The sequence below is a fragment of the Sphaeramia orbicularis genome, chromosome 21 (assembly GCF_902148855.1).
Source record: "Sphaeramia orbicularis chromosome 21, fSphaOr1.1, whole genome shotgun sequence".
Taxonomy (NCBI): Eukaryota; Metazoa; Chordata; class Actinopteri; order Kurtiformes; family Apogonidae; genus Sphaeramia; species Sphaeramia orbicularis.
The window spans coordinates 39,611,095-39,886,865 of NC_043977.1; the positions used below are offsets into that span (position 1 = coordinate 39,611,095).

The window sequence follows — 275,771 nt, forward strand, 5'->3', positions numbered from 1 at the left end:
TGAAAAAAAAAAAAAAAAAAAAAAAAAATCATTAATATGTACAAAACAGTCAGCAAAATGAACAAAAATCAACAAAGTAAATACCAAAATAGGCAAAAATATCCAAAAATGTCTCCTAACTTAGTTAAGTGCTTTATAACCTGTTCATTTTCATACAGAAATAACATTTTCGTAAAAGAATAAGAATAAAAAGAATAAACAAAATGAAAAAGATCAGTAATTAACAGAATAAGTTATAGACTATGCAAAAATGAGCAAAATGATAAAATGATAAAATGATAAAAATGAACAAAAATAATTTTTAAAATGTACAAAACAATCAGCAAAATGAACCAAAATCAACAAATTAAATACCAAAATAGGAAAAAATATCCAAAAATGTCTTCTAACTTAGTTAAGTGCTTTATAACCTGTTCATTTTTATACAGAAATAACATTTTCTCAGATTTTTAAAAAATTTGGATGTAAATAGAGATGAGGATGGTAGTAATAGACAAGGTTATAATTGTTTTGGATTTTTCATTGTAATTTAGTTTTATTTAGTTTTGACTTTTTTTCCCCTCTAATTCAATTCGTTTTAATTTGTTTTTAGAGCAGGTTTGCTAGTTTTTATTAGTTTTCATTATTTTCTAAATGCTTAGTTTTAGTTTAGTTTTAGTTTTTTTTATATATATCTTTTATCTTCTTCGCCATCAAATTCAAATAAATCCCAGACAGGACTCTGCTGCTTTCTCCCAACTTTAGTCTCCATGTTTCCAAGTAGAGAAGATGAGAAGACGACTCTAAAGGACAAGCGACGAGAAGTGATGGACCGTTAATTATCATACGGTGCCAGCAGCTAAAATTGCTTGAGGGAAATAAATTGATTTCGTATCAATCCGACATTGACAAAGATGAAAATTAAGGGAATTTTATTCGTAATTTTTATACGTTTCAGTTAGTTTTGTAAGCACACAATACAGTTTCAGTTAGTTATCGTTTTTTTCTTTTAATTATAGTTTTTATTTATTTCAGTTAACGAAAATGTTTTTACAATTCTAGTTTTCGTCATTTTGTTAGTTTTCGTTAACGATAATTACCTTGGTAAAAGAATATTGATCAGGACACATATGATCACAGATTGATCAGGACACAGGAGGCTGCTGTTGCAGTACCGTGGGCAGCCACTTGGGGGGGGGGCGCCAAACGCTGCCCTCCGTGGGTGAATGTACGTCCGTGGAAGCGCACCGACTGTCAGATCGTCGTGGAGAGGAGAGAGAGAGAGGAAAGGGGTGGAGATTAGAGAGAGAGAGAGAGGGATCGAGAGACATTGGGACAGACCGGGACGGTTAGAGGGGCGGAGAAAAGAGGACGAGAGACACCGACACGGACAGGGGGAGAGAGAGGCACCGCTCCGGCACTGGGTCGGTATGTAGCAGCAGCAGCGGAGCTTCAGTCTGGGATTATAAAGAGGGAAAAACGCGCCTTGAACTGAAAATAACACCGGCTGGATTAAAAATAAAACCACCCGACGATGAAACACACACCGTCCGCTTGAAGGAGAATTAAAAACACGCCGTCATTCACTCATTTATAACCGTTTTTTTACGAAAATGGCGAACGACTCTCCGGCTAAAAGTCTGGTGGATATAGACCTAGCATCCCTGCGGGTAAGTGTGTGTGGGACAAGATATCTGCAGGCTGCACTTGGTGTCATTCTACTGAAAAATACTGACATTCTCTTGTTGTGAATAGTGGTGTTGTTGACACAGCCCTGCAGTGGCTTTTCTTTGTCTAATACCCGCTGGCATGGGAGGCCAGCGAACCGGGCGCAGCCGGCTCATACACCAAACACACCTGATTGTAATTATTACAAGCAAAATCAATTAACTGTTTGTAATATGTGTTGGTTTGATTCAGGATCCTGCTGGGATTTTCGAGCTGGTGGAAGTGGTCGGAAATGGCACCTACGGACAGGTCTACAAGGTTGGTGTGATTCTCCATCTCTATGCGTGTGTGTTTGTGTGTTAAAGCCCAAACCGACAGAACAAACGGGCGGAAACTGGACCACAAACATGCATTTATGTTATTCCCCTCTCACGGTCTCAGTTTATTATAATATGTCCCCTCCCCTCCTTCTCTTGGACCGGTGTGCTCTGGCCTGGATTATCTCTCAGATAGCATTTTGGCCTCTCACTGCTTCAGATCCATTCATTATTTTTTATTTTAGCGATGCAAACACCATCCAGCACACCTATTTTGGTCCCAAACGGGTCCCTCCCTCCCTCTCCTCCTCCTCCTCCTCCTCCCTCTCCCTCTCCTTCTCCTTCTCCTCCTTATCCACACCCCAGTGCAATATTCCGTCCATACTGCACACAGAGCTGATCAAGCCAACCCCATCCGTGCATGACAGCCTTTTTACCACGCTGACCGACTTGTGCGCCATTGGGTGGGCGGTGTTTCATTGCGCATTTGTGCACACCATTGCCCAGTAGGCCTTTTGCTGGAGTGGCTCTGTACTGCATTAATCGGGATAGGCCTGCACATCCCAACACACACACACACAATGTAGAAAATGCATGTGATGGGGCCTCTGCATCCTTGATTTCCACCTTCATTGTTCCATCAGCTGTTAGGGGAGACATCATCCAGTTGTTGTCTGGAAGGAATGAGCATTAGAAAGAGGAGGACTGGGTCAAAACTGACAGATCTGCCCAAGAAGAAGAAGACTGAGCTGAAAGTGATGACAGGCTATGCAGCGCTCTGATGTGGGGAAATATGCATGTTACTCATTGCTAATTGAAAGCATGCCACTGTGGTTCTGCAATTTTTCCATTTTTGAGCCTCTTGCACAATGTCACATTAATAGAACAGAAGGCACAGAGGATGGAGAGAGATTCCCCAGGTTATCACTTATAAACCATTGTCGAACCCCATAGACTGCAAGACAAAACAGCTGTGTTTACATGGACCCCAAACTGGAGTCAATCAGAAGAAACTTCTCTGAGGAATAAGACGAGTGGTGTCTGTCTTTGATTGTCGGTTCAATAGGAAAATATGTGCCTAAAACTATGCAAAGACTTAATCTGATTGTCTGGTTGTTTCTCTCTGGCTGGAATGAGCATATGCCTTTTGTGCATGTTTGCCCCACGTGGAAGTAGCATGAATTTAAATGATTCAAGGATTATTGCATGTCTTTTTTTTTCCCTTTACATTACAAAATTTACAGACGAACTCATGAAATACTTAAAAGGTCTTAAAACTGCCTAGGCTAAAAGTTAAAACAATTATATTTCCAGCAGATTAGTGTCTTCACAGCAGGTGGAACTATTTTGCACGCAGCAAAAAACTTTAATTCTGATTAAATGCTTTGGGGCGTGTAATCTGACATCTTATCTGTTCACTTTACTCAGCATTTACAGTGAAGTTCTAGGCTGCAGTTGGGATAATTTCAATCAGGTTTAGGAAATATTGAAACCATATGAACTCAGCTACTTATTAGCTCTAATTTGTTTTATGTATGGAAAACATTCTTGCTGTATTTGTTTTTTTTTAAATAATGTTTTCATTCATTCATTTGTTCATTCATTCATAACCTTTATTTAAACTCAGAAATATATTAAGGACACAGCTTCATTTACAATATAGCTGAGATGTTGATTTTTATTTTGCGTTGATATTTTGTGTTGATACAAAGCAGCCCAGCCTCAGTCTGCACCTTTTGGTTATGATCTGTTTATACAATGTATGAAATAACCTTTAAGTTATTGGTTTATCTGCTTTAAATGATGAATGTATATGAGTCTTGAGGATATGACGTTCCCAGTCTTTTACCACATGAATGTGTAGGTACACTACAGATCAGTTCCTGTCACATATTTGCCTTGAGGGGCTTTTAGGTGTGTACAGTATATGCAACCCTTGTCATTAGATATTAATGAAGAAGCAATGGAGGAAACCTTCAGTGTAGTCAGTGATATTTAATGTATTTGGCTCAGGTTCAGCAATAATAGCAACTACAGCCCCACACACTAAAAGGCAAACAGAAAAAAATAAAAATATAAATAAATGAATGAATGAATAAATAAATAAATAAATAAATAAGTATGTGTGTGTGTGTATATGTATGTATATAATATGTGCATGTGTGTGTATGTATATACAGGGTGGGGAAGCAAAATTTACAATATTTTGAGGCAGGGATTGAAAGACAGTGTATGACCAATTAGTTTATTGAAAGTCAGGAGAATTTATTTGCCACAAGAAAATGTACATAATAGAAAATGTTTTTATTCTATGTGTCCTCCTTCTTTCTCAATAACTGCCTTCACACGCTTCCTGAAACTTGCGCAAGTGTTCCTCAAATATTCGGGTGACGACTTCTCCCATTCTTCTTTAATAGTATCTTCCAGACTTTCTCGTAATAGTTTTGCTCATAGTCATTCTCTTCTTTACATTATAAACAGTCTTTATGGACACTCCAACTATTTTTGAAATCTCCTTTGGTGTGATGAGTGCATTCAGCAAATCACACACTCTTTGACGTTTGCTTTCCTGGTTACTCATATGGGCAAAAGTTTCTGAAAAGGTATGGATAATAGTGTTAGGTATGATTATGACATCAATATATGTTTGTTTCCAAACAATTGACGTAGTGCCTGCTGAGAAAAAACAACTAAATGTTCATTGTAAATTTTGCTTCCCCACCCTGTATGTATATGTGTGTGTGTATGTATGTATGTATGTATGTATGTATATATATATATATATATATATATACACACATATACATACATACATACATACACACACACACACACACACACACACACACACACACACACACACACATATATATATATATATATATATATATATATATATATATGTATATATATATATATATATATATATATATATATATATATATATATATATATATATATATATATATATATATATATATATATGTATGTCTATATGGTCTAGAGCAGTGGTTCTTAATCTTTTTTGACCCCATTTTAATATCACAAATTTCTGGCGACCCCAGACATTCTAAACGGAGACTTTTTTGTTTTTGCTAAAATTAATTTGTTTCTGATCATGTAATAGTTTGCTATACTATATTGCAAATAAATGTTAATTTTAGAGGACATTTAGTCTGTATAATGTATATTATTATGGATGGAAGCAGAAAAGCCAGGCTGAGATTACTGCACAAAATGAGAATTTTATTTTCCTTGGTCAGAATATGTACAGTCAGTCCAGCTTGGATTTACAAGGCTGCAAATTAATGCTGAACAAACAATAACTCAAACTATGAATTATGAAAGAGCTGCAGCATCTGAAACTGACCACAATGAACATTTGAAAAATAAACAGTACCACAGTGCTTCAGTTTCAGCTTCAGGGTTTGTCATGTCTTTAATGGATTGTGATTGTCTCTCTCAACTCACCATATATTTTTTATCAGTAAGTTTTTTTTATTATTTTTTTTTTTATCAATTACTAGAAATTTCAGGTGACCCCATTTGAATTCCAGGCAACCCTACATGGGGTCCCGACCCCAAGGTTGAAAAACATTGGTCCAGAATTTGAGAAAACAAAGGGTTACAAGATGTTGACAGTGACTCATCATTGTTAAAAATGTCGCTCTTGTTACGTTCTCCCTTTTCTTCTCACATGGAATATTTAAGTAGAATGATGAATACTCAGGAGTTTGAAGTAACTGTGTCATGCAGGACTTGCCTTTTTTAAACGCGTTTACAATATGGCGTCAGTGAATAATCTCAAGGTCTGCTGATTACACAAGTGACCTGCAGCATTCAGAGATTCCACCGCTGAGACAAGTGTCACTTCGAATCAGTCTGTCCAGTCATGGATGGAGAGGCCGACCCCTGAGGCGAGCCTCTTCACCGTCGTTACCTCGCAGTGCACACGCTGAGGTGTCTCCTCTTAATTAAGCTGATTGCCATGTGGGTGTCATATTGTTGTGACCTGAGAGAAGCGGAACAATGGAAACACAAGTCTTGATTTGCTGTGAGAGTTTTATTTGTGTGTTTTTGTGGCTCGGGGCAGGATGGCGGCTGCTGTAATCGTTTCATTAGAACCAGGGGACAAGTGGTTGTGGAAATGCTCAGATGCACTGCAACACAAATTAACCTTGACATTTTGAGTTTAGTTCCTCAGGATTGGGTGAATCATAACCACATGTGAGTCTGAGTGAGGATGAACCAGGCTTATTTTGTTTTCTTCTAAACTTGCTCTGTCTGAACTAGCAAACCTGAAAACAATGGACCCCAAAAAAAAGTCTGTGTTTGGGTCTGCACATGTGCACTTGATCCTCAACACTTAGAGATTGGTTCTCATGCTCGAGAATAACTGCAGAGTGAGCGACGGGGGTTTCTGCAGCTGTGTGCACAGACAACAGCTGTCGAAATGGAAAAATGAAATGGAGAGGAGTGGAGGAGGTGGGAGAGTTAGGAGGGAGAGGAGCAGTCACCTCAATCAGCAAGCATCAACAAAAAGTAAGGTTTTATTTAGATGCTAAAAACACTGAATTCAGCCGTTGCTTTGTCTGGAAAAGCACAGACTAAATCTATTAACATACTGATGTTAGGGGTAAAAAATGTGAAAAACATCAATTGATACAGCAGAGTTCAGCCTTATGCATAGTTGAAATTACTGAAAAATGCCTAATTGAATTAACATTGGACTAGAAATCCACTTGAGTCAGATCAGTGGTGAAACCTAGTTTTAATTATTCATACTTAGTGTCTAAGGACAGGTGAATATATCTAAATTCATTATAAAATAGAACAAATTATGAAATTATCTCGAGAAATAAATGGTTTTGTTGGCTGGTGTATTGCTAATGATGTAGAAAAAGGTCTTAATTTGCACCTCAGACTAGGACTGGCTGACAAAAATGATGGATCAGTATTACAAATATTTATCTGTGGCTCAGAGAAATATAGGTCATTTTAAGATCAGCAGAAAAAACAAAGTGTAATAATCTCAGACATAACACTCCTCTGTATATGTGCATTGTCACTTGTGCGTTTTTATTTTGCCACTGTCTATTAAATTGAACAAGTCAAGACAGAAAAAAACACAGACTTAAGATGAATTTAGAGTCATCTGTATCTAAAGAGGACAGAGGTCAAAAATCTTTCCATTTCCATTAATCAGTCAGATGTTAAAGGAAAGAATTTAGTCTTTAGGGTTTGTAGGAGTTTTTAGATTTGGGGTAAAACCACACTCGGTGTGTGGGGCTGGGAAACCCCTCTCAGAGGAAATTGTTTAACCCATTTCTGACTGCATCCGTGAGCTTCTCTCGTTCACACCACAACTATAATCGTTGCACTTAAACATGCAGCCTTCAAAAGACGTGCATGATGAGCAGATAAACATAAATGGGGGGTTTGTATTTTTCTTCCATTATCGGAATAAAGTTAGGGTTTTCTGATGAGGCAGAGAGTGAGTGGATTTTTGTGAGGAAGTAGTGAAACAGCGGAAGTCATCAGTGCAGTGAGGAGAAGTTAATGGCCAGATTAGGAAACCACAGCTATGTGTCTGTCGCTCTCTTATGTCTCCACAAGAAAACTAGTTTGTAAAATGACAAGACAAGTGATATATGGATGTTTAATGTGTTTGGTGGAACTGACTGTCTGGATTTATCTTCCCTTTTTGACTTTATTATAGAATGGGTTTTATAAGTGTGATAGCAGTGTAAGACTTTGAGGCCTTAATCACAGCATCTCTGAATGAAACACTCTTTAATATAATGCATGCACCATTACTGAAATACCATTTAATTTACCGATAGTTTTTGACAGTCAAAAAGCTGGTACTAGTATACGATCGATCTTAGTTTACTTCCAGTTTTTGATCTTGCTTTTGATATTGTCATCATCACATTGAGTCATTTTGTATCTTAAGGTTATTTTTTTGGACTGAGGAGGTATATGCAGGGTACCGCTGAGCGATCTCACAAAAAATGCTCAATCTCAATTTGGCATGGGATCTACTTTTCAGCTTGATTGTATGGATTGTGTCAGCAGCACTGTTAACATTCATTCATTCATTCATTTTCTGAACCCGCTTTATCCTCACTAGGGTCACGGGGGTCGCTTGGAGCCTATCCCAGCTACATAGGGGCGAAGGCAGGGTACACCCTGGACATTACGCCAGTTCATCGCAGGGCTGACATATAGAGACAAACAATGACTCTCACATTCACACCTATGGGCAATTTAGATTAACCAATTAACCTATTGGTGCATGTCTTTGGATGGTGGGAGGAAGCCGGAGTACCCGGAGAGAACCCATGCAGACACGGGGAGAACATGCAAACTCCACACAGAAAGGTCCCACCCCCCGTCGACTGGTGTTGGAATCGAACCCAGGACCTTCTTGCTGTGAGGCACGAGTTCTAACCACTGCACCACCGTGTCGCCCAGCACTGTTAACATTTGAGTTTGGGTTTAGTCCACATTAATGTTCATAGTTTATGTAATGTGTTGTTTTGCTATTAGTGTAAGTCTGTCAGCTGCGGGTCGACTTTCTGAACTCAGACATTCAGTGGGTTTGATTTACACAGATGCTGTAGAGTTATGTTTGAGTGTTATAATGTTGTGTTATAGATTGAAACGTGGTAATCATGGATAAATATGAAGCAGTAGGTGAGAAACTGTGTGGTAGTTCTTCTCAGTGTTTTCAAGTTGCACATTCCTTTGTCACTCGTTCAAGTGTACAGAAATGACAACATAATAAACCTGCGGCCTGGGCGAGTTTGATAATATTAAAATATTAAAGATGATGGTTGCTTGTGTAAATGTTTGCTATTTTTATATGCATTGAAAAACAAGTGTCAATTTAAACAGTTGGCTGTGAATTATAATTTGTCATTACATCACTTAGTTTGTTGTTTGGTTTTGCAGATGTTTGTGCTGGAGTGACAGCTGTCAGCATCCCTCTGCGCACAGTTAAAACATAATGCAGCTCATTGTGGCAGCATGATGTAGGAAATGTGAGAAAGCAGGACATCTCAGTCGTAAAACAGAGCTTTGTGAATGTAAAACATAATTTTGATGCTGGTTGTTAAATGTTTGTCAAAATTGAACTTAAATACCACCAGTAATGGCTATAATTAGGAGTATTTTTTGAAAATTCTCAATAAAGATGCTTAATTTGTGTTATGTTTAGTGTAGGGCACCTAATGCGCTTAGATTTTATGAAATATTTATGTATGTGTAAGACAGAATTAAGTATTCTCTCAATTATCAGTATATTGTAAGTTTACAGTGACATTCTTTATGCTCATGTTTAACACAAAAAGCATGAGTTGGACAATTTAGGAACATCTATCTATCTATCTATCTATCTATCTATCTATCTATCTATCTATCTATCTATCTATCTATCTATCTATCTATCTATCTATCTATCTATCTATCTATCTATCTTAATTGATACAATTAATTTATTACTTTATCAAATAATGTTTTTGGCACTTTATTTCATTGCCTTCCTCATGCATTTAAATTTTCAGTTTTTCATACTCTGCCTTTTGAAATAACGGCAAATAGTCATCATGCTTTGTATATGAAGACTTACAGCTAATTTTAGCTGTCTATCTAGCTCGCTGTTTGCTCGTAACATATTTTGTAAAGTGGTTTATACTGGGCCCTTTGCTTTGACAAGGAATCTTTTTAGTAAACAACACTGGTTTTAGCTCAGGTACCATGTCTTTATCATTTTGTTTTCAACCCCCCAAATAGTAGCTTGAGCTGAAATTTGGTGTACTTGTGCAGACCCATCTGAATTTGTTTTGCATTTAACAAATCTACTCCAGTTCTATTGAAACATTTACCATCAAGCTTAGCTTTAACTACATCTCAAAGGTCATACATATTCAGTCAGTGAAGGAGGAGAGTAATGGCACATCTTCACATCAGAGAAACTGAAAGCAGGATATTTAATGAAGATGATGAAACAGATTAAAAACAGTCATTGAAAGCAGTTTCACTTCCTTTAGCTTGACTTTATTGTGTGTTTCTAAGTGAGGATGCTCGTTTTGTGCTGTTGAAGTGAAGTTGGGTGTGGATCCATCAGCAGCAGTCTGCCATCACTGAGATCCACAGAGGAAATGGACCACAGCACTTCTCTGAACGCATGCCGGATCTGCCACATGTATGTATGTTGAAATGCATATGCTACGGCATTTCAACTGTAATGGATCCTTCAGCATGTCCATGGCAGAAGGTGAAGAAATGTGATGTGAATGATTCATCTTAAAATTTACTAACTGTTCACTGAGTGCTGTTAAACATGCACCAGCTTCCTGTGTAATGGTACGGCCATTTTAATCATCCAACCTGGAGAAGCACAACTTTTTGTCTTATCTCAAATACATTTATATTATCAGCCAAAAATATCACTTTGATCATAAACACACCTCTTAAATTTTTGATAGTTTCCTACTTGTTCATTGCTTTGAGGAGCTATTATTAGGTCAGCATGGCCAGCGCCTGCTCTGTAAAGTGGAGGAACTACAAAGCTGTCAGAAGGAATAGACTCATGCAAAGCTGGCTCACCGACCTTCCGGCTATTCAAACTGGAATGTTAGTCGTGTCTGCGGTGACCTTTCACAGCGCAGGAAGTGAGGCATAGCCACGACCGACAACAATAACGACAACAGCAGCAGTAAAGCTGTGTCTCCACTGGGAACGTTTCTTTACAGTCAGACCAGCTGCTATCTGCTCTGACCTTTCAAACAGAAGTAGAGGCTCTGCCGCTGATAGCAGCAACAGGAACTTGACTTTGTTGTGATTTATGATGGAGAAGTTTTTGTAGGTCAGTTTTTTTATTGAGGGCTGCACTTGCCCATTGTTGTTACTGAACAAATATATTCGACCCAAATGTGGCTGATTGTAATTTCTTTTTAATTTCTTTTTTTTTTTTTTTTTTACTAATAGTGTGCTATAGCAGGGAGGTGTGATATGACCCTTCTGTATTATTGGCTCTTATCAACTATGTACACTTCCCTGATTCATTAGGCTTCTCTTTGGAAGAAAAGATTATATCATCTTGGATTACCAGCTGGTAATTCAACATAGATGCTGAAATACCAATTCTATCTTTATCTCTGTTAATGGCTTTTATTAGGCTCGTCCTGATTACATTCCCAGCAGGGAAGCTGTTATACAAGCAATTTGTGACGAGCCCTGTGTCCACTAGTTAAGTCAGCCCCGCTGGTCATGTGATATGCGTTTCAGACGTGTTGTAATGTACGGAGATTATTTCTGAAATGTTACTAAATTGCTTGTTTGGAGGTGTTAGTGTGGATGTAGACTCTGTCTCCAGTGTCTCTGTGTTGAATTCCTGTGAGGTTAGGCTGATGTTGCATTGTTATATTTTGGATCAGATTTATTTAAAGGGGTCATATTTTGCTAAACCCGCTTTTATTAGTCTTTGGTTCATTTATTTGTGTATTTGAACCCTAAAAGTTAAAAAAGTTTGAATTTGAACCCTCCAGGTGCTGCAAAGCCATCTTTATATTCATTTTGGCAAAAATCGAGTGGATTTCTACAACCTGTTTTAATTCCTTCTTCATTTGTTACGTCTATAACTAGTTACGTCCCAATATGTGCACATATAAGGTCAGGACTTCAGATGAACACTTCTCCAAGTACGCCATAATTGTTTGTCAGCAGCAGCAGTTGTAGTCCATACTGAAAACATGTCCAAACTTTGAGCCGATTACCTAAAATGTTCAGTTGTTGGTTGAACGGGAGAGAGCAGCACAGCCAACAACCTGGAGGGGGTGGGGCATGAAGTGGCTCATTTGCATTTAAAGGACCAGCACTCAAAACGACCTTTCTGGTGTCATTACTCAGAAACAGGGTTGAAGATGGACCTGTGGAATTGAATTAATGAAGGATTCAGACCCAAGTGTAGCATTTACAGTTTATGTAGACCACAGGGAAATGTTTTAAAATGCATAATTCCATTTTAAAAGAGCAAAATATTACTCCTTTAAGAACGGGGGGAGTACACACCAGAACAGTGTGCTGTTGCTATGGAAGCTTCTTCAACGTAATGAATCAATTAGCAGCATGTCACGTAAACTCAGTTGAGTAGAACAGATGTATAGGAAATATGCACCATGGGCTCCTGTTAGTACAAACACAACTGGCTAGAATAGATGTGTAAATTAAAGGTAACACTCTCGGTCCCATTTTTCTGTTGGTTTGTTAACATTGTCCAGCTGTGCCTACTAGCTACAGTTTAGCTAAAAATAAGACACTGAGCCTCAAACGGTATCTGGGTCATGTTCTTTGATGCTCGCTGTGTGAACCAATGCAGTGACTGTGCTGCTGTTGGATAATTTCATACATGAACAGCAGTCTAATGTTGCGGTTCTGCTTCCCATACACTACATGGCCAGATTTTCTTTGCACATTTCAACACAGGTTAGGCTATGATAAGAATCTGGAATGATAGGGTTAATGCAGAATGATTTGGTTCAATGCCATCAGTTACATTAGTTCAGTGTACTTTCTAGTTTATATAAAGTGGACCTGCAACACCGGACAATATTACTGTGGTTATGAAAAATCCCAGGTGTAGTGACTGTGATTGTCATGTAGGAATTGGGTGCACATACACATCACATCCAGGTATCAGTTGTCACCACTTGTTCTGCATTTAGCAGTTCCTGGTTAACTTCTGTTTTTACTATGATGTAGAGTGCTGGCATTTGTTGGAGAAATGTGGTCTAGTTTTTTGTAGCTGGCCTTTAAAGTATTTACCATGTCTTAAAAGCACTTACTCTCAGCTCCTACTGTTAGTTTGAATTCCTCAACAGGCTGTAGATGCCCTGGTGAATATCCATGTTTTTGTCTGTTGTTCTTTTGCTTGTGTTGCTCTTACATCTCTGTCACAGTCCTGTCATTCATGATGCCTCATGTCTCACCATGTGAGCATTTACATTAGTACAACAAGCAATTTCTCCAGTTTTACTTCCTTCTCATCAAATCCAAACCACTTCCAAATTTGATATTATTTGAGATTATTATTTTATTTGAGATTTGATAGTGCATTGGATACAAGGTGCTTGTGCAGGTCTTGAAAGTCTTAAAAAGTATGGAATTTTGAAACGCTATTTTCCAAAGCTTGAAAAGTATGAAATTTTATGTGAAAGTCTTGAAGTATGGAAAATAGATTCTCTCATAGTTGAATTTTAGAGTATGATTAAAGGCACATAATCTTATAAGATAAGAAATAGCCTACATGAGGAAAGCATTTAAAAAACTTGATATGATTTCGCTAACGTTTTGGTGCTGAAATGATTCTCGTTTGTGTGATATCCATGCACTTGTGTGATTTTCATGTTTCATGGTTTAAAAAAGTTTCTGTCAGTAAAACATAATTTACTGCAAATTATGCATTCGTTCATTGATGCATTTATTAAAATGAACTTTTATACTGCACACAACTGGTACAATCTAAACCAAAAAAGCAAGTATAAAAGTACTTAGAGTCAAGGTCTTGGGGAAAAAAATTGCAGTTTTAAAAAAGTCTGGAATTTTTATTTGGATGAAGAGCAAGCATCCTGTGGATACTGTACATTGCTGTTTTTCTCTGCTTTGGTGTCATTCTCGTAAAAGGTCAAAGGACAATATGAGATTATGTGATAGTGACTAATGAGGGGGGATGCTGTGCAGCATAGGCAGCAGAGCGTCAGGTAAACAAATCTTAACTTCAGAAGTAGGTGATTGACCAGTTCATGATACATTCAGATCAGTTCATTGGTTTGTGTATCAGTGGAGTTGTGTTTTTAAAGTTAACATCAGTCTCTGATTCATTTCAATGAATCTTTACACCCTGACAAGTAGTGCAAATTAACTCAAGGACAGCTTTTTTGCTTCTTGATACAAAAGCAGCGTCTCATTTTATACATGATTTACCCAAATTCAGATTCTTTACTATTACTATCTTCACACATTTTCTGACTACACACACAACAACACACCTGTTAAATGGCAGTTTGGGTGTCACTTATAACACGCTCCACTATGATATATATGATTATCTGTTTATGAGCCAGTGGGAGGTGGGCATACTTATGGTTTCATGAAACTGAACTTTATGTATTTGTTACGTACTTTCAGCGTGGTTTGCGTTTACATTCTGTGAAATAATTTTCTCATTGCTATTTATGAAGTGTATCATTAGTGCATCCTTTTACCACCCATGAACCAAGTGCACAGCAACTCAGATGACTTTTACGTCTTTCATTTTTCCTTCAGTCAGTCAGGGCAATGTCTGAAAAAGCAAATTCTTCTTTTCTCCATCTACATAAAACCCATCCTCACTTTGGAATGTGAGGGTTCGGCTGCTGCCACGTGAGGAGAGAGTGATTGACGGAGAAAGATACAGACTTTGGGAATAAGGGATTGAAGATGGAGAAAAGAACAGCAGGGAAAGGTTGAACATCCCTCCTCCTTGACCTGTATCTCTTGTCTCAGTGGGACGAGGATGAGGAGGAGTTTAGGGTTGGGAATTTGATTGAAGGCATCATGGTGGCTGTAATCCCTCAGCATGAGACGGCACATACTGAGAGGAGGAGGGAGTGATCCGGATAAAGAGAGAGACAGATATTAAAAGATAATTTATTGGCTGTTTGGTCTGTTTTTTGAAGCTTTAAATCTGCGTTTGCTTTTAAAAGCCTCAGGTGTATTGTTGGTCTATAAATTTAATTCTGTCAGGATTTTGGAACATCAACCTCAACTTCTTTTTTCGTCTTTGTAGACCTTTGGATCCTCTAGGGATGGGTACTAAAACCCGGTAGTCAATGAGCCCCAGGGCTGGATAATTGAAAAAACGGCATATCAATAAACTCTGATGTTACTGGTTTTCTGAACAGTACTGGAGAAAGTTAGAGAACAGGTTTCCTATTTATGACGGTAATATAAAAGTTGTTTGGCAAACTCTATCTCTGACTGACATGTTCGTCTGTGATGCATATGTCAGTTACATGATTGGAATGTTTCAGGCAGTTCTTTATTATTAATGTCAGCCTGGAGCATGTATTGATCAAAACTGTGCAGCTGTAAAATCATAGAAATATACATGTCTTTAGATTTGATTAGGTTTCATATTCACATAGAATATTAACGCTCTTTTTTTCTCCATTGTGCTTTAGGAACATTAATAACTCAACACAGGCCGTCTATCGTTATATCATTCCAAGTTTAACAACTGCAATTAAGATGAAGATGTGAAGACTAAAGGGGTTTTTTAAGATGTGACTAATTGTCATCTGGGGACTCTTTGGCATTAAAACAGCAGGTTAACACAAAGAACTGTCTCTGTATAAAAGCTCCACTGTAAAGTAATAAAATCAGGAATTATTGGAATTTGGTAAATGACACAATAAGCCTACAGGAGGTTGAAGCTGCTGCAGCAACTGGCACATAATGACAAATGTAGATTTTACAATATGTAGAAAACAGCTTGAAATATAGAAATGATAATACTGCAGGTTAATGTTTAGGTTTGGGTCATTATTACAAGCATATAGTTGTATATCTGTGGTCAGGCCGTTATTAGTATATATCCAGTGTTTCTTACTGGTTTCATGCCTCCGTCTCTGCCTTTCGAGCCAGGGATCCACCCTTATTGATTTTCCACAGTATCGTGTACAACAACAGCCCCTTCATTCTATTATCTGTGACCTGCTCCTGCCAGATAAAACTCAATGAAAGCCTCTCTGTTTAGAGCCAAGATGGCCGCTACCTGGGCACGACATGTTTTGAGTTTAGTTGTGGTGGTCTTAGAATGTTCAGCATGTTAAATTGAGTAAAGACACAATCAACAACTAGCTTTTCAAGGGTCAGTTAATGGGTGTCTGTGTGTGATAAATGTCCGTTCTGGTGAGAAGTATTTTCTGGTGCATTCTTACACTGTATTGCCTTTTAACTGTTGACCATGTAATGACTTGTACTACATATACACACCCATGCTGAGTAATATGAACTGTGGTTTGTGGCATCTGTAATTGTATGAATGTCACCCACAGAATGGCTGAAAGACAGACTTTCCCTGTGGCAGTGTTCAAGTTTAATGCTGCAAAAACCCATCTAACATATGGAAAAAAAGGATGCTTTACATTTGCATAAAAACAGATGTTCATAACCTATCTGTATTTACCTTCATATGTTAATTTTACTCTAAAATTTAGAACAAAATAGGGCTAAGCAACATATTGAAAATTAAATTTTGAATAATTTAATTGTTCTGTGTGCTTTACATTATGAAAATTACAATATCGGGATTACTTCTTCTTCTCGAGACATGTCTTGCTTATTTCTTGAAACCTATCATTAGTATTGACAGGTCCGATCAGTGGTGCATTAAATGTTTGAAGTAATAGTCCATGTTGACATCCTTGCAAATGCACCTTTTTGTTTTTATTTATGTTTATTCCTAAATGGCATATACGTAGGTATATACCATGTAGCTGCAGTTTTTTTTAAAATCTTGTTTTGTCTCGAGTTCATTTTGAATACAAATGAATTTAAATGATTTTATCCATATCTCAAACAAATCCATTGGTTGTTTCTGGTTTGTCTCTATTCCATGTTCTATTTCACAACTGAGAAGGAAGTTTGCACTTCAAGTAATGGACAATGATTGGGATTGCAAACATTGTGATCTTATTTTGGGCCAGAACATCTACTTCAGTGATATAAAAAAAAGTACTGAAATATTTATGGTAATGAAAAGATAAGTACTGTGGTGATGCCATGTACACAACTCTGGATTTTTGAGTAAACTACGTGCTATAATATATACTGTTTTAATTCTCGCTTTGCAGACACTAAAATAAACAGGAGATAGTAAATATAGTGCATCTCATTGGTGCAGCCCGTGTCCTGTTTTGCAGAGACTTTACCTCTTTTCCTGGTTTTAGACAAAATCCTAGCAGGGCCTCATCCATTCTGACTCTGGCAGAGTGCTCAGCTACTGAGACCTGAATAAGAAGTAGACTGACTGGCCTGCCAGATAAAGGAACAACCCAATGTCCACTGTTGGCTTATTAAAACCCTTCCCCCTTGAGAGAGAGACACACACACACACACACACACCAGTGAATTCTTAGTGTCTGGTTGAGACTCTTAATGACAGTTGTTGGTCTGTCTGAGCCTGTGTGGTTTAAACGGGTGGACATTGTACATGGTGTAGTGTTGGGGGGGTTAGCGGGGGTTTACTGTATTGGTGGCCATCTGGAGGGGGAAACAAATCTGCCATAGGGTGGGTGTCGGGGGTGTAGAAGGTATTTGTCCTGGGCACAGGCTTAAAAGAAGTCTTGAAGGCAGACTGAACTTTGTCTTTCAGTTTACTGCAGTGACACCAAACTCTTTCTCTCCCTGAATGTTACTGTGTCATTGACTCACCTTCACCACTCATTTGTCATGTCCTTTAGGGTTTTAGTGTGTGTATATATGTATATATATATATATATATATATATATATATATATTTATAAAAACGCAGCTGTTCTGGAAATGTTGCCAGATCAGTTATAAGCTGCAAAATAAGCCACTGTGTTCCAGAGTTGAGTGTATTTCTGACATTAGTGCTGAGTGATATGACCAAAAATGTATGGCTGTTGTAAAGACACCCTGTGATAACATGGACAGTTGTGTGTTGTGATCAGCACAGCAGCGTAACCACATTTAAAAGTTCTATAGTGTGTAGGAAGCATTAGGTCATCATGTACATTTTCGCTGATTCACTGATCTGGCTCATACTTCATCTTGCAGTAAAAAGCTGCACTTGCCAGGTGTGTTTAAAAAAAAAAAAAAGACTCCAGGAAGCTTTCAACATCCATTCAACAGTCCAAAAAATTATCTTTTTAATGACTTTACTTTCAAATGTGTTGATTTAATTAAAATAAACTCTTGCTTCCATTGAATTTATATGTTTCAGTAAGGTGAATCACAACCACAGCATTAGAGATATAAGAACATAGAAATGTAGAAAAATCTAAGTTATTTATCTTTGTCTGCAAGATAGATATGTCATGTGAGTGTTTAGAAGTGTTTTTATTGAATTTGTTTTGTGTTGTCAGTCTTGGCATAATGTTTAACACTTGCTGGTTCATTTTTTGCATTTCTTGTTAAGATTGTAAAGCTGAATTGTTGAATTTGGCTGCATATATTTGTATGTTAATACATTCTATGCCTAGAAAGACATATCTGAACTTTATTTTTCTTGTGTGTCATTGATGCTGTACTTTGTTCACTTCATTATACCCCTCTCTGTCTAACAAACAAACACACACTTGTTGCTGTAGCGATGATAAATCCTGTGTTCTTTCACTGAGCTCTGTAGCGTCTTTCAGCGCTGCACACAGTGAGGCAGCTGGCTGGGCCGACTGACAGCCTCATTAGCTTTTGTTTTCATCTGCTTCAAAACACTGTGAGCCGGTCTGAGCCCGTCACCTGACCGCAAACCCTGGTAAAAGATTGGACCGCAGTGCAGAGCCTCAGCCAGCTGATCGCAACCCAAGCATCTGATTGGGCCAGAGTTTCTCAAAGCACTTCCTCCTGTAGCCGGGCAGACTCTGTGCAAACTCCCGAGAGAACTGGGGTTTTTGAAAACACATATAGGCTGCAGCCAAAGAAGAAACAGTCACAAGTGAGAGTATCATTCTGCACAGGAGGGCTGTCTTCTACTTAGTCTGTCATTTACTGGCCTGCTGAGTTAATGTAGACGCTGATGTGTGGGTTTTAGTCTTAAGCGAAGCTGAGGGGGTCGTCTGTGCATGTTTCCTCTGGCTAAAGTCAACCCTTAATCTAATCTGAGGATAATCTAAACAGAGTTTTTCACCTGAGAGTGCTGACATTTGGGAAAAACCTCCCAACTGCAGGCTGTGTTGTGATGACAGAGACTCTGTGTGTTACCAGGCAGATACAGAAAATATGACACACCTCAGATGTTCATGCAGGGAGGGAGAAGCTGAAGAAGTCTAGATATTTTGGTCCTGGTTTTCCATCAAGCTCAGTGATATAAGATGAATGTGTTTGAACTCCAAACCCCTGATTTAGGCATATGTATTCAAAACTTTATTTAAGTAATGTAACTGAATATATACACAATTTCAGCAAATTGTACTGAAAGTATCAAAAGTCAAAGTTATTCTGCAGTAAAATTGTTCCCGTCAGTGTCTTACGTTTATACATATCATGTTTTTAGATTAATTTTCCTGATGAATTAATCTGTATTGTACATTTTACTACTCTAGTTATTTAGGCCCAATCCCAATTCACCCCTTGGCCCCCTCCCCCTTACCTCTACCCCTTGGCCCTTGCACTTGGCACTACCCCTTGAAACAGAGTTGCAAGGGGTAGGGGTTGAAACATTCTCCTATGAAATGAGACAACCCTTCGAGACCTATTACGTCAACAGCAGCCATCGATGCCGCTATAAACAGATGCAACAATTTTGTTTCCGATAGAATTCACCATGCTGTCAGCAGCTGTAACCATCTCTGCTGCATGGACTTTGGTCATCTTTTCTGCAGAAATGCAGTTTATAACACATTGAAACGACATTAAACGGTCGATCAAATGAAAGTTGTTTATGAAGAAAATTTTTTCCGTGACTGTATTGTCACTGTCTCTAAAAAGTTGGTTTCAGTTCAGAATAACAGGCCTGTTTTCAGCCTTTTGACAATGCATTTTCCAGTGAATCCAAAGGGGTTTTTCAAGAGTTTATTTAGTTTAAGATGAATGATTTAAAGCTCAGCCTGTAAAGGAAAGTTCATCACAAACATCAAAATAAACATACTTGGAGATATGTGGTTTTTGCTGGAAAGGAAGGGGATGAAAAATTCCAATCTGAAAAGCAGCTAAAGCTATCACAAAACTGCATAATTAGGAGAAAGATCCCAACCAAAAATACACACAATTGCTTTAACATTTTATTGATCCTCGTTCTTGATTTTGATGAAACTGTTGAGAAGTCTCAGGTTTTACTTTCACGTGTTTTTTGTCAAACTCATTATTTACTAACAATTTAACACACATTTTCACTAGATGATGGTTTTCTTGTTTTGTTGTTCTGTAAACCCAACACATACACACATCTGCTGCAGTCACCATCGATCTCTTCTTACCCATCATGGTGGCAGCAGTCGGTGAAAAGGCTTGTTTTTGTATTTTCTTATTGCGGCCGACGGACACTTGTTGCTCAGCCCGGAGCAACATGTTGACAGCAGCTGGTACATGGGTCAGCGTAGGGTCAAACCTGGCAGTGATGCCCGCCTACTGCTGCTTTCCTACCAGCCCCCCCCCCCCTCTCCCTGACCATCCTCTGTCCCCCCTTGTTTCCATGGAGACCAATTTGGAAAGCGTTTAGTCTTACAGAGCTTGACAAACAGAGGGGATCTGGCAACATGATCTGCTGCGTCACAGGCTGCATAAATCGAACTGATGCTGTTTATTGACAACTTTTCATGGTTTTCTCTGATTTTTTTTTATCTTTTTAGCTGCACATTTAATCTAACAACAGTAACACTGGCTGTCTGTGCAGTTATGTACCATCAAAAGGCTGCAGTTTCCTGTTAGATATCCGGTGGTTTGCAGTGTTTCGTGTGTAATTTGAATACAGCTGTGGTGCTTTGGGCGACAATTCTAGCTTTGTCTTATCTGTTACTAATATCAGATAAATCTAGCGCTGGGGTTGTAGGTAGGTATGTAATAAAGTTTACGTTGTAAGGTCAAAAATGATTTAGATGAGGTACAGATAACATTAATGCTTGGTGTTAATACATATGTTTGCAGTGGTTTGCATGAGTTGGCTTCAGTCACTTAGAAACACATGACCCACAGCTACTTTTATGTGGATGTCAATCTCAAGAACAAGTCTGGACATGTCTGATATGTGTGTGTGTGTGTGTTCCAGTTGTACTCTAAGTAATCCGTCTCAGTCTGCAGTGTTATACTTCAACACAGGAAAATAAAGTATAAACTGCCATGCTGCATTTTCAAAAAGGTTAGGATAGTGGCTTGTGTTTCCTTTAAAGCTGTGTAAAACTGATAAGCGGCTGCACACAGATGTGACAAATAGCTTCAGAGAGTCATGGAAAAATGATACAGTGGTTACATTTTTACTCATGATTTGCAAAGGATGCACTTAGTGAACAGCCCTGCTCCTTTCTAACACCACTATATCCAGATCCACACATTTTACCTGAGAAAGCTATGGATGTTATTGATTGCATCCGTGTCATACTCTGACAGTTCCAGCAGCAGGAACAGAAGCAGTGTCTGCAAATGAGACCAAAACAAAATTACTTCGGCTCAGCAGACATTTTTTCCCCTACATTACTGCAGACTTTTATGTCCCAGTGTATTTGATGGCTCTCTGACATTCAAACAGAAAATCTACCTGCATAGATATTTGGTTTGTGAGTTCTATCAAATGCAGATGTCCAAAGTTTTCATCGTTATTGACTAAAATTTTGTCCCTTTTTTGAGATGTTTTATCTCCCAGCTTTACTTTAGCACATGCAAGTCATGAAATCATAATTCTATTTCGTAAATGCTTTTAGTAAATATTACACATGATGCCTGTATTCCTAAAAATAATTTACAAAAAGTTCTGTATGATCACATTGTGTTGAAAATCATCACAGGTTTGCTATGTAGAAGTATCCTGTATAGGCTAACATTTTTGATTCTAGGGTTAGGCACTGGTGGTATTTTAAAGGTAATATACTTTCTGTGACAAAGAACTCCTTAAATCTTTGAGTCTACCAGACAGAAATGGAGGTATTGTGTTGGTATTTCTCAATCCAAATGTTTCAGTGTTGAATATAAAACAGATCTGAAAAGAGAGGTGGAGGAAGGAGGATCCACTGTTGGTAAAATGAGTCAAATAAACCTCTGCTCAGAAATGTGATATCACCTCATCAGCCGAATGTGTGCGTTCAGGTTTATTCATCTCAGTGCCCTCTGGAAATAACTTTGACCCCACAGATCAGTGTTGATGGATGGTTCATTCGCAGCCAGCACTGCCCATTTGGAAGTTTCTCTGGTTTCAGCTTAAAGGTATTTTATCTTTTGTTGCTCTGCAGATCTGAAATCGGTGTCTCTTTCTTCATTTAACTCCAAGAGAGCTTACAAATCTACTTAAAATAGATGCATTTATGACTAGTTTGCTTAACAACACATGCAGAGTCATTAGAGACTTTCCAGGCAACTTCTAGTGAAAATTAGACTTTGGGTGAAACAGCACAATAAAGTAAGCAGTCTAGGATTTCTAATGTCTTGTGAAATTCAGAATACATTCAGAAAGGTGGCTTTCAAAGTCAAACATATTAAAGTAGATATCTGTAATATTGTTTTCAGTGGGTTCCCACCTTTCCTGGTACAGAAATAAACTGTAGGTCCAGGTTTGAAACATTAATCTCTGAATTTTTGTAGGAAGGAAAACCTGTCACATTTAGACAGACACTCAAGAGAAATGTTAAAAATGGAGTAGATTTTAGGGTTTTCTAAAGTTTGTGAAGAGTTTTTGTCACTTGACTAAAAATAATCTACTTTTAATAATTTGTTGGCTTATGGTTTTTACCCATCAGCCAACTTCTGGCCAAAGGGGTATTGTAATCGTTTTGTGGTCTGTCTGTCTGTCTGTCCATTCAGTGATATAATCACATTATCTGAGCTTAAGATAATGTGATTCAGATTCTGAAGAATGCATTGAGATATCTTTACCAAATTTATACTGTGAATGCATCTTGGCATGGAGCAGAAGCCTATCGAAAATAGGTGACCTTGACCTACTTTTTCAAGGTCAAATGGCCTTGTGCAGTTATAATGTCTGAGTACTTTCAAATATAAATATTTATGAAATACGTTTTACACAAAGACAATCTAATCTACATTACAGGGCAGTAACTTTCAACAGAATCTTACAGTATATTTGGCTGAGGGGTATTGAAAGTGCATGTTATGTTTTAGATTGTTTAGAATGAAGATGAAAAATAGCAGATAAAAGTAGTGTCTGTTTGGCTACAGACGTAAATTAAAGTCTGCTAATATTTATGTACTTGAATGCTGTGAATGGTCAGTGGCATTACATTATCAGTCTCTAAAGTCATGGGGAACTTTTGAAATTTGTCTTTAAAATTGTGTGGGGAGCTTGGTCGTCTTCCTTTTCTCTTCAGGTGTCGACAGTTGCACCAGTAGGTGATGAGACTTTCACGCTACACAACTTGTTGTACATGTGAGCTGCCACAACACAAAGCTCAAGGCTCCTACACACTCTGAAAAGTCATAAAAAGTCACATCAGCTCTAACACAAACAAGCCAGCTGATTGACTTAAAAACCCTCTGACACGCAACACTGCAGCTTACCAATAAAACATACAAAGTAGACATTTTAATATTCTGATACTTGAGCTTTCGATTTGTTTTATTTGATAGAGAAAAAAGGACAAAGTAGATTATATTGATTTTTTTTTTTTTTTTTTTTAATGTATATATAAAAGAGGTATGTGCTATCTAAAATGAGATGAAGGAAGGTGTGTTTTGTACAGATTATATACCCTCAGAAACCAAAATGATGCTTTTTGGGTCTATAAATATACTAAACTCAACATGCCTTGATTTGACCTTAAGAGAAAGATTGTGTGTGTGTGTCTGTCATTACAAGCAGTGAAAGTCAGTTTAAATGGTTTTAAAAAAGTAAAACACTCATAATGTTTCTCATCAAGCCTTGTTGTGCTAATTTGATCATCATGGCATCATCCTGCCATTAAGATTCTCTCTTGTTTTACCCTCATTTCCTCCGCCTCTGCCATGTGATTACAGCCCGCCCTCCTCTGCTCGCTGAGCTTTGTGAAGCATGCTGGGATTGCTGGTTATTTTTGGCATCTCAGCTGATGAGCTCTGTAGACCACAGAAAGGAAGGGGTTAACATTTTCAGAGGAGGTGCTAATGTTAAAGTGATGCTGTGCTGTCTGTTCTCTTTTGGGTCAATAGGTTTTATTGTATGACCTACAGTTTGATGTGAGCTGAAAATGTAAAGATCACAGTTACACTAAATGACACGGTTGGTTTTAGACTGGCTGTTTTTTTTCTAGTTAAAGCTATAGTATGTAATGTGAAGGAAGTAGGATTGCTTTTTTATTTCTACTGTGTGAAAGGCTCATAATGCACCTTTAAAAAAAGCTCATTATTGCCAACAAACAGCAAAAATAATAATAATAATAGATTGCATTTATATAGTGCTTTGTAGGCCAATCCATGCCAATGGCCTCTCCAGCCACCACCAGACATTCTTTCACATGCATACACCAGTGAGAGACACTGGAGACAAGGTGGGTGAAGTGTCTTGCCCAAGGACACAATGGCACATGACTGGGATGGAGTGGGATTTGAACTGCCAACCACCTGGTTATTGGATGGCCCACTCCAACTCTTGAGGCACTGCCACCCAATTACACACTACCCCATAAATACAGTGTCAATGCTTGTCAACAAATAATACACAGCATTGTCTGTCGTATTGTGGTCCACATGAGCATTTTCAAACCCATGTTCTGTACTATGGTACCATGTTTTTTTCTAAATAAAGAGTGCAGCAGAAGCATATGCTAAGTTTTAAGGTGAAACGGCCTGTACCATTCACCAAAATGAGAAACAGTAGACGTATAAGATTGTTCACTATATTCGATTTTCAGATTGCCCATGTGTCGGTTCTACAGCAGGGGTCTCAAACTCATTTTAGTTCAGGGGCCACATTCAGCCTGATTTGATCTCCAGTGGGCCGGACCAGTGAAATAATACCAGAATAACCTATAAATAATGACAACTCCAAATTGTTGTCTTTGTTTCAGTGCAAAAAAACCCATTAAATTATGAAAATACTTACTTTTGAATAACCTGAAAAAACTAAAATTTGTTAAGAAAAATAAGTGCAGTTTTAACAATATTATGCCTCAACTTATCATTTATACATATGCATTATGGATCAGATCTACAAAGACACTAAACACTTAGTAACAGGCAGAAAATGGTTAAAATTGTGCTTAATTTTCTTTACATTTCAGGTTGTTCCTATTTGTTCAAGTTTTTCACATTTTATTGTTACAGGATAGTTTGTAAATGTGAATATTTTCATAATTTAATGTTATTTTTTGCACTTAAAAAAAAAGAAAAATTTGAAGTTGTCATTATTTATAGGCATAGTGTAATATTATTTTTTTCCACATCAAACCAAAAAGAAAACATGAAGTCATTATTTCTGGTAGGTTTTTATGCTGTTATTTTACTGGAGATCATATTGGTCTGTATCTGGAACCTGAACGAAAATGAGTTCGACAGCCTTGACTGTAGAGTTTTTACACTTTGCAAATTCCTCTCACGGGCCAGACTGGAACGTTTGGCGAGCCACATTTGGCCCCCGGGCCGCATGTTTGAGACCCCTGTTCTAGAGGCTGTGTTTTAGATCACAGCCTAGAGCCCTATTAAATGCCGAATGGAGCACACACTTTTAGGATGCTGCTGTCCCTGTAGTTTAACCCATAAAGACCCAGTGCTACTTTTGTGGCAGTTCACAGATAAAATTTTCTCACTAATTAACCTTTCTTAAGTGATTTATTACTATTTATCATAATATTATCCTCTATATTTTGCATTTTTTCAGTGAAAATCTGGTATTTTCCTATATTTAATTTACTGATCATGTACTTTAATCAACATGCTGAGATTACATTTGAGGGTAAACTTATTATATCAAAAAACAGAGAAAACTTAAGAAAATAACTTTTTCAGGAAAATATATCATTAACTGAATGTAAAAAGAAGTGTCTCCAGCCACTGTCATTTATCAAATTTCATGGGCTCGCTATGGAGGCTCTGAACATCCAAATGGGTCATATATGATGACCATGAAAAGATGACAAACTGCATTTTACCAGAATTATTTTAACGTATCAATAGGGTTAGTGGTTCAAAAGTTATTAAACATTTTAGATCAGTAGGTGGTTTTGGTCACCGGTGGATATTTGGGTCTTTATGGGTTAAACAGGAACAGGGTTCAGATGAAAATAAAATGTAGGGATCTGTTGAAATGTCAACCTCTTAATACAAGCACAGATGGCAGCTGTAGATGTTTATCTGTTGTGTTATATTAAAGGCCATTTCATACATTTATGATTGAGATTGTTCTCATTCAAAGGTCAAAGATCATTGCAGTAGTCATCTTGGGACTGGAACTGGTGCTAAAAAAGAAAGAATTCCAGCTTCTGTAGCTTTTAGGGATCTGCTCCATATATGTAAAGGGTTTTCATCTGTACCCTTACAAATGTCATGAGAATTGGTGAAGCAGTTTTTATGTAATTTTGCTGACAGATAGATGACCTGGCAGACAGTGATGAGTGATTCCTTAACTTTGTTGGTGGAGGTAATGGACACCAAGAGAAAGATGCATGGAGCGTCTGAGAGGAAACTGTTCATCCTCATCAGTAAACCGGTCTCGTCATCGTGCCATGTGGGTCAAAGCGGGAGGGAGGGCGGAGAGCGAGCGGGTGACTTCATTCCTGAGGTTAAAAATGAATCTGAGGCAGATGTTGGTTGGATGATGCAAGCCTAGTGCAAGTCCACCTGAGAGGGGAACCTGCAGACCTGTGGGGGGTTAACATATTGTTCAGACTTTCTCTGTTTGTCTCCTCTGTTGAAATCCCAACTCTTCTCCACTGACTGGCTGAATAAATCATCTACAGTTTTCTGCCAGTGGTTTGTGTTGTGGGATTATTGTGTGGTCTAGAATGGAGGACACTTTTTCTTGCTTTCTGTTTGTGTTCACTTTGCAACTTTTTATGTTTGATTCTTTACACACATGTGAGGTCTTAAATCAATCCCGTCTGTGGTTTGGTTAAGAATTTTTTTGTGCTTTACTACGTTACATCATATTCTATTGTTTTTGTCTCACTCCTGAGACTTCTATATTTGAGTTTGGTCTGGGATTGTGGAGCTTCAGGTTTTTCTTTGTTGGTGCAATTTCTGGGAGCTAAATTCGGTATTTTGTTGACTTAAAATACTGCTTGGTCATGTTACCACATATTGAACTAAATTATAATCTGTCACTGAATATGTGGTTGCACTAATAACACTGGTTTGTTTTTCATTGGGGAGTTCCTGTTTTAAAGTCATGCCAGTTCAACAACTGTATTTCCTCATTTTGTGGCTCAGGACTATTATTTACCTCAGTTGCAGAAGGTAACAGGTGTTCTTCTCCATGTAAGCTTTTCTATAGGTGTAAATTTCTGACGACACAGAAGATTCCTCAATTTACTTTTTCTAATGTGTCAAAGAACAGAGATTGTTTGGTCTGTAGAATGTCTAGAAATTTCCCAAAGCTCAACGTGAAGTCCTCAATGTTCCATAAGCCATAGATTCACCTTCTGGTACCAAAGAATTCTATTTATTATCAAACTGATTATTGTCAAAGTAGTTGTAGATTAATTTAATACACTCAGAGGCAATGAAAACACAACACCAGTTTGGATTCAAATATTTTTGTGACTCAAATTTATTTTCTTATTTTAACAATTCAGATATGTTGGGTGGGTTGACTTTGATGAATTAAATGTTTTAATGGGCCGATTTGGATGATAATAAACAGATGCATTAAACAAAACGAGCACAAGTTGAAAATGAAAAATCACAAGAAGAATGGACGAAAAAACACATTTAAAAATGAACTCAAAAGAACAGTCAGTATCTGGTGTGACCCCCACAAACATCGACACAGGCAGTGCAACGACTCCTGCTGGACCTGACTAAACGCAGATGCTGAAGGACAATATGGCGAGCCTGATGAGGAGTTGTCACTCTTTCACATCCCGGACGTGGTTGGTCATTTACAGAACCTGTTTCATGGTGCCGCTGTATCAGTCTGGTGATGCTGGACGTACTACACCTAAAATGGTGAGCCACTTGCTGGGCACTTACTCCAGCCTGTAGCATACCCAGGGCCCTGTTCTGTTGGTCAGTCGACAGACGTGGCATAATGACACTTAAAAATGTTTTTTGTGTGGCTTTTGTCATGCCTTTATATAGGGAAGACAACCACTCCTTCATTTCAAACACTGTAGTTGCGCAAGTCCTAATCCCATATGTTGTACTCAACTCAGTATGGACTGATGAGAGTACAACTCACACTGTTCAGTTACATGATGATCGTTCATGTGTAACGAGGTACACATTGTGACCCCAGTGGTCACTAAAGAACTCAAATTGGACTACTCAGGTCCTGAGCAAAAATAACCCAAAATTTAGAGTGTTGCGTTTTCATTGCCTTTGAGTATAGTTGACAACTAACTGATTTGTCATTGGAGCACTACTAAAGTCACACCAGACAGACCCATCTTACATATTGTGGATATGTAGCATCTTTTTTTTTTTTTCAAAGTAAAAATGATCTGATTCCAGGTTCTCAAATATGAATATTTTCCAAAGGTGTGAATCTTCACTGGTTTCATGATTCAATTCGATTACAATTCATCTGTCAATGATTTATGATGGATCTTAATGATCACATCCTTAATGTTTCTATAGCACTGTATGTCTGTCTCACAAAGAGAAATGAACTTCACTACTGAGGACTGTGGTGGATCAAAAAGATGACAACAGAACATAAGTCAGCCATGAGATGCAAAAGAGCTTTAGAACAGCACCACAGGCAGAAGTGAAAGTTGACCATGACCTCATCAATGGAGACGCTGTGTCTGTAACTATGCCTGTGCAAAATTAGAATTACCTCATTAGTAAAATGTAACAATTTTACCATGGTACTCATAATATAGCATGTTAACGCTTAATTCAGTGCATGAAACCAAGGTAACAATATAGCTTAACTTTATTGTCCAGTCTGAGGCAGAAAAATCAATAGTGAGTGTTAGTAAAGTATAATTGTTAAATATGTTGCAAACTTTCAGTTATTGATTAACTGCATCGATGCAGAAGTCTGCATTGTGATGCATCGTAGAATTGAGGAATTTGCATACCTCTTATTATTTCTGGTTCTTTCCTCTCTCTATGACAGTAAATTGAACATCTTTTGGTTATGCACCATACAACACATCTGCAGATCTCATCTTTCAGAAACACTTGTACACCGTTTTCTGACATTTTATAGACTAAACAATTGAGTCAAAAAATAATCAACAGATTTATTGACCCTTAAAATCAGTACTGAGTTGCAACCCTTTTAAATTCCAATAATAGTTTAGAATGGTAATAAAAATGTAGAATTATTTTCACACAGTCGAATGTCTTTTGTCACATTGGTCATTTGAGCTTCATGCAGACACTTTGTTCTTCCATGTCATTGAGTTTGTACACAGAGGTTTTTATCTTACACACAGACAGTTTTATAAGAGAGGACATTTCCTGGTCCTTTGACCTGCCTTTCTCTTATGATTCATGTCTGACTACAGTCACCTATCTAATGAAGCAGAAAGGCCACAAAAAGCTGCTCCGTTACTGAAACAGTCTGGAGGACAGATGGATGTGACTTCCTGTGGCTGTTGATTACTCTGTTCTTTTTGACATCGCAGGCATTTCATACCAGAGTAAAATCCAAACACTCATCCAAACAAACCAGATAAATGCGTGTCAGTGTTGTTGGAGGGAGCTTGAAGACTCTGCTCGTGTTTGTCTCGTCCCTCTTTATCGTCCCTCCCTCCCTCGCTGTAGGTTAAATCTCCGTCTATTTATAGAGTGCAGCAGCAGCAGCAGCAGCACTGAATTGTGGGTCAGTATGTTGAGAGGAAGGAGGGGTTGCTGCTGCTGCGTGGTGCATCACAACTCGCATGACTTCATGTCTTGAAGGGAAAAAAATGAGACCATGTGTGTTCAGAGAAGGGATTTTCTCCTGCATGAATGTGATTAAATATGAAACCAGATTTGTTTCTTAAATATTTAACTAGGCTATGAAAATAGTCAGAACGTCCCCTTTTAATTAGTATGTTGGCTTATACAATTATTGAAAGTTAATCCACATACACAGCAGCATACTGTACCTGCCAGAGAGCCTGTTGCGACGTGTTGATGTTGACAGAAGGAAAAGGTCGGGTGGAGCTGAATCCAGGTCAGCAGGCGACTCACTATTATTAGCACAACAAGCAGCCAGTTATTAGTCACCTTGAAACAAAGGCTACACAGTGCAGCTGGTAGCAACATATTGTACGTGGTTATGAACCGCATTCAGAGTGAAATGGTTTTTAAAGCTACGTTTTGGATGCATCACAAACGTACTTTGTAAACGCACAAATTTTTGCAAGAGTTATGGCATTTTTAACTAAGCAAACATTCTAAGTCTTCAGTAAATAGACTGAAACTCTGGGCAAGGACTCAGTTAAATATTGCTCAAATATTATTCGGTTGGATTCATGTTTTAATATGCTCTGTGACAAACAAATGAAAAAAGAAATGATGAGGGATGGCATGTTATTGAAAAAATGACATATTTTTGTTCTTCCTGTTCCCTTTTTATGGAATTTTATGTAAAATTGTTTTTGGGAGTTACATACTGAAATCAATGAAATAATGCCGAAAAATACAAGTTATGCCAACATTAAGACATAATAGTCTGGACCCAGAGACTGAAATTACAGTAAAAATGCTTGTAAGGAAAATTATAATTTGGCTGCTGCTTATAATTATGGCAGAACATAAGATGGAAGTAAAAAAAAATCTTTTAATGTTCACAAAGCAATAAAACAGGGTAAAATAAAACTCCAGCAGGGTTTTCCCATGTTTTAGCTTAGCATTCATTTTGCATAGGAATGGTTCTTGTCTTGTGTTAAATATTTAAACCCATATATAGCCGTCTGTAGTCTTGTTTAGCAGTCTGACTTGCGGATATGTATTTCTTTTTTCATCTGTCGGCAGCGTTTTACTACCTAACTAACTCAGCCTCCCACCTTCAGCTGCACTGCACACCCAGCAGTGAGCCAGCGCTGTGCGCTTACTGTTGACTTTAGGCTTCAACTGATTTCCCATAATCCCACAGCTCTGCGTGGTGGTCTGTGGCACTTTAAAGGAGCATTTTTGCTCAAGAAACTAAACTCTGAATGGCTTCTATTGTGATTGTTAGATTAGTTCTTAATCATTGTTTTGAATGGTCTTTTTACTGCACTAAGCACCACAAACATCTGCTCCTGGGTGATAGGTTTAAGAACAGAGGCCTCATTTTGCTGCACCCAAACCTAAAAAATGGTGAAGCTGATGTTCTAGATAAAGGTGATGTAGGTGCACAAGCTATTGTATGCAGGTAGGACCGTAATATGTTCTTTATTTAAGTCCACCTTTGTTGACATGTTGGTATGTGAGGTCACTTTGAAGAGGTAAATTATGCACCATTATCACTGTGACCTTCTGAGACTTAATAGTGACTCATGGTAATGGCTGTCATAAGGATCGACATGCAGAAAAAACCCTCTTTGTGTGGGTTTGCTCAGAGTTCCAACAGGCTCAGCACTGTCCATGAAGCTTAGACCTTTATGAAGCTGCAGCTGAGCAACCACACTAAATGTATTTTAACCTGATGATCCTGTATTTTTGGAAGAAGGATGCTTCTGTGAAACTGGTCCCTAAAACAGGACACGGGCTAAAAATTCAAACCAGATGTAGACTAATGTTATGAGGCAAGTTTGGAGGCACTTTGGGTCTATTTTAAAAATAAATATTTACTGAGATAAAAGAGAAACTATTTTTCAGATAAAACACATTTTTATATTATTTTTTATACAAAAATCTGCATGTAACACAGTAAAAAGGACACAGAAATTACATGCTAATATTTTTTCAAATGTCGTTTTATTCTCTTACAGGTACATTTTGGGAATTGAACTAATTATGCAAGGCAGTGTGTTTCACAGAAATGCATTGACACATAGGTAGCTTTTCTTGTCCCAATTTTTGGCCCGAATATTTTATTAAAAATTCCTTAATTAATTTTGGGATGGCTCAGAGCAAGAGTATAATTTTTTTGTATTTATCTAAGGTCATCATTAGGTACACCCTGGGCAGAAATATATCTACATTTCTCTTTTATCTAAAAAGGTCTAAAAAGCTGGCAAAGTGCCAGGTACCAAAATGAACCCAGTTTCATAGAAGCACCCAGAAACATTTGATGCAAAGGTATGATGTCCAAAGAACAGATTTTTCCAAGTTCCCAAAGTTAAAAATTTATTTAATTCAATAAGATGTTCCAATTGTAATCAAAGTTTTTGTTCCATCCATCAGACCAGATGTTTTTTATCTCTTGAATGTTTTTATTTTTTTTTTGTTTTTGTCCTGTACCAGAGGCTTAAAATTACTATATATTGAGGAATGTGCATCAATAAATGCAAATGTGTTATTTCAGAAAAGAAATTTACGGAGGAGGCTTTTTTTTAGAAACAGCTGGATTTGCTAGAAAAAATGTAGCTCCTTAAAAAGTAAAAAGTTGCAGTTGAATTTATACAATGCATAGAAAGAAGTCTATGAATAAACACTGAAATGTCTCAACAATGAGAACCACTGCAGCTGTAAATCTATATGGAAATTAAATAAATAATATACTAGGGATTAGGGATGTAAACAATTAATCGACTAACGATTAATTGTCAATAAGAATTTGCTCGATTAAATTATTAATTGTCGGTTAATTGCCCTTTTCCGCCTGTCCACACCTGTCTGGAGGCTGCCGGTTTGTCTGCGCTGGGATAGTCAGTCATTGAACTGGATCATGGTGTTGATGAGTTAGAATCGCTTTAAGGACATGGTGGAGCGAAACACAGACCGGCCCGTCTGTTTGTGGGAGCGGTGCACCCCCGACTAAATACACGCACAAATGCGGGGTCGGTATCGGATTGGAGCGTTTTCCCTGGAGGTTGGTCTAGTCCACAGTCAGTGAAACATCTTCCAGGCTCCTGGTCCAGGACACAAATGTGTCGAACATTTGTGAAGCTTCAGGAAGTGGGGAAAATATAAATGAGCGAAAAGTTTCACTTTCACTTCTGCGGGGGCACGGACTGCACCGCCCCGTTCCCCTATAGTATTATAAGTAGGACGGACATGCGCACGCACCCCCCCATTAAACCGCAGTTAAATTCCCGATGGTTTGTAAATTCTAATTTTCATTAAAACTGTGTTTAATTACTGCACTTTGAAAAAGTCACAGTGATATTGCTCATTTCCTGGAGAAGCAGCAGCAGTCCAGGCGCACATGTGCAAATTGCAGTGTTTGGCCTCTGAAAACATGCCGGAAAGCACTTTTTGAACATTTTGAGCACATTTCAACAGTACTGCAATAATGATAACCATGGTAATTTTGGTCACAATAACCGTGATAGAAAATTTTCATATTGTTACATCCCTATAATATACTTACCTTGTCAACTCAAGCCTGGCGTGTTACAAACTTCAAATGAATAACTTTGTGGCCGTAACATTGAGCTTATATTTAAATGGATCCAGAAGGAAGCAATTTCTCATTCTGTTCTCAAACTAGCAACAAGCTCCTCTAACTTTGCTCTTCCTATTAGTATGAACTACAATGTAGATAAGCATAGAGCCTTATTATTGCATTCAGTGGACATAGATGTCAGGAAAAGCAATTCATATAACCAAGATTAGTTCAGAGGATGTATGTTGTATTTATATCCAAATTGTCAATTACCAGGAAAAGTTGCAAACCAGAATGCAGTTACACCTGCCAAAAGTCTCCACAGACTGTATCACTCACTGAATGAACTTTTTTACTTCAGGGCTGTATTCACTGGTGAAACAATGGCAGTGTCTTGAATGGGATTTAATGTTACAATACATAATTGATAAGCTGCTGAATGTTATTGAGGAGAAGCAAAGATCCGTCTTGTGTTCCTTGTCAGTTGTAATAATGGGAAAGCTTTAGTATCAGTCATTTATTTCCTTCCATGTTTAGGTATTATTGACATTATTTGGCAATGAAATGCGCACCACTCTTACATCTGTGAAATGAGATGTTTACAGAGGCCCTTTGAAGGGTTACAGGGTGTATTCATGTCTATCGCTTGTTCACGCTGAGGAAAACTGAAAAGAGCTGAACAGAGAAACAGAAGATTACTCCTACAACAGAGACCTAGTGTTATCCAATCCTCGGTCTAAAATTTCCCCTAGCTCCCCTCCCATCTTTTCTTTTTTCAACTGTGTGTTTTCACTGGCGGTTAAAACATCTCCGTCTTAATTAAGTGTGCCTCACCCTTCCCTGTGCTGAAAAAAGAGCCGCTCTCTTTTATTACTGCCCGCCGTGAATGTGAAACCTCCTTCAGACCTCACTCCTCGCCGTCGCAGGGCCCTATATTTACCAGAGCTGCCATCCGCCCCCCCCTCAGAAGCCCCTCATTACTCCTCCAGGCCTTTGAAGAGGTGATAAAAATGCCAGTGTAGAAATTTCCAGTGGTTTGGATATCGCCCTGCCCTTGTGGGGTGTTGTTGGCGTCGTTGCTCCTCTGAAATCAAAACACGGAGATGTCCTGACTAAAGCCATCTGAATCATCTCCGTGGCAACCTTATACCCCAAACTGCCGTCTTCCTGTGTCTGTCTGGTAGGGACTTGGGAGATGCAGATGAAGCTGCAGAGGTGAACGTGGTCCAGACTTCAGCGCGGGGTGAGGAGGACAGGATTCACACCGAGGAGCCTGCGTTTGCTTTGGCTCTTCTCAGAAATGCTTGGCACCGTTTTTGCGCTCTTTGAAGATCCTGGTCATGTTTCTTTCTTCCTTCCGTGCTTCCTTCCGCCTGTACGTCCAGAGCATTTTGTTTATCTGCCAGTTCTTCCAGCACTAAACACTGCAGTACCCTATGCAGCATCTATCAAAGGGCCGAATCATCAAGGCAGCCGGGGTTTGGTTTGGAGCCGGGCCGAGCCGTTTTGCTCAGTCAGATGCATCTATATATTACCCACTGCGGGGGAACTGTCCTCCTTTCCTGTCTCTCCTGCGTCTGTCTGTGTATCATTAGTTTCCATCCTGCCTGGCTCTGTGGGACAGGAGAGTTGCCCGTTTGAGTCCTGCTTCAGAAAATACCCTTAAATATACACAACCGTTTTGGGGAAGCTGCAAGGAGACAGCCTTCATGTGTTGTGTTACTTGTACATTTAATTTTTCATAAACTTGAAGTCCATGAAAGTGATTTGTTTACTCAAATGTGATCCATCAGTTTGGCTAAACTCCTAAACTTAGATGCATGTCTGTATGTGCCATTATGCACCATTATTTCTTGAGTTTAAGGGCTGATTTTTTTTTTTTTTTTTTTTTAATCCTTGAAGAACAGATGTTCACTTGTGGTTTTAAGCTGTTTCTTGTTGACTGATACTTGCCCAACAGTAGACTATTTCAGAAATGTAGAACATTCAAAGCAATTATACTCATTGTGTACTTGTCAACATCAAAATAGGCATGACTAAAATGGTAAAACATTTAAACATTTTGTACATGTTGACATTGTAAACAAAATAAGCCGCCAAAGTAAAAGACAAATTAAAAGGATATTCATCATGATAATAATTTAGAATGCCTAACATCCATAATATGTTGCCTTTTTGTTTTTAATTGGGAATCGTTACACACGATGGTGTCATTTATGGACAAATGTAGCTAGGTCTTCAAAAAGTGGTTTTTAGAAAATAACACTAAAGGATATTATTAACACAACACGCTGGAGGGAGCGTCTCGGGGTGATGCAAACAGGTTGTAAACAAAATGGAGACTGATATTGATCAACAACATGCTGTAGCGATGTGTGCCTCAACCTTTTTCAACACTTCAGAATTAGTTGTATAGATTATGAAGCTGGTTTACGTGACCTTTGACCCTTGTTTAGTCACACTATTGCTTCCTTCATCTCACAGTTGCTCTGTTACCATGACGATATATCAGTAATGTATGGTGCTGAAACTGTGGGAGATGCTGATCTTCACTGGAATAAGCTCATTGCCTTCAAACGCACACATCTTACAGCTCTTTCCACTTGGTGTAAAGGATCTTATACACCAAGTTACCAATGCACAGTTTTTCCTCCACATCATTATTAGGATTTTATTAGGTGTGTCACAAGAGGTCCAATCTGTGGTTTATATTTTTCAGAGTTGGAAAATAGTTGCCCTGAACAGAGAGCAGCCATAATTATTATAATTTTTTTTAACTTTATTTATAGAGCTTTTCAACATTTATAGAACTTTTTAACAGTTAACAAATATAACACTTACAATTTCAAGTAATGTGTTCATAATACAAAGATTAACACCGGATATGATAAACAAACAAAACCCACAGGAAAAAAAATTAAACAAGAAGAGGCAATAGAAACAAAACACACATAACAAGACAGTCAAGACATTCTGGTAAATTTAGGGAAAGAAAGTAAATAAATAAATAAATAAACAAACAGGTCAGTCACAATATAAACAACAGTTCCAGGCCAGGTGACATATATTCACAGTGTAAAACAGGCTTCCATATTTTGTTAAATTTGTTGACAGAGTTATTTAGGGTAAGTAGCCATAATTTTGATCAACTTTTTTCAGTTGTTTTTTTAGGAGAGAATATGACATTTTAGGTTACCCAAATATTAGGTTTGTTTTTTCTTTTATCTTACATCTAGGAAAACAAAATAGCAATTTGGTCAATGGCTGATGCTGATACAGATATTTCCTCTGTTTATTTAGTTTTTTGTTATTTGTGCCAACTTTTCTATGAGGGAAAGAAAAAAAAATCATTATGAAGAAATATCTGAGTGGTTTAAAGTTGTAATGTCTTTAAAATCATCATACAGTTGTTTTAAATGACCATAAATTCAATCCTACAGATTTCTGAAACAACTAGTAATATGACGTAGGCAAATATGTATTATGGATTTTTTTGACAGCATGTTTCTTGTAGGAATTTTTGAAACTGTACAACTAATTGGCCTTGCCACTGGTTTCAGACTTTCTTGCATGCATGTTAGTGTGTACATGCTGGAGTTAAACCTTATCAATAGGACTGTGTCAGTCGGAATGCAGACTGGACCTGTGGTCAATCTGAGGAGTGGTAGGAGCGGCCGTTTTGCATCTGTGTCCATGGAAAGTAGGTCATCTTTCACACAGGACACATAAATGGGGCAGAGTGGACACACAGCTGATCGCCACACCACACGCGTCATCAAAGCGAGCTGTGTGCGACATGGCCGACAGCGTGCACATGCTACGCCTCCACTCTGCCTTCGTCTCAGTCTGACACAGAGGGAAGAACGGAGCTCCCTGTTTTTGAGATTGATTTTTGTTTCAGGTCAATTAGTCATAGCAGGTTTTAACTTTCATATCTTCAACACACTTAAATACTGTATAGTTTATATTTTTCACCAATTTTATTACTACTACCCTATCTTTCTCCATCATATCGCTTAAATGTTAAATGCAGCGCTTGGACTTATGAAGGTGTCAAGACCCACACTATTTTTCACCAATATATTGAATGGGACTGGTGATTCTAAATGGCATATTTTGTTTGGATATTCTGAATAAGACCTTTTTTTATCAACACATGTGCAATATTGTTTTTAGTTTCATGAGGATTTTTTGGACACATATACAGCAGATTCAGAAAATGATTCTGATTTGCATGTTTTATCGCACTGGTCAGTTCAGGTAAAGGCAAATACCCTCTCTCAGGTAGAGAAGGATGAAAACAAAGGAAAATCCTGCCAAAACTTACCTACTGTTAAACATTGTGATGGAGGATATCAGCAGGTTTATGGATATGAGCCAGTATTGAAAGTGAACCTTTGCCAGTAGTTGTTTGAAGGAATGAAATAGGGAGGCCCAGTTCACACAGAAGAACATCTGCCATCAGTGGGAAAACTGAAAAATACAACAACATACTTTTAATTGGAGTGTGCACGGGTGCACGTAAATAGGAGCATTAGTGGAATATTCATTTTCATTAGTCATATAAAAGGCTTTTTAGGAATTTCGTTTTTTTCAGAATAAGGACAAAAACTGGAATATATGACACATAAATGTAGTCACTGTCACTGCTGATTTTGATTGGCACAGTTGAACCAAGTTTGTTCCAATCAGGCTTTGTCTGTGTTTAGGTAAAATAATGTATGTGTAATTTACAGAGCTTCTATTCTCAAGTCTTCACATTCTTTTTTATATTCACACAAAGATTTTTTGAAAACTTGGTGGTGATGATTGAGGAAAGGCAAGCAAAACATTTTTGTGTGTGAAAAGTAATCTACAACAGGTGTAACTGCAAAGACTAATGGCTTTATCCAAACTTTGCTCATTCCCTTTGTAGACTAATCCGCAATGAAAACACTTATGTCACCCAAAAGTGTATGCTAGTGTAAATTTACATTGTAAATAAGCTACTAGGTAAGTGTTTGTTTTGGTGCAAGAACAAATGACTGCAGTTGTACTTACCTTATTTTGGACTGGCAGTGACACAAACACAGCACCTGGAGTTTTTAAAAACTCTTTTCCAGTGCAAATGAGGGCATAAATAACTAGACAGGAAAATTATTTGTCATTCTTTAATTCAGAAGGAGCACGAAATTGTGATTTTTGCAAGACGCAACACTGGCGAGATGAGTTAAGGCTCATTCATGTTCTACGTTAAAGGCGCAGACGGGTACGGACGGAGCATTCTGTCCCCTGCGTACATTACATCCATAATTCTGTCAGTTTTCCAGGAGGTTGCGGATGCATACCTGGATGGACAAAACGGAGCAGTACCACAGGGAACAGTGGAGGCAGTGTTGAGATTTGAACAGAATAATTTCCATAAATAGCGCTTTTCAAATAGCGACTGTGTGAGTTAGTGAAAAACTGCTGACATATTTATGACAACTACCCTTCTCAATATTAACATTAGTACCCACATTAGAAAAACCTCCTCTGTCATTGCCATGTTTGTTATTATTGACTTTTTTCCTCTCAGAAAACTTTAGTCTTCATGGTATTCGGCCAGTATGGCAATTAAGAGTGGTGCCGTCTGGTGGATTGATTGACAAATGCTCATTCCAACGTGCAGGACGCACGGAAGTATGAAAGCAGTGACGCATGACAAAGTTAGAAACTGACGCACATACGTAAAACAAGCATAAATGAGCTATCAGAGAGCTTGTGTAGGTCTGTGTTTTCTTGCATTTCAGTGATGCAGTGAAAGTGAATTTTTAGTGGGTGTAAAAACTCCATATATTTATTGTCTGACTGTTCAAATGAGCCATATTCTTGTTTTTGTTGTACTTCTCTACTCAGTTAGGCCTATAATTCAGTATCTACTGTAAAATGTTTTTTTTTTTTTTTGAGTGAGATGTGAAGTTATTGTTACACATGCGCACTGAGGTTCTTTTTCATTGCATTTTTGGGTCTGATTAGACTAGGGTCCACCTGACTTGGAGTCTGCTTAAATCCTCTTCTGCCTATGATTGGTTACGTAGTTCTTCCTGTTCAAATATCTCTCTCCCTGTTAGCCTTTGTTATCTTATATTTTAATCCTTCAGAAGAATTAGAAGAATATCCGTATTTCATGAGACTATTGGAGTATGAGCTCTTCTGACTACATTAATGATCTTTAATAACTGAAGCGTTGGGTGGTAGCTTAGCCGTTAGCGCTCCCCACTCACTGCACAGGGCAGAGAGGCTAAAAACACAGTCGGCTCGGGCTAACAAGCTAATCAAACTAGCACTTGAGCATGGCACTGGGTTACTCTAATTAAGCCCAGCATTAGTTTCCAGGTTGAACTTAAGTAGCTTCTGGCCCCTGTGGATTAGTCAGAGTTACTTCAACAATGCTCAGAGTCGCTTCTTTACCTCTGCTTCACCACTGAATTTCACTCACATTATTTTCAGCTCAGAAAACTGTTTTGTCAAATTAGGCTGGGAGCCTGCGGCGGGTCTCCAGAGGATTTAAAGCTCCAAACTATGCTACAGAAATTAATAGTTTAAGGTGCTGATGCCTACACACATTTCCTAAAATAGAGGCCAGCTGTGCTTCCTGATAGTAAGCAAACTTTAGGTATGGAATATGTGGCGATTAATCTTTAGTTATTTGGGAACATGTTAAATATCTGCTGCAGCATCCCTTTGAACTTAAACTCCCATTTGTTACTGACTCCAACTTCTGAAGTGGAGCTGCTGAGTGGAGGTGTAGCTAGTTTAACCATCTGGGGATAAAACAGTAGGTGGGAGGTGGAGTCCAATGTTACCAGTGTCAGACCCAGTTTGTGTCTGTTTGGATGCTTCTGGTCTCTTCTGACATGGTTTCATGAGGAATTAAGAGAGTCATTATTATCATAAATTTGACGTGATATTGCATGATTCTATGCCAAATCACCAAATAAAGAGCAATAATTATGTCAAAACTTTCAAGTTCATAGGACCTTGGCTTGACTCCAAATAGAATCTAAACTTGAGAGATTAAGGCGGATTTAGAGGGGAGATTTCATTACCTGGAAATAAGCTGTTTATACAGTCGTGGAAATATTATTAGACCACCCTTGTTTTCTTTAATTTCCTATTCATTTTAATGCCTGGTACAACTAAAGGTAGATTTGTTTGGACAAATATAATGATAACAACAAAAATAGCTCATAACAGTTTAATTTCAGAGCTGATATCTAGTAATTTTCTATGGTGTTCTTGATAATAACCAAAATCACTTAAGTTCTCACATCAACATCTATGGCATTGTACTGACAAAAACAGTGCTTTTAGGCATTCCATGTTTTGTACTCTGTTTTAGTCACATGATACACACAGGAGTTAGTACTTGATTGCAAAACCGTTGTTTTTGATGACTTGATGGTCTAATATTTTTTTCTGTGACTATGTGGTGAGCAAGAAAATTAGCAGCAAAAGGTTCTGTGTAAAATATGCAAAAGTATGTAGTAAGTATGTTTTTCAAAAACTACTGTAAATTTGTGTCGTTGAAAAATAAAAATCCCCTTTTCAAAATGAGTAACTTGTATATTTTCCTTGCTAAGCAAGCCAATACACTCAAATTGCAAAATCATCCACAGTAATGACAGAATGACTTGGGTATGATCAAATTGTGCAGTTTGCTTTGTGCAGTGCCATAGCATCTTTTTAAATTTTATTTGATATTTTTTTGGGTAAATATGCTGGTACAATGTGTTTTTTCAAATTAAATAAGGTCATTTGCACATTTCAGAGCCAAAAAAGAATATTTAATTATACTTTTTCTGGCCACCGAAACTTTTAATATATTAATCCCTCAGTGTTCATACCATTATAAGGAGTTTGGAATCTATATGATCTTTGAATATATGAAGTTTGTGAATTGATTTTGATGATTGAAGTCTGAGTGAGTTGGTATGGATTAAACCTACTTCATCTTTATGTGTCTTTTAAAGCAGAAAATACCTTCAACTCACTAGTTACTTTATATTCACAATTAATGGTAATTTCCCTTTTCATTTCAAGAATGCACTATAGTTTGTACTTTTTAGTTCAGATCAGATGACGCAAGATTAAATAATTCCAATAAATTTTTTAGAGGCTATTGCCTCTAGACTTACTGTAAAAATGGGAAAAAGTTAATGCTTTTAAGAGTCTAAACCCTGGCAGTGTTGCATTTCTTAACTGTTAAGCTGTCACTGTCTTTGTTTACGTCTTCTTTTGTGCTGAGCTCAACAACCTTCCAGTACTAGTATTAATGCCTTTCCTCCAAAACATCGCTCTATCACTTCATCCAGCTTTGCCTCAGAACAGGCCTCTCTAACAGGATTTGTTTAGTAGTGTACTCCCTGATTCATATCTCTGCAAACCCCAGTCAGTCCAGATCAACTCTAATGAGCCTTTGAGAGAGAATAATGAGCCTCCAGCAGTCACTCGGCTGTCTCTTCTCTGGACGAGGCAGGACAGCATGTGGAGGTGGAGCTAGCGCCGTTTCTCAGTAACAACAGGGGTAATGGCGTCCGACAGCGAGCTAATTCCTCCCGTGTACTCGGCTGCTTCATCTGGGTTTCGTCCAGCGGATTCAAATGGAGCTGGTAGAAAAAAAAAAAACACAGATGTAGTGGGAGGAGATAGATGACCCACACACCCCTTCTGGTTTTGTCATTTCTCATAGGAAAACTTTAAGTGCGATGCTGATTAAATCATCGGGATGCGACAGCAGATTTGGATAATTTTTTTAGTTTTGGGGTTGTGTATCCAAAATAATGCATCTTTGCATAATTTGTACTGATATCATATGCATATATTTGGAAACGTCATGGTCTTATCTCACCAGTGGCAGAAAAACATGTCACACAAACTCATGCAGGTTAAAACGGTTCAACTGAATACTTTAGACCCAACAGTACCTAAAGAATATAAAATGCTACACTTCTTTTTAAATTGTATTTGCACTCATGTGGGGCCCTTTTTAGATGGATATTTGTCAACATGCAATTTTAATCCAGAAAATAAATTGTCAATCCCAACTTTCCATTAGTATGTGGTCATTTCTTTTTAATTTTCTTGCTAGAGTGTTTCAGAGATCTCAACAAGAATGTGTTTGCTTCTAGCCCGTGGAGTTGCCCAAAAATAGTACCTAATTATTAAAATGGTGGAGAAAGCCCTGAATTGACTGCTACATGCACCTGAATCCAGACCTTGTCCCCAGATTTGGATAAATTTAGCTGCACAACTACCTTGATGTCCTTCTGTTTCTGTCTGCTCCTTCAGTCCCTCCCCCTCTCCATGACTTTCTGTCTGCCTTTGTCTCCATCATGTTGGTGTTTTCTCTGCTGATCTGCTGCTCAGACGGCCAGAGGAGGAATGTCATGATGAAAGGACGTCTGGTCGTCTCCTGTCTGGACGTCCTCAGACTTGCCAGTTTTTCACCACATTCTCCTGTCTTAATAACTTGGACCTTCACATTGAAGCTAATTCTGGGCTCTGTCAATCTTTGAAATAACATGATCATGTGCTGCTCAGATTCATACAGATCAAAGTTTTATCCAGATTTGTTTTTAATTGGTTGCATTTCAGCTTTGGCTGTAAGTTAGCTTAGCCTTACTCATAAGTTGAACTCAATCTCTGCTCTTTCCCAGCTGCCTCGGCTGTCTCTGGAAAAGCCCTGATGTTGTGGTTTGTCGGCCTGGTTATGACTGATATCCATTTCACTGACGGCCCGTCCTCCCCGTGTGTCTAAAAATGGGGTGATAGCCCATTACGTTATGGAAAGTTGCTCTGGTACCCAGAATGTAACCCCCTTACTACTACTAGATCTAATTACAGCAGCTATGCAACAGCGCCTGTCTGTCCTCACTGTGTCACTGTGTTAGTTTTTAACTTCAGTTCAATGCAGTTACATGAGATCCACTTTACTGATCCCCATAATAAAATTTAGCCAAAAAACAAACACACAAACTCTGCGCTATACATGCATTTCTCAGATATACATGAATATGTAGTAATACACAGGCTACGTTTAAAAAATGCTGCAGAAGTTAGGGAGGCATTCTCATTTCTTATTTGCTGCCATTACACTAATCCTAATAGTTTTTAGTTTAGTTTTAGTTTATTAGTTTATTGTATTGTGGACAATCCTAATTAATTAACTCTATCAATACCAGCAAAAAGAGCAGCTTTAGCCAACATGGCAAGCATCCTGCTGTAGTCCTCAGCCTGATGACAATAGGCACCCTAAAAAAACTATATATTACAGCACATTAATTTAAAAGAGAGAGTTAAGACAGGTAAGAGACAATATAAATCAATAAAGAGAAAAGATAAAAGAGAATTGTGAAACATCAGTTCAATCATACAGAGACAGCACATATAATCCAAACATACAAAAGCAGCACATAATATAAAATCACACATAATACATCAGCACATAATCACAGACAGGGATGTAAATAGACATCACATATGGACAGACAACATCCATGATAATAGTCTGTCAACAATCTTCTGAAATATACATTTCAGATGCATTTACATTTACATATACATTTCTTCATTAAAATGATAAACGGTGATAAATATACCTAAAAATTGTGTTGTTAGAAGATGACAGAGTATACATAAAAGTGTAAAAGACATGGAGATGTAACAGTCTCATCTCTTTTTGAGAATGAACATCCCAGGGCCCCACCCACCATGAAATTGTCTTGAAGGTCCTTCTTCAGGTGAGCATGGTTCTGTTCTGTAAAAAGAGAAGCTCCTCTTATAGATACAGATTTGTAATTGACCAGTGCTCCTCTGTCCGTCCGTCTGTCTGTCTCTGTGTCTGTCCCCATAGTGAGGCTTTTTCTTGGCCTACTTACGCTGAGCTCACGTTTGAACACTCACTCAGAGCTAAACAGCAGCAGAAACTGAGCTTTCGTCTAACATCTCTTTATCCCTCACTGTCTCCTCAGTCCAGAATGTGCCTAGAATTTAACCACCTCCCTTTTTCCCCTCACATTTCCCTTGAGGTTCAAGTATTCAGTAAAAAAGGAGCCTAAAGTAAACGTCTTCAAGCTCCTTTTCTTCTCTACAGATGTTGATTCAAGTCATTTTTAAGAGGCTTTAGTCTATGATTTAGGTGTCCTCATTTACATACTTTCCACTTCAGTTTATTTCATTTTCAACATTTATAGCACACAGACATGCAAATAAATAATTCTCAACAGTCACAAACTGAAAACACAGCATAGTTGTCTGAGAAATTGAGCAGAAACCTTAGCTTTATTTTATCCACCTCTTTATAAGTTAAATATTTTGTCTTAAATCTTAAATATATGCATTTAAAATATGTATGCATTTACATCGTATTTCAGTTAAATTGTTTGTTGAAAGGAGACCTCAGATCACTGTAAAACAGCTTTAAGTTTTCCAAATGCTTAAAAACTAAACAGCAGCTCTGTCTTAAGGGTATTTATATCTGATCTGCCATCACTCATTTCTCATTGCAGTGTCTCTCAGTGGAAATCATCAGCAGTGGTATTCCTCAGGGGTTAAAGCCAATCACGACTAAACACTACAAGCTTTTTACATTAAATGTGTGTGGATTGTGTGTCAGAAAACAGCACATCAGTACAGATGAGTGGTAGGCTATGACACATCAGATGACTCCACTGGAGCTGAGTGATCAAATTGAAATGTAAATAACAGACTTAGTGTTGAGACACTATACTACTTATTGTGGTGTTTTAGGGATAATTTTCTTTTGGTTAAGTCACTTTGTGGATGCTGATCATCAGTGTCTTGACCCAAATATCAGAAAAACAGCTCATTTTATAGCTCCATCTTGATTCATACACACCATTTCCAAAGCTCACAATTCTGCAGGTCAAATGTCTTAAAGTTGGGTCAAATCCCAGAATCTGATTCAACCAGTCTGAGGAGTCGCTGCAGTTTCATGGCCATTTCTTCAGGACAATTGGAATCTGTACTGAACTGTTTACAATGATGTTCTACCCTGCACCCCAGCCTTTGTGAGGTGTCTATTCTGCAAAAAATCTTCTATTTATTCAATAGAAGGTGATCGAGAAGGACCACTGTGTTATAGGAACAGTGTTTGTGTTACTAAGCTCAGCAGCACATACTTCTGTCCTTCAACCATTCAGGCTTTCACCAAATCCTTGAATCTTTTAAACTATCGTACACAAAAGGCGAATCAGCCACAGACAAGTTTTCTTGTTTTCTATTCTTTCAAACTCACGATTTCGGGGAAAAAAATACATTTATGGCCGTATCCTCGATTGATATGAGCAGGACCATGAGGCATTTCTATTCTGATCATTAGTGAAATATTAGTATTAGTGTAAATATAGCACATAGGTCTGAAAATAGTGTTTGTGCTGTTGTTGGTGATGCGTGGCAGCTGCTGTCTGTTTGTTCATGTGGAACCTTCCAGTCTTATTTGAAATCCTCTTCTGGACCGCATCATTTTTTAGTTGTGTGTATGTGTGTGTTTGTGTCGTGTACTTTGGAGTTGTAGCGAGCTGCTCCTCAGTATGTGAAAACACCCTGAGGTGTGGAAACCCATCATTATGGTGATGATTAGCAGCATTTTCATACTTACTCGCATCGCTGATTTAATCAATAAAGACTTGTTAGTGAGATGTTTTCACACTTGCTGAGCTGAGCAGAAATAGGAAGTGTGTGTTTGCCTTTCTTTGTGCATCTGTGCATGTGACTATGTGTAGTGAGTGTACCAAGGCTTGCACCTGGCTCCTTGTCTTTGCCCTAAAGCCCAGAGGGGTGCAATAAAGAACGCCTTGTCCCAAAAACACCACACACACACACACACAGACACACACAGCGCTGTTTCCATCACTTTAGGAGGCATTGCATTGACTTGCATTAATTTCCTGGAGACTTAACCCTAATCTTAATTTAACAAGTCTCAATGGCACATTTAATTGTTTTGGTTATTGTTGCCTAAAGGGAGCTAAGACCATGTGTGTGACTAAAGTCATTTTCACCCCCATAACATATTCCACACATACACAATTAATCAATTATAAATAGTTCTGGATTATTATGTTTTGAGTTGTTGTAAAACTTTACACCTAAACACTAAAGCAATAAAATTATGAATGGATGAGTCAGTTTTTTTTCCCCCAGTCAATTGTTTGTTCTTTCATAAGGGGGAAAAATAGTGAAATTAAAACACCCTGGTAGTCTCTTACAGCCCAAAGTACTCGAGTTCAGAACCAAGAGATTACTCAGTAGTAGAAAACTGGGCAAATCATCATATTTTTTCCCTCTTTTTTTTCTGATGCATTTAATTTGCAGTTCCTAATTCTGACAACTTCTTTTTTGGTGTGTATTCTCGTTACTTCATCTCCAATTACATCTGTCACACACACACACACACACACACACACACACACACACATATATATATATATATATATGTATATATATATATATATATATATATATATATATATATATATATATATATATATATATATATATATATATATATATATATATATAAAGTACTTGTTCATGTCCTTTTGCACTGACCACTAACCATGTCTCAGAATTGTTAGATTTGTTTCTATTCATCTGTATAGAAACAGCTGGAACAGAACAGAAATATCACGTTTCATCATCTTTTGAGATCTGACCAGTTCTATTTTAATGACGTCATCCTGTTGCGTCTCTTCCTTCTCTTATGGTTTAATGACACCAGAGTGAAGAATTTGCCACCATCGGTTTGTCTTGACTGACTTTATTTCACTGATATTCTGTTGATATTAATATCATGGATTCAGTTGCAAAACTAAACACCCTGACAAGGGTCTTAATAAAAAAAAAAACACTGAACATTGAGTCTAAATATTATTAACAGAGCTGCCCTGGTAGTTCACCTGGTAGAGGGCATCTCTCTCTTAACTCTCATTTCCTGTTTCTCTCCACTTAGGTTATAAAATAAAGACCTAATACCCCCAAATAAATCTTAATAAATCATAAAAAGTTACACAGCATAACATAAATGAATGACTGTGGTGCTACAATCATGAAGTAACATTCTTATTTGGTCAAATCACATTTGTATCATAACATTTGTCAGAATAGTCATAATATAATAGTCATTTTTTGTTCTTATAATTAGACCTTATTACCAAACCAAAAAGGAACACAGCATGTTGTTTAATTATTTTTCTTTTATATCCTCAAATATACACTACCAATGTGGTGTGTATGTGTATGAGTTGCTAAACAAGAGCGTTTGTGATTTGTAGTTATTTCTATGACAGTTGCTCATCTTCTACAGTTCCATGATGGTGACAGTGCTAGTGTTTATTCAGACTTGGGTGATAAAAACAGTCCATTTTGCCCGTTACAGATGGCATGTGTGTGCGTGAGAAAATCTTGTCATGTGTGTGCTGTTGCAGGATGACTCCACTCCCCTGGCATTTCCTTGGGGGGAAGTCAGTGCAGTTCTTCTCTTCCCTCGTCTTCGTTCTATCTGGCTCCATCTTCTTCTAACACACATGAACAAACACTTACAGTATTGTCATCGTTACCTCTTTGTCCTCTTCTGAGGGTTTTACTCCAGACGCTTGTCCTTGTTCCTCCTCTTTCTCTTCTGCTCATCTTATCCACTTCATTTCTTTCTTCAGATTTCCTATTCTCTCTGGCAGCAGCCTTGAAAAGTATGGAAAACAGATTTCTATGTTGTAAAATGAATGAGCAGCCATGACCACACTTTGTGAGGTAAAGTAGGGGAGGAGAGTTTAGTGTTTCTGTCCATTTAATGATCCTCAGAGGGGGTATTACTGCAACACAAGGAGGTGAGAAAGAAAACAAAGAGAATATCAACACATCTTAAAACTCATATATATTAGGACTGTAACTTTGGTATTTGTGCATCATTTATTTAAATTGTCCAATCTATAATTGGTGTAATACTTTCCTCTTTTTTGTAATGCTTGTTTTCCCCTCATGCTTTTCTGTTTCTACACGTATCATGGAAACTGACCACAGATCAGTTTCAGAGACTTTTCCACTAATGACAAACCCAGATCACTCTGCTTCTCCTATTTTCCTCCAAGTGGAAGCTTGAGGTCAAAGGTTGCACCAGCTGATGGATCTTATGGTTAAACCTTATGAACTCTGGGGTCAGGTCCCAGTCATCTGAGAAAAGGACCTCATTGAAAACCCGGTCCACTCAATCAAGTGTTCCTGATTGGGGATCAGAATGATGGAGACGTCTCTGAAAGTCCACATGGGACTTGTTCAGATGGAGTGATGGTCATTTTAATTAGTTTCTGATTTATTTATTTATTTATACAATTATACTTCTGTATGAGCAGTGTGTGAACCTGTCAGCATTTACACCAATCTGAATGTCTGTCATAAAAACCAGTTCATGAGCATGTATTAAAGGTACTGGATGCAGCATTTTACCTACTTTACCCAAAGAATTACCTTTTAATTACCATAATCAACCATTTTTCAAAGCAATACACTGATTTCACATTCATATTTTGGGGGTGAGGATTGCTTCACTGCATAAACAAACATGAAAGCTAGGATAACTGAGTGTATAACCTTTCTCAGTTCACAAAACTGGGTGGATCTATGAATGTGTATTTATGTAGGTTTGTGATATTGCAGCTTTGAAGAAAAAAATATTTTTTATTTGGTGTCAAATCTGAATATGCATGCCATGATGTTTAGTTCATGTTCAAGTCCATGTGATTACTATCAAAAGATGGTCATTAAAAGAAACTAGTTAGAACCATTTTTTATGATCAAGTAATAATTTCAGTAAATTTTAAGCACAAATAGATAAACATTAGATTTGATTTTTGTCTATGATTTAGATTTGATTTTTGTTGCATATAGTTTTACTTAACAGTGGTTATCAAATGCTTTTAATCTGTATATAAAACTGTCAGTAGAGAAAAGGAGCAAATTAATTGGCTCAGTGTTGAACATCATCAACATACCAGCTGTAGTTTCACTGACACATCCATCCACTTTTTTTAAGACGTCACCAGACAGTGCTTGTCTGCTCTGTAAAACCTCAAATAGTGAAACACTATTCGTCTTTAAATGAATTCAAGTAACAGTATGTACACAACCTGTGTGTAATAGGAAGTTGGTTACTTCAGAGACTGACAGGTTTTCTACTGAACAGTCTTCATGATCCAGTGGAGATGGATCATGGTGCTGGTCACAGGATAGTTGGATGAAAGAAGGATTGAATTGTGTCTGAATGTAGCGTGAAGTCAGCTGGGAGGTGTTAAGAGGGTTTCAATAACTACACTGTCTACATTTATAAAGGCCTTAAAGATGATTCTCAGTATGAAGCAACACAGTTACACAATAGAACTAGAGTTGCTTTTATTTCCCTACTGGTGTTTTTTTGTCAGCTGTTGTCTATCTGCACTGTGGAACTGTGATGTTCTTGAAGTTTGGTAAAAAATGACTGGTTTTTAATTTCCGTTTTCTAATTCCCATATTCTAATTAACTTTACTAAAGAAGTACTGGTGATATTATACCAATTTTCAGTACAGGGGATGTAAAAATATTCCACAAGTTGGTATAAACCAGAACAGATTATTTGTCTAATAATCTGTTCTGTTTTATACCAACTTGTGGAATATTTTGGGGATTTTTTGTTTGTTTTTTCTTCAGAACTTTTAGTTCTCTTGTGACCTCTTGGGACCTCTTTGGTCTTTATTTTCAGTGTGGGTTAAGATGAACATATATCTTTGTTTACAACCTCTGGTGGTTTGATGGTCCTGTTGTAGTTGAAATCCTTTGATCTTAGTAATTATGCTTATGTGTAAAATGTTATCATATTTGGAGTCATGGTCAAAACTGTTAAAGTAAAGTGGGTTGAAAAACACTACTGTCATATTTTTAATGATAAATGGAGGTTTTGTTGCTGTTATAACCCAAACCTTGCCTGTTATAGTGGTGGACTGTTCCCTTATCTCATTTTTTCCTTTTTACCGTGAAATAGGTTAAACTTTTGTTGGTTTGTCAGCAGAAATAAGCAAAAAGGACTCCACCAACTGTCTTGAGACTTGGTGAAAAGGCTAGGACATGGACCAAGGACAGATCTGTTAACTTCTGGAGCAGATCCAGGAGAGGGGCGGAGTCTGTATTTTCTTTCAAACATTTTTAGACATACATTTGATTGAATTATAGGACTGTGGGTCATCGGCGGCCAGCACTCTACCAGGTGTCCTTCTAGTTTTTTGACGCATCCACATTGGCCAGGTGTGTGTCTTTGTCTGCATGTGTGTGAGTGTGAGTGGTTTTTCAACAAAGGAACCAGAGAAGAAGATGATGTCATCGTTTAACCGTTACGTGCCTCTCTGTCTGTCGGCAGTTGGTGGGTTTCTGTAATTATTACAGTCTGCATTCTGAGGTCACCTTTCTCACACACAGAGAGAAGACGCACACACTCAGGCTTGTCTTTTTAATCTTAGTCTGGACCATTGGCAACATATTCTCTAGCCCCTTATTGAACTGATATCCTTACATATGGAAAAACAGTATGATTCAGAAGAGCACTTTGATTCATGAAAAGACAGAAGATACAAACTGTAATTGCACTGACAGACCGACAACACACTCACTGGTCAGGAGTCAGAAATGTGTGTCTTTTACCAACTAGACCTTGGGAGGTAAAGACAGATGTGTGTGTAAACTGTTCATTATTATGAGCATCTGTCATGATCTCATTGGTGTCCACAGCTCCAGTGCATTGTCCCTCAGCCCCGGGTGGTGTGTATGCAGATCTGTGTGGCTCTTAACGTTTCAGTGTGTTCTCATTTTAGGATGAAAACGATCTCTGTCCACAGAATTCAGCAAAGTTTACGAAACATTTTCTGAACATTCTTACTCGCCTGAAACACACAGGGGGGCTGATAACACCGCTGGACACAGAAACTTGCTCACATAACAGTTTGCCGGCTGTGAATGTAATCAGCAGTATTAGGTCATGATCCACTGTCTGAATCACAATTCTCACCTCTTAGAAAATGTAGGCGAGTTACAACCAGACATTACAAATTTTGCTCTAGTTTGCTCTTGGTTGTGGAGGCTTAGTCTGCATTGATGCCTTTTGTTGTTGTTGTTGTTGTTACCAAGATGATGTAAACACTGGTCAACATACAGCAGCACTGTTTTCATTAATTACCTACATCACAGCGGCCTAGTTTGACAGACTTTTATAATGAATCGCGGTCTTCACACCAGAATAACTAAAGCATCTGTGTGTATTGGACTCACCGCAGGCTGGAGTTCACAAGCCAGACCCACAGCTGACACACTAATGCTAAGTGTTTGTCCTTATCTCTTCAACAGCAAAACAACAGATTAAACCAACAATACAAGTTAATGGTGATTTAAACAAACGCTTACATCAGGGGTGTCAAACATAGGGCCCACAGGCCAAAACTGGCTCTCCAAAGGGTCCAATCCCTAAACGTAGAATGAAAAAATTAGATCAAAAAGATGTTGACAATCAAGGGGGTCAAAATCATTTTAGTTCAGGGGCAACATACAGCCCACTTTGATCTCAAGTGGGTCGGACCAGTAAAATAATAACATAACCTATAAATGAGAAAATGTTCTCCAAATTTTTCTCTTTTTCTTGTAAAAAAAAAAAAAGAAAAAAAAAGTAAACAACATGAAAATGTTTCTAAACTCTCTGTTCACAAAAAGGGAATAAAATTAACAAATATGTACAACCTGAAATGTCTTTAGAAAAACAAGTGCAATTTAACAACATTTTGCCTGTTACTGAATGTTGTGCATTTGTAGATGCACTATGATCTGTAAGATGTAATGTTTGTGTGTAAATAATAAGCTGAGGCATATATTGTTAAAATTGCACTTAGAAATTTCATTATGTGGCTCCTGAAATAAAATGGGTTTGACATCCTTGACTTAATTGAAAACAGACACTAAAGCATTACTGTAAATGGACTGAAACAAACTTACTAGTCAAGGGACTGGTGTCAGTGATATTAATGGTACAAACTCACAGGTTAATTCTACAGGCTTTGTAACATACCTGAATTACACCGCAATTTAATGTGAATGTTGGCTGAGCAGCAAAGTTTGAACAGCACTGTTACTTTTTTAATAACATGATATGTGCAGTGCCTCTCCAGTGTAGATCGTATTACAGTTTCGTGATATAAGATTGCCTATTATGTTCATAGAAGCAGAATGTATCTGTATAGCAGCTGCCAACAAATGCAGTCAAAGAGACAACTGCTTGTAATTCAGTTTGCATTAGCAGTTCGTGTTGTCAAAGGTGTGTGATACACCAGAGATGGATACGTAGTGGCAGGTAAGACACTAATCTAGCACTGAATGAGGGTGTCTGCGCCATTGTTCCAAAAAACAATCTGTCATCCACGTGATAGCACAGGCTTGGAGCTTAAAAGCTAACACAATGTCACGTGCATTTCCAAAAGTCTATGTTTTTGGGAGATTACAGCACTGAAATAAAGTAGTGCGGATTCAATATGTAAATGGAGCAAAAGTTATGCCTTAAGTTGAGCAGAACTGCTGTGTCATCTGAATCATGCTCCAACACACACTTATGTTTGTTGCTTGAGCTTGCGGCACATTGCTAACCAGGCCTGTTGTCATCAGAGGAAAATAAAATACAGAGTAAGATGATGAGCTGAGACCAAGACGGCAGTAAAGTAGGAAATGCTTAGGTTTGTGTCGTTTTTCAGCTCTGGATGTATTCAGAGGTGTATTTTAGGGATAATTACTTTAGAAATTCTTTTGTGCATGTGTTGTACAAAACAAATGAGTCAGTGGCGCTGCAGTAAAATGGATCCTGGAGGTAGATGAAGATGAACATGGATCCCACCATACAAGTCCTCTGCATTCCCCAACAAAGACTGAATTTATTTGTGCCCCTCAGGGCCCCTCCTCCTCTCATCTTCATTGGTTTGTGTTGATAGCCTGAAAGCTTATTTATTTATACACTCACATAGTCTTTTCCAGTGACTGTCTTTGACCAAATCCTCTGCATTTTCTCCACTACAATAAATCAGCTGTTTTGCAGCTTCAGTTTCTTTCATTCCGTCTGTGTATTGAATATCTGATGACTCAAATGCATATCATGATACAGGGGTCATGATGCAAAATGACACTATACATTTTTCCTGTATATAGAGCACACTACTATATACATGATATAGGAATGAAAAGACCTTCACCTTTTTATGCAGAGGAGTGGAGTCTGATACAGACCATAATGACAATTTTTAACATCAGTCTTTTCAGTATGAACAACTGAATCAAAACAGTGTTTTTGAGATACATGCAAGATTCCAGTTTTGATACAGTATCACAAAATACATCATGATACTCAAGTTTTATTGATACTTTGTAAATTTTTAGCTCACCAGCCAATCGGCCATGAGCTGTTGTGAAGGGGCTGTGTCCGCCGTTGTCTTCATCGTTGTTGGCAATTTCTTCAAACATCTTTATCAATTAAACTACTGGTCTGCATGATTTATTTCAAATTTTATATGTTGCTTCCTTGGGACAATCTCTACAAAGTTTGTTCACAGTTTTGACATACTGTGTTTTGTTTTGGTTTTTTTTTTATTGATTTTTGAAATATTAAACAATTTGCCTTTACTTATAATGGGCCATATTTTGTTGTTTTATACCATTGAAATAGTTAGAGATATCAATATAGTTACTATTGAGCACTGATGGGAAGTCATACATGGATTTTCATTTCATTAGTTGAGTTCTCCTCCAGTGAAGTACCACCCACTTCTATTAAGAGATTGATCTCCTGCATCAAGACCACTAGGCTCTGACATAGTGCCAGAAACTGACAACCCCCCAAATTGAACCTGTTATTGGTTCTGATAGAACATGCCAGTGAGATACAGGGACACTGGTCCTATTTTTTACATATGCAGGATGGTTTTCAGCTGTCTGTCCATATGTAACTTGTTGCAGCTTTCACTTGTACTCTGTTATCTTGCTTTATTTACATGCACACATGATAAAAAAAATCTATGTATTGGCTTTTATTGCCACTACTTTGAAAAAGTGCCAGCAATGAACACAAATAACCTCCCTTGTTATTTTCAGCCACCCACTCTACACTGTTTATCTTTCCCTCCCCTCCTGTTTGTCCTCACCATCAGCTGTCACTCCCTTTCCTGATCTGATTTCTTGCTGATTTAGTTGGACATGACATCGGCCCACCTGCACTTTGTATTTTCACTCCACTGCTCTTTTGTATAGACTCACTTTTTACACAGTTCAAGGTGAATATTTAACCAAGCATGTGGGCCAAAAGGAGCACACGTCACTCTGTTGTGCTGAACTGTAAACATTGTAAAGGGACTGGGACCTCAAATTCTTTTTGAAGGATTGTCATCAGATGTCCCATTATGACTCAAGAATTCATTCATTGTCATTTTTTTTTTTTTTGTAGCTTCAGGCTTTTACAACAGAAGACAGTATCAGTGTTGGTCTATTGTCAACAAGTGGTCCGATGTGTCCAGTGTGTCTCCCTGGTTTTGGCCTCAGGAGTTGTCATGTCTTTTTGTGTTTATTTGACTAGGAACTACAACATTTTGGATAATTTCGGAGCTCTGTGATTTCAGTATTTAGAAAATAGCTCAAAGACGTGCAAATTAAATTCACTCATGGATGAAGGTAACAAAAAATTCTCATGACCCTCAGTTTTAAAAAGCTAATTTTCCAGAAAAGAACAATGTCTCTCCAGGCTAATATGGTATCTGTTCTTCTCAGGAAGGTCGAAAAATCTCAGCAGAGCTTTTCTAAAATAATTAAGAAAATAACTTTTATGTCACCTCTTCAAAATATTATAATGTCACATGCCCTGTTCACACCAGTGTGGTTTCCTTCGACCTTTGTGAGTGTTTCAGTGTCTTTGATACACTCTCAGCTCATGCGTTTTTCCTAGTGTTTTTTCTTCTTTCACCTTTTGAGTCCCTTCCTGAATTTCCCACAGTTAACACCAGCAGTTTGCTCTCGATCAGCCTTGACCTTTTCGTCAACCCTTCCTCCACACACACTCAGACCCACACAGATCCACATACTCACACAAGCGCTCCCGTCCCCTTTGGCTAAACCAAAATGGGTTAATCCCTCATCACTCAGCCTGCAGACTGAGCCAAAGAAACGGTGGGCTGGTGGCTCAGGTGTCACAGTCCTGTTTCACACAATAGAAATCTGATCATGTGGCATTTCAGACACACACATACACACAAATACAGACTGCATACATGATGTAGACATAAAAGAATGGCTTATGGACACAGTGGCAGGCATTTGTACACCATTTTCCATAAGCCGTCTGAGTTCTCCCCCTTTTTACTTTCTCCCTGTAACACATTCACTTACTAGTAGCTAACATTATAATTGTCAACAGTATACTTTACTTCATATCTGTTCATTTCTCTCATAGGGAAAAAAGTATTTGTTTTTTTTCACTGACTATGTGAACTGTAAGCTTTTAGCTGCACTGGCAAATCAATTGCTCTGGATCACAGATTCGTTATTTACAGAGCTTTTTGAACAATAGGTTTCCAATAATTAGGTTATTGGTATTAGTCTTGATGTTGGAGGTTTCTTGTTGGCTCTGCATTTCACGTCCATCCAGAAATAGGGCATAAATTCAACCACTGTTGTTCAGCTGATGGTACTTAGACATTTTAGCCTATCCTGACCAATATTTCACTGTGTCTTCTGTGTTAATGATATATTGCCCGCTCTGCTTTGTTTTTTTTTTTCTACCCAACTCAGTTAATTTGGTACATAATCAGACTTAAAAACTGTACATGTGACTGAACAAATGCATCGGGTTGCCTTAAGTATGGCTAAGACATGAAATTCTATCCAGATATTTCAGTTTTAGAAACAGATCTGTGACTTTTGCTTCCCAGATGCCAAATCAATGCACAAAAGCAGATGGCATGAAAAGACAGGGTTCTTCATATCTGGAAAGTAATGACTATCCTTATTACTTTAACTTCTGTGACAGTGTTTTAAAGGTAAACTGTAGAGCTGCATTGTCCAGGAATGTACAGATGCTCAGGTTTGTTTGGCCAGTGGCTTGTCAATGAAATAACTCTACAGTAAGATTCCTGATACTGTTTACAGAAAGTTATACATTACACAACCTTTACTGTATGTTACTTACTGAATTTTTATATGAATGTTGAATCCTTCATTCATGTCTCATCAAATAAATCCAGACAAAAAGAGCCCTCAGAAAAGGCTCTTGTGGTTTATTCATCTGCAGACTTTTGATCCACAGCATAGTAGTAGTCCTATCAGTTTAAAAAATACCGTCTGGCATCTATATGTTATCAAGCAAATATGGCTTACAGTGGTGCAAGGGTGCGCATGTGTGAAAGTCATGGTAAATTCCTCTGTTATACCCAAGAGTACTGTAGATGCCACAGAAACATATTATAGAATGATTTAAGTTATTACACAAACTCCATTCTCGGGAAAAGAACATGTTGTCTTTACGACCAACTGTATTTATGCTCAGTCACCCGCTGTCTGGAAACCTCCCTCTGTTTTAGTTCCTGTACTCAGAAGTGCTCGGTGCTGTAAAACAACCACTCAGGCAAAGCAAAGTGCCATTGTACCATTGCACTGAATTGTCTTACAACAGTACCGTTTAACAGTAGATCCACAGATCAGATAATTACTGACACTAACTCAACATGGTAGAGCGATGTAACACACTTCCTCAACTCTTCTCTCTTCTCTTTTCCTCTGCAGGGTCGACATGTCAAGACAGGACAGCTGGCGGCCATCAAGGTCATGGATGTCACAGAGGTCAGTAAACAATAACCATTTGTGTACTTATGATATTATTGTCCTCTTTCCGTCCATTGGAAATGCAGGCAGGTTTCTTCTGCTGAACAGCTTGTTTCGATATTATTTTATAAGCAACATAATTTGAGCATTTAATATTTTCGAGTTTCAGTATTGACATGATATGGCTGTATGTTAACTAACTTGTTTTTTTTATATAGTAAGAGATTTCATTTTGTCATTTTTAGTTAGATGACAAGATTTGACCAGTTTACTTGCCTGTTTACGACAGTGCACAAAGTTCATCTGTTGTGTTGTGTTAAATGAATATGACAGGAATTGGAACAGTCAGACATTATTTTAATTCTTTTTTTAAGTCATTACTATTTAAGAAAGCATCAAGCTGTTAGCTGAGAGTTTTATTTATGTGTTACATCTTTGGTAGAGGGTGTTTTTCAATGTGAGGGGTATAAAATGGAGGGATTGACAGTTGTATTGACCAGTTCCTGTTGAATCAGTCACATGTGTGTCTACTGTACAGACTCATCAGTGACCACATGGCTGCTTACCTAACCATGAGAACGTGGCTTCACTTGAACAAATCACTTCTTAGTCCGCAGAACATACCTGTTAACACACAGTTTAATGTTTTCCAAAATCAAAATCTTTGACATAGTTGTTACAGTTGGGTATGTTAAAGTATTTTCTCTGTACTATCCCAGACTTGGGTTTTATTAAACATGCATGAGGTTAGATTATTGCTGCTGCTGTAGCTGTTAACAAATTCAGTGGCTAAAATAAAGCCTGTGTAGATTTGTCCCAAATTTACTTTCACTGTCCAAGAGCCTTAATTGGCCTTAAGTCTTCATTTTGTATTCAGTATAACTCTTAACACTGTTAGACTGAATGCTAAACACACAGCTCCTTATTCTCTCCTCCCTCTCTCTGCTTCGTCCCATGTGCCTTATGCCAATATTTTGTCCCCGACATCAATTACATTTTTCAGTCTTATAATCAGACACTCAACACCCCAAACCTCTTAGCTTTATCCAATGTAAAAAAAAAAAAAAAAAAAAAAGAAAAAAAACAGCCCAAAATACTGTATTTGAAACAGATTGAGTTTCCAGTAGTCTTTAAGACTGAAGGCTGGCATGCGATAGTGTTTGGCTATAATCTTGTGAGCCTCCAAGAGGCTGAGGAAGGACCCAGAGGGCCGAGTCTGAATGTGGAACTGGAGTCTGGTTTTCTCTATGTGTATAAATGCACAAGTGTCCTTCTATAATCTTGTATAACTGGATCTCACTGTGTAATGAGGGCTCCTTTGCTCGGCTTGTGTTACTCATCACTGAATAAGACAAAAACATATTCACAAACACAGATCTGAGCCCACTCAGCCACTTCCTGTCCAGCCCTAAAGAGGAATGAGCGCATAATTACGGCAGCCACACAGGATCCTCTAATCTGGGTTATACCGAAGAGGATTGTCTGTCTGAGGTTTATGTTTGGACTGTAACTCTTAAACTCTAGGACTTTGTAGTGCTGCCACACTGAGTCAAACATTTTGTCTGTTGTATTACAGGTCAATTATTCTAAGAAATCTTGCTGCAACAATACAAAATAGTAAAACAGAGATGGAATTATAGGATTTTTGAAGAAAAAGGGTAAAATAATTATGATTATGGCTGAGTAAGGTTTACAAAATGAGTTTTAGATGGGACTAGAAATGGAGACAGTTATTGGATTAGAAGCCTAGACTGTAACCAATCACAATACCAACATCTTCACACATTCTCATGAAAGAGAACAGATTATGCCTCATTCTCATCATTAGGGGGAAAAAAATCATAGTATTTTAGATGGAAAATGGGAACAGAGAACCATAATTTACCCTGAATTACAAGAAAGAATGTTGCCCTAGTGTGTGACAACCAAAAAGATGATGGAGACTCAGTTAGTCACTAAACATAAACATGTTTTTCTTTCTTTCCAGCTAAAGCTCAACGAATTCACTTGACAAATATATGATAACTTGGCTAATGAATTGTACTGTATATGGAAAATGCAGTTTCATGTTATATTTTCTATTGTGTCACTTTCATGTCTTATTTAGAATCTAAATGTCACCAACTGGATCAGCATCTCACTGATTTTTAAGTATGACCTTAACAACAGACAGACAGTGCTCTTTGACAGTGAAAGCAATGTTAATGGTATATTGAGCAGGAACCTGCGATAACCACTGAGAGGACTGGATATTGTACAGTGTTATCTTTTAGCATTAGTTTGGACTAGTATCTTTTAAGACTAACAATAAAACTTTCTCCCTTAAAGTTATGCTGTCTGATCAATTTAGTCATAACTTTATCCACTGTTTTATTTTGTGTAATTTGTAGTTTGGTGCAAGATGGAACACACATCTTCAACCACTATCATGTTTATTTGGTTGTGAAGTCATGTTTGGTTTCCTAAATCCCAGAAAACATTGTGTTATTATGAACATAACATTACAAAACTAGTGTGTAACAGGTAATGATAAGTATTTACTGAATTTGAAGGCATTTGTAACCATATTAAGTATGCTTCATTAAGATATTTATTAAATGTTCAAGCAGTAAAGCACAGCAATAGTGTTTTACTGAGGACTTTGTTCAGTCCTATAAGAATGTGTTTCAAGCATATTTTGTATATTGTGTTATAAATTGGGATTTAACTCACTTTTTGTTATCATGAGGATAGCTCTATTTCAGAGTAGTGTATTTTTTTAAACCTACAGTAACTTTTTTTCTCCTTATTGGAGCAGCAGAAATGGGTTGTAAAAGTTCAGCATATGATGGTATTTCACTCTGATCTTGTTATTAACACATCCGGTAGTTTGGGGTCATGAATATCCGTCTGATATTTATTATGTTGTTGCTCTCTGTTTAGTCTCTGGCTCCTCAGCCTCTACATGCCCCACTATGGTTATAAAATAGTTTCTGTCTTAGTTTTTGTAGGTTGGTGCTGAGGATGGATGGAGTGTTTTTTTTGCAAAGCATCTGCCTGCTTTGGCCAAAGAATGGCACTACGACTGTTATTTCGGTCTGCTTTTAGTGCTGTCAAACAGTGCACTAAAGGTCCTGAAAAGTGTGAAATCTGTTCCTTGCAGGTTTATTATTAAATTATTTGTTAAAGCTCCTTTAACTGCAATCTGTGCCTAAGAACATGAATCCTCCTTGTGTTATTTGGGACAGTTTGGAAAGGGGCTCACAGCACATTTAGGCAGTATGTTTTTATTCCTCGGGCAGTGTTTTATTTTTAGACTGTTTGAATATTTGCCTCCTCTGCAGTTTTTGCCCTTTTTCACAACCGTCATGGTTTCCCTGCGGCTACAGTTTAGAGACAATTCCCACAGGGGAAAAAAATTACTGCAGACGTTTGAGTCTGTTAGAGAAATCAATGCTTAAGAAAACTATTAAAACTTAATATGATTAGCCAAAGAAAGGACATCAATAGACTGTATTATCTAAAAAAAAAAATCATCGTGAAATTTGAGTCTCAGTAAACTGAACTGTGTCATGGGTTGCTTCTGTGATATTCTATTATTGTATGGTGTTTATGGCATGGCACAGTTGGAGTTTGATGTGATGGGGAAATCAGTGGTGTTGCTATCCAGTGGGTTGAACAATGCCTGCAGAGGCAAGAACAACACAATAGCTCAGTTAAAGTGCAGTAGTCAAACTGAAATCCAAACAAAATGATCAAGGAAAGATATCTTGCTTTTCACCGGAGTGCAACTGTGATTGTATTCTAGGTCTTTTCAAGTTTTACTTTGTATATATAATTTATTTATTTCTACCACAGCCAGGCTAAAAACCTACAGTAGATACACTTGATGTTGAGTATGGCATTGTCTGTCATTCCATCATTGAGTGGACTGAACATTTGCATAGAACAAATGGATGAAACACACTGTAGCCTGCAGGCAAACATATTCATTCCCAGCCGTGCAGATGAATCATAAGACATGATGGATTGAAGAAGGATAGGGAATATGTTTATGTATTCAGGCTAGTAAAAGAACTGAACAGATATCCACATGTTGGAAATATTGAAGTTATTGTAGGGTGTTTTTTTAATTTATTTTTTCCTCTTTCCGACAGCTGAGACAGGTCAGCCGTTTTCTAAAATACACACTGACTTTGCCTGGATGTTTGCCAACAATGACAGTTGAGCACAGGAAGTTGTTTGCATTGGAAAAATTGCAGGTTTTCAAACACGCACCGATACCATGTAATAAATGTGTGTTTGATCTGTAGAGGAACCACAGGAGCTTTGCAAACACTCACATGTCACAGATGGAAAACAACAAAGCCATACATCTCCTCTCCTGTGTGTGTGTGTGTATATGTGTGTTTGTGTGTGTGTGTGTGTGTGTGTGAGCATGTCCACTCTCAGCTCCATGTGCACATCCAGCATATGTGCTTTGACCCACATACAACTTCCTGTTCTATATACGGAGAGAGAGGTGCTAAGGAGGGAGAAAGAGCCACATGTAGAGGAATGAGAGGACGGAGACTGAACAACAGGATGATACCGAAAAGTGTATCACTACTCAGGCTACACAATTGAAGTTGTGTAATTGTAAAAGGCAGCTATTTGCAGGATTTAGGGCAATCTTACTGCAGAAATGCCAAAAAACAAATACAACCTTGGATATTTTGGTTTAACATTGACTACAGACAGGCATTGTATAAGACATGCAAGAGGAAAGTTAATTGTTCCCATTTTTTTTATTTTAATGCTAGTATACCGGGTGGGGAAGCAAAATTTACAATGAACATTTAGTTGTTTTTTCTCAGCAGGCACTACGTCAGTTGTTTTGAAACCAAACATATTGATGTCATAATCATACCTAACACTATTATCCATACCTTTTCAGAAACTTTTGCCCATATGAGTAATCAGGAAAGCAAACGTCAGAGTGTGTGATTTGCTGAATGCACTCGTCACACCAAAGGAGATTTCAAAAATAGTTGGAGTGTCCATAAAGACTATTTATAATGTAAAGAAGAGAATGACTATGAGCAAAACTATTACGAGAAAGTCTGGAAGATACTATTAAAGAAGAATGGGAGAAGTTGTCACCAGAATATTTGAGGAACACTTGCGCAAGTTTCAGGAAGCGTGTGAAGGCAGTTATTGAGAAAGAAGGAGGATACATAGAATAAAAACATTTTCTATTATGTAAATTTTCTTGTGGCAAATAAATTCTCATGACTTTCAATAAACTAATTGGTCATACACTGTCTTTCAATCCCTGCCTCAGAATATTGTAAATTTTGCTTCCCCACCCTGTATATAGAAAATAAATAAGTATGTATGTAAACTAAAAAGATACAAAAAAAATTGTTGCTAACAATATTGCAGTATTACTTTTTCACAACACTGGGCAGCCTTAAATGTAACTGAATGTGGTGTATATGGTATATGCTAAGTATTTAGTAAAGAAGTTAAGCTAAGTAAGCTAAGTATTTAACCTTTAAATTATGTGTTTTAGTGCCGGTGTGAGATTGTAAATGGACCCCCATAGAATATGGACCTGGGGGTCCATATTCCGCTGCGGAATATGGACCCCCCTATGGAAAATGGACCCCCCTCCAAATTTAGGGAATGGTTAATTCTTTTTATTATTTTTGGAATATATATATATATATATATATATATATATATATATATATATATATATATATATATATATATATATATATAATGGAAACAAAACAACATTTAAAAAAAAACATTTATTGAGGTATATAACAAGTATTATACAAAGTTAAAAATGTAACAATATCACAGATATCACACTGAATGGCAAATTACACTGTTATGACAGGCTCAAAATGTTCAAACATGTTCTTCACAAACATGGCTTTTGGTGAAGCCTCACAAGGTGAAGGAAGGCCAGAAAGTGGCGCATAGCACTGCCACCTGTGTTCCTTGTGTGGTGAGTAGGTCCAGATGGGTGTGGCGAGTAAGCTGGCCACAGCAAGTATTTCTACTTCTGTGGCATACTCTCCAGTCTGGGCCATGTTGCTCGGGAAAAAACCATGGAAACAACGAGTTTGACAATAAGCTATCTTTCACCCCTTCCCTATGTAAGATTTTATTTCTCACATGACCAGTACAGTTAAAAATAACCATTATTTCATACAGTACTGCATTTAATAATTTCTACATATTAGGGGCCTAAATGCTTATTTCTAAGAAAATTATCAGAGGTGGGGGTGGGGGGTGCCCCACCACCACCACAAACAAAAAAAAAAAAGCTGGGCCCTGTAGTGAGGCCTTGCAGCATGAGCGTACCTCCCCGTACAGCCTGGCCTCCCATTGTGACGTCACTGTGGCGGCGACGGTCGTTTGATACATGTTCTTGTACTCTCTCTTCCCTCAGACAGATCACACAATAACAGAACACAATAACAGAACACAATAAAGAAATTTTGTTTTCAAAATGTTGTTTTGTTTCTATTTTATGTGTTTATAATTCAAAACTTAAAAAAAAAAAAAAATCATTCCCTAAATTTGGAGGGGGGTCCATTTTCCATATGGGGGGTCCATATTCCGCTGCGGAATCAGGACCCCCGGGTCCATATTCCAGGGGGTCCATATTCCATACTACACCGGCCCAATGCAAAACTTCTGCAGCATGGTGAAAGAGCAAAAAGATCATGTAGTATTTTTAATTATGTTTTTTAACTACAGTCTTTCTTCTCAGTTTTGAAATGTGTTATCATATAATGAGACTTAAATACAGTAAATCGTTGTCTGTCTTTGCACTGATATTACTATTCCCACTAGAAATCATTGCATTTGTGTAAAAATAATGATGGGTTTATTGGATAGTTCAGATAAAAAGTTTTAAGTATTGCTGTTGGGAACTTAATAATCAAATAACAATGAAAATATTGAGATCTGACATCTCCATTTAAGGCTGTGCAATATGGACAAAAACATATCTGCATATTTTATCTGAACAGTGATATACAATATATATCTTATTTGAGATTAAAGGTGCCCTTCCACACTTATTTCATTACTTTTGTGGTAATGTCTGAAGTTCTACCATGAACTCTGTAACTTTTTTTGTGGAAAAAATGCCTTGGCTACCAAGTTTCAAGCCATTCTAACGTGGTATAGAAAGCCTTCTGGAAGATTCAGCACGATTTGCACCAGTTCACATGAATATTCAACATGCTAATCTGCTTGACTCTGATTGGCTAACAGCTAGCCAATAAGAGCCTAGCTTTTCAGCATCTGTTACAGTGCACAGCAAGTAGAGGAACTGGCAGAAACGAAAGTGAAACTTAACATGGTTTGAAAGGCTGACTCCCGGCTTCTATACCTCTCTTGTGCGGCGGACCTTACACAGAATTTTCTCAACTTCTAACCTGTATCCACTGGGCCCCCTCCACTACTCTATGCCCCCCCCAGGAATGCTGGGCCCCATGAATTAGTCCCCCCCCCCCCCCCCCCTTTTTTTTTTTTTTTATGGCACCCGAGCTTGCTGTGTACAAAAACTGTCACTGAGGTAGTCAAAGTTTGTGGGTGTGGTCTCGTCCGGGTCAGCTCATGAATAGTAATGAGCTCAGGCATTAACACGTCACACTGACCAGCCCTTCTAATTGACCTGATTTCTGCGCTTATTTCTTTTCAGCGGCAATAGCAGACAGATGATGTAGCGATTCATTTTCAAAATCACTACATAACACAAACAGCTATGGACCTAACATATTTAAAAAAAAACAAAAAAAAAGTAAAAATGGTTTTGTGTGGCAGGGCACCTTTAAGGTTAGGTAGCTTTATAAGATTAATAAAAATTAAAGATAAGATCATCAGACTGTCACCACATACTAGTAACACAATAACAAAAAAACACAGAACACTTTTGTGGTTGTTCTTATTGTCGGAATTGATGAAAAGGAGAAGCATTTTTTTTTAAATTCATGTTAGTCCTTATGGTTAATTAGTGTTTTCCCTGTTGTGACTGAGTGTTAACCCCAAAGACATCCCCGTGTATCATATTCTTTCTAAATCTGACAAGTGTTCTCTGTATAATCCTGCCCTAATGGTGCGTATAAGTGCAGAAGGAGGAAGGGAAGTGACAGAGTGAGTGAAACCGTAGACAAAGTGGGAAAGCGAGAGAGCTTAGATAAGAAGAATATCAGTGAGAGTGTTTTCTTTCCTCCCTCTTCCTCCTCGGAGAAGGTTCATCTGAAGTGCAGTGGGATTATGGGAGGGGTAATGGTGACTCCTCTCCCTCTATATTCACCTCCACTGATCTGTTCGCCTCTTTTCCACCCGTTGTCTCTTTTCATACTGTTTTAAATGCATGCACTCTGCTGGCATTTCCCATATTTCTGTCCCTCTCCATTTTTGTTTCAGTCGTGAGAATAGTCAGAGGCTGATCGTTTCTAATAGATAAAAATGAATAAGAATCTGCAGTGAAATGCAGCTACAGTAGCTCACGCACTCACATACACTACGGCTGTTGACTTAATGCAGTCTCTTGGGATTCAATAGGAGAGAATCGATTTCCATTAGTAGAAAACCTCCACATCCAGCATCTTTATCTCTGCCTCTGTGCTCCTGCTCTCTCATCGAGTGAACTGTGTTTTTACTCATTCTCTCACTTGCTGTTTTACACACAAACCAAACTAGACGCCATACAACAAGTCTCTCTGTCACCTCCCACTGCTCCCTGTCCATTTAGGAGGTGTGAAAGTGAAATGTGGGAAGGTGTTAAAGGCGGGGAAGTATGGTTGTCTTGAATAATCAAAGAAAAAGCTGATCCAGTTATATTAACACTCAAAATGAATGCATACGATTTGAACTTTTCTATCGCTTGTCTCTCTCTGAGCAGAACAAATTTTAGAAATCTGAAAAAATCTATATTTATAGGGAACTGAAACTGTTACATCACTCCGTTAAGCCACCAGACTCCTTTGACTAATCAGTATTTTTACCTCAGAAAGCGCTAAAATCAACCGCTGTCTCGATTGATTTGATTGATCTTTCAAAGAGGGAAAAATAATGATCAAAGTTGCACAGTAACACATACAAACAAATGAGGCAGCAGAACATCAGCATGTTTTTCCCTGGTTTAAAGAGAACAGTACTGGCTTCAGTTTTAACTCTTGGTTTGATCTGGAAATGACACCTCACTGCAGTGTCTTAAAAATGTATCATTCAAATGACCCTTGAAAGTATTTAATTTGCTGTCATGCAAGTAAAAAAAACAAATTACACTTCATTTAAATAACACATTGTCACAAAATATTTTGATTGGATTCCATTACAACATAGGGCTGATGTAGCACAAAATATGATTACAGTATATTTTTCTGTAATGGTTAATATTGATATTTATTATGATACATAATTTGATGATGCTGCCAGTTTAAGGAGCATCCTGATAATACCTGAAGCCTGAAGAAAGGGGGTTCATTAGCTAAACTTCAGAATATTAACACTGCAAGTCTTTTTATCCCCTCAATTTAATCATAGATGTAGAACTATGCATTTAGTAAGGAATATTAGAAAATGAAATCCTCATTGTTTAAAATACATGTGAGGTAAAACTGGATAAGGTATGTAGCCTGTTGATACTTATGTGTTTTGTCCTTCAACCAGTAGAGAGTTCAGAATTTACAGGGTGCCTTGAATGCATCCCCTGTCTGTATCAGTGTCCAACACAGAAAGCAGCACAGAGTCTCAGCAGAGCTTTTATGCTACATGATGACTTTGGCACAAACACTTTCCTGCTAATGTGATGGACGGCTGTCTGAGCTCTACTTGCCAAACTGAAAATTCACCCTCATGTAGCACTTTACAGGCGTCACACTCGCTGCTTCGGTGTTAGGTTTGTGCATATCATGTCCACTGCTTATTGTTATCAATATAATTGCAATCGTCATGTTTGAGAGAAGCTGCAATGATTAATTGATTTTTTTTTTTTTTAACAAGCTGAAGAGTTTTGTTTAACACTTCCAAATTTTATAACTCTCTTTTCTAAAAGAAAATATTTTGAGTATAGATGACGTAGATGTAGTAGACTTACAGATTGAACAAGAGAAGTAGTACCACTATACCTCCTGTGTTCTGTGGAGTAAAATGTTTTTGTCCAATCAGTCTGGCATCTGAAAGGATGTACAACAGCAAAAGTGGGAAACATTTTCAAAATATAGTGTATAAATTGAGCCAATAGTGATGTTTTTTGAGGTGGCTAAAATACTGTATAAAAGATACTGCTTCTTTCCACAGCAGTACAGTGGTGGTGTTCAGACTACCATCTACTGTAGGTAATACACGAGTAAGTACTATGAATAAATACCTCATACAACCACACTTCCCAAAGTCCAAACCAACCCTATAATCGCCTCATATGACTTGGATTCAGAGTAGTAACAGCACAGTAATGAACGTCACTGGTGCAACATGTATTCAGTATAAAGGCATCTCTGGTTGAAGCCCCTCCAGGTTCTCATTTGCCTGTTGGAGATACATGGACCTCTCTTGGCCTCTGTCAAAGCTGAAGCCTCCCTCCCACTCAGCTTCCATTTTCCATTATGCTTTCATTTTGTGGCTGTCCGCTCCCCTGGGGTCGTGGTTCTCTCAGCTCTGCTTGCATTGTGTGCTGTAATACTTACCCAGCAAGATGGCCACCACTGAGTCTCCCCACCATTTCATACCCAGGAATGATAATGAGCAGCTTCAGGACGCCTTGTTTCGAAACTTGTTTTGAAAGCCAGACTGTGAGCAGTTCAGGGAAAGTGAGTGAGAAAAGGACAGTCAGAGACGGAGGTGTCGTCCTCATGATGGACATGTGACCAAAGTCGTTATGGTAATGGGCAGTAATGTGACAGTAACCTGGACGTTAGGATACAGGGTCGATAAAGGACAGAGACGGTGCAGGAGTCAGACTTAAACTGTCTGGAAAAACATGGACAGGTTGTGGACAAGAAAGAGACTGAGACAAAGACATGGTGAATGTATGAGACAAAGATAATGATGTCAGTGTGTCCTTGTAAAAGCAGCTTAATCCTGACGTCCAGGTCGCAGCCCGCCCACCTCTTCTTCATCTGCTCACACACCCACCTGGTTTTCTGTCTCAAAATAATTTATTTTAACAAATGAGCTTGAAAATCACTGGTCATTTACAGTGTGTTGACAAAATAATTTAAATTCAATGTGAATGTTTTCATTGTCCTCTATAAAATAAAAAAATAAAAAAAAAAACTTTGCTTACTTTATAAAAGATAGAAATTTAAAAAATAATTAAAATAAATTACAGATGGCATAAAGATCCTCCCAGATGTTATGGAGGCTTTGGTGTTTGGGAAAATTCAACGACATTTTTAACTTTATTTAATGTTGTTTTGGTTCATTAACCTTCGCATGGATGTGAAATAAATTTGGCAACACACTTTGTAAGATTTAGGGGGATTAAGGAGTGTGATCCAGAGTTAATATCCTCTTAACTGAGAAGCTTAGAACAAACAAACTAACTCTGGCTGAAATGAGGGAACAAGTCATTCATTTGATTGCATCAGTACATGAACTAAATATCACATGCTGATCTTAACCTTAACTTGTACACATACAAGGAAAAAACACATTAAAATATATGTTACACTTACACAAGATGCCCTCAACTCTATTTTGGAAATTTTTGTTTTAATATAGTAGAAAAAAGTTAGATGAATGCAGCCAAACACAGCTATCAAACCATGTTTAATGCTAACACTTGTTAAGCCAAGGTAATACAGTATTAGTTAACATATGTCATCACATGAATTTCTATGTAAGTTGGTTATCTTTGCAGTTTCTGTAGTTGTAACAGTCTACATCATGCTACAAGTAAACGAAATGGCTTTTCATTTGACTCAGGTACTCCACAAAAAAACAGACTTAAAGGGCTCATATTTTGATAAACCCACTTTTATTAGTCTTCAGTACGTTTATTTGTGTATTTGGACCCTAATAGTTCAACAAGTTTTAATTTGGACCCTCCAGGTGCTGCAAAGCTATCTTTATATTCATTTTGGCAAAAATCAAGTGGATTTCTGCAACCCATTTTAATTCCTTCTTAATTTGTTGCATCTATAACTAGTTATGTCATGACATTTGCACATATAAGGGCAAGACTTCAGACAAACATTTCTCCGAGTACGCCATAATTGTTTGTTAGCAACAGCGGTTGTAGTCCATACTGAAAATATGTCCAAACTTTGAGTCGATTGCCTAAAATGTTCAGTTGTTGGTTGTATTAATGAACACAAGTGGCTGAACGGGACAGAGCTGCACAGCCAACAACCTGTAGGGGGTGGAGCATAAAGTTGCTTATTTGCATTTAAAGGGCCAGTACTCAAAACGACCTTTCTGGTGTCATTACTCAGAAATAGGGTTGAAGAAGGACCTGTGGAGTTGAATTAATGAAGAATTCAGACCCAAGTATTACATTTACAGTTTATGTAGACCACAGGCAGATATTTTAAAATGCATAATTCCATTTAAAAAAATGCAAAATATCACCCCTTTAAGCCGTCTGTCTTTGGAAAAACTCTGACGTAAGATTTATCAGTATGAGTAATATAAAATGCTGTTGTTCAGAATTAAATACACAGAAGAATCTGCAGTGCAGTAACTAGATTTTAGTGGTTTAAGGTCAACCATAGATATCGGACAAGAGAGAACCGTTATATGCATTAGAATTACATCCCCTTCCTCTACATGTTTATGGGAACAGTATGTCAGAATGTTCCGCTTGTCTGTCATAAACATATATAATTAAACCGACTGGTTCCTAGAATGTTAAGGACACTGACAGGCTGTGGTTAATGGGACAATGTTTCAATCATTTTAAGGGTCTTTGTAAAGTCCAGTGTCTACTACGATATTATACAATCACATTTTTATTGAAGGATTTGAGAATCGAAGCATAAACAAAAGAATTTATTATCAATCAGTAAAAGTCTGATAGTTATCTAAACTACAATTTTCTTTATATACGAGTGTTTGACTGGTTGGTGAGATCAGGTATCACCCCTGAGGTTCCACATCAGTTCAGTTCAGATTCACAATTCAGTTTGATTTCTGATTTTCGATTTTAAGATATTTGAGATGCAGTACTAGTTTTACTTTGAAAAGAAATAGGCTGTTGTAAATTCCACAAGGAACCCTCTAAGGTGGTGCACTATTGAAAATATAATATTTACACTAAGAATTGTCCCCAAAGGAGTTGCAATAATGCACTTTTACATTTACATTTTACATTAAGAAGAGCCAAAAAATTGAATTCAAGTTGTTTGATCAATGAAGTGAAGATGGATTTTAGATTTTCCTACACTGAGCTGCTGTTGACTGACTGAATCATGTGCTGAGGTACTGGCTGATGAGTGGATTAACAGAAGGACTAGTGGTCTGGTTGGGTGGGTTCCTGACTGACTGCCTGGCATGCTGCCTTGCTAAATGACTGGCTGAGGCTGCAACCAAATGGCTGACCGAGTGGCTGACCCCATCATCTTTACACACACACAGAACTCCTGCTGAACTCTTTAAACACTCTCAGTAGATTACGGCAAAAATAAATACCAGACTAACAGCTACTTTGCTGAGCACAAATAGGCTGAAACCTGCTGCGTACGTAAATGTCTCATGAGAAAACAAGCGGAGCATAAATAATAAAGTTAGAGTCTGAAGTGTCTCATGCAGCCTTATTAATTGAACCTACTGGGTTTAACCTTTGTCACAGCTCAAAATCTTAAAATGGAAAAATACTGTCATCGGTGGAAAGAACGTCTCCGCCATGATTGACAGATTCAACATAAATGAGTGGTAGATAAGCTCTGCCCTATTTTGGCCAAATGATATGTGTGTATCTGTGTCTTGCCGAGATAGTGAAACTGAGCTGCTGTTTTTGTAGATGTGTAGCCACTCACAGGGAATTTGTCTTTTATCTGTAAATGCTAAGAATTGACAAAAATGCTGTCTGACCTCTGGATTTGACCTACAAATGTCAGCAGAGATGGCAGCTGCCTGTCATCTGCACGTACACTGTGTAACGGTTAACGGTTTTAATGCAGGAGTGTCAAACATACGACCTGCAGGCCAAGACCGGCTTGTGGGAGGAGTTTGTAAAATGTAAAAAATTACGCTGAAAATTTTGACAATCACAGGTGTCAAACTGATTTTAGTTCATGGGCCACATACAGCTGGTAACACACTGGTAAAATACCATCATAATAATAAATGAAAGCTCCAAAATGTTCTTTGTTTTGGTGCAAAAACAAACTATCCTTTTACAAAAAAATGAATAACCTGAAGACATATATTCAGACATGTTCAAACGTTCTGAAATGTCTTAAGAAAAGTGTAATTTTGACAGTGTTATGTGTGTTTTGTGCATTTATGGATCCACTGTCATCTGTAAGTTGTAATGCACATGTGTAAATGACAAACTGAGGCATAATAATGTTAATATTGCACTTATTTTTCTTAAGAAATTTTAGGTTGTTCATGCAATTCACATCTTTTAAGGGTAGTTTGAAGATGTAAACATTTTCATCATGTAATTAAATTTTTTCACTTTAAGACAGAATAATTGGGCTGTATATGTCCCTAAACTAAAATGAGTTTGACATCCCTGCTTTAATGTGTTCTGCAGTGGCTGCATTGGGCTTTGGTTCATCTAATGATAATTGTTCACTATAATTACAAACGACCTGCCTAAAAATGACAAAAATACTAAATAAAAGCACCCATTATGTTTTTCTTCAGCCTAACATGAAGTATTTAAACTGTGTATTTTATTTTACCCACACTCCACATCCTCAAAACATTCAGTTTACTATCAGATAAATGCATATTCATATATAAATGCAATTCATATTTTAGGTAATTTCATGCAAAGTCATCCAGAATTGAGAAAGTTTCCCATTAATTACACAATTTCACTTGAGAAAAACTCATGTGAAAACTTATATTAACTTAATAGGATGTCATATAATCCCAAAGCTATATTTCAAATGTAGTTTTACTTCTGAATTTCTGAAACTTAAAGTTCATTACTGAAACTTCTGAAACTTAAAGTTCATTACTGTGTTTTCTAAGCTTCACCAACTGCCTATTTTTCACCAACTTGGGTTGTGAGGAATATTTCCTACATGTACTAACATAAAGAGTTCTCGATGGATGTTTATAGCAAACAAATCATGAGCCATCTTTTTCCATTGCCACTTTCCTGATAGCACATTTTCATTCTGTTCAGTTTCACTGCAGTTCTGTCATACCTAGAAGATATTTAGTCATGCATTTTCATAAAATGACTGTCAGTGCCTTCAGAGCTGGAAAATGAAACATTATTTTGTCTGTATTTAACTGTCAAATGTTATCTGCATTTCTTTGAAAAGTTTTGAACCAGGAAATATGATTTAAATCAAAAGTAGGCAAAATATTTCACTTGGTTCATTTGCTCAGTACAGTTTTTTACATGTAGGTTGTTAAGGTTTCTTCAGCCTAATCAAGTGAAAAATAATTGACTTTTAATATATTCATGCAAGTGATCAAATTTAGCTGAATGAATTTTAAGTAGTGCTAAACTTAATAGAAAGTTTTATTTACTTTTTTCCCTGAAAATCCTGCATCCAGACTGGGAGTAGTTTTAAATTGTGGATAAGATTTTATGGAACCTAAGAAAATTTTGAGGCGACTATATAATAGTTGCTTATTATTGACATCTCCAGTGTTGCATCTGTCCAGGAGAACACAATTATAGCAGCAGTGAAGTGATGGGAATGATCCAACTGCGACGTCTGTGCTACAAAACACCAGAGTGCTTCCCTGTCAGTTCCTCGGAGTTCCTCCTTTGTGGACATACAAGGTTTCTGCAGAGTTCAGTTTGCTCAGGACTCCCCTCCCGCCCCACTCTGCTAATCGACCGGTCGTAATAACAGTGAAAATGTCAACTCACGTTGGCCTTTTTCGGCCACGGGCTCGGCCGATGTAAAGCACTGGCAAATAAATGTCACACAGCCTCAATGACACTGCAGTGTTTGAGAAATAATCACTCAGATCTTGTTATGCGTCTGCGCGACTGTCTGAGACGGCGCTGTAATATCCTGAGAGCATGAGAGGGAGAGGCGGTAGTTTATCAGTTTGAGTTGAGGATGTGTCTGTGTGTTTGTTTGCAGTGATATCCGTTTATTAGACCGGATTGGACAGCCGTGCTTTTTCCTGTTCAGTTCTTCAGCACATCCTCGAGACAGAGCTGAGAGTTCAGAAAATGATCTTGAGATGGAGCTTTGGTTACCTTTTTAAATCTTTCTTGGGGACTTAGGGGCTTTTCTTGTTATCTACAGGAAGAAAGTGAGTATTGTAGATCTACATCTGACTGAAAACTACTCAGTTGCAGAATTAAAAGGATTGTTTACAAAGCACAATGTGGAGAAGTGAGATTTTAAGTGGAAGCAGAATGTGTGGAAACAATAAAAAAATAAAGAAAGAACAAAAAAAGAATAATTGTCTTTATTCATGTGTCAGGTTTTTTTCCCCCATCTTGCCTTTGTGCTGCCAGCTTTAACAAACAGACCAGAACTAAATATTTGTATGATGGTTTTAATTTACCCTGATGGTTCATGTTATTTATTTCCTGCCTCTATAGAACACTGATGGGTCTTTCAATCTGTTTCTTATAGGATGAGGAGGAAGAAATTAAGCTGGAGATCAACATGCTGAAGAAGTACTCCCATCACAGAAACATAGCCACCTACTATGGAGCCTTCATCAAGAAAAGTCCACCAGGCCATGACGACCAGCTTTGGGTGAGTTTGTATTCAACATATTTAATAAGGTGCTACAATGATGGTGAAATATTTATGTCAGGATCATAGGCACCTTCATGAATCAGATATTCTAACATTATTCCTGACGAAACCACTCACTGCAGAGGTAGGTCAGACTCTGCAAACATTCTTATAAAAAGTTGATGTTTCAGAAACTGTTAAAGTTGATACGCACATATATTAATATATTTGCATTCGTTCATCGCATGCAAATAGTACATGATGTGTAGAAGAAATACGTATGTAAATTTCCCCCATTATTACAGGCTTCACTGGCTGTCGGTTTGAAGAGTGAGGTGAACAAGGAGAGGATAGACTGTAGTATAAACATAAAAAATCAAAGAAAACAGAAACATGACAGAGCTGAGGAAATGAGAGAGCAACACAAAAAGTGAGAGAGTTAATGTCAAAGAGGAGAGGTGGCGGAGGAGGAAGAGGAAAACAGCAGCCATATGATTTATGGCCGCTCGTTTTGTTAAAGCCAGGATTACTTCGTTTTATGACCCTGTTCCACGTGAGGAGAGGTCTCACTCTCACTCTAAAACACAGTCCTTATTTGTTTTTACAGCTGCTTCCACGACTCCTTTGCAGCTGGAGCTTCAGGCTGCCTGCTGTGTGCACTAGACAGTGAAAGTATGTTTTTCCTTTTGCTCATAATAATAATGAGCAGTGAATATCATTGACAACTGTCTCCTAAAGTGGAGCAGATTGTTTGGAAGTGATGCATCTGGTGGTCTGCCCACAATGGGGACCTGTGGAGTTCTCGGAAAACAGTATACAATGAGAGATTTCATATCAAGTCAACACAACAGTCATGACCCAACACTGAGGCCAGTGGTGGAAAATGGTCATTGTAGTTGTAAGACTTAGCATCAGGTGCTGATCCAAAATCCTGACTTCCATTTAGGGTGTTCCTAAATGTATTGAATTTGCATTTGAAGTCTCACATCAGAAAATGTTCCTGTGCAAAGTAAATGCATGATTTGATTAAAAAAATGTCTGATAGTACAACAGGTCATATGGACTAATGAGACCAAATTATTCCTCAGTCTCATCCTTAAAGAAAATTCCACAGCCATTTTACATTGACAGTTACATGTTAGTTTACCTCTTCTGCCACTGCTTTGCTACAATCATGTGTATTGTGACGACAGTTCAACTGTATTTGTGGTTAAGAAATCACACTTAAGAAGATAGTTGAAACATTAAACTAATCAGTATGTTAGTATAGGTAACTACATTCCTACAATGTTAGCATTAACCCATAAAGAGCCAGACATCCACTGTCAACCAAAAGCATACTACTGATCTAAACTGTTCATCCACTAATCCTATTAATACATGGAAATAATTAGTGTAAAATGCAATTTATCATCTTTTCATGGTCATCAGATATGACCCATTTGGATGTTCAGAGGCTCTGTAGTGAACATGGAAACACTGTCACCTTCAACAACATTGATTCACCAGTAAAACCCATGGGTTTATGTTCAGTTAATGATATATTTTACTGAAAAAGTCACTTTTTCTTAATTTTTTCTGTTTTGATACAATAACCTTTGACTTTACTCTGAACTTTAATGAACATCTACATGATCAGTGAATTAAACGTAGGAAAACAGATGATTTTCACTGGGAAAAAAATGCAAAATTCAGAGCATAATATTATAATAAATGGTGATAAATCACTTAGGAAATGTTAAATAGAGAGAAAAATTCATTTGGGAACTGATACAGAAGTCACACTGGGTCCTTATGGGTTAATTCAGTTTTGTGTAATATGGTCTGTCAGCTAACCAGCAAAGTTCATTTTCATGATCAACACAATATTTCTTTTTCAAGATTTAGCAAATATTTTAAAATACTCATCTAGGTTTAACATTTCCTTGTTAGAAGTGCTGCTGATATGTGTAGTACGACAGTGATAGCATTAGCTTGGTAAGCCTTCCACTTGGTCCTTTCCAGCTCTGTCTTTCCCTACAAATACGGTCACCTCAGGCTTTGAAAACACATGAAAGAAGTGAAAGAGGAGCAGCTGGCGCTAGAGGCTTTTGACTTCACTGTAAATGAATGTACAAGCACACTTACTCTATGCCCTGTATAATTTAACAACACTCTGGGTTTATGTTGTAACAGGCAGTTTTACACTCTTAACAGCTGAGGAGATATAAATCAGTCAAGTCAAGTTTAGATGCTTTGCTGTTGCAGCCGGAAACTCAGCTTTCTTCATGTTAGGACCATCATGTTGTCCTGCATTTTACTCCCAGTACAGTTGTTTGTTTGTAAACTTGTGGATTTTTAATGTTTATTTTACTGTCTTCATTATTTTCCCTGCCACTTTTAGTACCCCACACGGACAAATACACAAAAACTTTATAGTGCTTTATCATTATTGTGAATAACTGTTATTCTTTTTTCTTTTTTTTGTTTCAAGACAATACATCAGTTGTTTCCATCCAAATAAGACTTTAAAAGAAGCTTAAAAATGGCAAAAGCCAAATCTAAGCTGATGGATGTTTTTGTCATTGATTGTTGTCGGTTTGCTACTGGAAAAATGCAGCTCGTGGCAGGCGTTTTAACTCTTCAGTGCCTCCTTGTTTCTTTCAGCTGGTTATGGAGTTCTGCGGTGCTGGATCCATCACAGACCTGGTGAAGAACACCAAAGGAAACTCCCTGAAGGAGGACTGGATCGCCTACATCTCCAGAGAGATCCTTAGGGTCAGCCAACTTTTCACAGCATCTTCACAAACCTGTTGTTTGTAATAGACGGTAAATATTGAGGGAGTTGTATTTCTTTTCCGACAGGGATTGGCTCACCTGCACGCCCATCATGTCATCCATCGTGACATCAAAGGGCAAAACGTGCTGCTGACTGAAAACGCTGAGGTCAAACTCGGTATGTTGTGCTTTCATTTTGCTCAATGGGTGAACATGGTCTGCGCTGAGGTTTGGACGGCGACACTGAAAAATACTGCAACTAGAGACGGCATCATGTTAGTGCCAACTGGGGCTTTTTCCATTACCAGAGTTAATTTGAAGGTTTCATGCAGTTGCAAAGTTGGAAACCTTTTAAAGAAGTCAGACATGGAGATCTTGTCTAGAATTTGTACTTTGTTTACTGTTTGTTGAGTTTTAATTTGCTATTACTTCTAGAAAATAGCATCCATTATTGGCATAGAGGTATGTTACATATAATCCTAACCCTTTTCAAACAACAAAACAAAGTGTGGTCGAAGAAAACAGAAAAAGACTGATCTTGTTTTCTCTCTCTGCTACTTTTCACCACTTTTACTGTGTTTAGTTTTTGCTTACTCCAAAACAAATGTTTACATCTGGTCTATTTATAGTGCTCAAACTCTGATTTGTAAGTGAACTTAGGATCTAAAAGTGATTCACATGAATCAGTGTTGAAAGGCAATAGTAGTACAGCAAAAGTATGTTAAAAAATTGCAGAGTCTGCATTCTATTTGACACTGTTCTATTTAACTGTATTTAATTCAATAGTTGATGGTCACAAAATAGTGTTTTGAGAATCATTGTTCAGAAAAAAACTGCGATACTTCATATGCACCATTTTTGTCAGCCACATAACTTATCAGAGCTACAATAATTAAAAATTGATGAATGCACAGAGATAATGTATCGTATGGCTACTTTTTTACAAAAGTAATTCTTTAATTTTTCCAGTAAAGTGCCAAACTTTCCTTGGTGAAGCCGTCAACTGCCTCTGAAAAACCTGCTTGTCACTGATTAACAAATGCCATAAAGTCATAAATTAATTCCATTAGATATTGTTGACATGTTTGACAGAGTAGAAAACACACATCTCTACTCTATCTATACAAGTCTCACAAGTTAAGAAAAAGCAAGAGTGAATATGGCATCTGTGTGATGACAAAATGAGTCATATCTTGCAGTGAATTAACAATTAGTGTAGTTTTTATTGTGCATAAGAGCTGTGATTGAAATGTCATTTTACATTGTCAGTCTAATGTCACACAGGTTGTAGCGATGTGTTAAAATAAATGATTCACAGGCCATCAGTAAATGCACACATTTAATTAGTAATTTAATAATAATACATTTAATAAGTTATTTTTCCTGTAGTTTTTATGCAGTACTAGTTAACTGTCATACTGTACCTTCATGGTCACTAATTCTGGCTTTAAACCCTGTTTGTTCCCAGTGGACTTTGGTGTGAGTGCTCAGCTGGACCGGACCGTCGGTCGAAGGAACACCTTTATCGGTACGCCGTATTGGATGGCACCAGAGGTCATCGCTTGTGATGAAAACCCAGATGCTACCTATGACTACAGGGTAAGGACACTCACACACACTTTAGTGTAAGATGTCCCTCTGCATGATATGAAGATATATGTAGAGACTCACTCCTCTTATTTCCTGTACTTCAGAGTGACCTGTGGTCTTGTGGAATCACGGCTATAGAGATGGCTGAGGGAGCTCCCCGTAAGTAAACATTAACACGCATTGGTGTGCAAACAATTTGTAATATTATTATAAAAGAAGAGTATTACTGCCTTTCACTCTCTGCTCAATACGTATACAGGGGTTGGACAAAATAATGGAAACACCTTCTATGATGCCACAATGTTAGGGGTTTCCATTATTTTGTCCAACCCCTGTATTTACACTTGACAGCAGGGATGGTCAGCTTTGGAAGGAAAACCTTTATAGCAGTTTATTTGTACCTCATGGCACTGGACAGTCAAAGTTTATTAGGGCAAAGAAACACTTATGATAATTTAAAGTATGACAAAACATACAATTTAAGATATATTTGGAAACACAGGTGATAGTGCAAGAAAAATAATAACTACAAATATCAAGTCAACATCAAGAGCTTAATGACACTAATGGTCAATGTTTGGACATGATATGGGTCAGTGTTCACAGAATACTGTATTAGTGTGTAAGCCACATGATGATGTAGCAGGGTTCCCACTGGGTCTGAAAAAGTCTTAAATCTCTTGAATTTACAAATCTGCACATAATACCTTAAAAAAGTCTTTAAAATGTATTAAATGTGATACAGCAGGTCTTAAGTTGTGTTGCCGTAAACTGGTTTGCTGTATTGTGTTTAAATGTGTCTGGGAAATGTCCAAACTAAACAGAAAGCAACGTTAGTTTACTTAGTTCCACCTGTTCCAACCTGACAATTTATATTGAAATTAGGAACGAATTATCCCTAACTTTGCAGCCCCCAGTGAGTGCCTAGTACAACAGCAGCAACAAAAACGACCTCTGAATGACATTTGGTTTAACCCAAACCTAAAAGCAGAGGTTTTGTTGACTCTAAATACTGTATCTAAACACATGTCCTACAGTGCCAATGATGGAGTCGCCAAGCTGTTTAAATGCATGCTCCCTGATTCAGATATAGCTAACATGTTTATGTGGGGTGCTGACAAAACGGCTTACATAGCTAAATTTGGATTAGCAGTGTATATCAAGACAGAGCTCATTTGGAAAGTGAACAACGGGCCTTTTGTTCTTACGTTTGGCTGTGAAATGGGCATTAAATTCTGTTCTAAGTAATCTTAAAAAGTCTTAAATTTAACTTGTAGGATCCTTGTATAGTGATAGTGTCATTCTTTGCTGACCTGGTACATTAGCCTCTACAGTTATAACCCAAATCTGTTCTTGTTTAAGTTTTCCCTTGCCATGACCATGATTGGGTTTAAAGAATTAAGACTACAATCTACACAGAGAGCACTCCACTCAATCCAAACTGGATCTGACTTCGTTGGTCCTTTATTGCATCCAAATCACATTGATAATTAGTCCGTCATTCAATGTATATTATTCATGTTTCAGAAATCTATAGCCCCTCTTACACAGCACTTCTGTTCTGGGAATATTTCACCTTTATTCCAGAATTATTTGGTCCCACCTCTGTCACAGCTGTGTATCACCTCTGGAGGTAGTAACAGAGCCATGATAAAGGTAGAATCATGATTCTGGAACACTATGTAAAATGAACATCTCTCGTTCCACAACCAAGGTGTGACGTTTTGATGACTTATTGTGTGCAACCCCCGCACAAGGGGGATTTAAAAATGAACTCAGGCCGTGCACAGTAAACAAACATATTAACACGACCAGAAAGATGTTGAACTGGGAAGACGTCAAGATCCATGAGCTGTTGTCACTTTGGGCGGAGGGCTCTATTCATGCTAACATTTGTGGAATGGTGAAAGACTCAGAGAGCCAACAACACTATGCTCTGGGTATTTCTGACGCGCAAGTTATACGCCACAGTATACACTGTGCTGCATCACCGCTCCTTTGATTCCGGAATGCAGGTCCACTGTGTAAAAGTCCAGCCTGTCTCACTTCTGTTACTCCTTTGGCTTGGCTGTGGAAATCGGTCAATGGTGGAAAAAAGGTGGGATCACAGTCTCACCTTTTTTCTGGGATCTCTGTGTAAAAGTGGCTTATGACTTAAACGTGATTGTTTCTACTGCTGATCTATTTTTTTCTAATTTTTGCCTCCTCCAGCTCTTTGTGATATGCACCCAATGAGAGCCCTCTTCCTTATTCCCAGAAACCCCCCTCCTCGACTCAAGTCCAAAAAATGGTGAGCTCAGTTTTTTTAACTATGTTCCTCACACCAGTGGTTGGAATCAGAGGAGAGCATGAAACAAACTCCCATATCCCTTTCTTCCAGGTCTAAAAAGTTCTTCAGCTTCATCGAGGGCTGCCTGGTGAAGAACTACACTCAGCGCCCCCCCACTGAGCAGCTGCTAAAACACCCCTTCATCCGGGACCAGCCCAATGAGAGGCAGGTCCGCATCCAGCTCAAAGACCACATTGACCGGACCAAGAAGAAGAGGGGAGAAAAGGGTGAGTCAGCTCTGTGAAACTGAACCTTGGAGATGCTTAAATCCAGTTACATCCTGTTTGCAGTAGTGCCACTGCTCTCAACATTTGTCAATATGGAACAAAAATAAACTAGCAGGCAATCGATCATCTTTAATAGCAAAGCAGAAACGTTTTGTCAGCAGCAGAAGGAAAATGAGAAAAACCCTGATGTAGCATCAAAAATGGAAAACTCATGAATTTACTGAACTCTCAAAGGTGAAGACCCACTGCTAAAAGTAACTGTTCTAAAGTGTTTAATATAGAAGGAGTTAATTCATATGAGCACAACACAAAGAAAACCCAAGATGGCATGATATTACTTATCTTGTCATACTATGTATTTTTGGCATCTGTTCATTTTCAACTGATAAAATGTTTTGCTTCAGTGTTCTCATGACATAATAATGTGTTCTATTTATTCTCTGAATGTTTTGGATAAATTTACAGGGTGGGGAAGCAAATTTACAAAGAACATTTAGTTGTTTTTTCTCAGCAGGCACTATGTCAATTCTTTTGAAACCAAACATATATTGATGTCATAATCATACCTAACACTATTATCCATACCTTTTCAGAAACTTTTGCCCATATGAGTAATCAGGAAAGCAAACGTCAAAGAGTGTGTGATTTGCTGAATGCACTCGTCACACCAAAGGAGATTTCAAAAATAGTTGGAGTGTCTATAAAGACTGTTTATAATGTAAAGAAGAGAATGACTATGAGCAAAACTATTACGAGAAAGTCTGGAAGATACTATTAAAGAAGAATGGGAGAAGTTGTCACCTGAATATTTGAGGAACACTTGTGCGAGTTTCAGGAAGCGTGTGAAGGCAGTTATTGAGAAAGGAGGACACATAGAATAAAAACATTTTCTATTATGTAAATTTTCTTGTGGCAAATAAATTCTCCTGACTTTCAATAAACTAATTGGTCATACACTGTCTTTCAATCCCTGCCTCAAAATATTGTAAATTTTGCTTCCCCACCCTGTATATGTGCAATAATGAAATATAAAAATGCCTATGAAAATATAATGAAGTTGCTTTGGGAAGGTTGGAAGTAGATAATTCCTTTCAAAATGGTTCAAAATATCTACTTTGGAAATAAATTAAACAGTAGGTTTTTTCTAAGTTTGCTGTAAAAACACTGTATTTATGGATATATTTTCAGACAAAACCGTTGACGATTAAGAGTAAGTCAAAAGTCAGAAAAAGTAAAATAAATAAATAAATTAATTAATAACAGCTGGACAGTCTAAAAATGCTCTATTATTTATTTACTTTTTTAGCTACTCATCTGGGAAGAAAATGTACTGTGAGATTTAATCTTGCTCCAATTTTTTTCTACATAAAATAATCATAAACCAGTATGCACTACATGTGCAGGATTTATTGATAATTGGCAGTGGTTTGTTTGTCTGTTGGTAAATGTATTTCTTTAATGTAACTTGTAAGTTTTACATTAAACTGGTGGTTAAGTTATGACCTTTTTGTTTTATGTGCTCTTCAGATGAAACTGAATATGAATATAGTGGCAGTGAAGAAGAAGAGGAGGAATCATCTGAGCAGGAAGGAGAACCAAGGTAATGTGGTGTTACCATAATGAGCGTAACACCACAGTTTCCTAATGACACTATTGTGCTTTCTTTTTGACACTGAGCATCTCCCATCGACTTTTCTGTACAGTTCCATAGTCAACGTGCCGGGTGAGTCCACTTTACGCCGTGACTTCATTCGGCTGCAGCAGGAGAACAAGGAGCGATCGGAGGCGCTACGCCGCCAGCAGCTCCTGCAGGAGCAGCAGCTCCGGGAGCAGGAGGAATACAAGCGCCAACTACTGGCTGAGAGACAGAAGCGTATCGAGCAGCAGAAGGAGCAGAGGAGACGGCTGGAGGAGGTGAGTGCATACACTGAAGACAAACACGCCAGACGTATGGCTCCTGCTTTTCTGTTCGGGGGCAATAAACTGCTTTTAAGTTCAGACTTAAATTCGGGTGTGTTAGTTTTGTTGGTTTTTTGCTCATGGGCTGATAAACCATAAGCTGTTGTGAAGGCGCTGTGTCCGGTGTCAGCGTCTTTGTTAGTAATTTCTTCAAACATCTCTGACAAAACAATCAGATTAATTTCAAATTTTATATGTAGCTTCCTTGGGACATTGTCTACAAAGTGTGTTCATAGTTTTGAGATAGTTTTATTTTTGATAAATTTTTGAAAAATTTAAAATTTGCTTTTACTTATGATGGGCCATATTTTGATGATTTATATCATGGAAATAGTTACAGATATCAATATAGTTACTACTGAGCACTGATAGGAAGTCATATGCCGCATTTCCACAACATGGAACCAGCTCGACTCGGCTCAGCTCAACTTGGTATTCCTGGAGACCATTTCCATTACAGGATACCACTGACTTTACAGCACCTGGACGTCATAGTGATGCGGCGTGTTATTTCCGTGTCGTCTGTTCAGAGAGTTGCTGATAAACTCGCTCGTTGCGTGTTGTCTCGTCTGAATTTTTATGTCGGCCACCAAAGACTGAATCTCCTCGACTGACCATGGTGTAGTTTTGGGCTGTTATCATGTGGATTAATGTACCGCTGTATTTGCTGTCCACTTCCGCATCTGTTTTTTGTAAAACGGTGGGTCACAGAGAAAACTGTCTGACCAATCAGTGGTCTGCAGTGTTATACGTCACGGTTTAGTATCGCTTGGAACCTCGGTGGAGGTGATACCAAAAAACTAGTACCGGATACCAGATTTCAGGTCCTTTTTCGTAATGGAAACGCAAAAAGGCCGAGTCGAGTTGAGCTGATACCACGCAGTGGAAACGCGGCAACATATGGACTTTCATTTGGATCCATGACCCTTGACCTTCAATCACCTTGATGGATCAAATTCAAGGTCACCAATGTTGATGTTTCAACAATCTTCTTTTCTAAAACTACTGATCAGACTCATTTAAAAAAATTGTATGTAGCTTACTTGAAACAATGTCTACAAAGTTTGTTCACACTTTTGAGAAATTTAGATTTTTGCATTTTTGACAGATTTTTAAAATATTAAACATTTACCTTTGCTTATAAAGGGCCATATTTTGATAGCTTATACCATGGAAATGGTTAGCGATATCAATATAGTTACTGTTGAGCACTGATAGGAAGACATATATGGACTTGCATTTAATTCGTTGAGTTGAAAATGATCCAGTTTAATGATCCAGTGATCCAGATCCTCCAGTGAAAGTACTACTCACTTCTATTGGGAGATTGATCTCCTGCATTGAGACCACAGGACTCTAACAAAGCGCCAGAACCTGACAACCTTGCAAATTCAAGTTGTTATTGATTCTTGACATGCCGGTGAGATACAGCGACATTGGTCCTATTTTTTATAATTCCACATGATACAGTACTGATATGATGTCTAACTGTTAAACTAAGGCCCAGATAGAGGGAGATTCTACCATTTGCTGCTGCTTGGATAACCCTTAAGACTGTTGAGGTACTGAGCAACATTTACATGTGACATAAAATTCCAGTAATGATCAGAACAAAATCCCAGTCTAAATGAAAAGGTCTCACACCCCCTCAGTACAAAGAGAATGGTCTGAGCTGAAGAAATTTAAGGTTTAGAGTGTTGTGGTAAACTGAACACCTTAGAGCTTGATAAAATTTTAATAATTATTATTGGTCAAATGGCTGAAAAATGAGATGAAGAAAGAGCAGTTTGAAAAAGTGAACAAAGCAAGAATAAAGTTAGAAAATAATCATCTTCCTTTGTTTTACTTCCAGGAGATTAGACTCTTTGCAGCAGGTGAAACTACTTTGAACATGTTCAAATTGCTTTGGGGCATGTAAACACACATCTTATCAGATCACTTTATTTAGTGCAAACAGTTATGTTGGAATCTTTAATCAGAGTGATGTCAATCAGGCTGAAAAATGACTACTGTAACTAGTACTACACAACTATTTACACAATTCGTATAAGTTAATAAAAACAAGAACCAGCAGATATTGAGCTTTATTACACAAACAAATGCACTGTCTGTGCTTACACTAAACACTTAGAACATATGTAGTAGGGCTGGGTGGTAATGGCCAAAAACTTAGTGGTAATTACATCAATAAATGTAGGATCAGTACAACTTTACAATTTCAAGGCTGATTTTTGACCCTGAGTGAAAGAAACCAGCAAAAGTCAAATTCACAAAAGATCGACACAAAGACATAAGATGTATCAACATGTATCAAAATAAAGGAAATTGGTGCAATTGGAGTTCTTCAACTCTTTCAACTTTTTTTAAAGGGCAAAACATGATGAACACTGACAAATAACAGCATTTTAATTTCAAATACATAAAATTAGAATAAAAGAAAAGTAAAATTAATCAACAAAACCAATGTACACAAAATACACCTTTTAAATGTTTTTATCACACTAATGATAGACCCTGAATGTATTATTTAAATTACTTTATCATTTTTATTCCCAAATGGTTTTAGTTTCTAATTCATCACCCTTTCCACTGGTTTATTAATAGGTCCATAGGGGTTTCCTCCTTTATTTTAAGTTTTAAGGAGGAATCAGGATGGTTGTATGAGTAATGGTCAGATTACTGATGTTCTGTGTGGTGGTTCTGTCGTCTACAACAGTTTTTCTTCTTTTTTTTTTTTTTTTTATTTCTTTACCAAATGTCAGCATAGTAAGAGTAAAAACTCAAACCTGGATAATAATGGTTTAGATTTATAGCTTGATAATTTCATATAATAGATTGCTAAATCTCTTTTAAGCTGCGGTAGAACAATCATAATTGGTGTCCCCAGAGGACAAGTTTGAAAACCCTTTCTGTAATTATGCTTTATCTCTGTGAGCTGTGGTCCTTTTCTATTAGTGTCTGTGTGAGCTTCACTGCTTTCATTACTCATTTCTCTTGAAGGAAAAAAGTAGAGATGGAGGAGGAGGGAGGGAAGATAGTCAAGGCAAGATGATTCCAAGTCTCTAGATGGAAAAAGAGAGATATGGTCCTGTAAGGGGGGCAAAGAAAGTGACAAATATGATGAGTCGAAGTAGAAGAGGATCAGACAGAACCTGAATCTGTAAAACGAGGCAGTGGGAGGAGATACAAGTTCACTGCTCTACGGTACCATGCAGAAGTTTGATTGCTGATGTTTTCCCACAGTAGTCACAGCTCCAGGCGCTCTTTTCCATTCATGACAGTACTTGTACATGAATCAGATAGTTAAACCCAGGCCGTGTCAGAGGAATACCACCGCTCATGTGCTCTCCTGTCTCATACTTACCTCCTGTGGAATCTGTGGAAACATGATGTGTCATGAATTACAACCACAAGCAGCGTCCTGCAGCTTTCACTGTACCTTTAAGAACACTATGACAGACAGGACTCAGTGTAATGTCTTCATCTGTCAACCCCAAAGTGTAAGATAACTGTCAAGACTTAAACGATTTAGATGTAATGCTGTATTGGAAATGTTGACATTGAAACTTATTTAATTTCAGTTTAGCTTTTCTACTCATTAGGCTTTTATAGAGTGCATTTGATAGTCTCCAAACAAAACAGCTGGACAAAACAAAAAAGTGTTAAGGTGAAAGGTAGAAATAGTACACAAGATACAAACAATACAAACCCAAGGCAGGATGTGGTTAAAACTAAGGATAAAAATGATAAATATAGATTAAAAATGAATAAAAGAATGAGGGATATGAATCTTCACTGACCTTATAAATGGATTCAGTTCAAGTTGATCAATATTCACCATTTAAGGAGGCAAACGTCCAATGATTCCTGATGCATCTTCACCTGGTTTTTCTATAGAATCCGAAAAATATTATTGTTAAATGTGTGGATAGTCACTCGCCTCCTCATTCAGTTTGATTGTGATGCCTACGTTGCAGAACATGAACTGAGAATTGTCCATACCTGTAATACTGTATGTAGTCCTATGCAAAAGTTGTAGTCCAACATTAGGTTTGTTAGTTTAGTAAAGGTCTAATGACCACACATGCATTTCTTAGACTCTGTATTAAGAATATAGTCTGGATTAATGCAAAGTATATACAGGAGTAAGAACAAAAGTTTCAGGGAAAAAGCAACTTATATAAACCAAAGAAGTAGTTTATAGTTTGGCTTTCTTTGCACTTACTTGTCTTTAAACCTTTTGTTCAGACAATATGATATTTATTGCATTCATTTTCTGATGTTTTATACCAGGTTTCATTCAACACATGTCAGCTGTTTGTGCTGCTTCTTTTCATGGGGTCAGAGGTCACACTAAATAGTGACTTTAACAGTTAGATCCCATTTAGTTCATCTTTTTGTGCATCTTTTAAGGCTGTGCACATGTTTGTGTGTTTTCTTGTCGTAAATTAAGAAAAGAGAATGAGAAATAAATGAGTATGCTCATTTCAACCCTGCAAAAAGAGCAAAGCTAAAAGGCTTTTGCACAGTTCTGTACATGTTTGGAAAAATACTGGAGCCAACCCTAGTATAAAGATAATTTTAATAAATTAGTAACAAATAAAGTAGTCATTTGTTTTGGCCACGGTGCAACTTCACTGATACTAAAACATCTGATCAGTCATTCAAGGTTATCTGATAAGTTCAGCTCTTGTATAATATTAAAGTATGTCTCCCATAGCAAAATTTCCCCATAAAATATGTTCATTCCACCTGATTCTACCTTTACAGATTTAGACATTCTAACCGTCATGAATTGGGTGCATTGTACAATTTGACACTGGATAAGTCTATGTTTAGCACAGATGGATGATTTGTGGGGTTTATCAGTGGCATTCTTCCAAAATTCCTTCGAAATCTCTTCTCCTCTTGCAGATCAAAGTGCTTTGATAACAAGAATCAAGGAAACCAAATGTTGGCAACAAATCTTATAGATATTTGACATTTCTCTTTTCAGAGCAGGTACTAACTTGAAGGAGGCGTGAATGGAAGCCAAAGATGAATCTATTCTTTTCTCTGACATATTGAAAATAGGGGTTGAATGCTAATGGACCTGACTGGTGTCATTTTACTGTTTAAATAATATTCATTATTTCAACTCCTGTAGAACAACTTTAGAATTTCCCCCAGCTTATTGCTCATGTACAGATGACCATGAATGTACTGTGCTGATAAATGAAACCATTGCAAAAGTTGTTCAAAACTGGCTACAGCATCATGTGGAAAACCAATGCTTTATATTTAATTCTATTTTCCATTTATGTCCAGGAAATGTTAAACATGTTTCAGGGTCAAACATCCAAACTTGTAAAAAGATATCCATTCAATGATAATATAAACCAGAAAAAAGCTAGAAATTCAACAGGTGATTATCATTCATTGAACAGTGATGATTATTATGTCTTCAGAATAGTTGCAGATTAATTTTCTGTCAGTGTTTCTAACTAAATAATTGTTTGGCTTTAATATTGTCTCAGAAACAGTCTCATATTTTACTGCGGATACATGATAACTTTTACTATTTATGCTTTGATAAACATTTGATGACACTAACTTTCACTAATCTATTTCACACATTAAAAAATAAGGTAAATAGCAGAAATGAACATTGAACATATGTACCAAATTCACAATACAGAACAAAGAAATTATGCCACACAATTATTCTACACATTTCCATTTTCAAAACGTCCTGTTCTGTCTCCAAGCAGAGCAGGTGAATGACGTTAAAGTTACCTCACAGCATTAAAACGAAATAATGTCAGTGAAACCATGACAAATGCCACTTGTTTGCGTTGCCTAAATCGTCTACTTTAGTTAATTCGCTGTCTTGTTTCGTATCCTGTTTCAGCAACAACGGCGTGAACGTGAGATGAGGAGGCAGCAGGAGCGTGAGCAGCGACGCCGCGAGCAGGAAGAGAAGAGACGCATCGAGGAGATGGAGCGACGTCGCAAAGAGGAGGAGGAGCGTAGGAGGGCCGAGGAGGAAAAGAGGAGGGCTGATCGAGAACAGGTACAATGGGAGACTCAATTAAAAGTATTTACTTATGTTTATGTTTAGGGAGAAAACAGAGAACTTCAGATATTATGCTGTTTTTTTTGAGAGCAAATAAAGACTTAAAATCTACTCCAAAACAGCCTTTTCAAGTATTTTCTTTTTAAATCACACACCAAGGATCTTAAGCTGAATTATAGAAATAAAGGCCCAGTTTTAATTCCATTTGTGGTATCTTGGACAGCATTAATTTAACATTAGGTGTATAGAAAATAAATTATTTGCTGTGAACATAAGGTGCTGTGGTGTACTGAGGGGTGGTCTGTGTTTGATTGACAGGAGTATATTCGGCGTCAGTTGGAGGAGGAGCAGAGGCACCTGGAGATCCTGCAGCAGCAGCTGCTCCATGAACAGGCCATGCTACTGGTGAGGAAGCTTTCCTTTACAGACACCCATCTTTGTGAATCCTTCCCTGACACGTATGCCTGTTTAGACATACTGTTGTTTTTTGGCAGAAAATGGAGGAGTGTGCTGTGATGAAGCACAATTGCAGTGACAGAAAAACAGTGTGTGGAGTTTGTTTCTACGACAAACAATATCTCCTCTGCCATTGTGTTAGTGTGGTTAAAATATCTGTTTTTCAGTGCATACCCATTCTGAATATTTGCAACTGTTGAATTGTCCTTCTTGCAGTGTAGATACATGGGTACCAGCTGTGCTTTGTCCTTAGGTGTTTCTCTAAGTCAACACATCTCTTCTCTCCAACTGTGTGTTGACTTAAAACACACAGCTGCAGAGAACACGTCTCAGCCTCCTGTCACTCATGCACTGTCTTCTTCTCAGCACTTGTCTCATTTGCTTTAGTTGATCTACTGCATATTCATCAGTTTTCGTGTCAGTGCATTAAAGATGGTGAGGGCAGATCATCTGTGACCTGTTTTGTCTCAAGGAAAAAAAAAAACAGCAGGAATGTTTGATGGAAATCTAAATGATTCAAGGAAGCCCATGATGCTTCAGAACAAGTGTTAGTAACTCTTTTTTCAGATGTTCTGCAGTGCTAGTGAAATTCTAACCTAAAGTAAAGTACCACCAGCAATTTTCCTGACATATGAAAAGTGAAATATTTTAATGTTGGTGAGAAATTCCAGTATTTTTACAAGGAGGAAGGATATGGATGCATGACAACAACCAGTCTGAAGTCAGCACCTCATGTAAGAGCTGCAGTTAGATGGAGCCCTGTTCAGGTGTAGTTTAGGAAAACCAAGGGGGTATTATGATCCCCTCCTCCAGAAGGATAAAGTGATGAGGCCAGAACAACGTTCTCCTCCATTTCCCATCACATCTGATTGGTTGCTCAGAAGGTACTAGCCTCTTTTTGAACAACTATAAGTACTCAGGGCAGTCGACCAAAAATGTCTCTAAAAAGGACACTCGGTGCACTTTGTTTTATGTATCTCTTTCTTTAATAGTATTGCCATCACTTTCTGTGTCCCCGGTGCTTTTTAGTTTCCAAATCTTGCAGGTTGTAAAATGTTGAAGTGTAGGTGCTCATTATTCCCCTGTTACACAAAGTTTCCTTCTGAACTGAACTGAACTAAGTTCTTGGCACCATCTCCTAACTTTAGCAGATCTGAAGGGACACTTGTGGACAAAATGTATTTCTTTTTCAGGGAAGTCAGGATGTTTACAGGGCCCTTAGTACTGAAGTCATCAGGAAACTAGCTGTTGAACAGGAAGAGAGGGTTTCCCTTGTTTTTCTTCCAGGTGTTTCAGAGTTTGGACTGGTGTGTAGGATTTGTATGACAAGATAGTTTTTTTTTAATATTAATTTTTATTTTTAAGGGATTCTTCTCCTCTGAGGGTTCTAGAGGATACTGTGATAATACAAGGATATGAACACTCATGTCCTCACTTTACATCATCATTATTGGCTGCCCTCTGTGTCACCACTCATAAATGGAAAAAAGTTTCCTCTACTTCATAACTGGCTTGGACACTGTAAAGCTGACCTGAAATACTTAAACACTGGCTTCTAACTGTGTTAAGAAAATGCATTTAACACAACTGCGCCCGCTGCTGTACATGATGTGGTTCGAGGAAATTGGCACAGCTGCCAAAATCATAAAAATCACTGTTTTAGAAGTTAACATTATACACAGTTGCTCAAAAAATATCACTAAAATATTTTTACCTTTTATGATAATATAGGCGTATAAATAGGAATAAAAAGAGGAATGGGTCTTAAAACTAAATCATTCTAACTTTATGCTTAGGTAACAGTGTTATTAGTATTCATTTGGGGTGTAGTGGTATCTGCATTCACTCTGTACTGTAACAATATAGACTTTATGGTTCAGTGTGTAAGTGCCATGGGCAAAGACTAAATGATGATGAATCTGTGTTTCAATAGTGAATCACTAGTTGGAGAAAAATGTAACTTGCACCAAAAAGCCCAGTTTCTGCTGTCTTAAACTGAGATATCTAAACTGAGTTGAACTATGGCTTTTGTTTACCAGTATACCCCAAAATGCTTACACTTTATAACGGAAAAAACATTTTACTGTAGTTGTTTTACTTGTGTGCATACCAAGTGGAAAAAGACACTAAAGGTGTAAATGGCAGAGTAGAAATAACAAACAGGGTATCTGGAGTCCATGAAGAGTCATAAACTCAATTTACTCAGGAGTATTACTGCCAGGGGACATCGGGCCATTTGTAATAATTGCGGAGGTCCTCGTAGTCCAGTCAGTGTGCCATCTCTGTAATATACCCTATTTCAGCAAATTCAGAGGTTGTGTTATAATATTAGTCCTGTGTGATTTGACATTTCTGTGACTTGGGGACACTTTGAATGCTTTGTCTACTCTGCGTTTATCCTGCCTCACTCCAGGTTGTTAAGTACATACTAGGCTGCACTGGCATTTAGAAATGAATGTTTTGGTTGCAAATCCAGGAGGCTCATAACATGATATAGCACGGAGACCAATTCACAGAAACACCAAGTTCACATTGCTTCAGAGGACTGAAAGTTTTACAGCTTATTAGATAAATGGCATCCATGGCAGTGTGCGTTAAGGAATGTTTTTCAAGCAGCCAGTTCAGCTCAGCCGATTAGTGGTGAGCCTTAACGTCAGATCCAGGGGATAATATCAGTAAATTTGAGTAAAACACAGACTACACTTACTCTGTGTGAATATGCTGCATGAAATAACGCTTAAAGGTTAATTTAACTTTTGACTTGTAGTTTATCATTAGATTTAATTGCTATTTACTGCTGTGAAGATATTTCCATGATACTCTGACAAGTAGTTACTTTTAAAAAGGCTTTAAAATGATTTTGTTTGTGGATAAAAACCTGCCACATCCAGCAGCAACAGTCAGTCAGTTTGACCCTCCATGTACTCAGGAGTATAAATGGCGGGAGCTGGAGGAGCAGCGACAAGCACAGAAGCTCCAGAGACAGCTGCAGCAGGAGCAGGCCTACCTGTTGTCACTCCAGCAAAACCCAAACCTGAACAGTAACAAACCAGGCCAGCAGCAGAGCACCCAACCCCCACAGAACCTGGAGCCTGACAGGGTGAAGCCCCCACAGAGTCCTGAAGGGGATCCAGCAAAGCCGCTGCAGAACACTGACTCTGAGCGGACTCGGTCCACTCAGAATCACAGTCTGGAGAAAACCGCAGACAGTGAGCTCCAAGGCCCCGCCCCTGACTCTGAACCAATCAGAGAGGTGAACCTGCGGCCGCTTCCTTTGCTTGTGTGTACTCAACCCCTGCTTTGGGTGTGCTGTCTGTTCATGGTGATGGCTACATGTAGCTGCTGCTGTTGGGTCTGATTGCTTTGTAGACAGAACTAAATGTCCTTATTTCTCTTTCTAAACTCATGAGTCTACCCTGTTGAACTGCAGTAATTGAATTACTTCATGAACCACTATGGATCAAGATTTTATGACAAACTGCTCACCTGGACTGAGGAGTCAGATTTGTGCCAAATGAATTAAGCAGAACTTATTAAATTTTGAGCAAAAGAAAGAAAGTGACTTAAGTCACAGTAAAACAAGACAAAAAAACAAAGGTGTTATCATGTAATTCAATTAGCCTCTTTCTATTTTAATAATATGTCCATTTGTTTACAGTTCCCTTCTGCTTCTTTCTCACTAATCAGACTTTTGCCTTCATTAAATGCATTTAAGTAGCTCCCAATACTCCACTAATAATCTGAGTAGAAAGCTAACCTTAATAAAAATTCCCTCAGACGAGACACTAGTCCCATCAGAGGGAATTTACAATCAGGTTTGCTGTAAACCCAGTCTGTTAATCACTTTAATAGGTATATATTTACCATTTGATGACTTAATCTGTTTTTTCTCCAATTCCAATAAATACTTTCTTTCTGCACATATTTTCACCAGGTACTGGTAACAGTAAAAGTTTCCATGACAAACAGAAACTAGGACATGGCAAAACCATACTGGTCCATAGCAGCTTTTTTGTTGGAGATCTTTATTGATTTAAGGATTGTTGGAAGTTGTTGACATTTTTGAAGTTGTAAGATAAAGTAGATAAGCAAAAATAAAGCAAATATAGAAAAAGACCTTGTGCTACATGTTGAGGCAAATTTAACATTTCGCAGCGGGCATGTCAAAAAAGGTCTAATTCATTGAAAAGAGAAAAAAAACACCTTCATGTGTTTCATGTGTCAGATCTCAAACCAGAGACGACAGTGAATTTGAGGAAAGTCAGACAGTGAGAAAAAAGCTGAGGTAACTGTAAACAAGAAGACACCATCAAAAAAGTACAACTCCAATAGTTCTCATTTTGTTCCCTCTCCCTCTCCAACTCTAACTTTTTTTTTAATTATGCTGGCACCAGTCTGATTCCATAACACTGTTGCTCTTGTAATTAGCCTCACTGTTGTCTTTGCCACTATATTAATGCATTTACCCTAATAACACAGAGCCACCTCATTAGTCCTCAGTGTGGCTTCCTGTCTCTCTCTTTTTGATGTCCTGCTGTTGCCATTTAGCACCTGGTAGGGGAGGAAACAGAGAGAGACAGAAAGCAGATTTAGATTCTCCAGAAGCTGTTCACATGTAGTTTGTCCTGCTTGAGTGGAGCAGGTTTTTATGCATGTGGTAATGCAAGACCCACTGACAAAATTCACGTTTTTGTTTTGTTTGTTTGTTTTTTTGCAGGAGGAGTTTCAGATTTTAAGTGCATGGAAATTGGAAGCCATGTTTGAAGCCAGAATGTGTCATCAGTTTGATTCATGGTGAATCTTTGTAGATTTACTGGCCGTTCTTATCAATAATAATTGGGATTTCTGAGCTAATTTGGATTGCAGAGGACAGACAATTAGATGGGTTACTTGCTGAAAACTCAATTTTGTAGATCATAAATTGAAGGTGATCTATAAAATATGACCTGTGCCTCAGTTGACAGGCAGACAGACAACATTTTCATGTGTTTTCTTTAAATATAACCTTGTTTATCCACAGTCTGTTTGATTTTCCGCTTTTCTTGTAGGTTGTAAGTCGGTGTCCTGGACCTCTATGTGCGTCCTAACCTCTCTGAGTGTTTTTCTCTCCACATGAAAAATGCATGACACTCTTTGTGGTTGTAGTTGTCCTACTAGCAGGGATGTGGGGATACTGTGGCAACATAACACAACTGCCCTTGAGGAGGTGCTTTGTTGTTCCTGCTGCAGTGCTTGTATCAGCAGATGACTTTCTGACTAACAAACCGTAGTGTCTAATGGCTTCCGTCCACTTACCCTCCCCTTTACACCCTCACCCTGCTGTAACAATACTAATGCTAATCTGTTTGTGTGGCTGTGTCCTCAGGCTGATGAGCGGTACCGCAAGAACATCCAGGGTTCTCCTCAGGCAGCTCAGACCAAACCACAGCAGCCTCCGGTGCCGCCACGCTCCGAGTCTTCCTACCCCAATGGGAACTCATCTTCTGATGCGCCGGCCATGCATCGGCCAGTGGAACCACAGGTAGCCACACTGACTTCCAACCCCTCTGAGCTGGTTTTCCATCTTACCATTTTTACATTTAAAGCTTCTGCACCGAGGCAGCATTTGGAGTCTGTGTCAAATGGGTAAACAGTCCTCTGGTCCTTTTTTTCATGCACATTTAAGCTCTGTTGAAGTTAAATAGGCAGATTAAGGTATGAAGCCTCCATCAAATTAGGCATGTGGTCAAACAGAGATTATGGAATGGTTAATAAGCTTATTGAAACTGCAGGTGTGCTTGGCTCATCACATCTTCATCAGACTGAAGAGCTGCTGAGCCTCAGCGGGGGGTTTCACACCCAAACTGCCAGTCTGCCCCGTCACTCCTGGTTTCATGATGTTGTTGTTTGTTGTTTGAGTTCACAGAGAATGTACACATCTATGGAAATCTGATTTGAATCATAGTGTGGTTTGGATCCAATTAACAAAAGTCTCATTTATGTGGTTTTCTCTAAACTAAAATCTGGATACCGTCTGTGTTTGGGCCAACGGTCTGAATGATGCCTACGTGTTTTTTCCTCATTTGTTTGGAGCTGTTTAGTCTTCCATTGTTTATGCTATCTATAATATATTGTAAATTACGTATTTATTTAACTAGCCTGCATGCATGGCAGCAGTAGAAGTCCAAATAATTACTTTTTTTGTTTTTATCCTTTTGAATTTGTCAGCCTGGTTCTGTTTGCAGGTTAGCCTTACATTGCCAGTGCTAGTGGAGACTGAATTGATGATAATGCTTTATTTGTCATTGTAGGAAAAGAAAATGTAAAGAAACAGATCTTTGTCCTGCTTTTAGGGCCCATATTTACTGACTCGAGATGCTGCCTGTGTACATTTGTCTTTTATGTTACTGTCATATCTAATTAAAACATTCTCTTCCAGGTTATGCATTAGCCTTTGCTCCAGTCTTATTGCCTGATAGGTTTAAGTGGTTTGTAACATTGATCGTAAGTGGATGTGTTCACTATTTGTGCTGCTTTCTCTCTTCTGAAATGTGTTAGCAGGTCTGTCCTTCATTTTCTGTCTTCTGGAAGCCATTTGCTGCTTTTTTGAAACTTCTCTAGACTCGTGTCGTTTCAAGTTTGTCTTCAATTCTGTTTCAATTCTCTTGTTTTTAACTGCATATTAAAAGACCTTGACATCCACATTAACAGAATATGGAAGAGAGCACAAACCCAGTGGGTGGGTTATGTGAAGTTTTTGCTTCTAGAAGAATTCTTCCTATTTATAAAACTTTGTGGTGAAGAAAAAGAAATGATCCCATCCCTGGCTACATACTTTTCTCATATGATTAATGCTTTGATTGACAGGTTGTCCTCCTCCTCGTCAAGACAAACAAAAGTGCTTTCACTAAAGCTGTAATTCTTTCACTATTATGTGTGCATTTGTGTGACGGTGACACTGTCTGTTAGAGTGTTGACATTTTATCATGCTGTACCTCACTATTGTGTGCTGGTTATGAAAACATCCATAATTTATCGGCACCCAGATATACAGCAGGGTGACTCAGAATGTAATAGTCAACATTCTGGCAAAGGGTTTTACCCACTAAGCTTAAATAATCACGGTTATTGAAGTCGGTGTGTTTTGAATATGTGACTCAGATTGAATTAAATTACAATGACACTGTATCCAGGTGAACTAGGAGTGGAGCTGGAGGCGAAGTGGTGCCTTAGAGAGTTTATTATTCTGTCATGGGCTGTAAGTCAGTAGATGTGCTGTTGTGTTTTAACCTCTGTTTTATGCGCACACACCTCTGGGGGCTGATTTGAGCATGAAGGGGTCACATTGAGAATTTCTGATTCAAGTTCATTACATAGTCGAAAGTTATAGATCTCTGCTAAGACTTCGTATAAAACCTGATGTTAAGCTGCTAAAAGTTGGTGTCATGCATGAACATTAAACTCACTTTACTACCATTTAAATGTTTTATAACAATATATTTTACCTAAATAACCAAAATGAAACACATATATGTTTCATATAATCATAAAGTGATCTGTGACAGTTTGTGGTTTAAGTTTGGTAACTGAAGAAAGCATTATAAAACCAATTAATGTTGCCCGATGGACATTATGGCTGTGTGCATGTTGTTTGTTTGTATATAGCAAACCTTTCATATTTGTTTGCATGCCAGCCTCCAGTGATAAGTTTCATCTCCATGCTTGGTACTGATGTTGAGGTTTCTTTAGGCCTGGATATGGTGAGACTTAATGACAGCATTAAAGTGACGTGTAATAAAACTTGTATAGGTACTGACCAGAGGACTAGGTGGTTATAGAAAAAAGGAATGCATAATAAAAATGTCATTTAAAAAAAGTTTTGATTAAAGATTGCAGCTTCTGAAATGTGAATACTGGTTCCTGTATGACCGTAACTTAATACCTTTGGTTTACGGCCCGAACAATTCATTTTGTAAGATGTCATCTTGGGCTTTCGGAAACACTTTTTCACAATCAGCCAATAAAATTATTGGCACATAAATCCACTGAATCAAGAGATATAAGAATTTTTAGAGGTTTACAGATTATTGGGAAGTTGCTTTATCAATCCAGATTAAGGAAGATATGAACAATAATGTGGCTTTATTAAACCATGGGATGTTTTGAGTAAAACAACTTTGTTTATTATTATTTAAATGGCAAAAAAAACTAAACTCAACACAGTACAAGATTAGCCTTGCATCTGCAATAGTGTTTAGTTTGTTAATTTCTGAAGCACATGTTCTGTGTTTTTGCACTTTTTCCTCAGGTTTCATTGTGATATCTTTTCATTTATTTTGGAAAAGTCAATAAATGCATTAAATATTGCACACAGAATTATGAAACTAGGTAATTATTTCAACATGATTACATCTGAAAATTGCTGACCAGAGAGTCTCACACATATCAGTCTTTGGATGTCTTTACCTTCACGTCTTCATTCACTACCTTACCTGCTTTTTATCTGTTTTTTTATGCTTTGAAACATTACGTTCCATTGTCTCAAAAATTACCGGTGCAACATGGTGCCTGTTGTTGCTCAGGCTGCACATTTTTATGCATTAGTCATTTAAGGTGTGATAAGAATTTGAGCTGTAAGAATAAAACAATCAGCAGCTTCAGAGACAACAGACACAAATGTGTGTACTTTTGTTCAAATGTTCCTTTTCTCCATTATGAGCTTTGTTAACAATAAAAACTACACATTTGGTCATGTAACACATTTGATGCTGCATGTCTGAGAATGTGCAGTGACACCTTTTATCCCTAAGGCAGTGGTTCTCACTTCAGACCTCGGATGGCTTTGTAATTCAACTGTTTGTTTTTTAATCTAATCAGCACACTTGATTCAAAGCAAGTCAGTGTCAAAAGTCTGAATCACTGCATTAGTGTTCATTTCAAGAGAACCCATTGAAGGTTTTTGAGGAACTGCCCTGTGTTAAAGGAAAAGTTTGATTTTTAGTGGAATTGGGTCATTTGCTCTCATGCAACATGAATTGCTCTCATGTCATGTGCTTAATGTGGAGAATAAAACTAGAGGCACAAGGCAAACAACTAACCAGAAAAACAACATTGATTCAAAGGAGATTATAGTCTTTAAAATCAACAAGATCTTACATATTGAAGACATAGTGGGTGATTATGATACAGTGAAGTAGGTTTGTGTCTGATTCTGACCAGAAATCTGGGCCTTTCATTTGGTCATGTATCTCAACTGAAGACCAAAAAGCTGTTGGCTGGTTAGTTTATGTCCAACACACCGAGCTTAATGTAATGGACACAAGGCCTGTGTGTCACAAACTGCAGTAAACACCTCATTGTGGTATATAAATGTCAAAAGAATGCTGTTAAAACCTAAAAAAGAAAAAAAAAAAAAAGCAAAGTCTATACATCTTAATTAGGTCTTATTCTACGAGTGGAATTTTTTTATCTCAAATAATATTATAAATAGTTTTGGAATTTTAGCTGTTATCATTAGCCTCATATCATATTTCCCAAGTCATTTTTTGTCCAAATTGTGATATCTGCATAACTTTACTCTTCATTGGCTATGTCCTGAAAAAAATCTGATTTTGGCTATAATGCTATGAAGCTAACAATATATAGGATTAATGCTTTTTTTTAACACTCAGGCAAGAGACCCATAATCCTCTAACTCTTGGCATGAAAGCAAAGTAGAGTAACAATCAAACTATTCCTTCATAAAGGTTCTTCAAAAAACGGTGTGTTTCTCGTGTATGGCTCCAGTGTGACAAAGCTCTGACGATGGCCTGCATGCAGACTGACCCCACTCCCTGAATGTGTTTTGTTTTTGTCATCTGGAAGGTCCGTTCACATCTGGCTGCTTTAAAGAGCAGCTGCAGCGTGGCGTCGTCCTCGTCCTCCTCTTCCACTCCGCCCGCTGTTGCGCGCTCGCACTCCTTCAGCGAGCCGCTCGCCCTTAGTTTTGAAAATCTGCACCTTCGCAACAGCCAGGAACCCCACCACCAGCACCATCACCCTCCATCTTCATCACCATCCTCCTCATCATCTACGCCTGCACGCACTGACCCACAGCCCCACCCCCATCCTAGACCCCTGCCCCATGAACCGGCCCCTTCAGAGGAGGTCCCACCCAGGGTAAGAACAGGCAGATGGAGCCTTGGTGTTGTGTAGTAGCGCTTAGACCCAGGGAACCATCATTATCCTGTACGGCTCAATTCATGACCTCCCTCTGCCTGATTAATTCAACTCCATCAACAAGTCTGTGTTCAGTGGGAAAGAGACCCGCTGGGGAATTAGAGATGATTAAATTAAATCCAAATGTAAATTTACAGAGGGGTCATTCCATGCCGACTTGCTCAGAATTCAGAACTTTTCTCAGTTCATGTCATGAATATTCTTACAAACACAAACTTCTATTAAGTCTATTGGACTCTGCAAAGTCCTAAAACTCTGCTATATTTCTAGTTCTATATATAAGTTTGATATTTAAAGCTGCAGTGCTGAATAGTTTTTTTGTATAGTTGCTTAAATAAATTTTGTTACATGCTGTTTTAATATGTAATTTTTTTAGCTCTGAAACTATTTAGAAAAGTTCTATGTCTGTTGTTATGCTGAAAAGAACAGTATGTGACTTAAGATTTCTAATGTAAGGATAACTTGCAGATATGAGGGAACTTTTTTAATACCCCATGAAATCAAAATGTGACTCAGAAATTAAAAAATTATTTGAGGTATAAGGTGTAGTGTTTGGTAGTTTGACACTTTTCAAATGATTCATATGATTCAGCTAAGCAGTGGGTGAGTGACACTTACAATGACATTTAGTTCAGGGGATTAAAATTAAGCATTTGAAAGAGAATATTTGGCAAATTTAAAGCAGACTTAAAATGCTTTTGTTTACCTTTTAACAATAAAATCCATGTCATGAACTGTGAGGAAGTAGGTGAGTTTGTACGGAATAACCTCTAGGAGTTTTTAACATATGCAGGTTGCTTCATAGCTTTAGTCCCCCTTTTCCCACAAAAACAATATTCAGTGACTTCCTGAGGGAATGTGATCTGCTCTGAATCCCAGAGAATATCATGAGAAAGAGGAAGTGGACTTCCCCTCTGTGTTCTGAATCACAGAAGAAAAGCCTGCTGTATCTACACTATATGGACAAATGTATGTCCGAACATGACATTGGCAAAAATGTAGGAAATGGTCCTTTTGTAGTTTATGAATAAAACTGGTAACCTGAAGAGGAAATATTACATGTGTGTAGGTAAATAAAATAAGTTCAAATGTAACCAAGATTACAATTAACAATGAAAACAGTTCTTTAGATACAGTGACTGTTCTTAAATTGTAAGTAGTTCCTCCATTAGCATAGGAAAGTGGTTAATATGCAAACTGTTGTTTTAGTTTATTGGTTAAATGTAGTTCAGAATCATCTGTAAAAGTCAAACATACTTGTATTTCCCTAAAATGAGGTTACTTTCCAATCAAACTGTATATGACAAAATTATTCTTGTCTAGTTTTTTAAAATTTTTATTTTTTTTTTCATACAAATAGACTAATTTCCCTGACCCAAGGCTTTCTTGTTTTCTTTAAGTAACTTTTTGGAGCCCTGTGTTAGTACAATACATCTGCCTCGTATGTTTGGAGCTTCAAGTGAAATAATTAAGGTCTTAAAACTTGATACTTTAACTCAGGAATCTAAAACAGGCCTTAATCATTTCAGGTTGGTGTTTTTGACTGAATGTACAAAGATTAAGTTACCAAAAAGTGAATTAAAATCATTTTCTCAGTTTTGTGTGTACAATCTGAACCAATCTTCACTGAGCTAGAACTAGAACACTGACTGGGAGTCACTTTATCACCAATCTTTATGGCTGAATGGGAGCAAATCCCTGAAAAAAACAGGTTCACAATCTGCTGAAAAGGAACAACAAGAGTGGAATAGATTTCTATAAATGAATCCCTCTGATTAGAAACATGTTCGCAGTCACATATTGGAGTTAATTGAAGCTGTCGTCATACTTTTGACCATGTAGTGTACGAACACTCACTGTGGGACCTGAACACGGGGGCATGTTGAGACAGCCTGTCTCATGTCGCTTTTTTTTTCGCTCCAGACGAGTTCAACCTTTAACAGACGGCACAGCATTACAGAAACAAAAATAGCTGCTGAAGGAGAGAAAAATAAGCAAAGCGGTGAAGTATTTAGGTTTTTTAAATAACCGTTTTGCCTGCATATATGCACAGGCCCTCTGGATGATACGCTAAGTATAGGAAAGAGAGGAAGCTACAGTAGACAACTGCTACCCACAAATGTAGGCAGACGGAGTCTAAAATGTAAAGACGGTGTAAATTTAGTCCACAGAGCTAAAGTCAGCCATACCCTGTCACACTTTAACCACAACCCTGCTGAAAAGCAACGCGTCCCATAGCATTCTGTTCATTAACAGAAGTCACGTTTTGCCACATTAACCCTGGTCTTAACTGAAAATGCAGATTAACAGCTTTTTGTTATTCATGCCTCCATTATTTTGGCTGCAATGCCTGAGCTGAGTGTTGTTCTGCATGGCTTTGGATGCTGCCTATTATTCTGCTGCATTTACAGGAGACTGGAATAGGGACAGGTTACTGGTCCAACTGGGTTTTTCACAGCAGTGCTCTGGGGTGATGGGTTAGAGGGATGAGAGCTTTGGTTGTTATCTGTATGTGCTGTGGGATTTTAAAGTGCATTTTCCTCTCAGTTGATATGAGTCTGATAAGGACACAGATTCAAACCAATGTGACTACAGATGTGAAAAGGTGATCTAAAAGCATTAATATGTCACTTTTTGAAGATGTTGGTTTCATGTTAAGAAATAGCGAGATCTTTCTCTGCCAGGTCTCCAAAAAAGTCAGAACAACTGAAAAATACAAAAGCTTTCCAAATACCTCTCTAGACCCTCTGAGCTAAGTCACCATTAGCATGTGTAAGTCTCAAAATGTGTTTGTTTTTCACTGGATTGAATTGAAATTTGTTCTGAACACACAACAAATACTGAAGATAATTTGCAAAATGCATCACTGTAAATTGTTATTAACTTCTAACTTACAAATTCCCTGAGCCCAATAAAAATCAGGCTCATTATGGGACATTACTTGTGTTTTGTTTTTGTTTTCCTAGATATGAACAGCTCATCCTAATGTAAAAACCACAACAGTTCTCATTTTTACCAGTGAAAGCAGAATTATCAACACTATATTCTTTTTCTATTAGGCCCTCCTAAATCCCTCTAAGTCAAACACTGCACCTTTTAATTTCTAAAACATAATATTTATGTATTTATTTATTTAAAAAATGGGTCTATTCACATTAGTACATGTTGGGTTGTATCCATAGGGGTCCTTTGATTAGTAAACTAAAAAGAACAAGTACATTTCAACTCAGTCCAGTGAAAGTTTGATCAAATTGTTCAGGTTTTGAAGATGCATAACGGGCCTAACTTTAAAAATTCTAAATCAAGTAGATCTGTAGGATTTTAGAATTTCCCATGAAGTTAATAAATATTTTTACATGGAATCTGCATATGTTTTTCGCAGTGAATGTTGCTGCCTTCTTTAGAACATACGAATGCAGTTACTCATTTTTAGCTGCAGATTTTACATTTCACCAGAGGAACCAATTTTCAATTATAAATCCTTCATGTCAGACATTTTACTTGTATCTGGTTTGTTCATCATCTCTGGTGCGTGTTGATTTTATGTAGTTACATAAGTGTATTTTTTTCTGCAAGTCATAAATTAGTTGTTCTGCTAAAGTGAAGGTTTAATAGATGTAGTGTGTTGTGTGTATCCGCTGTTCTATTTTGTACACATTCATGCACGCAGAGTGTGCATGTGTGAGCTGGTTCCTGTCTTTATTATGAAAAGGTTCCTGTCAGGACTACATCCAGGTCACCAGTGTTGTCGAGGCGAGATTCGCCTCATCACCAAGGCAACGCCTCACATAGCAGCCACGCAGGACACCGCAATGCTCCCAGGTAAACTGTCAGATCCCCTTCTGGTTTATCTGATTGTGCTTGTGTCTTATGTCTTAGTTTTTGTGTCCCAGTTCTTCTTCTTCTTCTTCTTCGTCTTCTTCTTGTTCTTCTTTGTCTGCATCTCATCTTCTTCTTCATCTCCTTCTTCTCCTCCTCCTCCTCCTCCTCAAAAGCCTCCCTCTGTTCTTTAATCAGTTTAGTGGTTTGGAAACATTCACACATGGAAGTGCCACATCATTACCAAATGAAGAAAATTCTATAAGAAACAGATGTTTACAGTCAGTAATTGACTCCATATATACAAATGAGGGTGGAGTATGTAAAGCACTGGGTAACGCATCTTGAGATAAGATGCCTGTATACAAATAATTAACATCTAAAAAAATATAGCAGTGTATTTTTTAGGAGTTACTGTGGTCTCATTTCTTTTATTCGGTGTGGGTGAATAAATCACCATTCTCAAAAATGAGGATCAGGAAGTCAGCATTGTTTTATTCAATTAGTGCACAGAATCCCACACAACTCGAGGGTTGTAGGAAGATGCTCCCTGAACAGAGAAAAACATCAGTATTTAAGGAGGTTGAGTCTCATGACAAGGCTCTAGTTACATCAAAATACATCATAGTTTGCCTTGCAAGAGACAAGTTATCTCCCAACTGAAGCTGGAGTGACCTTGGTCAAAATGTAACTTCAACAGGTTACATTTGGGAGTGTGGGATACCAATAAGGCAACAGTTCTTCTTTGTTGTATTCCCACTGGCCTTTATACTTCTGTGAAACAAAAATGAACATCCTTAAAGATACATTAGTGTTTTCCATCATTTAGATTCTCTAAAAAAGTGATCTGGTGGTCCATCTGTACATTATTACTCCATTAGTAAAATTTCAGGTCGTATGCAAGACTTAGATCCCTACTCTGTCTGGCTTTGGTTGTCAGATACACCTGACAGCTCACTCACCAGATGAGCTTCTATTTGTTGAATAAAATATCTTTCTTGACAGACAGCTCCATTGTACAAAAGCATCAGATGACTTTGTTGTGCAAACAGTTGAAGTTTCACCATGTCAGTAAGCTAACATTAGCATTAGCCCTCCCCGACCACTCATTGATGGCTCTGACTCCTCAGGTTCCTGCAGTTCTGCCCCTTTTGTTCAAATATGGTCACTTATGGTTCTGAAAAGCCAACATTACAATGACGAAAACACAGGCAAGAGATTGTGTCAAAACCTGCACTGAAACCCAACTGAGACGTGTGTTCTGAATATGTTGAAATGATCCTAAAACCTGAACAACTGATAAATTCTACATGTTCTAACAGTAAAATACTAGAATGAGTAAAAGGCCTATCCAGAAAGAATATGCAGTTTACATGACCATATCAAATCCACATTATACTGAGGTACAGAATAATATTAGATTGTGTCAGTTTGTTAAACCCTGAAGAAGAAATAGCTCTGTGAATCCAGGCTATTGTTATTAAAAGGACAGGAAAAAGACTGAAATTCACACAGACGTTGGCAACAAATATGCCTTATTTGGAGAAAACTAACAACCCGGAGCGGTGTGTAAGTAAGTGTCTGTAGCTGGAGTGTTTGTCCGTAGTTGTGTGGGAGGGTTTATGTAACAGTGCTAGCTGTCTAACCTTGTGATGTGTCTTTGTATCTGTGTGTGCATTTGCTCATCCGCACACTTTTCTATTTCCAAACCACAAGCCCTCTCATGAGACTTTCTGTCATCTCTCCCCTCCTGTGACCCTGCTGCACTCCTTTCTCTCTCTCCTGAACAACATCGCCTCTGTTCTTATCATACTCTGCCTTTTCAAGAACATTCAGCCCCTCATCCTGTTGTTCGCATAAGACATTTTAAGACATTTTATTGTTTTTTTTTTTTTTTTTACCTTCCTGTTGAAGTTTGAAACTGCTGTTGTTCCACATCCCTTACGCACAATGTAACACACACGTATATATAGAACCAGTACAGCGCTATAACATATATGAAATGTTCAGCATTTATTTGTAGTTATTATTTTCACAAAAAGATGGAATTTATATTTAAGAGTTATTTATGTATTTGATTGTTTGTTTGGATCCATGTTAACCCCTACAAAAATGGCAATTTGTTTTCCTGTCGAAATAAATATCACACCTTATAACTAAACTTAAAGAAATAAATATAAATGCTGTATATATTTGGGCTAAAAAAGCACTGTGATAAAATCCAAGATAGATAGAAATAAGCTAATGCAAATGTTCACATGCACAAATGTCCAAGTTGTGTGTTTAGTATTAAAATGTTTAAGTTGTGACGCAAGCATGGTTAAAGAAAAATTGAATAATGAAATTGGATTTTTAAATGTTTTACTGCTTTTTTTTTTTTTTTTAAATTAAATACCGCCACTTGCAGTTGTATGGGAGCTTATACTTATGTTTAATAGAGATCAAACACTATGGTACACTTTAGTTTTGTTTTTCAGTTCATGTGTATTTCCGTAGCACTTTTACCACAAGTCTGGTACATAATATTATTCATTATAAATGTATAAAAACCATGTGTACCTGCTGCATGCACTGATAATGATGATATTTACTTCTTAGGTAAAGAAACCTTGAATGACATTTTTCTTACACTAAGGTCTAAGCATTTTAGGTAACGCCATTATAAATAGTCCAGCTTCAGTGCTGCCCCAACTTTTAGAACTTTGTGTCATCAGGGTGTTATATGAATGAATGAATTTTTTTAGTGTTGTGCCCTGCACAAGAATATGCCCAGCCCTTACATGGGCTTATAAGACACCAAAAATATAAACCAAAGACCAAATGCCAGACAATAGGCACAATAGATACAAACAAGACAATGTACTGACCCATTTAACCCTTTCATGCATAGTGGTCACTACAGTGGACAGCTATTCTACAGCTGTTCTCTTGTATATTCATGGATTTTGTTGTTCTTTTCGTTGTTTTTTTGTTTTTGTTGTTTCTTTACACATATCTTTATTAAAATTTTAAGACACTACATGTCTTTTCTGACATGAATTGGTAACATTATGTAGATCTCTCCTGAGGATAAACCCCCAGAATCACAAGCCTTCCCCACAGTTTTCACACAATTTACCAGTAAATGCATGTTTCTGTGTGTCCAAAATTAAACATGTGGTGTCCAGCTGAGTGGATATTTTTGCAACTTCATGAAAAATAGATTCATAAGAATTTTTTTTGTCATTTTTACTTTTTTTAATGTATTTTTACATTTTTTTTTTTTTAATTATTTTTATTTTATTTATTTTTTATTTATTTTTCAGAAGAAAATTTTCTATCACATTGTTTTTTTCATGCCTAAAGAGGAATAAAAACACTCAGGAAAAAACTTTGATTAAGGTTCTCTTAATTTGTGCATGAAAGGGTTAAACAAACACATCTGCTGTTTTTTCCAGGCTTTACAAATAAATAATGTTAATTTATACACATTTGAACATTTCATCTTGTCATCATCAGTGCTCTAGAACATGTCAGGATTTCGGATAAATGTTATATTTCTAACCCTGCATTCTCTCTTGGTTCCACAGCACAGCAGAGCCTCGGCTGCTGTGGGAGCGAGTGGAGAAACTGGTTCCCAGATCGACCAGTAACACCGGCAGCGGAGGCTCCAGTTCCTCCAGCAGCTCCAGTAACTCCAGTTCCCAGACTGGTTCTCACTGCGGGTCTGGAGAGCGGTTCAGGGCCCGCTGTGAGTCCACACACATTCAGAGACATAGGGCAGGTGGACAGTAAGCGGAAAAAAGTCAGCTTAGTGAAGAGAACTCTTAAACCGCTATGTGGTCTTTAAAATGTATTTAATACACATAAATAATACACATAAGACTCAGTATGACTTTACATGACAGCACAATATGGCAGTAGATAATCATGTAGTAATACCATGTAATAACTCCTGTAATGGCCAATAAAAATTCTGAATCAACATACTATAATGTTTAAATCCATCTTCTACCTGTTTATATTTAGTTTTCATTATAATGTCAGATTAAAGCAAGCATTTAATGACATAATAACCAGGAAACACATGGTAGTTTCTGTGTAAAACAAATATGAATGCAAAATGCAAAAGTACAGTGGAAGGGAATTGAGCTGTCTTAGTTTGAGTTGCAGCTAAAAAATGCCTTTTTGCTGCTAGTTTCACTCTTTATTTTCATTAACTGTAAAAACATTAGCCGACAAATATAGTTTATAGAAGAGCACTAACATTATTATGATGACATTCAGAAACAAATGCTGGATCCAAACTGACCTTTTGACCTTCAACCTCCTTCAGCCTCTTCCAAATCGGAGGGCTCACCCCTCCAGCGGCCAGAGAATGCTGGGAAAAAGCCTGAGGAGAGGAGGGACTTGGTCAGGCCGAGCAGACCGGCGGTGAGAGACGCTGACTAGATGCAGACTAGCCAGTAGCACGCTAGCTGGGATAGATCTAGATCAGTACCAGTGTGTGTCTGAGTGTGTGAATTCTCTCTGCTGTGTGTTTTTTGAATAATAAATGGACGTGTTGACTTGTGCGGGTTGTTTTCTCTTTGGACTGAGCACACTGGCTGAAGGGTTCTCTGCACTAATTGCTTGCTCCTTCTCTGCTGAACCAGCCGTTTTTTCTGAACTTCTATCATTTTTCATCTTTGCAGCTCTAATAGGTGACTCATTATTCAAATTAATCCACTAACCTTTAAAACAGTAGCTTGAAGACACATGAGCTGGTCTGCTGTCATCTACATCTTTTGATTTTACTACTCTTACGCTGGCTTCTCATTGGCAGGCACACCTGTTTAACCACTTCCTCTCCTGCAGCTTTGTTTCCTGCTTCTTCTGAAACATCTCTGATCCTTGGCTAATGCGTGGACTAAACCCCTCAAGAAACAAAAATAAGAATCTTGAGATAAAATGGCCTCTGTCCTTGTTTTCCTGGTAGGACCTGACGGCTCTGGCCAAGGAGCTGCGTGCCGTAGACGACGTTCGTCCCCCAAACAAGGTGACGGATTACTCCTCGTCCAGTGAAGAGTCGGACACCACAGACGAAGACGACGATGAAGAGGTGGACCAGGAAGCAGGCGAGGAGTCCACTTCTGGCCCAGAAGATTCCAGAGCGGTGTAAGTTTAAGCCCTGACCTCACACACACACACACACACACACACACTGAACCAGGTGAATGTCCGTGCATGAGCCATGTTTTGGGAGATTAGTAAACTTAATTGATCAATAATGAAATGACAAGTAAGCAGGTATGTATGGATTCAAGATTAGTTAGCTTTGTTATTTATTAATTTATTTTATGCTGGTATTAAACGTTGAGATTTGGATGAACTGAAGTTTGGAGAATGATTATATTTTTTGCTGATTCTAGAAAGCTGGGAATTGGAGTACTTTAGCAGCTGGTTTTGGAGGTGTGAATATCTGTTTCCATATTTTTAGCAGAGAGGAATTTCTTGACATAATCAGGTAGTGGACGCTAGATTGACTTCCTCTTCTTTTTGCCTTTGTTATACGGTTGAGATAAATGAGGTTGGCATTTCTTTTTCCAATTTGAAACAGTTCTGGATATTTTGATAATAATATTAAACTGTTAAACTGACCGCTTTAACCTTAACCCTTTAGGTTTCTCTTGATTTATGATGGTACAACTATATGGACATTGCCCTCATTCAGTCCCCCAGAACCACCAGATCCATCTCGACACACTCTACATGATGGCATCCATAACAAACAGTCAAAGGGCATGGATTGGAGCATCTCATTTGCATTTAAAGCACCATACACTGAAACAAACTGTTTACAACATAACTGAATACCAGGAAAATGAACAATCTGTGCATCATTTTGAACTGAAAATCTACACATTCTAGAGAGATTAGAGACACATTGACTTGTTAAATAGGTCACCTACTGCCACCTATGTCTGACTGAAGAGTGTGAGTTAACATCCCTTAGAGCAGGGTTGTCAAACTCAGGTCCTCGAGGGCTGGTATCCTGCATGTTTTAGATGTTTCCCTCTTCCATCACACCTGGAAGCCATTACATCGTTATCAGGCTTCTGCAGAGTACGATGATGAGCTGATTATTAATTGAACCAGGTATGGCTGGAAGAGGGAAATATCTAAAACATGCAGGATACCGGCCCATGAGGACCAGAGTTTGACACCTGTGCCTTAGAGGGTGATAGAGTGGGGTTATTGAATTGAATGCAGTCTGCAATTTTACCACTTAATGTCACTATCACACACTGAACTTTTAATCCTTTGTATCGTATTTTGTTTTACATCTTGGTCATCATATAAATTAGCTATGTGCTGCTAATGCTGACCCAGAGTACACTGTATATGATCTGTGTTGACTAACCTAATGGAATAACCTTTCCTGTGCAGCTCTTCCAGGCTGAGTAACGGAGAGACAGAGTCTGTGAAAACTATGATTGTTCACGATGAAGGCGAGAACGACGCAGGCTCCACGCCCTGCAAAGACAGCACGTTGATCGTCAGACAGGTACCAGCAGAAAATGAAAACAAACTGTCCTGTGTTCACACCAATCACATTTTCATATTTTCTTTAATGTGTTCTGTTCGCTACCCCAAGTGTTTCCCATTGTGTTTATCTGTTGTGTTGATCACTGTCTGTTTTTATACACTTTATGTGGTTGATAAAGAGGAGCAAAAGGCAGATAATACAGCAGGATTATCACATTGTAACCCCTTACCTAAGACATCTTGTATAATTTTAAAAAGTTAGCCTATACTTAGTATCAACTACAGAAGCTGAGAATAGCCATGCTTACAATCATTTTTTAAGCAGTGATAATATTGGTTACTGTCTTATATTCACCAAAGAAAGCAGCACAGCTCTGTGTCCTTCAGACAGTCATGACAGTAATATTTGAAGGCTGGTGTGATCAGATGAACCAGATTGTCATTTTTTTCTCCATAATTATTGTGAAGATATACAATAATTTCATAGAAAATGTGGCTCAGCTTATTGAGTATTTGCAAAATGCTGTTTTTACACAATGTAGTGTTATACAACCTTAGATAAAGATAATCTGATCTACAGAAATCAACTTGTTTAATTTGATTTGATGACAGAATTAACTCATGTCGATGAAAAAATGCCATTAAGCTATAACTGTAAGCACAGCTGATCAGTTTCCATTGTCTCCATAATCTGTGTCTGGAAACTAACACGACGTTTCTGTGCACCTGTAGAATAGTCACTGTAGTTTACCCTTCACTCTAGCTAACACCTTCCCTTCCCCAGAGCTCATCAGAAACACATCTAGACCCAAAGTCGTCTACCCCTCTTTCTACTTCCAGAGTGCAGGTGACAAAAAGCGGCCCTCTGCGGGCCCCGGCCCAACTCCCACACCGGTCCTGTTAGCAGGCTTCCCCCCAAGCCCCGGCTCAGTGCCGGGCCTCAGCCATCACACCCCCAGCCCCCACCATCATCACCACCTCCACCACCATCACCCCTCACAGCACGCAGACAGGAACGGCTTTGCCGGCCGCATCCACCACCTTCCAGATCTGATCCAGCAGAGCCACCATTCCTCCCCATCCTCCTCTGCATCCAACTCCCCCTCCTCCTCCAGCCTCACCAGCCCCTCCATGTCCCCACAGAGCCCCCTGGACAAGCTCGTCATCCTCACAGAGGTATGTCCCCCAGCCTGATGCGGGACACCCACAAGTGGGTGACCTACAAAGACATAACTGGTACCAACTTCAAAGCTGAACCATATTGTCCTGTTCTTGGAATACTTGTGGAACTTCATTGTGCATGTACACAAAGTGAAGGAACCACAATACCTTTTATAACAGCCAAACTAAAACCACCTTGAGTACTCTTCTTCATTAGGTGCTGTTCTTCTTTACTAGTTAAATGGTGGAGGAGGCATTCTCCTCCTTAGTAAAAGAGTAAAAGTATTTACTTAGTAAATGTAGAAATGCTATTGTGTAAAGAAGTCCTGCATTTGAAACCTTTGATAATTTACTTTAATGTAAAACTGTGAAATCTTTTCTCTTCATTCCTTTATGAGTTTTATTTAGGATCTTACCAGACCTTTGGTTACAGGCCTTTTTGTGTGGTCAGAGGCCAGTCAAGGTTTTACAAGCATTTTAAACATTTAAATGTCTTTTTTTTACTCCTGGATGTTGCCTATTTTCAGCAGCATAGTCTCACATTCCCCAGACTAAAGATCACAGTAAACAGGGCAGTTAGGAGCGCAGTGGCAAGTATGTTCCTCATGGAAATATCAACTTTTAAACCAGCCTTTTTGTTTTTGTGTTCCATAAATTTTACCCTGACCCAATCCACATATTCCTCCCTGTATTTTTAAGTTTACCTTTGGACCGAATGCCCATTTTATTTGCATGCAACACATTGTGAAGTATTTCAGTTTGTCTGCTTGTTTGACTGCATTGTTTTGTAAATGTTTTGTGAATCATCACTTATTCTTTTGACCTTTCAAAAAGGAAATGTCTAATCTCATGCCATTGAATCATGTCTTTGTCCTCCAGAGTCAATCTAGTAACAACATGCAGAAACACAAGTCTTCTTCCTCCTTCACACCATTCATTGACCCACGCCTTCTTCAAGTTTCTCCATCCACCGGCAGCGCCCTCAACAATGTCGGTAAGTTGCATCATTGAGATGCAGCTGAACTCCTCTTCCATCTGCACCTCAGAGACCTTTGGGTTTTGTCAGTTAGAAAGAAGTGTCAGGAAAAATGGAGCGTTTCTGGGCCTTATATTAATTTCCTTTTATTGCATCTGTTTTGTGAATAAGCTGTTCAGTCCTATTAAAGCCTGCAGTGCACCAGTCAGACTGCCGGAGAAAATCTGCCTAGTCTGTTAAGTTTAGGGGACCTCTCTTTGTCACTTTTTGGAGTCAGGAATGACAGACTGTTTTTGAAGCCCTTGATTTGCCTTTCCGTCATTATTTGTCCTGGTAATAAGAATAAATAGAAGAAGAAAAGAATGAATAGAAAGAAAATCCAGCTGTACATCTTTATGCACCACAGATGCAAGGATGGACGAATAGTGTTTAGTTTATTTACTAACTAACTACACTTTATTGCAAGTAGAAAATATATTTAAAATTATTTTAGTGAAAAACAGGCAGTTGCACATCAGAAAGTACTAGTAAAAACCAAAATAACAGAGTAGTAGTAATAATAATAAATAATTATTGTTATGTTATGTTATAATCTTATAATATTAAAGTATGCACAATATGTATGTATATACTTACAGGATAAAAGTTATAATAAAGTGATAACAGTACTAGCAGTTGTAACAATGGCATATAAGTAATAATAATAATAAGCAATAAATAAAAGTGGCAACTTTAAACAATCAAAAACATTGCACACTGGATACAGTAAACTATATTACACAACTTAAAATGCAGTTGCTGCCTTTGCTGTTTGTATTTATTTATATATTGATGACAAAGCAGAAAAATGTCAGTATTTTAGGAAAAATTCTGTTTTCTGTGAAGTCATGACTAAATGTACTTTGCACTTTGTTTCTGCCCCTGGAGGCTTCTTGCAAAGTCAGAGCTGCAGCCACAGAAACAAAATCAGAAACAGGTGCTAGAGATACTGGGTGTGTGAAAACCTTTAGACAGAAGTTCAGATCCAGTTCATTGTCCTCCGCTGAGGCCACAGTGCTCATTAGTGACCACAGTTTATAAACAGCCTTTTTTTTCATCCCAGTGGTCCTCATGTTCCCATCAGCCCTCAGAGGGTTTCTCATCCTTCAGACCACATCACTCCAACAATGATGGTTGCTCACTCAGCATTTCACTGCTGATTTGATGACTTCAGGTTGTCAGCAGATGTTGAAGTTGCAGACAGTTGGTGCTAGATTTGATTCTTCAGAGCCTAAATAAGTTTTAGTTAGTTAATAAAAAAAACATAGTTTCAGCAGGTCTCCTCACCACCTGACAGGAATGGTTTATAAAAAGTTAATAGTGTTATATAAAAAGTCTCAGATCTCCAGCTGCTTAAACCTGGAAAATTGCTGAAAGAAAAAGCACGTTTGCACATTAAAACAGCTGGAACCTTGAAATCTTCATATTGTTACATGAAAATAGTCAGGAACATATGATTTATTAATTAGACTCAGATTTGTCATTTAAAAGTAAAAAATACTGCTTTCAGTGATCACATTATGTCATATTTGACATTTGAGCCGTGCTTCATAGTGACAGTGTGGTTATGCACAGAAGCAGCGATAAATGGCTGAAATGACTTGATGTTACAGCTGCAACAAGAAGGAAACTCAGAATTTGTCCCCAACCTCCTTGGCTCTCCTGTAGATTTTAGTAGGTGGGTAGAAGAAATTTTCTCTGAAAATACTCACACCCTTTTCTCCAGCCTTTAATTAAATCTAGTCATTCCTTTACTCATGATTGTCAAAGGTTAAGACCAGTCAACTCTTCTAATGCTGCTCGTGTGATTGACCCCCATCCTGCCCGGTAAATTCTACTTCCTACACTGTCCTACGTAAGCCCTTCCCTTTGACCTTTTAGGTTATGCGAACGACGCCCGGTTGGCAGAGGCATTGAGGGCCGACCCATCCCGGAAGGGCTCCGTGGTGAACGTGAACCCGGTCAACACTCGCCCACAGAGCGACACGCCAGAGATTCGCAAATACAAGAAGAGGTTCAACTCTGAAATCCTGTGTGCTGCACTCTGGGGTGAGGACAAAACAATTAACACTTTTACTGAAGATCAGACTGAATCACCCTGAAAAAGAAAACAATCCACCAGGTTAGAAATGAAGATATGTGAATGAAGATGGGAAAACAGGAAATGTAGTATGTATGTCATAAAAATACAACTGCAGATCCCTGACAGTTCTACTTAAGTACAACAAACTATTTCTAATTTCCACCTTTGGACTCAGAAACAGGTCATGCCATAGTCACCTACTATCTGTTATAACTTACTGGCCTTTATTACTGACGCTGAGTTCAATTAAAAAGACAAGAGAAGACAGAAAAACACGAAAAGAACAATATATAAATACAGAAACTTGAGAGAAACCATAACAGTAGGACAATATTTTAAACATTTCACCCCTCATTTGGAACTAGATTGTACTTTTTATTCTAATTGCCTTTAACCTCTCATAAGCTGTGATGGTGTACCTTCTATGGAACTAACATTACAACAGACAAAAAATACCCACAAAGGGATTTTAAAGGGGAAGTGTAATCTTTTTTGTAGGTCAGTCAAGAAAACAGACTAAACACAAGTAAATAAGTGTTTCTCCAACTTAATAAGTTCATGGATCATATAGGTTTTTGGACACATGTACAAAGAAATACACCGTCCTCTCAGAAAACAACACGGACACAAGGGGGTCGAGGGGTCATGTGACATGATACATGTCATCTTCATAAGCTTTAATAAATTCACACAGCTCACTTAAAAATAGAGCTCATCCTCTTTGGTGACATTCTCACTTGCTTGTTTCGACTGAATATATTTTTATCGTCCGAAAATATAAATTAGATTTTTTTTTATCTCGCCTACCTGTTCTGTACAAGTTGTAATAATAATAGTCTCCCACCTGGTGGCAGCAAAGCACTTAATTTCCTGCTGTGATCATTGTTGAAGGTTGTAATCTATGTGTGTGTGTTTGTGTGTGTTTAGGGGTGAACCTGTTGGTGGGAACAGAGAGTGGTTTGATGCTGCTGGATCGCAGTGGTCAGGGAAAAGTTTACCCTCTGATCAACCGACGGCGCTTTCAGCAGATGGATGTCCTGGAGGGGCTTAATGTTCTCGTCACTATATCAGGTACAAACACACATGTTCCATCACTTCTGGAGACACTGCATAGATAGATAGATAGATATACACACACACACACACACACACACACACACTGAAAACTCATCCAAACCTTGACACAAATATTAACCTTGAAATGGACCAGTTCACATCATGAGTCCACATATGACTGTTCATACTTTTTATCCCCATAACATATAATTAAGGCCAGACATTTACACAGACCATCATGCAATGAAATCCACTTTTTCACTAACAAACAAGTGACAAATTAAAGGTAATCTCTAAATAAATAAGAAGACAAATACATGACATGCAGATGGAATGTGGGGATCCTCTGCAAAGTAAAATGACTGTTATTTGCAGGTAGTGTTCCTCTATATTTGTGGAAGACTTGAGCTTCTAGTTAAATATTTGGGATGTTCTGCAAGATAATTCAAGAATTTCAAATTAAAAAGTATATGCTCCATTATTTGTGTTCCAGTTGGTTCGGCTGGGCATCAACAGGGACATTAGATCTGGAAAAAGTCATTGAGTTTGAAGGATCTCCATTGATTTTACCTTAACTTGATGTGGGTTTTTCCTTTAAATGGTCTTAGTATCATGCGTGTTCATTTTAATGGTAATGGAAACACTGCCCCCAAATGAAAAAATAATCTAAGTTAACTCTGAAATTTAACCTCATCCAAATAAAGTAGTTGAACTAAATGTAAATATATTGAAATAAAAAGTTTATAGAATTCTAACTCTCATCATGCATTGTGGAGATGGTTTTATTCTAAGTTATTTTGGCCAAATTAGATTCTATTACAGTGAAAACACAGAGTTGCATGACAAAGACACACAACCTCACTAAACTGGCCAGTCTGTGTGAGACAGTTTCACTTCTGTGTGTTGGCTGGGTCACATGTCCACTGTGATCTGGTGTGTTTTGTCTGGTCTCATTCTCTTCCTGTATAGACTCAAACCTGCTATCACATATCCTCTGACCACATGTGTCTGTGTCTGCAGTTGCATAAATATTTTTATTCGTACACTCACACAGTTGAGCCCCACTCTCAGAATGAAAGTACGTCCACATTCTTACTTCTCTTTCTCAGCATACACGGGCAGTGCAGTCACAAGTGTCACAACACATATTTTGAGCTAATCGGATGTTGAGTAAACATCCGTCGAAGGAAGCAACGTCACACGTGTGTGTGTTACATGTAACACTGACACACACTTCATATTTCCATGATGGAAGGAAACGTTGCTGAGCTTCAAGTGTCTATTTCTTCCTGTCGACCTAATTTGAAGCAATGTCATGTTGAAAATACGCGTCATGGAAATTTGTGGCACTTCAGACTAATCCTGATCTGGTCACTGGAAGATTAAACCACAAATACTCTACACTTAGAGTATCCACAGTTCGGTTTCTTGTCTGTACTCTTAATACAGTAATAGTGATATATAACTCTGCACTGTAGTTGTATTAATGTGTGTTTGGTTTCGGTGCACAAATACTGGACCAAAGCTACAGGCCTAAATGAGCATCTGTGTAGTACTGATATTCCAAACTCTCACCAGCAGGGGGAAGTTGCCTACCAGAACACACTTAAGACTACCAAAACCACCACCAAATCAGCACTACATCTCCACAGACTGTATCACTCACTGAATAAAGTATAGAAGTCATTATTTACACACAATCTATTATGTTATCATTAAGTTTTCTTCAAACTAAAACTCATAGCCGCTTATTTTGACAGTCAAGAACATCAAACTCCATTCTTTTCATTTAGAGTTGTATCCAGTGGTGAAAACATCAATAGTACGTCTAGCTTTCATCACTTTCTTACTTTCTTTGACTCTAAAAGTTGTTTCTTTCTAACACTTTGGTCCCATCATGGTGTTCATTTTCTTCACCATGGGAGACCAGCAGCGGGACTCACTTCTACTGGTCACATAAATCCTTCTGATCGTCGATAAGAATAGATTAATTTCATGTCTCTACAATCCAATACACTGGCATCTTTGGACTGGTTTTCATGTATGTTATAAAAGTGTTTCAGATGATGGCTCAGACATGAATAGTTGCTCCTAGAGGTGTTTGTGGCTGTTGTGAAGCCTTGGGTGTGTTGAGGTTGAGTAGTGAGGTTATACTGCACTAGCATGTGCTTTTTATTTGCTGTTTGCCACAGTACACTAACACACTGTAATCTACTGATCTGTACATGATGTGTGTATGTTTTCACTAAATAAATGTTATACTTTAGTTATTGTCCTCTTGTTCGCCTGGCCTTGAGTCTGCTAAGGCTATGTGTGCTTTGAAAATGGTCAGTTTTGGTATAAGTTTCTGAAGTGTTTTGGATATCTGCAAATATAATGTAATGCAGTCATGGTTAGAGGTGGGTAATCCCAGCTCCGTAGAGTAAAAGTCCTGCCATGTTTTAGTTCTACCTGTTCACTTAACACAGGTGATTCCACTAATTATCCCTTCATCTACCTGGATGAGGAGTTGTGCTCATCCAAATGGGCTGGTTCAGTGAGTGGTTGGAACAAATTCATGGCAGGACTTTTACTCTATGGAGCTGGGATTACCCACATCTGGTCATGGTACAGTATGTTTGAAGCCTTTCCTTCAGTTGAGTGGGTGCCAAGTTCGATTAATACATCCCTGGTCACTGTAGGACATTTACTTTTCTGTCTGGAACCAGAGGTTTCTACATAAGTTGTGGATGTTTTCTTTGCTTTGGTCGACTATTTGTTTACTGCTTCAACCATTCATCACCTCTCTCTGTTTTTGTCTTTAACAGGTAAGAAGAACAAGCTGCGTGTGTACTACCTGTCCTGGCTGAGGAACAAGATCCTCCATAATGACCCAGAAGTGGAGAAGAAACAAGGCTGGACCACCGTAGGAGACCTGGAGGGATGTGTGCACTACAAAGTTGGTATGTAGTGCTGACAAACTTAAGTCGAGATATCTGTAATACAGAATGTGTATGTTTTAAATGCAAAGGGCGGACCTTTTTCACCCTTTGAGTGCAGTATGGAGGATGTCATTTCATCCATAATCAACCAAACATCATGAGTATTTACTAACAATGACATGGCCTGGTTATGAATACATGTTTGTTACTGAAACAGCACACAACCAGATCTGGAGCTGAATCCAATTAGCAAATATGATGATGATCATCAGGATGCACAGTGAGTGATGGTTTACCAAACAGGCATGTCACTGGTCAACTGAGACAGGAAAGCCCTGGGTTTTGTAATAATCTGTTCAGGACATCTGAATGGACTTTTAACACTACTGTCCTGTCTAAAAATCAGAATGTCCTCAGTGGTGGTTGTGCCAAAGCAGCACTTCCTGTTGGAAACCCCTCCGAACCTTGAAATCTACTTCCTGAGGACTTTTCTACATGTGTGTACTTGAATTACTTGGAATTACAGATGGCATAAATGGAGCTAGCACTTGTGGGAAACACAGTGACAGGACTTCCCAACATATATGTGCATTACTAAATACCTTGTACAAAGTAGTGGTTGAAAAACTCACTTGTGCACATTTTAATGTCAGTTACTGGTTGAATTTATAGTATGTCAGAAATACTTAGTGAACATATGAAATGGATCCAGCCAGTTTCAGCATCAACCTTCAGTTCATGTAATTCCAGTTATGATGACGCACTAGTGCTGTAATTGTATTGAAATATATGCAGAGTCTGTATTAGTACAACACCATGTGGAAACAGTTTTTCAGCTGAATGTAACTATAACTTCAGTTCCCTTGAATGATTGTGTCAAAAAGTGGAAATGCAGAGACCTTAAACGTGCAGTAGTTTGTTGTATTTGAGAATGAGTAAAAGATGGACCAACATTTCAGAAAGAGATGTATTCAGACTGGCCACAAAACCTAATTTATATGTATAACATTTAATTCTAGCTGGGAGCATAGTTGCAAATAACATGAGGTACTAAAGAGCCACTGAAATGATGTAGATGGTGTGATGAAACATTTGACATATAAAATACAACTAAGGTAAATATATGAATTAAAAACCTGTAAGACAATATAATAAAGAGACCTGCAATTTAATGAAATAAAATAAAAAAATATTGTAACCAATAGTTGATGAATTAAAAAAAGAATATGGATGAAAGCCAAGAAAACAGGTCAAAATAAAATACTATTAATAAATTACTACTACTAATAATAATGATAATGATAATAATAAGAGGAAAAATATAGGTAATAAAAGGGATTTCAGACCATGTAGGCCTATAAAATTAAGCATTAAAATGTACATTCACTGTCGGCTGTATCAGAGGTGTACTTCCAATTTCAATTAAAAACTCAAGCAGCTCCAAGTCAAACAAGATGAGATTTTTTTTTCCTTTTTAGATCTCTTTAGAGAAGACAAGCCAGCTAGAAATAAAAGTATCAACACATTCTTCACCATCCTTCTGTGATTAAGAAAAACGCTCACCTCAGCCGAATAACGATAACAAAATATGAAACAGATTATGAATCCAGAAAACATCTAATCCTGTCATTACACAACACTAAAGGATATATTTTAGGTTTAGTTCAAGTTATGGGAAGAAGATGTTTTCTGTAACTTTCGTTATTGCAGTTAAAAATGTGACTAGATCTGAGTGTACATCAGAAATGTGGAGAAATTCTAGTCTTATGATATTAACACATAATATAATCTTATTTTTATTATTTGTTTTTTATAATTATTTTTATTTTGTTTTTCTCTTACACAGTTTTTTGTGTGTGTGTGTGCAGTGAGGTTAATTTGCATTGTATTGTGCAATTAATGTGGTATGTGTTATGTGTTTGTCTATTGGAAATCAATTAAAAGAAAAAAAAAAACACTTAGGAGAACTTAAATCTGATTACATCCTGATCCCTTTTATCTTTTGTTCCACAGTGAAATATGAAAGGATTAAATTTTTGGTTCTGGCCCTGAAGAATTCAGTGGAGGTCTACGCCTGGGCCCCCAAGCCCTATCACAAATTCATGGCCTTCAAGGTGAGTCAACCAGCTGACCAGTGGTCATATCTGTTAATCTCCCATGGGACCAAATACACTGATAACAAGTCAAAGTTGTTGATCATTGGTCTGTTTGCGGTGTTTAATTCAAGGCTTTGGTTGTTTTGTTTGTTCAGTCTCTTATCAGTGTTGACTTTGTGCATTTGCAAATATTTACTGATCAGATGCACCCGCTCCTGTTGGATGAAAACATGCGTCTTTCTGTCCTGTTTGTTTTAGTCGTTCGGTGATCTGGTCCATAAACCCCTGCTGGTCGACCTGACTGTGGAGGAAGGACAGAGGTTAAAGGTCATCTACGGCTCCTGCTCAGGCTTCCACGCTGTAGATGTCGACTCCGGGGCTGTTTATGACATCTACCTTCCCACACATGTAAGAGAACGCACTTCTGATTACCACTATTACAACTGTTTATATACTAAACCTTGGTGCTGGTGTTGTTTGTCTTTAGATCCAGACTAATATCCAGTCTCATGCCATCATCATCCTCCCCAACACTGATGGTATTGAGCTGCTGGTGTGCTATGAGGACGAAGGTGTGTACGTCAACACCTATGGGCGTATCACCAAGGACGTGGTGCTGCAGTGGGGCGAGATGCCCACCTCAGTGGGTGAGTTGGAGGCTAAATCACTGTGTCTCTCATACATTTATCATTTAAAGTAGTGTTTTAATTATTCTGTGCCTTACAGCGCCTTAAAGTCTGAAAAGGAAGTCATACAGCAAAAACATTAGTCTATTATTGTGATCATCACTGTTCATTCACATACGGTTTGGAACAGTGAGGTGGATCGTGATGGTGGTCTGTATTTTGTGGTTGCAGCCTACATTCGTTCCAACCAGATCATGGGTTGGGGAGAGAAGGCCATAGAGATCCGCTCCGTGGAGACCGGCCACCTGGACGGTGTCTTCATGCACAAGAGAGCCCAGAGACTCAAGTTCCTCTGTGAAAGAAATGACAAGGTACGACCCTGGGAAGAAGTTCAACAGTTCAACACAGTCTGACCAGTAAGGCAGCATCAGACACCAGTACAGGTGGAGCACAGAGGATATGCTCTGTAGAAGTGTACTGGTACATATTAAAGCATTTAAGACCACTGCTAAGACATGAGTGGGTTCAGGTGTTCTGAAATGATTCAGATTTTGAAGTATTAACACTACACGTTTGGCCATCTCCTGAAAAAGCCTTAGAAATGACCTGAAAGTGCTTAAGGAGAACATAGGTGTGATCTAAAACACCAGAGGCCATTGACGACTTCCTGAAAAAGCACTTGAAACAACACGGAGGGACTTCTTAGTGTCTTAGCAATGATCTAAAACCCTTTCAAAGCGTTATGGTTGTATTCAGAAAGGTCTTAAAAGGGTCAGAGTAGCAACTATTGTGCATGTTATAATATTATAACATAATAATAATTTACTATTATTACTACTACTGTATTATCACTACTCTGTTATTTTGCTGTTGTTTTGTACTAGTGCTTTCCAATGAGCCACTGCTTGTTTTTTTCAGTACTGGTTTTTTTTATTTTTATTTATTTATTCATTTATTTTTTTTATAGTTTTTGTATAACTATTTTCTTATAATAGTTTTCCTATTGTACATTTGGTGCTATTGGAACCTCAATTTCGTGAGGGCTCTGCCCATTGGATCAATAAAGTTCGATCTAATCTAATCACCTAAATGTTACCCTAAAGTAAATGCCATCATCCAGTTGTATCTAAGAACGGGTATTTTCTTAGGTCAATAATGACTCAACTTTTATTCCCATAAAAATCTTTAAGTGGGGCATTTCTCTAGTGTCTCATTACAGAAAACTCATGCCCACATGTTACAGTCTTCAAAAGCTCACATCATTTCCCGAACAGCAAAGAAGTTACAGAGGATAAGTTTCATCTACACAGTTAAACTTCCTGTTCATGCAAACACACCAGAGCAGTGAGAGAGAAGAGAAACTGACGTCCAGAGGCTGAACTAACTGAAAGTGACAGCAGAGGTTAAACCCTGTGTTCAGCCCATTGATTATTACGTATGCTGATGATGTGTGTGTGTGTGTGTGTGTCCCCTTCAGGTGTTCTTCGCCTCTGTTCGGTCCGGAGGCTCCAGTCAGGTCTACTTCATGACTCTAGGCCGAAGCAACCTGCTTAGCTGGTAGAGGTCCACGCCGCACCCTCTTCCTCCTCCTCCTCCTCCTCCTTCTCCGCTTCCTCCTCCTCCTCCTCATAGCCCTCCACCCTCGCTAACACTGGATCTCAGAACCCACCGCCGATGTCCTGTCAGCCAAACAAAAGACCACGAGTCAACAACCAGTAGACGACAACAATGACTTCACCTTTTCTGCAGAGCTGCGTTTGAGCTTCCGGGCCGGCTGTGATGCAGTCACATTGTCGTCGCGCCTCGAAATAAACCGAGGCGGAAAATGAAATTAGTTAAGAAATGAAAAGAAATTCAATTAAATGTGAATCAACGAAAAGGGGGGTAAACAGCCTTGTGTCTCCCCCTTTGTTTTCTTGGTGCTCGACAATTGTGATGGGATCGATTTTTGTACCTCTGCATCATTTCTGTGCTCTTGGGCTGGCCAGTAAGCTTGTGGTTCAAACTAGTAGTACTGCTACCACTAATATTACTACTACTGCTACTACCTTCTGCAGGTCTGCCTCCTTTCAGAGATTTCCCACTCTGCTCCGCCCTCGCAGCCTCTCTTATGAGCGATTCCTGGGGCTTGTGGGGTCGGAGTCTGTTGTATTAATGCTACAGTAGTGTGTGTAAATGTACTTCTGTTTGGTCCAATTACTGCTGACGTGTATGTTAGAGGTCGAGACTGTCTGTTGGGGTGAAAATTGGAAAAGCCCCGGAGCTGATGGGACTTAAGGCGGGAGTTATGGATAAAGTTTTTACTGTAAGTCTGTCTGATGAGACTTAACAGAGGCGTCATTGAAGTGTGGTGTCATTCGGACAGGGGTGATAGAGAACGAGATGCTGAAGCAGATGGGTTTCAGGATAGTATTTTTTGAATTATTACTATTATTATTAATATTCCTTGAAGATAAGTGTAATTATGTGGAGTTTAACATGTCTTTTACCTTGTTTTTTAAGATTTACGCACATCAACCCACAGTCCACAGTTTGCTTGCTTTTACTCTGAACTCACAGAAGTGCGAGGTGTGTTTGTCAAAGAAAAAAAGTGATGTGGGTGTAGTCCAAAAAAAATGAATAAATAAAGGTGTCTGTGTATAATAAATGTTCATTTAATCTTCTGGATAGTGTCAGCAGTCATGGTTTTTCTCCAAACTCGAGAACCTGCACTCATTTGGAGGGTCGGTGGTCGGCCGTCGGCTCAAAGATCTGCTGTGAATAGTCAGATGTAAGAAGAAAAAAAGAGAAGATGACAAAGTGGTAAAGGAGAAAGTTCAGTATGTGTGTGTGTGCGGAGCATGAGGGGGGGTTCAGTGTGATCAATGAACCGGATTTCAGTAGCAGAGAGGTTAACACGTGGTCAGCAGGTGTGTTTCAGTAAAGGAGTTTTCTATCTTCACTTTCCTTATTTCAGACCATTTCATTTGTCATTAGTATGAATGCAACGCACTAAGTGTCAAGAATGTAGACAGACTTATTACTGTGTGGTGGTCCAAGGCATGAGATAATGTTTTTTTGCTTTGTAACTTGTCACAAGTGATCAATCCTAGGTGTTCAATTTCAAGTTAAGACGATTGAAAGCTGCAGCAGTGGAGCCTCTACGTCAGGTGTAGATATTTTCCTCGGGGCTGTTCTGTATTTGTTTTGCAGCTTTTTCCCACAGCTGTGAGTTATCTGTATGGAAAACAATGTGTCCGAGCTGAGGGGGGGGTTCACTGGTGTCCTTCGCTAACTTTGTCTGAGCAATCTTTTCCATCAAACAAGGACGCAAACCTGATCGATTCAACATTCAGACTCTGGACTTTAGTCTTACTGTGATTAAAAGCACAGAGCAGGACTTTCCTCACTCAGCTGTGTGTGAAGAAACTGAAGACAGAAACCCACTTTGTCGGGAAGGAATCTTTTTTTTTTCTCTCTCTCTCTCCCTCTCTTATTTGTTTCCCCCATCTTCCTGCTAAGTGGTTATTTAAGTTATCTGTATATGTGAAAGACTGAGCAGCAAACTGCAGCAGGGATCTCCCACAGACCATCTGCCTCGCCGGATTTTCCTCTGTTTCCACGGCAACTCTGACAGACTGCACGTTATCCACTCAAATAAAGGGGTCAAACAAAGGAGAGTCCAGTCTGTGCTCTGACTTCATGTCCAAACATGCCTTCGTCAAGTCGCAAACAAGTTTACCTTGGAGCGTGTTTTTTCCCCCCTGATCAAAACAGTCCCGCAGTACGAGCAGGGTTGATGTTGAACAGGGGTCACGCAGGGTCACAAACATCCCCCCTCCTCAAACTGAGGAGCCATGTGGGTCCCAATGCTGTGTTGTCTGTCTGTATGTCAGTGCTGTGTCTATTATAGCGTCAAGGCCTTGATGAGCGGCTCTATTGACTTCTTTAAAACCTGGATATTACTAATGAGATTGTTAATCGCTAGAAAAATGATGTGATGAGGAAAAACGGTCCCTGGTTGACTGACATCAGAAAAAAGTGCCAAGACGGCAGCATTTAAATCATGTAAACCTATTGTTATGAAAAAAACCACTACTTAGAAATTTCTTTCAAAAAGCTTCACTTGAAACATTGTGTATTTTTCCGTTTTGGAACTAGAAGCCTAACAATAGTTTCTGTAAGTCTGTGTACACGTAAATATGCGACTGCGGTGGTTTAACCTTATTACGCTCACCTTAGGTGCAGAAAATGTTTACAGAAGCCATGTTTCGTTCCACTAATGTCATCACAGTATTTATGTTAAACGCATATGCATCATCTTTATTTTTCTTCTTTTTGAGCCTGGTTTTTACTGGATATTTTCATTTTTGTCATGTCTCCTTCCCCCGCTAAATAATCTAAAACAGTAAAGAAGGTGTTCATTTCAGGTATTCACTTAACGCTGCTTCAACGTGGAAACATTGCAGTAAAGTTTCCTGCAGGCTTGGACGTGAGGCGACGTGTTTTTCCTCTGCTGTTTCTGCCATGCTACTCTAACTTATGTCCTCTCTGTGTATGACAGGAAGTCATGTATTTTCCTGAAGGTTTTTTTCTTTGAATAAACTTTAAAAGAAATTTTAACAGAAGTGTGTTTCTGTGTTCCTCTGCTACAGTTCAGTCTCCAAACAGGTTGGAGAACTAGAAGTAGAAGTAGAAGACACCCACATGGTTACAAATTCTGATATTTAGTTTCATACTTGCATGGTGTCTGGACATAGAAAGGGTAAAAAATTAAATTAACTACAAATACAAGTCTTTATAGTTGAGATTAAGTTTAAGTACATATTGAGTGGATTCTGTTAAGGTAGCGTGCCTGAAAAAGAGAAGTTGTGAAAAGACAGTGTTATGTGAGGAACCATGTATTAGTTTGTACCAAAACAAACTGATGGCTGATGCAAAGTTTTCCGAACCACAGTGTGACGTAATCTTTCAACAGTGATGCTATAATGTAACTGTTTGCCCTGGTTTGTGCTTGTCATTATTATTAATAATAATAATCCAGTCATCTGAATTTTAGGCCTTAGAATATAAAATATAATTTGGTGTTAAAATTAATTGGATTCGGGGCTTGATGATAAGAACCAAACTATAAAATAACAGGATTCAGAATTAGTTTTTAGGGGGCTTCCTTGTTTTGTTTAGTGTGTGTTATTGATTTTCATTCACAGATCGTAGAATTTGAATTTTTTTTTTTTTTTTTGGCATTAATATTCAGATTTCCAGACCATGACACCTTAAGTTTGTGGAGGCCACATGGTTCAGGGATTTGGGGGACCCTCAAGAAAATATTTTTCAAAAAAAAGTTTTATATAATTCCTCTGTTCCATAAAACCATTGTATAGATGTCAGAATGTTTCTCTGATGCTGAGTTGGTTCACTTCAGACGCTGCTGGTGGTTGAACAGGTTTTAACTCACAGTGTTTACTGCTCAGGTTGAGGTCATAGAATCTGGGGTTTGCCAACCTCTGTGATGAAACGGTGGCATTTATGTGTTGCTTTATATTCTATGACAGAAGAGCACTGTGCAGCTCATTTATATTATATTATGATATACTAGATTTTAGCTATTCAACTTTTTAGTCATAAATCATATTTATAAGTGGAGCTACTGTAGAAAAAACACCTTTTCTCCATCTGTGAGACCTGGTGAAGATGAAAAATAAAACATGTCAAACCGTTTAGTCATCTGTCCAGTGGTGTCGAGTATCATCTTCTCACAGATATTAGGAGATGTGGAGAATTCCCAAAACACACAATATCTGCTTTCTCAATGGTCAGTCATTAGTTAATTGAACAGTATGTTCTGCACGTCTTCAACATGTTTTCATCACCTTTAACCTCAGTGAGATCGTACAAATGCAAAACAGAATATTTGAAAGGCCTGTATTTACTGCTTGTTTTGTGTTACATTTACATTTTATTATACGTTTAATGAAGATCCTGCAGATAGCGATTTAGGTTTTCCTTACTCTTAGAAGAACAGGTGCCAATACACTGCAAAAAAGGAATATTTGACTTGGATATTTGGAATATTTATCTTGAAAGAACTTTTTTTCAGATTTATTTACTTTTTGAGACTTAATCTTGTTAAGACTATTTGACTTGATACAAGAATTTTTTTATCTTAAGCTACCTTAGATATTACAACAATTTTTTTGTTTTGTTTTTGAACTTATTATTTATTGGAGACAGAGACATTGAGCATACAATTATGTCTTACACTGTGCATACTCAAAAGACAACAAACTGAAAGTGTCACATCAGATCGATTCATACCAGCAGATCTAGACACAGACAAACAAAAACAAAACAAGTCTGGACTGGGGGTATTACTTTGGCCTGTTACACATTTATACAGAGCATGTGGAGGCAGGACTGACACTGATATAGAGGCTCATTTTTCTGTCATTATTTTGAAGCAAAGGTTGGTTGTTGTAAGTACAGCTCTGGGAAAAAAAATAAGAGACCACTGCAAAATTATGACTTTCTTTGATTTTACCATTTATAGATATGTGTTTGAGTAAAATGAACATTTTTTGTTTATTCTCTAAACTACCGACGACATTTCTCTGAAATTCCAAATACAAATATTGTTATTTAGAGCATGTATTTGCAGAATATGACACATAGTCAAAATAACAAAAAGATGCAGGTGTTTTCAGACCTCAAATAATGCAAGAAAAAAAGAAAACATTCATAGTCATTTCTAAACAACACAATACTAATGTTGTAACTTGGGAAAAGTTCAGACATCAGTATTTGGTGGAATAACTCTGATTTTCAGTGACGGCTTTCACGTGTCTTGGCTCTCCACTGTTGCTGCTCAGCAATGTTCCATGGCTTGTGACCATCCATCTTCCTCCAGAAGTTTTCAAAGTGGGTTCAGGTCTGGAGATTGGCCTGGCCATGACAGGGTCTTCATCTGGTGGTCCATCATCCACAACTTTATTGAGCTAGCTGAAGCCAGGAGCATTGACCTGATAGAAAAAACAGTCCTCAGAGTTTGGGAACATTGTCAGAGCAGAAGTCCAGTAGTTCATATATATATATATATATATATATATATATATATATATATATATATATATATATATATATATATATATATATATATAAATATATATGTAGGGTAGAGACTGCGATCTGGTAGGATCGGCGATTCTACCAGTAGAAACTCCGATCAGAGTCTCTACCGGTAGAAACTCCGATCCTGCCAGTAGAAGGGTTAGGGTTAGGGTTCGGATTGGAGTTTCTACCAGTAGAGACTCTGATCGGAGTTTCTACTGGTAGAAACTACGATTGGAGTCTCTACTGGTAGAATCGCCGATCCTACCAGATCACAGTCTCTACCCTGACATATATATGTATATATATATACTGAACAAAAATATAAATGCACAACTTTTGTTTTTGCTCCCATTTTTCATGAGCTGAACTGAAAGATCTCAAACTTTTTCTGTGTACACACAAGGTTTATTTCTCTCAAATATTGTTCACAAATCTGTCTAAATTTGTGTTAGTGAACACTTCTTCTTTGCTGAGATAATCCATCCACCTCACAGGTGTGGCATATCAAGATGCTGATTAGACAGCATGATTTTTGCACAGGTGTGACTTAGGCTGGCCACAATAAAAGGCCACTCTAAAATGTGCAGTTTTATCACACAGCACAATACCACAGATGTCACAAGTTTTGAGGGAATATGCAATTGGCATGCGGACTTCAGGAATCTCCAGCAGAGCTTTTGCCTGTGAATTGAATGTTCATTTCTCTGCCATAAGCCATCTCCAAAGGTGTTTCAGAGAATTCATGAAGAAGACTGTTCGAGGAAAATGGTGGTCACACCAAATACTGACTTGGTTTTCTGACCCCCCTGGACCACCCAATACAGTAAAAGTGCACATTTTAGAGTGGCCTTTTATTGTGGCCAGCCTAAGTCACACCTGTGCAATAATCCTGCTGTCTAATCAGCATCTTGATATGCCACACCTGTGAGGTGGATGGATTATCTCAGCAAAGGACAAAGGAGAAGTGCTCACTATCACAGATTTACACAAATTTATGAACAATATTTGAGAGAAATAGGCCTTTTGTGTACATAGAAGAAGTTTTAGATCTTTGCGTTCAGCTCATGAAAAATGGGAGCAAAAACAAAAGTCGTGCATTTATATTTTTGTTTGGTGTATATATATGTCCATGCAGCTGCAGTAGCAAGAGGCAGTGAAGCTGTTTCTGTGTTTGTTGCTGTTGCAGCCATATTGCGGCTGCTTGGAGCTTTGTTTCCCACAATGCACGTCACCACAAATTTCCAAAAATGCCCAAGTGACCCTACCGGCTCTGTTTGTAAACAAATGGATTGTTTATGTTGGAGTACACTTAGAAATTGTTCACCATGAGGGAAGAGATTCAGGTGCGTAATCACGGAAAGACTTACGGATTCATGATCCTAAAGCTATGACTCAGGTTTTACAGATCTGATAAAAAATTGGTAACAAATGTCATATGCAGCTTTAAATGATTTTGACACCCTTGACTGTTCATGTCTTCAGTGTAATTTTTGTACTTACATCCTGCCTGGATTGGAACCTTTGGTGGGTGGATTTGGTCCATGGGCTGAATGATTGACACCCCTTGTTTAGAGTTTTAGGATTTAACCCTCCCACTGCCTTGGTTGGGCACAAAGGACCAGTGGTTCAGTATTACCCCATCCCTGCACTCTGCTGCTGTCTTCATCAGGTCAAAATGACCCGTCTGAACTCCAAAGATGAGTAGAATATAATCCACTGTCTTCGTCGGGCAGAAATACAGTCCACGTCTTCCGCATACAACCCCCCACCCACCTCCAAAAATAAATGAATAAACAACCCCCCCCCCCACACACACACACACACACATACTCTAACTTACAGGTCACACAGTGTGATTAATTATTGTTTAATGTGCCATTGTTTCCTTTATTAATCACATGCATTAACAGGTTAACTTTGACAACCCCTATCTTTTATAGAATTGTTATGTAAAACCGCTAATTTAGCTAGCAGTTAGCATAAACAAAATGTTTGTGTACAGCGTTGGCCAACTCAAAAAGTCTTAACTTACCTTTCATGTGACCACAGAGCCCAGACTCTCCCATCGAACAAATTTGCAACTTCTTGCAGAATTTGCATGACGGCACTCTTACATTTGGTCCTCGCTCACTGGAACTATTGTTTGTAGTTGGCATTGCCAGGCCAACGCTCATTAAAACACCAACCCGCCATCTTGTCATCTCCCGCTCTCTCGTGGAGGGGGCGGGGCATGGTTACACAAGAGAGCAGACTGGCAGGTCACAGATAAGAGCAGAGAGGCTAGGCCGAGCAACGGCGGAAAAGTCTTCACAGACGATTCTCTTACTGATTTTATTTCTCCTTGTAATAAGCAAACAATTCAGTCTGATCCAAATTTTGTGAAAGACACAGAGTTTCAAATGCTGAAACTAAACTGCAATTACTTCTCAGACCTTGAAAGCACACACTGAAATGTAAGCCTTTTCAAGGATTTCAAGCACTCATTTTAACCCTGTATGTTATGTTAATTAAATGAACCAGGCAGTTTCTGACATTAAGCCACAATTTTACTGAATATCAAAATGTAAGCATGAATGTAAAATAGACATGAACATAACACTTGTCCCAGTGCTGAAAATCTTATTTAAAACCAGTACAATATCCACTAATGAATCAATACAAATTTAATCCAGCAAATTATAGACCAGAATTAAATCCAAATAAAAACAAAATATTCACTCCACATCATAACCTAAAACAGAAAACCCCTTGATGTGTGTAAAAAAAAAAAAAAAAAAAACACATACAAAAGAAAAACCAAACAAGTGGTGCCAGGCACAGCAAACCCCGCCCCTCACACATATTTTGCCCATTACAAGTAAATGTGAAGATATTTTAAAAATCATTACAAATTTGAACCTTGACCTACTTTTCCCAAAATATAATGACATCTATTCTGGGTCACTGACAATCTATAAACCCAATTTAATATGAACTGAACTAAAAATTTTGCTGCTAAAGTGTTAACAAACAAACAAATAAACCGAACCAAAAACAATACCCCCTGCCTCCCCTTAAGGGGGCGAGGTAAAAACATATAAATACTAAATATAGTAAGTGTAAGGTAAATGGCAATGTACATAAGTCATATATTCAGAATGTTCTTGTCACATGTTCTTTCCAAATTAGCGATAAGTCGCCTCAGATCAGGAAACACCCTTCAACAAATGCACATTTGATTCACTTCAGGATTTATAATGTATTCACAGTGGTTAAAGCCAGTGATGCAGCTGATGTACAGGACTCAGACTCCATTTTGTCTGGAGTGATGCATTCTGCAGAATATGTAAATGTCCCAAACATATGCAAATGTCCCGGACACATCAGTCCAACTATGAGGAAGAAGGAAACAGGTTCTCGAAAACACACCCAGAAGGCAGGTGTGTGTGGTTTATCTGTCTGCTGCTGTGGAGTTTTACTTTCTCATCAACTTCCGAAGTTGAATCTTCATCTTCTCACATTCATCCATGGTCTGTCTGTACTGATCATAGACCTCTGTGATGCAGTCTGCATTTACTGTAGCTTGCAGACTGTCGATAAGGAGGAACAGCTCCAGGATGCTGATTTCCACTCTTATCATGTTTACTGTTTCAGGTCCAGTGGATTTTCTGCGCAGGTCTTCACACGTCCGCATTACTTTTTCCATGTCTGTCTTCAGTGATAAAGTGGTTTCTCTGAAGTCTTTCATAATCTTCTCTGCTTTGGTTTTATACATCGTCCCTTTTCTTTCCAGATTGATCATGGTGAAATAAGCAAAAAAAATGACACAAACACCCAGTGCACCCAGTGCACCCAGTTTGTCCTTGTTTCCAAATTGTGAAAAAATAATTAACGCTCCCCCTATTATGACTGCTATCTTCAATGATACAAACTGCCTGCTCATGAATTCTACTTCTTCTGAGATCCCTTGAAATTCATGTACATTGTTCTGCATCATTAGTCGATGTCTATCAAAGAATTTGATATATGAAGCTGCGTTTCCATTAAGTTTATCATATAGATGAGAGAAATTAGGTAAAGATACCTGACTACTTTCTCTGAATGGGGAAAAGAAATCCATTTTCTGAGAGTATCTTCAAAGTGGATGTGCTCAGGAGTTTCTTTTTTCAGGAACTACAGAACAGGTTCTTCAGGATCCATTTTAACTGCTCTGAGATCAGATTTGTGTGATGTACCAGCATTATTTTGCCTGTGATTGGCTGTCTCACATCTCAGTCACCTCATGGGGCGTGTCCCAAGGATGGATACTGAAAGTACAACAAAGCAGAACAAACGAATAGAAAACACTGCATAGTTCAGTCTATGTTTCATACAGTTGCAGAAAAAATTATTAGACCACCCCTTGTTTTTTCAATTTCTTGGTCATTTTAATGCCTGGTACAACTAAAGGTACATTTGTTTAGACAAATAGAATGATAACAAAAATAGCTCATAACAGTTAATTTCAGAGCTGATATCTATCCATTTTCCATGTTTTCTTGATAATAACAAAAATCACTTCAGTTCTTACATCAATAGCTGTGGCATTGTACTGACAAAAACAGTGCTTTTAGGCATTCCATATTTTATTTTCTGTCTGTTTTAGTCATGACATACACACAGGAGTTAGTACTGGATTGCATAACCATAGTTTTTGAGGACTTTTGATGGTCTAATACATTTTTCCGTGACTATATGATTCTTCAAGAATGTGATGAAGAAAAAAAAGGATGAATGATGATGACCACCCTCCATGCTTTTAAGTGATTTTAACATTGGAAAAACATAAAGATTATATGGACACATCATATTGCACTTATTCAAGCACTACAGATAAAGTATTATGTAAGTGGTCCTGTGCAGGTTTTGTGTTAGAATATGATTATTAGAAAAGTTATTTTACGAGGGGGCGCTGAAAAGTTCATAGCCTGTCTAAGAAGGAGTTATTCCACAGCAATGAAACTTGACATACATTAAATTCAACCTTTCCTGATACTAGCTGCATGGTTTCCTTCCAGGTAAACCCACACTGGATAAATAATTTAGGACTTTGAAAAGTATTACTACAAACATTTCATGAAAATGCTTGCTTTTCACCCCTCCCTTGTTGTCCCTACCCCTCTTGAATTCAGCTTCCCAGTTTTGCACAGTTGATAAAGCTGAAGCATCATCCCCTATAGCAACCATGTCAGCATGAATGTCCTTGGGGGCTAACCCCTTTTTCTGCAGACATTTGATAAGACCACGGTGCCATGGATGATTCACGAAATGTCTGTAGTACTACTTTTCAAAGTCCTAAATTATTTATCCAAAGTGGGTTTATCTGGAAGGAAACCATGCAGTTAGTATCAGGAGAGGTTGAATTTAATGTATGCCAAGTTTCATTGCTTTGGAATAACTCCTTCTTAGTCAGGCTATGAACTTTTCCGATGCTAGAAACTCTACAAACAAATCTTTATAACTCTCACATTTCCGGGATTTTAGCAACAAATTATACATCAAATTGTTGGAAAAAGCCATTCCTTTCAAATAGTATTTGTATTTTAATCTTAAAATGTTTCGTTTTTGATCCACAGGCCTCTAAGTGCACAGTGTGTTGATATTTCTCTCATTGACTCCCATGTTAAATTTCTGTCACTAACATGTTCGACTAACTCCATGTTTCCACAATTACTGCTTATTCAGTCCTGACTTTTTCCCCACATATTATACATCAATACATTCACAAGACTCACCACAAGCCTCACCTGCATGAACCTTTGAGAGAGGATGTATGGTTATGGATTGACATCAGTTTGTTTCAGAGGTGGTTTCTCAGTGAGTTGAACATGGACACCCATATCTGCTCCATAAGGAGGAATGTTTACAAACAGGTTTTCGTTGACTGTGTTTTGGTCTTTTCCAGAAAATTCAACAACACATGGTACAGAAGTGGACAAGAGATAGGCTGACTGTCAACTATTATTATTTATATGTATGAACTTAATGAATTCCCCTCATCTTTTCAGTGTCATTACTTCCACACACAGACCCCACAGTTGTTTTCTTTCTTGGTTAAATCTTGTCCACAGGTCGTTAGTGGTGATCAGGTGCACCTGCCATGGTATTTATAAGGACCCTTTATTAGTTTGACCCCTTTTCATGGTTTTTGTGTAGTTTGTTTTGTTGCTTTCCCAATTTGCGACCCTCTGTCCATGAGTTGTGTTTTTTTTCTGTGTGTGTGTGTGTGTTTGTGAGAAGTGGAACACATTACATTAACCTTTTCAAAGTTGTTCATGCAAATTACAAATTCTGCTGTTAATCTTATGTGATTTGTAAATTTAGGTTTTGAAAAAGTGTCAATAATTCAGCTGATCTTTGTTTTTCCTCTTTCCTGTTGTGCTGTTACACAATTATAGTAAACATTTTTTGTAATAAATAACTTGCTCATACAATTGCAATGTAGAACAACATGGCCTTCATCCAAATATATGCAGTACTTTACTTATAACCAGTCCTTCTTTGATACTATTTCTTGCTTTTACATTGCACATAGCCACAAGTCCACAAATCTGGCAAGAGGGTTGCACAACAGAGTAAGAATGCTTGAAAACTGCGCAACGGTCCAGCTGCTGTAATCGATCAGAGGCGTTCTGAATATGACCTGAATCTGTTTATTTGCTTTTACAAACACACAACATACATGTGTGATTACTTAATGATGACAATGAGCTCAAGCACCGTGTAACTGATCTCCAACAATCTAAACAAACCCAAACCACATTTCAACACAATCCCTGACTAAGATGTTACGTAAAACTGTAACGGGGGATCTCACCAGCGGCCCTACGCTATTGGGCTGTTTCCGTGACGACCAGCCTACATGAGAGTCCCCATAACATCCACGTCAGAGTGTCTATTTTGGAAAAAGCCCAGTCATGATTAATTTTACTCTAAGTCAAGCAATCCCCAAAAATGCAGAGTGGTGAACACCAGAGTTTCTAGGGACTGTGATGACAGAAGAGTGAGTCACAGTGTTATGTATTTTTTATTTATTTATTTATTTATTTTTATTTTATTTTACAGTCCTCGAGGCCAGCTTTATACACAGTTATGGACAATTAGTATTTATGAAGGAATCATATAGTTTTAGGAAAGTAAGGTCTAAGCCATTTTAAGTTTTTCAAAGCCACTCAGAGTGAAATTTATTTAACCAAATTTGAAGAAAAGTAATGTTGTTTATAGAGTTGGAGGTAATTTTGTCCAAATCTTTACTGAAATACAAAACATGTCTTTGCTGCTTAACATTAAAAATTTAAAGTGCAATATCAGGAAACCTAAAGTCCATAAAGTCCTCCGTTCTACATGTTTAAGACTCCTTAAAGGACTGATTTATTTATTTGTTTATTTATTTACACTCAAATTCTAAATAAGGCTTAATTTGTAGATGAGTGAATTCAGTTCAGACTCAGACTCAGCTTTATTTTCATTCCATCAAAAATAGATGATACAATGATATATAGTTACCCAGGTCTCGGTTTTGTAGCATACAGTAGAGAATAAAAGGATTAAATATGAAGTTAAATACACAAAAGGTAAATAAGGTAGAAAAAAACTACTATAAAATGTGCAAACAAAATAAAAAAAATACCAAAATAACTTCTGAATATGTACAAAATTTCAGTGTGCAGCAACAGTACAGTTCTTTTTAATTGCCACTGTCACCTCCTTCACATTTATGACAGACATGGAGTTTATTTATTTATCATCTTTTACAGCAAATTCATTATGACAAATGAATTCACGTCATGACAGTGTGTCCACTCATTTTGCCCAGCTGATGAATATTTGAGCATCATCACACATCACCAGGTGAACATGTACAGGCTCACGTAGTGCGTTAACAAAAAGGGAGTGTCACCTTTCACTCCAGTGGCTCTCACACCTATTCACCAATCATGAAGTCAAGTCTGATGAAGAACGCACACAACAGAGAGTTAGAGCTCAGGCTAATGACTCACTCTGGAAATATGTGAGGATGGAAACTTCAAGTTGAACGACCTCTGATCACCAAAATTCAAAGTGTATTAAGTCTGAGTTCTGCAGGTGGGTGGTGAATGGAAAACAAGCCTGGACACTAGGATTCATTACAGCAAAGAACAGCTTAAAATACAACTACAGAGTGGATTACCATCGCATTTTTGCATAATTTGCTACGTAAGTTTTTTTTGTTTTTTTTTTTCCATCTGATACACTGAAGAATAATCATATAGATCTGAAAGACTTTTATTAACATGTAAATCACATTTAACCCATTAAGACCCAGTGCTACTTTTAGTCAGTTCCCAAATGAGTCTTTCTCTCTATTTAAGCTTTCTTAATTGATTCATCACTATTTATTATAATATTATCCTCTGTATTTTGCGTTTTCCAGTGAAAATCAGGTATTTTCCTGTATTTAATTCACTGATCATGTAGATGAGTGATTCTCAACCTTTTTTGAGCAATAGCCCACTCAGGTCATCATGAGCGTCTTTCTGCCCCCCCCAGTCCCTGAAAAATACTTGCGAGGGGGGGTATTTCTTATCACATCCAAAATACATACTTTTATCTTATTTCATGTTCAAATGAGCAAAGTTTGTTCTGATATAGATACTTAAATACATTGTGCTGAATAACAGTTACTAACTCCCCCCATTTGTGCCTGAGCGCCCTCCTTTCACCTTTCAAGTTCTAAACGCCCCCTTGATGTTGTCCTAACACCTCCTGGCGGGAGGTACCACTCCTGTAGAGAAACACTGATGTAGATGTTCATAAAAGAGTAAAGCTGAGGGTTTTTATATCAAAAACAGAGAAAACTGAAGAAAAAGACACTTTTTCAGCAACATGTCATAAACCCATGTGTCCATCCACTGTCATTTAGTCAAACTCCATGGGTTTTACTGGTGAATCAGTGTTGTAGAAGATGACAGTGTTTCCACAGTAACAACAGAGTCTCTGAATGTCCAAATGGGTCATATCTGATGACCATGAAAAGATGACAAACTGTATTTTTCACCAATTATTCACGTCAGCTAAAATTTACTTAGAGGTCTTATTTATGTCTTTGTGCATAAGAAATCAATCTAAGTGAATCCCCAAGGGAACTTTGTGTTGGTAAATGCAAGTTATGCAAATTTATAGGATTTCAGTTCTGTTGCAACATGTTGATGGTCATATGAACTATGTTTTCAGCTCAAAAATGACACAATTAATGCTATATTTTCATGTCACAAATGGCCAAGTTATATTTGAACTGCATTTACCTGAAAAACAAATATTCTATTCTTTTAGATTCCCCAGTTTTTCTTACAAGATTATATACTACATGTCACATGTTTTATTTTTACAGGTTCAATATGGAGTATGGTGCTGATCCATCCTGCTTATGTTACGCCAATACATACATTACACGTCACTTCTTAAATCAACAGTTTTCTAATAGTAAGCATTTTTATAAAGAAATAATAATTCTATATTCTTATTTACTCTTTAGTTTGATGATAAACTATACAATAAATAATTATGATACTAGTTTTTGCACAGGGATCATTTGTGGAAACGGTGACATGGCTGCCGAGCATCAGTATGATGGGATCTGTAACAACCATGTCACATCCGTCCACTGCCACATTTTGTGTTTTTGTGTCAGCTGTTGTTGTTTTAGATCCACAATACTAACATTTATGAATAAGAGGAGAATTAGCAATAGTAAGTATATAAGTTTATTACTAATAAAGTACTGGTACTGACCAGAGCATCATGGGTAATGTCACGTCCGTCCACCAGTTATTTATGCTCTTTCTAATACTATTTTAAGAATTCTATACTAATTTATTTTCTTCTATTCTGTGTTATTATTTTATATTCTATGCTATATTCTGTTCTATACTGAATTTCTTAATTTCAGTGCCCCCCCCCCCCGCCGGGTGTTAGGGTTATTATACCATATTAACCCTAACCCAATTATACCATATTCAAAATCCAATATTTCTGAAAATATAGCTTCCACTGTCAAATAATATCAATAGTCTGTGCACAAATGTATTAGCATTATTTCAACACAGTTCTGTGCATTTCTTACAACATTTTTTTTGACAAAAATGGCCAGTCATTTGATCCCCTAAGTAAATTTTAGCCAACATGTATAGATAGAATGGATGGATCAACAGATATTCAACAGTTTAGATCATTATTTGGTTTTGGTCACCAGTAGCAGTTTGGGTCTTTATGGGTTAAGCAAAGACTCCATTTGTGTCAATACCCAAACAAACGGCTAAGACTGATGTACAATATCACTGTATATATAGTCTGATTGTAGTCTTTGAAGTATCTAACTGTTACCTTATTGTCCCACCTTGTAAAAGATCTCACATTGAAAGTAAGTTCTACACAGAAGTAGTGAACTAAGAAATGTGCAAATTTATACAATATAATTATATTGGCTGCTTTGAATTACATTAAAATAATCCTAAATCTAAAATGGGATGGTAGCTTTCAGAGGAATCTATATCTCAATGAGAATTTATATTATCTATTGCATTTCCAGTAATGAAATTATGTCTTGATGAGTTATCTGTGAATAAATGTACAGTATTTTATTTATTTAGGTAAATCAGCCGGAGGACACTGTGATAGATGATGTGATATGTTGGGGAAAAGAGAAGACACTTGTCATACTTTCTGTGTAAAGTCATGGAATAAAGGGGTAGATTTACATCTGATGAATTTGATCAGTGATTGTTAATCACAGCGATCAATCGCCCAACAATTCACCCCCCTATGTGACTGAAAACACCCGTCAGCAGCCACAATCTGAAGCACAAGGGAGATTTTCTATAGTCTGAAAACAGTCCAAATGAGGGTGTAAAATCTTGTTTCCTCTCACACCACATACATTACAACATACTGAAAGGTCATTAAGGAGTTAAGGCCTAATGATGCAAATATAACACCTGCTTGCATGGACACTAAATAAAGTCATCTCATAGGATGTGAGTTTACAGACCAGAACCATTTCATATAATATAAAGGTAAAGAAGGGTCTAATCTGCCAGAAGTTAAAGAAAGTGCTTTTCACTCTAAAGGAAATGTATTTCACTCATAAAAGAACATATTTAAGATGCACTTATGTCAATGGAACAACTTTTGTGTTTCTGCTGATGTTTCTACTTACGCAGAAATTTTACCAGAAGAGCTTCCTTTACTGGAAAAAATAAATAAATAAATAAATAAAAATAAAAATTCAGAAACCTGACCAGAGAGAAAAGATCAGATCCAGTGTTTACACTGGTATCAGGTGATCATATTTTCTTGTTGAACAGATTGTCAGATGTGACAGAAAATTCCTCCTGATCACATGAACCAGTTGCATTTTTATTCTGAATGGCAAAAACTGATTATTAGTAGAATATTAAAGTCCATGTAAACACAGCTGTTACTCCATACACTGATGCAACAATCAGATTAGTTAACATTAGTTCCAGTCATTTATTAGAAAAAGTCAGAACATTTTTATTTTCTACTATTTTTATTCTGTGGTATTTGTGAACTCCTCTATGACTAGATGCATGAATATCTTTGGGTTTAGAACCAAAGAAGGTATCTGAGGAGTAGGATTTAAGAAACAATTATCCTTTTTCTGATATTTTATATGCTAAACAAGCATACAACGAATAACCAGACTGATAAATCAACAGTGAAGGTAATCCTTAGTTGCAGGACTAACAGCATAAAAGCATCAGTGTCAGTAAAAATAGACTGTATTAGTGACAAACTAATATCCAGTTTGGCTAAAATTTACTTAGGGGGTCAAATGAGTGGCCATTTTTGTCAAAAAAAAAAAAAAAAGAAGTTGTAAGAAATGCATAGAACTGTGTTGAAATAATGCTAATACATTTGTGCACAGACTACTGATATTATTTGACAGTGGAAGCTATATTTTCAGAAATATTGGATTTTGAATAGCACGTGTATGTGAAAACTTTTGCTGGTGGACGGACGTGACATTACCCATGATGATCTGGTCAGTACCAGTACTTTATTAGTAATAAACTTATATACTTACTATTGCTAATTCTCCTCTTATTCATAGATGTTAGTATTGTGGATCTAAAACAATAACAGCTGACACAAAAACACAAAATGTGGCAGTGGACGGATGTGACATGGTTGTTACAGATCCCATCATACTGATGCTCAGCAGCCATGTCACCGTTTCCACAAATGATCCCTGTGCAAAAACTAGTATCAGAATTATTTATTGTATAGTTTATCATCATACTAAAGAGTAAATAAGAATATAGAATTGTTATTTCTTTATAAAAATGCTTATTATTAGAAAACTGTTGATTTAAAAAGTGACGTGTGACATTCTTAATGTATGTATTGGCGTAACATAAGCAGGATGGATCAGCACCATACTCCATATTACAACCTGTAAAAATAAAACATGTGATATGTAGTATATTATCTTATAAGAAAAATTGGGGAATCTAAAAGAATAGAATATTTGTTTTTCAGGTAAATTCAGTTCAAATATAACTTGGCCATTTGTAACATGAAAATATAACATTAATTGTGATGAAATTGGACATTTTTGAGCTGAAAACATAGTTCATATGACCATCAACATGTTGCAACAGAACTGAAATCCTGTAAATTTGCATAACTTGCATTTACCAACACAAAGTTCCTTTGAGGATTCACTTATGTTGATTTCTTATGCACAAAGACATACATAAGACCTCTAAGCAAATTTTAGCCAAATTAAAATTTTATTCTCCTGCTCCATCAAGTATTTCAATATTCACATTGATTCTTCACAAAGACCCCAGACTTCTCAACTTCGGGTCTTCTGGCTGAACCTTTTTCAGGAACAAACTCCAACAACTTAGAGAAGTAAATAGTGATGTAATTTTCTGTATTTATTTATTTGTTTCAAGCTGAGCTCTGTGCCCTTCCCAAACCTGTGGAAGACAGTCAAATATCAGCAGCAGATCACTGAAAACCCTGTCAAATAACAGCTGTAAAAACAGACTGTCTTCTGCTCGTGCTTTTGCTGGTCCTTATCTCCTCCTCATGTGAAGGGAATGCCTTTTTTGTGTTAAAACAAACACTGATGTCCACTCCTGACGTAATACGCAGCTGAATATGGACAAGCAGCACAACATATGTAAACACTTGCAAAACTAGAGCTTTTTTTTTTTTCTGAATGAACCTGCAGAGAGTGTGTGTGGGTTAGGTCCACTTTGACAACATACTGTGTGTGTATGGGAGGAAGTGTGTGTATATTCAGTGTATGTGTGGGGTGAGGAGTCAGCAGACTTGAGTGGTGAGCTGTACAGTACGCTGCGTTACATTGGGAAACCTAAGAAATTTCCATCTGAGAGGGGTGGGAACCTTGAAAAGAGAGCACAGGTTCCCCCTGCACCCAAGGGAGACCGACCACATGCTGCTGCGTCCCACGCCGTCTCCACATCACAGCTGCCGGACGTCCGTGTTACACAGCTGAGGCCGCCACGCTCACCTGCACACGCTCTGCTCATCCAGGTATATGAACCCTGCACTTACATTCATATGGTATTTGTACACAGGTACTACCATCATTTACTACAAAATTTGTTTCCATGTTTGAAGTAAAATAACCATGTTTAAGTTCAGTAAATACTTTTACTCAAGTACTGTGTTTAAGTACAAACTTTATAATAGTATTTTCTATTTTATGTCATATTATACTTTATCCTCAACATCTTACAAGTAAACATTATACTTTTTTCACCACTATTTGTCTGACAGCTATGATCAACTATGACTGGTGATAAAACATTTTACTGCACAATGGCTACTTTTAATTAAAATTTTCATACTTTAAGTACATTTTCCTTACAAATATGTCTGCAATATGCATAGGAATATTTCATCCACTTTTGTAGATTTTTGAAAAAACACAACATATAATAATATTATACTAATAAATACATTAAAATATGTATTTAGTGATGTTGACATCAGCTAAAACATGTAATAATGGTGGTTTTCCTTATTAATGTCCGAGTATTAATCACAAATCACTAAACACTATAATTTAAGTTCATTGTTAACAAGGGTGATCAGTACTCAACAACCCAAACACAAGTTACACAGAAACCATTTACTGCATCTAGCTACTGAAATATAAAAACAGCATATATTTAAAAAAACAAACAAACAAACACACAAATTGTACATTTTTATATTTATTACCTTAAATGCACATGTACATTTATATAGCCTTTTCATATAAGTGTATTTTCACCTTATAGTACTATCACTTTAGATATTTTTTTTTCTTCTGGTAATGACAATAACTTATTCTTCAATGCGATTTATTTGCAAATAGAAGTATTTGAAGCTTATAAAATGCTTATAGTAGTTTTCAGCAGGCCTAAGAAACATGTGGAAAAAACTACTGTAGCTGGAATTCTTGTATCACTGTCAAAACTTCTGACCACAGCTGTATATAATGTTAATATACATACTAAATACTAAACAATAGTTCTTCTAAGTGTATTTGTGTGTGACCCAAACTCATGGCAAAATTCAGTCAAACTGCAAAATTGTATTATTTTAAATATATGGAATTTAGACTTTTGTTTATATTAACAATAAAATAGGCCTATATTTACAGAAATACTCAAGGCTTACTGAAGCTGAGTTAAACTCTAGATAATTTTTATTGTTATTGCAAAAATAATTAAAAAAAAACAAAAAACTGAGTCTCAAATATCAAAAATAAGCCCACTGAGGATTTTATATTAAAAATAATGATAAAAATAATGAGATCTTATTTTGTCATACATCTGTGGTATGGTGATTAGTGTATATATGATGCTATATAGATACAGATTGTATGAAAGGGATCCCCGTTTGATGACACATGAACACATTTTAAGTGGGAATAGACATGTTGTGCGTGTCTGTGAGTGTGAAAGTGTCATCTGATCCTTCATATTAGATATGAAGACAGAAGCAGAAGTGAAAACCTGAAAAAAAACACAAAAATGATGATTTAACTTGGAAACTCTTGTGCAACATTTCCCTGCATGAACTCTAAAATTTAAGTCTAGTATACTGTGTCCAAATGAGGAAAAACTAAAGCAGATACTGTAGCATCATGTAGCATTTAGTATGAATGGACTGAATGTAAGTAGTATTTAGTATTATGAATGTGACCCAGTCAGTCCCACTGTTACTGTGGGCCTTATTGGTTCTGCTGACCTATGGTGATGTTGGGCTCATGTGCTGCTGTTGGTAAACCCCCGAAGTTAAATCTGGAGTCTCAATGTGGGGGCGGGATGAATGAGAGTACACACATTCCACTGGAAATCTCATTACGTCACAATTTTACAACATACTTATAGTCTCAATAAAAGCACCAGTGATACAATGCCAATCCCACGTGCACTCTGACCTTATTAAAGATGTAGTTTCTACATTCAGAGCTGATTTTGGCTTTAGCTGTTATTTATATGGTTTACTCTTGTCTTTCTCTTCAGCTTTTATGAAACCCTGAGCTTGTTTTTTGTTTGTTTTTTCATTTTTGACATTTGTGTCCATGTAGACTGCCACAATGGTCCGCTGGGAAATACTGTTTACTATGATCATCATTAAATTTGTGTATGGAAGACCTCCACCACTGCCTCCTCTGTCTATGAAAGGTGAGCACACTGTTTAGAAGGTAATAAACTGAATTATGCATCTATTACACACTGAAATTCGTTGCCACAACGGGAGATGCTTTAATACAGGGGTGTCAAACTCATTTTAGTTCAGGGGCCACATTAAGCCAAATTTGATCTGAAGTGGGCCGGACCAGTGAAATAATAACATAATAATATAGAAATAATGTCATCTCCAAACTTTCCTCTATGTTTTAGAGCGAAAAAAGTAAAATTATGAGATGAAAATGTTTACATCTACCAACTATCCTTTAAAACAATGTGAATAACACGAACAAACTGAAATTTCTTAAGAAAACTAAGTGCAATTTTAACAATATTATGTCTCAGTTTGTCATTTAAATGTGTAAATTACAACTTACAGATCACAGTAGATCAACAAATACGCAAAAGATTTAATAACAGGCAGAACATTGTTAAAATTAGACTTCAAACATTTTAAAATGTTCATATTGGTTCAGGTTATTCATGTTTTTATGAAATGTTAGTTTGTTTTAGTGTAAATACAGTAAAATGACATGAAAATTTTTACATTTACAAGGACAAAAATTTGGAGTTGTGATCATTTATAGGCTATTATGATAGTATTTTACTGATCCGACCCACTTTAGATTAAATTGGTCTGTATGTGGAACCTGAACTAAAATGATTAATGTCTTCAGTGTAATTTTTGAATTTCACAAATTCATCCCAGGGGCCAGACTGGACCCTTTGGCGGGCCGGATTTGGCCCCTGGGCCACATGTTTGACACCTGTGCTTTAATAAATGAAGGCTTTGATTTTCCATCAAACTCATTCATACATCCCTTTTCAAAAGAATAAACAGTTTTATAACAAAACAACATTTTCCTGGTTAGTTTCTAATCAGTTTTACCACCTATCTCAAGTTTTTGAGAGAGATTTTTAAATTCAACTTTTACCATCTTTTCTGACAGTCCAATGCTTACCAGTAAATATATTTTTATAATGTGTAAAAACCATAAAATCATGTCATAGTATAATAGTAATATATATTTAATATGGGGATGCCCAGATATGTCAGCCTATACTTGTCTTGTTGATTGAAGCAAAGGCTGAAAACAGTGCAGTTATATGTTTATTTTTGTTTTATAATAAAGATTTCTTTGTCTCCTTGCTACAAAAGAGGTAAGAAATAACACGAACAGAAAATTAAATCGTTATCAGTCAAATCAGTTTTAACTATTGCCTTAGAATTGGTGCATCTTTACTGAAATGGACTGAAAAAGGTATTGACACTAAGGTTTTTATGGAATAAATTAATGCAAGTAATGAATTTGTTTAAGGAACTAATATAATTGGATCAGACTTATTAGGATTTTATAATTTTCTCATATTTTTTTTTAAAATTTATTCTTGGTTTTTCATTGTAGTTTTTTACCTATAAAGTCGGATTAACCTATTTTTCCTCCTCATGGAATGACTGTGACAAAGTGATTTATTTTTGACTCAGTATGTAATCACTCCACCAGGTCAGAGGTGATTACTAATGTGTGTAAACAGGAATAAAAAGAGGAATGGAACTTTATGGCTAACTGTGTGGTTAGCGTTGCTTAATTTTTTTCAGGTCTTCCTTATAAAACCTTGATTATAAACCGTTGAGTATAGCTGAAAGGAGTAGGATGAAACTGTGTAAAGCCATTCTGTTCTTCTATACCACAGGTGTCAAACATGTGGCCCGGGGGCCAAATCTGGCCCATCAAAGGGTCCAGTCCAGCCCTTGGGACGAATTTGTGAAATGCAAAAATTACACTGAAGATCTTAACAATTTTTAGTTCAGGTTCCACATTCTGACTAATTCAATCTCAAGTGGGCAGAATTCAGTAAAATACTATCACAATAACGTAGAAATAATGACAACTCCAAATTTTTTCTCTTTGTAAATGTAAATATTTTCATGTATTTACACTAAAACAAAGAATAATTTTGTAAAAAATGTGAATAACCAGAACAAATATGAACAACCTGAAATGTTTTAAGAGAAGTAAGCACAATTTTAACAATATTCTGCCTGTTATTACATTTTTTGTGTGTTTGTTGATCCACTGTGATCTGTAAGTTATAATGAACATGTGCAAATGATAAACTGAGGCAGAATATTGTTAAAATTACACTTATTTTTTCAGTTTGTTCATGTTATTCTCATCTTTTGAAAGGATAGTTTGTAGATGTAAACCTTTTCATAATGTAATGTACTTTTTTCACTGTGAAACAGAGAACAGTTTGGAGTTCACGTTATTTAAATATTACTATGTTGTGATTTTACTGGTTCGGCCCACTGCAGATCAAATTTAGCTGAATGTGGCCCCTGGACTTAAATGAGTTTGACACCCCTGTTCTATACCATAAACCAAGTTTTTGTGTGTGTTTGAAACTGTGATTTTTTAAAAAACTCTTAGTTTTAGTTTGCTCTAGTAAATATAATTAGACACAAAAATATACACTTCATGCCACTGAAACATATGCACACACATACCATAATGTTTCTAGTACTAAGAAAATTAGCAGCTACATAAACAGAGTTAAATGTCAGGGAGCTGTTTCTTGTTTTTGACCTATTCCCTCAGTACTGGCCTATTGTGTGGCTGTCTACAGTATCATAAGGTTTTTATTGTGTTTTCCTCCAGACGGCTGCTTCCTAGTGTTCCCAGAGGTGGAGATATTCAGAGTGGAGGGAGATGCAGTGATCCTCTCTTTTCCCACGTTTGAGAGAGTCCTTGAAGTACGCAACCTTGCACCCCCAACAGCAAACTACCAAATCACTAAAAGTAACCGGACCGAGAACGCCACATTTGAGGCTGAGGGACGTGTCGTGCAGAAGGAGAGACAGTTATGGCTCCTACCAGCGCAGGCCTCAGACTCAGGGGATTACACCTGCACCTACAGGTACAGACGCACACCACACACACAGATAGAGCTGTTATCCATCCCTTGAATGCACTGATTCAGCACTGTGACCTACTACCTGCCAAATTATTCTGAAAACTCTTTGAATGTTGTGACACTTCAGCTTTGGGCCTTATTTGAAGCATCCTGTGCCTTTTTTGTCCTGACCTTTGTCTGCAGAAATGCATCCTACTGTGTAACTGGAAGCATCACACTGCATGTGTTTGGGTCCAGCTCTGTGGACATGGATAAACTATCATATCCCAGATCAGCTGCACTGGGTCAGAAGATCACCTTTGCATGTCCATCTCTGGACTCCTTCAACAACACACACAGACAGACTGAGTGGTACAAGGTGAGTGAAAACAATAAACATGACTCACATGAATGAAAGTGTTTAATGTGAACACGTTGAACACTGAAGCAGCAGTGAAAACTTAGCAGGTTTCAATGGGACCTTGCATGAGATTATCCAGGATGTGCAGAACAGAACTACAACTCAAGAGATAATAAATAAATGTGGTTTTGTACTGCGTTGTATGGGTTGAGTAGGGACAGGTTATAGTTTTGTTTTTTTTGGAAGGGTGGGAGGTGAATAATAATCTAAATAACATTCTGGGTTTCATTAAGTTAACTACAGTTTGGAATATCAACAACACAAACCACAATCATCCAATGGAAAAATCCAGCCTGGGAAACAGACAAAAATGTGTCACTTGCTGGTAAATCAGTGTCCCACTGCTCCCACTACTCCCACAGATTTCCACTCAGTGTATATCCACCTGTGTTAGTCACCACATTTTCATTTGCTTTTGGGGTGGGTCTGATGTGGTTTGATGCAATAATGACTTCCTACCTCTGATTATTCAAGTCTAGAATAGGCTTTTTTCTGCAAGAAAGCATACTGTCTGACAGCAAGGGGGGCACCTGAATGCACCATCACATTGTCATGTTCCTAAAATAACTGCCAATGTAATTTTTTGACAAAAATGACTTTTTTTTTCTTTTTCTTTTTTTTTGCCTAAATCATCAAATACTCAATTTCTGATAAAGTTTTAAGTGTTTCCTAAAAAAAAAAAAAATTAAAAAAAATTTAAAAAATTATGCAATTGTTTCAGGAAGGTGGTGACATAACAGATTAAGGAAATTCTGACAATATTGTAAAATGATTTCAGTTCATTTTCTGTACAAATCAGCTTCAAAAAAGTGTGTTTTTAATGGTTTTCTAATTTCAGGATAGTAGTCATATCCATATATGTAACTCATTCTTATGTTTTATGTTTGATGCAAACTTTACTCAGATTTCCAAACCTCATATTAATTATTTGATGATGTTTATAATGTAACATCTCTGTACTTTTAACATAACTGAAAAAATATTTTAACTTAGAAAGCAAATGTGGGAGATTTACAATAAAGCAATTACATTTATGGCATTTTAGTGGAATCTGTGTCTTCACATATATGTGACAGATTAACCTAAAGGACCAAACCTCCACCAGCAACTGAAATCATTTACTGATATGAACTGTTTCATATCTGTTGATCCATTAATCCTATTAATACATGTAAATAATTGGTATAAAATATCTATTCATGGTCATTAGATATGACCCATTTGGATGTTTAGAGGCACTGTAGTTACTGTGGAAACACCATCATCTACAACAACATTGATTCACCAGTAAAACCCATGGAGTTGGATCAATGACAGTGGATGGACACACTGGATTTATGTTCAGTTAATGATATTCTTCACTGAAAAAGTCCCTTTTTCTTCAGTTTTCTCTGTTTTTGATATAATAACCCCAACTTTAATCTGAACTTTTCTGAACATCTACATGATCAGTGAATTAAATATAGGAAAATACATGATTTTCACTTAAAAATGCATAAATACAGAGAATAATATTGGAATAAATATTAATATTAATATAAATCACTTAAGAAAGGTTAAAAATAGAGGAAAATTCATTTGAGAACTGCCACAAAAGTAGCACTGGGTCTTTATGAGTTAATACATAATTTAGTTTACAAACACATGATCAGTGCCTGGAGACCTCAGCTCAGTCCTCCTTCTTCCCTGTGATGTTGCTTCCTGACAGAACTACGGTCCCAAAGCCCTTGAACTGAGCAGAGATGGTTCCTTCCAACGGGACATGGGTTTCCTGATCATCCCTGTGGTCAAGAGGTCCCATGCAGGTCTCTACATATGCAGACTCAATGTGTCCATCAACAACCAGCAGTACAAGGTCAGCAGGGCCATCCAGCTCAGGGTGAACGGTAGGTTAAGTCCTCAGTGTGAATGTAATGACTGAAAGTGTGGAACTAAACCACAGCTGTTACCTGCTGAACCTAAAAATAACCAGTACTAATACTGACATGTTTTATTATATCATTATAGATCAAGAAAGGTTACAAAAATACTTGTTGTTAGTGCACATCATAAACACTAACCTCAACGAAATCAGTTTTGGAGTGGAGGGAGATTTTCATAGTAATAATTATTCATATCAGAGATTATTGATCACCAATGACTGCTGCGTTTTTTTGTTTGTTTGTTTTTTTTCCTTTATTTAACCAGGAAGTCCCACTAAGATTAGAAATCTCTTTTGCAAGGGAGACCTGGCCTAGGTAGCACTAGGGATGTAACGATATAAAAATTTCATATCACAGTTATTGTGACCAAAATTATCACGGTTATCATTTTTATCGTGGTATTGTTGAAATTGTGCTCAAAATGTTCAAAAAGTACTAATACACACACTGAAATAATTTAACCAAGTTGTATTTTGAAAAAATAAATAAATAAAAATAAATAAATAAATAAAATAATAAATAAATAAATTGGTACAATGTACCTTCTGTTGGCAGAAACATTCAAATATTAACCCTTTGTGGTCTGAGCCAATTTTGTACATTTTCAGTACTTTGATTTTGCCTTTAACTACATAAACAAATGTTTACTATACCTATATTTGGTATCTTTTTTTTTCAGCACAACTTCATTTATATCAACTGCTTATTACTTTTTCACTTTAACCTACTATAAAAACATAAAAGGACAAAAAACACACAAAAACTATAAAATCCAATTTGAAAAATGTATATAATTTATTGCATAAATAACACAAAGATGCTTAACGAACCTTTTCAAAGACTTTAAAAGTGAATATTGGTTCCAAATATTAGGTATATAAAATTAAAATTATAATAAATTAAAACTTTACTCAAATATCTGACATAAAAGGATATCTTTACATAGGCATTTTCTCCGGAAAAGTGCGGTAATCATACACAGTTATCATGATAATTAGAATTTAAACGGTAATACTAACCGTCTGCAATTTTACCACGGTTTATCGTTTTACCGGTAATCGTTACATCCCTCGGTAGCAGCCATAGAAAGTCCAAATAACAACAACAACAACAACAACAACAACAAAAAACACACACGATACACAATTAACAATAAAACACAATAACAACCATTCAACCATAATGGCATCAAGAAAAACAGTGACATTCCTCCTTCACTGTATTCTCCCTGATACCACGTGTGTTTGTTTAACCTCTTTTCTATGAGATAAGAGACAGTGGAAAGCAAAAACACACTGAATATGGATGCTTTCAGTGGTAGTCAATATCCTATCATGCTCAGTGTAAACAAAAATGCTGGACAGGACCACCTGATTCTCACTGAGCTCAAAAAGAAATATTGATATTGCACTTCATTAACTTATTTTAGTTATTTATTCTGTTTCTTTGCCCTATTCATTATTATTGTGACTCTAAATTTTTAAATTTTATGTTCTTATCCTGGTTTTTATCCCAGACTGTTTTATCTTCTCTGGGTTTTTATTGTTTTATTGCATCTTGTTTTTATTTATTTGATCTTATTTATTTATTTTATTCTTTTACTTATCCATGCTGCTATACTGATGAATGGTGGAACACTGAACACTTTTCGTCCTGTCTGTAAGCTCGATCAAGTACCTGCATGACATGTTCAGTGTATGTCTTGCTGTAATGCCAAAGCAATCACCTCAACTGCAAAACAAATCTACCCACGGGTACAAATAAAGTAACCTTGAACCTTTTGGAATCACTGGAAAATGTCACATGACTTTGAAAATGCATTCAGTCACAAAAGCACCACATGAAGGAACATGTTTTATTAGAACAGTGTTCATCAGGTTATAGAGTGAAGGCCAAGAAGCACTGAAGCTCTACTAGAGGTGTATGAGGCTGTACAATTTATGTTGACTTATTGTTTTGAGTCCACCTCCACACACTTACTGCTTTATGTCGTGAGTGTGTCTCGCCCTCTACTGGCCTAAAAACTGAATTACACCAGGACAAGTTAGCTCATTTCATTTTTACTCAGACTCTGAAGTGTTGTTTGTGCCATTGTGTTCTTATTGTGTGTTTTCCTACATGTGACTGGATGTGATTTGCATCTCCCAGGTCCAAACCTTGAACCTGAGGTCACCGTCGAGCCTGATCTCCCTGTGACCTCTGACCCTGTGCTGATCAGCAGCATCTACACCACAGTACAAAGTAAAGATCACCTCACTTATACGTTCATTTACAACATCATCTGACTGTGTCTGTAAATAATGTATGTTACAAATTTATATTACACTCCAAATATTGCTCCACTGATTACATTTGTTTTCCTCTGTGATCAGCTCCAATAGTTCCACCACCTGTGATTGTTTCTCCTCTGAATGGAACCATATATGAAAGTTCCCATGGTGAGTAATAAAAGTATTAATATTTATTTACTGAGTTGAAACCTACACCTTGCAGAATACCTGTAAGTTTTCATGCAGCCTCTAATGTCCCTTTATACCTCTTGGTTCTTTTAGGTTCAGGGGTGGAGCTGTTTTGCAAAGTGTTAACCGGATGTGAAACAGCAGACTCCACCACTGTCACATGGTTGGTCGACGGCCAATCAGTGGAGTCATCGTACCTTGATGGACGCGCTCTACAGGGAGGGAGAAGGTGACTGACTTTTTCTACTTTAAACTGATGAAAGTACAACAAAAATGAACTGGTCGCAGATGACAGTGAGCAGAATAAGAGCTTCATTCATTCTAAAGGATTTTACAAATTTGAGTCCAGCTGCTTCCAACTTAATAAAAAACAAGTAGTGGCAGGCACAACAAACCCCAGCCCTCACATGTATTGTAGCTTATTTTGGCATCACTCCTGCTGATGTAATCATGTGTATGCATGTGCTGATGTCAACATATCAATAGCCTCTATATATTACCAAGTTTCAAGTAAACTGAAATAAAATTGATGTTTTAATAGACATTTGAAATTTTGCCCATTATAACTAAATGGGACAAAAAAAGATTTAAAAAATTCATAAAAAAAATTTGAACTTTGACTTACTTTTCCCAAAATGTAACCACATCTATTCAGAGTTACTGGTTATCTATAAACTCAATTTGGTATGAATACAACTAATAGTTTTGCTGCTACAGACATGTGAAATTTCACCCATTATAAGGAAATGGGCCAAAAAAAAGATTTTAAAAATTCATAAAAAATGTGAACTTTGACCTACTTTTCCCAAATGTAATGAGATCTATTCTGGGTCACTGGCAATCTATAAACCCAGTTTGGTATGAATTCAACCGATAGTTTTGCTGTTGGAAAAGCAAACAGAATATGGACAGCTGTTGGAAAATTAGATTCAAATCCCAGAATCAAATGCTAAAAATACATTAAAAAAAAAAAAAAAACGCCTCTGGTTGAAATAGTCCATTAAATGATGTTCCAGACAGAAAACAAGTAGTTGCATTTTGGAGCTGATGGTAATACATATTTCACTATGTGTTTCATAACTTTGAGATATTTGGTGGAAGTGATCTCAAATTTCCAGTTATTAATGCACTACAGTAACTTCTAAACAAACACTGCTCTCAAAATACTGTCAAAGACTTTGGGCACACTGGGCAAGAGAGACCCCAGGTGGTTCTCAGATCTGTCTTAATTTTTTTTTACATGACAATGTGAACAGCACAAACCAAGAGTCAGATCTTTTCTAGTGTGATCCAGGCCACACACATATGTGGTCCTACATCGGCTACAGATCTGAGTTTGTTCACTGTCATCTCAAACAGTCACTTTAAATGGAGATTTGCCAGAACTCTGAACTGGAAGGAGTCACCCAAATACTGTAAAGTTGTTCAAATCCAACATATTCACTCATCAGCCATAACATTGAGACCACTGACAGGAGACATGGTATCAATATTGATTATTATAATCAATATAAATGATTCTTTCTCTGAGTTGGATATATTAGGCAGTAAACGAACATTTAGTTGAAGCTGATGTGTTGGAAGCAGCAAAATGAGAATCATAATGGACTGAGTGACTCTGAACAGGTCCATATGGTAACGGTGATGACTGGCTCAGAACATTTCCACAACTGCAGGTCTTATTGGGTGTTCCATGGACTAAGGAAGGGCATCCTACTCTCAGGATCATTGATAATCTGTGGGAGCTGTTAGATAGATAAATCTGATCCATGGAGGTCCACCTCTCTACTTCCAGGGCTTCAGGGATTTACTGGTGGAGTCTAGGCCTCGGGTCAGAGCTGTTTAAGTGCAAAAAGGGGAACCTACCCAAATTCAGACATGTGGTGATGATGTTCTCCTCTTATAGGAGCTCAACTGGTTGAGATTCAGGTGATCTTTAGACCAGGTTTGGTAGGTACAAATCACTTCACACTGGGAATGAACAACAAGATCTGGAGATGTTCTGACCCAGTTTCCTTTACATCAACTTCAAGGGATAAATGTTCACTTGCTGCCTAATATGTTCCACCTATGAACAGGTCCCACTGTACTGAGATAATCAGATCTAATACCACTTTGTCTGTCAGTGTTTGGAATGTTATGGTTGATCAGTGTAAATGAATGCAGGAGTTAAATGAACCCATTAACACCACAGGAACTTTTAAAATCACACTGAATATTTATTATACATACTGTAGCTTCTGAATGCACAGCTTTAATTTGTAGCAGAGTATTTTCACTGTGTATATTAGTACTTTTACTGAAGGTGAAGATCTGAACACTTGTGTCTCCACTGGTTTTGTGCATGTGGTTCAGTTCAGGATTGTGACCAGTGACACAATAAGAACAAACCAAGAAAAGAAAATTAGATCTGAAATGTAAATTAGAATTGAACACTGAAGGTAAATGTAGTATTTATTAGGGAAACACTGTGTTTATTATTTAGAAGAGCAACAGGAACACAAACACAGGATGCATCAGGTTGTCATCAAAATATTAAATCTTTCTGAGTTTTGATGGACAGTGTGTGTTTCCACTGTTAAATACTCACAACTGCAGTGTTAAAGTACGCAGCACGGATGTTAACCCTCTGTTGTCCTGGTTCACAGGGTGAGCAGGATGTCTACAGACTGCCAGATTGAGATAAGGCTGATTATTCTAGAGATGACAGAAGAAGACACACAGACGGAGCTCAAGTGCATCACTCAGAACCAGGGAGGGACACAGGAGGCTGTAGTGCATCTTCAGCTAGAGGGTGAGTTTTCACAGAATGCGTGTGGTCATTTGTGGGAATGCTATGGATTTTCCTCTCTCACCTTCCGTCCTCTCCACAGACTCCACATCCACATGGCTGGTCGTAGCTGCAGTGGGCATGTCTTGCTTCCTGGGGGTGGTGTCTGTCTTCCTCTGCGTCCTCTTCAAACCGAAAAGGAAAAAGAAGTTAGATTACATCCTGGCTCGGCAGAATAGCACCTTCTAGTTCAACAGCTTTGTTTTAATATTTTCTGCAGTATTGGTCGTCAGTGTTTCCTATTATAATAACTCAACAAACTTTTGATTTTAGTACATCTGTTAAGATGCAGTAACATTTTAAACACTGTTCTCCAGTTCTGAACATCGTTTTACAGCAGGCAATAACATGACTTTAAACAGCAAAAATTATACACAGATAGTTAATGTTCGTGGTATTGGTGTAACTAAAAGACATGATATAGACACAAATTTAGAAGCATTTTTAACCCTTTCATGCATAGTGGTCACTACAGTGGACAACTGTTCTCCAGATGTTCTTGTGTATATTCATGGGTTTAGTTTTAGTTCCATGTCCTCCTGAGACCCAACAACACATTTTTGTCCTCTGTAGGGGACAAAAGTTTGACAGTTTCACTAAAAAAACGCTGTTCATTGCAAAGGACATTCCATTAAAAAATAAATAAATGAAAATAATTTAAAAAAAATGTATCTGAAAAAACTGTTGCATTATGCAGTTTCCAATCAAGATGACTGTTTAATGTAAAAAAGCTAAAATTGTTCACTTTCCTGAGTCTCAGGAGGATATCAACCAACACAGTGGACGCTCATGTATCATCTACACTGACATTCAGACCATGACTGTAACTTTGCTGTTCTTGATAAACCTGATCTGCACTAACGTAAATCAGCTACTAATTTTCTCAAACAATTTTTTTTTTTTTTTTTGCGTGTTATCTCCACAACTAGTATTAAAACATGATCAAATGTGTGAAAACATGAGATTAGTTGCATTAAAAAAAAACAAAAACAAAAACAAAAAACAAAACACACACACACACACACATATATATACATATATATATATATATATATATATATATATATATATATATATATATATATATATATATTATAGTTTTCACACAGTATATCACTTTATGATGATGGGTTTTAAATATATCTTTCTTTGCTTCAAAAATGTAACACATGCTGTCCAGCTGAGTGGACATTTTTGTAACTCCATGAAAAACAGGTTCATTTAAAAAAAAATTCAATCGTGTTTTTTTTGTTTTTTTCATGCCTAGAGAGGAATAAAAACACTCAGGAAAAAAAAATCTTGATTAAGGCTTTCATAATTTATGCATGAAAGGGTTAATATTATTTCTAATTCAACATTCAGTATTTATGAGACAGAGGTTCAATTAATGCAGTGCATAATAATAATGGGATTAAATATGTATTTCCACATTGAAATAATAATAGCCTTATCTAACAGCTGCTTCCTTATAAATAAATGCTCATATAATGACTTCATGCAGCAAAAACCATGTGAAAAGCAAAACATTTTTATATTTTTGTGTTGACATACCATAAAAGTCACACTGTAGAGACCTAAGGGATACTGTACAGAAAGTATTATCACAGCTGATTTATACGGGTGCAGCTATTGTAAAAGTTTACTGTATCAATATTTGCAAAAATGTCTGAAATGAAAAGAAGTTCTGATATGCAATGAAACTGGTGTTAGTGTTCATGATGACCACAGCTTCACAGAAATGTAAACACCTAGAGTTTGTTTGTCCTGAAAGCACTCCATCAGGGGTAAAAACAAATATTATGGGAACAAGGAAACAACAGAAAAATGTTTTCCAGACATTTGTAAAAGTGCACATCCCTTGTTTGACCTTCCCTTTAAAGATGTAAATGTTAACCAGCACAAAAATGACTCAGCATTACATATTATAAAACAGGTATTTAGTGTTTTCACTGTATTACTATGGGGTGGATTTAGTGAGTGAAGGTATTATTACATGTATGTTATTGACTGTACTCTTCAATGTACCCCAGGCAATAACTGGAGCTCACAAGTAAATGAACTGAAGGAAGGAGGAGTCTAACCACTTAAAAAAAAAAAAAGTAAAACTACTTAATCAGGTACCACAATCTTAAAAGGAGCTGAACAGTACTTACTTTACTTCTGGGCTTCTCTGTATTTTGTTGTGTTAAATTGTGTGTACCTGTTTAATCTGTATCTGGGATGTTTTGTGTTTTTTTTCATTTATGTTGTTTTATAATGTACTGTTAATACTTCATCTCTGCAGCTAGTTTTAATAAAGTCATTTGTTTACAATGAACTTCATTGATAAATTTGATAAGTCATGATAATGCTGCATAAATATTATGAGAATGATCATCTTTTAAAGCCATGTATTTCAGAAACAGACATGTAATATGGTATTTGGATGAATAAATAATTAATACAGTACAGTAACATCTTTATCTCAGTCACATGTAACCACACACATAACGTTGTTTACGCTTTTGCAGATATCTGTGCAGGTGAGTTGTGATGCAGTTGTTGTGTCTTACGCTCAGTCACACCTAAGGATGGGACTCAAGGATCGGTTCAATTTGAAAACGTGTTCCAAATTGCCTTAATTACTTTAATCACCTTCCTTGGGGCCTATAAATTCCTTGTATTGATGCCAGAAGGCTTATTGAATGAAATGGCAGTTAAACGGTAAGCCTTGTGCAGTCCACAGGCTACGTTCACACTGCAGGTAAAAGTGGACCAAATCTGACTTTTTTGATCATATTTGGCTCAAATGTGAATTTTTTCCTTCAGTCTGAACAGCACATATCCAATCTTTTCAAAATCAGACCCAGTCTACGTTCGTATGTGCTCCTAAATCGCATACATAACTGATGTTTTGCAATGCAAATTAAATCTAAATGATTATGTTGCACTTCATCAGACTTTTATATCATTGAAATGTGACAGATTTCACAGTTCTGCACTGGAGGAGTCGGGAACTGAAAAGATCCATATTTGATGTGTGTGACATCATGTCTTCTTCTGTGCATGTGGGTCACTTCAGGACCATAGACAGTTCACACATGAATATGATGGCAGTCGCTTTTAAATTATAATGTGAACAACTACACAAAATATTATGAATGAGCATTAAGACCTGCAGTGTGGATGCAGCCTTTGTCACCATCATGCAGTTTTCCTGATGCTAAAAACCTCTGTAGACATCTTTTTTTTCTCCCACACTAAAAACTCATAATTAGTCAATAACTGATTTATCAGGGATCTGTAAAGAATTAGGTCAACAAACAGATTCAGTAATGATTGGTTTTTGCAACTTAATCAGATTTCCATTTCACTTCCTTCTTTGGTTTTGGGAGTAAAATGGAGCATTAATAACCTTTTTCTTTTCTTTTTTGCACCAAAACATTGTTTTATATGTGGGCCAATAGCTAATTTCTTCCATAAAGTAGCAGAAATACAGCATTAAGTTTATTCATTCCTCTCCAGTTGAACCTACAGTTGTGTTAAAAAATTATTAGACCACCCTTGTTTTCTTCAATTTCTTATTCATTTTAATGCCTGGTACAACTTAAGGTGCATTTGTTTGGACGAATATAATGATAACAAGAAAAATAGCTCATTAGAGTTTAATTTCAGAGCTGATATCTAGACATTTTCCATGGTTTTCTTGATAATAACCAAAATCACTTCATTCAGCATTACATGTTTTCTTTTCTGTCTGTTTTAGTCACATGACACACACAGGAGTTAGTACTTGATTGCATAACCATTGTTTTTGATGACTTTTGATGGTCTAATAATTTTTTCTGTGACTGTACGTTTGTTTTTCAGCCAACTAATCAATTAAAGAACTTAATGATTAAAGCAGTGTTTTTCAACCTTGGGGTCGGGACCCCTTGTGGGGTCGCCTGGAATTCAAATGGGATCGCCTGAAATTTCTAGTAACTGACAAAAAATTAAAACTTACTAATAAAAATTTACATTATATAGTCTAAATGTTGTCTAAAATGAACATTTATTTGCATCATAGTATAGCAAACTATTACACAATCAAAAACAAATTAATTTTAGCCAAAAAAACAGCCTCTATTTTGAATGTCTGGGGTCACCTGAAATTTGTGACGTTAAAATGGGGTCACGAGCCACAAAAGGTTGGGAACCACTGGATTAAAGCTTTAATATTTTACAGAAATATTTCAGATTTTAAGCAGTAATGAACAGTATTTTGGAGACCACTTTAAAGTTTACTTATTTGTCGTTAACTTTATGTTTTCAACATGCTTTTTATGTGAAAATAGGCTGAGTATTCTCTCTCCACTGTGGCCACAAGAGGTCTCAGTGTGACAGCACATTACATGAAGCGACAGGAGTGAGGGCACAAATATGAACCAGGAATGTGTGTGAAGCAGCCAACTGGTGTGAATTATGGATGAAATCCAAACACCTGACAGGACAGGACAGGTCTGAACTCAGTGGACTATTGTCAACAGTTGGAGTGTGAAAATTCAGTTATGTCTCTTTAAAAAGCTAATATGCTAAGGTATGTGCATAGAATGAATCATATGTTCAGCAGGATCCACACTGCTCTCCTCCCAGTTATTGCTCAATAGATTGGGACACATGCTGGCTTTCAAAAGATCCCTGAAAAGGAAATTGCAACATGTCCTGAAATCCTCACAGAAAAGGAAGTCAGAACCAGAGAGAACATGTTTGAGCTAAGATGTTTGATATGTAATTAGAAAAACAAGAAGCAAGAGGATGTCTTTACAGGATTTCCATGTGACCTGAGGAGACTTTTGCCTATACAGACACACCACAGGCTGGTAAGTTCTGCTTTCTGAACATTATGGAGTATGAGATCAAACTTCAGCTCTGTTCAGTGTGTGATGAGAGTCCAGGTCTGTGTGTGTCACAGCTTTGGCAGCCTTTTATTTCTGAAAGTGCCTCTGTCTTGACTTGACCTTCAGTACTTGTCTAAAACTATGATAGCCCAGTTTTGTTTTCATATTGATGTGATCTGGTCTGTGGTTGAGCTGAAAGATTTTGTTCATGTGCCCAGATACTGATGGAAACCTAGAGCCCATGGGTCAGAACTGTTCTCCATGTCTGTCCTCCTTGGATTTGACATCATTACCTCCGCCAAGGAGGTTATGTTTTTGCCAGGGTTTGTTTGTTTGTTGGTCTGTCCGTTAGTGTGCAACATAATTCAAAAAGTTATGGACAGATTTTGATGAAATTTTCAGGGTTTGTTGGAAATGGGATAAGGAAGAAATGATTAAATTTTGGTGGTGATCGGGGGTGGGGGGGCCCACGGGGGGGCCCATTTCCAACAAACCCTGAAAATTTCATCAAAATCTGTCCATAACTTTTTGAGTTATGTTGCACACTAACGGACAGACAAACAGACAGACAAACAAACAAACAAACCCTGGCAAAAACATAACCTCCTTGGCGTGGGGGGGGGCCCACAGGGGGGGCCACTGATCAGCCTTGGCGGAGGTCTGCACTCTCCGAGTGCTTCTAGTTATTATATGTTTTAAATGACACATGGTAATTTCTGAGTGGAATAAGATGAACATCTGGTTAGAATCATGACCAAATGAGGTTTAGATCTAATTTGTAAAAATAACATTTCTTGTTTGTTTTTTGTTTTGTTTCTTTTTTTGTAATTATCTTTTAATTATTATTTTTTTCAGTCAGCATCATCTTAGCACTTCACATCATTTACATGACTTCTATGTATGTAAAGAAAAAAAACCCCAAAAAAACAAAAACACAGAACATACCCAAACAGGGGAGCATTGACAGAAATAATAAAAGTATACAAAGCAACCCAAAATGTTGTTAAAGGGAAATAACATATATATTTCACATTCCATTCTTTTCCCCTGTATAAGATGAACATTGAACATTTAAAGTGTAGCACGAACCCAGGGTTTACATGGATCTAAATCCACATTACTCTGATCAAGTAAAATTGGCTCTTAATAGTCTTATAAAATCAACCCAGTTTTTCCAATACTTGGGGAATTTGTCTGAATCCAGTCTGACAAAGAAAGTCAACTTCTCCATCCTATAGATGTCATGTATAATGTCCATCCAGTCCTCCATTTTTGGTGCATCCTTTTTTAGCCACGTCCTACTGATGGCTTTTTTTACCTGCTACTGACAATATTCTGAATAGATATTTATCCTGTGAATGTGTTATCCCCTGGTTCTCTTTTCCCAATTATATGAATGGAAATTGGACTTTGAAAATTTTCTCCATGCTTTTCTTCAAATCCTGCCAAAAAGGCACAATATAAGGGCAGTCCCAAAATATATGAAAATGATTGGCTTTACTTTCACCACATAGACTCCAGTATCTTGTATCCTGAAATTTCTGCGCTGGTGTAATAAAATATCTCACAATGTTCTGCCAACCATATTCCCTCCATGACTGGGAGCAGGTTGTTTTCCATTGTTGCTCATTGATATACTCCCATTCCTCCTCAGATAATGTTCTTCCCGGCTATTTTTCCCACTTTTCTTTTATATTATACTGTATTGTTACCTTTTAAACTTTCCACTTCTTTATACAGTTTTGATTTTGTTGTTGTTTCTAAACTAAATAGACTATGCCATAAATCTGAATAAGGCCTACAAAAGCTCCACAAAGCCCTGCTACCAACTGACTCCTATTCTGAAGAAACACCACAGACCTTTGTCTTTACTAACATCTCAAACATGATAGCCACAGAAAAAAGATTTTTCTACAAAGGAGACGCTCTAAACTCCTAAGTTAGAATGTTGTTGTGATACCAACCTAAGAGTATAATTTCAGCCCTGTTCTGATCCTAATCCTGTTGGGTATCTTCCATTCATAGTACTTTAAACAGAAGAGATAACATGTTAGCTTCATAGCATAATTGCAATTATTGGTAGGTCGTATTTTTTTCCAAACAGCCAATGATGCAAAATGAAGCAGCACTGTTAGGAGAGTAAAGATATCATTTAGACAAAAAAAGGGACTTGGGCAATAAAATAAAATAAAATAAAATAAAATAAAATAAAATAAAACTGAATGGAATTAGCCTTGCGATGAACTGGCCACATGTCCAGCATGTACCCCACCTTTGCCCCTTGCTAGGTGGGATAGGCTCCACAAAGTGAATGAATGAATGAATGAATGAATTTTGTTAAATGGTTTTGACATCTCCAGACAGAGAATCACATCACACCAGGAGAGTCTTGCAGAGTTAGTTTTTTTTTTTTTTTGCTACTTTACCAACAAAAAAGGGCACATCTGCATATATTAACACACCACATTTAGAATATTTTCACAACTTCACCTTGTCATCAGACAACCTTTTCTAATAGGGATCTGTAACACTTCTTGTAGTGTTTGTTCTGGTTTTAACAGGAAAAACTAACTGATTCAGGCAAGAATTTTGGGATGTAAAATTACTGTTGTTGTCAAAGGAGTCTTGTGTCTTATAAGAGCCTTCAGTTCCCATTGGTGGAAAATGAGTGTGGTTTCACAGACCAACACTGAAGGGCAGGTAAGTCCATCCATCCATCCATCCATCCATCCATCCATCCATCCATCCATCCATCCATCCATCCATCCATCCATCCATCCATCCATCCATCCATCCATCCCTCTTCTCTCTCTTCTTTTGATGCTAAATGTAATTTGCTGCTGCCACTTTATTGCTGGATTATGAGACAATATTTTCATGAATGCGTCATCACAGTGTTTACCTGTTTTTGATACTGTTTATCACACTGCTCTCAGGTTTGTTACTGGCCTCATTTCTCCCACTCTGTGTTTCATATCACCCAGTTGGGTGGACAGATCCTTTTACATACAGACTGAAACACTAGTAATATTCTTTTATTTAGAAATGATCTGCCTCCTTCATATTTACTGGTGTCCATCAGTTGGAATGACTTTAATAATTATAGTCTCTGGTCCCAGGATCTGTTATCTCTGTGTGTTCCAAAAGTCAGAACAGAACTGGAGAAGAAAGCGTTTAAATGTTCTGGTTCCACTGCCTGGAACAACCGACAAAAGGAGCTAAAAATGAAGGATCTGGTCTCTGTAAACACTTTCAAAGTCACTTTAATTTTATGGGAAATTCTAAATCTGGATGTAAATGGTTTTCCAACTGAGCGAATCATGTTCTGCTTTGAGAAGCTTTTAAGGAACATTGTTGCATACTTTTAGTATTTCTTGAATTACTGCACTGCAAAAAGTAAACTCTTACCATGTGTATTTTTCTCATTTCTAGTCAAAATATCTCATCACACTTAAAACAAGCCATAATCACTTAAAGAGTAACTTTTTAGTGAGATATAAGAACTTATTTTTAATAATAATAATAATAATAATAATAATAATAATAATAATAATAATAGATTTTATTTATAAGCACCTTTCAAGACACCCAAGGACACTGTACAACAAGATAAAACAGACAATATATAAAATACAAAGAAGTAAACAATTAGATGAAAGAATAATTATGATATGTAAAAATGAAAATGGAGAGTAAAACTTGTGGTGGGTAGGCTATTCTGAATAGGTGACTTTTGAGTCTGGATTTTGTATTTGTATTTATTTAGTTAGTTACAGGACAGTGTGTATTGGCATTAGTTACAAAGAACAAGATGCATGTACCAGATTTAGCAGAGACGCTAATTTCCATCTGTTGTCCTGGACAAACGACTAACATTAGAAACATCACTTAAATTACAAAGTCATAATATACTGGAAGAAAACCGTTAAACCTGATTTATATAGAAAAGTCTGCTCAGATTGGACTGCTTCATCTAAACACATAAAATACATTCAATACATACAATACATTCTAAAAATACACTAACTGTGGAGATAAAACAAATATCAAACATAATCCAGTTTAAAAAAAGATACAATGAAATTATTCTTGAGAAGCACAGTATTTAATAATGACAATGAGGCCTGTTTGTTTATGGATAATGTTGTACTGATAAATATGCTGTAATTATTGAAGAAAATGGTTGAATTATTGAGTCTGTTTGTATGACTGTACCGCCATGATCATACTGTTGTGTACAATTCAGTTACTGCATTTTGTATTTGTTGTGGTCTGATACTAAAATTAGGAAAATAGTATTGTTTGATTCTTGTATCAAGTTAGTGATAAAGATGTAAAAGCACTGAGGGGTAGGATTAAATAAGTTTATACTTCTTCCTACTGCTCTTCGACCATGCAAAATTCAGACTTGTATGTGCTGAAGATAGATTCTGTCCATTTGAAGGTTGTGTTGTGTTTTATTTTGTTTTGTTTTATTTAGTTTCCTTGCATGTTCGAAATAAATAAATAAATCAAATCAAATCAACTTTCCGAAAGCAAGAATAAGATATAAAAGATAAAATGAGAAGGAGGGAAGAAGAGAAAGACAAGAAAAAAAAAAGGAGCAAGAAGAATAAATAAATAGATAAATAACCTAACTGTGCAATTGCAAACCAGACCTAGAAAAAAGTACAAGTAAAAACTATTGAGCTAAAAGTTTCAGTAGAACTAACCAAGACAGTTTATACAATACATGTGTGCAGAGATTAGTACAGTACTGGATTTGTTAGACCAGACTGGAGTCTTTGCCATAGACACTAGAATGCATATTAGTGTTGGCAGTGGTGAGTTGAATGTAGGGAGAGAGACACTGTTACAGATGGTGGTGGTGGTGGTGGTGGTGGTGGGGGGTTCCAGAGCTGGGGAGCAGAGCGGCTGAAGGCTCGGCCTCCCATGATGCTGAGGCGGACAGGGGGCACAGTGAGCTGGATGGAGGAGGAGGACCTGAGGGAACGGGCATGGAGGAGGTCTGACTGGTACTGAGGAGCAGGATTATGGATTTAAATGTGTACAGGAGGAGTTTGAATTCACTTCTGTGTTTGACTGGGAGCCAGTGCAGTTCATGGAGGATGGGGGTGATGTGGTGGTAGGAGGGGGATTTGGTGATGATGCGGGCGGCAGTTATGGACCAGTTGCAGCTTATGGAGGGACCGAATAGGAGGGAGTTACAGTAGTCGAGGAGGGAGGTTACGAGGCAGTGTACAAGAATAGAGGTGGTATGGGGGTGGTGGTGGCTGATGTTGTGCAGGTGGAAATATGCAGACCAGGTGATGTTATTGATGTGGGATTTGAAAGACAATAGGGTATCGAGGATGACAGGATGACACCCAGATCTAGACAATAGATCTTGAAAATCTTACTTCAAGAGATCTTACCAAGATAATTTTCACTTGTTCCACTGGCAGATTTCTTTTTTTTTTTTTTTTTTTTTTTGCTTAATTCAAGATTTTTTTTTTTGTCTAATTCAAGATTTTTTTGCTTAGTTCAAGCAAAAAAAAAAAAAAATCTTGAATTAAGCAAAAAAAGAAAAAAGAAAAAAAAAGTCTGCCAGTGAAACAAGTGAAAATTATCTTGGTAAGATTTCTTGAAATAAGATTTTCAAGATCGTTTGTCTAAAAATAAGTTCTTAAATCTCAACTGAAAAGTTACTCTTTAGGTGATTTTGTCTTATTTTAAGTGTGATGAGATATTTTGACTAGAAATGAGAAAAATACACTTGATAAGATTTAAATTTTTTCCAGTGTGGTGGTGTTCTATTTAAATGTTTTCAGTGTGGTGTTTAATGTATGGTTTTTTACTGTGTTTTATGTATGTTTTTAGTCTGGATGTATGGATGAAATTTTTACTTCCTGTAAATTCTACTGCTGCTGTCCTCACCAGGACACTTATAGAAAAGAAACTTTTAAGTGTAAAAACAAGAGTTACCTATATTAAATCATATTAACCAACATTCATCCCACATTTTTTCATTTTTTTCACATGCTTTCAATCAATCATGAACCCTATTCAGTTGTGTTCATAGGTCTTGTTTGTAAAAAAGTTATCTAACTATGCAGCTTCAGAGTTAGTTGGTTTGGACACAGTTTAACAAACTGGGTGATTGATGGTGGATCGGTTCATCTAATAACAATGTGAAATGGTTAGTGCTGTGAAAAGTTATCCTCAACTAATACGTTCTTCAACATGAACTGAATCATGAAAAGTTTAAAATTAGAAAATGTGTAGCAATGCAGAACGATTGTCCTGTGAATTTTAACAGGACAATGCAAACACACAAACAGTGAAACAGTGCAGATAGTACGTGGAACTGAATACTGTTTCCTAATGCTAAAACAAAATGACATTTTTCATTAGTGTAATTTTTTTTAAAAAATCATGTAGACTGCACAACGTACATGGCAAAGAAGGTATGAATCTCAGGTGTTTCCTGACCAAAAAATCTGATTTTTCAGTCACTTCTGTACAGAAAACGACATGGCATCAAAATGTGAACCCAACACCCTTTCACAAGGCACACGACGAGTAGTAATCTGATTACTTTCACCAATTTCTTGTAGATATGTTTTTTAATTGCAGTATTTGTCACGTCTTGATGGTCTTTTGTATACCTGCTCTGTCTGCTCTTCTGTGTATGTGTTTTTATGTATATGCTTATGTGTTTATGATCCCTGCTGCACACCGAATTTCCTTTCCTAAAGATAAATAAAGTTGAGAGTTGAACGTTGAAGTTGCTCCCCTTTTATCTGGACATGACAAATAATAAGTATAATATTAACTGTATTTCTCATGCTTGTCGTCTCGAAAAAACACACACACACACACAAAAACAACACAAAAATAACCCAACCCCCCCACCCCCACCCCCCAGTGTCCTATTTTTTGAGGCACCCTGTAGTGCAAGTTTCTATGGCCTGAAAAGTCAGAAAAAGAAAAACAGGTTGTGGTTGAAACTTTTACTTTAAATGATAGAAGAGGAAGAGAAGCGCTGTTCTCAATAACTTGTGTGGTTTGCCACTTGGTGGCTGTGAATTCAGGTAGTGTTTTCCACAGAATATGTTGTTCGTGACATTGGCAGTTATTATTCAAAGACTGACTGACTCATACCGTGTCTGAATCAATGCTCATGTCTCCTGGGGATTCCTCCTTCCAGAGGGGATGCCCACAGGTGGCTTCATATTTCTGCACTTTTCTTTGACAGTGGTTTTTACCAGAATTGCTCAAAGGCCAACATCATTTAACTGAACCACAAATCACATCCTTACATTTGGGTTTAGGTTTGTCATTGGATTTGTCATATGATCTGCTTTTCAGAGGGATCCTACAGGTCATGACATTAAATAGACAAATAACAGTGCTGTCCAAAAGTTCCAGCTCTGTTAATGTTCCTTTTAAATGACCAGTACCAGTGTATTACAGTACTGCACAGAGAGCACTCCATCAGGAGCCTTTCCACACTAAAATGTTCAATTTTTTCTAATTGATTGAATTGGGTTTGGCTGTGAGATGCTTTTAAGGAACATTGTTGTTATAATTCTAGTACCTTTTAAAATAATGATGTTTTATATGTATGTTCTTATCAGTTCTAAGTTTGTTTTTAGTACTTACTTTCATTGTGTTTATGTATATTAGTGTGGATGTAGGGCTGTGATTTCCATTTTGTGTAATTACTGCTGCTGCTGGTGTCTTTGCCAGGACACTCTTAAAAAAGAGATTTTTAATCTCAATGAGCTTTTTTCCCTGGTTACACAGAGGTTAAATATCTAAAAAAAAATGTGTCAATTTAGTGAAACATATTTTTTTGCTGCTGCTTTGCTTTACACTAGATGGGCAATCTGCTGGACAAAGTGAAAGAGGACAGACAGATTTGATCGGACCTGTGAAAATATTAGTAAAAGGATGATGAAGATAGAGTTAACAGGCAGGAGGCAAAGAAGAGGTTTATGGATGTGGTTAAGGAGGACATGCAGGTAGTTAGGGTCAGATGGAAGCAGATAATTTGCTGTGGCGACCCTTAAGGGGAACAGCTGAAAGCAGTAGTAGGTCGAGATGATGTTCTGGTTCTGAAACTGATGTGCAGCACAGATGCTTCACCAAAGGCACGGTGCATGTAAGGTCATTATAAAACTCAGAACAGTATGCTGGGCTGCTACAGTCTGCAGAACCAATGGGGTTAATGTTTACTTCATTAATACAGGGATAATATCAGTTCAAAAGGATACAACAAACACCACAGAGTTATCACACCACGACTTAGATTGTCCGATTTCCTGAAATCCACCACCATCTCCGTGGATTTGGAGGTTATATAGGAGGAGGCAGGTGGAACAGACCTTTGTACAGACGCAGATAGAATAGAATAGAATAGAATAGAATAGAATAGAATAGAATAGAATAGAATAGAATAGAATAGATCTTTATTGTTACTGTCACAGAAATAATGAAAATTTGTATTGCAGCAAAAACAATTAGTGCAAAACAGGACTGTGGAAAAATATCACACGAAATATCCCACCACACATCTACTGAAAATGTAAACAATGTACAAAAGCTACAAGATAAAATATTACACATGCATGTACTACTGAAATACTAAAAAATACTAATATATGCAAAAAGCTAAGTCTATAGTACAGAAGTGAAATATGTGCAACAAATAAAAATAATAAACTTTATTGCAGACACAAGTCCATATAACACAAGCACACAACATACAGAATAAATAGAATAAAAAGGAGATACAGAATTTGTGCACGTTATAAGATATACAGACTATCAGTGGCAGCACCAGGTTTTTAAAAGTGGGGGGGCAACTGGAGGGCAAAGAAAATGTTGGGGAGGGCGGACAAAAAAATGTAGCGCATAGCGCAAAATTAATGCTTTGCACTTTAGCAGCCACTATATATATATATATATATATATATATATATATATATATATATATATATATATATATATATATATATATATATATATATATATATATATATATATATGTGTGTGTGTGTGTGTGTGTGTACATACCTATATCCTGAGCTTGTATAGAAAACATTGGATGTCTGCTGGGTGAGGAGAGTCAAACTGTTGCAGCCACAGCGCTGCTACAGCAGCTTCCTCTAACCTCTTGGAGGTCACCTCTGTGAAACGAGTCCTGAGCTGGTGTATGAAGACACAGTGGAAGCCTGGTAATTGTTAGCTGTCACCACACAACTGATAAGCGGCACCCACCAGCAGGCAGCAGTGGGGCTTTGGACAGTGACCAGCTGGCCTTTGAGAGAACCCTCTATAGATGCGTGCATGGTGGGGGGGGGGGGGGTCTGCCTGGTTGTATTATAAGTGTACCAAAATGTGTTATGTACACATTCATTGATGTATTTTTCATATTTCTTCATTGCCCAAATTTTCCCAAAGATTTGCCCAAATCTGAATGGGGGGACAACTGGGGGGGCAAAGGTTGTGACTGGGGGGGCATTTGCGCCGCCCCTGCAGACTATGGCACCGATGCCGTCTCAGTTTAGAAGTGAAACAATAGCAGCTTTTCAGAGGCTGACTAAGGCTTCTGTTCTGTGGTTCTCACATGTATCCAGGAAACACATAAAACTGAACATGAACTGTCTCAACAGTGCCTCACTAGTTTGCACTCCTGTGGTCACAAACAGTTGACTGGCACTATGCTACTGAGGAACACGAAGCAGCAACCTCATTGCATCATTATAGTTTACCTTGAGCCTCTGCAAACTCATTTTCTTATAGTTTGACCATAATTGAGCATTATATAATGGTGTGATGTAGGTTCTGAACAGAGAACACTTCACCGAATCAGAGCACATAGAAAACTTCCTTATCAGCATGTTAGCTTGAGAATAGGGATGTAACGATTACCGGTATAATGATAAACCGCGGTAAAATTGCAGACGGTTAGTATTACTGTTTAAATTCTAATTATCATGATAACCGTGTTTGATTACTGCACTTTTCCAGAGAAAATGCCTATGGTATAGATCTGCTTTAATGTCAAATATTTCAGTGTAGTTTTAATTTATTACAATTTTAATTTCATAAACCTCATATTTGGAACCAATATTCACCTTTAAAGTCTTTGAAAAGGTTCATTAAGCAGCTTTGTGTTATTTATGCAATAAATTATATACATTTTTCAAATCAGATTTTATGTATTTTTTTTGTGTTTTTTGTCCTTTTGTGTTTTCATAGAAGGTTAAAATGAAAAAAACAACAGGCAGATGATATAGATGAAGTTGTGCCAAAAAAAAAAAAGATCCCAAACATGGGTATAGGAAACATTTGTTTATATAGTATATAAAGACAAAATCAAAAGGACTGAAAAACAGACAAAATAGGCTCAAACCACTAAGGGTTAGTACTTGGATGTTTCTGCCAACAGAAGGTACATTGTGCTTATTATTATTATTATTATTTTATTTTTTTATTTTATTTATTTATTTATTTATTTTTTCAAAATACAACTTGGTTAAATTATTTTAGTGTGTGTATCAGTACTTTTTGAACATTTTCAGCACAATTTCAACAATACCGTGATAATAATTATAACTGTAATAATTTTGGTCACAATAACCATGATATGAAATTTTCGTATCATTACATCCCTACTTGAGAATAAATCTTACAGCGCTGTCGATGGATGTCTTTGTCATCCATCCAGTCCTTGGATATGACATGACCGAGGTATTTAATTTCCTCACATACATCAAGAGGCCTGTCAACCAAATAAAAGACTGGGAAAGTTGATTTCCTGTCCCCAGTGCTTCTAACTATCATTATTTGGCTTTTCTTAGCGTTATACTTTATGTCATGGTCTGTGCCATATTGAGAGCACACCTTCAGCATCTGCTGCAGCCCAGCACTATGTGGACTGAGCAGGACCAGATAATAACCGTAATAATATATACAGGCAATATAGGATATATACAAGGTAAGATTAGAAAAAAGGTGCCTCGTTTGTGAGTATTGCACTGAGGTAGGAAGAACACAGGTTTGAAAAGACTAATGCAGACATGGCCAGATAAACATATTTTTCCAATCATGTCAAACCAAGGTTATTATCGTTAACGAAAACTAACGAAATGACGAAAACTAGAATTGTAAAAACATTTTCGTTAACTGAAATAAATAAAAACTATAATTAAAAGAAAAAAACAATAACTGAAACTGTATTGTGTGCTTATACAACTAACTAAAACATATAAAAATTATGGATAAAATTCCCTTCGTTTTGTCAATGTTGCATTGATATGAAATCGATTTATTTCCCTCAAGCAATTTTAGCCGCTGGCACCATATGACACTTAACGGTCCGTCACTTCTCGTCACTTGTTTACAGTCGTCTTCTGGTCCCCACTCTACCTGGAAACATGGAGACTAAAGTTGGGAGAAAGTAGCAGAGTCCTGTCTGGGATTTATTGGAATATGACAGCAAAGAAGAGAAAAGATATGAAAAAACTAAAACTAAACTAAAACTAAGCATTTAGAAAACAACGAAAACTAATAAAAACCAACAAACCTGCTCTGAAAACTAATTAAAACGAACTGAATTAGAGAAAAAAAAAAGTCAAAACTAAATAAAACTAAACTATAATGAAAAATCCAAAACTATTATTACCTTGTGTCAAACCCTGCCTTCATGTTGAATTTCAGCTGGAGATCAAAGATAAATGTCTGATAATGTGTCACAATCTGAAATGAATCAAATCTCCTCTCAAGGATTAACACTAGAATTATTATTAATTCATCATTTAGTTTCATCGTTTTATCAGAATTGTCCAGTAAACCAAGACATTAATGATTATTTTATAACAGTGTCATTATTTTTACAAACAGTTGTCTATAATGTAAAAATGGGTGTCTTCAATATAATTCAGCTTGTTCTTCCTATCTGTGTTTTCAGAAGAAAAATTGCAGCCCAAATTGTGGAATAAGACTGCCATTAAGAACAGCATGAAAGAAAGGATGTAGATTTAAAAAAAAAAAAGTAGTTCACATTTTCAGTCAGATCTTTTGATAACACCCATTTTGTGTACATAACTACTACTATTTACTGCTTGGTGAAATTGGTCTGCTTAACTGGTTTCCGTAAGCCTGTGGTGGATATTTGGTTTAGTTATTTTGGGAAGTGTTGAAACATAAAGGAAGGTGAGCAAAAATATGTGAGTTGCAATCCAAACACACTCTTCCTCCTCTTTGTGTTGTGATTTTCTAACATTCATTGGAGGTGGGACAGAGCTGTTGAGTGAGTGGCTGAGCCGCATGGACCAGACGTTAGTGTGTACAGGGTCAGAGGTGAGGTTTCCTCTGTTCGCTCCACTCTGCTGTGGTCACGCTCTCATCCTTCCTCCGTCTGTTCAATGTTTTTGACTCACTCTCTTTAAGGTAAGTCACGCTATTCTGTTTACTTTTGCTTATCTGAGGGCATTTCTTATCTGAAACATGAATATTTTTGAAGGTTTTTGCTCTTTCTCATGTCTTTAATACTGCACAGACAGACGGCAACATCGATTGTAAATGAAACCATCTTGCTAGACAATAAAGTAACTAAACAACACACACTGTTTGAAAATTGTTTGGGATGCATGCTCAGCGTTTACACAAGTGTCCTGTGAATCTAACCACAAAGTCAGTCTACTTCTGCCATAGAAATAATGTTTATAGTAATATTCCTTCTCTCTAGATAAAGCAGTAGCATGTGGGTTAAATTCTAAAAACAGAAGAAAACAGAAACGTCATTGCATGAAAGCAGTATGTTATGTTAATACAGTGCATTACTTTCTTTCTGCTTGTCAGTGCTGTGTTGTTAAATTATTAATTTTTAATACGTTGTGTACTGCTGTGCTACACACGCATAAGAGATCAAATACATGTGCAGATAAGAAACCACTAATCAGTCACGTTTTACACAGAAAACAGAAAGTAAAAGGTGGTTAGGTGTAGCGTGTAAGTTAGACCTCAGTACTAGCAGGGCTTTAAATATGACTCAGTTCTTGACTGGGGTTAGTTTAGCAATGCATTCACATACTAGTAACTGGAATTACCTCCACCAAGGAGGTTATGTTTTTGCTGGTGTTGGTCTGTCTGTCTGTCCGTGTGCAAGATAACTCAAAAAGTTAAGGACGGATTTGGATGAAAATTTCAGGAAATGTTGATACTGGCACAAGGAACAAATTATTAAATTTTGGGGGGGGGGGGGGGCTCTGATATGCCTTGGCGGAGGTCTGCGCTCTCGAGTGCTTTTCTAGTTCTTCACTTTGCATCTAGTGTTTGTTGACTTCACTTGAATAACCCTTTTCTAAAACCAAGATGCATATCAGACAACTGGTGGTTAACCCATGTTTTGAAAGAGAAATTTAAAATATTGAGGTTAAGTTGTGAAACAAATGTGAAATCAGAGGTCTGAAAACCTGTGCTTATATGAATATTTCTTTGGGACTTTTGTGTATTTTCAATGTATAAATGTAAAGGAATCTGTACAAAATATTTAAAGTAAAGCCTTTACAGTCATGGTCAACTGACTCATTTTGTTCCCATCTATTAGTGAGTTGTATTAAAATGACTGAAAAACACTTAACTGATAACATAACTACTGCAAAACTTAGATTCAGTGTGTTTATGGTGATTTGATGATGACATATTGGACAGTGATATTCAACAGAGTAGTCTAAAAATACAAAAGTAAACTTAGTTTTGTATGTTTGAGTTCTAAAAATATACATTTCACAAAGATCTAATCTGTTCTTTTCCCCTGATAACCGAGCAAATAGACTCAAATCCCAATATTTTTCACAATAACTATCAATATGACTTTCATCACAGCTTGTAGGCATAATTAGTTCTGCAGGTGTAGATCAGGAGATGGTGCAAAACACAGCCAAACTAAAGCATTTTGTTAAAGAACACACAGACACATAGCAGCAGTGGGAAACATACTGTAGCCTGTGTGAAGTCTCTTACAATGTAACCACAAAACCAAAATGGAAAACGTGTTCACATTACCAAACATGCTGTTTTCCATTTTGGCAGTACTGTGTTCCATATGAAATTTGCTCATCTGCATTATACTCTTGTGCTTTGCAGTACCAGGGGTAACTCCCATAGTTTTCCCTTTGCATTGTTAAATGAGTCATGTAGTTGTCTGATAACCTCCAACACAAAACGGCTTACAAAGTGAAAAATGGTCTCATGTTGTTTCAGAGATATATGTGTTTTATATGTGTATGTGTGTAATTTTAATTGTCTTTTATTTATTTTAACAACTTTGTACGGTGACCTTGAGTGTCCTGAAAGGTGCCTATAAATTAAATGTATTATTATATTATATTCTCAGACCTGATCCAAAATAAGCCCTGTGATGAACTGGTGACATGTCCAGGGTGTACCCTGCCTTCACCCATAAGTAGCTGGGATAGGCTCCAGTGACCCCTGTGACCCTAGTGAGGATAAAGCGGGTTCAGAAAATGAATGAATGAATGAATGATCCAAAATAACCCCATTTAAAAACTGAACATTGGGATCAGAGTGTAAGTGTTCAAACCAAAGAGGTAACGTGAATAAAATAACATTAATTCAGCAAATAAATAGTAGGAGACAGGATCAATACATATCTGTACATTGATCATATGTAGATCAGCATCATGTTACTTGGATTAAATGCTTCCAAAATCCTCTTTTATAAATGATGAGTAATCAGATTTAGTTGAGTATTAGCAAGTTGTGCTCATTACCACTATTCCCTCTGAATGGGTGGGCCACAGTCAGCACAATATACTTCTGCTTATATTGCAGGTTGTGTTGAGGTTGTGGGTTTCATTTCTTTATTATCATTTGGGATCACATCCTCTTCTCTATTATGTTTTTTTCTTTTTTTTTTTTGTTACTCAGCACCCCATCATTCTAGGAACAGAAGAATATTAGACTCATGTTGTGAATATGTTAACACTTGGATGATTTTTGCCCTCTTTTAGTAAACCAGCAAGGATAAGTCTACAGCAGGGGTGTCAAACTCATTTTAGTTCAGGGGCCACATTCAGCCCAATTTGATCTCAAGTGGGCCGGACAAGTAAATAATAACAATGAAAAAAATAAAATTATATTATGATCAGGTTTAAGTCTACAAAGTTTCCTTAAAAATCTGAATAACATGAACAACTTGAATTGTCTTAAGAAAAACAAGTGCAATTTTAACAATATTATGCCTCGGTTTATCAGTTTATCATTTACACATGTGCATTGCAATCACACAAAACATTTAGTAACAGGCAGAATATTGGTAAAATTGCATTTACTTTTCTTAAGACATTTCCATTTGTTCAGCTTATTCACATTTTTTGTAAAAGTATAGTTTGGTAATGCAAACATTTTCATGTAATTTTACCTTTTTTACACCAAAAAAAAACAAAGAGAAAATTTGGAGTTGTCATTATTTATAGGTTATTATGATAACATTTTACTGGTCTGACCCACTTGAAATCTAATTGTATAACTGTAATCGGACTGTATGTGTCTGTATGTGGAACCTGAATTAAAATGATTTTGACACCATTGAGTGTTAACATCTTCAGTGTAATTTTTGCATTTCACAAATTCATCCTGAGGGCCAGATTGGACCCTCTGGTGGGCTGGATTTGGCCCCCGGGCCGCATGTTTGACACCTGTGGTCTACAGTTTCCGCAATTTTAAAGACTGGAACAATCTAGACTCAAACATGAGTGCATTTAGACCAGTTTCTATTAAGACAGAGCAAACTCCATCAGTGCAAACATTATATTGCTATAGAATTACTAAATTACCAAGACCATTTTGAAACCTTTCATTACCAAAGGACAGCCATGACAGAATAATAATACTACTATTATCAGCTTCTTCTGTATCTTGACTCTTCTATGACTTGACAGGCTTGATTTGCAACAAACAGAATAAGACTCCTCTGCAAATGAAACAGTGCAGCCTGAAAGATGCAATGACTAGAGTTGGAGATTTAAAAAAAAAAAAAAAGGTTTCAGTGGTTAAAAGGCTGAGGATCAGGGGATTCCCTAGGTTCCAGGGGACTTACATGTTGTCTGTGTGAAAGCTAAAGGTCAAAGGTCCTCTCACAACAAACATATTTCAATATATTATTTCACATATTTTTAGATGCTTATTATTATCATACTAGTGAAAAAAATACTTACAAGATACAAACACATCTAAAAATGTAAACTTTTACACCAACTAAAAAAGTCACTTTTTGAAACTTTTACATTAATTTTAGTTAATATTAAACTCAGCTTCTGCATGCTGTGGCTTGGGGGCTGCCCCTAAACTTTCTAACTGGATGGAAAAATCTTAAAACTAACTGTAAAAGATGGGTTTTCCAGAATATTAAGTGTGAATTTCATTTTAGAGTCATATCATTGAGTTAGATTTCTCATCAGATCTGTTTTGGCGACAAGTTTTAGTGACGAAAGGTGCATAAAATAAAGCTGTGTCAATGGAGCTTGTTGAGAAAAATGTCCAGTGTGATACAGTTTACTTTGCTAATAAGAAACTGTCACATGACCGTGTTAAAGCCCAGTATGACTAATGGCCCCTCAGTGACGTGTTCAATCAATCAATCAATCAATCAATCAAATTTTATTTATATAGCACCAAATCATACCAAAAGTTATCTCATGACACTTTACATATAGAGTTGGTCAAAACCAGACTCTAAGCCAATTTACAGAAACCCAACAGAATCCTCCAGCAGCAAACACTGTGTTGTGTTATGTGTGTAAGATGCTCTCCCACTGAATTGGACATCCATATTAAAATCCATTCAAGTATTTTCCAGAAATTTTGCTGCATTTTCATGAATTACAGAGATTGACAAGATCAAGTTAAGTGAAGAGAATAGGTCAAAACTGATACAGCCAAGACCAAGATATTCTTATTTCTGCTTATTTGCTTCAACTTCAGTTTACCACAAATGCACCAAATAGGTATTAATCATAATAAACTACTCTTCTAGTGTCAGATGGTGGAGTGCCTATTTAAGTGTATGGGAAAGCCATTACCCTTCTGACATGTCAGTCTGTGCTAACCATGAGAAGTGCAAAAGGAGAATCCACTTGATATTAACCCTTTATCAGGCAAGTGACTAATTTTAGCTATTTAGGTAAACATTCATGTTACAAGCAGTGGTTCCCAACCTTTTTTTGGCTCATGACCCCATTTTAATATCACAAATTTCTGGTTACCCCAGACATTAAAAACGGGCATTTTTTTTGTGTGTGTGTGTTAAAATAATTAGATTTTGATCATGTAATAGTTTGCTATATCATGATGCAAGTAAACATTAATTTTAGACAACATTTAGACTACATAATGTATATTATTATGGACGGAGACAGTAAAGCCAGGTGTAGATTACTGCACAAAGTGAGAATTTTATTTTCCTTGGTCAGGATATGTACAGTCAGTCCAGCTTGGATTTGCAAGGCTGACAATTAATACTGAACAAACAAGAACTCAAACTATGAATTATGAAAGAGCTGCAGCATCTTAACCCTCAGGGTCTGAGCCTATTTTGGCTGTTTTTGAGTACTTTTGATTTTGCCTTTATATACTATACAAAGAAATGTTTACCATACCTATGTTTGATTTTTTTTTTTTTCCTCAGCTTAACTTCATCTATAACATCTGCATATTATTTTTTTTACTTTAACCTATTTGATCAACACAAAAGGACAAAAAACACAAAACATATTAAAATCTGATTTGAAAAATGTATATAATTAACAATGAACATTTGAAAGATAAACAGTACCACAGTGCTTCAGTTTGAGCTTCAGTTTGTCATGTCTTTTATGTATTGTGATTGTCTCTCTCAACTCACCATATATTTTTTATTAGTACATTTTTTTTTTATCAATTACTAGAAATTCCAGGTGACCTCACGTGGGGTCCTGAACCCAAGGTTGAAAAACACTGCGTTACAGGACAGTGACAGCAGTAGTTACAGTGAGGACAGTGAGTCAACCATCTCAGGTCCAATGTGGTCTACAGGGTCTGTAAGGTCCACCTCTGCATGAACAGTGAGTGGACCTGCTTTATTAGGTACCATGAAGTAATGGTACTAATGTAAGGAATGACGTTCAAAGGGAGAATGTGGATGTGGACAGGGGTCTGGATCAGCACTGATGTTGTTGGAATGCTCTAAAAGTGATGTGTTTTTCTTGTATTTTTTATATTTACTTCTTTGTATTTTTTTTTTTTGTCACTTATGGGTAAGGAACCAAATATGGTAACTTCATTCAATGAAAAACATCTGAAAAATTTCACAAGAGTAGTAAAGTCTTATGTCCTCCAATAACACAGTAAGATTGAAATGTTGAATTTCAGAGTATTTCTATGAGTGTCCTATAGGAGTTTGTGGAGGGAGCATATCTATGATGTCCGGATTTTGTATGAACTGGAAGATTTGTACAAACCCATCGTTAGTAAGAATCTTTGTGACCAATAGTAGTTAGCACTCTTTCCTTGAAAATAACATCAGGTCTAAGAAAATGACAGGGTTAGGATCGTCTGTTTTTCCATTTCTGTCAGGGAAGTAACTTTCTTTTTTGTTATTAGAAAGAGAAAACAAAAAATCTGTTTTTTTGTTTATCTGTTTTGACACTGAAAAAGAAAAACGTCTTGAAATTCAATTTTAATTCCTCTATTTTAAAACAGAAATCAGTTTACCACTAGTTTTTCTTTTGTTTCTGAAAATAAAATCCACATATCTAAAGATACACTGACCCCTATAAAGGGTGAAAGAGTGTGTATCAGCAGTGAGGTGTCTTTGTGTAAAGACCAGTGCTTGCAGGAATCACTGTGTGTTATCTAAGCATGGTTGGAATAACTCTGCCATCTACTACTGGCATGAACACACCAGAGACTTTTATGGCTTTCTTTCAGTTTTACAACAGTAGATCGTAATTGTTTTATGACAGTCTCATTACACCTGGTGTATTTTCCACAAATATCAGACAACACTTTTCCTTTTTTATAAATGTACGGAAGAGTCTTAAACGTGCTTTATTGATAATTTAGGATATGCTTTGTAAAGAAATAGTGAGAGTAACCAATAGTGAAATGAGGTCAAAGTCACAATAACAAATGATTCATGACTGATTCCTTCAAGGCAAAAATAACAGGAAGGACACCAACACTGCAAGAGCACTCAGTTTCCGGTAAGAGCCAACATGTGGAAGGAGTAAAAGAGCAAAGGAAAAACCATTTGGAGCATGTCCATTCTGTTCAGGCGCCACTGCTGCCGGGAACTGTGGGAGAATAAGGTTTATGAAGGCAACTCACGCTCCACAGATTTTAGATGAAGCTGCCGTCTTTAACACAGGCTTCTAGGGGCTTAACTCAAGGACATATTTGACGTGGGGTTAAGTTTTGAAGCATCGGTGTCAGGCAGTGTTGCAGTAACTCTTGCACAGCTGATACGAGGCAGAGGCTTTTGGGAAATCATGTGCCTCACTAACTGAACAAATTTGTGCAATGCTCGATTTCAGTACAACAAACTGACAGAGGAACTGGTGTCCGTGTATTTGTGTTTGTACTCAGCTAAGTGGACTACAAATCAGTTCAGTCGTGCGAACTTTGTCCATCTGCTGGGCGGTGATTGCAACACGGAGTGACGGAATCAGTGTAATCACAGGTCCAAGGTTGAAACAATATCAACATGTAAAGCACACAACACAAGGCTAGTATTTGTATTAATCTGTGTTGTGTATTCAACTTAAATGCCTTAACAGGATATAGACACTTAGCAGATTTTCACAATTTAAACTAGAAATGGAAAAAACAACCAGTGAAGTGTGAAGAAACAATAGTAGTGGTTTAGTTGGAAGTGTTGTGATATGAGTCATCAACGTGCAAATTCCTGTGATGATTCACTGACACGACTGTGAGGCAGCGGTGTGTACTTAAGGCGGATGTTGTTCCAAACACCTCCAACCAACAAAATGTGCAACAATACATGTCACAACAAACACTCACACGTGGTTCAGACTTTAACCCATGAAGACCCAAACTGTCACCAGTGACCAAAACCATCTGCTGATGTAACTGTTCAAAACCTGTTGATCCACTAATCCTATCAATACATGTAAATAATTAGTGTAAAATACAGTTGGTCATTTTTTCATGGTCATCAGATATGACCCATTTAGATGCTCAGACACTCCGTAGTTACCATGGAAACACGTCATCTTCTACTACAGGGGTGTCAAACTCATTTTAGTTCAGGGGCCACATTAAGCCCAATTTGATCTCCAGAGGGCCGGATCAGTAAAATAATAACATAACAACCTAAAAATAACAACTTCATATTTTTCAGTGCAAAAAAACCCCATTAAATTATGAAAATTTTTACATTTTACAACCTATCCAAAACAAAAAAAGATGTGAATAATCAAAAAAAAAAACAAAAAACAACTGAAATTTCTGAAGAAAAATAAGCACAATTTTATCAATATGATGTCTTAACTTATGACTTATACATGTGCATTACAGATCAGATCTACAAAGACACAAAACAGGCAGAATATTGTTAAAATTGCACTTATTTTTCTTTAGATATTTCAGATTGTTCATATTTGTTCCGTTTATTGACATTTTATGGTTAAAGGATATCGGGGGGGGTGCTTCGGGAATATGGGGTCCGGGGCCCTTTGCTATGGGCAGTCTGGTCCTTGTATGACCGAAGCAGGAGCCTGGTTCGCATTGCCGGCAGTAAGTCAGACCTGTTCCAGGTGTATGTTGGACTCTGGCAGGGCTGCCCTTTGTCACCGGTTCTGTTCATTATTTTTATGGACAGAATTTCTAGGCGCAGCCAGGGGCCGGAGGGGGTCCGGTTTGGGGACCACAGGATTTCATCTCTGCTTTTTGCAGATGACATTGTCCTGTTGGCCTCATCGAACCTGGACCTTCAGCGTGCCCTGGGGCGGTTTGCAGCCGAGTGTGAAGCGAGCGGGATGAGGATCAGCACCTCCAAATCCGAGGCCATGGTTCTCGACCGGAAAAAGGTGGTCTGCCCTCTCCGGGTCGGTGGGGAGTCTTTGCCCCAAGTGGAGGAGTTTAAGTATCTCGGGGTCTTGTTCACGAGTGAGGGAAGGATGGAGCGTGAGATTGACAGACGGATCGGTGCAGCGTCTGCAGTGATGCAGTCGCTGTACCGGTCTGTTGTGGTGAAGAAGGAGCTGAGCCGAGAGGCGAAGCTCTCGATTTACCGGTCAATCTACGTTCCTACCCTCACCTATGGTCATGAGCTTTGGGTCATGACCGAAAGGACAAGATCCCGGATACAAGCGGTTGAAATGAGTTTCCTCCGCAGGGTGGCTGGGCGCACCCTTAGGGATAGGGTGAGGAGCTCGGTCACCAGGGAGGGGCTCGGAGTAGAGCCGCTGCTCCTCCGCGTCGAGAGGGGCCAGCTGAGGTGGCTCGGGCATCTGTTTCGGATGCCTCCTGGACGCCTCCCTGGGGAGGTGTTCCGGGCATGTCCCACCAGGAGGAGACCGCGGGGAAGACCAAGGACACATTGGAGAGACTATGTCTCTCGACTGGCCTGGGAACGCCTCGGGGTCCCCCCGGAAGAGCTGGAAGAGGTGTCTGGGGAGAGGGAAGTCTGGGCATCCCTGGTTAGACTGTTACCCCCGCGACCCGGCCCCGGATAAGCGGTGGATAATGGATGGATGGATGGATATCAGAATTTAATGTTCTTTGCAATAAATCAAAGAGAAAAAATTGGTGTTGCCATTACTTATAGGTATAATGTCATATTTTTTTTCACATTAAAGAAGAAAATTTGGAGTAATTATTTATAGGTTATTATGCTCTTATTTTCGAGTTTGATGCCCTTGACTGTTAATATCTTCAGGGTAATTTTTGCACTTTGCAAATTCATCCCCCAGGCTGCATGTTTGACTCCTGTGTTCTAAAACATTGATTCACCAGTAAAACCTATGGAGTTGGATCAACCACAGTGGATGTAGACACTTGGTTTATGTTCAGTTAATGATATCTTCTGGAAAAAGTCCCTTTTTCTTCAGTTTTCTCTGTTTCTAATATAATAACCCTCAACTTTCATCTGAGCTTTTATGAACATCTACATGATCAGTGAAATAAATATAGAAAAATACCTGATTTTCACTGAAAAATGCTAAAATATGGTAGATAATATAATAACAAATGGTGATAAATCACTTTAAAAATGTTTAGAGAGAAAAATTCATTTGGAAACTGCCACAAAAGTAGCCCTGGGCCTTTATGGGTTAACCTCATCCACTGATTCTCAGCTTATACTTGGAATGACAAGACATTTAACATCTTAGTTAAGACTTGCATTTGGTATCAAATTGGTTTCATGATAGTTTAATAATTAATCAGCTGCTAATACAATTGTATGTCTTTATCTTTGTGTTTTCCAGTTTATCAGCAGGAACTTCTTTTTGATTCCCATGCTTAGTCATGCAGGGCTGCTATTCATTTTCACTGTTGATTAATGGCTGTTGTTTCACTGAAGAGTTGTTAATCTATAAATGGTGAAATATTACTTCCTGAAGCCCAAAATAATATCTTGTTCGGTCCACATTCCAAAGATAATCAGTTTCCTGCCACAGATGTATACAGACACAAGAAAATATTCCATAATAAAAGCTGGAATCAGACATTTTTCCCCTTATCCCATGAAGACCCAAATATCCACCAGTGACCAAAAGCATCTACTGATGTAAAAGGTTTAATACCTGTTTATCCACTAATCCTGTTTATACATGTAAATAATTGGTGTAAAATACAGTTTGTCATCTTTGCATGGTCATCAGATATGACCCATTTGGACATCCAGAGGCTCCATAGTTACCATGGAAACACCGTCATCTTCTACAACAATGATTCACCAGTAACACCAATGGAGTTGGATCAATGACAGTGGATGGACACACTTGGTTTATGTTCAGTTAATGATATATTTTACAGAAAAACTAAGTTTTTCTTCAGTTTTCTCTCTTTTTGTTATAATAACCCTCAAATATAATCTCAGTATGATGATTAAAGTACATGATCAGTAAATTAGATATTGAAAATACCTGTTTCTCACTGAAAAAATGCAAAATATAGAGGATAATATGATAAATGGCAATGGTTTTTATGGGTTAAATAAAATTAAAACTGAACCATCTACAATCCAATCACAATTTATTAGCTGAGAACATACAGTAACTGTTGCAGCTCTATATCCATGTATGCATAATAATGTCCATATATGTAAATACAAAATTAAAGAGTCGCAATCTCAACATTAAAATCCTACAGAGGAAACCCCTGTTCCTCTGTCAGTTTCTTAGCAGGCTGGATGTTGTATCAGTTTAGTCCACAAGTGTCAAACTCATTGTAGTTCAGGGGCCACATTCCGCTAAATCTGATCTGCAGTGGGCCAAACCAGTAAAATAATAACATAATAATATATAAATACTGTCAACTCCAAACTTTTCTCTATGTTTTAGAGTGAAAAAAGTACATTTACATTATGAGGTTTACATTTACAAACTGTCCTTTCAAACAATGTGAATAATATGAACAAACTGAAAAAAATAAGTGTAATTTTAACAATATTCTGCCTCAGTTTATCATTTCCACATGTACATTATAACTTACAGATCACAGTGGATCTACAAATACACAAAACATTTAGTAACAGACAGAAAATTGCCAAAATTGTACTTACTTCTCTTATGACATTTCAGGTTGTTCATATTTGTTCAGGTTATTCACATTTTTTGCAAAATTATCCTTTGTTTTAGTGTAAATACATGAAAATATTTACATTTACAAAGAGAAAAAATTGGAGTTGTCATTATTTATATATTACTATGATCGTATTTTACTGAATCCTGCCCACTTTAGATTGAATTAATCTGAATGTAGAACCTGAAATGAAAGGATTGTTAATATCTTAGTGTAATTTTTGCATTTCACAAATTCATCCCAAGGGCCGGACTGGACCCATTTGGCCCCTGGGCCGCATGTTTGACACCTGTGATTTAGTCCATATTATTGACAGGATAAAGTTAAGGTACTGATACTTCAATAAAGTGGAAATGTTTCATGTTTTCCATTACTGCGGTAAACAGATAAAAACATTCATTCATATACCATTGTGTGAATCACAGCTCCATCCATTGCTCAGCCTAACAGATTAACACCCTTAACCACTCGACAGTGAGGATCGTGTTCATTAGACATATCTGTGCTTCATGTGACTCAGTCAGTTCATTCTCAGCTCAGTCTCCTGGGCTTCCCTCCTACATTTCTGTTAGTACCATGGCCTCCTGAACCAGCGGACTTCTTCCCACGCTCTTGTCTGTTCACCTCTGTCTTACAGTAAAAATGCTGCCAAAAAGTTCCCAAGAATTATGCTTCACAACAACCACATGGAGGACGTTAAACCTCTATGTGTACTTTTCAAAATGTTTTGCTCTGAAGACAGACTTTTATTAAAAACAGCATAGCATGAAACTTGTAGAACATATTTTAATACAGTTGAGATTATTGAACATTGATTGCCTATATTGATCACCCACTTTGATGTTGTTTAGATTGTGTTTGACATGTTAGATACAGAAACTCAAAGATGCTCCCTTTAGACTTATAGCTCTTCTGTTTAAGCCAAAACCTAGGCTTAGGGCTCCGACTTTATTTCTTATATTCCATTAGTGCTGAAACTTACACCTATAGTACAAATGTCTTCTGTTCTGTGACAAAACTGTTGTTTTTTTTTTTTAAATCCATAAAGACCAAAAGCATTTACTGATCTAACCTGAACGCCACTAATCCTATCAATACATGTAAATAATTGGTGTAAAATACAGTTTATCATCTTTTCATGGTCATCAGATATGACCCATTTGGACGGTCAGAGGCTCTGTAGTTACCGTGGAAACCCTGTCATCTTCTACAACATTGATTCACCAGTCAAACCCATTGAGTTTGATAAATAACAGTGGATGGAGACACTGGGTTTAAATTCAGTTAATGATATATTTTTTTGTGTTTTGATATAATAACCTATGTCTTTACTCTGAGCTTTTATGAACATCTACATGATTGGTCAATTAAACATAGGTAAATAGATGATTTTCACTGGAAAAAAATGCAAAATCCAGAGGATGATATTATAATAAATGGTGATAAATCACTTCGGAAAGGATAAATAAAGAGAAAACTTCATTTGGGAACTGCCATAAAAGTCACACTGGATCCTTAAGATAATCTCACAGTTTTACTATTAAAACTGCAATCTCTCTTCTAATCCGCATTCAGTATGTAAAACCACCTTTTATTTGTGAAAGTCCAACCATAAACATTTGTCACTGAGAGGAAGATAACCTGGAAGTCGTTAGAGGGATGGCTGGTGGTGAGAATCAAACCACAGCACCTGCATCTCACATGCACTGCAACGTCTTCAAACCACAAATTCTAAGCAGTAAAGTTTCCATTGGTGTGTCTTCCAAAGTAGGGCTTCCTGTAGTCAAAAACTGAGGTGTAGTTTAGGTATCAAAACACACACACACACACACACACACACACACTGCAGTTCGTCAAGTTTTTTTTTTTTTTTTTGCTACTGTTTTTTTTTTGTCTTTTGTCTTTTTATCTTGGTACTTTGGTCCCACGACCCACAAAGTTTGACTGAAACTTTCATTCATAGTTGGTTACTCACTCTCAGTCAGTTTATCTTGTATGTAGTTGTTTGGAGTGTAACTTCTTTGCTAAACTTGCTGATCTCCTAAACAACCATTTTGGTTTGGGTTGAAAAGTTTGCATATTTACTGTGTAAGAGTAATGTCATATCCATGACAACTAGTTGTATTCCAAGGCTGTATTTGGTGATGACTGATGGCTCAAAACATTGGCAGTTGCTGTTTCTTTTCATTATCAAGTACATGCAGAAAAGGAGTTGAATTCCAAAGGAGATTCATGTTGTAGTGGTTTTCACATTAGGTCATGACGCATCTGTTTTAAAAACAACTGCCTGGAAAGAAATACTGAAGTGATGATGATATCTACCACTTTATCATTTTAGATGAAAGTTAATATCAAAAAGGGAATCAAGAACTGCAGAAGAAGTGGAACATGTTTGTGGACCTTAAAAGGGATTAACTCTTTAACCCCTGAGACTGTCATGCAGGAGAAAGACCCACAAGAGGACAAGTCAAATGATAGCACAGCAACAGAGGAGGTTGCTGAAAACAGACAAAGAAAGAAGTGTGGTGTAGCACACAAAAGTTCAAATAGGGCAGCAACTGTTGGGTGTTACCACGAACTACCTGGCAGACTGGGATCAGGCGGAGTTTCACAGAAGAGACGTTCAGAAGAGGCACAGAGAAAGAACCGACAGGGAGCGCTGAGGAGAGTGAACATAAATCGTGAGCGGTGATTAAGGACAAGTGTGTAAAGCTGATGAGAGACAGGTGAGTGGAGTGGAGAGTGAAAGGAGGGATGAATGAATGGGCGTGACAGAGACATTATTTCAGGTAAACGTGCTGCTGTGAATTTGTATCCTCATATGTTCTGGACCACTGATGATGACAAGATGAAATGGTTGTTTAGTTCAAATGTATATAAATTAGCATTATTTGTTTGTAAAGCCTGGAAAAAGCAGCAGATGTTTGTTTAAATTGGTCAGTACTTTGTTTTGTTCATATCTATTGTGCCTATTGTCTGGTATTTGATTTTTGGTTTGTATTTTTGGTGTCTGATAAGCCCATGTAAGGGCTGGGCACGTTCTTTATGCAAGACACAATAATAAAACATTCATTCATTCATTCATTCATGCATCTGTTTCAGTGTCATAAAGGCTGTTGTGAATATGTGCTTGTGTTCCTTTTCTTCAGTGGTTTTGCAAGAGGGAGGACGAGAAGAACTGAAGTTTGACAGGTTTTTGCTAAATAAGACACTCAGAATGTACGTCAATAACAGATTTAGGATGTTGAACATGAACTGTGAACTGGAACACACTGAACAACAAATATTTGAATTTTGACAAAAGGCAAAAGACATGACAAACTCTGGAGCTGAAACTGAAGCACTGTGGAACTGTTTATCTTTCAAATGTTTATTGTGGTCGGTTTAAGATGCTGCAGCTCTTTCATAATAATAATAAGTAATATAATAATAATAAATAATGAATAAATAATAATAAGTTACCTCCGCCAAGGAGGTTATGTTTTTGTCAGTGTTGGTTTTTCTGTCTGTCCGTGTGCAAGATAACTCAAAAAGTTATGAATGGATTTGGATGAAAATTTCAGGAAATGTTGATGCTGGCATATGGAACAAATGATTATTTTTTGGTGGTGATGGGGGGGGGGCCCTGATCTGCCTTGGTGGAGGTCTGCGCTCTACGAGTGCTTTTCCAGAAAAGAGAGCGCAGACCTCTGCCAAGGCAGGTCAGTGGCCCCCCACCCCCCATCGCCACCAAAATTTAATAATTTGTTCCTTGTGCCAGTATCAACATTTCCTGAAATTTTCATCCAAATCCGTCCATAACTGTTCGAGTTATCTTGCACATGGACGGATAGAAAGACACTGGGGGGGGCAGTGATCTGCCTTGGCGGAGGTCTGCGCTCTCCGAGTGCTTCTAGTTTGAGTTCTTGTTTGTTCAGTATTAATTATCAGCCTTGTAAATCCAAGCTGGTCTGACTGTACATATCCTGACCAAGGAAAATAAAATTCTGACTTTGTGCATTAATCTACACCTGGCTTTTCTGCCTCTGTCCATAATAATATACATTATATCGACTAAATGTTGTCTAAAATTTACGTTTATTTGCAACATAGTATAGCAAACTATTACATGATCAAAAACAAATTAATTTTAGGAAAGTCTTGAATGTCTGGGGTTGCCAGAAATTTGTGATGTTAAAACAGGGTCATGAACCAAAATAGTTTGGGAACCACTGGGTTAAGGGTTAAAACAACAGGGGTGTGACTTTTAGTTTGGCCATTGGACCACAAAACAAATACTAGACAACACTAACATGATGAACTCAGGTTGTAGTTTCAGATCCACACCCAAACTCTGCTGCTTCTGTTTCAGTTTTAACCACACACTTCCATCACAGTCAACCCATGATTGATAAAACTGATTGAATAGATAATTCCAGTTAGTGTGGTAAAAAAAAACAATGACCAGTCAGTGTTATCTGAAGCTGAACCTCAGGATTACAAGTCCACACTAGTTGTTCTCTGCGGTCACAGCTTTGACATGAGCTTTCACTGTGTTTCCAGTCAGTGAGGACAGTAAATTTCCCGACTGCAGCACCATGCACTAAAATAACCGTACGTGTTGAACACTTCAGGAATGCTGGACTGTGATCCTGTTCCAAAGTGTGACACAGCATTGAGTCAGCTGTTTCAACACAAATCCCTGCACTAACAGAGTAACTGTCGTCTGTAATCTGTGGGAGAAACAGTACAGGCATCAGTGTAAGGGGAGGGGGATGACGTCTGTAGTTTGGCTCAAAGGTAAAGAACATTTTTTTGGCAGGTTATTGGTATTTTTATGCCTTGTTTTGATCCCTGCTGATCCATGTCACTGTTAAAGTAAGCAACCAGCTCACATTCATGATTTCAGACCGCTGGTACAGCTGGATGTTACAGCATTGTTGCCTCTGTGTTCATTTTTCTGTGCTTTTTTTGTGTGTTTTTCAGACATGGGCTTCATTTCAACACTTGGAACCATCCTGTTTTTTCTCGGACTATGCAGGATCTGTAAAGGATCTGAACAGGGTGAGTGGAGTGCTGTCAATAAACAGGAACTACATAAATACTGACAGTGTGTTTATAAAAAAAAAAAAAAACCTACTGTGAAAATGCTTTTTTCCCAGGCTACACATGTTCTGGCCAATGTAAACTTGAACATCTGTGCTGTCTGTGGAACAGTACTCTGCTTCCCTCTAGTGGCTGGTGTTATGAGGTGCATTTTGCCAGTTGATGCTTAGATGTGAGGTCATGGTCTTTACACAACACCAGGGCTCGTATTCCTAAAGATTCTGAGAATCCTCTCAGAGAGCTCCTAACTTAACCTAAACATTCCTAGCAAGGAGTCTTAGCTGAGGAGTGATTCCAGAACACTCTCAGAAAACTCTGAGCAAGGAATGGACAGAAACTCCTATCTTAGTGAGGAGGTGTGGTTGACCCTGTTGCTAGGTATGAGTCATCATTTCAAAAGCTGTGATTGGTTGATCCCAAAAGCTAGAAAAAACTGTACTTTTGGTGATAATGGGCAAGGGATGGACCCTCAAATCGATAAACTTCACCCTCCGGTATCCGGGTGTGCCTTTTAGGCACACTTTGCACTTCATGTTAAAAAACTTCATATTATTTTTCACAATTTAAATAAGATTAGAATTCAAAAGTTGTTCATTTTTTCATGATCTTTTAAATTCTGGCCACCAACTAAAATTTGCACGTTGTAAACAGAAGAAAATTACAAGACTAGCATCTGTCTCCCAAGTGTGCCTAAAATGCACTATTTCTTCCATTATAACCACTGTTTTTGATCCAAAAGCCATCAAGGCATAAATCCTGCTTTTACTGATATCTAGGCTTCATTTGAGAGGTGAGGGTCTAAATTAATTTATTAATGTTGTTAATGTTGGTGTTAATCATTGACATATGCCAGGCTGCAAAAATCAAATAATATGTAATCCAATTTTTATGTAGTATTTTGAAAAAAAAAAAAAAAAAGAGACATATTTTGTGTTTTTTGCATCAAAAAATGTAGGGGCATCATAATGAAAAAAGATCGTTTAAAGGGTTAAAAAAATCTAAAGTGATTATTTGATATGTATGATTAGGGCTGACCTTGATTTACAAAAATGAAATCAAATTAGAGCAGAAAAATAAATCAATATATAATATTTAATAGTTTGATTTATATGTGTGCAGATGTGTGCAGATATGTATGACAGATGCTAGTATTTTTGAACATTTGACCTAGCGCCAAAAATAATCATGCAAATTAACCAGTGTTCGAGTTAATCATTGATACATGTCAGGCTGCAAAAATCAAATAATATGTGAGCCGCTTTTTATGTACTATATTGAAAAAAAAAATTTTTTTGTGTTTTTTTGCATCTAAAAAAAATGGTTTGTTTACATTACAAACACGGCATTTAAAGGGTTAAAAAATGTGACAATTATTGAGTATTTGGTGTTTTTATTTACTGCTCAAGTTGATGAAATAGAAAAAAAGTGTAAAAGAATTAAAATCAAACTATATGAAAAATTTTTTGACATTATTCCACAAGTGTGCCAAAATGGCACACTTGGTGCTTAGTAAGGGCCTTGCTGGACAGGATACCAGAGGGTTAATCATAGAATCTAATCTTATGAAGACTGTGTAACTGTAAATAATATTTCACATAAAGGAAAATATCTGTTCAATGAATAGTAACCTATACTTTAAAATTATCCTACAAAATGTGTGAAAAAACTCAGGCCCACTTGCACAGTATTCACATAGTGATAGTTATATTTATTTGCTCATATTAATTGGCACACTGCAAAAAAAATCTGTAATTTAACAGAATTTTTACTGTTTATTTTACAGATTTTCCTGTATTTTTAAGATACAGGAAACTATATATGAAATTACAAAAATAGACTGTGATTTTGCATGTCAAATGTAAAACAACACAAAAGAAACTAACCGTGAACAACCATAACATTTCCATTTTTTAAAAGATTTTTTCTTCCACAGAAAAATAGTTATTTCACAAATATTTATTTTCTATTCATGAGATTAAACTGTTAATTTAAAGTTTAATACTGTAAAAAATAAAATAAAATGAGATAAAATTACTGATAATTAACCGTAAAAGAAGTATTTGTTCTGTAAGTTTAACAAGACTTTGTTAATTGACAAATATCTTGTGTAATTACAGGAGGTTTCACAACAAAAATGTTGAACAAATGTATTTTTGTGAATGTATAACATGTATAAGCACTGATAAACTGTCCAAATACAGTTTTTATCAGTGGATTGTACAACTTAGTCTCATTGAAAATTATTTATATATAAATTTATAGGTAATTTGATTGTTTTAATACATGAAAAATATTCATTAAACATTAAAAAGTAAAAAAAAAAAAAAATGCAAAATCTCATGTAAAGTTAGGGCAAAAAACTGTATTTTAATTATGGAAAATTACTGTATTTTTATGAGATGGTTATTTTCCGTTATTTAACAGTATTTTTTGGCACCCCTGCCGCTAGAATAATACAAATTTTTTTTATGTTTTTTTTTTCACAGTGCAATCTGTTGCATTTAATTAATTCACTGTCATCCAGTGTTTGCAGAATATCCCTCCAGCCTCTTCCGTCTGCCATTTTGTCCTCTGCTTAGGGAACTCCTAAACCCCTTAAAAGTCCTCTTCCCTGCTCTGAACAGATCTCACCTTAGGAGCTCTCTTAAGGGCTAGGATTCTTTAGGAATAGCTTTTATCTTTACTAGGATCTACTCTTCATTTTTAAGGGAAATTCTAAGAAAACATCATGATTCTAAGAATTATCTTAGAATTTGGCCACTAGGAGCAACGCTTTGCACTAAGAATCTTTAGGAATACGGGCCCTGGAAACTAACATCAGAATGACAGTTATTCAAAGCTGAATGGATGAATGTGATTGAAATGTGGAGATGTGCTGCTTCACTGTGTAAAATCAGTTGTTTGCTTTGTTCTGAACGTCCTTGTACAATGAGTCTATTTCAGTGAAGGATCAAATAAAAGCCTGTTTTAGTGTTTTTGTCTCAGTCTATATATTAAACATAGACATAATAGCAGCACTTAATTCTTGGACTTTAAAACCATGCAATTTTAATACATCCTCCTGAGACCCAGTCAGTAAAAGATTTGTCTTTTTTACATTAAATAATTGCATTGATTGGAAACATCACGATGCAACAGTTTGTTTTTTTCCAGTTAATTTTTTCAGTTTTCTTTTGCATGGAATGTTCTTTGCACTGGACAGCATTTTTTTAAGTAAAGCTGTGCAAATCTTGTCCCCTACAGAGGACAAAAATGCATTGCTGGGTCTGAGGAGGTTATTTATTATGACTGAACTGTAGTTTTCTGGTCTTACATTGTATTTGTGTTGATAGGAATTTTTTATTGTTTATAATACAGATACTATTTAATGGGAACATTTACACTGGTGTAATACACTATGTTCATTAATGTGCAATGTCCCTTCCACAAAACAAAAAAACAAGCTTCTTACCAGCATGAAGGCTTTAATCACTGATTTACCAAATTGCTTAGAAACTATCAATAAAATGTCTGGTTTGATATTAAATTTAATAATACACAAATTTGCATACATTTTTATTAATAATATTTTGTTAACAGATATTTTGACATTATGTTTAATTGCTTTATTTTTTGCATTGCAAAACTGCCAGAAAGTGTAAAATAAAACTACTTACAAAAGTTAAAACAACTTAAGTTTAACCTGACTGTTGTAAATAGGTTCATATTTTCTTATACCATGGAACTGCTTTGTGTGTCTACATATGACACTGAGCCGAGAAATAAAACTAAAGATATTTAACATAATGTGTAATGACATTGTATTTTTTGTTAAAATTTAAAACTGTTATTAGGATTGATGGAGAACTGATATTGAAGGTAAGGTATCATTAACAGCAGGTCACATCCACATGTTCTGGTTTTGTTCTGACTTGTATCTAACTGGGGGACATTTTTGTTCATTTTTCAAGGTGTTTGGAAAACAGATTGAGCTTAAACTTTGACCACAGTGTTAAGTATTTATCCACCTACAGTCCTGTGTCTGTTTTTTTCCCCTCTAAAGCCTATATATTGATGTTGTGTTGACCAATACTTTACTTTTACTGTCACCATGATGATTACATTTAAAAAGTAGAATCCAGTTACATCCTCATGAGCTTTACTTTATTTTAAAATGTATGAAAACAACAAAAACTATCAGACTATTATCAGTACTAACTACATTTTTACACAGTAACTTTATCTCAGTCTCTGCTCTTTGCATTGACGTCATTCGCCTTTTGCATTTTGTGATACTTCACTGGTAAATGTCATTATCTGTCAAAACTGGCCTGTGCCATTTTTATTTACCAAGAGAAATCCAATTTTATTTGTGTGTTCTAGGGTTTAATGCCACAAAATGGCTCTCCTTCTTTGATGGGTGAACTACATGTGTGTGTAAATTGCTGTTATATTAAGACATTTTAGCATGAATCACAGTTACTTTTCTGTCAAATGATCAACTAAAATGTAACTCTCATTACAGGTCTAAACATATATCTATGGAAGAGGATTAGGGCCACTGGGGGAAAAAATTAAATAAGGTCCAATATTTTTTTATTATCATTATTATTATTACTATTCTGAGAAAAACGTCAGAATTCTGACTTTTTGTTTTTCTCAGAATTCTGACTTTTTTTTTCACAGAGTTCTGACTTTTATCTCAGATTTCTGACTTTTTTTTTCAGAGTAATAATAAAAAAAATATATACTGGACCTTAATTTTTTTTCTCCAGTGGCCCTAATCCTCTTCTGTATATATCACACAGTTACAGCGCAACATATATAGAAAGTCATACAAACCTCATCCACAACAAAATAACTAAATACATTTCCATTTGGCTCATAATAAAATCAAGTAGCGCATGTTGTGTTTGTTTTTAAGGTAATCTAAGAAAAATAAGTATGCTCATCCAGCAAAACAATAAATATTTTGTTGGAGATTTCATGATGTGACATTAAACTCTTTTTTTTTTTTTGCTCCTGTGTGTGTTCTGCAGAGAACTGTACAAATGTTGATCGTCATTTTTGGAGGTTTGGAGACATTTTCTCTGTGCCTGGAGATGTGGCTATGCTAAACAGCTCCCTGGTTTCTCCAAAACTCTTCAACTTTACACACGTCCCTTACAACATCAGCTGGTACAACCTGAAGACAGGCCAAGAGCTGAATAATGAGACCGGTCGACTCCTAGTGCACAGGGAGAATGTGTGGTTTCTGAATGTAACGCTGGCAGATACTGGAGAATACGAGACCATCCTCAGGTATGGGAACATCAGCAGAAACAGAAGTGTCAGTAAAATGGAAAGACTATACATTTGCATTTGTCTTTGTCTGTACTACATTATACTGTCTTCTGCTCCTATATAATATATCAAATACTTGTAAAAAACAACATATTCATTTTATTTATTTCCTTTATAATTTATTTTGTGCCTAATTTAGTTTACTGAGCTCCTGAACGTGGTACATTGTGTGGATATTCCCACATCACTTCTGTAACAATTATAGTCACAACCCAAGGCCATGACAGAATAAAAACAAACTCCTGCTGCCATCCCAGAAGACTGACTCCTGTCCTATCCCATTTCCTTTTTTTTAAATTTAAGGACGAGGGTGAGATGCCCTTAGGCAAAGGAATGACATTCTAGCACCCTTGACAACTTAGATTTTGCAAAAAAAGAAAAAAAAGTGATATTCAGCTGCATCTTGTTATTCATTATTCATTCTAAAATTATTTATTAATAAGCAAAAACCCAATGCCATGATGAGTCCCACTCCCATCTCTCCCTGTTGCATTTTCCTTTCCCCTCTCGTCCCGATCATGTGATGAAAAGTGAAACTGACTCATTTCATAAGAATCATGAAGACAATATCAGGCTATAACGCTGACTCATATATGCAAACACATTACAGTTGTATCAGGACCTGTACATTTCCATAGGTGTTGGTGTGGAATTTTAACATCACAGTTTAGAAAATGGATTACAGAACCTAAAATCAGATTTCACCACACACAATTATCTGTATGTCTATATGTCATTTATGCAAAGCAGTGTCAGCCTTGAATACAACTAATACACCAAAAAATCCAATTATTCAGACTATAGCAATTGGCCCATATTATTATTAAAGATGGAGTACGAGATCTTAGAAAAACTGTTCGAGCAAGCTACATTTTGCAAATACTCAATTCAACAAACCAAACCCCTTTCTTCAGACATCCCCCCAAAGCCACGCCTCCCGGGTACTGGCATGCGCAATGCTTGTTCCCGAGGGTTCACGAGCGCTGCACAGCAACAATTCGCTGGCTCCAGCCCTGGCTCAATCACCTAAATGTACAGGGTGGGGAAGCAAAATTTACAATATGTTGGGGCAGGGATTGAAAGACTGTATGACCAAATAAGTCTATTGAAAGTCATGAGAATTTAAATCTTCAAATCATATTTTACTGCATTTCTAACGGTCTTGTTGTCTACCTCGAGTTCAATTGCCATTTTTCTCATGGATTTGGTTGGATCCTTTAGGATTTTGGATTTGAGAGCTTTAATAAAAGCTTTGGTACGTTTTTTGTTGCTTCCTCCACTTCCAGACTTTCTCGTAATAGTTTTGCTCATAGTCATTCTCTTCTTTCCATTATAAACAGTCTTTATGGACACTCCAACTATTTTTGAAATCTCCTTTGGTGTGACGAGTGCATTCAGCAAATCACACACTCTTTGACGTTTGCTTTCCTGATTACTCATATGGGCAAAAGTTTCTGAAAAGGTATGGATAATAGTGTTAAGTATGATTATGACATCAATATATGTTTGGTTTCAAAAAAATTGACATAGTGCCTGCTGAGAAAAAACAACTAAATGTTCATTGTAAATTTTGCTTCCCCACCCTGTATACGTCAATAAACCTGGAGCTAAGCATCAAAGTATCCTTAAAAAATCATATAGATTCTTGCTGTGGTTTTTAGATGTTATTTTCCCTCAATATTTCCAGTGTATACAGTTGCAGAAAAAAGTATTAGTATTCTGTCTTCACTAATGTTTATGAACTAGCTGTACAGATAGCTAACAGTTCTTCAAAGAAAACACCCAGGAAGCTTCTTGCTGTTTTGGATATTTACTTGACGACTGTAAAACTGTATACACAAAAACAAAATGCATGTCACAATCACGTATACCTACATTTTTCATGAGCAAAAACATGTGTAGAACATTAAAACACAACCCATCAGTGTTTTGCATATGCACTTCATACATAACATTTACTTACAATGAGCTACAGTTCCAAAATAAAAAAAAACAAACGGCAGTTCACAATAGCGATTAGCATGATGCTAAAATACATGGAAAATCCCATAGGTATGCTAACGCTATTAGCGTCTTCCGTTAATGCACAAAAACAAAGGTATTAAACAACACAAAGAGTCTCAACCGACTAAGTACCGTACTTTAACATCCCAACATTTTACAATACTCACAGACAGATGTGTTTGTAGGGCCAAAAAACAGGTAACTGGTCTGTAACTGTAACCTAACTGACAAGGCCTCTGTAGCGGCCCAGCAACTACAGTAGCTCTGAACAGACAAAATGTACAAACCCAAACTGAATTATCTGTATCCACCAGGGGGCAGCACAATTAGACCATCAAAAGTCATTAAAAACAGTGGTTATGCAATCCAGTACTAACTCCTGTGTGTATCATGTGACTAAAACAGACAGAAAGGACAACATGGAATGCCTAAAAGCACTGTTTTTGTCACTACAATGCCATAGATATTGATATAAGAACTCAAGTGATTTTGGTTATTATCAAGAAAACATGGAAAATGGACAGATATCAGCTCTGAAATTCATGTCTGATTAGCTATTTTTGTTGTTATCATTATATTTGTCCAAACAAATGTCCCTTTAGTTGTACCGGACATTAAAATGAACAAGAAATTGAAGAGAACAAGAGTGGTCTAATATTTTTTTCCATGACTGTGCATTCCAGCCAATACATTTGATCATTTTTTCCACATCACACCAAAACAGGGAATTGATAAACAGAACAAGAATCCAGATAGATCAAATAACAATGCCAGTGTTTTGTAAGAGTGGTACCAAAGGGATGCTTTTGATGCTGTTAAGACTATTAATAATAATGTTAAAGGATGTGTATGTGTGTATTTGGCTTCCACAGAACCCCTTCCCACTGCTACAGGCAGGTCACCAATCTGACTGTGGAAGAACCGGATGCTGGAGAGTGTGCACGGCCACGGAGAGCAAAACAGAACATGACAAGTGGAGTCACTAACAAACTGTCCTGTCCTCTGATGGACTACATCGAGAAGCTGAACAGTTACGACATCAGATCCTCCATCACGTGGCACAAAGTGAGTTAAAGGGGTCATATTTTGCTAAACCCACTTTTACATTATATTTACATTTACATTTATGCATTTGGCAGACGCTTTTTCCAAAGCGACTTACAGGGGAAAAACCAAAAAATGAAAGAAAAATACAAGAATAGATTAGAAACATAGAACAGCTGTACAATTAAAACCCTGTCATACAGAAGAATAAAAACCAAAATAATAGACTAAAATACAAGAATAAATTAAAAGAGACATAAAATCAGCTGTACACTTAAAAACAGTGAAATTAAAATACCAAGTAAAAACAACAGAATAGACATGATAATACATTTAAAATGTAATGTTTGAAAGTGCTAGGACAACAGGTGATCTCTGAAGAGCTGAGTTTTCAAGAGCTTATTGAAGACGGGCAGGGACGCCCCTGTTCTGGTAGTGCTTGGTAGATTGTTCCACCAATGTGGAACAAACTATGAAAAAAGCCTGGACTGTCTTGTGCAAGGTTTTGGGACTGCCAGAAAACATTCCATAGATGAGCGGAGTGGTTATGGGGCAACATAAGCTTTTATCAGTGCACCCATGTAGGTAGGAGCAGATCCATGGAGAACTTTGCAGGCTAGCATTTTTATTAGTCTTTGGTTCATTTATTTGTGTATTTGGACCCTAATAGTTCTGAGGAAGAAAATTTGTGATTTGAGAACACAGACGGCACCCTTTTGTTTCATGTTCCCTGCCGAGCTAACCTGTTTAGCATTAACCAGTGATGTTTTGATAATATGTTAAGATGCCTCCACCAGGTCTGAGAGACTTACCCTCCCTTTCCCTTGGTGTGAACCCCCTTCCTGGAGTGCGACCCCCTCCCCTTTCCCTTCTATGTAAATTCTCTTGGCTCCTTTCTGAAGTACAACCCCCTGTTTTTTTTTTGTTTCTCTGTTTGTCTATTGTTTTTCTATTGACTACTTTGAAGTAACTGTATAACTACCAGCTAAAAACATAGATTCGGGGTCAGACTACTGAAACAGAGTCTGTCTGCATCGGTACTCTCACCGTGCTCCGGAACACTAAATAAAGCTACACTCATCACAGCAAACTTTGAACCAGGTTTTGTGATTTTTCTTCAACAGTTCTAAAAGTTTGAATTTGAACCCTCCAGGTGCTGCAAAGCTATGTTTATATTAATTTTGGCAAAAATTGAGTGGATTTCTACAACCTGTTTTAATTCCTTCTTAGTTTGTTGCGTCTATAACTAGTTACGTCATGACATTTGCACATATAAGGTCAAGACTTCTGATGAACATTTCTCTGAGTACGACATAAATGTTTGTCAGCAGCAGCGGTTGTAGTCCATACTGAAAATATGTCCAAACTTTGAGTTGATTACCTAAAATGTCCAGTTGTTGGCTGAGCAGGACAGAGCAGCACAGACAGCATCCTGAAGGGGGCGGGGTGTAAAGTGGCTCATTTGCATTTAAAGGGACAGCGCTCCAAACGACCTTTTTCGTGTCATTACTCAGAAATAGGGTTGAAGATGGACCTGTGGAGTTGAATTCTTAATGAATTCAGACCCGAGAATAGCATGTACAGTTTATGTAGACCACAGAGAAATGTTTTAAAATGAATAATTCCATTTAAAAAGCAAAATATCACTCTTTTAAGTCTGACTGAGCACCAACATGCGCACTTTGCTCCAGATGCTGTGGTGGAGGTTCTATTAGTGTTTCTAGGTCAGATCTATGAAAACTTCCTGAAGACAGGTGTCACTTTAGCTTTGATGTAGTCTCAAATGAGATCAGTGTCTTGTGCTACTGAACAATGTAAATGTTTAATAGATGTTTCACAGCAGAACGTTACCATGTACTAAAGCTTTCCTATTTACACAGCTGAAATAAGAGTGTGTGTGATAGTGTTTTATCTATTTTACATCCAGAATCAAATCAGCAGTGACTGAATCTGAACCTTTATAATTTCCTCAACTCTGTTAAGCTTTTTCATACTGACCATTTAATGATGATGAAAATATACAGAAATAGTAAGAGAGAGTAAAGCCTGTGTTTCCCTCATGGTGCCTTATTTCCATTTAGTTTCATTTTAGTGCTTTGTACAAATAAAAATTGGACAGTTTGCAAATGGTTGTTAAAAATAAAACCTATGTAATAATAACAGCAACAACAACAATAACAACAACAACAACAACAACAACAACACTGTTTTAGGACATTTGGATCTGAATGTCAGTCATATATCTGAAGTCTTCCCTTGCTTTAATTTATTTCCCATTTTAAAACTGTCACCAGATTCAGAATTAACCCATAAAGACCCAGTGGTACTTTTTTGGCAGTTCCTATATAAATCTTTCTGTGTTTTTAACCTTTCATTTCATTTCCATTTATTCTACTACTGTGCTCTGTATTTTGCATTTTTAAGTGTAAATCAGGTATTTACATATATTTAATTAAAAGCTCAGATTAAAGTTGAGGGTTATTCTATCAAAAATAGAGAAAACTGAAGAAAAAGTGACTTTTTCAGTAACATCTATCAATAACTGAACATGGACCAAATGTCTCAATCCGCTGTCATTGATCCAACTCCATGGGTTTTACTGGTGAATCAGTACTCTAGAACATGACTGTGTTTCCACGTTCACTACGGAACCTCTGAACATCCAAATAGATCATATCTGATGACCATGAAAAGAGGACAAACTGTATTTTACACCAATTATTTACATGCGTTGATAGGATTAATGGATTGACAAGTATCAAACATTTACATCAGTCAATGCTTTTGGTCGCCAGTAAGTGTTTGGACCTTTATGGGTTAAGAAAAGTACAAAGGTGATGACTATAAATCACATATTCGGCATTTAAATATTTCATAATATCATAAATGAATGACAAATCTATCATTTAATTGTGTCTTTCTTTGTTTTGATAGAGGAGGAAACACGACTTAAGCCCTTTCCTAGAACCATGGGCATATGTTTCTGTTGGACATGGGGGAGAGACATATTAAATAGGAGTCTGGGTCTTTACCTTCAGGACATTTAAGCAAAACAAACATATTTATACATTTTCTGTTTATGGTGGTAATGTCTTCATTAATATAAAGGAAAACCCACTTAAAATGTGCATTGGACAACAATGATTAACTGTTGAACCTGTAGGTTTGTTAAGCTCATATGTGTTTCAGCCATGGGGAAGGATGTCAGCTCCAAAATGGAGCTGGTGGAAGTATTTTAAAGTTGCAATACCACTGTCAGTCACTAGGTGTCACTCCAAAAAGCACTTACACTGAAATTCTCCAAAGATGCTAAGTCATTTTTCCCCCCAGGAGTCATTTCTCATTTGCATCCATTAATAAGTGTTGTTGTGATCCACATTTAAATTATTGTGCTATTCATAAAATCTCAAATTAGATCAGTTCTTTCCAGTTTTACTGTCATTGTGATTAATAGGCTCCTTTAACATGACTTTATCCTTCCTCTTGTGTTAGCTTTCTGTTACAATTTCTTAGGTTTTGATTGTTTTTTTTTTTTCTTTCTTTCTAGAAAGATAGAAAGATAGAAAGAAACAATCTCTTATGTTAACGGGTCAGTTTTGACCTATGTCTTAAATCAGCTGTAAAATACACTAAAAACAATCCAATTTGTTTCTCATCTCTTGGTTACCTTGTTAGACTTCCTTATCCATTAAAGTATTAGGTTTAATATTTTTGGTGTGAGCCTCTGGGCCTTTTTTTTAAATTTTTGTCAGTGTACCTCTCTATGTGCAGTCTGTAAGTCACCAACTCTATACTGAATTGACCTCATGTTTGGACATGTCCATCTTTGCTTGTTTTGTTTTTGTGCAGGTAAACTGGATAACGAAGCAAAATGAGAATCCCAAAAGCTCACATGATTGGGAGAAGAGCTGGCAGTCAGTGTGCTGGCTGACAGTGCACTTATGATTTCAGTTTCAGCTCTATTATAATCTTACTTTTATAACTGGGTCATAACTGACTCTAACAATACAAAGGTCATAATTTCACTCGAAGCATGTCATAATTTAGTGAAAACAATTTATTTTTGCATTATTTTGTTGAAATAGAGATTCCTGACAAAGTCACAAAGCCTTGATGCAATACACAAATTTTATGTGGTTCATTTTTGTATTTAAACAACAACTAACACAAGAGGAAGGTTAAAATGACGCAGCGCTTGACGAAAGTTAACAATTTTACTGAGTCAGTTCGCCAACATTTAGCATCAACTCACCTCTGACCCCTCAGGCTTCTATACTTTTATCCCTTTTGTCCAAATATATTCACTGGGTCCAAACCAAACCCCCAACAAAATGATGGCTAAATCATAAACTATCGACTTAAGTAGGTGATGCCACAGTTCCTCTGTCCTGTACCTCAGCTATGGGTGGGCTACAAATGCACATTTAAAATACTGAGGGGGACAAATCCCCTGCATCCACTGTCAAATATACGCCTAGAATTATCAAGTGACCTCAGTCTAATATTTTAAATACAAGGCTGTAACAAAGTACGGGCATTTGGTTTTTGACCTCATCAACTAATATATTGATTTTCCTCTTCCAGGGATGTCAGCGCATAGAAGATGGAACAGGAATGTTTACCTACTTAGAAAACTATCTAAAGATTGATAGAGTGACATCGGAGAACAGTGGTACCTACACCTGCACTGTGACGTTCACCCTCGGAGGAGTCAGTGGATCTGTGTCCGAGACCATCGATACCATGGTCATAGGTTAGAACGGAGATGAATATGAAGCTCATGTTTGTAGAATCAGTTTTGACATTAACATTTAATCTTAGTTTAATGTGATTTAATTTTGTCTTTGAAGGGCGGTACTCTTTGGTTCCACAAGTGCGTGAACCAGCCAGTGAGATCATCAAAGCACCGATGGGTGAGTCATTTCAGCATCATCTGGTGATAATAGTGTTATGTATTTTACATGACAAATGCAGGTTTACTGGGATCAAATGCTATTATTTATTAGTTATTTTATTTAACCTTTATTTAACCAGGTAAGTTAGTTGAGAACTCATTCTTTTAAGGATTTATTTTTAAACCAGTTTAAAGACTTTTGTGGAGAAATATTTTTCATTCCTACAAAATTGGGAGCATTCATTTGTCCAAAATGTCGTTATAGTTCCTTTCACTGGAATTAAGGGGCCAAGCCCAACCCCTGAAAGCACCCCCATACCGTAATCCCCCCTTCTCCAAACTTTCCACTTGGCACAATGCAGTCAGGCAAGTACTGTTCTCCTGGAACGGCCAAACCCAGACTCATCCATTGCATTGCCAGACAGACAGATGTGATTGGTCAGTCCAGAGAACAGCGTCCACTGCTCCAGAGTCCAGTAGAAGTGTGTATTATACCACTAAATCCAATGCTTTGCAGTGCACTTGGTGATGTAAGGCCTTGATGCAGCTGCTCATCCCCTGAAAATCCATTCCACAAAGCTCTCTACACACTGTTCTTGTGCATCTCAAGGCCACGCAATATTTGACAGTCTGTAGCTAATGCCTCTGCAGAACAATGGTGACTTTTGTACACTGTGTGCCTCAGTATGCACTGACCCCTCTCTAAGATTATTCGTGACCCACCACTTTGTGGCTAAGTTGATGTTGTTCCAAATAGTTCCATCTATATTATAAAAGCCAAGAGGCCTCTGTATGCTTGCATGCGTGTATGTGTGTCCAGGGATTCACACAAAATCCAGAAAGAGCAGACTGCTGCAGTTTGGCATACTTATGTATTTTTGGTCAAGGAACAGACTAGCGAAAACAGCAAGTTGATAGGACCAATATTTTGGGAAATATTAGTAATTTTGGAATACAATAGCCTTACAATCCAGTGACTACTGGACAAATGCGGTACAGCATGCACCATTATACACAACAGCATAAAAACTACCACATCTAGAACCTGTGGATCCACTCAGGTCAACGTGCTAGTTTTGTTATAATATCACTAACAGTTAACCATAGAATATTAATAGTGTGGAAATTTCATGAATGGACTCATAGCACAGGTGACATCCTATGATGGTACCATGAATTCACTGCTCCTGAGAGTTGGCCCATTTTTTCACAAACTTTTGTTGAAGCAGTCTCCATGCCTAGATGCTTGATTTTACACCTATGGCCATGGAAGTGATCAGAACACCTTTATTCACTCATCCAATACTTTTAGTATTATAGTGTATGTCAAATTACCGACCCCCTGATTCATTTGAGTACAGCTAACACACTGACACGGGTCTTAGTGCAGAAAAACTGGAGATACACACAGAGAAACTGTACTAACATTTACCACAACAAAACCCAATGCATCCTGTGATGTGTGTTTCAATCAATCAATCTTTATTTATATAGCACTTTTCATACATTGAGAACGTAGCACAAAGTGCTTTACATGTGAGTTTAAAAATCAGTACCACCACCCACACACACACACACCTATGCACACATACACTTAAAAAGACTGACTGAGCACCAGAAAGTAAAAGTAAAAGTTTGAGTGTTTGTCTATGAAGTACAAGCAACTGAACATTCACCATAGAATATAGGGGTATTCACAGATAAACATAATATTAATCAACATTTCACTCTGAACCCCATGATTCTTTACAGCTGCTGTGCATTACTAATCTATATTAATCGTTTCAGGATTAGGGAAATAGAAATAATCTTACAAATTGTGTTTTTTGTTCAGGATCCAATTTCACAAAACAGTGTCTGGTGTTTGTGCCCAGCGTTGGAGAGCCAGAAGTTGATGTGTTTTGGGTGGTTAGAGGTCGCTTAATTTCATCACACCTTCCTTCAGACCGTGTCTACACAACAGAAAAACAGTAAGTACCATTACTTTTCCTTTCATTTGTCTGATCTGCTGCTTGGTTTGTGCAGCAGATGAAGGAAAATTGTGTTTGTACTCAAGAAACCAAATACAAATACAACAATTTATAGATTCAGAAGTTTTTGCAAACATTTAAAAAATCTGAAAGATGCAGTAGTGCAATGGATCATAAACCCTACATGTCAAGGCTGCAATACTGGCAGGTTTAATTCTGATTTCAAACCAAATGTCATAAAAATTGTCATCACTATTTGCCCAGAATTTGATCTGGGATTGAGGGGGTGGGGTGTGAAGTGGCTCATTTGCATTTAAAGGGCCAGCGCTCACAACGACCTCTCTGGTGTCATTACTCAGAAATAGGGTTGAAGATGGACCTGTGGAGTTGAATTAATGAATTCAGATCCAAGCATAGCATTTACAGTTTATGTAGACCACAGGGAAATGTGTTAATATGCATAATTCCATTTAAAAAAGCTAAATATCACTCCTTTAAAAATCAGCTGCATGTGTCAGATGACTGAAAATAGTCCCATTGATAATTTTGTGATTTACGGTACATGTAATATAGTGTTAACTGTGAAATGAAAAATGAGGGTTTTTAAATCTGTAAACAGTTATATGCAACATATGAACACCCTTGGTAAAATATGACAATTTAGTTATGTATCATTAATTATCTAATGAGAGAGAATGCAGTGCATAATCATTCACTAATAAATACACAGTTGTGGCCTGTGCAAAAGTTTAGGCACTCTACAAACTCAGTGCTGTGGCTCTGCAGATATAGCATGCAAACATGTACTGTGGCTAGCTGAGTGTCTTTCGGTTCTTGTATTCAGGGTTTTTTTTTCCCCCCCTCTTCTGTAATGCTGCTAGTACGAACCCAGAACCCAAATGCAGAACTAGGAGGCGGATGTAAAAGTTTACAGAGTTTATTAAATTCAGGTATCACAAAAATACAGGCTGTGATAATGAACAGGATCTTGAGGACAGCAGCCAAGGAAGTCCTCGAGGGATTCGTCCTCCGGGCGAGGGACACGAACCCACGGTTAGTCTCCGGGTTTTGAGTCGGCACGCCGACTAGGGAGAAGCAGAGGGAGGTCAGGGACGGAAACAGGTCAAACACGGGAGAGCAAACAGACAGGCAACAGGACATAGGGGTAAAGCTAGCTCACGTACCAAAAACCAGGCGAAGAGGTCCAAATCCAGGAAGGCAGATGGAGGCAGACAAAACCGACAGGGAGCAGGCAAAACAGGCAAAAACAGGATGACAAAACGGGTCGAAACACAGGTAGGCAAACGAACAGACAGGATCAAAACGCTGGTAAGTAAACTGCGAGTGAATACGAACTGGCGTCTGATGAGGGGAAAGGACAGGGTAAAAATACACAAAAGAGAGGGAAGACAACGAGACACAGGTGGAACACATCAGGGCGGAGTCAGGTAATCAGGGAAAAGGTGAACACGAACCAGGAAGGGAAGTAAAGACAACAGACAAGACACATGAGGAAAACTTAACAAAATAAAACAGGAAGTGACAGACAAACATAAAAGACAGACAACACCAGACTAACGTCCGGTAGCAGGCTTCACATCTTCCTTGCAAAAGACCTGTGCAAATAATCTTGGGCTCCTGGGCTTCTTGTACATGCAGCTCTTTTAACATCTACCCACAGATTTAACTATGTTTGGTAATGTTTAGGTCTGAGGACTGTGGGGGCCATTCCAAAACCTTCAGCTGAAAAGTTCTGAGTTAGTTTATGGTGAATGTTGAAGTGTGTATCAGATCCTGTTTTAGAACCCATCCTGTTTTCAGCCTCAGCTGTTTTTATTGATAGTGTGATGTTGGTGGTATGTAGGTTTTTACTTTTCATTGAATATTGTGTGTTAAATGATAAATAATAAAAGTGCTGTATCTTAATGTTTGTTATTCATTTATTTGTCCATCTTTCCTGTTTCAGCAAGACTTTGCGGTGGGAGGATAGTCCCATTAAAGGGGCATGGCTCGAGAGGCTGCTGATCATTTCTGAGCTGAAAACAGAAGATTACTACCTCAACTACACCTGCCGGGCCTTCAGTGCTCGGGGGAATCCTATGGGCTATTTTACGTTGCTACCAACAGGTACAACTATGTAGCTGCTTTAGATGTTGATAGTCCACAAATGCACTGTTATGTACAGTATATTCTGTCATGATGTGTGTTTCTGCATCAAAACAAGGCATGCACGATGTGGTGAAAAAGTTAAAAAAAAAAAAAAAAAAAAAAAACAGCAACAGGAGCAATTAAGGACAAATAAAGTATCATAAGAACAGATAGATTTGGTGGCACAGTGGTGCAGTGGATAGCACTGTCGCCTCACAACAAGAAGGTCCTGAGTTCAGTTCCAACACCAGGAACCTTTCAGTGTGGCGTTTCCATGTTCTCCCAGTGTTTGTGTGGGTTCTCTCTGGGTACTCCAGCTTCCTCTCACCATCCAAAGACATGTACTAGTAGGTTAATTGGTTAATCTAAACTGTCCATAGGTGTAAATGTGAGAGTGATTGGTTCTTCATCTCTACATGTCTAAGTCGTTATTGAAAATGAAAATTAGTTCTCAACTAATTTACCAGGTTAAATAAAGGTAAAATAAAAAAACTAGAAAAGCACTTGGAAAGCACAGACCTCTGACAAGGCAGATCAGCCCCCCCCCCAATCAACACCAAAATTTAATTATTCATTCTTTGTGCCAGAACCAGCATTTCCTGAAAGTTTCATCCAAATCTGTCCATAACTTTTTGAGTTATCCTGCTAACAGACAAACAAACGCCGATGAAAACATAACCTCTGCAGGTCCTTGGCGGAGGTAATAAATAAAAATGATTTAACTCAGGTGATATGAGCAGGCGACTAGTCCTTAGAGAACAAACATGGGGACCAGTGTGTGAGAAAAATACTGAAATATTTCTTCTTCAAAGACAAATATGAGAGGATTTGGATATTTCAACCTTTACCCCTCTAGTGACACCATTAAAGATGTGCATGAAACATCAAATGACTGATTGGTGAAAACAGTTAGCACAGCTGACTCAGCACTTTGTAAAGATGTGGAACTAAATTTTATGGCACCGTTTGCTGCATAAAGATAAGTGAAAATATATCTTTATTATTATTATTATTATTATTATGGACTAAAATGGGCTTATTTGACTTTAAATATAATTAAAATACCCGCCATGCAGGAATCAGCCCTCCACCTCTGTGCCTCTCATCAGCAAACAGTGAAATTGGAGTTATTTCAGACTTAATTATGTGAAATTCTGTGAAAATGACTGCACAGTTCAGGGAAAATAACATCACAACCATGCAACTGTTCAGATCAAATTTCTCTGTAAATTTAGTTAACAAATAATTTACATAATTGTACTTTACAGAATCCCATTTTATGACATTTTCTTCTCTTATTTTAAACTTCCACACACAGACTTCTGCTCTTTGTGATGTTTGTGTTTCCTTCTTGCACATTTCCTATCTGAACCTTTGGTAGTATCAACAAAACAACAAATACTAATGTGAAAGTTGTGATTTGTAGCACACAATATAAATCACAGAGCCTGATATGAAACAATATAATGTTATATCATCACGATTGTCATATGGCACAGCCCTTAGGGAATAGGTTTCCTTGAATTTTCACATTGCTGTAAGTACACAAGTCAACAAAATATAGAACTTAGACTTGTTGTTTTAGATTCTACATCATGTGTATTTAAGTCCAATAACTTTTCTTATTTCTTCTTCACAGATCCAAACGTTATGGTCCCAATTGCCTCCACATTATGTAGTCTAGCACTTCTGTTTATCATCGGTGTCATCATCCTCTACAGTTTCAAGGTTGACATTGTGCTCTGGTTCAGGATGTCATTTCCTGTCTTCTACACCGATAAAGGTAATATTTCAGACCAGTAATCTGACTTGTAAAACTGTAATACTTCATATACTGTACACAGTACCATATCAATGCAGTACCATATTAGTATCCAGGGTTCCTACAGGTTTCTACAAGTTAAATTTAAGACTTTTTAAGACCTTTTTCAGACTACTTACAACAGAACTTAATGCCTATTCCACAGTCATACTGGTAAAAACTTGTGACTCCTAGAATTTAGGAAAATCTATTTATTTACTCCGTCTTGATTCCCATCATTCTGAGTCATTTCTCACCGGGGGCTGCAAATTTAGCAATAATTGGTTCCTAATTTCAATAAAAGTTGTCAGGTTGGAACGGGTAAAACTGAGCAGAATAACATTACTTTCTTTGCAGTTCGGACATTTAACAGACACATTTAAACACAATACAGCCAACAAGTTTATGGCAACATAACTTAAGACCTACTATATCACATTTAATACCTTTTCAAGACTTTTTTAAGGTATTAAATAAAGATTTGAAAATTCAAGACTTTTAAGACATCTGAAGTCCCCACAGGAACCCTGGTATCATCACACCTACTGTACACCCCAAGCTGGGAAATCCCACAGCTCTGACCTTCGAGCAAACACATGCAATTTGGACCTACACGTCTACCCCAACTCACGTACAAGGCGTTCAGTGAAAGTATACTGAGGAAAACACCCTAACCACAGGGCCACCTGCAGTAGCACATTTCTGATGTTAAATGTCATTTGGAATCATAGATGCTGTTTTATTCACAACTGCACCCTAACATTTTTTTTCCTTCATTTTCATGTCTTTTATTGCAACAAGGTCTACAAATGAATAAATTAAATGTGCATCCAATACATTAACTCAAATGAGCAATGGGGGTAAAAGGCTATAAGCAAAAGATACCATACAATTTAGAGATATGAGAGAAAAGGTGCAAAAAAATCCACAGAAAGTACTGAAACAAGAGGCAGAAAATCAGGCAAAGCAGTTGTTGCATTTTTACAGCTTGATTAATTATGTCAGGGTAAAAAAAGTTTCATTTTTCGGAATGAAGAAAAAACTTCCCTACAGTAATGCTACGTTCACATTGCAAGTTTTAATGCTCATTTCTGATTTTTTGCTGAAATCTGATGTTTTTGCGTAGTCGTTCACATTATAACTCAAATGGCATCTGCACAACACAGAACTGTAGCATCTGTCGCATTTCAGTGACATAAATGTTGGCTGAAATGTGACATGACCGTTCAGACTGAAGTCACACTGCAAACCATGGGTCTGATTTGAAAAAAACAAACAAAAAAAAACACCATCAGATTTGTGCTGTTCATATAAAAAAAATCTGATATGAGTCATATATGGGCGAAAAACTCTTTTACATGTAGTGTGACCGTGCAGTGTAAGAGTACATTCACACGTGGTTAATTTGTTTACACTTGAGACACACCCACCAAATCAGTCAGATCGGCATTGGGAAACATCATGACTTTCATCTGTACAAGCAAAAATGATAAAATAAACATGTACCAACTTTGCATTTGCACTGACAGGTGAAAACAAACTAAACTTATCAGTGACATCTGACTTTCTCAAATGACTAAAAACATATAATGGACTTCCAAACAGTTTCACTGTTAGAAACAATGATGTTTTCTCATTTGAACAAAATCTATGATGTGCATTTAAGTTCTTGTGTTCTGTATCAGACTCCGATGGGAAGCTGTACGATGCCTATGTGGCGTATCCACAGAAGAGTGCATTTGGATTCAGTAAGGACGTGGAGATGTTTGCCCTTCACACTCTGCCTGAGGTGTTGGAAAAGGCCTGTGGCTACAAATTGTTCATAGTGGGTCGTGACTGTCTGCCTGGAGAAGGTAAGTCACCGACATGTATTTACACTTCTACTGCTCTAAAAAAGACCTCCTAAAGGAAAACTGTGGTTGTGTTCAAAGTGGGCTAAGCGAGTGGTAACGGCCGAAAAAAGATAGGAAACAGAGAAATAAAATGCTGTTTTAAGTTGATTCTGATGTCATAGTGTCTTGAAAAAACCTTGGAGGTAACCATTTGACCATTTCTACCAGGTGATACAACCAAATATCCACCTTATTATATTATTGTGTATATAACAATATTTTGCACACTTATATATATATATATATTTCTTTTATACTTCTTTTATACTTATTTGTCCAGTACAAATTCTAAAAATTGTTGTTCTAATTATGCTTTAATAGTGTTTAAAAAAAAAAAAAATTATATCTACACACACAAACACACACACACACACATATATATATATATATATATATATATATATATATATATATATATATATATATATATGTATATATATACATACATACATACATACATACATACATACATACAGCAACAGAAACACATATACGCTTACATTAATAACTATACATGACATAGCTGAAAGCATATATGTGTAAATATAAACAAAATGTGTTGCAAATAAAAGAAAAAATGCCTCGTTGGCCGCTTGACAGTTCCTTTATACACTGTAAGCCATGCTTTTCAATGCAGAGTTTCATTCAATTCTGTCACACACACACATATATATATATGTGTGTGTGTGTCTGTGTGCAAATGTGTGTATAAATCTGTATATTTAGAGCTTTATTTAGAGCTTTTTAGAGCTATACATATATATGTTTATATATTTTTGTAATATTGATAATTTCTTTCCTGCTACTTTTTTTTTCTTTCCTACTACCTGTTTTTTGTGTGGATGTTTTCATTTCATTGTGCATTTGTCTCCTCTTTGTGTTTCATTCCTGCAGCCATTGTGGACTCAGTAGAGGAAAACATCCAGGCCAGCCGCCGCATGTTTCTACTCTACACTGCCTCCACTTTCACCAGAAAAAGACCCACCAGCAGTACCAGTAGCAATAACAACAACATCATCATGTCTGACGGCAGTGTTGACAGCGACAACACTGACAGCCAGAGAGTTAACAGCTGTGAAGTGGAGTATCCAGACGCGAGGCAGCAGCTGGAGCGTGTGGCAGCAATGCACAGAGCACTGCTGGAGGGAACCCTGAAGGTGAGAAAACACACCAATTGGACCATCTCAAAGCCAGTAGAGACATCTGGGTGGCACAAACGATGCCTCTGGATAAATAAAATCTGCATGTCTCTCTCTGAGTAAAAATACAGCAATAACATGATACCATGAAACGGAGAAATAAGAGTTAAACATGAATCTGACAGTAGATATGAATGAGGTTAGTGTTGACAGTAAAGGAAGTTACCACTGAATTTCAGTGTCATATTTTTGGACAGCTACTTATAACTCCTATAGCTTATTCTGATATCACCTATTATGACAAGAGCAGGGTTTGATGCCTACATTAGTGTATATTACCAGAATACGTTGCCAAAAAGATTTCTTTGTGTTGCTACAATTGTCTAATAAACATATGGAAGGAATCACCCCCCTGACTCTGTGCCTCTGATCAGCAAACTTAGTGAAAATTAAATCATTTCAGACTTAATTATGTGAAAATGGCTGCACAGTTTAGGTTAAAAAACATTACAACTATGCAACTGTTCAGATATTGGTAATTCCTCTGTAAAGACTTACAGGGTGGGGAAGCAAAATTTACAATGAATATTTAGTTGTTTTTTCTCAGCAGGCACTACGTCAATTGTTTTGAAACCAAACATATATTGATGTCATAATCATACCTAACACTATTATCCATACCTTTTCAGAAACTTTTGCCCATATGAGTAATCAGGAAAGCAAACGTCAAAGAGTGTGTGATTTGCTGAATGCACTCGTCACACCAAAGGAGATTTCAAAAATAGTTGGAGTGTCCATAAAGACTGTTTATAATGGAAAGAAGAGAATGACTATGAGCAAAACTATTACGAGAAAGTCTGGAAGATACTATTAAAGAAGAATGGGAGAAGTTGTCACCCCAATATTTGAGGAACACTTGCGCAAGTTTCAGGAAGCGTGTGAAGGCAGTTATTGAGAAAGGAGGACACATAGAATAAAAACATTTTCTATTATGTAAATTTTCTTGTGGCAAATAAATTCTCCTGACTTTCAATAAACTAATTGGTCATACACTGTCTTTCAATCCCTGCCTCAAAATATTGTAAATTTTGCTTCCCCACCCTGTAATTTTATGAAAATCTTTTTGTGTTGCTGAAATCGTATATTCACTGTAAAATGTGAGTTTGAATAACATTCATGTGTATTACTGAGTGTTTTATTAGTAGTATTTCACTCCTGTTCATCAGTTATAAGGACTGAAGAATAATGCAGTGTGTGTGTGTGTATGTATGTGTGTGGGTGTTTCTTATAATGTGCTAATAAAAAAAGGAGGTAGCACAGTTGTTTTGCCGTTTACCCATGCTGATTTGCAATTTCTCACAAACTGCCTGTTGTTTTGATGTGGTTAAAGCAAAAATGAAATTGAGAATGATAGATGTGAACTGAGGAAAACCAATACAGAGCCTTTTATGCTGATAAATGGATTATGCGACACTGGCTCAGCGCAGTGAAAGTTACCATCATCATTATGTTACTAACCACTTCTGGTTGGGCTCATTTTTACAGTTTATTTGCACAGATGCTCCTAAATACTTTTTTTCAGTTCGCACACCTGGTTTTCTAAATAAATTGGAGTAAATGATTCAAGTAACAGCAATACAGATCATTTAATACCATGAAGGGGGATCACATCTCTGCAGAGGTTTTTAATTCTGTTTATACTCATCATTTTGGTGTTTGCTGTTTAATATGTACAGTAAATATTTATGAGCTGTGTAAATCCAAGCACTATTTTCACTGCGAAATTATGTTTTTCTAAATTTTACTTTTTTATTTTATTTTATTTTTCATTAGTGATGCAGTTAAGGAGACATAGTGGAGAAAAAAACAAATAAACAAAAGACAAACAAGCAAATAAACAAACAAACAAAAGATAATGTCAAACAACAACAATGACATCGTATTACAATGAAAAAGATAATAAACGTAAAGAGCAACTAAACAATATAGACTGATTAGGGGTGATAGGAAAAAGGGAAGGGTGGAGGTGAATGAAAATGAGAAAGGAGGGGAGTGAGAGGGCAAATAATTATTATGACAATGATAATGATAGTAACAACAACAAGAACACAACAATATACCCTAATAATACTAATAGTCTAATTTGTTAGCTTTACTGTGGCAGTGGCAGCCACAATAACAGTAAAAATGGGTTAAATAATGAAATATTTATAATGATTTATATCAATTTATATCAGTTTGGTTTATATTAATTAATTAAAATGAAAATGGCTATGGGGGGTGGAGCCAAGCACACACATTTTGCACTGATTTTCAGCATTAATTATATTTTCATTGAAAATCAGATGTTTTCTCATATTTAACCTCCTAAGACCCAGGGCATGTCGACAAAGTACAAGCTTTTTTGTTTTTTATTAAATAAGTGTCTATATTGGAAACATCCTGATGCAAGAGTTTTTTCAGATGTAGTTTTTAATTTTTTTATGGAATGTCCTTTGTGGTGGACAGTTTTCTTTTCTTTATTTATTTTTTGTATAAAGTTGTGAAACTTTTGGACAGTGGGTTTTAGGAGGTTAATTTACTAATCATGTAGTTGCTCATAAAAGCTCAGAGTAAATTCAAAGGTCATTATATGTAAACACAGAAAGCTGAAGCAAAAAATATGTTTTGTTTTGTTTTTTTTTTTCAAAATATTTGATTAATTGAACATAAAAAACAGTCATTTGTCAAACTACATGGATTTGAATGGTGAATGAATGTTGCTCTATGGAGCCTCTGAACATCCATATGCCTCTGATGACAATGAAAAGCTGAGAAACTGCATTTTACCTGAATTATCTCCATGTATTGATAGGATTCTGGGCTAAAAAGTGATTAAACCTTTCAGATCAGTAGAGGATTTCTGTTATTAATGACTGGTTAAGTGTCTGGGGGTTAAATATCAGTTATTTTAATTTGAGCAATATATGAGTACATTCTTGCCTATATTAATCTGTGATCAACGTTTCACAGGTGATTCTAGTCGAGCTGGAGGAAATCAGCCCATCTCAGCTGGAGCAGTTCCCAGAGTCGGTGCGTCACCTGAGGAAGAGGCAGGGCGCTGTGTGCTGGTGGAAGAACAAGAAGAAGACACATGTATGGAGGACTTGTATAAAGAAAGGAGAGGATGAGGAGAAGGAGAAGGGAGAACAAAATATGGAACTGTCCGCATCCCTGTCACCTTCCTCCAGGTTTTGGAAGGAAATGAGGTATCATATGCCTGTGAGGGGCAAGAGGGCGGCGTATCCTGAGAAAACAGCCCTGCTGAACTTGTGATCCAAGTCCATATTTGTATTTGTACAAACGGCCGAGTATCCCATCATGGAAAGCAAAGACTCACTGGTGTTTGTTCATAACTTATTCCAAAGCTTGGAGTTTCCAGAGTTTGTTTGCCTTCATATAACCCACTATTGATGATGAACTGAATGGAAACTGAAGGCAAACATGGACAAAGAACTGCAGAAATGATGTATATAAAATGTGTACATATGTGATGACAAATGCTAATATGTAAAAATACATGTCAATAGTGTCATAAGTGCAAGAAGGGAAGCAGCACACTGTGAATCTGAACTGTACTGATGTTTATTTAAAGCTCAAAGTGTCACATCCCTGTCTGCTCTGCTCTCTTTTTTCTTTCTCCCTCTCTTGGCCACGCCTCCTCATCTCTCTCTGCCACACCTGCCAATCAGCCTAACTCCGTCCACCTGTGTTCCCCAGCTGCAGCTCATAAGCTGGGCCGTATACATTCACCTCTTCTGCTCTTTGTGACTTGCCAGATTGTTCTACCTTGTGTGTACACGTACTCTCTAGCGTTATTCTCCAAGCCTGAACCTAGAGCCTGACCCTGCTCGTTCCGACCCAGCCCGTCTGCCTGCCCGACCTCACCTGCCTGTCTTTGTCCCCGGTAAACGACCAGCCTTTGTTTGACCACGTCTCTCCACCTGAGCCCCGGATGATCTGTCCCTTCTGTCCCTGACCACGTCTCCAGCCTGAGCCCTCTTGGTCCTGTTCGGGTTCCCCGGCTCCCGACCCACCGCCTGTCTTTGACTCTTCTGCTGCCTGTCCCCTGTCTGTTGAAAGTTTGTCTGTTAAATAAACTGTTAAGACTTTACTCGGTGTATCTGCTTTTGGGTCCTCCATAGTACTTGTGTCACAAAGATTAGTCAAAATACTAAATATAAAAATAGATGACTGGTGTGGAAAGTTAAGCTACTTCTACAAGCTTCTGTGTCAAGCCACGTACTAGAGCAGTAAAGAACGAAATCTGAACAGTGATTGGTCATTTCAGCTGTCAATCAATTCAACCCCTTCACCTGTCTGAAAACACCTGTGAGAATCAGGGGTTCGATTTTTCCAGTCCAGAGAACGGAGCAGAATTTATTTTTTTTGTTTCCATAATATGTTCCTATTACGATACCTTGATGACAACGGTATCACCAAAAATACAATCATCTATAATACATCATGATGTCTGTGTAACTGGAAAAGAGAAAAAAAAAATGCCTGGTCTGAATATAACAACATAACAGAGAAAAAACTATGAAAAGGTGTACAGCATTATGAGTGACCAGAAGTATCTTTTCCCCCTTTATTTTTAGTGTCTTTTGGACAATGATACAGCTCACAGCATTCACAAAAAAAAAAAAACAACCAAATAAGTGGAAATTTACTGATGTCAGGCCGATGTTTACTTACTGTTGAATTAAAGGTTGTTTCATAAATGTGTATTATTGAGTATGTTCTCATCCAAAAGTAGATATTTTTATTGAACAACCAAATACTAAAAAAAAAAAAAAAGTTAATCCCGGACTACGGTATGATATAATCTCATATCCATATTTTGTGTCACTGCTAATGTAACAAAATTTGATCTATTTTAACATAATTTCTCATACCAAAGCTGACTGTGGATCAGTTTTAATGACATGTCGCATGTTCACACACAGACTACAGATACCTCAGCAACTCTTGGAGAAACTATCTTTTGAAGGTCTTTGTAAATATTCAGTAGTTCGGTCAATAAATGAGAAATTTACGCAGACAACAGTGTCTTAGAGCTGTCTTACATGTTACACTTATAACAAAACTGTAGTGGTTCCTTTTAAAGCCGCTGTGATTTTTGAAGTTCTCTCTGACACGGGATCTAAATATGGGGAACAGAGATTTTCTAAGTAACAAACCGTGATTCATTCACATACATACACGTCTGGAAAAAATTCAGAGACCACTGCAATTTCCTGTGAAATCAGCATGTCTGCATATATGACAGCCATTCCATTCCTGTGTCTGTTGAATTCCTACACAAACACACCTTATTCTACTGAATAAACACCTGGTCCATGTCTTATTTAATAAGGAGAAGGATAAAAACCACTACTGTGGACATCACTATCTTCTTACAATAGACAAAAACAGTGCTAACAGTCCTGCAAAAGTAACTGGAATCCAAAAATAACTATTGAAAACTACTGGACTTCTGCTCTGACAATGTTCCTAAACTCTGAGGACTGGTTCTTCTATCAGGACAATGCTCCTGGCCTCAGTTAGATTAATAAAGGTGTGGAGGATGGACCACCAGATGAAGACCCTGTCATGGCCAGTCTAATCTCCAGACCTGAACCCACTTTGAAAACTTCTGGAGGAAGATGGATGGTCACAAACCATCAAACATCGCTGAGCAGCAACAGTGGAGAGCCAAGACACGTGAAAGCTGTTTCCCAACATTAATATTGTTTAGTAATGACTATGAACTGGTTTTCTTTGCATTATTTGAGGTCTGAAAACACCTGCATCTTTTTATGATTTTGACTATGTGTCATGTTCTGCAAATACATGCTCTAAATAACAATATTTTTATTTGGAATTTGAGAGAAATGTTGTTGGTAGTTTAGAGAATAAAACAAAAATGTTCATTTTACTCAAACACATACCTATAAACCAGTGTTTTTCAACCACGTGGGGTCGCCTGGAATTCAAATGGGGTAGCCTGAAATTTCTAGTAATTGATAAAAAAAGTTAAAACTTACTAATAAAAATTTACATTATATAGCCTAAATCAGTGGTTTGCAACCTTTTTTTGCTCGTGACCCCATTTTAACATAAAAAATTTCAGGCAACCTCAGACATTCAAAACAGAGACATTTTGTTTGGCTAAAATTAATTTGTTTTTGATATTGTAATAGTTTGTTATACTAGGTTGCAAATAAACATTAATTTTAGACAACATTTGGACTATATAATGTAAATTTTTATTAATAAGTTTTAATTTTTTATCAATTACTAGAAATTTCAGGCGAACCCATTTGAATTCAAGGCGACCCCACATGGGGTCCCCACTCCAAGGTTGAAAAACACTTGCCTAAATGTTGCCTAAAATTAACGTTTATTTGCAACATAGTATAGCAAACTATTACATGATCAAAAAAAAATTAATTTTAGCAAATAAAATGTCTCTGTTTTGAATGTCTGGGGTCGCCAGAAATTTGTGATGTTAAAATGGGGTCACGAGCCAAAAAAGGTTGGGGACCACTGCTATAAACAGTAAAATCAGAGAAAGTGATAACTGTGCAATGGTAGTTTTTTTTTTTTTCCAGAGCTGTATTTACAACCACCAACCTTTGCTTCAAAACAGTGTAACCCTAATGGCAGGAAAATGAGCCTCTACATCAGTGTCAGTCCTGCCTCCACATGGTCTGTATAAATGTGTAACAGGCCAAAGTAATACCCCCAGTCCAGACTATACAAAGGGTTAAAACAGCATAGGCCACTTTACACCCATAGGCCAGGACTATAGGGTCTAGCTAGTCTTAGAACTTGAAGTTTCAGGATGTTATGGCCTTTATTATTTTATGAACGGTCAAATTAATTGAATATTATGTTATATTTGCACGTGTAAACATTACTGAGAAGTGTGGCAGTAATCTTTGATCTTTGTGGAAGTTGAATATTTTTAGCAATGGAAGTTTTCCTGGTTGAATTAATAAAAGTAATTGTTAGAAGTTTAAGATTTAAGTCAGTTGGCTTTCTCTGTTAACTAACCTGACAAAGCTGAACTATTGAAAAATTAAGTAATGCAGTAACATCAGACTTCCTTCACTAATATGATACATCTCTGGAGCCCCTTTGGTGACCTGTGAGAAGAAAAAAAAAATGCTGCTAATGCTAATGTTACTACTAATACATGACCACAAGACAATTCTCGCACAAGATTGCTGTGTAGTGTAGCACACCGATTTGATGCTCTTATCAATATGGAACACCTCAGTTTGATTTCATTTTATTTTCACCATGGTATGAACTACTGTGATATACTTCAAAACACTTGTGGTAACGAATGGGGTTTTAGTATGGGGTGTTTTTAAGTCCAAACGTGTTGTGGGAGTGGCGAACTGTGATAGAGTTGGCCTGCTATATGCCGCATTAGTAACTCATGGCCATGCATTAAAATTTTTTTCCTCACATGTTACCAAAGGGGCTCCGTACATTTTGCCACATCATGGTGAGTTTATCATGGTTTTGGCTGTCTTGTGATTTAATAATATTTAATAGTCTCTGTGTATTAATCAGTGCCACATATTGAAGTCCAGTACCTGGTTCTTCTCAAATTGTTGTTATTTGAACTAAATTAAAGTTTACGGTTACACAACAATGAGACTGAACCCATGCTTCTCACGTCTTCCTCGAGTCAAGCCTCTCTGCTGAATCCCATCCCTGTCATCCAATCACACCATGCATTCAGACCTTCTATTTCCTCCCCTTCCATCCCAAAGCAGAGCCCTCATCTGGTCTCGCAGCTACCCTCCACCACCACAACTCCACTGACCTCCAGGTGACTCCAGATTCCTCCAACAACGCAGCAACTCGTCCTTCAATAAATCTGTCGTATCTGCTCCATTTCATGTAGTGACGTCTCCTCTAGTTAAAAGCATAGTTCAAATATAGTTCAAATTACAAGGGTTAATGGGGGGTGGTCTGTACCTCCTAATGAAGACCCAGACCCCCTAAAGAGACAAAAACATCAGTTTTGGGGGGGTCGGATAATCTTGTTTGATTTTGTGGGAAAAAAAAATACAAGTCCACTTCCATTCTCAGTGCACTCATTCACAGTTTAATGTAAAAAGATTTCAGACACCCCTATTGCAGACCATACCATTTTTAACCATGGTGGTGCAAAAATCACCTGAGATCCAACTTCAACTAAGACTGGGCGATTCTGGGAATTTTGGTATCGATCCGATACCAAGTAAGTACAGGGCTAGTGTCTCTGATTCTGATACTTTTTACTTGAAATGTCATGATCACTGAATAATTTTGTAATTTTGCCTTTAGTTAGTTGATTATGATTATAATAAAACACAGGACTAAGATTTTAGGTAAATTAACATGTTTTTTTTTAATAACTAAGAGATAAGATAAGATATTCCTAACTACCATATAAAAACATAATGTGCATGCACTTGAAAACATTACTGCCCCTAGTGGCCTGATGTATCAGTGCATGCCAAAGTTTTTAGACAGAAGGACGGACAGACAGACGGACAGACAGGCTGATGACCAACTTTTGACAATACCCTGTGGTCAGTGTGGCCAAGGATAACAAATTAACAGTATAAAAATAATAAAATAATTCCCCTTTTAATTAGTCGTGTTACCACAGTGGTGAGTGACTTTATTGCACACATCCACCACATGTGGCAGTTTCCCTGTCAGCCACAGTGAATAAGCTCCACACAGCACTCGTCTTTCTCTCTGTGATCACGGGCTGCTTTCAGTCAATGCTCTGACTCTCCACTCTACGGCAGAGTGGCGGGGTGGCAAAGTATGTCTGAGAGAGCAGCAGAGAGAGAGAGAGAGAGAGAGAGAGAGAGAGAGAGAGAGAGGTGCACTGTTTGCACAGACAGACTCAGAGAGCAGCTGCATTTGTTGCATGAAGTCTGTGAAGAAACTTGAGTATTTTGTTTGATGTATAGAAAGTAACTGCAACAAAAGTATCAATCTCATCATGCTAGTATGAATCCGATACAGATACTCACCTTGGTATTGATGCTATCAATATTTAGATCAGGGGTCTCAAACATGCGGTCCGGGGGCCAAATGCAGCCCGCCAAAGGATCCAATCCGGCCTGTGGGATGAATTTGCAAAGTGCAAATGTTCCACAGTCAAGGCTGTCGAACTCATTTTAGTTCAGGTTCCAATAAGATCTCAAGTTAAATAATAGCATAATAACCCACAAAAAATAATGACTCCATATTTTCTTCTCAGTTTGATGTGAAAATAATGACAACTTCATATTTTTGTCTTTGTTTTAGTGCAAAAAATAACATTCAATTATGAAAATATTTACATTTACAAACTATCCTGTAACAATAAAATGTGAATAACCTGAACAAATATGAACAAGCTGAAATGTCTAAAGAAAATTAAGCACAATTTTAACAATTTTCTGAATTTAGTGTCTTTGTAGATCTGATCCATAATACACATGTAGAAATGATAAGTTGAGGCATAATATTGTTAAAATTGCACTTATTTTTCTTTAAAAAATTAATTTTTTTCAGGTTGTTCACAACTTTTTTGTTTGGATAGTTTATGAAAGTAAGTATTTTCATGTTTTAATGTTTTTTTTTGCACTAAAACAAAGACAAAAATTCTGAGTTGTCATTATTTATAGGTTATTATGTTATTTTTTTTACTGGGCCGGCCCACTGGGGATCAAATCGGGCTGAACGTGGCCCCTGAAAGAAAATGAGTTTGAGACCCCCGATTTAGATTGATATGCCCAGCCCTGACTTCAACTTCACTGAGTGTCAAAGTCAGGTGATGAGGACTGTGAGGTCAGTTTGGTTTCCCTGTCATGATACTGACATGGATTGGTAAATGCAAGTAGCTAGCGGACATCTAGCTTGTTGAAAATGAATTATTTCACAACCTTATTTAAGTGTTTTGTTTGTTTATGGAGTAAATGAATATGAAGTTCAATTATCATTGTTCCACTGAGGCTGAAGTCAATGTTAATGTTAACATCAACATTACATCTTCGCAAAATAAACTAAGTAAAAGTTTCATATTATAGAATTAGCACCACCTGGGACTAAGATCAGTGAACACCACTGCACCTCAAAAGACACTGACACACATGTGCAAATAAAGTGCTCTCACCTGTTCATTACACTTATCATATCACACACACCTTGTAATTTACAACACACAGTATATGTTGCCGCATTTCAACAATAACCCATCAAATTAATAAATAGACAAATGATCCCCAATAGATAATCGGCGGAATAAACATTATTATTCTGTACCATTGATTAGATAAATATGTTTTTTATATAACAGACAGCAGAGCCGACTTTAGACCAAACATTTGCCTACCAACGGCCCAAAAAGCCTGCTAGTCAAATGGAAATTCTACCCACACATGGTACTCCGTAGGTGGTTTCTTCCGTGTGAATAGCTGTTAGGTCACACCACTTGAAGAAAAAAAATATCCATAGTTTATTGTTATCGAGATAATTTTTTTATCACTGTGTCTTGACATAGATTTGTTGCCCAGTTCTGTTAGAAAGTGTTCAAATTCAGTTTTTAGTCCTAAATGGTTGAGTCTACATCTGCATTTGCCTTGTACATGGCAGGTTGAGCCATTTTCATTCCATAACATAACTTTTTTTTTTTTTTTTTAACTCAAAACTCAAGAATGTTAATCATCATTATGTACATATAACATAATTTTTCTAAGAGGTAGTTATCACCTAGTTAAAAATAAAAAAAAGAAAACATAAAAACACTCAAAAATATGTACATCAATATAAAAAACAGTAAAGAATTAGTATATCAAGAGTTTGTACAATGTATATAGAAAGAACTGTAAAATACAGCATATACAGTCCAGTGCAGTAACAGTAACAGTGCAAAACACTATGTGCTGTTAGGATGCAATTGTGTGCAATAAGGTAGTAACATTTTCATATGTCAGTAGTATTGATTTGCCTCATAACCGTAGAGTCACATTATATTTTAACTCAATATAAGGTAGGTTCAGTGGACTCGATGACAGCTGCTATTAAATGAAAATTGTTTTCATAGACTGGAATGGAAGTATGTTAAATAAATGCTTTTGTCTTTATGTATTAGAATTTTTATTAGTTATGGCTTCATCATTTGGAGATTTTTTTAGTTATTGTATATAATATGGTGAAGTAATGATTTATTGTTTCCTGAGAAAAGTAAAAAGGAAGTGTCAAAAAGTAAAAGAACATAATTTGTCGTCATCATACTCTATTGCTTTAGGGTTAAAACAGAACGGCTGCATCTGAAAATCACTGAGGTGTGGTGTCCTACATCTGAACACTGTAGAGTCGGAAATTACTCATAGCCTTGCAAATATAATGCGAATGAGGTTTTTTTTTTTTTTTCAGTGAAATAAGACGGCAGGGTTAGTGGAACAGTAGTGAGTCTTAGAGGAAAAACCCACCAGTTCTTCAGTGCACTCAGTAATAGCTGTCGTCGGTTGGTAAGTTGATCTTATCTTCAAAATCACACATAGAACCTCATCTTCAGTTTCTTTTGAGGGATTTCACTGTACTGAATGAATGAAAACAGAGTGTGTTTATGTTATGATTGAACTAGTTTCTGTTTTCATTTAGTCTTTCAGTTTGAATTTAGTTTTACTTCTACGAATCTTTGAGACATTTTAGTTTATTTTGAGGTTCAATTTATTTCATTCTCTTCTGGTTATTTTCATATTCATTCTAAATGCTCTATATAAGTGATAATTTTCTACAGAAATAGCCTTACAGGCACTGAGGATAACGCTGCGAAAACTGAACTGAATGCACAGTTCGAGCTGTGTAAATCACTGACAGACTTGGCCTCTGTTTTGTGAATTTTATTTCAGAACACACACATATGCAAACTTATTAATGATGAAAAATGTGACAAAATGTGAATCCTATAGCAAGGCCCTGGGGCATTATCCCTATGGAAGAACACATTAAAAATCAGCTTTAAAATATGGATTTACATTAGCTATTACAGAAGGATATAAAAGAATTGACCCCAGAGTTAAAATAATGACACTGCTCCAAAAGTAATGTCATGTCATTTGTTTCATTTGTATGAAATGAACCCACTTCCATCTGAATGTTAAAAAAAATGGACTGTATATAATAGTTATCACAAAAGACTTGATTAATAGAAACTAAAGGGGGGGGGGGGGGGGGTTAAAGAATGCATGTTATTAGCTAAATGTATTGAGGCTGAAAAAAGGAGATTTTACCTGAAACCATTCATGCAGAATTGTTCATTATAGTCTTTTTGTGTGTGTGTTTGAAAACTTTATCTATAATAACAACACATTATTTATATGCAACGACTTATCTTTATAGTATGCAAAAGGGCTACATATAACTAATGATTGCAAGACTGGCTTTCTTTAATTGTTTTCTGTTCTTTCATTTTCATTTTTTTTAATGAAAGTTTTACAGAAGTTGTACTGAATTCTCTGACAGTTATGACATGGTTGACTGGACTGTAGAGCAAATTTCCAGTTTTGCTGGTCGTCTTTATTCAAAGCGGCTAAACCAACATTTGGGATTTTGATAGGTTGTGGCAAATGGTAAATACTATGATGCTTTTTTATAAATAGGCTATTGCATAACTAGTGTCTGATGAGACTAACCAGTGTTATGAAACTGAAAAAAGGGTGATTTTACTTGGAAGCCTTCATGTAGAATTGTTCATAACAGTTTTATTTTTTGTTTGTGTTTTTGACAACTTGAACTATAATAACACCACAGTCTTTATATGCAGTGACATATCTTTATAGTATTTTTCTGATCACCTTATGTCACATAGGATTCCCAAATTTCTTTCTGGCATTAAGTACTTACAATGTAATTCACATTAATTTTCTCAAGACCACTTTTGAAGGTCTTGGTCTTGTCTCAGATGAGTCAAGTCATTAACTGCAGAGATATCATCAACAAACCGCCAGTACACAATCAAGTTTATTAATATATTAATATGGTTTGATATAAAACTTCCTGCTTCAAACACAACCATTAACTCGACTCATTTCTGATGTGAAAGTTCCAAGAAGAAGCTGTGGCTTTGACGGAGGATGAATCAAGCAAATTGCCTGTAATAACCTAAACCACATTTTTATCTGTTAGTGTCAAAGTGGTGACGCTGTGGTGTGTAGATTCTATAATACATGGTTTACTGAGATTTTATAGCACTAAGGAATAATTATCAAATAGTGTGTGTGTAAGTGACATTTGATCCAGTCTAACCACAGTGTTCTGATATTTTGTGTATCATTTTCCCATGACACACTCACCCAAAACAGATGCTAGCTTGATATTGAAAAATAAACATAACCTGTTTAACCCTGACCATATTTTCAGGGGAAAAACGCCTAAAAAGACATACCCAAAGTAAATGAAGAATGACTTCACAATAATAAGGTTCATATGGATGTTCTTGGTGTCTATGGACATTTAGAGACCTCACAGAATCTATTCCCATTGTCTAAAATATTGTATCTATTACTATGCCTGAGTAAACTGTAACAAACTAAAAGAGAAATTAGAATTTTTTTATCCTCGCCTGTTTTTTTTGGGCTGGATTGATGATGATATGCATAAATTAATTGTTTGTGTTGGAGATTTTTAATAGCGTATATTTCACCCCACAAAGATAAAAAATCATGTTTGAACATTAAAGTTTGCACTAAAATACACTTTTGATGTACTTTTAGTAACATTAGGGTCTAAACTTTGAGCAAAAGTTGATATTTATTTATTATATTTTTATAGTAGATGAATATTAGTATAATTTTTTAGGCCTGTAGGTGGGCCGATAGGGCTAAAGAAAGGTTCCCATGATGCCCTCTGTACATATATCTGGTCCGGTCTTAGTTTAGGTTTGACTAGAATGCTATAACACGGTGGTTCCCAACCTTTTTTGGCTTGTGACCCCATTTTAACATCACAAATTTCTGTCAACCCCAGACATTCAAAACGGAGACTTTTTTTTTTTTTTGCTAAAATTTATTTGCTTTAGATCATGTAATAGTTTGCTATACTATGTTGCAAATAAATGTTAATTTTACACAAAATTAAGGCTGTATAATGTATATTATTGTGGACGGAGGCAGAAAAGCCAGATTGAGATTACTGCACAAGGGAGAATTTTGTACAGTCAGTCCAAAAGCTGCAAATTAATACTCAACAAACAATAACTCAAACTATGAATTATGAAAGAGCTGCAGCATCTGAAACCGACCACAATGAACATTTAAAAGATAAACAGTACCACAGTGCTTCAATTTCAGCGTCAGAGTTTGTTATGTCTTTTATGTATTGTGATTGTCTCTCTCAACTCACCATATATTTTTTATTAGTAAGTTTTTATTTTATTTTTATCAATTACTAGAAATTTCAGGCATTTGAATTCCAGGCGACCCCTCGTGGGATCCTGACCCCAAGGTTGAAAAACACTGCTGTAACAGCTACAATAATATTCTACTATTTTACAATTTATTCTTTATATCCTCCCAGGAGACTTTTGGCTTTTTTTTTTTTTTTTTTTTTTTACATTAAATAACATCATTCATTCATTCATTCATTTTCATGTTTGACACCTGTGCTCTAAAGTTTAGTGCACAGGTGTCAAACATGTGGCCCTAACCCTAATCTGCCAAAGGTTCCAATCCAGTCCCATGGGAATTATATTTTCAAGTAAATTGAAATTGAATTTTCAAGTAAAATAACAGCATAATAACCTATAACAACTCCAAAAATTCTTTTTGGTTTAATGTGGAAAAAGAAATACATTTATAAATAAATAAATAAATAAATAAATAAAGCCTATAAATACTGTACTATAAATATAAATGACTTCATTTTTTTTCTTTCTTTTAGTGCAAAAAATAACATTAAATTATGAAAATATTTACATTTCCAAACCATCCTTTAACAATAATATGTGAATAACCTGAACAAATACTGTATGAACAGCCTGAACCTTCTTAAGAAAATTAAGTGCAATTTTAACAATGTTCTGCCTGTTACTAAATGTTTTGTGCCTTTGTACATCTGACCTGTAATGCGTATGTATAAATGATAAGTTGAGGCATTATATTGTTAAAATTGCACTTAGTTTACCATAGGACATTTCAATTTTTTAAGGTTATTTATATGTTTTTTGTTTAGATAGTTTGTAAATGTAAATATTTTTTTAATTTAATGTTTTTTTTTTTTGCACTTAAACAACGACTACAAAAAAAACAAAACAAAACTGGACTTGTCATTATTCAAGGCTATTATACTACTATTTTACTGGTCTGGCCCAGTTGAGTTCAAAGTGGGCCGAATGTGGCCCCTGAACTAAACTGAGTTTGACATCCCTACTTGAGAGGGTTGTGGGACACTGGAGCCGATCCCAGCTACCTTTGAGTGAAACTTGAGCTCAGAGAATGTCTTTGAATCGAAACATTATGATGCATCAGGTTTTTTTTTGTTTTTGTTTTTTGTTTTTTCAGGTACTTTTTTTTTTTTTTTTTTTTTTTAACGGAATGGCCTTAACAGCATTTCTTTCTTCTTTTTTCTCAAAGCCTTGCCCCCCACAGAGTAAAAAAATACATTGCTGGATCTTGGGATCTTAGGAGGATATAACATACAGGAGGAATTTCCTAAGTTGATCTTTTCTGGTGTAGAATCCTGACAGCAGTATTTTAGGAATCCCTCACCACAGATTTAATAATAAGGATGAAGTGTTGTTAAATCAGCGTGACCACTCTAGGTGAACTTAACAAAGGGACGCAGAGCCAGAGGACATCCTGTAAATGATTGAGCCTTTTTCAAGATTACTCAATGTCACGTCAGAGGAACTTCCTGGGACTTTTACTGGGAGTGTTTCTGGCCCGCCTTCCTTGTGTCTGCTTATTAGATGACTGCCTCTCTCACTTCCCCATATCAGAAACTGTCTAACAACAACCTGTCAGGAAATGTCTCAAGTAACTTTACTTAAAGCAGGTTGTGACAGTGGCTGGGAACACAATCCATGTGTAAGAAACCACTGATGAAATGCAACCTGTCCAAATCCACAGATGAAGACGATGGCAGTGACAGGATGGATCAGTTTACTGGCTGCACTACTGACTACAGCACGCACTGAGGCACACAGTAAGTAAATCCACACAATTCCTCTGTTTTATGATTTTTTTTATTTATTTATTTTTAAAATGTCATCGCTTCTGACTGTTTTAATGGAGAGTATTTCTTTTAGAACTCAAGTGAAATTAACTTTTCTGTTGTAGAAAGTATGAAACTGAAAGCTACAACTCAGCTATCTGGAGCACCGCTGATTTTTCTGTTGATAAAACTTGAAAGAAAACTATTTGATTATTGTTATATTTATACTAGAAATTGTTCAATCATACAATGGAAAAATACACACCAGAATACACACCAGTTTTACAGAGGGTTATAGAACCATTTGTTCTCACAACCTGTCCTACAACTGGGATCATGTATTTCAATACTGAACATATGACCCGGAGATAAACAAAAAATGTCAACAAATATGGCTGAACGCATTTATGGTCCATTTGTCATACTATTAAATACTGAAAAATGATTCCAAATTGCAGCACCAGAAAATTTAATTTACATCAGTAAATGCTACACACAAATAAATGATGTTACAAATTTGAAGTTGCAGTAAATGAGTTTATTTCTGGTTCCTTTTCATGTCAGAATAAATACCTGACTGTTAATATGTCTGTGATGAAACATGAAACTAAAGATTAGAAAAAGACAAATGAAAGTAAAAGAAATTCCAAAGACAGGGCTTCTGTTTTTTATATTATGAAACTGCTTTGAGTGTAAATATGTAAATGAGTTAAAAAATAAAAGCATTTGTTCGGTGATGTGTAGTTGAAAAAAAAAAAGTTTGAGACTGTGCATCAAAGCCATGGTATTGATTCACAGACAACATAAAAACATAGATGACTTGAATATCCAACATTACAGCATTTTTTTTCTACTTGGAAAAATGGCAAAAGTACAAACATACGAAACAATTGACAACTAGTGATACAGACTTTGACAATTTATTTTTGATACTAACAAAAACATTTAGACCTAAAATAGGATGTAATGAGAGTAAAGTAGTCATTATAAGCATGAAAAACTCCATTGAAGTTCAGTTCAGTTTTATTCCGACGCATGTCTCATAAGCAGTTTAAAATAAACCCCACATTATAGACCTGGCTGAGTTCAGTCCAATCTGTTCATTTTCATATAGGAGAGATTGCATACTTTTTTTTTTTCTCAGTTCAGCTGATCTCTGTGTTGGAAGAACATGCAAATCACTCACTCATACTTACTCATGGAGGGTGACACAAAGGTGATCGAATTGGAACAGGAAGAGGTTAGTGCAGCACAGGTACATACCAAGGAAATTACGTAATGTAAAAATCCACAAGATAAGGGGGAAAAAAAACATGTAGCACATCACTCAAGATGTAGATACAGATAATCTTCATTTTTTTTTAAACTACCATTCATATCTTTTTAAACTAAAAGGAGACATTTATAGTTCTGAGACACTGCAAGGACAGACTGGGATTATGAAGTCTATTCTAGAGACCAGGGTTTATCACATGGACCTTTACACAGAACTAATATAAAACTACTGAATGATAATGTATCATCATTATTATTATTATTATTATACAACTAATAAATAAAAATCACTCCCTAATGTTGCATTAGCAAACTCAGTTTTTACTGAACTCTTTCTGAACTCTAACCCTGGTCTTGACTATTCATCACACATAGATCACACCAATGATGAAGACCATCAGATACCTGATGTAATGGGACTAGTACAAAGGCTGAACCCAAATGCAAGACCAGAACACAGATGACCAGTTGAGTGTTTATTAAACACAATCACAGTAGGAAAAACACAGCACAAAATAGTTAACACGTCTATGAAGGCGTGTGATACTGGACTCTTCGTCCGGGCTGTGAGCGGGGAATATGGATGGTCAGCACGGCCGAGCCGGAGGATTCCCGTCAACACCCCGACTAGGGCAAAACAGAGGATAGTCAAAAAACAAGCCAGGTCATACACAGGAGGGCAATTCAGGAGGCAACGGGACATGAGGGAAAGGCTACTCACGGTCAAGGTCCAGGCGAGGGTCGAAACACAAGGTAACACGTTGGAGGCTGAGGTAGTCAGGGAATAGGCAGAATCAGAAGTCGATGTACGAACCAGGTCAGAACCAGACGAGCAGGCAGACGAGGAACAGGCAGGATCGGTGGTCGGAGGGCAAAACGGGTCAAAACGGGCAGACAGACTGACAGGTATCCACAACCGCTGGTAAGTGAGCACACAAAGGTAGAACCCAAACTGGCAAAGGAACAGGGGAAAACACAGGGTTTAAATACACAAGAGGGCGGGAAGACAATTGGACACAGGTGGAGATAATCAGGGAGGAGTCAGGTAATCAGGAGCAGGTGAAACAATCAAGGAGGGGAAGTAAAGACACCAGACATGACACAAGAGGGAAACTTAACAAAATAAAACAGGAAATGACAGACAAAACAGAAAAGACAGACACAGTCTGGGAGCAGACATGACACCTGAGTTTATTTGAAAAATTAACATAATTAAGAAAAGGGCTACATGTAACTATTGATTGCAAGACTCGTTTTATTTAATTGTTTTTTGTTCTTTCTTTTTTTTTATGCAAGTGTTACAGAAGTTGTAATTCTCTGACACTTATGACAAGGACAACGTGGTTGACTGGACTGTAGAGTAAATTTCCAGTTTTGCTGGTCCTCTTTATCCCAACCGGCTGAACCAGCATTTGGGATTTTGACAGGTTGTGGCAAATCATAAGTAGTATGATGGTTTTCTGACCAGAGTCTGATGAGACGAGTGTAATTTACTCCCAGAGCCAAGAGTAACAATACAAAGACAAGATTTCAGTAGAAGGAGGGAACAGGTGCTACCAGGTGGGAGTGGAAGTGTAGAACCTACAGGTAATAACAGATATTTCAGTACAGTCTGGTTTTTGACTTCATAACAAACCAGTTTGAGAATTTTTGCACCATCCCGACCCCACAGAACTACTAAACAGTCATTGCAAAGCTTTGTCAAGCTAAGTTTAACTACAAAGTTTCTTCTAGAATAGCTTCTCCTGCCTGTATGTGTGAATTATAGTGCAACAGTGCATTACACTACAATGCAAAGTCAGTCTCAGGTCTTTTCACTGGGAGGGAATGATGCATATCTGGTGATTTGCTCATTGAATGTACTTCACAGTGAGTAGTGAGTGATATTCAGCAGCTCAAACTGCCTGGGTCACATCCTGCAAGCAAGAGTAATGTTTAACAATTCTAAAAAATGTCAAAGTTATCATCACTTGAGCTACGAGGTATTATTCATATTTTAGTTTACTATTACTGTATAATACCAGACTACAACGTCACAGTAAAAAAAAAGATCCCATGAGATACAAGATTAGTTCTATTTCTTCAGTCAATGCCCCTCATCATGTAAATAGGTCAAAGAAAGTCAACATTTACTCCTTTTGAGTCTCCAGGAAACCCCACAGCTAAAAGACGTCAGTACTGTGTTGAAAGGAAACTGTGACAGGTTACAGTTATCTGAACAGCAGCTGGTCAGATTTGTATGTAGTGAGAGGAAAGGAAAAGACATCTGCTAAATCATACATGATATCAAAGTAAAGGTAAAACTTTAATGTTGATGTTTTCTACTAAAAATATTGTACAAACAAGGAATGTTCTTGCAAAATCCGAAAGCCACACACAGACGTGCAAGTTCCTGAAAACCATTTCTTGCAGCTGATTGTACAATTTCATTTCTCTATAGATGTTTTCAAAAGGATTAAACTCACATATAGCAACAATAATAAAAAAAAAACTGAATCTGGCTGACATTACTCATGTGTTTTTTTCTGATACAGACTGAAATCATCTTTCATTATAACTATTGGTCTTCAGCTTCCTTTTTTTTTTTTTTTTTTTTTTTTTACAAAACTAACATCAATTCATAGAAATGTGTGTTTTTACTCAAGCACCAATGTAATTTCAGGTGGTGACTGATTGTGACATTTGGTACTACTGTTTGAAGTTTGACGTGACAGCATTTCACTTCTATTTATCTCTATTTTTTTTTTTTTTTTTTTTTACCAGATTCAAGAGTTTTCATTCTCAAGTCAAAACAAAAAAATGCATGTCGATACCTATAGACACTATGATTCAATTAGTTATTCAAAAAAATCTGCAAAGATGAAAATGGATGAATAGAACTGTCTGCAATGATAAAGCACTTCTGTAAAGACAGGTCCTGCCAACCCTGTGAATAAAATATCACTTTAGGTGAACCATGGAAACCCTAAAAATATAGGACCAGTGTTCCTGTATCTAACCGGCATGTTCTATCAAGAATCAATAACAACTTGAATTTGCGAGGTTGTCAGGTTCTGGTGCTATGTCAGAGCCCAGTGGTCTGGATGCAGGAGGTCAACGTCCCAATAGAAATGAGTGGTACTTTCACTGGAGGAGAATTCAACTATTTAAATGAAAGTTTAAATATAACTTCCTCTCAGTGCTCAATAGTAACTATATTGACATCTCTAATCATTTCCATGTTAAATGTCATCAAAATATAGCCCATCATAAGTAAAGGCAAATTTTACACATTTCAAAAAATTTGTCAAAAATCACAATATCTAGACATTGTCCCATGGAAGGTACAGATAAAAGCAGAAATTAATCTGACCAGTTGTTTTGTCAGAAGATGTTTGAAGAAATTGCAAATGAAGATGACATCAGACACAGTGTCTTCACAATAGCCCAGTCAGCTGGTGAGTTAGTATAAGACTAAGGAGGAAGAGGAAAGCTGTCAGGAATGGCCCTTACAGTCATCATCATCATCAGTACCCCCCCCCACACACACACACACGAATAACCCCTGCCGAAAGGATTCTATGCCACAGGCAGTGCTGGAGAGCAGAATCGGGTACAGGATGTCAGGGTGGTTCATTTCGGAATTTCTTTTGTGATGTAAATTATTCATGTTTATTTCTGTGGAAGGGGAATAGAGGCAGATGTGTCAGCATTTGGAGTCCACAGCATATTTCCCCACAGAAACATTCTATTCTATTCTATTCTATTCTATTCTATTCTATTCTATTCTATTCTATTCTATTCTATTCTATATTTTTGGAGAAATCCAACTTTAGACTCTATTTAGCATGTATGTGCATGCTATAATATCTGACTGAAATAATATATATACCCAACCATAAATTACAGAAAAATGTGGGAGACAATTCACAGCACAGATTTTTTTTTACATTCATCTGGAGCGTTTTTTGTTTTGTTTATGATTTCTTTAGCACCTCTAAGGTACTTTAAACTGCATTTCTTAGGGGAAAAAAGTAAAAGAAATGAATATGTACTGGAGGAAATAAACAGCATAAAAGGATACCACAGGGAAAAAAGGAAAGCCTGACATTTAACTTAAGAATAAGTATGAAAATCTACTCAAGTTGCAAAGTAAAATTTCCAAATATTCTATATTGCAGATAGTAATGTTGGGGCTTATGTAAATTATTGTGTACTGTGAGGTCTGAGTTAATCACATTGTGCCTCTGCGGTACAGTAGAAGCATAACGTATCTGAAAATGGAGATGGTTTCAGGTCCACAGTGACCTCAGAAGTTACCTCTGACATGTCTTTTACACCTCAAACTGATGACGTTAAAGACGGAATAGTTCAAGCCCTGTGTGTGTGTGTGTTGGTTTTTTTTTTTATATTCCTGAATGACTCTTGGTTTCACTTTGTACTGTCACATACAGACCACATGAGGGAGACAGAGACCTACCATGTGAGCGCAGGCCACCTCTTCCTGTTGAAGTGCAGAACATCAGGCCATGTGACCTGGACCAGAGGGTCAGGGTTCAACCACAGCCTGCCATCTGGAGTGGAAGTCCGGAATGGTGTGCTGTGGTTTATGCCTGTGCAGCTTTTTCATAACGGAACTTACATCTGTGAGAAGAGGTACAAAAACATGTCACATATGCTGGAATAACAACCCTGGGGTGATGAAAAGGGGGTGAGGGGGTGGGGTAAACATGACAAGTTCATGGGGCCCAGCATTTGCAGGGGGCCCAGTGGATATAGGTTAGAAGTTGTGAAAATGTCATATAAAAGAGAAGCATAGAAGCTGGAAGTTAAGTTTCACGTTTGTTTATCACATCCATTACGGTTGTAATGGCACTTATGAAATACACCCCTATACCTGCAGTAGTTACATTACCTTCACCACCCCCCCACAACAGATTTACAGAAAATTTCTTATATGAAAGGCCCACAATGTTTACCTTCCATGGGGTCCACAATTGGTAGCAGCATCCCAGTAACAACCTACGATGAAAACCATGTAATGTTAAATATTGTCTGAGTCAAACAGGTGTTGACACATTGTTAACTCATTTTAGAGGGAACAGTTAGTTTCATACATGCTACTACATGCTGCATAATCATCTTACAGAAGAGACATTGTTATGTGTAATTGTGTAATCATCTTTATTCAGCTGTGTAAAATCAGACGTAACAAATTTCATCACTATTTCCACATCATCTGGAGATATTAACCCTCTGCTGGTGATCTTCACTGTCAGTCCTTTCTTTGTATATTTTAGTTGTGCATGACCAATCTGCCCTGTGCGTTTTCATACTATATGTATGTTGAACTCTGTTAATGTCATTATTGTGTGTATAAATAAATCAGGTCAGCTGAATGTGAATTTATGAAAATTGATTTAATTATGATGTTTTGAAGTCAAAAGAAGGTGATAGTTGATTAATCAGTTAATGAAGTTGATGAAAATGCATCATACATGAAATTCTGAAATTAAGCATCTGTCACTTCTAAACATTATTACCTCCGCCAAGGAGGTTGTGTTTTTGTCGGCATTGGTTTGTCTGTTTGTCTGTGTGCAAGATAACTCAAAAAGTTATGGATGGATGAAAATTTCAGGAAATGTTGATACTTACACAAGGAACAAATGATTAAATTTTGGTGGTGATCGGGGGTGGGGGGGCCACAGGGGCCCACTGATCTGCCTTGGCAGAGGTCTGCACTCTTTGAGTGCTTTTCTAGAAAAGAGAGCAACATTTCCTGAAATTTTCATCCAAATCCAGGGCACTGATCTGCCTTGGCGGAGGTCTGCACTCTCCACGTACTTCTAGTTAGAAACTGGACTGCTCAACACCAAAGCCATAAATCAGTAAATGTGGTGGAAATGAACATTAAAAATCTTTGTGGGAGCAACTATGGATGTTTTAACTATTATTATTATTATTATTATTATTATTATTATTATTATTATTATTATTATTATTATTATTATTATTATTATTATTACACTAATTCTATCAATACATGTAAATAACTGGTGTAAAAGGCAGTTTAGCATCTTTTCAATGTATACTCTGAGCATGAAAAGCGAGTAATAGAACAACAGTGATGTTAAAAGTTGAGACTTGAGTGAGAATTCCTTGGATTTCAGTTCCTGGAATACATCCCTATACTTTACATTACTTTAGGGGGACACATTCAGAGTAATGGTGATGTAGCCTTCAGGGCTTCACCAGGAAGTGATTTGTGCTGACTTCCTTTGTGCGCTCTGGATGGTTAATGTAATGTAGCTGCAGGTGTGAGCTTTGTAATGATGTGAGGTCATTCGTTCAGGTGGCAGCAGGACGCTCATATTAAATACTGTGTTGCTTGTTTGTACATGTACGTGAAGGGGAACAGTATGGAGGAAAATGGAAAGTACTTCTGAACATATTCAGACCAGTTTATTTTACTCAGCTGTGACTGACGCTAAATTGATAGCAGTGTTTGCAAAGAGCTGACCAGATTGTTTTAATATTCACTAATGAAGTCTGTAATAATCACAGATGAGCCAGTTTTAGTAATGTTTACGAAACACCATAGTGACCAACTGTTTTGGGAAACCCATAAAGACCCAAAAAGCCACTGGCAATCAAAAGCATCTGCTGATGAAAATGTTTAATACTTGTTGATCTACTAATCCTATTAATACATGTAAATAATTGGTAAAAAATACAGTTTGTCATCTTTTCATGGTCATCAGATATGACCTATTTGGACGTTCAGAGGCTCCATAGTGAACATGGAAACACCATCATCTCCTACAACATTGATTCACCAGTAAAACACATAGAGTTTGATAAATGAGAGTGGATGGAAATGCTTGGTTTATGTTCAGTTAATATATTTTACTGAAAAAGTCACTTTTTCTGCAGTTTTCTCTGTTTTTAATACAATAATCCTCAACTTTAGTCTGAGCTTTTATGAACATCTTCATGATCAGTAAATTAAATATAGGAAAACACATGATTTATACTGATAAAATAGAATATACAGAGGATAATATTTTAAACAAATGATGATAAAATACTTAAGAATGGTTAAATATAGAGAAAATTTCATAGTAGCATAGTAGCACTGGGTCTTTATGGGTTAACAATCAGTGGCAGTTTCTCATTATTAGCCAAACCACTTTATTGATCTATCACTAAAATAAAGTGTTGATAGACTTAAATAGTGTTCATGTTTTATGAAGGGACTAAAGATGGAAATTAGCCTTGGTTATAATCCTGCATATTGGCACATATTGTGTTTATTAATATGCACTGTCCCTTTGAAAAAAAACAAAAGAAAAAAAAAAACGACTTCAAACTTCAAATGGGACCAATATTGTCCAGGATCTGTATGGGTATTTATGGAGTTTGTGCAGTGTAGTTTTTTTTTAGTATTTCAGTTAACAAATTATCCAGGTTTTCATTGTAATAATAACCTCAGAAAGACAAGAGAGTCTCGAACAAATGCAAAATAAATAAATAAATAAATGAATTGAATTATACATAGAATTAACGCTGTATTCAGTGAACTGATTTTACTGCCTGGTGTTAATTTTAATCTTATAATTTCAACATCACAGTGATTAGGATTTCATTTATTTCAGGATTTCATTTCTTTCATAAATGTCATAAAGGTTGATGCTTTACCCAGAGGATTCAGGGCCTGAGTTCTTTTGTGCAGGAACCACAGAGGAGTCTGGAGGATGGTGTTTGGACTGTCAGTGTCTCCAGAGAAATGTCCTGAACCATCTGAGCCCAGATCAGTCACCCTGGGACTCAACAAAGGGATTCCCTGCAACCTAGATGAGATCTTCAAGCTGAATATCCCAACACAGATACAATGGATGAAGGTATAAAACACTCTGTGGCAGGTTTTCCCCTTATTTTCCTTCATTCATGGTTCATACTCTTTGTAGTTAAAAACCTGTGAGTAGTTTGCTGCTTTCAAAGGTCAGAGGTGTTGTTATTGTCACTGATTTTCAAGGAATCTAGATAATAGAAACAAAAGTGATGTGTAAATATTACAAATACAGATTCATTTAAATTCAGTTCTGTTTTATTTATAGAGCCCAATATCACAGGGCTTCATGAAATGTTATGAAATGTTTGAAATACTTTGAATAAACATACTTTCACATGCATTTTCTGAAACACCTTTAGTTCCATAAAGTATAAATCCTGTAGCCTCCATCCAGATTACATTTTAGCATTTATTAATAGAGGATTTTAAACAAACTGTGTGATGTTTCCATTATTTCCCACTGATTCCTTGTTCCTGTTTGTAAACTGCAGTTTTCAACCCTGTCCAACACACACACATCAGGGAATTATATCTTCATAAGGCTGATCAAAAGAGGAATTTACATTTTAATCATAGATTAATGTTGCCAAAGTGGAATTGCATATACACAAAATCCTTCAATATACCACTACGGATTGAAAAAGTACACCACTAAATTATGCTGTATATATTGTCCCTACTTTTTTTTTTTCCTAACAAATCAGTTTTGGTCAAGTTTTTATCCAACTCCTGGCTGTTGGAGTAGCAAAGCATTAGTGTTTCAACCTTTAATTCATTTAATGTTTAATTATTTTTTTCAAGCTACTGTTTAGTCATATCCTCTTGAGACCCAGCAATGCATTTTTGTCCTCTGTAGTAGACAAGAGTTTCATGGCTTTATTTAAAACAGAAACACAAACAAACTGTCCACTGCAAAGGACATTTAATTAAATAAAAATTAAAATTAACTGAAAAAACTGTAGCATCATAAGGTTTCCAATCTAGGCAATTATGTAATGTAAAAAAAAACCCCAAAAAAACAAAAACAAACTTTTACTTACTGGGTCTCAGGAGGATACACTACATTGACAAAAGTATTCACTCACCTGCCTTGACTCACATATGAACTTAAGTGACATCCCATTCTTAATCAATAGGGTTTAAAATGACATTGATCCTCCCTTTGCAGCTATAACAGCTTCAACTCTTCTGGGAAGGCTGTCCACAAGGTTTAGGAGTGTGTTCATAGGAATTTTTGACCATTCTTCCAGAAGCGCATTTGTGAGGTCACACACTGATGTTGGACAGAAGGCCTGGCTCTCAGTCTCCGCTCTAATTCATCCCAAAGGTGTTCTATGGGGTTGAGGTCAGGACTCTGTGCAGGCCAGTCCAGTTCACCCACACCAGACTCTGTCATCCATGTCTGTATGGACCTTGCTTTGTACACTGACGCATGTTGGAACAGGAAGGGGCCATCCCCAAACTGTTCCCACAATGTTGGGAACATGGAATTGTCCAAAATCTCTTGCTTCAGCATATCAAGAGATTTGATATTGCTTCAGACCAAGGATATTATCGTGAACGAAAACTAAGGAAATGACGAAAACTAGAACTGTAAAAACATTTTCGTTAACTGAAATAAATAAAAACTATAATTAAAAGAAAAAAAAAAAACAATAACTAACTGAAACTGTCTTGCGTGCTTATAAAACTAACTAAAACGTATAAAAATTATGGATAAAATTCCCTTCGTTTTTGTCTTTGTCAAAGTCAGATTGAGATGAAATCGATTTATTTTGCTCTAGCAATTTTAGCTGCTGGCACCATACGGAACTTCACGGTCCGTCACTTGTGGTTTAGAGTCATCTTCTGGTCCCCACTCTACCTGGAAACATGGAGACTAAAGTTAGGAGAAAGCAGCAGAGTCCTGTTTGGGATTTATTTGAATACAATGGAGAAGAAGATAAAAAATAGGAAAAAACTAAACTAAACTAAAACTAGGCATTTAGAAAACAACGAAAACTAATAAAAACTAGCAAACCTGCTCTAAAAACAAATTAAAACTAACTGAATTAGAGAAAAAAAACTTCAAACTAAATAAAACTAAACTATAATAAAAAATCCAAAACTATTAGAACCTGGCTTCAGGCTTGGTATTGCTTCAGCGTACCAACAGATTTTGGACAATTCCATGCTCCCAGCTTTGTGGGAACAGTTTGGAGTTGGCCCCTTCCTCTTCCAACATGACTGAGCACCAGTGCGGTTTATACAGTCATGGATGACAGAGTCTGGTGTGGGTGAACTGGACTGGCCTGCACAGAGTCCTGACCTCAACCCCATAGAACACCTTTGGGATGAATTAGAGCGGAGACTGAGAGCCAGGCCTTCTGTCCAACAACAGTGTGTGACCTCACAAATGCACTTCTGGAAGAATGGTCAAAAATTCCCATGAACACACTCCTAAACCTTGTGGACAGCCTTCCCAGAAGAGTTGAAGCTGTTATAGCTGCAAAGGGTGGATCAATGTCATTTTAAACCCTATTGATTAAGAATGGGATGTCACTTAAGTTTATATGCGAGTCAAGGCAGGTGAGCAAATACTTTTGGCAATATGTATGTTAAGCAAAGCATTCGTCTGCAATGTTAGCTTTAGCCTTTAGCTTCCTCTAAGCAGCTGTAAATATGATAGATAGATAGATAGATAGATAGATAGATAGATAGATAGATAGATAGATAGATAGATAGATAGATAGATAGATAGATAGATAGATAGATAGATAGATAGATAGATAGATAGATAGATAGAGAAGAGCAAACGCTATACACTATACATAATAAATTAGAAGTATGAGAAAGATGTAGGTAAAAAACCTGGATAATTAATTACGAAGTGCAAAGTAAACTGTACTGTTCAGTTTGATGAAGGTATAATAGAAGTATGTTAGTGACATAAATGCACAGGTTTGATATTGAGTTGTCACTTTATGTTTATGCATTTATAAAAGCTTTTCTTTACAAGTAGTGGCATTACAGTAGGTGGTCTCTGTTTGGTGTAGGACTGTCATCCATTCAAAAGACAGGGTGATCCTGTTATTGTGGATGAAGACAACGGCTTCATGAGGTTTCCTAAAGCCACACAGAGGGATGCTGGGATATACACCTGCCTGGTAGACATCAGATTGAATGGCACGACGTACACCGCTGCACGCACCACTCGCCTCGATGTGGACAATGGTACATACAGGAAGAATTATTTTCATTAGAAATAATGTGTTTGTTTTGTTTTGTTTTTCCAACCTTTTATTAACTTCAACCAAATTAATGTGTTAACGATATAATCCTATACTTTTCTGATGTGCAGCTCATTACAAGCACTGGAATTTAAATTTTATTGTGTTCCTATTATGAAGTAGCTTCTGCCATTACAGTGTGATTTAATTATATTTCTATGAACATGAGCCATAAATTTATAACAAAATGGCTTAATTTACATATTTAAGTCTTCTTTATCATTTAAACAAAGACAGTATGAAACAGATACATTTGTAGTATGAAGTATGGAGAATACATAGAAAATTTCCAAACCTTTTGTCCTCTGACGTTGTGCAAAAGTTTACAGCTTACATTTCTGATATAAGTTGTTTACAGCTCAGTCGAATAGAGATTGTCTGACTGTCATGAAGTTCCTCAACAGACAGCTTGACTGTAACTGTAAAACAACTAACACAAACTAAATGAATATGATCACGTTTACTGTTTTACTGTGCCAGTAAAGCCCCTTTTGTCCAAATACAGTCACTTCTGGTCCCAAGAAGCAAAGTTGGCCAGGACCAAATGCAAAAATAACAAGAAATGCACTTGGAGATCGCAGACCTCCGCCAAGGCGGATCAGTAGGCCCCCATGGCCCCCCATCCCCAATCACCACCAAAATTTAATCATTTCTTCCTTGTGCCAGTATCAACCTTTCCTGAAAATTTCATGAAGATCCGTCCATAACTTTTTGAGTTATCTCCCTAACAAACAAACACGCACGCACACAAACACATAAAGCGAAGCGATCACAATACCTCCTAGCGGAGGTAATAACTACTAGTTATCACTGAATATAAAACTGTTCAACCTAGTTTCACCCTCAGTACAAACAAATAACTTCACCTTCTTCATCATCTGCATCTTCTTCTTCTTCTTTTTTCTCATCATCATCTTCAATTCATTTTCTTCTTCTTCATCATCATCTTGTTCTTTGTTTTTGTCTTCTTTATCATCATCCCCTTCATCACCTTCTACAGTCATGGTTAAAATTATTAGACCACCAAAAGTCATCAGAAACAATGGTTATGGAATCAAGTACTAACTCCTATGTGTATCATGTGACTAAAACAGACAGAAAAGAAAACATGGAATGCCTAAAAGCACTGTTTTTGTCAGTACAATGCCATAGATATTGATGTAAGAACTGAAGTGATTTTGGTTATTATCAAGAAAACGTGGCAAATGTCTAGATATCAGCTCTGAAATTAAACACTTATGAGCTATTTTTGTTGTTATCATTATATTTGTCCAAACAAATGTACCTTTAGTTGTACCAGGCATTAAAATGAACAAGAAATTGAAGAAAACATGGGTAGTCTAATAATTTTTTCTGCAACTGTATGTCTTCATCATTATTATGATAATATACAATAATCAGTCTGAGGGGCCAAAACAGAAATTTTACTGCATTTTTCATGCTGGACATTTTTATAATGTTTTATTGATATTTGTATTGATCTTGAATTGTTCTTCCACCACCTTTGTGTACTGATCTGACACAGTGAGGATGTGTGCTTGTGTTCACAGACACAGTCTCTGTAGAGCCTCAAGTGGTGTCTCCTCAGCATCAAGTGGTCATGGTTGAAGTGGGTGAGTAACATAAACCATAACACTACTGCGGTAATACACATAATTTACAAATGATCTGTCAACTTCCAGTTCAGTGGAAGTGACAAAAAACACTCATGTCTTACTGAAAGTGTACTCATGTCTTTTCCCTTTTCAGCTTTTAGAAAGGAACAGGAACAAAGTGTTCTATAGTAGTCCATAAATAAATAAATAAATAAAATGAAAGAAATGAACTAGCCTACTTACCTGAAGGAATAAGACACTTCAAATCAGTTTTTACATAATGCTGGATGTCTATTCTCAGAATTACCATGGACATCTACCTCCTATGTACCTACTCCTATAGTAGTAGTAGTACTATTATAGTGTGAACATACTGTTTACAGATGCAAACACAGAGGAGTGTCGTAGACTCTTGACTTTTATAAAGTTGCTATAATCAGTATTTTTGTATTAATAGTACTCTCATATGACTTAGTTCTGTAGGGCTTTCAAGGTTCAAGGTTCAAGGTTTCCTTTATTGTCATTTGACAGTACAAAGTACTTCAAACGAAATTTCATTCAAAAGATTAGGGTCTTCGAGCCGCAGCCATAGGGCGCCGCCACAAGACCCATCCCTCAAAAAAAAATTGCGTTAAAAGTACAGAGGAAGATAATGCAAAGCACAAATGTAAGACATCTTTACAGAGAATTATAGCTTAATTTTTTTAAAAAAATTACAAAAACTATTCTACAATTCCTGATAGGCACCAAAATGGCAGCAAAAGAGTTGAACCAAGGGAGTTCAATATGGACAAAATGCAAACAGATTTCATTTTTAATGCCTTTTGCTTTTAAAGGCCAGTCAGTTGTACTTAAAAAAAGTACTTATTTATCTGGTTTTGTTTGTTTGTTTGTTTGTTTGTGTGCATTGTGTCTTCATAAAGAAAGTAAATTCTTAGGTTAACTGGGTGCTTCTTTGAAACTGGGTTCATTTTGGTACCTGGCATTTTCCAGCTTTTTAGACCTAATAATAAAAGAGAAATGTAAACATATTTCCCCCCAGGGTGTAGCTAATGATGACCTCAGATGAATGCAAAAAAAATATACTCTCACTCTGAGCCATCCCAAAATTAATGAATTTTTAATAAAATATTGGGGCCACAAACAGGACCAAATTTGGGAGATGAAAAGCTACCTAGGTGTCAGTGCATTTGATCTGGAAAACATGGCTGTAAATGGTCTTATATACCACTATAAATAAAGACACTGTGTTAAATTTGATGATCCTAGTGTTTTTTTTAATCCAGACATGCAGGTTTTTCATGAATCTCCGTCTCATTCCAGGTTTTGTATGTAACCCATCATGTCCACTTGTGTTACATACAGAACCTGCCCATTTAAACACAAATAAATCAGAAATTGTTTAGCAACAGTGGTCATTTTTGTGAAGCACTCTGCCTTGCATAATTAGTTCAATTCCCAAAATGTACCTGTGAGAGAATAAAGAGATATTACAAAAATAGCAGTGCATAATTTTTGTGTCCTTTTACTGTGTTAATGCAGATTTTTGTAAAAAAAAATAAAATAACGCAATATAATATAAAAATGTGTTTTATCTGAAAAATACTTTCTCTTTTATCTCAGCAAATATTTATTTTTAAAATAGACCCAAAGTACTTCCAAACGTGCTTCATAACATTAGTCTACACCTGGTTTGAATTTTTAGTCCCCATGTCCTGTTTTTAGGGACCAGTTTCAAGCACCCAAAGATTATTTGCAAGCGTAAAATTACATGTTGAGCAGATTTATTTCTCATTTCCTTCAGTTATTATACAACTATTGTAACAATATAGGTCTGACAGTATGAAATATGCATAGTTTATAGTTGAATAACAACAAATAAAAACAAAACATTTGATTTATTTCTTATTTCCTTCAGTTATTATACAAATATTGTAACAGTATTGGTCTAACAGTATGAAATATACAGAGTTTTTAGTTAAATAACAAAATAAGAGGCTATCAGACAACCAAGGGAAAACACTGAGTATGTCTGATCATCACCACCCACCGAAACAATAAAGCTGAACGTGACTGAGGCTTTTACGCAGTAGTCTTCATGTCTTCATTCAGTAATCTTACTTTAACTGACTTCTCTTATGTGCTGTCATTGAGTGTGATTTTGTAAAGATAATCTGACCCATCCAACGGTACTTTGCCTTGACACTTCAAGTGCCTCAGATTGATGACTGTGATAATAAAAAGCTGTTGTTCTCCTCATGTGATTTTGTGCAGGAACAACAGTGGAGCTGCAGTGCTTGGCCTACACAGGCTTCAGTGAGGATGAAGAAGTCACCATGTACTGGACGGTTAATGGCAACGATAGTGATGAGTTTGAGGAGTTCAATGAATCAGTGCCTCAGTTGTGAGTCTCTGCCTCAAGTAATGTTGATTTGGTGTCCATGTGATACTTATGAACAGATTTAAAAAGCACAGAATGAGACTGACTGAGTGACTGACGGGTCCTGTCTCCTGTAGCGTCCATCATCGAGGCAGAACATATGCTTTGTCCACTCTGTCCATTTCTAAAGTCCACCGGCACTTCTTGGACATCTCCATCTGCTGCCATGTAATGAACCCAGTGGGATGGGATGAAGGCGAGTTGCGGCTCCAAGAAGGTAACCTATTGTCTACTTCTATTTCAATCAATTGTCCATTTCTCATGTGTATTTAAAATGACATTATAACAATTCAGAAAAATGAAAATAATTTTACAGACGATTCTGAACTATATTATATTATAAGTATATTATAATTGTATGCGGACTTCATGCTCCATTCCATCATCTATATCTGGTGACATTTATCAGCTTCTGGCAAACTTTGTTTATTTTACATTGACTTGCTGTGTCACACTTAAAGTTGTTTTTTTTTTTTTGTTTTTTTTTTTTTGCTAAACCCACTTTTATTAGTCTTTGGTACATTTATTTGTGTATTTGGACCCTAATAGTTCATAAAGTTTGAATTTAAATCCTCCAAGTGCTGCAAAGCTATCTTTATCTTCATTCCGGCAAAAATCAAGTGGATTTCTACAATCTGTTTTAATTTCTTCTTAATTTGTTATGTTTTATAACTAGTTACGTCACAACCAGGGCCTGTTCTATTTTGGTGCCCCAGGCGGGATATGAATTGGGGGTGGGGGCTTGGAAGGCCTTTTCATGGTGATAAATTCTGCAACCTTTACTTGGATGCTTAGTACAACACCTGTTTGACACTCTTTACTCATCACAAACCTGTGTCAGCGGGATCTCAGCACTTAAAAGAGTGATGTTTTTCTTTTTTAAATGGAATTATGCGTTTTAAAACATTTCCCTGTGGTCGACATAAACTGTAAATGCTATGCTTGGGTCTGAATTCTTCATTAATTCAACTCCACAGGTCCATCTTCAACCCTATTTCTGAGTAATGACACCAGAAAGGTCATTTTGAGCGCTGGCCCTTTAAATGCAAATGAGCCACTTCATGCCCCACCTCCTCTAGGTTGCTGGCTGTGCTGCTCAACCAACAACTGAACATTTTAGGGAATCGGCTCGAAGTTTGGACATATTGTCAGTATGGACTACAACCGCTGCTGCTGACAAACAGTTATGTCATATTCAGAGAAATGTTCATCGTAAGTCTTGACCTTATTTGTACAAATGTCGTCACGTAACTAATTGTAGATGTAACAAATTAAGCAGGAATTAAAACAGGTTGTAGAAATCCACTTGATTTGTGCCAAAATGAATATAAATATAGCACAAATAAAATGTACCACAAATAAATGTACCAAAGACTAATAAAAGTAGGTTTAGCAAAATATGACCCCATTAACACAAGTTGCTTTGTCTTCATAATGAACAATATGTCAACATGATAAACATAACATTATATTTGTTATAAACACAGTAACAGACTTGCTGTGAGTAGTTTACTGCTGAGCCGAGGAGTCGTCATCAGCTGAAGGCATTTAGTTTATTAGACAGGATGCACATTTCTCATAATGAAGCAACATACAAACAGGACTCATTGCATAACTGATTACAGTGCTGCTTGGTTTTTCATACCCAGACCAGATGTGCACTGTCTCTACTCTTTATTAGAGCTCTTTAGTAGAGGTCATTTTCTGTATTCTGGCAATAAAGAATAGTTTAAAACCACAAATAATAGTTGGACATTTTAGTAATTGTCTAAGATCAACCGACTTAAACATTTTGTGGCTGTCTTACTGGGTTGAATTAAAACAATTTTTAATGCAAATAGGTGTAAAAAGTCTACCTTTCGACTGTAAATACACTACACAAGGAAATTAAGAATTATCTACAGGAAGTGTGAACATGTTGCAAGTTTATTTATCTGACAGCTAGTTGAGGACGGAGAAGATGTGCAGATAAGACTCATATTGCAGTGAATTTTTGTCATAGATTTTAGATAAGCAAATGCACATTATCTGGTAACAACCATTTAATCAACACTATACCCATGCAGCCCTGGGGGTGATGCAACATTTACTGATAAAACTCTCCTGTGCAATTTGATTAGAAAAAGCTGCAGTTTTTAAAAGCAAAACAAGAAAAGAAAACAGTATGAGGACAAGGCACGCTTGCAAAGAGGAGCTATGTGGAACTTTCTTCTGTACTGTTGGTTACTTAATAACACTGACAACAGCATTACAACATGTTCCAGTGTTGTATGAAAATATTTATTAAACACTTATTTAGCTTAAGGCAATATATTCCGTCTTAAATCATCTGGAGATACGGGGCTTTCACTGAACAGGAAGTGAATGAAAAGTTATAATATGAATAGTAACTACAATAATATAATAACTGTACAGTAAAAAGTATATAGTATTTGTCTTTGAGATGTTGTACAGTAAAAGAACAGAGTGATGCTGTAGACCAGGGGTGTCAAACATGCAGCCCGGGGGCCAAATCTGGCCCGCCAAAGGGTTCAAATCTGGCCCGTGGGATGAATTTGTGAAATACAAAAATTACACTGAAAATATTAACAATCAAGGATGTTAAAATAATTTTAGGTCAATTAATTCTAAAGTGGATCAGAACAATAAAATATTGTCATAATAAACTATAAATAATGAAAACTGCACATTTGTCTCTTTGTTTTAGTGTAAAAATGTAAAATTACATAAAAATGTTCACATTTACAGACTAGTCTTTTACAAAAAAAAAAAAGTGAATATCTGAAATGTCTTAAGAGAAGTATGGGGAATTTTAATAATATTCTCCCTGTTATTTAATGTTTAGTGTATTTGTAGATCCACTGTGATCTCTAAGTTGTGATTCATGTTTATAAATTATAAACTAAGGCGTAATATTGTTAACATTGCACTTATTTTACTAAAGAATTTTCATGTTGTTCATATTTGTTCATGTTATGTTCAAGTACAATTTGTAGAGGTAAACATTTTAATTTCGGAATTTTAAGTGTATTTTTGTGTGTATTGTAAGATATTTAAGCATATTTAAGTGTATTTTTGCATGTATTGTAGGATTTTTGAGGATAATTAAGTATATTTTTGCATGTATTGTAGGATTTTTTAGCATAATTAAGTGTATTTTTTATTTTACGAAATTTACTTTTTTCGCTTAAAAGTTCTTATCCGATTGTTTATATTACTTTACTGGTCCGGCCCACTTTATATCACATTAGGCTGGATGTGGCCCCTGAACTAAAATGAGTTTGACCCCCCTGCTGTAGACAGTGGAAAGTAAAATACAAATACATAACTTAAGCACAGAATACAATACAGTCCTTCCACCACTGGAAAGCACTAAAATCTTTGTGAAATGTTGTGTTTTTGTTTAGCACTTGTTTTATTCAGCTCACCCTGAGCCTGTTTTACATGACCATCAAAGTCTGATAACTGGGAATAATTGTATAATTGTTATAATCAGATCTAATGTATTTACATACACTTAAGAAATGCGATGATCAATAAACCTTGGTTTGGACAATCCAGTCCATTATCGGATTTCTTTCAGGGTACATAGTGACTTCCTGTTATTGTCTTCTGCTCTCATTTGTCACGTCTCTACGATTTTTAATTGTGTTTACACATGCGTAAACGTAAAAGAACCAAATAAATCAGATTAACCTGTATACCTGGAAGACATCAGAGTATTGATGACAAATCCAGGTGTGTTAATCTGATTTCTCATAATCAGATTACTGCTGTTATCTGATAAAACAGATCAGAGTATTCTGTTTACATGCCCACTTAAATATTCTGACAACTCCAGAAATCAGATAATGATCGGAGTATTGATGTGCATTTAAACGGGTTCACTGTTTCATCAACCCTTTTTTCTTGCAGGTAAAATTACCACAGACTGCTGACAATAATTGCTACTTCTATTTTTATGCTCTCAAGCAGTTTATTTTGATGTGTCAACACATGTGTGTCCTCCTCCCTACAGCGAACCACAGTTTCCTCTACACCAGCGTGGTTGTGTGTATCGCTGCCTCCGTTATTATCCTGGTGCTGGCTGTTTTCTTCTTTTTCTTCAGAGTTGACCTGGTGCTTACTTACAGGAAACTCTTGGGAATGTTCTCCAAACAACAAGGTATCAGTCATACCATTAGAAAATAAATAGACTTTTCTGCAGAATCACTATACTGAATATGCCAAGGATTTCTTGCCAACAAAACTGGGATGATGTTGCCCTTAGGCTGACTCTGATCAGACATGATTTTAGTATTAAGAAAAGCAATAATCAAGTTTTCCCAGAAAAGAGAAAATACAACAGAAATCACTGAGGTAAAATCATACAGAAAGATATTAAAGGTGGGGTAGGAGATGTTTTCCTGGAGCATTTTTTACTATATTGCTTAAAATTCCCTTCACACCCTGATTACAACCAATTAATCAAATGCTCTAACACACAGGTGTCAAACATGCGGCTCGGGGACCAAATCCGGCCCTCCAAAGGGTCCAGTCCGGCCCTTGGGATGAATTTGTGAAATGCAGAAATTACACTAAGATACAGGGGTTGGACAAAATAATGGAAACACCTTCACCTCAAGATGATAATGCCCCAATCCATACAGCTAGAATTGTTAAAGAATGGCATGAGGAACATTCTAATGAAGTTGAGCATCTCGTATGGCCGGCACAGTCCCCAGACCTCAACATTATTGAGCATTTATGGTCAGTTTTAGAGATTCAAGTAAGACGTCGATTTCCACTGCCATCGTCTCTAAAAGAGTTGGAGGGTATTCTAACTGAAGAATGGCTTAAAATTCCTTTGGAAACAATTCACAAGTTGTATGAATCAATACCTCGGAGAATTGAGGCTGTAATTGCCGCAAAAGGCGGACCTACACCATATTAAATTATATTTTGTTGATTTTTTAAGGTGTTTCCATTATTTTGTCCAACCCCTGTAATAACAACCCTTTTAGTTCAGGTTCCACATTCAGAACAATTCAATCTCAAGTGGGTCAGACCAGTCAAATACTATCATAATAACATATAAATAATGACAACTCCAAATGTTTCTCTTTGTAAATGTAAATATTTTCATGTATTTACACTAAAAGTATAATTTTGTAAAAGATGTGAATAACCTGAACAAATAGGAACAACCTGAAATGTCTTAAGAAAAGTAAATGGAATTTTAATAAAATTCTGCCTGTTTCTAAATGTTTTGTGTATTTGTAGATCCACTGTGATCTTTAAGTTAAAATGCACATGTGTAAATGATAAACTGAGGCATAATATTGTTAAAATTACACATATTTTTTCAGTTTGTTCATGTTATTCACATCTTTTAAAAGGATAGTTTGTGGATTTAAACCTTTTCATCATGTAATTTTACTTTTTTCGCTCTAAAACATAGAGAAAAGTTTGGAGTTTACATTATTTATATATTATTATGTGATTATTTTACTGGTCCAGCCCACTTCAAATCAAATTTAGCTGAATGTGGAACTGAACTAAAATGAGTTTGACATCCCTGCTCTAACACAAAAATGAAAAAAATTTAGTCACCTGTGGACCATCAGGACTGAAAAAACACTATCCAATCATTTTAACCAGCCCATCGAAATGATTGAATGGTGTCTATCAAACTCAACTGTCATTTGTCCCTCCCCCCTCTGCGTGCACGAATTGCACATTCTCAGAGGCTTGGAGCACTTTTACAGGAAACGAAGCAGGGGGGTGGGGGTGGGGGTGGGGTGGGGGTGTTGGAGGAGAATGAATGAGGTATGCATGGAGCCGCAGACCGGGGGTGAATCCACATGGCTGACCAAGACAAAAAAAGCCTGGAGTTCAGGAAAAGTGAGCAGGCAGACTCACTTCACATGAAACTCACAGGAAGACCTTACCAAAGCAAAAAAAAAAACCCAAAGAAAACAAAGCAATGCAAAATTGTGGAGACAGTACAGTATTAACAGCAGCAAAAATACAAAAACAAAGACAGGAAGAAACATTCAAGAGTGAAACATGACATATAATGGGAAATCTGCTATTTATATTACTATCTTATATTATTATGTTATTATATTTATATTATATTATTAGTGCCATCATGTTATAGTATGAGTAACATGACATCGCAACAAAATATTTCTTGTCATTTGTCTATATTTAGTATTCTAACAGTTCACTCTTTGAAAAGTCACTTAAGAAATCTGAGAGAAACAGATAGATGTTTACATTTGCCTTTTGGTAATTTTAAAACCTTTCTGTCAGCATTAAAACTTTGAAAAAATATAGAAAATATCTTAAGAAGTATTAAAAGTATTTTACGAAAAGGGAAGATTGTAGTGCCAAAATGTGAAGAGCGAAAAGATAAATCAAATCATCCTGTTTATGTGCCAATTAAACACAACATATCTCCTCCACAGCTCCAGATGAAAACCTCTATGATGCTTATGTGACCATTTATCACTCGGATGCCTCGAGTTCTTCAGAAGTTATGAGCTTCGCCTTCCAGCTGCTTCCTGACAAGCTTGAAAAACAACATGGTTACTCCTTGTACATTAGAGGTCGGGACGACTGCCCAGGAGAAGGTCTGAACAGTAGCACACAAGACGCACAAGGCACAACAAACAAACAAACAAACAAACAAACAAATAAATAAATAAATATAAAATAATAATAATAATAATAATAATAATAATAATAATAATAATAATAATAATAATAATAATTTTAAAAAATAGATAAATAAAAGAGACCACTGTGTTTTCTCTTTATCGGCATGTGCAAGATTTCACTCAAATTCTGAATAACTTTGCAAATACTGACAACTGGCATAAAAAATAACATTAACAACACAACTGTTTGTCACACCTTAAATAATGCAAATCAAGAATCTGATAGAAATAGATATGTTTCTTTCAACACCTGGCACAAGCACAATGCCTCTTGTACATGTAGGTTAATGTTACCACAGTTCTGATGGCGGTCATGTTAACAGATTAGAGCAGTGATACTGTCTGTGTGACAGGAAGTGTTGTGTGTCATATATAAAATAGAACATCGTATTGCTCACATGTGAGGCAAAAACAGACAGTGAAAAACCCTACTGATAGTCCATTTGCATCATTTCGACAGGACAATATTTTCCATAACTGACATGTTTTAATATAGTGTCCAATGCACCCTCGTGTCTACATCACATGACCGATTTAAGATGATGTCGATGAGGTGATGAGTCCAACTTGTGTGAAAAGTGCAGATGTCAAAGTAGTACTGTGAAGTCAATTGTGTTGAAAGACCTAGTAAAACCAGACTTAGGACACACAATAAAAACATAATTTTGCAATATTGTCATCACATTGGGTGTGTGTTTGGTGCAGGAGGAGATGGTAAAAACGGGTTTCTAAGGGAAGTGCTTGGATGAAAAAAAAACATATCCATATCCATTTGGTAGAAAAGTGCAATACATCAATCAGATGTGTGACATCTTATGACACCAGATTGTTTTGTAAACAGAGGTATATAATTTTCATAACAAATGCCTGAGACATTGCCTGCGTTTTCATGTTAATCGTATATAACTATGATATTTGGTAAATTTGTATTTTCTTTATAATTTATGTTAATTCTAAGTAATATTCTAAGTCATAAAACATGGTTTGCACAACATCTTTTTGGTGAAACAGAAAAGAATCTAACTTTTTCCGACTTTTTCCGACTTTTTTCAGATGTAGTTTTTCAACATTTTTATGGAATGTCCTTTGTGATGGACAATTTTCTTTTGTTTTCTTTTTTTTTTTTTTGTATAAAGTTGTGAAACTCTTGTCCAAAAATGTGGACAGAAAACCTATAGCTGGGTCTTAGGAGGTTAAAACAAGGCAGGGTAAACAGCTTTTTAGTGAGAAATATAAAGGCAAAATGTAAAAGTATCCAAAAATGGTCAAAATACACTCAGACTCCTAAGGGTTAATGTGCTGCTGGTATATTCTGGTGCATGGTTTCTCTCACTGCTGAAATCGTGTGACTGCTTGATCTCCTCACTTTTCCCAGAAACTGTGATTGGTGAAATGAACTCATGCTGATAGGGTGCCACCGTGAAACTCACTGTAGGAAGTCAGATAGTAGCAACACCACCGCAGTAGCACAAACAGCGTGAACACATGCACAGATGTTAAACAGGGTTCAGGCGGTGTATGACACATGTAAGAGATCATAAACTAGAGCCATAAAGACCCAAACAACCACTGGTGACCAAAATCATCTACCAATATAAAATGTTTAATAACTTCTGATTCACTAAAACTATCAATACATGTAAATAATTGGTGTAAAATGCAGTTTGTCATCTTTTCATGGTGATCAGACATGACACATTTGGACGTTCAGTGGCGCTGTAGTTACTATGGAAACACTGTTGTCTTCTACAACATTGATTCACCAGTAACACCCACTGAGTTGGCTCAATGACAGTGGATGGACACACTTGGTTTATGTTCAGTTAATGATATATTTAACAGAAAAACTAAGTTTTTCTTCAGTTTTCTCTTTTTTTGCTATAATAACCCTCAAATATAATCTCAGCATGATGATTAAAGTACATGATCAGTAAATTAGATATTTGAAAATACCTGTTTTTTACTGAAAAAAATGCAAATTACAGAGGATAATATGAAAAATGGCGATGGTTTTTATGGGTTAAAGTTGGATCAATGACAGTGGATGGAAACACTTGCTTTATGTTCAGTTAGTGATACATTTTGTTGAAAAAGTCGCATTTTCTTCATTTTCCTCTGTTTTTGGTATTATGACAGTTAACTTTAATCTGCGCTTTTATGAACATGTACATGATCAGTAAATTAAATATGAGAAAATACCCGATTTTTATTGAAGAAACACAAAATACAGAGGATAATATTATAATAAATGGTGATAAATCACTTAAGAAAGCTTAAATAGAGAGAAAATTTCATTTCAGAAGTACCACAACAGTAACACTGGGTTAAAGGAGTTTTACTGAGCTGAGTTCACCCTGCACTGTAAAAAACAATCCTGTTGTTTTTACGGAAAAAAAACTGGCAGCTGTGGTTACCAGAACAATACTGTAAAAAACATATCCAATTGTAAACATATTTACAGAGTAACATGTAGATTTATCATTTTAAACATGTATATTTAACATTGGATTTAATGGTAAATGGACTGCACTTATTTAGCACGTTTTCTCCACCTTCATGGTGTCCAAAGCCACGAGGTCCTACTGGGACCAGTTTAGGGTTCAGTGTCTTCCATGGACACTTTGACATACGAACAGTCAGAACCAGGATTCGAACCCCCAACCCTTTGGTTATTGGACGAGCCGCTCTACCAACTCTACCAACCCATTAATTTACAAGTTTAAAATGGTATATTGTTAAGTGTTTACTTTTTTATAATTTTTTTATTAAAAAAAAAAAAAAAAAAAAAGCAAATACACCGTTATTTCAACATTATGGTCTTGCAATTTAAATGGCACCACTTTGTTTTTCAATGTACAGTTTTATCTTCTAAAAATAATAGAAATACATCATTTCTACATACAAATTTGGTTTTGTTCACATACTCTTCCTGTAAGAACTACAGCTATATTTGATTTAATCGTCAACACAAAAGTCTTTTCAAATAAACAACTTTGCATTGTATTGTCACTTACAGTTTTTTTATGTTGCAATTTTACAACTTTTAGGTGTTAATTCTACAGTCATTTTTTACAGTGTGGGAATGTTCAGAAGTATTGAAACAGTCAATGTGGTGCTTTAATTTAGCATGATAGGATAACAGGCTGACGATATAATCATTTAACTATGATGTCTTGACAGTAAGTCTCAACATTTGGATTTCTCACATCATATTTATAGAGGACCATCCCACAGACTCATTCAAAATACAATGACAAATGTGTGAACCGGCGTTTTCTACCAGTAAGAATGAAGTTGAACACATGTACAGTAAATGTCATCATAATCTAATACTGACTGAAACTGAAATGAGTGGATATGAAACCTTGTTCACATAACAGTTGTTAAAGACAAAGAAGCTTTCTGATACCTGAAAAAATATGTTTTAGACCACAACCACATAGTTTTGCTACATACTGAAATATGTTTGACTTTCTGTGTCTGCTCTTTTGCAGCGATGCATGATGCCATTGCTGCGACACTGCACAGATGCCGCAGAATGATAATCATCTTGTCTGCTGAAGCTAAATCTTCCACGGGTTGCAAAACAGAGGAAGTGTCACCATTATCTGATGGCCAGAACCGGCACTACTATGAGCAAAAAATTGGCCTTTATGATGCTTTAATCCAGAACAAACTACAAGTGATTCTGGTAGAAATAGGTAAGGACAGACCACTATTTCCTTACTGCATTGTTGCCACCCCTGGTATTTTGTTTTTACCCCTCAGCCAAGGGGCATTATAATCATTTGGTCATCTGTCCATCTGTTTGCCCGTCTGTCTGTCCATTCAACGACATAATCACATTATCTGAAGAATGCATTGAGATATCTGCACCAAATTTAGACTGTGGATGCATCTATCTTGGCATGGAGCAGAAGTCTATTGAAAATAGGTGACCTTGACATACTTTTTCATGGTCAAATGACCTTGTGTAGTCATAATATCTGAGTACTTTCACATTTAAATATATATGTAATAAATTATACACAAAGACAATCTAAGCTAAATTATAGGGCAGTAACTTTCTGTAGAATCTTACACTATATTTGGCTGAGGGGCACAGCACGTCATGTTTTCATAATGAGATCAGGAGATGTCGTCATTTTAACTAACCCACCACAGCCCTCCAGACTGCTATACATGACAGTAGAAGGGGAAATCAGTAACACTGGCCCTGAAAATGTGACGGGCTCCATTTCAGGGGGAAATTTACGCTAAAAGATGGTTGAATTATCCGTCGAAGATCCCACAGTTGACTCTTCAGGTCAAGAAGTTCTTTTTAATTGCTCAGTTTACATTATAATAAAAGGACTAAAGAGGCAGAACAGGCTGATGGTTCACTGGTGACAGAAGTCAAGACCTCAGAAGGGTGTAGCGGTTAATAAGTCATCTGCCTCACTGACATAATGATACTTGCAGGTTTTAATCCAAAATAGTATTCAAACACCACCATGGCTCAACAACACAGGCTGCAGATATGGTCTGTCTGTTGTTGGTTTCTGGTAGGTTTAAGAGCACTTCAGAGTGTCAGTAAAAAACTGTATGACAGTAAGAAAAATCAGCTGAGACATTCTAAGTATATTGAATTTTGGGGTGGGCCTGTCTTAGGTGGTAAAACCAGTGTAATTCATCAAACTAATCCTTTCAGAACCTTCTACAGTTCTGCATAAGCATCTTGTGATTCTGTCATATTTATGTCCCTGAACTCCTCCTGTCCATCCTCATCTGAATATTCAGACCCTGGTCATCACATTCTCAACTTCTTTCTGATTATGTAGTAATTTTGAGAATCATATGGTGGATGGGGATAGAACAGGGGAACAGTTACACTTTATTTGACTTTACACCTTTAATGTTTAGGTCAACATACAGCTGATGTTATTATAAAGAACACTACTCTGCTCTAACAGATGGTCCAGTGGATTACACCTGCCTGCCTGAGTCTCTGCGCTACATCAAGAGGAAACAAGGAGTCCTGAAGTGGAAGCCAGCTTCGTCTGGAAGCCACAAACTCACCAGACTTTACTCAAACAGAAACTTCTGGAAGCATCTGAGATACCACATGCCTTCTGTTCCTACAGGAAAAATCCATACTATGGTTTAAATCCAATTTAACCTTCTTGAACCTTTCTAAGGCCAAGAAAATACGAATGTTAATATTCAGGTTTGTTTCTAAGAAACACTGTATTTCCTGGAAAAAAATGGAGCCAGTATCCGTCAATTTGTCATACTGACATTTGTCATTCATCATGAACTTATCAATGGGAAGTCGTGACTGAATAGTTACTAGTGACCTGCAAAGAGAAGGTCAAGGCAGCTGTTGGATTACTTTTGTCAAAATACAGCTATTATTTTCATTCAGCTATTACATTATCGTTTTTGCTGAGCAGTGCAATAAGGCCACAGACTTCTACACTGGAAAAACTGGATGACAAAACCCACAAATTTCAGTTCTCTTTTTACTGCAGCACAAGAAACCTCCAAAGTCATTTCAGTTGTGTGTAACTTGTGTATGAAATTAATACAAAGTCTGAAGTTTCACAAAAAACAGGAGTTATCATGTTTGCACTATTATGTTTCAGTATTATTTTTGCTAAACCTGCTGTGTATATTTTAGCCTGTATTTATTTACCACTTTTTGTATACTATATTGTACTGTATCATATTGTTGTATTGATTATACATGAGCTTCTGTTCTCTAACTACTGCTCTATGAATGAGAGAAATATTGTTCATGTAAGTTATCATTAAACATGTTGGACCTTTTGAGCTGCTTATTATAGAGGAAAAACAAAGCAAAGGTATGAAGAAATTTTCTCTGCCTTCGAACAGTGTTGGAGTCAAACTAACACACAGATGAGACTGTGGTTAGTGGCTGATGTGCTGTGGGGAAAAACCACACATAATATGTGAGAACAGTGTGGGCCAGCGAACGTAACATATCTCCACAAGTGGGTTTTTTTGGGAGGGTGTTTTAGTATATGTGAGACTGTTACAGGGGAAATCTATTTTATGATTTCTGGTAATGTGCAGGGGCAGTATTTCCGTTTTCCATGCTATTATGTGAAGGTTATGCAATCTTATCAAATGTCATGTCATTTTCTATGATGGGTTGACACTGGGTTACGAAATCGTGATAAGGGAAGACGTACCACTGTGAACATATTCTCAGCAAAAATAGCTTATTTCTTTCCACCAGTTAACAAATGTTAAGGTGCTCTGATGCTGGTTCATGATAAACGGTGCAGTGATCTGGCATGAAGTTCAACAATTAAATGTCACTAATGCGGGTTATCTGACTATGCTGTTGTAGCTGTAAATAATGATGCTAAGCTAATGGTAACACTGTTGCCAAAGTATTATGATTTTTATATGAACAGGAAAATAAATTGAGAAGTAGGAGAAGAATGAGCACCCAGTAGTGCCCATGGATGTTTTATTTTAGACATGGATTCCGATTAGGGATGTAAACAGTTAATCGATTATCTATTAATTGCCGATAAGAATTTGCTTGATTGAATTATTAATTGTCGGTTAATTGTCCTTTTCCACAGTGGGATTTGTAGTGTCGACAGTAGGGGGCACCACTGCCCAAACTAGGCTTCATTGTTGAAGTTGAATAACACTGCAGCTGGAATAGCCGGTCACTGAAGCGGACCATGGCATTGTTGAGTTGGGGGGGGTGGGTGGCATCTCCGCTGAAATCTCGCTCCATTATGTCAGGTAGTGATACAAAGTCAGAAATGCCTGTTTCTTCTAAACTGCCCCTCTTCAGATCCATTTATCTTATTGAATTTCTCTGCAGAATTTATTTAGTTCTACTCTATACATGCCATTGTCTGTACTGTATCCAAAGGTTCAATAAACCAGTTATTAAGGAATATGACATGCTTTTTTCATGAAGTACATAAACAATATTTAGCTTCTATTCTTATAGACCATATCGAAAGAGAAATTCCGGTTCTCAGGAAAATCGCCGCTTATCAATTAATCATTAATCAATCGATAAGGTCAACCGATTAATGATTAATGGATTAATTGATAATTTGCATCTCTAATTCCGATGTAAAGCTGCTCATTGGTGTTCTTTTGGCTTCCATGTTCCTTCCACATGCTGGTCATGGCACATTCAGATTACAGTCACTGTACATGTAAACTACTACCTTACCTGCCACCCCCAATCAGAGCTCAGACGGCACAGTGCAGTGAAGTCCCAGATTTTAAAACCTCTTGTTTTTTTTTTTTAGATGTTTTAAAGCATTGATAACTTTAAAAAAAAATTACCTTCTCTGCAGGTTTAGCTGTCAATGGTTTTACAGACATTTCTTCTACAAGCGTACCACCATTGGCTACTAGTGGAACTGGCGTCACATCTGAATACATCTAGGTCTCATACATCCATGATTGTGACTCTGGAAAACAGGGCAACATGGGATGTCAATTCAGCAAAGAAGCTTGATATTAGTAGTTTTAGCAACATACAGTCATGGAAAAAATTGTTACACCATCAAAAATAATCAAAAACAATGGTTATGCAATCAAGTAGTAACTCCTGTGTGTATCATGTGACTAAAACAGACAGAAAAGAAAACATGGAATGCCTAAAAGCACTGTTTTTGTCAGTACAATGCCATAGATATTGATGTAAGAACTGAAGTGATTTGGTTATTATCAAGAAAACATGGAAAATGTCTAGATATCAGCTCTGAAATTAAACTCTTATGAGCTATTTTTGTTGTTATCATTATATTTGTTCAAACAAATGTACCTTTAGTTGTACCAGCCATTAAAATGAACAAGAAATTGAAGAAAACAAGGGTGGTCTAATAATATTTTCCACAACTGTATATAATGATCCCTGTTAGTGTTGATCACTGAGCCTGTTTACATACGCACCAATACTCTGATCATTATTCAGTTTCTGGAGTTATCAGATTATTCAAGTGATCATGTAAACAGGATAATCTGATAGGCTTTATCCAATAACGGCAGTAATCTGATTATGAAAAATCGATTAACACACCTGGATTTCTCCCCTATACTCCGATGTCTTCACACACGTATAGAGGTTAATCTGATTTATTTTGTTCTTTTACGTCTGTGAATGTGTAAAACACAATTAAAAATAGTAGAGAACAGAACTTACGTAGTCAAACATGAGCAGAAGACAATAACACAAAGTTTAAGTGTGTTTAAGTGTACACTGTGTATGTGCATACTCTGAAAGAAATCCGATAATGGAATGGAGTGTCTCAACCAGGGTTTTTCAATTATCTTATTTCTTATTGATTATCTTATGTCTTAAGTGACTGCATTAGATCTGATTATTACAATTATCCGATTTCTCCCAGACATCTCACTTTTGTGGTCATGTAAACAGGCTCATTGTATCCGTTAGCAGAAGTGGTCTTAAATGTGATGATCATCTTAAATTTCTGAAACTATCAGATTTTTGTCCTAGTGCCTCTCACTGTGCAACATAGGAACACAATGTCAGTGTGACCTTGCATGTGTGTATGCAGTGGTAATCCCGTATGTTTTGTCTTTTTCACAGGATTTTTGCAGAGTTTAAGTTCACCTCGAATATGATGGAGAGGATGTGAGAGTGTCATGTCTGGAAATAAACAGTGTCCATCTGTCAAATATGGTCAAAGACAGAAAGGGCTTCAATTGCAGGTGCAGTCACCTGTTAGACTCCACCCAAAGCAAGGCCCTTTTCACCTGGTCCTGTGCTCATTTCATTTGTTGTGTGATTTCTATCTTACTTTATTTTGTTTTACATATTTTTGATAATTTTCAGGTCTATTTCAGGTTTAAGTTTAGTTCAGCTCATCCACTAAACCAGTTGACGGTTGTGGGGGGTGCTGGAGTCTGAGTCAAGGAGTGTACCCCCTGGACATGTCACCAGTTCAGAATAGATTTTTATTGTCACTGTTACAGGAACTATGAAAATCAGTTTAGCAGCTGTTTCTGTTTAGCAGCAAACACTTACTGTGCAAAATATCACACAAAATGATACTGAAAATATATACTGAAAAATATTGACAATATACAAAAACTACAAGGATGAAGTACTAAAACATACAAATTCTACTAAAATACCTCTAAAATATACAAAAAGCTAACTCTACACTACAGATAAAGGAAATATATACAACATATAAGGATATATACAGGTATTAAAGGATATATACAAGCAGTGTAGTCCAGGGTACACAGCAGTATACAGAGTATACCTACTTATTTCTCAGTCAGCATTGGGTATACCCACTTCTAAAACCCCCTAATGTGCACCATTCAGTAGTATATGAGCCTAATTGCCCAGGATGGTGAAGCCATGACCCACCCTACTCAGCCTCTAATTGGCTAGTACTTGCTGCCTTCACTGATTAGATTGGTTAACTTTAGGCATGAGGACTGATGAGCCAATCAGGGGCAGAGTAGGACCGAGGAAAATATTGCTAATTTAGTGCCAGAGCCAGGGCTCTGCTTAGCACTGGCCACCTCTGGAACCTGATTGGACACCTCAGGTGCCAGTGCCACCCCAGTTGATTGACATGTCACTCCACGTCTCCTTGAAAGATGCGCAAATATTGGAAATGAGAACGAGAGAAGAAGAATAAACATCTCGCAAATGAGTGACACATATCGAGAGAAACTACTTTCATGGAATACATAATTCTGAGGTAAGTTTTAAGGTGGTTTCAGAATGAGTCACTGTTTGAAACTACTGGTCATATGACTGCACATATAGAGGAGAAGAGATTTTGTTGCCAATAGTTAAACTGTGTGAGTAGGCTAACGTTATGAAAGGCTAACGTTATCCTATGTTCGCCTCATGCTGAATACATTTACATTCATGCAGCTGCTTGTGTGACCAATAATACCTACAAACTGTTCCTGATCAAGTCATGATAATTTTATAATAGTGAGCAAATACTACTGATGGGTTTTTGGATAAACTATATAGAGTAGTTTTATATGTCACTGTTTCTACATTTTTCCGGACTACTGAAAAAAAAAAAAAAAAAGGGAAAAAACTGAGAGTATTCCCACTTCTCCAGGGACCACTACACCACTGTATACAAGGCAAATTAACACAAGGTGCATCGGTTGGATAGAGTTGACATATACACATGAACAATCATTCACTGACAGTTGACCAGTTAACGTACATGTCATTCCTGCTATGAAGTGAAGAACACAATCAGAACTAAATAAGCATAAGTAATTTTGTTAAACCTGAGCTGAAGTGCATCTAATCCAAAAAGATATCCTGTCAAGTAAAATAGTCTTCATTCCTGGATTATGTATTGTTGTGAGCGATAAAGTACTAAATATTTTTCATTCTACTTTCTAAATAGGCAACACCTCCTGCAGAGAAAGCATTAGAGCTGAGTAGAGTTATCTTTTCTTATAGATTCCACATACCTTGCAAAAACATTTCCTGTACATGTGCTCTTCAGATAAGCATTATTTTATCTTTTCGACTGAAATTACACAATGTACCTCTGGTATCCTGTACATTCACTTACCTCTCATTTGTGCACCTCTTTACATACATCATCAGATGTGCATTTACAAAGCTACATTCATATGTATGAGTATTTTTGTGAACATGTTCCTTTTATTAAATTTAGCACAGAATTTTTCAGCTGAAATCAAGTTTTGACCACAGTTGAATTTCTTGGCCATAAATACAATACAATACTAGAAATTTTCAATCTAAAACTATATAATTAAACTAGTAAATCACTAAAAATGGTTATTCTGCAGAAAAAAAGCCATGGACAATGATTTTACAGGTTCTTGTTTTTGCTTAAATCACCTGAACTCTTCAGTAACACCAGTTTGCACCATAAAGTCAAACCACAATGTTTGACAGGTAGGTACTATCAGAGCGTCAAATATTCCCTCTTGATATCATGATCATTTTTGGTCAAAATTTATGTTAATATCCGTCTGCAAAACAACACACAATTTCCAACAGGTTGAATGGAACTGGATATATTGTTCTATTCATAAACCTCTGAAAAAACAAACACCAGTTGCAGAACCAGGTTTGTTTGTTAGTTTGGAGTAACATGCTGAAGTCACACAAAGGGAACTGCTGTCTTTGTTTGAGAATTCAGAGTGTAACACCTAGTGATTTTGTGACATCACTGTTCTCTCACCTCACCCTTACCCATAGTATTTGTTTTATTCATTCATTAAACACTTGAACAGATTAGGTGACAGTTTAATGCTGGATGTCAAACACTATAAAATAGATAAAGTCTATTCTCAGCTACAGCAGAACAATGATGACTCAACATAGTGGAGTTCATGAGCAGTAACCACCTCAGTTTGTAGATATAAATTACACTTTATAAAAGCTTTTGACCTTTGACTCAGTCTGGTGAGTTTGAAGGCTTCAGTGTTTCAGGTTCCATTAGAAAATTCTGACTGATGGTGACATAAACTGATGAAGATATCCTAGATATAACATACACTTCAAATAAGGGATCACAAACCAAACTCACCCTTTCAGAGCTTATATTTTAAGCATCCATGTCTCAACCTTGTGGCAACTTTCAGCACTTTTCAAAAATGCATTAACTCCTGACTGGTTTGAAAAGAATATATCTGGCTGATAGAAAATGAACTATTGTGAAGGCGCTGTCTGTCGCTGTCGTCATCACCGTCTTTACCAGCATCTTTACTAGCATCTTCGCCAGCATCTTCGCCGCCGTCTTTGTCGTCGTCTTTGTCGTCGTCTTTGTCGTCATCTTTGTCGCCATCTTTGTTAGAAATTTTTTCAAACTCTCTGATGACACTACAATTTGAATTCATTCGAAATTTTAGATACAGCATCCTTGGGACAATATCTACAAAGCTTTTTCACAGTTTTGAGAAATTTAGATTTTTGTTTTTTTATGAATTTTTTAAATATTAAAACATTTCCTGTACTAATAATGGGACATATTTTGATGGTTTATACCAGGGGTGTCAAATCCTGGTCCTCGAGGGCCAGTATCTTTTATGATTTAGATGTTTCCTTCTTCCAGCACACCTGACGGTCATTATCAGGCTTCTGCAGAGCTTGACGATAGGCTTATCATTTGAATTAGGTGTGTTGGAAGAGGGAAACATCTAAAACATGCAGGATACCGGCCTTCGAGGACCAGCTGGACACCCCTGGTTTAAACCACTGAAATGGTTACAGATATCGATATAGTTACTATTGAGCACTGATAGGAGGTCATATATGGACTTTCATCTGGGTCATGACTTGTGACCTTGAAAGGTCAAACTCAAGGTCACCAGTGTCTACATTTCAAATTTTATATGTTGCTTCCTTTGGACAGTATCTACAAAGTTAGTTCATAGTTTTGAGAAATTTAGATTTTAATTTTTGACAAATTTGTGAATTATTAAAAATGTACCTTTACTTATTACCTTTAGATGGCTTAAAACATGGCTAAAATGGTTAGAGACATCAGTGTAGTTACTATTGAGCACTGATAGGAAGTCATATATAGACTTTAATTAGTTGAGTTCTCCTCCAGTGAAAGTACTACCCACTTCTACTGGGAGATTGATCTCCTGCATCAAGACCACAGGACTCTAACATAGTGACAGAACCTGACAACCTCACAAATTCAAGTTAATATTGATTCCTAATAGAACATGCTGGGGAGACACTGGGACATTTGTCCTGTTTCTATATTGATACTTTTGCACCTTCCTAGTTGCAAAAGTATCTTCCTGTTTTTGTGTGAAGATGTACTTGTATCTCTCTGCCAAAACAAAGATTGAGTAGCCTGTTTTTGTTGGAAGATAACAGCTGACATGCTCTGGATGTGCTGGTTTCCTGTTCTGGCACAGAATGTTCTTACAACACAAATGGAGAATCTTTCCAAGTAATGAACGTAATGAGAATGATCACATTACCACACCTACCATGTGAAAATAATGAATTATTTAATACATACTATGTCTGGATATGATGCACAAAGTTTTGGCAGACAGGCACAACAAATGCTGCAAAAGAACAAAGCATCAAATGTGACGCATACTGAAATGTAGCCCAGTTAACACCCACACTTAGTATTTGATGTGGAGTATTTCCACAATATGTGGTGTAGCTGTTGTGTCACCAGAAGGGAAGAACTTTTTTGCTCATTGTAGGGTCAAACTAAGTGCTGAAACACAATCCTGTTGTAAATGAATTGAAATGTTGGGAAGCACTTACCTCATGGTAAAAAACTCTTATCTATGTAATGATACTTCTCACTGGAGGACACTCGTCATTTCCTTTACTACTTTCTGGGAATCCATTCTGATGATGCTTTAATATCTATTAGCTATAACATGGACACTAATCACATGGAATCACATTAAAGTTAACCCTTAAAGCCCTAGATCAATTTAGTTTTGTTTGTTTTTCTGTTTATTTGATTTATTGATCATATAGAGTAAATTCAAAGGTCATTATATCAAAACAGAGAAAACTGAAGCAAAAGTGACTTTTTCAGAAAATATATATTATTAACTGAACATCAAAACAAGTGTCTATAACCACTGTCATTTGTCAAACCCCAGGGGTTCTAAAATAATCAGTGTTGCTGAGTATGACATTTCCATGTTCACCGTGGAGCCTCTAGACATCCTAAAGGTGCTGGACAGACTTTCTGCGTGATCTTAAAAAAGTCTCATTTTATATATATGCCTGATTGTAGTCTGCAATTTAAAATGAGATTATCGGCACCAAAAAAGTTTTTTTCCAAATGCTATTTCCAGCTTCCCTGGTCAGGTCGGACAAGACTGGACTGATTTATGGCAGACTTAAGTCACTATGACAACAACACACCAACTGGCACAGTTTAGTAGTGAGATGTAAGATGAATGAATGAGGAGTAAGATCTGACCTTTTTCCTAAAGAAAGGGATTTATTGGATTTATTTAGTTGTAATGGTGGACACTGGAACTGGAGCTGGACAGGCAGAAAGAAAAAGAAAACTAAATGATAGAGTGAAAGAGCACACACTAAAACACCGGTAAACCTCTGCATTGAACCGATGATAGAACTAAGGGCGTTAAAAGGAATGAAAACGGAGCTGGAGTTGTCCCTCTTCTAATCAGATATAGAATGCTTGTGTTCTTTATACCGGTGGCAATTTCTCATAGACTGCAAGGGAAACTCGGCTTCCCCTAAAATTACAAAAATTCAATGGTTAAATATGTACGGTTGTGTTGGCATTTCATTGACGACAAATGTGTTAGAACACGTTCATCTCAAGGACGAGTTCGTTCGAATCAGCTTTATCACAAATCAACGGATTCGATGTTGTTCACTTCTCATACATTCTCGTTGCGCTGTTTCCTCATACAATCTATGGTCAATGCATTTGTCTGTAGACGCTCAGCGTCCATGGACTTCAATGGGACTGAGTGGAACAGTTTTTTTCATTGCCTCAAAACTGGACGGTAATTGGATAAATGTCACGATTTTGTTCCGTCCCCCGGATGCCCAGCGTCTCTGGGGGTGAATGGAGCTGCGGGCGGAGCTTGGCCAGGCTAGACGCCAGGATTCAACACGCTGATTGGAGGATCAGTCGAAAGGCTGAATCCTGTTTGATTGACAGCTATTTTGAGAGCTACTCCTTCACTGACACAGTTCAGTTTAATACCGTTGCACATTCTGCTGTGAAATCAAGAGAGAAACCACTATGAAATTACTCGTTCATTTCTTGCACTGTAAATAAAACACACTCATTGTACTTCCTTGTTTCAATTTAACATAATTTCAACATTTTCTTGTTTACTTGGTACAATAAGGTCACTGACCATTTTCTTAAAAAGGAATGGAGGGCCGAATTTATGTTTAAATAACTTGACATTTTTTGATGTAAGCTGACAATGATCTTCCCCTGTCTGAAAGACGAGCAGCTCCCACTGCTTTATACATATGCATTGAAACATTGTATTTGACTACAGTGTCTGTTGGTAGCTCAGTTAAACACTTAGTTAATGCTTCTGTGTTAGCCACAGGGCTAGCTCTGACGTGGGTAATCTGTTTTATTTGGAGCATTGTTTCAGTCCCAAACTAAGGGCTTTGCAAGTGCTAGCACAAATGTATATTTTTGGGACATGTCTTAAACACCGGTATGTGAGTAACACTTAGGAGCTCAAGAGTAAAAGAGACATAGAAGCAGGAGTCGGACTTTCAAAGTTTGGTTTCACTTTCGTTTTCACACCAGTTACTAAACTTTGCTACAAATGGACTTTATGAAGTTTGCTTGTTGTCTCGTTTCAAACATCAATTTGCACCCTGCAAGTAGCAGTCTTGAAAAAAGAAATGCAGTGTTGTAAAGAGGATAGCATTAGCCCTTACGAGAGTAGGCGCTGGTGCTCATGGGAAACAGTCTTTGTCCTTTAAAAACACCACTGATTCTGACTGAAGGTGGCGCTGCAATCCACTTTAAACGAATTCTCTATACAGGACCTTAAGGATATGACGATGATGAAAAGCTGAGAAAATGCATTTTACCTGAATTATTTCCATGTATTGACAGGATTAGTGGTCCAACATTTTAGATCACTAGATACTTTTAGGTTTAGGTCTTTGAGGGTTTAATTGTCCAGCAGGCAAAAGCACTGATTTGAATTTTTATGGCTGACACATCCCCTATTGGCCAAGCAGATGATGGGTTTGTTTGCTGAGAGCTGCCCATCAGGCCAACTGAGTCATCTGATTTCCCAAACTCCATTTAAAGGGTTTGATCCCATACACAACAAGTAATCACTGGGCGGAGTGTGTTGTTTTGCTTCTATTTTTTGTTTAGTATTTTGAGTCACACACCATTGCAAACAACACTGCAATTAACTGTATGTGTAATTTCTTGGGAGCTGGGACTTTTCATTCTTCTTCTTTTTCTGTTCCTTTCAGGCGTCACCCCTTTGAATCATCTTCCTCCATTTAACCCTATCCTCTGCATCCTCTTCTCTCACACCAACTACCTTTGTGTCCTTTTGGGTCGTCCTCTTGACCTTCTTTCCACCGTCAGCATCCTTCTAGCAGTATATTCACTATCCCTCCTCTGTACATGTCCAAACCATCTCAGTCTGATAGCTTAACCCATAAAGACCCAAACTGTCACCAGTGACCAAAACCATCAGCTGATGTAAACTGTTTAATACCTGTTGATCCACTAATCCTATCAATACATGTAAATAATTGGTATAAAATGCACTGTGTCGTCTTTTTACGGTCATCAGATATGACCCATTTGGATGTTCAGAGGCTCCTTGGTCAATGTTGAAACACCATCATCTTCTACAACTTTGATTCACCAGTAAAACCCATGGAGCTGGATCAATGAGAGTGGATGGACACACTTGGTTTATGTTTAGTTATTGATAGATTTGCTGAAAAAGTCACTTTCTTCAGTTTTCTCTGTTTTTACATAATAACCTTTGAATTTACTCAGAGTTTTCATGAACATCTATATGATCAGCTAATTAAGTATAGGGGAAAATACCTGATTTACACGTTAAAATGCGAAATGCAGAGGATAAGATAACAGTAAATAGTGTTAAATCACTTTGGAAAAGTTAAATAGAAAGAAAAACATCATTTGGGAATTGCCACGAAAGTAACACTGGGTCTTTATGGGTTAAGATGTGTGATATGTTTGGAATACACTGAAAATTCTGAACACGGCACACTGAGCTAATGATGATAAAATGGAATGAACTTATCATTGATATGAAAAAGTGTCATATGCACTAAAAAAGGCTTTGTTCGTTTTGTTTTTTTTGTTACGTATATGTCATACACAGGTACAGGTACAAATTGATGCATAACCATTCACTTGAAAGCAGGAAGTCACCTGCCCTCCAGTTTTCCACTGAAACCTACTTCCTTCTTTGACAGCACCATGTCATGATCAGGTATGTACCTACAGTGAGTGATTACAGTGTATTCTGGAAAGTAACAGGATGAAGGAAGTGATGGATCACCGGGTCAGGATCCCTCCTCCCACCCATTGTGTCATAATCAGGGTGTTCTCAATGGTTTTAGCTTTAGGGTTGATCTGGGTTCCAAGGAAAAGTGGACATTGAAGAATTTGAAATTATTAGTAAATTTTGAGTTATTTTAAGCCTTTTTGCTTTTTTAATACTGTATTTGTGTGAGAAAAATGGCAGATTATTGTACATGCAGTGAAAATTGGGTAATATCAAATTATCTCGTTGAGATTTAATAAAAAAATGTTTGAGGAATACATTGAAATCAAAGCACTGTGACTTAGGCTACGTTCAGACTGCAGGCAAATGTGGCCCAAATCAGATTTTTTTTGCCCATATGTGACCTGTATCTGATCTGTTACTGACAGTTTGAACAGCACAAATAAGATTTTTTTCAAATCCAACCCAGGCCACTTTCATATGTGGTCCTAAATCCAATACATATCTGACATTTTGCAATGCGACTTCAGTCTGAACGGCCAGGTCGCATTTATCCAAACTTTATGTCACTGAAATGTGACAAACGTCACAATTCTGCATCCCAGGAGAAGTAACTGTGAAAAACATATTAACTTCCGTAAACACAGTGCATGCCTGTGTGGTCACGTATTACATCAGGACCGTTTTTGTGCATGCGGGTCACTTCAGGGTTTCATTCAGTTCATACTCAAAACTGATAGATGTCACATTTAAAGTGTAATATGAACAAGCACACAAAAAAATTGTCCTGCTGTCTGAATGTAGCCTTCTTGTACATAACATAAAATCACTATGATTTTAAGAGGTCATATTTTGCTTTTTAAAATGGATTTATGCATTTTAAAACATTTCCCTGTGGTCTACATAAACTGTAAATGCTATGCTTGGGTCTGAATTCTTCATTAATTCAACTCCACAGGTCCATCTTCAACCCTATTTCTGAGTAATGACACCAGAGAGGTCGTTGTGAGCGCTGGCCCTTTAAATGCAAATGAGCTACTTCATGCCCCACCCCCTCCAGGCTGTTGACTGGTCTTTCTGTCCCGTTCAGCCACTTGTGTTCGTTAATACAACCAACAACTGAACATTTTAGGTCATCGGCTCGAAGTTTGGACATATTTTCAGTATGGACTACAACCACTGCTGCTGACAAACAATTATGGTGTACTCAGAGAAATGTTCGTTGAAAGTCTTGACCTTATGTGGGCAAATGTCATTACATAACTATTTATAGTAGGGATGCACCGATACCGATACGAGTATCGGCATCGGCTCTGATACTAAGTGTGTGTACTCGTACTCATAAAAGACATCTGATACAAATGCACCAATACCACTTATGGCCGTGTGACATTCACAGTTAAGTGCAGCAGGTACGCGGCGGTGGAATAATGTGTGAATTGTGGAGATTTTTCAAAATAAATGACGGTGATAAAAGTAACACTGACTGCAAGTAACGTTAAAGACAGACAGATACGGACGCAGCGTTCTGTCCGTCCTCTGCATACATTCCATCCGTTTACCAGGTGCTCGCAGATGCGTAAACAGAATGAGAATACCAGCAGGTGTACGGAGCGGTGCGGACCCCCACCAACAGAAGTGAAAACAAAACTTATCACTCATTTCTTTTCTCTACCTGCTGAAGCTCTTTAAACCTTACCAGCGAAAACACTGCAATATTAATATCACATTAGTGTTACCTCTGTTATCTCCATGTTTGTTATTACTGACTTTCTTCTTCTTCTCAACAAACTTTCCTCTTCTTCGTGGTATTTGTCCAGTATGGTTAATTAAGAGCAGCGCCCCCTGGTGGATTAATTGAGAAACACTCATTCCAGCACATTAAATGTCAGCAGCAGCACTTTGTTCCAGTCAGACTAATGACAACGACAATAAAGCACATTTACAAAAGGAACTAAGAACTGGAATGGGATTATTAAGGACTAGTATCGGTACTCGGTATCGGCAAGTACTCAAATGTAAGAACTCGTACTCATACTCTGTCTGGAAAAAAGCGGTATCGGTGCATCCCTGATTTATAGACATAACAAATTAAGAAGGAACTGAAACAGGTTGTAGAAATCCACTCGATTTTTGCCAAAATAAATATAAAGATAGCTTTGCAGCACCTGGAGAGTTCAAATTCAAACTTTTTGAACTGTCAGGGTCCAAATACACAAATAAATGTACCAAAGACTAATAAAAGTGGGTTTGGCAAAATATAACCCCTATAAATAGTTGAAACTCACTAATTTCAGCCACAGTCACATACTGTCAGTTTGTCCAGCTACAAATGAGTTGATTTATTTTTGTAAAAACAACAAAACAAAACAAAACTATATATATATATAAAATTGATAAGTGATGTTTTCAGTTTTACATGTATAGTCATTTTAACTTCGTTTATTTTGGAGACTTGCAATCAATGTTTCAACTTTCCACATAGGACAGATCAGCGGAATTTCATGTAACTTCACTCAGTACACAAACGTGATGTGTCTTGCTTGGCTTTTAGTGGGAACTCGACTTGATTTTCTTGTTTGTCACAAAAGAAAGCTCCAGGCTTAAAAGTTAGGATGAAATAGATTACACTGGAACAATATGGATACATATGACGCACTATTTCTGGGAAGAATATGATAGAACCAACTGCAGCTGTGTACAGGGTGGGGAAGCAAAATTTACAATATTTTGAGGCAGGGATTGAAAGACAGTGTATGACCAATTAGTTTATTGAAAGTCATGAGAATTTATTTGCCACAAGAAAATTGACATAATAGAAAATGTTTTATTCTATGTGTCCTCCTTCTTTCTCAATAACTGCCTTCACACGCTTCCTGAAACTTGCGCAAGTGTTCCTCAAATATTCGGGTGACAACTTCTCCCATTCTTCTTTAATAGTACTTTCTCGTAATAGTTTTGCTCATAGTCATTCTCTTCTTTCCATTATAAACAGTCTTTATGGACACTCCAACTATTTTTGAAATCTCCTTTGGTGTGACGAGTGCATTCAGCAAATCACACACTCTGTGACGTTTCCTTTCCTGATTACTCATATGGGCAAAAGTTTCTGAAAAGGTATGGATACTAGTGTTAGGTATGATTATGACATCAATATATGTTTGGTTTCAAAACAATTGACATAGTGCCTGCTGAGAAAAAACAACTAAATGTTCATTGTAAATTTTGCTTCCCCACCCTGTATATAGATGGATGAAGGTGTGCAGGCATGGGATGGTAAGCAGAATTTGGTTGTGGTTTTGTTTGAGAGCCATTTTTATGGGCGTGTGTTTATTTTATGAACACATGATGAAGAGAGAGGCGGGGAGACTGTGCTGCTTCTTAAGTTTGTTTCCTCCAAGTTTCCTGCCCACACTGCAGTGACAGAAGAAACATTAGAAAACCCTCCTGCAAGAGAAGCAGGCGATCAGTGAGGTAAGACACTTCTTTTCAATGTCAAGTTTATTCAAGGTATCGTAATGTTAAACTGTTATGTCTTAAGTTATATCTGGTAAAGAAAGAGAAAGCTGTGTTGAAAGAAAAAGTGCATTTACTAAAATTATTGGTCAATATTAACGTCTGTCCATTTGAAAGCACATTAGTTGTTTCACATAAGTGCTCCATTAAAGCTTTTTGAAAGGCACAGTGGCATTTTTTTAATTGCATAAGTAACTAATGCTTTTAGTGTTGTTTATCCTGTGGCAGAAGAAAAAATCAAATACACTGAAATAAAGAAATATGACCGTTAAAAATACTTCATTACAAGGATTTATAGACTTACGTAAAAGGCTATTTAACCTGAAAAGGAGAGGAATTGTAAGCTCAAACCTTTTATTCGGTTTTCACATGTAACATACAAAGTAAGTCAAATTAATGTTTATCTGAATTTTTTTACAGTGCTAGAGCAGACTTAATTTATTACACAGCATTAACCCAGTGCTTTCATCACCATCAGCCAAACAGCTGTTTTTAAGTTAGAAGCTTAGTTTAAAATATTTTTTCCATTTTCCTTTTCCTTTATGTACCCAATAAAATATAGAACATCACTGGGTAAGTGGCACTGGTAAAGAAGAAGGTAAATAAAGAGAAATTACAGCAGAAATACAAAAAAAAAAAGACAGTTAAATAGAGCTGGGACTGATTTAAGCTGCTGGGTTAAGCAAGCATGCAAAGTTTATTTATAGCACCTTCACAGAAAAGAGAAGTCCCAAAGTGCTTCACAAAAGACGATAAAATACAAATAGAAAGCACTGATAAAATTACAATCACAAAAAGGTATAAATTAAATAAACATGGTGGTCATATAACAAACCTTAATCTACTGTCATTAAAACACCTGGAGAAACATGTGGGTTTTGAGTTCATTCTTAAAAACATGAACAGAGTCCAATGAACGTAAACAGAGCCTCGGTGCAACGGCCTGGAAGGAGCAGTCTCCCCGGGTCCTGAAACAAGTACAAGGGACCATAATTAAGTAGGTTCTGATCCAACGACCTCAGCCTCTGAGGGGTGGTGTAGGGACATAACAAGTCTGTGATATAGGAGGGGGCCTGACCATGCAGGGCAGGATTTTAACATGAATGCGGAAAGTGGAGGTTTTTCTTAACAGTAATTGGGGACTGTAAAAGGACAGATTATCTAACCTGGCGAAGTTTTCCAACAGATTCAGACGTGTACAAGAAAACCAGAGTCAACAGTAAAGGAATTTTGGCACCTGCCTGGATAAGGGACACAAATATATTGTAGTTCCAGTTCTGACTTTTTTTTTTTTTTTTTTTTTTAAATGCTTCTAACTAAAATCTAAAATGCTAAAATCACATTTTTGAGATGTGATTTTACAATTGAAGTTAAATGAGGGGATACTACCAAGCTGCTTTTGTCTTTTTGAAATTATTTTCTAGTTTTAGCTTTACTGGTGTTCAGCTAAATGTGCAGTTTTCAGTCTTATTAGCAGAGGATGCTGAATAGAAGATAAGATGTGTACATGCAGAAATGTGATGAGATTCCAAAATTCTGGAACTCTGTGTTAAAATATGTTTCCAGATTACATGTTGTCCGGTACCCCTGTGTCCTAAATTATGTATATTAGGCATTTATCTTGATAACTGCTCTTATCTGCTAAAGAAAGAAAAATGGTAGACTTATGTTTAATGCAAGCCAAGTGGTTTGTTGCTTTATGTCGGAAAACTGTTGGTTGCCCCTCTCTTGACTTCTGGTTAACTAACTTAACCTCAAATTTGGCTGTTGAGAAACTGACACATACGGTTAGAAAGAGAACTTCGGAATTCTTTAACAATTGGAAGATGTTTCTGGAATTAATTGAAAATGGTGATATTGAAGGGGTAGTGAAGAACTGACTAACTGGGATAATATTTCAGTTACTGTGGGAATGTACATGTACAGTTTTCTCTCAACTCTATACCTAAGTTTTATTTATCATGAGATTGAATTTGTTGTTTCTATTCGATCCTCTCAGCACAATAGCTGTGACATCTTTTTGAGGTTTATTTTATTTATTTTCATTTCATGTATTTATTTATTTTGCCTTATATATATAAATTTAATTATTATTTTGTTATCTATTTCTTCTCTGCCATGTTCAAGATGTTCAGCGTTTGATGGTTTTGTATGAATGAAAAAAACAATAAACATATGTAATGTATATGTAATATATGTAAAAATATATGTATATGTATAAAAAAAGAAAGATGTGTACATGCTTTGCTAACACCAGGATTTATATATAACATTTATATTGCATTCCTCTGTAACCTCGACTATACACTACAACTAATTTATACTTGATAATTGTTAAATTCTTGCACTACTACTTTCTTACGAGCACGGTATTGTCAGATAAAAGCTTTAGCATCTATATCCACTACAGAGCTGTCTGTGTTCTGACCTTACTCTGAATGTTTTCTCTGGATGTGTCTCTTTTAGCCAATGGATGCTACACAACTTCCCATCCTCATCTTCCTGGTGATGTTGAAATCTGAATATTCAGGTAGTGTGATTTCCTTTTTCAATTTCAGATACAAAAGCGAAATGAAGTAACTTCTCAGGTCTGAAACACACAAAAACCATTGCAGACAGTTTCTGAGATGAACAAACCGGTAAAGTTTACTATTGTATTTGAATGAAACTGAGGAGGAAAATAGCACAAAAGTCCTGAATTTAAGTAAGTTTCAACAAATCATCCATCTCCATCTCCTCTGTTATTTTGATAAAACATCTATAGAAAACATAACAGACGAGAATAGCTATAACACTCCTAATTAAATGAATGTGGACCAGTGTGGGTGGGTTTTATAAAACTGGAAAACTGGACATGCTTATTCCTGTGCTGAGAGGATATGTATAGTGAAAATGTCATAAAATAAGTGAAAGAAAGTGATAGAAAGGTCTATTTTTGGTGTATATTAATGCTGCAGATGGTCAATGTGAAGTCATTAGGATGTCTTAGGTTCATGTACACACCAATTAAAACCTTTTTTTATTCTTACTGTGTATATATATTTTTTTACTTTTAGAGCCTAAGTCATACTTTGTGTCTGCTGTTTATAAAAGTAATTACAGTGGAGTCTGTCATCAGGGCGTATCCATCACAGACATGTAAATTGTGGACTAAGCCCAGTGGTTTGTGGACTGTGGAGGTTTTGGAAACAGCAGTGTCCGTGTATGACTAGTAGCACAAATACATCTGTCATTCATACTCATTACAGACTCAGTCATTTTATCATTCATTTTTGTTTATTTGGAACCTTTCATAAGTGATCTGGGGGTCAAATTCCAACATGCCAAAGTCCTACTCCTTCTGGTTTGCCTACCACAAAAAGATTTAAACAGCAGTCAATGGCAAGTGCAAATAATTTTCTAATCCAATTTAAATTGGGTCACTGTTCACACATATATTTGTCTATTTAGAAAATAAGTTTATGAGCCTAAAAAGTCTGAGTCTTTGGTAAAGAGAGTAAAATTATGTCTAGTTTTGTAAGAAATGTGACAGTAGAATGCGTCTCTCACCCAGCACCAGCACCAAATCAACAATTAATTCAGCATAATAATTCTGTAGAGAGTGAGGTGAAAAAGTACCAAAAGAGGTGAAAGTGTTTATAAAGGTCTGGTTATGTTCAAGCTGCAGAACCTGCAAAATTTGTCTTGTCACTACACAACTTTGTGGTGTGTAGTCTTCCTTTGTGATTGTATACTTCAGCAGTTTTATAGCAAACTGTGAATTTATTGACTTGAAAAATTATTTTTTAATCTGACAAAAACTGTTTATGTAAATTACAGGATAATTCAAGGAGGATCAAAAAAGCTTCCATTGAATGCAATTTTTTTTTTTTTTTTTTTTCTAAAATAAGCTCCTATTGGGCATAACTGGAAGGGAAAGGACTTTGACTCTATATTGCTCCAGTAAAAAGATCTCAGGTCAAATAGAAAGTTTTGATGTCTGCTGTGTTGGACTTTGATTGACAGGTCTGTATGAGAGCTTGCTGAGACATTTGGAGCTTCTGTTAATTTAATAAATCATTATTTTTTTTCCCCTGAAAGACAGTTTGACTGTAGTTGTGGTTTCAGTAGCAAGACAGTACAAAGGCTTTAATGCACAATACCTGATTAATTTTCAGTTACCTCGTACTTAGCGTTAGCTCACCTCTGAAGGCTCTGGCTCCTGTAGTTCTGTCCCTTTTGTCCTGAAATGATCCCTTCTGGCTCAGAAAAAAACAACAACATGGTGTCAGCCAAATCTCAAACTACAGGCCTCACGATGGCAATCCAGACCCCAATCTGTGATGTCACAGTTCTACTGTTCTACTACATACAGTATGATGGTATAATGAATGTCCACACAGATGATATTCATTCACCTGGTATTCAAAGTGATCATCTGCATAGTGTTAAACCTCAATATAATTCAGACAAGTGGTTCCAGGCACAACAAACCCCACCCCTCGCACATACTATAGCTTATTTTGGCATCGATCCAGCTGATGTCATCATGTCTAAGCGTGTGCTGATGTCAGAATGTCAATTGTCTCTATATATGTGCCAAGTTTGAAGTAAACTGAAACAAAATTGATGTTTTTATAGACATGTGAAATGTTGCCCATTATAAGTAAATGGGAGAATTTTTTTTTTTTTTTTTAAATTCTTCAAAATTTTGAACTTTGACTTACTTTTCCTAAAATGTAATCAGATCTATTCTGGATCACTGGCAATCTATAAAACCAATTTGGTATGAATTCAACCAACAATTTTGCTGCTAGAGTGTTAACAAACAAACAAAGAAACAAACAAACCAAACCCAAAAAAATACCCCTTGCCTCCCCTTTTTCGGGGGGGGGGGGGGGGGGGGGGGGGGGGGGGGGGCACAAGTGAGTTGTGTTACATGCAAATACTGTGAAGTTGGCATAAACATAGAAATTAGCTATAGAGATTGAAACTTTTTAAAATTTTGACCATTTTTATTTCTGTTATAATTGTCCATTTTCACATATGGTCTATGAGGATAACCATTCAATAAACTGCACCATTTTAGAGTTAAAGGTATTACCGCAGCAGAGGCTCTCCTCAGTATAACTGTGTACATCTATGACAGAGGAAAATGTACATACTGGATATAGATAGATGGATTGATTGATTGATTGATTGATTGATTCATTCATTCATTCATTCATTCATTCATTTGGACATCATAAAACAGCAAGAGAAAAATTTAGAAAGCAACACTCAAACAAGTAACATCATTGTGCAGGAGAGGATTGAAGCCAAAAAAGGCTTATGTGAATACCTCCCTGGAAATAAGCAATAGACAGTAAAAAAAAAGATAAAAAAGAATTAAAAATACGATATAACTAAAATAATAAACTAAAGTAAAAACAAAAAAAATGCAAATCAAATTACAAATCATCAAATACAAATCAAATGATATACAGCCTTACATTTTTTCATGAATTAGAGTCCTTTTCAGATGCTTTTTGAATAATGACAAAGAAGATG

General features: G+C 37.0%; 4 protein-coding genes across 14 annotated transcripts; all 4 read left to right on the top strand.

Moving 5' to 3' along the window:
• The first annotated feature begins 1,352 nt into the window (after nt 1-1,352).
• Nucleotides 1,353-125,646, top strand: LOC115412774 (mitogen-activated protein kinase kinase kinase kinase 4-like). Of its 6 annotated transcripts, none has more exons than XM_030125428.1 (32): nt 1,353-1,649; nt 1,900-1,965; nt 57,317-57,373; nt 74,083-74,208; nt 76,837-76,947; nt 77,035-77,125; nt 78,416-78,546; nt 78,642-78,696; nt 80,749-80,827; nt 80,918-81,093; nt 82,621-82,693; nt 82,797-83,007; nt 88,943-89,104; nt 89,426-89,512; nt 92,493-92,816; nt 94,929-95,084; nt 99,407-99,700; nt 103,473-103,582; nt 107,149-107,309; nt 107,895-107,992; nt 108,537-108,715; nt 109,988-110,105; nt 110,819-111,262; nt 112,127-112,241; nt 114,123-114,311; nt 115,273-115,416; nt 118,209-118,343; nt 120,336-120,436; nt 120,677-120,826; nt 120,906-121,065; nt 121,276-121,415; nt 122,522-125,646. In XM_030125428.1, exons 1-32 carry the CDS (start codon nt 1,593-1,595, stop codon nt 122,603-122,605), a joined length of 4,584 nt encoding a protein of 1,527 aa, XP_029981288.1. In that variant the 5' UTR covers nt 1,353-1,592; the 3' UTR covers nt 122,606-125,646. The 6 variants fall into 6 exon arrangements, with proteins under 6 accessions (XP_029981288.1, XP_029981290.1, XP_029981291.1 ...); XM_030125430.1 differs by having other exon boundaries at nt 114,144-114,311; XM_030125431.1 differs by having other exon boundaries at nt 110,927-111,262; nt 114,144-114,311.
• Nucleotides 125,647-141,397: 15,751 nt separating this feature from the next.
• On the top strand, nt 141,398-154,945 carry LOC115412867 (interleukin-1 receptor type 2-like). Of its 2 annotated transcripts, none has more exons than XM_030125528.1 (10): nt 141,398-141,720; nt 143,771-143,867; nt 146,534-146,792; nt 146,973-147,147; nt 148,898-149,075; nt 151,260-151,352; nt 151,484-151,549; nt 151,664-151,799; nt 154,219-154,364; nt 154,444-154,945. In XM_030125528.1, exons 2-10 carry the CDS (start codon nt 143,780-143,782, stop codon nt 154,587-154,589), a joined length of 1,287 nt encoding a protein of 428 aa, XP_029981388.1. In that variant the 5' UTR covers nt 141,398-141,720; nt 143,771-143,779; the 3' UTR covers nt 154,590-154,945. The 2 variants fall into 2 exon arrangements, with proteins under 2 accessions (XP_029981388.1, XP_029981387.1); XM_030125527.1 differs by having other exon boundaries at nt 141,399-141,705.
• Nucleotides 154,946-159,079: 4,134 nt separating this feature from the next.
• On the top strand, nt 159,080-214,519 carry LOC115412866 (interleukin-1 receptor type 1). Of its 5 annotated transcripts, none has more exons than XM_030125524.1 (12): nt 159,080-159,241; nt 188,045-188,122; nt 193,183-193,444; nt 196,363-196,555; nt 201,119-201,287; nt 201,385-201,447; nt 203,263-203,398; nt 205,365-205,525; nt 207,186-207,329; nt 209,033-209,200; nt 210,134-210,396; nt 213,391-214,519. In XM_030125524.1, the coding sequence occupies exons 2-12, from the start codon at nt 188,047-188,049 to the stop codon at nt 213,691-213,693; spliced, it is 1,938 nt and encodes a 645-aa protein (XP_029981384.1). In that variant the 5' UTR covers nt 159,080-159,241; nt 188,045-188,046; the 3' UTR covers nt 213,694-214,519. The 5 variants fall into 5 exon arrangements, with proteins under 5 accessions (XP_029981384.1, XP_029981383.1, XP_029981385.1 ...); XM_030125523.1 differs by lacking the exon at nt 159,080-159,241 and adding an exon at nt 171,543-171,700; XM_030125525.1 differs by lacking the exon at nt 159,080-159,241 and adding an exon at nt 185,464-185,805.
• Nucleotides 214,520-221,869: 7,350 nt separating this feature from the next.
• On the top strand, nt 221,870-256,546 carry LOC115411828 (interleukin-1 receptor type 1-like). Its single transcript, XM_030124035.1, has 12 exons — nt 221,870-221,936; nt 226,536-226,611; nt 232,329-232,530; nt 235,607-235,775; nt 238,762-238,939; nt 240,546-240,608; nt 242,865-242,994; nt 243,108-243,247; nt 247,049-247,195; nt 249,483-249,647; nt 253,229-253,435; nt 254,687-256,546. The coding sequence occupies exons 2-12, from the start codon at nt 226,536-226,538 to the stop codon at nt 254,878-254,880; spliced, it is 1,671 nt and encodes a 556-aa protein (XP_029979895.1). The 5' UTR covers nt 221,870-221,936; the 3' UTR covers nt 254,881-256,546.
• The last annotated feature ends 19,225 nt before the right edge of the window (nt 256,547-275,771 follow it).

Bases quoted from the DNA above. Each gene is read 5' to 3' on its own strand.
- LOC115411828 (XM_030124035.1), top strand. From the start codon at position 226,536: ATGAAGACGATGGCAGTGACAGGATGGATCAGTTTACTGGCTGCACTA. The intron at 232,531-235,606 runs GTACAAAAACAT...TCTTTTGTGCAG, and splicing joins ACTTACATCTGTGAGAAGAG to GAACCACAGAGGAGTCTGGA. The intron at 253,436-254,686 runs GTAAGGACAGAC...CTGCTCTAACAG, and splicing joins AGTGATTCTGGTAGAAATAG to ATGGTCCAGTGGATTACACC.
- LOC115412867 (XM_030125528.1), top strand. From the start codon at position 143,780: ATGGTCCGCTGGGAAATACTGTTTACTATGATCATCATTAAATTTGTG. The intron at 151,353-151,483 runs GTAAAGATCACC...CTCTGTGATCAG, and splicing joins CATCTACACCACAGTACAAA to CTCCAATAGTTCCACCACCT. The intron at 154,365-154,443 runs GTGAGTTTTCAC...TCCTCTCCACAG, and splicing joins AGTGCATCTTCAGCTAGAGG to ACTCCACATCCACATGGCTG.
- LOC115412866 (XM_030125524.1), top strand. From the start codon at position 188,047: ATGGGCTTCATTTCAACACTTGGAACCATCCTGTTTTTTCTCGGACTA. The intron at 201,288-201,384 runs GTTAGAACGGAG...TTGTCTTTGAAG, and splicing joins CATCGATACCATGGTCATAG to GGCGGTACTCTTTGGTTCCA. The intron at 210,397-213,390 runs GTGAGAAAACAC...AACGTTTCACAG, and splicing joins TGCTGGAGGGAACCCTGAAG to GTGATTCTAGTCGAGCTGGA.
- LOC115412774 (XM_030125428.1), top strand. From the start codon at position 1,593: ATGGCGAACGACTCTCCGGCTAAAAGTCTGGTGGATATAGACCTAGCA. The intron at 81,094-82,620 runs GTGAGTCAGCTC...TGTGCTCTTCAG, and splicing joins GAAGAAGAGGGGAGAAAAGG to ATGAAACTGAATATGAATAT. The intron at 115,417-118,208 runs GTACAAACACAC...TGTCTTTAACAG, and splicing joins TGTTCTCGTCACTATATCAG to GTAAGAAGAACAAGCTGCGT.